Here is a 242,053-nt window from a genome sequence, read left to right on the forward strand (position 1 = left end):
TTTTGCTCTGATTGTAGAGAAATGCAAATGTAATTTATACTTTATACTTCTCTACTCTATATTCTTTTATAATCTACACTATGGGCCATAAAATATGATGTTTGTTACATGCATGTGTTTTAGTTAGAATACAACTTAATTTAAAAAAAAATTAAAATATGTAAAATTAAACATATCGAACAATAGCAGCAAATTTTAAGTTTTTGCAACTTGTGGGAGTGACTCACTACTCTACATTTTTTTAAAAAACAAGCAACAAGCCTGAATAGCCCACCCCCTGTTGAGGTGTTGTAGATTATCACTGACGGTTTTGAAAAACCAGCTATTTAACCAGTTACATTTTCAAGCTAGTTTGACAAAAAATATATTTTTATTATCAGAACTTAAAACAATAGTTGCTATGACTTATGACGATGCTATGAAGTCATGTAACTTAAAATGATGACTCGAATGAAAGCATTTCTGAGAGTTCGCTCAACTCATTAAGTTAAGATGATATAAAATAAAACTTGCATGTACACTGCCCAGCTTGCACTGTTTAACAGATAAAGCTTTTTAATATTGTTCTAATCTGTAGTTTAATAAACTTGCTAAATTATATTGGGGTTGCTAATTTCTACAAAAAGTAGAAGAAATAAACAGTATAAACCATGATGAAGACTGGTTTCTATTTCAGTCCTACACCCCCTTACACTTGTAATACCAAGCTGACACTAAGTGGCTCTAAGTTAAATGAATTTATTTAAGCATTTAGAGGTCAAGGTCAATCACATTCATTGTACTAGAATAAAACAGTTTAAAAGATATGTAGGATTATTGCCATGGTTGGAACTGTTGTGGGCTCTTTATGCTGGGTATTTAATATTACCCATAGTTATATAACATGAGAAAGAAATGTAGCTTCTGCATGTTATGTTAATTCCAATTAAACTGGTACTTTACAAACCAATAATTCCTCAAAACTCTGTTCTCTACCTCTCAAGTGGAAGCCCCTGGCTTTCAGTGTCTTTATTTGAATCCTAACATGCTCAGAATATATCTTCTGATCATGTTCTCTGGGTTTTACACATGCACAGACCCGTAATGAGGGGGTTTAAATACTGAAAGGAGGCAAAAACAAGTTTCACGTGTGTGTGGGCATCAAAAACAGAGTTGGATCGATGAAGGACAGCTATCATAAAGGAAAATAAAACAGAAAAACAAAAAAAATGGAGCAACTCTTGCAGTTGTTGCCTGGCATTAATACGGATGACTAAATAGCCTCTGTGAGAGCATCTATAGTTGAGGCATGACCTACCCTGCTGATAAGGCTGTGGTAGACTACACATTCCTGCAGGATGTGCTGATGCCACCATAATGTTTGTCCAAACTGAGGCTGGGTTGTGTGGCAACGGTCTCAGTGAGGACACATGGGCACAGATGTCCACAGTTCAATTCCCCTGGCGCCTGCAGGGTTAATTATGAGTGCTGATGCAAGGCGCTCCATCTGCATGCAACACTACCTCTCTGATCTTTGTGGAATTCAGTCCCAGGGCTTCTGTCAGGGATGGACCGGATTGGAAGGTGTTAACAAGTTCACAGCCGTTAAGGCGCACTCAAGAGGCAGTGTTAAAAGACACGACTCCGAGTGATGAGTCAGGTTACAACAGTTTGGGAAAGCTTTGTGCACTGCAGGGACAGTGTTGGTACATTAAGAAGTTGGTATCTGTTCCTCAAAATCGACTTTAGCCTCCAAGTCCATTCATCCTCCATGTCCTCTGACTGGAAACTTCTCTTACATTGACAAAAACATCATGTGATATCCCATGCAAAATCATGATCCTTTTCGATTCTTTTTTCTAATTATAACATGTAGATAACCTACTGTATCAACTATCTGAATTTAGTGCCTTTGTTTCTTATATTGAGCTGAGTAGAGAGATGGAGACACAACAGTTACATATCTGAGTCTTTTTAGGGGTTGTAGCATTACTCACAAGCTCTTTTTATTCCAGCTGCTAACCTTTTGCTTTCTCTTGTTCTTGCACCGTGCTGGGAGCAACATTACACAGACATATTTTTAGCAGGTTGGCTCAAAGAGAATCAGTGGTTCTACGTTGTTCCTTAACTAGCGGCGTATGTCACTGCTACCGCTGCACAACCGTAGGGGTCCTAAGTAAATCATAATACAAGCACAATGTACTTACAATGTATTTACATTATCATTCAGTGTTTTTTAGAGGTGTTATAATATTAACATCATATTATTTATGTAAACTGAGGCTGACTTTTATTATCCAAAATTAATCTCACTGAATGTTAACATATTTATTTCCAAAAGACCCAGTGTGCTATTCATATAAATAACTTTCCTCAGACCTTGTAAACAAATTAGCTTTCAGATGATTTAACTTGTCATCTGATAAATTTTGGCCAATGCAAAATGCAGTTCTGACTCTTGGCCAGAAACACTAGAAGTCATTGACCACAAGGCCAGTGGCTGTACTCCAGGTTATGGTGCAAGATGCCATGACAGTCCTGCACTTTGAGTCTTCTCACACTGATATGCAGTTTATTTTTAGATATAGAAAACAATGGCATCAGTGTGTTTATTGTGATGCAAAACGTTTCCCAGTACAGCAGTTGGTTCTGACACAAAAAAGAAGCAATGCAGTGTTTTCGTTTTTTCTGTATCATTTGCAACATTTCTGAATATTTTCAAACTTAGTGAGAATTTTTGCAATTCTTAAAATGTAATGTCCTGGAGCATATGGTTGTGGAACATTTAAGTCACTTGCTGACCTCATCCGGTCTTATCTCAAGCAGAGCCTGTTTACTAACACAGCAAATCGCAATGGTAGTAACAAAACGTTAGGTACATTGCGCCTTGTTTCAAATTAATATAGTGTAACAAACTGACTGAAGGGAGAATTTATATAAAAGCAGCATAGATAAAATTATAATATCTTCCCTTGGCATAAGAGAACATAAGAGATTGCTAACTAGTAATCATCTTTTATCTGCCCCCTTCGAATCCTCCAAATGCTTAACATTGGTCGGATTTAGTTTTGAGTATTGCACAAATGCCCAGAAATTACCTCGGCTCAGCAAGTTTAAAGTCACCAGCTAATTTCAGCGGGTCGTACCTTATAGCCAGCAGCACCATTTTTGCATGATTTCTGATTCTCCATATTGATCTCCTCATGCTATAAAACTACAGTGCTTTTTGTCAGATTTTTGTAAAGGAGGTCCAGAAAGAAAGTAAAAAATCGATGTCTTTCTATAACTTTAATATTAAGATTATGGAATGTTTTTACATTGTTTTGATTTACAATTGAATGAGTCTAATTGATCTCCTGACAGCTACTACTATAACCTCTTTAATATTATATATACATGCTGTAAACACATTTAAAATTCGTTTACAACTCTACTGGCGGCATTTCTGGTGCCCCTTCCTAAGGCATGAATATGTGAACGAGAAAGACTTCCCAAATGCTCCTATATATAGCTCACAACTGTAGCAGGTTTTTGTGGGTGGGGGGGGGGGGCACTACAGGGAGGTCTGCTCTGGGTACACAAGGACAGGCTGCACAATGTGATTAGTCTGTGATAGGTGGGTAAATATAGAAGAGAATAGAGAGAGGATTGCACATCATTGTCTCATGTAAAGTGTATCTCTGTTGGGAGCACTGACTTCTCCTCCTGGCCCAATATAAAAGTGGGGAACTCCCTTTCTATATCTCACCTATTTGTTTGTAAAGCCCACAGTGATGCCAAACAAATGTCTTCGTGTGTTTATTTTCAGTGTTTGCCTTCTAAATTAAGATCTGATTGTACTAACGGCTGTGATATAGATAATCCAAAATGTTCAAAAGGGGTCATGACAGACTGATCAGTGGATATGTCCTCTTGATTTTTTCCCTCTGCTCTTCTCTCTGACACCCGCATATTGAAAATGGAGTCATCAAAATACAACATGCATGTACACTGTGAGATGCAAAAATGTAAGTGACTTGGAGATAAATAATCTTTCCCAATGTTGTCGTGTTCAAGCATGGAAATACTGATCTTTGTTAAGAGTGAAAGGGTTGCAACCACAAGGGGACACAAGCCAATGTCTTCTTTTGCCAGCCCCAATTCTGGAGGGTTGTGCAGAGGGTGGTGTCAGAAAGGCATCCGACATAAAACACATGACAAATTAAAGCTTAGGAGCAGGATTCAAGTTGTTTTACCATGGCTGGGACAGGAAGAGGAGTTTGTGAGGAATGTTCTAGAGGTGAGTCTGAAACTGGAAATTGAAGGTGTGATGTTCAGTGTTGTTAGTGGTTATGCCCCACAGGTAGAAGACAAGGAGAAATTCTGGAGTGAGTTAGATGAAGTGATGCAGAGCATCCCCAGAGGTGAGAGAGTGGTGATTGGTGAAGATTTTAATGGACATGTTGGTAAAGGGAGTAGAGGTGGTGAGAATGTGATGGACAGATTTGGTCTTCAGGACAGGAACACAGAAGGACAGATGGTGGCAGACTTTGCAAAGAGGATGGAAATGACTGTAGTGAACATTTTCTTCCACAAAAGGCAAGAACATAGGGTGACATATAAGTGCGGTGGTAGAAGCACTCAGGTGTACTACACCTTGTGTAGACGTAATCTGAAAGAGATCAGTGACTGCAAAGTATTGGTAAGGGAGAGTGTAGCCAGACAACACAGGATTTTGGTATTTAAAATGCCTCTGGTGGTAAGAAAGATGAAGAGGACGAAGGCAGAACAGAGGACGAAGTGGTGGAAGTAGAAAAAGGAAGAATGTTGTATAGCTTTTAGGGAGGAGCTGCTTAGGGAGGTGGGTCTGCATCAAGGATCAGCTATGAGCAACGGAGACTGTGAAATAGAGGTGAAGAGGCATGTGCAAGCAAGTTGGAACCGAGGAGAAAAGTGTGTGTGCTTTGAGAAAAGAATATCAGCCAGAATGAAAGGAAATTTGTTCAAGACGGTGGGGAGACCAGCAATGTTGTTCAGCTTCGAGACAGTGCCACTGATGAAAAGACGGATAGGATCAGGAATGAGTCCATCAGAGGGGCAGCTCATGTTAGACGACACATTGAGGAGATGTTGAATATATCAGTAGAAGGATGCTGAGGTTGGAGCTGCCAGGCAGGGGGTCTAAAGGAAGACCAAAGTGGAGATTTATGGATGTTAGTTGGTGTGAGAGAACAGGATGCAGAGGACAGGGTTAGAGAGAGGCATATGATTTGCTCTGCCGACCCCTGAAAGGGAACGGCCGAAAGTTGATAGTGAAATGGATAAGTGAACTGTATACGCGCATCTCCTCAGTGCTTGTCCTGTGTGAAAAGTATCAAACAACAGGAAATATTGATGTGCACTGTATTTGGTATTTATAGCATGTGACATGTGACAAACATTTTATAAATACTGTCATGTCTCTCATACAGGTTTGTATTTACAGATTTAACAGACAGGGACAGGGAGACAGAATGAAGTGAAGATTATAGAAAAGACTAACTACATTGGTGTTTGTGGTTCTGCATATGACTTTAAGGTTGCAAACAATTGTTCATAAGGGATCTCAAATAACTATATTTAAATTCCCTACAGAGGTGATACACATTTAAACCTTGGATGTATATATTGATGTACATTGAAATGAAATGTATATGAAATTAAATTGGTTTGTACACAGTCAGTTAAGAAAGAAAACAGTTAGGGCTTGTATAAAGTTACATTTTGTTCATGTTTTTACAGAAGAAGAAGAGTTCATCTCTGTCCTCAGAGATCGATCTCACATTGATGAGACGTTGCGACTTGCAACTGAGGAAAAAGCAGGCGATTATGCTGGTAAGGACAAAAACCTTAAAAGAAAGATCTTCCTTTGTAACATATGATATCTATAATCATTTCCTCTGTTTTTCATTATGCTCCAGGGGCACTACAGAGGTTACGGAAGATCTACCACTCGTCCATCAAGCCGATGGAGCAGGCCTACAAGTACAATGAGCTGAGACAGCACGAGATCTCAGGTATCACATAGACTCTGGTTGTGTCTGCACTTTGTTCTGTTGTGTGGGTTCTCTGTTTGGGTTGCTTTGGTGATTGATTTGTTGACTCGTTTGTACACACACCATCTCCACACCATCAACATATAATAGTGGCATCGCACTCTGACTTACCTTTTTTTTCTCTGGGCTTTTATTTAGACTCACTGTTCCCAGTGACTATTTGTAGTAAGGAGATAAAAAAAGAGTTTGTATACTATCAAGCGCAAAATCTAAAATATAAATTATGTCCACTTATGTTTAGGTTCAAGACCAGCTCACAATAAAAATAGTATTACTATCTTATTGCCTTATGGTGGTTAAGGCTCAGTTGGTGGAGTAGATAATCCACAAACTGTAGGGTGGTGGTTTGATTCCTGCCTCTTATGACCATATGTTAAAATGTCCTTACACAAGAGACTGAACTCCCAAGCAGCAGCGTCTCAAATGGCATGTTACTCTATTCGTTTCTTTTAAAATATTTCTTCCCCCTTGTGTTTAATTTTCAACCTCCTCTTTTGTAATATCTCTATTTAATTTTTGAATAATTCTTAACTGTGCAGTTTCTTCACACCAAACTGCCATAACGGATGGTCTCCCCACACGGAAACAAATATCGCCCTCTTGTGGCGTTACAGCCTCACCACGCATGCAAATTTTTAACGTACCTGTATATGAGCTTTTTTGCAAAAAGGTTTTAAAAAACGATATCAAGAAAAAGATTTACATTATTGCTTGATCACAAAAGTACACATCCACATCTAAACACACATGTTTGACACATCAGGTCAAATATGGGACTGGATTGTAGTGAGGACCTTTTCTGATCTTGCACAGTTACTCTTCCCGTCCCTTTTGCTCGTAGAAACCTCACACCCTCACTGAGCTCTCCTCATTCTCCTCCACCTCCTGTTCCTTTCACATCTATGAACTCCACTCTCTGCTGTTGTACCCCATCCCCTCCAATCCCCTCATCTAACAGCCTACCCTGGACGAACCCTGGGGGACTCAGCCACAGGTGGGTGTGGGTGGGGACGTACCTGTGCATGGCACTGCCTGAAGTGCTCAGGCCTATTCCTCCTCCCCCTCTTCATTTGTTCTCATACATTTGTTAGTCCCTGAAATCAGTATAAATATTGCACTGGTCTCTGTGGTTTATCAATTGATTTATTGAGTCAAATTTGTTACAATTCCAAATTTTAGAATTAGAAGAAAAGGAATGAAAATACATAATATATGTTCGCTGTGTTACAAACAGACTTTATGCTTATTAGCATTTAAGCAGTACATTGTGTACAGTATTTCAAGAGAAATTAGGCATGAAGTTGTTAGAGCGTAAAATGTTAAATATGAAGGGGGTTGCATGTGCAGTTATGGCTTTAGCAAAGGGGGCATTGGTGGGAGAGGTGGTCGATAAAATCACTGACTTTCTATCACACTTTATCTTTTAAATTTTTCCATTTGAAAAGACATTACTATTAGAAAGAATTGGCCACTCTTTTTATCAGGAGTTTTTTCTTTTTAAGGGTTTTCTTCTTCTCTTTCTTTATCTTTTATCATTTCCTCCCCATTTTTTGTTACACTTGTTACAGGTTTGGTCCATTAGGCTATCTCAGATTACCCACACCCCACCACCCCGACACCATGTTCACTCACAACATACCTGGTAGCTTGCTGAGCTACACAATTTGCTCTGAAAGCTTTGGCCTGATGAGACTTATGTCAGAGTAATTTTTTAATGCTTTGCTGTATGTTACAGGGACATGGCTGCAGCACTTCACTGAATTTTTAATATTTCCCAATGCTACTAAACAAACTTAACAGTCTGCCATGTTTGTACCTACTTATCTTGAAGTATAGTTCATCCCAAAAACAGCTTCAGAGTATATTTTAGGTGGATCAATATGTTGATTAAAGTGTACATTCACGTGGCACAAGCGACAGGTAAACAGAATTTAAAGTTCTTGCACCTTTTCTTCTTGGCAACAAAATCAAATTTCAGACTAATTTTAATTATTTTCCAGAAATAATTTGGGATGAACTTGTGTGGTTCTCATTGTTATTTAGCCAGCCTACTGAAATGTTAATTACTTGTGTCTCTCCTTTGCTAACAGATGGAGAGATTACCTCCAAGCCCATGGTGCTTTTCCTGGGACCCTGGAGTGTAGGAAAGTCCTCAATGATCAATTACCTCTTGGGCTTGAACGACAGCCCTTATCAGCTCTACACAGGTATGTTACACACATTTTCTTTTTAAATTAGCAATAAGTCATATTAAATGTTGTAATCCCATTTGCGATAAAATCCAATAAGGCTAAATTAACCATAAAAGGCTATCATAAATCCACAGAGAGAGGCAGCTACCCTATCAGGTTTGAGGCATAGGTGCAAGGTCTATGTAATTTTCGGGTGGGCAGATACCATTGTAGGGGTGGTGTTAGATCCACGACATCTTACGGAGGCTAAACAGTGATTTCTGGCCCGTGCTGAATTCATCATCCATTCACACTTTCTTTCTTCATAATGTTTCTTAGTGACTTTCTGGGCCTTTTCTTGCTAATTCCTCACCCTGTTTCTCCCCTCGTTAATTTTTAGGAGCTGAGCCCACTACCTCTGAATTTACGGTTATTATGCACGGGGAGAAGATCCGCTCTGTTGAGGGTATCGTGATGGCAGCAGACAGCTCTCGCTCCTTCTCTCCCCTCGAGAAGTTTGGCCAAAACTTCCTGGAAAAGCTAATTGGTATTGAGATGCCCCACAAGCTGCTCGAACGTGTGACATTTGTGGACACACCTGGAATCATTGAGAACCGCAAGCAACAGGAGAGAGGTGGAGCAGAAATGTTTTTTCTTTAGTTTTCACAGACTACCATTAAAAAACAAAGTGAGTTTAGTGGTAATATTAGCTTGCTTCTCTTCTTTGGTCTAGGCTATCCTTTCAATGATGTTTGCCAGTGGTTCATTGACCGTGCTGACCTGATCTTCGTGGTATTTGACCCCACCAAGCTGGACGTTGGCCTGGAGCTGGAGATGCTCTTCCGACAGTTGAAGGGTCGTGAGTCCCAGATCCGCATCATCCTAAACAAAGCTGACAGCCTGGCTACTCAGGACTTAATGAGAGTCTATGGAGCCCTCTTTTGGAGCTTGGCTCCTCTCATCAATGTGACTGAACCCCCTCGCGTCTACGTCAGCTCCTTCTGGCCATATGAGTATGCACCTGACACCAGCCGTGAGCTCTTCAAGCGAGAGGAGATCTCCCTCCTGGAAGATCTGAACCAGGTGATTGAAAACCGCATGGAGAACAAGATCGCCTTCATTCGACAGCATGGCATCCGTGTACGCATCCACAGCCTGCTGGTGGACCGCTACGTCCAGACATTTAAAGAGAAGATGAGCTTCTTCAGTGACCCTGAACTAGTCTTTAAGGAGATTGTGGATGACCCCGACAAGTTCTACATTTTCAAATCCATCCTAGCCAAAACCAATGTCAGCAAGTTTGACCTGCCCAATCGTGATGCTTACCGTGACTTCTTTGGCATCAACCCAATCACCAACTTCAAGCCCCTGTCTGCTCAGTGCTCCTACATGGGAGGTTGTCTGCTGGAAAAGATTGAGAGGGCAATCACCAATGAGCTGCCAGCCCTTCTGAGCAGCATTAACTCTGGCAAGCAGCCGGGCCTGTCCTCCTGTGAGGCTACCGGCTGTGGGGAGAAGCCAAAGAATCGCTACCGGAAGAACTGAGGAACACAAAATAACTTGAGTGAGGGGAAAGAGGAGGTGAAGAGGAAAGGTCTGGTGGAAGCCAACCCTACTTCTATCAGATTGTCTGTATTGTTGAGGAGACAGAGGAGATTTGTGTTTGTTTTTTTTCCTCAGGAGATTATGGAGAGATGCATTTAGAGACTGTTGAAATGAGGAATGAGGTAGAACATGGGAGGGAAGGGCCATTGTTTGATAAGGCAGCTTAAGGACACAAGTGCTGAGGAAATGAGAACATGCCACTGGTGACTGAGTTTGGTTAAAATACTCTTCTCTCCCTTGCACAATCACAATGGAGTGTCTGAGATTTGGGGGTTGGATAATTAATTATGTTTAGAAAAAAACAAATGGAAACCAAATAAGATAAAAATAAATTCAACAATGCTGAGACTGAAAACAGTCCAATACCAGCTCATTTGTATGTGAATAAAACTTGAACAAAAGCAGGAGTTGCAAATTTGTGGAGTAAAACCTTGACATCTGCATTGCAGCAGATCAATTCCATATTCTTCTTCAGATGTTTTAAAAGTAGCTGTATTGTGGGTGCTGTAAAAGCCATTGTGTTTCAGTAGTCACTCAACCCTTTGCCCCAGATTAACATTAACATTGCATGCTACTGACGACGTCACACCTAATTTGACAGATGCATGTACTGTATTTTCCTTCTAACAAACACAAGTAAACTTGTTAGTTGTTACCCATGTACTGACATCTGAAACAGTTCTGCCTTACAACAAATATGGCCTTTATTCACAAGTTTTATTTATCAGTCTTTGTTGATGACAACCCATTAAATAGAGTACTGCAATGGAAGCAGAGGTCAGGGTTCAAGCATCAGAGTCTTCAGAGTGGGGTGGGTGTGTTCATTCTGCTTCACTTCGTATATTCTCTTACTGTTTCTGTTTGCTTCTATAAATTTGCCAGTCCTTGACATAAATGCAATACTGTTTGGAATTATTTTTCCTTCATCAATAAGCTTCCCAGCTTTTTTAGCTGAATGACCATTAAAAATAACACATGTGGACTGTGTTTGATATATAGCTTTCTTTATCAAGTTGTTCTGCCATTTCTTGTGCAGGTTAGACAGATATTTATTGATTATTTTCTATGTAAGTGTTATAAATGGGCATTGAAGTAGTTTGTGTTTGTGTACTGAACAATCCAGCTTATTTTTACAGACTTTAACTGCAAGAAAAATGATAGTGGTTCTTTTCTAGAGTGAGATTTGTAGCTTGAAAAAGTGAGCTGGAAGTTATGGAGAGAAAAGGGCTTAGTGAAGGACTTGTGAGTTGACCCCTGACCTCTGTATGAAAATACTGACCCCTACATTCAGATTGGTTTAGATGTTTTGTTAAGCTTCATGTTATCATGTAAGCCTACCTCGGCAAACTCCCCAGAAATGTGGCATGGCAAAATTGCTATAAAAATTCTGACATTCTCTATCAGGTGCAGCAACTTTCTTGAGTCTTGTCATTATCATTATCCAGAAAGTTACTACATATGCCCAAGAATGAGCCTGACACATAAGCCTTCCTGAAACTGCAACTTGTTGCTTTAACACTGCAGTTTTTGTATAGATTAAGTGAACTAGATATGATGTGCTAACATGGTGATCTAGAGGAACAGTGGGCTTTTGAACTGCTTTCCCCATTTTTACCTTTCATGCAATGTGAAGCTACAAGTACCCGCTGGCTCCTGCTATACAATTACAGTAATGTGCAGACATTACAGTAATATTGCATAAATACAAAACCTTACAAACCAAAGAACAGGTATGTAGCAATGCACCAATGTAACTCATGGACAAATGAACTTCCCACTCTCTGGCTGTCCACCCTTACTAACCCCATTGTGAGACCTAAAATCTAAAGTTAAATGGAAATTAAAATAAAACTAACCAACCAATGAATCTTATGTTTCCTTACTTTTCTCTGTTTCTCTGAGTGTGAGTGTGCTCCCCAGGATATTTAGTAGGTTTACACTGCAGGTCTAAAATATGCCCAGTAGATCGCAGTGTATAAAACAATTATACACACATCACTCACTAACGCTCGTCATGTGGGGGTGATGGTTTTGGGCTAATGATTCTATGATTGTGCTTTTGTTTCAATTCAATTCAATTATCTTAATTTTTCTGTGGATTAGATCTGGAATGGATGTGTGTCTCATTAAAGTAGTTCTTGGTTCACTTTTCTTTTCTTGTTTTGGTATAAAATTTAAATTAATCCTGCCCGAGTTTTTGGAAGCTTGATCTTCAAGAATAAAGATACCTGCTGGGTAGTGATACCTTGTGGTTATTCTGATGAAATGATCAAATTCTTTTCTTACAACACAAACAAGATTGCAAGAATAAATCTTGTTCCAGGTTTTGTACCAGTTTTTTTTTTTTTTTTTCATATCCTCTTTCTCTGTTCTAGTCCCTCTACAGCTCTTCTCCCTGGCCATAAGACTCCTAAAGTCCACTCTCTCAATTCTGGATTAGAAATGATGATGATTTTATCCTGAAACTGCACTGCACCAACAGTCTGTCATGACTGAGGATGGATAAAGTGTATGACTGTGTATGTGTCGGAGGTAGTTTTAGTAAATGTACACTCTCTTACAGAAATAGACACAATATGTTTGGATTCTTCTCCAAACATTATTGTATAAAGATTATAAGTTGAGACTAAATTGCAATAAAAAATAGGGCTTAAAGTGCATAAGTACACAACAGTAAAGCAGTACACAGATGAAATAAAGTTTAACAAAAAGCATCTCAAAACAAATTCACACACTGTGGCTTTATGTAAATTAAATGGTTAACATACTTATTAGATATCCTTTTAAATACAAAAACATTTGCTTTGAAAACACGGAGGTTTTAGGCACCCAAAACAAACAAAGGCATTTGCATCAACACAGCTTAGAATAAAATTAGAATGTGTACATGTACATTGTACTGCCAAAGTGTTGACACTGCAGTTGCAAAAGCACAATTGTATTATGTTTTGGCAGCTGAATGAGTTTTTTGTGTGTGAACAACCCCAAAAAAGTTCCACAAAAGTTGGGAAGATGTGGTAATGGAAAGGGAAACAGAATCTAATGATTTGCAAATCTCATCAACACATATTTTATTCACAATAGAAAATAAAAAATGTAACAGATGTTGAAAATGTGAAATTTTACAATTTCATGGACAATATTAGCTTATTTAGGGGCAACAAACAGCTGGAAAAGCAATTGCCACAAATGAAAAACAAATGGAGGAGCATTTGACAACTAATTAGTTTACTGGCAACAGGTCAGTAACATGACTGGGTATAAAAGGAGCATTTAAGAGAGGCAGAGCCTCGAATGTAAAGAAGTGCAGAGGTTCTCCAATCTGAGACAAACTGCGTCTAAAAATTGTGGAAACATTTTAGTGAAATTGGGATAACTTTCAAGATTCCAACATCTACAGTATATAATATCATCAAAAGGGAGGAAGCACTGTGCACAAGGGACAAAGCTGAAAATTGAATGTGTGCTATCTTCACGGCCTCAGGCGGCACTGCGATAAAATCAGGCATAATTCTCTACTGGACATCACTGCATGGGCTCAGGAACACTTCCAGAAATCACTGTCTGTGAAAAGAGTTTACTGTGCAATCCACAAATGTATACAAATTAAAGCTGTATTATGCAAAGAAGAAGCCATATGTTAACAGGATCCAGAAACTGAGTCATGTCCTCTGGGAAAAAGGGTAATTTAAAATGGTCTGAGGCAAAATGGAAAACTGTTCTGTGGTATAATGAATCAAAATTTTAAATTCTTTAGGGGAAACTATGGACACTGTGTCCTAGGATCTAAAGAGGAGAGGAACCATCCAGTTGGCTATCAGCAGACAGTTTAAAAGCCTGCATCTCTGATGGTATATAGGTGCATTAGTGGCTATGGCACCAGCAGCAAATCTGGAAAGGCACCATCAATGCAGAAAAGTACACAGAGGTTTTAGAGCAACATATGTTCCCATCCAGACAACGTCTCTTTCAGGGAAGGCCTTGCAGATTTCAGCAAGACAATCCTAAACCACATACTGTATCCATCACAACAGCATGGCTTCGGAGAAGAAGAACCCAGGTGCTGAACTGGCCTATCTGCAGTCTAGACCTTTAGCCAATAGAAAACATTTGGGGCATCATAAAATGAAAAACCTGGCAACAAAGGCCTAGGATTGCTGAGCAGCTAGAATCCTGCATCAGACAAGAATGGGACTATATTCCTCTCCTAAAACTCCAGCAACTGGTCGCCTCAATTTCCAGATGTTTACAGAAAGTTGCTAAAAGAAGAGGGGATGCTAGACAATGGTAAACATCCCCCACTTCCAAATGTTTTGAGATATGTTGCTGCCATCAAATTCTAATTTAGCTAATATTTACCATGAAATGTTAAAATTTCAGTTTCATCTGATATGTTGTTTATGCTCTACTTTAAATAAAATATGGTTTTATGCGATTTGCAAATCATTATATTCTTTTTTGTTTAGGTTTTATACATCTTCCCAACTTTTTTGGAATTGGGGTCGTATAAAAAAACACTATATAAACTCATCCAAATGTCGAGAAAATCTTTGTATTTTTTTCTAATCGAACATACTTTTATTGTCCAACAGCATGCAGATGTATTGAAACAAGAATGAGGGGGTGCATCGGTTCTAAAAACGTGCTCGCTACCTTTCAGGCTTTTTTCCTCCTAAGTGCGTGCACGTACCTCCACAGTTCCCGTCTCCTCCCACCAATATGCCTTTTTTTCTCCTTTGTCTACCGCCGAACACCGAAAGCAGCGTTAAGTTAACAGTAAGTACAATACGGAAGCACAGCCATGTCTTTTCAAAATAAATGTTATTATTATTATTATTATTATTATTATTATTATTATTATTATTATTATTATTATTATTATTATTATTATTATTATTATTATTATTATTATTATTATTAATTAAAGTGTAGATAGTTGACAAAACAAAGAAAGTCAATTCCTTTCAGGAATCTGACATGAATGTATTGAGTTTTGCAATTAATTTAGCTCTGGTGTTGGAGGTTTATCATGCAATTTTCAGAATCAGACACGCCTAAATAATTTGACCATGTAATTATCACAGGTTTTCTGGATATGTAGGGTTTGGATTGTTGACGAGCTAAACTGAAAAGAAATAATTGTGTTGCTATTTTGTCTAAAGGAGTTTTCTTTTGAAACAAATGGGAGGAAATCATTATAATATTGCGTACTTTACACTCGCATGCGCACATACACAAGCACATAGACATAGACACACACGCGCGCGCACACATTTCGCGGCTGGACGGCTGTCAGCGCACAGAAGATGGTGGCGGCCGCTGGGACGGCTTTGTCCACTGCACCTGGATAGTGCACCCAGCGTTTCGTGCAGGTGCAAACGCTACCGAGGTGCGCATCTGATCTGACAGCGAGGAAAAACTAATCTCACTGTGGACGGTGGGGGGAATAGGAATACTGGATGCCGCAGCCGTAACCCATCACATTTGCCCTGGATTACAGGGAAAATATTTGAGGACATGTTTAGATTGTGAATATATATTTTCTACATCTCACACAAATTAATTAAAGTGGCTGGACCCGGGCAACAGTCTCCGTTGACCCGTGGGACTGTGGCGTGAGGGTCGTCAGGCAGAGGTGGAGACCTGTTAATTAGCTCGACTCTCTGTGGGATTTCGTCGCCTGCCGTTTGGAGGGGACAGGGCTGCCGTGGGCAAACTTTACTTCTGAGGAAAGGAAGGACCGGACCATACTTCATATAGTCTGTTATTTCACAGCTGTCCGGTGGAGAGTGAACATTCCGCCAGAAACCTGTACGGTTGGGATGTCTGGACAATCTTGGGGCTCACTGTGACGATGAATTGGCGACATTTATGTCCGTGGAAACCAAAGCTATACCGACGCAACATTGAACCAAAACTGATTGGCGCTTAGGCTTGGAGGTGCGGGGGAGCGGGTCATTACCAGAAAGGCTCTTGCAATTAAAAACTGTTGATCGGGTGTGTTCTGCGCACCGCGTCTCCTGCATTTGTCTCACGCAGACGTCCACGCGCAAGATTCTCACTGCGTTTGGAGACACGGCGGCGGTGGAGACTCCGGAGAGGAAAGTCAGGAAAGCACGGGGCTGCGTGCACAGGAACACCTCTTTTAGGCCACGCAGCAGAAAGCATGTGGGTAAAAATAAAAGCTTAGGCAGCAGTTTTTGCGTTAATGTGATGTTTCGAGTTGACCTTTAAAGTTGTAACGGACCTATATCATCCGCAAAGCAAACGCTTATTTCCAGAGACCAGAAAACAAGGATTTGTTTTGAGAAAACAACAACAATAACAAAGTTTAGCTCGGTTCAGTAAGCAAAATGTGGTTTAGTTCAGAAGTAATTGGTGTATTCCCTGTGGAACTGAGTCGCTGAAAACTGAATCAAAAAGCAGGAGTGGCGAGATGTACATCAGTAATGTTTTTACTAGCACAGTTTTACTGTATTTTTCTTATTCATTCATTTGAAGATCACCCATTTAAAAACCACCAATTTAGTTTTTTGGTTTTTTGTGATTTCAACCTTTCCCTTTACGCACACAATTTTGTAATTCTGTAATCATTACCAAATATTTTTCCGATGAGTAAGGCAGCGTGCAGGCGGTTGAATGGACTTGGACTGGAACCGAGCAGGCAGCGAGAGAACCTTACAGTCTCAAGTGCGTCAAAACAGATGGGAATGTAGAGGAATGTGGGGACTGACGTCAAGTGGGTGAATAATGAAGTACTCAAAATCTTTGGAAGGATTGCTAGTGTTTCTACAGCCACTGCACTTCAAGCTGAGTGAAACATTGTCTGAAATTGTTTATTGTTTGTGTTCTTTTTCAGATTGAGCTATCATTTCCATACTCTGCCCACACTTCATCGTACATCTTTATCTACTTTGCCTTTGAAGTAACTGTGCCTACAGCATTGATCAAAAAGCAACATGGCATCCCCCCAACACCAACAACTCCTGCCTCACAACACAGAAGTGAGCTGTGACTCAACTGGAGATGGAGGTGTCTCAGTGAGGATTGGCACCAGTGTCAAGCACAAGCATGGAGGCGGGCCACTGGGTTCAATTGGGGGAGGCTTTATCGGTGGATCCAAGCACTGCAAGTACAGCATCTCGTCCAGCTGCAGTTCCGGGGAATCTGGAGTCAGAAGGCCGGTAGTCAAGAGCTTTCGCACGCAGAAGAAGATGCCTCGGCTTTTTGAGAGATCCGCAGATCATTTCTGGGACCCAAAGTTTGACTCCCCCATCCTGGAGGAGGCCTGTAGAGAACGGTGTTTCCCTCAGACCCAGCGGCGCTTTCGATATGTTCTCTCTTATCTGGTTGCTGCTGGCCTCCTCTGGGGATGTTACTTTGCTGCCAACCCTTCTCGCTGTGATAGGACTGCTTTTCTCATTCCCACTGCTTCCTTCCTCCTTTTCTGCATCCTCCTCTTTCTCTTAACCTTTACTAAGCTCTACTCCTGTTGCTACAACCAGGCATCTCTGCTGCTTATTGTTGTAACTTTCATCCTCACCCTGGCCCCTCAGATACAAACCTTAGGTTTTAGGGACCCAGAGGCCCCGACACCTGCACCTGATGTGGAAGAGTTCAGTGGCATGGGGCCTACTTACAACATGTCCTATGATAAGCTTGTGGGAGGTAGAACCTGGACCCCTTGTCTTTCTCCTGTTGGGACCTTCTCACTCTGTATTGAGGTTCTTCTGTTACTGTACAGTGTTCTCCATGTTCGCCTTTATGCTTCTGTCCTGCTTGGCCTTCTCTACTCTATCTTTTTTGAGTGCTTGGGCTGGCTGCACCTAATCAGGGCAGGAGAGAGCTGGAGCATAGCTTCTCAATCAGATAGGGATATGTTAAATTGGCTGGGCCCTGGCAAAGCATTGTTACACCTCTGCGCTCACGCCATTGGCATCCACCTGTTCATCATGTCAGAGGTGCGATCACGTAGTACCTTCCTCAAGGTGGGACAAGCTATCATGCATGGCAAAGATCTGGAGGTAGAGAAAGCCTTGAAAGAGCGAATGATCCACTCTGTCATGCCCAGAGTTGTGGCTGATGAACTGATGAAGCAGGGTGATGAGGAAATGGGTGATAATTCTGTTAAAAGATACTCCACCAGTGGTGCGGCAGCTGCAATCTCCAGCCCGAAAAACAATAAACGTAAGAAAACTTCCATTCCTCGAGGCCAGATCATCTTCAGACCCTTCAACATGAAGCGGATGGAACCTGTGAGCATTCTCTTTGCAGATATTGTGGGCTTCACAAAAATGTCTGCAAACAAATCTGCTCATGCCCTTGTCGGGCTTCTGAATGATTTGTTTGGACGTTTTGATAGACTTTGTGAGCTCACAGGCTGCGAAAAGATCAGCACTCTAGGAGACTGTTACTACTGTGTGGCTGGTTGTCCTGAACCCAGATCAGACCATGCCTATTGTTGTGTGGAGATGGGTCTGGGTATGATTCAAGCTATTGAACAGTTCTGCCAGGAGAAGAGGGAGATGGTAAACATGAGGGTGGGTGTGCACACTGGCACTGTGCTTTGTGGTATCCTGGGAATGAAACGCTTCAAGTTTGACGTTTGGTCAAATGATGTCAACCTGGCCAACCTCATGGAACAACTGGGAGTGGCGGGGAAGGTCCACCTATCACAGGCGACTGCCAACTTCCTAGATGAACGATACCAGCATGAAGATGGACAGGTCAATGAGAGAATAGGACCGAGTGTAGTGGCTGACCAGCTCAAAGGTAGGTGATCATAGCTTTTTCCCAGTGTCATTTCATGTCTCAAGCTCTTCTTTAGTGTTAGCTTGCAGTATGAAAGGGATAGACTTACTTGGTTTAGTTCCTACGAAGAATAATATAATGCCAAGGTCAGTAGCAGCTGAGACTGATTGCTACAATTATGCTCCCATAATGCCACAAAATTTATCATTTTCATGTAATTAAGTTATGTCCTACAATGCTTCCCTGCTGTCCCTAGAGGAACTGTTTACTTCACATTAGATGGTTTTGTCCTAGGTTGATCAAAAGCCAAGGTTGACAAATCATGACTGCACCCCACACAGATGCTAAAGCAAAGGTTTGAGTCTGTTATTAGAGTCCTCTGTGTTATTGTCTATTATGGGACTGTATCACAGACAGTCGCCATCTTTACTGTCCTCCCCTCCACCCTCTCTCTGCCCACTTTTTGTTCTCTTGCAAAATTGCATTGCCTTCGAGGTGTCCTCAATATGTCCTGTTCTCTTAACCTTGCTCTGAACCGCAGAGATTGCTTTACAACTTAATGCAACTGTCACCTTTTCTTTTCCTTTCTATCCCATCCTCTCTTTTCCTTGCCACTAAACTGCTTGACTGCAGCTTTTATTTAAGGTGTTTATGCAAATCACCTGAGTGTAACTAAATGTTGGCGTAATGGTTCTTTTCATCATGGGAGATTCGCTGATCTATTATCACCCAGCGTAAAGAGAGCTACAGAGTCTGACTAAGGTATTGCAAATGGTGTTCATCTGTGCTTTGGAATTAGCTTTTCAGGTCTATTCTTGTTTCATTAGATGCTGAATGTATCTTCTTGGGAGCTGCACATCTGATTTTGTACAGTGCGTTATAGGCATGGATTAGAATTAACTCAACTTGCTCAAATTAGCAACACAAGCTTGTGTATTAATAATGTGTGTGCACAAGCTATTAGAAATTGTACCTACAGGAATCTGCACAGGTTAATTTTTACCTGCAAATTAGTGTTTACAAGGAAAAAGATCTTTGGAAATGCCTTTTGTTTACCAGTCAACAGGAGTGATTTATGGACCTGCATTTTCCCTTCATCTTAGATTAATGAGTGACTACCACTCCTGCTCCTCCTCCTCTTTTTTATTGTAAGGATAGATGTTTTACCCATTGTGTTATCGCCCCTCCTTTTTCTTCTCCTGTTTCTCAACTCCTTTTTTGGCCCTGTGATTCATCTATTCGATTCCCATCCTAAGATTTATCCTCTCTGTAGATTTTTTTGCCAGTGAGAGAGCTGGCTGTCAGGAGAGAGTTGTTCGCTAGTGCTATAAAAATTCCCTGTACTGTCTAGCTCAGTCTGTGTAAATCACTTGGGTAACACTGCAGCCAGACATGGATGCTGGCTTGGGCCTGTCCCTGTTGCCTGACTCAGAAGTAAATTGCTCTGGCCTAGACACTGATGCACTGTGCAGCCACCTTCTATGTGTTTTTGATGTCCTCTTTAAGTTAATGCGATGTTTCACTTTCTCACAAATTTACAGTTCTACCATAAATTTAGATGGCTATAAAGTCGAGTTTTTTTTCATGTGTTGTTGGTGCACATGTCTGTCTATCTATCTTATATATCTCACTGTAATTATAAAATATTTTTACTTTATCATAGTGGGGTTACAAGGGGTGCAACTATGTTTGTTTTAGCAAGACATGTAGATGTTGTACGATACATTTCTGTGCATTATAGCTGGCTTTTGAGACAGTCTTCAAAATGTATAAGCCCTAACCCTAACCCCCCTCAAATCAATCATTGATCAAAACCTCAGGACGAGCAAGAGAGGAGGGATACCTCTTCCAGGATAGACAGACATGCAATAGATTTCATGTGGGCAGAAAAGAGCATTATAGTAGATTTACAGTATAGACAACCAGGATGACAATGTTATAGATCTAAAAGATGTTTTTCCAACATACAGTCCAGAACCCAAATGTATTCACTTTACAAAAATACAGAACAGAGGGGAAACAAATTTTATGAATTAAGCTTTAATTTAAGAGAACACTTTAAATTAGAAAATGAATTATTTATTAAAAAAATAACTAACTAAAAAAATTTTTTCAGAGCAGTACACATACATTATATGGCTCTTTGGTTGTGTTTGGCTCTGTAAGGGGTGAACATGAGGGCAGACCTCGTCATTTTGTGCTTTTTCCTTACAGGAAGTGAAAGCTAAATTTGGCTCCGTTTCCCTGGAAAGTACCTGTTTAAATCTTTCCTTTGTGCCTAATGCAGAAAATGATCCCTTTGGAGGAGACTGTCAGTGTGGCCCTGTTATCTTACTGCTTATGACAGAATCCCCACAGCGTGTGACACAGCTTGTGGTTCTTTAAAGCAGCCATTGTTTCCAGGGAAAGTTTTTTTTTTTTTTTTTTTTTTTTTTTTCTGGCCGATGTTGATGCCTGAGATGCATCACAATAAAATGCAAAAATGTAGTATTAGTTTTGTTGCTTTAACCAGTAATGCTACAAAAATCATATTGAATTATTAGCAGATGCTCCAAGTAGCTTTGAGTACTATGTCGAGACTGCTTTAGTAACTAAGCACAGACAGATATATTTTCACGATAATAATATACTAACAACACTAGGACATTGTGACAAAGTGGTCATTCGTAGTAATTAATAAGAAGAGAATTATCCCTAAATCTGTGGTACATTCGAAAGTTGTAGCTTATTGTTCAGCATTTTTGATTCAACTTTACTATTTCAGATCACTTTTATCACCCTCATTATTTTATCACCCTCACTATCTAATTGTTGGTCTCTCTCTCTCTCTCACTCTCTCTCGCTCACACACACACACACACACACACACACACACACACACATAACTAGCGACTAGCTGGGGAACAGTTGGTGAATAATTTAGCAGCTAAAGAGCCTGATATTTCTCTTAATATCTGGCAGAGAGCAAACACTGAGCTAGAAGAGGGTGGACCTTGGACTTAGCCAGGGGACTAGAACCATGACTTTAAATTAATGTTGATGTTGCTGCTCAATGGCTCAATTTCTTTGCTCAGGCCTGCAGTTATAATGTCTTCTAGCTCCTCTTTCCTGCTGTGAATCTTACTGTTGCGGTTACTCAAGTTGAATGAATTAAAAAATAATATGTACCTCTACTTTGATGATCCAAAGAATACCTTCGGTAATATGAGCTTTTGACAGTTTTTTTTTATATAATTGCACATTCTCTTTCTAATATTACTTATTGTGTGCAAGGCTCCCAGTAACAGCTGCCCTAAGATAAAGCATGTTCTTCTGGGATTCAGTTTGAATTTGTGAGCTTGACCTTTTCTGACAAACCTGCTGAGTGAAGCTGTGCTGGGCAGCTGTGTACAGTACATCTCTTCTCACCCTGCTCTGTCTCTTCTCTTTCCTCTCCAGGGGGTTTCCAATTAAGAAAGACTGGTTAATCATCTTGGCTAAAGTGATTTAATGTTAATATACTTCCATCATCATATCTTCCTGGCATGCTGTTCTGACTCCAGAACATATCTGTTGCCTCTCAGCTGGCCGTTTTAATCACAGCAAATGATATTGATTGCGGATCAATGTCTTGGCTGTGTTTATTTATGATGAGGCTACAAGAGAGCTTTTTATGTCATATGGATATCAAAGAGAATCAGCCAAATCCATTGGTTGAAAACAATCAGCATACAGGACCCTGATAATAACTTGTATACATTTAAACCTTTAGAACAATCATTTATGTGTCAGCTGTATAGGTAGATGCACATGGACATTCACGTGCATGAAATCCTGTGCTAGAGAGGTGCACGCCCTTCCGCTAAGTGTACAGTATTTGCCTAGGGCTCATTGGAGAATTACTTAAAATGGCTGCTATTTGTGACCTTGAATACAGAAAGTGAGGCTGGTTTTGATGTTACACCTAAAGAAGAAGGCATAAAGACATTAAGTTGAGTAAGACCTATAGAAGAAAAGCGGACGAAGTGCATTCAGTTACGTTCCATTCAACAGTGGTATCATTGCATTAAGCTATCATGTAACTGGACCTCAGCATTGAGAGCGAGAGTGTACACAATTAAGCCCCTGGATTTCACACCTAGATGGTTTTGTGTGTGTGTCTCTGTGTGTGTGTGTGTGTATGTGTGTGTATGTGTGCGCCCTACGTTCACACTGCTGCACTTGACAAAAAGTTAAAAGGTTCGTCTTTTCTATCCTAATATACACACACCTGCCTTTCCCCTCAGCAGTCAAATACCTGGCACGATTTTCGTCTAGACTCCTGAATCAAAATCAGTATGCGCCCGCAGCTACTGTAGAAACATAGGGGTGGGGGGTTGACAGTGAAGTGGACTGCTCTGAGGGGAAAGGCTTACTGTGAGGAGGTAAGGAGGCACAGACAGAGCTACAATAGGTTAGAGTGTCGTTAGGCTGTGGTGGCAGCTGGTGGGATGGTTTATAAAACCAGGCATTACTATTACACAGCAAACTGCGTTGTGCTGCAGCCCTTTCATCTAAGTCAAAGAGGAGGACGTGACTCGTCAGAAACCGTCATCTAGGACTCTAAGCTGCTGTATTGTAATGCAGCGACCGAGGCTGCCTAGAACACCTTGGCTCTGCTTGGTAGATAACAGCTCTGCTGAGAGAGTAATGGCATAATACGTCCCATTGTATTGTACACTATGGCCTTACACTGTGAGTTATAGTTTAGCACAACCCATCATTGTACCCTGCAGCAATGAAATCTCACAGTTTACCATGCTTGGCTTTATCATACTGAGCAAGTCAGCAAGGCTTCGGAATCCCTTGTCAAGCTCTGCAAACATGCGGCCTTTGTGGCAAGGTTATAGAAAGTCTTTGTGGTTATAAGTTTGGTTTTATAGCTGCAGTCCTTTATTTGCTGCGTCACATTGTTACTCAGCACGATTGCACTACCTATACTTGTCCAGGAGGATTTTGTAGCAAGGGCATTGCTTGCTGTTTCAACCCACAAGTGATAAAAGATTTGTATGCAGAGTGTGTAATGAGTTTCTGGATGAAGAGCAGGAAGGCAGAGCAGCATATTTTTCCAAAGAGCTGCGAATAATCTTATCTGTATGGCCCAGTGAGCTTTCTATTGAACTCATACTTTTAGAGATTTTACTCAGAAAATCCATATATCCTGTTGTGCTCCAGTTAATCCTGACAAGTGTTGGTGGACCCTGCAGACCTCTCAATCCCCCTATAGGAGACAGCTGTGCTATTGGCTCACTGCTGAAGTGTCCTACCTCTATCTCTGACAGAGATGACCCAGGGCAAAGTGGATGAGAGAGCCTGATACCAGCATCGCCACTCCCTGTGTGATTAGGAGCCGCAAAAGTGAGTAGCTGAGACAGCTGAGATTGTAAACCAACACAGGAAATGTAGTGTCTGGGGTACAACATGCTACACAGTTTTAGGATGGAGGTATTATCTTTGCTATGTGATGCCGCTTACAGATAGTCTTTTACAGCACCACCAGCAGTGCTACATGCCACCACAACAGATAGTGTGGTTGTGATATTAAAGTAAATGTACTCTAGACCTTAATAGATTTTCTTTGATGTGATGAAGAAATACATTGCAATGAAGTGTAATCACGAAACAAAATGCAGTGAGTTAATACATATGATGTAAAAGCAGTTGTATTAAAACAATGCAGTCCCAATTTAGCAACAGACATTGTGACTTGTCAAAAAGCAGGAGAAGCACAGCTGTAAATAATAACATTAACTTTGTCGCAGTAAGCCAAGAAAGTATAAGACACCTAAAACTGGACTGACACTAGAAATGCTTGACATGACTCAGCAGACATCTGCTGCTCTTCCTATAATTTCGCCCATTATTTCTTCCCCTGAGAGTTCCTCTGGGTTTTAAGGACATAAGGAATCGTTATATTGATTGAAAAGCTCCTTGAAACTAATCTGTGATATATTATTTTGTGCTACATAAATAAAACTAGATTCGATAATGTAAGACATGTATATGTAAAAAAACAATTATGGTGAACTGCATTTGACCTTTTTTTTGCAAAGTGTCAGGAGAATCTTTAATAGCATGGACAGGTTGGTGATCATGTGACTGGTGACTGAGCAGGATGTGAAACGTAATATGATGTTCACTCAAATGTCTGTTTATATAAAAGTTGTGATAAATCAAGACAATTTTGTGTGACCTAGAAATCCTTTCATTTCACAGTTTTATAAATTTGTGGATTATTTGATTGACATCCTATGAGTGATAGCTAATTATTAATCCTTTATAATCAAGAGAAACTCTGCATTTATACTCTGGGTCATCTGGTGTTGGGAGACAGGAGAGTAATGTGCTGTCATTTCAGTTTCAGCTGCTCCCTTAGCTACCATTAACTAGCAGAGATTTTAAGTAGGAGCAGGTGTTAATCTGTAGGAGGGTTGATATGTCTCTGTTATGATTGCTGTGTTATTTCATATTTCATAATTGTTAGTGGCTTATACAGTTTGCATTTGTTCAGGTTTCTGAATATAAAAGACATAAAAACGTGATTACCAGTAGAATCTGGCTTTTTTCAAGACAACACACAGTACAGTAGATACAGTTCGTCTACACACTTCATCACAGCGAGAGCTTTTAAAGGAATCTACTTGTTTCTTCCTCCTTGATTGCATGCAGTAGGCCAATCAGTTATTAAACACAACAGGTGTTTTCACATACGCAAACGTGCTGAGATCTGCTTGTGTATCTTCCTGCAAACATGATTTCAGTTCATTTTTACTTACTTGCAGTTCTTCTTTGCAAATGCGGCTCTAAAGGATACCCACACACACACACACACACACACATTTCACAGTGGCAAACCATAGAAAAGTGGAAGAAATCTGAAAGCTTCTGTGTGTCCTTTTCCTGCTATCACTACCTTACTGTAAATGTGGTAGATCTCTGATTGTACGTGTACAGCGTGTGTTGAGCTGCAGATGAGGCTCCCCTTGCAGACATGAAGATGTGAAGATGTTTGGTTCATAAATAGTGATGAGTCCTTGTAGCTTATCTCCTTTTGTGATCAAGAGTACAGAAAATGCCAGCACTTCTCCTAACACATACACACTAGTATTCACTGACATTGACAAATAGAGCTTGCTCTTAAGGTGACACTTATAGCAACCCTAAACAGACACACACACACACGACACATACACACACACACAAACATTTCCTTTGTGCAATTTATGGTCAAGTACACACACATGGGCATGCTTGTGGGCTGTAGTCAGTCGTTAGTGTGCACAGCGGGAGTGAGTGTGTGTGATAAATGGCTATGTGAATAATGAATGAAGGCAGCTAGTCCACCCAGAAGCCTCCTGCTACACTCAGCCTGCATGAATTTACTGTGCATGTTTGCATTTTGTGTCTCTCCCATGTGCAGTAACATTTACAGTTTTCCTCCATTAATACTAATTTGTTTATCAGTCAAATTAGCATACACATCTAATATCAGTTATAGCCGTTTCCTTTCTGGGGAATGGGGAAATATCTATGTTTAAATGTTTCTCCCATCCTTCCTGTGTTGCTCTGCTTGCCATAGAAAGAGAGACCTTTTTTTTTTTTTTTTTTTTTTTTTTACTTTTCCTTTGATCTGATCTTTGCTGTATCAGTTTTCTCATATATATATTGAAGGTTTTGTGTTTTTAATTTTTGTGTTTAACAGGAATTGAATTAATGTGGTGTTTCCCTTTGAAGGTTCATATTTCTGACAAAACTTGCAAATCACAGATGTTAGAAATCTGATTGACTTGTTTCCAAATAACTCCCAGATGACAAAGGAAGGCTGTGATGTGATGTGCCCACATTGACGGGTATAGGAACATGTAGTCATTGTCTTCCTTTAGGCATCACCACAGCGGTCATCCATTTCCATCTCACACGGTCCTCTGCATCTTCCTCTGTCACACCAAGTTCTTGCATGTCCTCTTTCATGTCATCTTTGGAGCTCCTCTTTGGCCTTTTTTCCCCAATATACCCTGCACCCTTCCACTGCATGTGCCAGAAACCTCTAAGTCTTGCTGTCCTACGTGTATTCTCCCTCTAATATACTCATTTCTAATCTTGTCCATCCTTGTCAATTGCAGCATCGTCAACTTAGCACCTCTAGCTCTGACTCTTGTCTGTATATGGCACTGTTATGATATTTGCAAAATACAATGAGGCACAGCCTTAACTTCATACAGAGTACTAAATAAAAAATAAATGAACAGGTGACAAATAACCTTTTTGAGAAACAAAACAATTTAAGTAATTTCCCAAATCGTACCCTAAGAGGAGTAAGGATGACTTTTCTTGGAGATTACTCTGAGCTTGGCTTCAATAATTCAGTTACAGTAGGAGTAACCCTTTAATGGAATAAGTTGACAATAATAAAATAAATCACTACCTGCTCTATCCTTTATTGATGTTTAATGTTTGCAGCCCTATTATCTAGCTGGTGTTCTTCTCTTGTGTGAACTGAGCTCCCTGCCTCAGGCTCAGCTTTCCTCCTTTGGCTTTAGTGTGGGACAGCCGTCGTCTAGCTGTCACCTGCTCCCCTAATGTTGTCACTTCTAAAGGTCATTTGACTTACTGCGTTTGTGTGTGTTTGGGCGTTGGCTTTGTATTCAATATATTCCCAACAGAGATTATTCCCCAGCCTTATAATCACTTTCATTCTGCCTCTTGGATGATCTCGTTTTAGCCTTCCTTTCTGTTTTTTTTTTTTGTCCTTTTAGTCTCCATCTCGGTTCGGTCTCATTTTATAAACGCTGTCTCTGCTGTTTTTTTAGTACACCATCAACATGTATTACAACAATGCTCAATTAACATGTTGCATAACATTTTCCAGCCCTTATTTCTGTTATAGCTCTTGAGATTTAATGTTAATTCTGCTTTTTGAGAAGATGCAGGTCAACAGCATATGCCTGTGTTTCAGGCAGTAATGAGCCTGTAGGTAGCATCCTCTTACACCTGCTGCATTATTGGCCGGTTTCAGATATAGAGTCCCTGGGGAGTGGTGCAGCGGATCTAACACTTAATCATCATCAGCCACCTAGTGAAGATGTCATTACTTAAAATGTTAACTAAGCAGAGTCTGTGGTATTGGAGCAGAAGACAATGAGAGGTGAACAGATTTGTGTCCATGTTGGCTGTTTACTTTGATCATCTACCAGAGCTACAAACTCAGTCAGTGATTAATCGATGGTGGAGTGCTGCTCATAGACGTGGCTCAATAGTTTCTCAGGTGCTGATAATTCAGCATGTGATAAGGTTCTCCTATTGCTCCACAACAGAACACCAGAAAATCCTTCTTGAGAAAACATCATGTTACCCGATAGAGGTAGAAGTATTTAAGGTAACCTAGGTTAGACACGCACGTGTAGGTGATTAAACAGATGAGGCTGCCGCAGGTGAGCCGGGCCAATGGCTCAGAATATGGCGAGTAATGTGGTTGAGCTGGACTTGCATGGACACTCACACTTAACTCTGCAGGGAGTTTAACAGAGATCTGCGAAATGTTGGGAGGACTCTTGACATGGCTGCACATCCTGAAGAGTATCTATAGCTGCCTCTGGCAAAGATGTGGGCCTGCGGTGGTTCCAGGGAAAGAGCCTACTGGTCAGACATTCTGACAATCATGGCAGGAGGGCATTTCTAGACAATCGACCGGAAAGGCCATGTTTGAAGTGTAGTCCTGTTCGTGAAGTTAAGTTATAAATCCTCAGTTAGATCAAGACTTTTTTATTTTTTATTTTTTTTTTTTTATTTTTTTTTGTCCGTCCTTTCGGCTTATCCCGTGAGTTCAGTGTCGCCACAGTGGATCATACTCCGCATGTTGATTTGGCTTCCTGACGCAACCCTCCCAAATTTCTACCAGGCTTGGACCAGCACTGCACAACTGGGGATGGGAATGCCCTGTTGGGGGTTCAGTGTCCTGCCCAGAGACACTGCACATTAGAAGTTTTTACTCTTCTAAACCTTTTAAGTACTGAAAGAAAGATGAGCATGCCAAAGTAAAGAATTAAAGTAAATGAAAGTAAGGAGATGAAACGAAATTTAAATTTAAAAAAACAAATATAATGGAACCAGGAAGTAAAGGGTGTTTAAGATAAACCATTTAAAAATTCATTTTATTCTCTGAAGAATAATAAATTTGTACTGTATATAGCTCATTAGTGCTGTTTTACCCCTTTTCTTAAATCATTTATTAAAACAAGTGAAGATTAAATGATGATAATTTAACATTTTTAAGCAAGAGAAAAGGTTGATCACCAATATAAACAAAACTTTACCTGTTTTAAGTTAATATTTGTACCTAGTTAAACTGTATGGGCAGCAAATTATATGACATAGGAAGACAGTGACATAGTTTAAAAGTGCAATGTGCTGATTGGCATAAGGAGCCATATGGTGACCACTAGGCAACAGATAAAAAGAGAGAGGGGCATTAATATTCAGAGGAGCATGGCTGAAGGAATTGTTTAACAGAGAAAAGAAAGGTGGTGTAGAAGGTGAGATGAAAAGTTAGTCTGAGATTTCAAGATAGTGTCAAGTGGTACAGTTCTTTCCAGACAAAAGCTTTTTAAGGTTATGTGGTGATTACATTATGACAAAAAACAAAAATGCAGGCCACCGAGCAAAGGGTTATTTTAAAGATTTTGAAGAGATGTCAAATGTATCTGTTGTTCTGCCAGCAGACCATGACAGGGCTGGGGCTGTGAAGGATGAAGGGATTGTAGGCACAGAATACAAAACATGCGCATAGCATATTAGGCACACGTGCACATACACAGCCAAGCGAGAGTTAAAGACTTGACGATATGTCAAGTGCTTCTATTGTTGCTTTGAGTGAGCCGCAGTGGGGACAGATCGATGCAAGGGGAAAAAAACAAACAAGCTGGCCAAATATGGAACTTTTGTTTTTATGCCATCCCTGTTTACAGCAGGCAATGATATTGACAGATTATGTGATTGCAATAGGAAAAGAGACTTCAGGTTTGCTGTGCCGTGTGTTTGTTTGTAAGCTGAGGCGTACATTGTCATATTTTACAATTTAGCAACATGTTTTCATCCAAACCTCCACAGCTAATGTGTTGAGAATGCCCCAGTGGTGTGCAAAGCTTGCTGTTTCTTTTTATGAAGTCAGCCTTTTATGTAATGTGTACCCACAGAGGTCACTGTGGGTTATCTGGGTGAAGAGAACTTTGTTGGTTTAGCTGTGCTTCAGCACATTTGCCCTGTTTATATCTGTAACACCTTGTTTCTCAAATGCCTACATTTTCCCACAGTCCCCATACAGACATTAAAACCAATGAGTTGCTTGTACTCACAATTAGTGTCTGTCAGTCTGTAACCTGGAATAGCTTGTTTGCCGGTGCTGTAGATCTAAGTTGCGAGGGTGTCATGCTCTGTTACAGTGGTTTTCCCAATTACTTTGGCTTGGGTGCCTTTCAAACAAATGAAATTTCAATATTATAATGTATAACCCCAGTACAACCAAGGTCTCTTACCCACTTTTAAATAGAAATGATGTCCCATAGAAAAGGTCCAGTGAATGAAATAAACGAATCTAAATATTGATGCTAATATTTTATATGGCAGATATTTCTATAAAGCACAAGACATTGCCGAAGACAGCTTAATGCGACCAGAGATATCTGAAGAGTAGCTGCTTTGGTAGACAAAGTATCTCCAAATCTCTTTACTGTGGCAGCTCTTGATGTTGTAATATGGTATCATGACCCACAGCCCTAATCTACTGTTAATCTACTGTACATATTAAATGTGCATGTATGCACATAAAGTCTATCACCAGGAGAATCTGTTTTCATTCTTGTTTTTGTCTGTAGTAAATGGAGCAAAGTGGGAAACATCCTGTCTATATAATATTTAATGCACAGTCTGTGAATTAGTAAAGTCAACATGTGCAACAGTGCTCAAGAACTCTTTGACACTGTAAATAATTCTCTTTCTTGCCCTCTAATGCTTTAGAAGTACCCTGGGCTCAGCTGATGTTTAGGAGAGTAATGCTATCTATCGCCCATTGTTCACAAACAAATGAACTGTTTCTCCTTTACTGTCAGAAATGAGACTGGGAATCCCAAAGCTTCCTTATGAAAAATGCATGCGTCTTTTGTTTTTTCTAACTGAATGGGTTCACTTGCACACAGCAATATATATACCTATTTCCACCACCTTTACAAACCAACTTACACACACACACCTTGTAGCTTCCACTTCTTTTTAGGTTGTGGATCCCTCTAAATGCACATAAAATCTCTGCAATCCCTGCCTCTCATCTTTGCCTTCTCTTCTCACTTTTACTGCACCTCATGCTGCAATAATGAAGTCTTTCTTAACAGCTTGTCAAACTGGACAGCTTTCCTCTTGCCCCCACCTGCCAGGGACAGGATGTACCATATATCCCATGACGGGGACCCAGTGGGGGCAGAAGGAGGCAAGGGCTGTGGTGTGAAGGTGCCAGTTGGCAAAGAGATCTGCCCAGCCCAGCAGTGCTTGTTTTTCTGTGCCACCTGCTCCACTGCCCTCCTGCTCCCATACCTGGCTCTGGAAGGCAAACTTGTCATTATGTGAAGATCAGCCACATGATCTGTGTGTGTGTGTGTGTGTGTGTGTGTGTGTGTGTGTGTGCTGATCCAAGCATATCTGCCAACCCTCTTTTGCTCTCATTTCCCTTTATGTTATGCTGCTTAAAGTCTATCTCCCTGGGACAGCAGCTCTGGATACTATTTCCCACTTGGGCTGCAAATAGAAGTAAAAAGGAAATGTGTTGCTTTGTGATAAACCTCCACAAAGTAAGGTTTTATGGCCACCATACCTGTTGCATTCATGTACCGTTTTCACGATTTCTTTACTTCCGTTGTGTATCCCAAAGGTTACATTAGATTTTTATTTATTACTTTTTTAAAATTTGGACTTGTGCTCTTTATTTCTTCTCTTTTGTGTCCAGCCAGGGTTTTTGTAGCTGGGTGTTGATAACATGTAGCGTGTCTGAAACGACCGTTGCAGCTACAGCATGTGTGTTGCCTCCACCTTTTTTATGTGCATTTTTGTTTAACATTCGGAGCACACACAACGTCTAAACTGAGTCTCTCTTCAGAGACAGAAAGAAGAAGTTCAGGGGTGTCCATTGTCCCAGAAGAGCTTGGACATGCTATCAAGAGGCGAGGGAAAGGGAGAAGAGGTGATGGTGTTATTTGTTTGCAAAGTGCTTTTCTCATTGTTGCTGTCCTCTGGCCTGAACAAAAAGGGCTCTGAGAGGGAGATAATGTGACTTGGCTGTCACAGGGAAAGGTTATCTACTGTTTCCTGTCAGCTTATAGCACAGGACAGAACACTTCAAAGTCCCGTAACTCTGAGAGGCTGCTACTTATTATGCTCTTCAATTTACCCAGGGTTATCAGAGATGGATAGAGACCGACGTACGCATGTACCTGTATTACAGATCATCAAACAAATGCACACAGATGGACAGTCACACAAACACACAAACATACAGTACACAGACACACTCAGTTGGAAAGAAACAAGAAACATCAATTGGAACACACAGCTTGAAATTTATGACCTTTTTCCCTGCTGCGAGACCTTTAGTGCACAGCTGTATACTGATGATGTTGCTGAAATAGACAGTGGAGCCAGCTGCTGGTCAGGCTGGTTTATCAAAGCCACAATTTGCAGCCTGACAGCATACCCATTTCCATTGACATGTGGTTGGCTAGTAAAGATCCTATAATGGCGAGATACAGGCACACAAACATACACATCTGCAGACACTTGAAGTCTTGTAACCCGTCAGACAAACACACATATAACTTACTGCAAACTTTTGCAAGGCCCCTCAGTGGATTTATTTTGTTCATCTCTGGCTGTCAGAACTCTGGTGTGTGAAGTGATTCTCTGACGCTTGCTGCCTGACCATGAGAGGTAACGCCTGCATTAACATATAAAAATAACACTCATGGATTCTCCTCTTTAAACATAATCCACGTTTCTCTTCTTTCATCTGAAATCAATACAGTAACGCAGTTGCTCTGACATTCTGTACGTAGGAAGTGATGAATAAGGCATCCTGTAGCTCATATCTTGTCACCTACCTGACTTGTCAGTTTGTTGCTGCCTTCTGTTTTGAGGGATTTATTTTTGAAATTTGACCTAATGTTATCCTTTTTCCACCCCTTATGCAGCTTTGTATTTACATATTGGTATTTCTAGCATATTGATTTTTGGTTTGTTTGTAAGTCTATATCATTCCTATATTAGTTATCAAATATTCTCTGCTCTCTTTGCTTTTTACCCTTTCTCTCCAGTAAGGCATTGCTTTGCGTATTATCTGGGTTTAAACACTTCATTATCTTTAATAAGCTGTTACAGTTTTGGTTGATAGAGGCTGAATGATTCAGTGATTTCTGTTAACATGGATTTGCCCTGATCCCTGTTGTCTATTATTACTCAGCAGTCTGCATTGCTGCAATAGCAGCTTTAAGATTTGCATTGATCGTGACTCTAAATATTAATAAATAATGCATTGTGACTCACAATTTTCTGTAGTTTTGTGAAATGGACATGACTGCTTCTCTGACTCAAATGTTTTCCAATCTGGCTTGTAGAAATCTCACTGGCCAAACAAGAAAAAAGTCAGACCTATGCAAATCTCTTCCCACATTCTTGGAAGAAAAAGGTACCATTTGACAACTTCTTTTGGAATCTTACATAAACTATTTACTTTTTATTTATTTTTTATTTTTTTGTAGCTGTGCAACTTTTGCAGTTTGAGGACTGAGGAACAGACAGAAGAAGTGAAGAGAAACAGGGAGGGAGGGGGGAAATGGACCCGCAGACCCATAAGCAAAAGCAGAAGTTGGTGTGTGTCATAGTGGAAAGCAGGCAGCGATTTGATTAGCAAACTAATAAAATCAGTCAACTCAGTGTGTATGTGTTTTGTGTTTTTGTGGGTCTGGATACGTTGTGGACACACAGTCCCTCTCACACAGTCCCTCTCACAAATTCTCATTCTCTGAGGCAATCAAAGCTCCTCTCAGTTTCCTGCTGCATCTTTTCGTCTGCTGTGCCATTCTGCATCACTGGTGCGGGGAATTAGGTCTTTGTTACTGTTTCGTACCGCTTTCATTTCCCATTCCTGAATCCTCTTTCACCTGGCTATTGACCCAGCTAGAGCAAAGCCGTCCATCTACACCTCCGCTTGCTGTGTGTGTATATGTGTTTGACTAGATGTGTAGGATGTTGAAGTGGGTGCATTTTTTAATTTTTTTGTTTATTTTTGGTCAGTGTCTCATAATTGCACTTTTTTTTACTTACCGCTGTCTCTTTACGTGCTTCTCTTTTTCTTATACCTTGTCTTCTTCAACTGCATATCTCAGTATTTGTCTTATTAATTAATCAATTAATTAATTAATTAATTATAATAAACTTTACTTACTAATATACTATGCTTTAATATAATTAAATTAATATACATTTTTGTATCATTGTACATAAGCTTATATACACTTTTGTGTGTTCGTGTGTCAGTGGATTGGCAGTGGTAGGCCTGTCTGAAGTACTTAGGGAAGACAATTCTCAGAGCCGGGGGCTTCAGCTTCAGTGACAGTTGAATTAGGTGACTAAGCACACGTTCACAAGCACTTTCCTGTGCTAGTGACAAACACAAACACACAAACAGATTCGTGTTACTGTGGTTAAGTCACGCACTCTTGGTCTCTATGATCACAATGAAAAGCACTGAATAGCCATATCCTATGCTGTCAAACAATAAAAGATTGTCTGCTCTGTGCCTATCTCTTTGTGTGTGTGTTTTTCAGAGCAACAGTGTTGTCAACAATGGCCAAAACAGGAAGTCAGCCATATGGTCATGATTAAAATTGCTCACTGGTAGCATCCTAGTGATCCCAGTGGTCTAAGAATGAAGAGTCCTGTGCACTTGAAGGCATCTTATTATCTTAGCTAAGCCAATATCATTTATATAATTATAAATAAATTATATTTTTCATATAATTTGTCTATTAAGAATAAACCCATTAATTTTATCATATGTATCTCCCCATTGCACTACCATGGACAAACCTGTCATTTCAGAAGGCTGAGTTTTGGGCTCAGGATTGCACAAACACACACACACACCTTGCTGGAATGATTGAAATGATAATGTGTTGATAGACCAGGGTGGTAGCAGGTGTTCAAATATTTGGCTCTAACCTGTTGGGTCTCAAAGCTGGAACTGTCTCATGGTTATTGAGTACATCTACATGATCCTCTCACAAAGCCAAGCATTTGCCTCTATTCATACTATATGTATAAAAAGTTATGTCTTTATGAAGCCCCCGTTTTCTTCCACTGACTTATTAACACAAATACCATCCAGCCTAAATGCACCACATATAACATTTGTGTATATGTATATAAAAATAAGAGTAACCTGTGTATGACCTTGGCTTTTCTAAGTGGGAGAAATTGATACTCAGTCCTTCTCTTGATTCTATTTTTATGCCAAGACCTGATTATGTAATTTCCCGAGCGAGTCAGGCGGCAGAGGCAGGGTAGAGCTGGCATTTGACCCGGCACATTTATTGGTTTATTGGTTATTTCTATATGTTTCTGTTTATTTATAAAGCTGATCCTAGCAGTGCAGTAGAGGCACCTCTACTGTATCCTAAAACAATTACATTTTAGATTAAATTTTCCAGTACCTTTATCCACACAGGTATGGACCCAATTTAGGCCATTTCCAGTTAAATTTCATTAATTTTCAACAAGTAAGAACTGATCTTCACTGAAATTTACACTGTTTTTCTCTGTATGTCTGTCTCCCTAGGCATGAAGACTTATCTGATCTCTCGTAGGAAGGTGGAACCGCACTCTCATTATAGCTGCAGTCAGTTGGGGTTGGCTGGACCAGAGCATGTGGACCACCGGTATCCCACACCTAGAGTGCACACACCTGATGAAGCCGCATCATCTTGCACAATGGCCCCTGACAGACCCAAGGTGAATGCAGACTATATTTGGGCAAAATAGATGAAAAACCAGTCCCATCCCATATTTATGTGATCATCTGTCTTTATTGCCTGAGGGATAACGGTGACCTGAACGTTGTTCATGTTTGGCTTTTGTACATGTGGGTGTAGCAGAAGGTTATTACCATGCTGAAAGTTTTCTTGTAATTGTCCTGCATGGTTAGAACATCTTCGTTGTTGCTCCTGTTCACTTTTGGTGCACCTGTTCTCATTTCCTCAGTCCTCCTTAAATCCTTACTTTTTTTTCCTTTGTCCTTTTGGTTTATCCCATGAGTTCAGGGTCGCCACAGTGAATCATTTGTCCGCATGTTGATTTGGCACAGTTTTTACGCCAGGTGCCTTACCTGACGTAACCCTCCCCAGTTTCTACCGGGCTTGGGACCAGCACTGCACAGCTGAGACTGTGGATGGGCTGTTGGGGGTTCAGTGCCTTGCCCAGGGACAAATTGACATGCGGTCGTGAAGGTTAGGGTGCAAACTTCCGATCCTATGGTCGGTAGGGTCGCTCTTGGGCATCTTCAAAAAAAAAACATAATGTCATTGATTGCTTGGAAGGACCTACAGTGTAGGTGTGGTAATAAATGTGGCATATAGGTACACAGTGTGTGCTATTTCTCTGTGTTTATTTTATATAGGTTGTGTTTGTGTGTCTTTATTTTTTGGATTCTCAGTACTTCACAGCACCTTGCGGATGTCATAGTCATAGCGCAGCATGACTACCACGCAGATCACTTTCTCATAAACTCACACTTTCAATTTTGTTTGAAGAGCATGAGTGGGATGAAAATAAAGGCCTTGAGTCTGTGCAGACCTTCTCTATGCCTCTTGTTTACTCTCTCTCAATTTCCCTTCTTCAGTAGCTACTGTTGCTTTTGTTGACTCTTTTCTTATTTTATTCAAGAATGTGAAGCTAGGTTTTTCTCTGCTCATATGTTGTCCTTTATCTGTATCTTTAAATTTTTAATTCACATTTTTCTTGCCCTCATGCTGCATCTCCCTTCCATAATCCCTCCTCCTTAAAACTCTACCCCTTTTCAGTCTCCCTGTCTGTCATGCAACATGGTCCTGATACCAGGGAAGGATCAAGGTCTGGAGGAAGGAGCGGTTCACCCTAGCTGCCATGACGACCACAAAAACAATGGCAACAAGGTAAACCCTTTGTGGTTACCTGAACCAAACCAGAGTTTAAAGTAACTATCTGTCTTACTTTTTAATTAGAAAAGGGTTGTTGTTAACAATGTGTCTGTCCAGTATTATTTTCCATAAAATTCTGGGGCAACTCTGGTTACATTTCCTCAGGCCCAAGAGCAAAACGAAGACTCAAAAATAGGTCGAAAAAATAAAACTCGATGAGCCCCAGTTAGATTGTGCCACAGACACATGCATTTAAATTGATGTAACTGTAGCATGATCTTGATACGTCATATTTAGACTACTCCATATATTTGCTGACCTGTTTGCAAAGCTAAGATCCATTATCATGCCTTCCCTTCTTTTTTTCTAAATTCTAGGACTCTTCAAATTTAAAGTCCTCCCCAGTGGTTTCTGCAGGCCGCAGCCCTAAGGCTCTGAATGGCCTGCTCAGTCCACGGCTGGAAGCCTTGAACAACAGTCAGACGTCTCTTTGTGAAATGCTGCAAGAGAAGGAGAAGAAGACGTGGAGTGGAGGAGTCATGGGCATTGATCACTCAGCGCTCATACCGTTGCGATCTAAGAACTTCCGGGAGAGAAGTGATGCACACTTTGTGGATGTTATCAAAGAGGACAGGTGAGAATAGCAAAGAAGACTTGCATTAAACAAATCCATTATATTTAATCCCTGTGTATATTTGATGAGTAGGTGATTTTGTTTTGAACTTTAAAATCCTGATTTTACCTAATTTTTGCTGACATCCCTCTATGTCTTTGACAGCCTTATGAAGGACTATTTCTACAAACCTCCCATAAACAAGCTGAGTCTCACCTTCCTGGAGATAAGCCTGGAGTCTGCTTACCGTATAAGCTACCAGGAGGAGGTGTGTGTGTGTTTGTGTGTGTTATGGTGCCCATATTCCTGATGGTGTAATGTACATACATACAGACTTGAGTGCCTTTTTGTTATTTTTTATTTTTTTTATTTTAGGTACTTGCACTGTGTTTTACACAAACTACTTGCCATTTGTGTGGCTATGATCTAAGTTGTTTAGAGTCGTACAAACCAGCGCCTTTTCAAATTCCAGTAATTCTGTCTCTGCTCTCTCCACATGTGATCATGTATATCCGTTAATATTTTTGTGTGTTTGTTTTTCTGCCAGTTTGTCTTTCTCTCTGTGTCTGGGAAGCCTGTTAGCACTGCATTATGACCAGAGTGTTCAAGACTGCGGCAAACAGAAATCACTGCAGGAAGTAGTTTTGTATTAGGCTGTGATGTCCTCTGCTGGTGTAACCTCAGAAGTGCATTTTCAATTATATGGCTGCAACTGTTGCTATGCTGGCTGAGATGCTGACATGGGACGTGAGATAGATTTCAGTTGAGACTCACTTAAGTAATTCAATTAGTGTTCATCATTTGATAATTATTTTCCAACTCATCCTGAATAGAGATACTTTTTCAACAGTCCACATTTAAACATAGTTCCAGATAAGTCCTAACTGTCATGTAGGGATCCCCCTTGAATCTGAAGTAAAACATATATATTCATTGATATTTTTTAATCTGTTATTTTCTTCTCATCTTTCTCACTTTGTCCCTCCCAGGTGAAGACCAAAGCAGCAGTCCAGACATTTGCCAGCCCAACATTCAGTTCTTTCCTGGACATGTTGCTGTGTTGTTCTGTGTTCTTGGCTCTTTCTCTGGCCTGTTTCCTTCGAACTCTTGTCACCCAGCAGAGTCTGTCCACACCAGCACTTATTCTGACAGCTGTAACTGCCCTGCTGGAGTTTCTGGCTCTGCTGGTTGCTATACGGTGAGATAAGGAATGTAGAGCAGTGATCCTAAACTACTGTAGAAGGCATTTGTGTTTTGGTTAGACACTATATGCCTAGAAACCATTAGCCAGGTGGCAGGTGTTGCAAGTTTAAGGAAGCAAATTTAAGGAAGCAATTTTTTTTTTGACATAATGCCGTATCGCATGTTAATTCCTAAAATACATTTTTCTTCTACCTCAACCTGAATGGTGTCACCCAAGCAATTTTAGCTTTAGACCCATCAGACTATAGAGTATGAGTATGACAGATTGAATGCAAGGTAAATGAATTATCTTTGCCAGATCAAAGCCATCAGACAGTTGAAAATGGCAAATAATTTTTATGTTTAAGGAAATTGTGTTAAGACTATTAGTTAACATGATAATCATATTGTTGATGGGCATGTGCTTTGTACTTTCAGCTGTTATTCTTATTATACTTTGTCTATTTCTATTATTGTAGTAGTTTCAGTAAAAGGCAGAAGGGGAGACCTAAAAAAGTTGGGAATAATTTGTTTGGCTGGCAAAGGAAACTCAAGATCAAAACGCCAGAAACCTAAATAACATAAGTATTTTGAATTATAAATATACATTAAAGCCATACACTGAGAGGTTTTGTGAATGCTAACTTTGAATCAGCCTAATTTTCAGGGTGAGATGACATTGGGATGAAATGGAAAACTCTGATAAATAATTTTGTTGGGAATATTTACTAAACAGCCACTTAGGTGCTGCTTTGGTGATAATTTGTCTCAGTGTGTGCTTGTTCAAAAATGAGTCCACCTTGTCTATTATTAAAAGTTAAAGTTTATTATACAATGAAATTCTGCTTACAATTCGCAGAACTTTATAACTGCTTATTACCAGGCAAAGGCTCCTTGAATACACTTCATAAATGCAGCAAAACACAAAAATGGCTCCTACATCTTAGTTTCTATAATCTCTAATACATTGTTATCTGTATCAACCCTGGCTTTCTGTTTTTCCTCTCCAGCATGGCTTTCTACCTGGACAGTGCATTGAATTGCACTCGGGTTTTGATGAGAGTAATCTCAGGCTGGATACCTCGTCACTTTATAGGAGCTGTCCTGGTGTCCCTGCCTGCTGTGGCCATCTTCTCCCATGTCACCTGTGACATGCATCTCTCTATCCAGGTGGACTGTCAGTTTTTGATTGTTGTTTGACTTTTTCTGAGTGGCACAGTTAGTATTCTGATTCTTTACGTTGGACATTAGTTTTGCTTTGGACTTATAAAGCACCTCACCTGTAGTACTACCATGCTAAGTTACCATACTAATAACTTAGTGATGATAGCCCTACCATCACAGTTAGTTATTACTAATTATATTCAACATATGCCTTGCGTTTGTACTGTATATTGAAATAGGTTGAAGTCATTAACATCTACTGCACCTCTTGTCTTCACCACTGTTGAGGTCACATTAAGTAAATATGTATCTTTTCCTTGTATTTTCCACAGTTCACCATGTTCATCTGCTGCGCCATCATCATAGCTATTATTCAATACTGTAACTTCTGCCAGCTCAGCTACTGGATGCGCTCAACTCTAGCGACATTGATGGGCCTGTCACTACTTGCCATGCTCTTTAGCTCCCCCTGCAAGTATGGCTTACGGATTTATTATATATAGTTTAATAATATAATTTTTGGTTCAAAAACGAATTTTAAAACTGTTTAACAATTAAATTGTGTTTTAAATAAGAGTGTACAAATGTTAAAAAAAGTGTATGTTTGGTTGTGTTAGTTGTCTACATTTACTTGATGCATTAATTGGCACTGTTGGTTTTTCATCATTTCCAGTGTTGCTAAGGGTCTGTTTTTCTGGTAAGTAGAAAATTATTGTTGATGTTCTTCATATCTGACTGAAGTTCAAAATTCTAATGAATAGCACTTTAAGCAACACCATGGGGAGATTTTTTAATGGCTTTTATAATATACTATGTCTTTATTAGACACTAATAGTTGGCAGATTATGGGGGGAAATGAGGGGAAGAAAGACCTGGACAAAGGAACAAAGGACCAGCATCCCAGCCACCAAGCTAGATATTTTCCTGCATGGTCCAAAAAAATGCCTTTGGCTCCCTCATGTTCATTAGATACTTGCTGCTATAAAAGCTACAGTTTATTTTTTGAAAACTAAAATATGTCATCTATCTAGTTTATCTTTGATTTGTCTATTTCCTTGCATTTATTCCTCTGATTCTCTATCGTTTCTCACTAGGTCTGATAGGCAAAATATCAGCAACAGTTCCATCTTTATGTCTGACAGCCCAGGAGACCCAGACCCACAGCCTCAACCACAAGACCTGCTGGGCACTGAAGTCTGTGTGGCCTTTTTCCTGCTCCTTCTCCTGGTGTGGTTTCTCAACCGTGAATTTGAAGTCAGTTACCGCCTGCATTATCACGGCAATGTGGAGGCTGATCAACATCGTATCAAAATCCAGAACATGAGAGACCAGGCTGACTGGCTGCTTCGAAATATCATCCCCATACATGTGGCTGAGCAGCTGAAGGTCACGCAGAGCTACTCCAAGAACCATGACAATGTGGGAGTAATTTTTGCCAGTATTGTAAACTTCAGTGAGTTTTATGAAGAAAGCTACGAGGGAGGCAAGGAGTGCTATCGTGTTCTCAATGAGTTAATTGGTGATTTTGATGAGCTGCTGCGGAAGCCCAGCTTCACAAACATTGAAAAGATTAAAACCATCGGTGCCACATATATGGCAGCAGCAGGTCTCAATGCACAACAGTGTGCTGATGCAGCACATCCTCATGCCCACCTCCGTGCTCTTTTTGAATTTTCCCTGGAAATGATGCATGTGGTGGATGACTTCAACAAGAACATGCTGGGCTTTGGTTTCAAGCTTCGCATTGGATTTAATCATGGGCCGCTAACAGCAGGGGTGATCGGCACCACTAAGCTTCTCTATGACATCTGGGGCGACACAGTCAACATTGCCAGTCGCATGGATACTACGGGTGTGGAGTGTCGTGTCCAGGTCAGCGAGGAGAGCTACTGTGTGCTCAGTAGCATGGATTATGAGTTTGATTATCGTGGCACAGTTAATGTCAAAGGCAAAGGTCAGATGAAGACCTTCCTTTACCCTAAGAGCAGTGACAGTGGCCCTGTGCCTCAGTACCAGCTCTCAGTTTCCCCAGAAATCCGGGCACAAGTAGATGGTAGCATTGGACGCTCTCCCACTGATGAAATTGCCAGCGTGATGCCCACAACCAATGTGACTGCAAGCACCACCAAGACTATGGTAGCCAGTGCCAGTGCTGGTTCTTCTACTACGACAGGGCTAAGTCATGAGAAGGAGGTGGGCTTTCATGAAAGATGTCCCACTAAAGAGACCTCTCATGCCAGACGATCTATCTCTCACAGTGGCCTGACATCTATACCTGTTACCAATCTAGAGGGACCTCCTCCTGCAAAAAACAAACCGCTCATTATCTCATCTTCAGTCCAGGGAAATACGCCCCAAAATTCCAACGTCAAAGAAGTTAAGAAGGACAGACTCAAGGATGATTACGGCTGTAATGTTGGAGAGTTAACAAGACTTTAAGAAGTTGCAAAAGTGGCACTTTTATCAGAAATTCTCTACCCTTTAAGCTTTTGTCCCAGCCAGTTGGAATTTGTACAATCACTATAGATTTGGTCTTACCAAAAGATCCACATGTCTTTTCTCTGCATCAGGCAGGTAGCCAGCTGTTTTTAGTGTATTTCTGTCAGGCTGATATTATCAGTGGAGGCCACTGTGTGAACTGAACACACAGTGAATGGTAAGATGTGATAGCTGACACTGAAGCTTCACTTGTCTGCTACAGATCCCATTGTCTCCCATTGACTTACTTGATTGACTTTACACCTTTAATCTTGATTGTTCCTTTCATATGTCTTTTAAGTGCCTTTAGAATAGAGTAATGTGTAGACTAAGCCTTTTTGAGTAAGCAAAGAATAAAAAATGTAAATTGACATCCTGTTTTGAAAAAAACGCTCAGCTTTTGTTACAAATTTACTTTGTAAATTATATTGCTATGATGTTTTGCCTTCTCATCAAGATGACCTTGCACGTGAAAAGTGCTACAATGTGATGAGCATCAATGTGATGAGCATCACATTATGCGTAAAGGGAAATAAGACGTGCACCAATACATGTATTACTAATATTTGCACTAGAATTGCTTCATCAAAACTACATGAAAGGCACACCAGAGACTAATGAATACAGGTTAATGGCAGAGGAACCTGAGCTGTATGCCACGTGTGTGTATTTGCATACATACCGTGTGTGTGTGAGTTTCTAAATGTGAGTGTATGTGTAGTGACATGATCATGCTGGGTTCAGTGAGGAGTTTGTAAAACCACAGGATCACCAACTCATCAGAACGGCAGTAAAAGTCTTTATGCTTTTTCTTGGGCCTCAGTTAAGATTTTTGTATTGCCTCAGTACTGAGGCATTGTGGTCTCAACTAAACTCAATCAACATGCTTGCAACAACAGCATTGTAGATGGGGCTAACTGCTACTAGTGTTTGTGCCCTCTCCTATCAACTAGGCTCTAGTAGGAACCCAACCTGTATTTAGTATTGATGGGTATTTCAAGGACTCTTGCAAGGCACTGCTGTATTTAAGAGTGTCTTTATTTGTGACTTTAGATCGATTAGAGCAAAATGCTGTGTATGTTTGCTTTGGATTACACTGTGTGTTAGGTGATAGGGCTTTGAAGACAGAGATAATCAAAGTTGAATTTCACAAATGACAATGTGGTTTTTTTTTTTTACTTATTGTTACATAAAACTAAAACTTGAACTGTCCATGTGAAGTTCCCCTCTTAATTTTCTATGATTTGAAGGACATTACTGGCTCCAAACAGCTGGTCGCATTAGCTGATTCATTCTTGCAAAGATATCACAATAGTGTAAAGCACTGTAAATGCAAAGCAGTGCACCAGATTTATTTCATGACTGTCGTTCTACAGTCTTATTTATGACCTCATTGAATTGATGCAATGTCAGAGAATTAAGGAACTAAAAGTTATTAAACTCCACATCCTGCTTTTTTAACACATCATCTCTCTATTACTGTTTTTTAACAAAAACAAAAAGGATTGTGTGCTCAGAGGCAAGGCAAAAAAAAAAACATAACCTTAAAACCCACTTCAGTGTCTTATTTTTGACATTATAAACCCCCGGCATATAACACCATCTAGACCTCATTTTAAAGATCATTTCATAATTGCTACTTTATAAAAAGTAATACCAAAACATTGCATCTGAAACAACAATGGCTTCTTTTATCATCCAATATGTTTTCTCGTGTAAGATTAAATTATTAGTTAAATTATTTGATTTTTATATGTGGAATTAAAGTAGCTTGTGCCTTTTACCTTAGAACTTGATTTCACTAATTTATTTTTACAGACAACTCTAAGTTGCTTCAGTTGCTAAAGACACTTAACACATGAGAATGTTTACTTTATTTTGATTGTCATAAAATTTGAGCAGTGCCTTTTCTTAAAATATACTGTTAAATGTAAATATACCAAACATACTCCACATTAATTGGCCTATCCTTTTTTTGGCCTTCCATTTTATACTTTATGTATTGCTCAGATGAAGTATGGGTAGTTATTTTAATTGCAATAACAAGAGTTAAAAGTGAAACTGGATGCCAACTTATTTTAGCTTATGAGCACACAACCCTGTACTAGCCCCAAATGCCTTTTATATTAATAAATGGATGCTTATAAGTTATTATTATCTAGGATTATGTGCTTAATAGCAGTCGTAATTCTACATAGTCAGTTAAGCATAAGCTGCATTTCCTTTTATTCTTTAGCTCAAATGAATGATGTGTGATTTAAAAAAAAAAAAGAAATTTAATCAGTTTGTCTGTATTAGCATTGCGCTTGCTACAGAAACCGTATGGGTGTCAACTCACAATTTAAAATGTTTTTTTTTCTCCACTGCACAAAAGAGCTGTTTTTTGGTTGTTTTTTTTTTTTATTTATTGAGATGGGACATTTTTTATACTAAGAGTTTGTTTACCCTCTCATCAATTGTGTTTGTATATTACGTATTATCACCTTAATTTGCAGGTTTTGTGGGAATTCAAGAAAGGTCACTGTTAAAACACATTTGCACAAGGCACTCAGTTTTTATGTACAGTATGCCTTTATATTGTATAATATCTAAGCATTTTCTATTATTTATATAAGTGCATGTACTCGAGTATTAAATAGTTTAAAGAACAGGGCAATTTTATCAATGTTGGAATAATGTGTGCTCTGCTTGTCTGCATGTATGTAACAAATGTATGAGTGTTTGTACAACTGTGTAGTTGTGCATGTTTTGGAAGGGATGCACTAATCTTAATAGGAATATGGACATTTACAATTTCAGCTTTATCTTCTCAAAACCTATGTCATGTTAGGACAACAAAGGTTCAATCTATATACATTTTCTTTTTTAAATCTTACTGGGCAAACAAATTTGGAAGACACTACTAGATAGATGCCTGCAGAAAGGGAATATTTCATGAACCTGCTACAGCCAAGTTTAATGACTTGCTTGAATTGTTTGGAAATGTTTTGTATATAGTACACTAATAGGTAATGCAAGTGAAGGTCAATATTGAATAAAGTCAGTTGCTGGGAAATGTTGTCTGGATGATTTTATATCAAGTATGTTATATGCAGTCCTGTATAATAATTCTAAGTGCATCTTCTCAAGTTCTGTTAAAGAGAAGTGTAGATGTTTTGTTATGTATGTATGGCATACTACATTGTCTTACAGTGTGGCTTTTGCAAATTAATATTTTACTTATAATGGAACATGTTATAAAATAAAAACCATTGCCCTAAACTATAAAATTTATAGATGAAACTCACCAACTTGATATAAAGTAGCTCCAGTGACAACGTACTGCTTACATGCTAATAAGTCATTAAAATCATCCAATAATAAATACAAAATAACAATAGTCAAACTGTATAATGAATACATAAACTTTTATTAGTTTAAGTACTCATACATTTTGCTTATATTACTTGTGTCCCTTCACTTAACAATTATTTTAACACTGATTGCCCCTTTTATTATGTTTTCTAGTAACAGTATAAAAATATTATATAAATATGAGGATCATGGTGTAAGATGCTGTCATTTGTAGTGTGTACATTTTTATAAGTAAGTATTATGATAAAAGAAATACTCCTATAAAACTAAAATTTCTAACAAAATTAACTAAAAAAAAATGATCTACATTTTCAGCTAATAACAGAATCTACATTCCATAGCCCATAAATTATAATTTTTATTATTACAAAGACAATATCGACTACTTTATATATTATAGTAACATAGCAATAAACCATGGTTTAATACAACATCTGAATGATTAAAAACAAAATATATTATTTATATGATGTTATAATTGTTCTATAAAGTTGCTCCAATGTCTTTCAAAACATAAAAAGCACGTAAAAGTAATATGCAAACTACAAAAACAATAAAAATATATATTTTCTGGTGATATTTTAGATAGAAGGCTTTGTGTTTGCATGTTAACCTCGAGAATGCGTTTTTTTTTTTTTTTTTTTTTTTTTTTTACGGAGTGACTGTTTTTTGTTTGCAGTAGAGACCAAAGGTTTGAAACGGGTAGAACAATATATTTCTATTTTTAATATATTTTCATTTTGTGATTCCACACCTAGAGGCAATTTTACGTACGTCCACATGACGAACGGTAGGACACAGGTCTACGTCAGGGCGTCGTAGCACGACACCTCCTCCTCCCCCCAGTCTAGCTGGGAAGAAAAAAAAACTTTTTTGTATCGGAGGAATCAACAGCCGCCATCTTGACGCGGCTCAGAATTGGGATTTCGGGGGGAGCATTAATTTAAAAAACCGATCGGAGCTAGTCAGACCAGGCTCAAACGGCTTTTTTCGCGTAGAAAATCGAAGTATTAGTTCTTCCGAAGAGAATTAATGCAAACATTTGAGGGTTACGTGGGTTTTTATCGTCTAGAGAGCCCACTGTATATTTGATTTCCCTTTTAGAGAGCGCCGCTTCTCGCCGTATCTCCGTCCCGAGACTCTGTATTTACCGGGAGACAGCGAAGAGAAAAATAATCCATCTCATAGAAAATATTTTTTGAATTTTGCTTTTTTTATTTAAGCCAAAATATATTTTAGTGTCCCTCGTTTCGACTGCGAAAAAAATGATTCTGTACAAACGTGAAACCGGCGATCTGTGGAGAAAGGGATTGACTTACGCTTTGTGTAATATTTTATGATTCATTTTTCTCGAATAGAAATAATTTTTGGACGTAATTATTGAGGTTAATTATGTGGGTGTTGGGTGTTGGATTATCATGGGGTGATCTTCGGCGGCGAAGCGTGGCGCTGTTGCCTTTCTTTTGAAGCTTTTTCTCCAGGCAGCATTTCGCCAGACTGCCAGTCAAGAAAAAAATTTGCTCTTTTACGCGCAACGCCAGAAAAAGTTAGCCGTTTCTACGAGCCAGACAAGTTGGACTGTCCCTGTTGTTATTTTCCTCCGTATTATTCATAATATTTGCCGATCAGGATGGCTGACAATCTCCTGGAAGTCGGACCCCCAGCTGCAAAGCGACCCAAGCTAAATTCACCTCTCTCAGGATCAGATGGCCCAGGTAAGTACAGCACACGGTTTTACAGATGTAACTTAAATGCCAACTTGCAATACCACTTAATTATTGCAACTAAACACTATATAGCCCTGTCTGCTTTATAGAGCCAAATGCATGCACGTAAAGGATCAGCGATACGGCGAATTAAACCGATTTAGGCTGTGCAAATATGGGGGAAAAATGCTCATTCAGTTCCTATGGGGTGGTTTGGTTGGATTTCAGAGGCGACTAAAAATATCATAAACTGCAAGTAGTGTAGAAATCGCAAACTCACTTCATCACAAAAGAATGGTAGTTGCTCAACAGGGAAAGTTTGCTCCCAACTTACGTGGTTAAAGGTTCAGTTCAAAATATAATTTTGCTTGATCATCATACTATACCTAAAATGCCTTTTTGGACCAACACTTTCCTCACTTATCTCCAGACACATAATAATAAAGAGTACTTTATAAAAAATATTGTGATCTGCTTAGAAAAACTCTTGTATCCTATATACCATCGTAGATGAACTTGGAGTTGGCTTGGATATGGTTGCTCTTACGTTTGACACTTGATAGCAGTGCAGATTCTTGACAGTACTTAAAAGTGTATTTTCTGATTGGAAAATAATTTCTCTCACCACTTGGTCAGCCTGCCATTAAAGGTGCAGTCCTTCTGTAATTAAGCACAGTTATTAAATGGTCTAGCTTAAAAGTATATTGCATATTACATTAGTCTGTACCAACATCTAACCTTTCTTCTGTCAAAGGATGTGTTTAATAAGTGCATAAAGTAGCAGCTGTTGAGACAAACACCTGCCATGATAGGACACAGTATTAGGGACCAACCCAAGGGTCTGTCTCTCTACCAGCCCAACCTGCAAAACAACTTTACTTGGAAGAGTTGGACTAATTTTCTTTATATGCATAGATATTTTATGCTTAACACATTGTGTTATTACACAAGGTTCTCATGCCAAGGTCTCGATATGTGAAAAAATACTGTATTTTTTTGGCGGACATTGGTTGCCCAGTACTGTTCAAGCTGATTTGTATAAGTTGTTAGTGGTTAAACATATAGTTCGGACCTTTTAGGTTTTGTTTAATGAATTTAGTATAATTTACAATATATATAGTTTTTCTATTGGCTAGAAATTTTAAGATCACAAACATAAGAATTCTTACTATTTTGTTATTGTATTTTTTAACTATTTATACTTACCCCAAAGGAAGCCGGTCTCCTGGGCATCTGATGGATTTGGAAAGTCTTAAGCTGTAAGAGGTGTCCAGGGACCACAAATGAAAAATACCCTTTTGGCTAACTTTGGCACATTTATTTAAAGCATTATACATTTATAATGTTCATTATGCGCACTCCCTTCCAGATAAACTTAAAATCGATTATAAGCCATTTTTTAAAAACCCTTTGCAATATAGGCTAATTGCAATGTTACATTATTGGAAATTGTATAATTTTAACTATAGAGGTGGTATTTCTAGGTTGTAGTGTATGTGTTGTTATGTATTAATAAAAACAAACATAGACTATGTGGAAAATATACCCCAAAGTTTAATTTGTAAAGTGAGTACAACTTTGACCACTGCAACAAAAGTCACTTTTTACCTTTGATTAACAAAAAGCAACAAGTGTTTTCACCTGCAATTTAGAATTATGAAAGCATTCTAACTCTGTTCTGGCTTGTTTCTAGGGCCGTATGGCTGCTGGAACAGCTAACAAACTAAATTGCTAGACTTCAGAAAGACTGTACAAGAGCATCAGCAGCCTGCTGAATATAAGTTTAAATGCACTTGCAAGAGAGGTGTCTTATAGGAAGGAGCTGTACTATCAATAACATTAGATGCAGGGGCCATCTAAAAAGTGGCCTTACTAAAAAGATGAGGTTTGCTGTCTACCTTATGTTGCATTTAAAAAAAGACAGGTTATTGATTTTAATTGACACATTTTCTGTGGAATTTCGTGTAAGAGACTAAAGAATATTGCATGACAACCCTCTGCTGCCAATTACCAAAAATTGGCATTGCCCTGGCCAGTAGTACCTCACTGACTACACAATGCTATCTGGGAAACATGGAGGTTTGTGTATGCTGACAGAGGGCTGCAACAGTGCAAAAGTGTAGAGATGACATTTAGCCAAACAGACTCCAAACTTTACTATGGGAAGTCATATAAACACATCAAAAGTCACTTGAAAAAGGATTGTTCCGTCCGACTTTTATTATTAGCCCGACAGAAATTGTCGGGACACAGTTGTGGACAATAATGTTATAATGTAATAATGTTATGGTATCAGGGCTCGTACAGCGTAGTCTGAACCCTGCATAAGATGATGATGTCACAGCTAGTTGACATCAAGTTGAACAGAAAATTAACCATCGTGTATTATATGGTGATCACCTCTAATTATGCGTGAAAGTGTCGTCACAAACAAGACTTTGAAACTCTTACTTTGAAAAGGGGTAGCTGCTCTCACACAATTTAAAACCTAAATATATTCTTTTAACAATCATATTTAACAGTTTAATGAGCCTTTGAAACACAACATCCTTCCAAATGGACTGCTAAACTTTCTTTTTCTTACTGTTATATGAAACAACACACCCCCAACAATCTCTGCCCCTTTGCCCCCATTCTCTGTGCTTTAATGCAAGGGCAGTCCGTGTGAACATATCTTAACTCGCATCTTCCAGAGATAGGGCTGCTTTTCTAAGAAACATCTGTCTCCTACTTACAAACAGCTGAGATGTGATGTTTCTTTGTGTGATCTGTCTTGTCTTCTGTGGGTGGCTGCTTTTTGCAACTGCTGACAGTCCTCAGTCTTCAGACATGGTAGCTCATCCTCTCAAGAGGGGTGACAGGAGCTTTTATTGGGGCGTGGGCACACTCGCACACAAACATGCATGCATTCAGTATAGCACTGCAAAGTGACTAATATTTTGGCCACCCTATTTAAAATGAATGAGGTGGCCAAATCATTAGAACCACCTCTCCTTATAATGCACTCCAGAACAACTCCAATACCCACTTTGAACTCAATGATAAACACATTGTAGAATTATAACCTTTCTAACAGTTCCAGTTCCAAAAACTAAAAAAAATATAACCTTGTAAAAGTAGAATTCATGGGGTAGCCACTGTATGTATTTCCTCTAAATTGTACAGGTGGTCATAGTGGTTATACCTGTCAGTGTATGTCAGTGCAATACATTCAGTGATATTTAAATTGCAACTTTAAAGGATAATGTTGGTCATTTAATATATTTTTCCTATTTTCAACTATGTGACTAAAATCAACTATGAATTGTCTGTACTCTTTAATGATTGTTAAGCTTAAACCAGATTTTGCTTATTTATCTATGTCTTAAACATCTTTTCAGGCTTTTCAGACAGATTTCAGACGTGTTTGGCACATCGGCTCTCTGCACACACAGTTGTCACTCAGTCACATCATTCAGTATTAGGCTTTTTTTTATTGTGGTTTCGTCTCGTGCCAGTATGTGTTTGTGCTTGTGGCCTGGGGCCAGTGTCAGGTGTGTTTTCATTGGTATGCTGAGTGGGCGTGTCAGTGCCAAAGGCTGGAAATGGGCCGCTACTCTCCTGGTAAGGCAGTTGAATCTCAGGCTCTACTGGATAATATCTTAGCTGAGGTTAAACTGATTCAGATGGTGACATGGGTGGGTGGCACGATACTGGTAATCAAGCCTAAGTAGTCCTTCCCTGCAGCTCTCTGAACATCCACCCTGTTTCTCTATATGCTTACAACCTTTGTACTCACACATGCATAAATGCTTATATGCTTTGGAATGAGACTTGGAATTATTTCATTCATTCACATCTCTGTAAGCAAAACAATACAAAAACACTTGGCTTCTGAGATTGTGCAGCATTTTTTATCATTTACTCTCTGAACAGCTGTGGTTTTTATAAACGCTGTGCTGAGATAACTGCAGGCTGAATTTTATAAGTGTAGTGTGCCACTAATTTTGTACATCTTGAAATCATCATGGTTCTGCTTATAAAGTACAATATTAACAGTTTTACGAGTATTCTGCCAATCAAATGTGTGGGAAAACAATATAGCACTATAATTTCTGATGATTTAAATGATAAGTTATGTCTTTTTTAATATTTTTTTAATCATATCAATCAAGTAGAAATGTAAAATAAAAGTATCGACCGTTTTTCTCACATTGCTAAAAAAACTTGAAGATTATGTTTGGACATAATTCTGAACAATGAACAAATAAACCTAAATTTGAAAGTATATTCAGTTTTCACCAGATTTTAAAACTTCATGATTCTGTATACAGAACAGAACCTTTAAGAAAACAGAATTTAGAATTCACCTTCTTAGCTTGAAAGCCACCAGCTTGTAAGAAGTGGCACTATTAATTGCTGCTTTGGCACCTTTTTCAGCCAGCTACATCTCTGCTCCTCTGACGTATTTTTGCTTTAGTATAGCTGAGTGTATAATGTAATTCACTCACTGACCTATGCTTCTGTTTGTAGATAACTGGTTACAAATATTATAACTAATGCAAACAGTGTTATAAATATAGCTGTACTGGAACATTAAGTAAATTTAATTATTTGTTGTTAATTTAGCAATATAAGCCATTAGAAAGTGGTGTCTTTAGAGATGAATGAACAAACTAATGTTTTTTGTTTTGTTTTTTTCGGGTCCAACAATACTAAATACTTGGCCAACAAAAACATTAAAAAGTCTTGCCCATTACTTTGCGAAGGCTCCAATTTATGTTACGTTCCCGAATGTAATTTTTGTCGGTTAGCTCTTATAGCTCTTCTGTTTTAATCAGACTATTTCTACAGGATTTAGTATAGACTTTGCTAGCAAGCTGTTTTGTAATACCATTGGCTGAAAGAGCCCTAACCTGGCTGCATGTGAGTTTGGTCTATTGAGGATTGGCAACACTGCTTTCACCATACAATATATTAAAGGCCTTTTTAGACATGTAGTTAGTTTCCTCTGTTTTTGGTCAGTTTTCGCCCTGGTTCAGTTTCCTATATCACATAGGATATTTCAGATGAACCAAAACACATCGCTGGAAGTCACGCAAGAATGGTCTTGTCCACTTATTGGTTAAACAAATCTGGAGCAGGAACAAGAAAGCAAACACAGGAAGTAGATCCTGTACTGGTCAATATTTGTACGAGTGAAAAATTGCTATGAAACATGGAACAAATGCACAATTGCCATTTGTTCATAACCATGGTAATGTTCTGGGCAATGTACCAAGCAAAAGTCAGCAACAGAATGCTGAACGCACTTAGTAAAAATGTTTTTAAAATACAGCACCACTTAACACTTTGAAAAAAAAAATACACATGCTATCAACTAGCCTTTCAGCTAAAACATGCTGTTTTGGGCCAGATTGAGGTCAGATCACAGTCTTGCCACAAACAAGCCTCATCCATTTAAGGGTATCTGTGCTGTTGTTTTGGTCCGCACCTTAGTGTGTTTGCTTTGTTCGGGCAGCCCAGTGAACTGTACCAAGGGGGAAAATGACTTAGTCTGATTCAGATGGACTAAACGTGGTAAGTTTAGAAACGCCTTAAGTCTGGTGTATTATTAATCTGATGTTTCTCTGTCACTGCTCTAATTGCCGAGCAACTTTGCGCCCCTTTTTTTTAAGAGAGAAGGTGCAGTTAGTCTTTCCTTCTCCATTCCAACCCTCTCTGAGTCTTGTAATGCAGCAATACCCTTCTGCCCAGTCTGTTATTATCTCCCAGACTGAAGAGTCTAATTGAAGATTTTCATGTGTCTGCTAAGAAGCGTTGGGTGAAATATGACCAGCAGCAGCAGTGTCCTCTTCAGGTGAGAATAGGGTGACTAAAGTATTGGGAGTCTCTGGTTGAGGCTTCAGTTGTCACTCCTTGGCAAATGATTGGTATACTTATATCCTTGTCATATAATGATTGAATTGAAATCATCCTCTCAGCCTCTCAGAAGTGAATCAGTATGCTGAAGGCACTTTTTCCTTCTTTAACTAGTTTTGAGGCTCCCCTGTATCCTCTCCCTTTTAAATTTGTATAGTCTCAATTTTGTTTCTGAATAGATCTCAGGCAAGGCACAGGTGCTTGCTCTCAGCTGTGCATCATACACATCTGTTGGTCTCCTCTGATACTTGTTGCTTTAACCTGAAGCACTAATAACTCAGGCCTCTCATTCAAAGCCTATGGGTCTAATATTTAATATAGTATTAATTGTGACCATATTTCATTGATAAACAGTTCTCTCAAAGCCCATTAATGGACTAGGCTCAGACATAAGGCTTGGCATGTGGTGGGGGTGTGGCCATTGTGATGGTAAAAATTATATTAGCTGACATGCCCAGGCATTCTCGCACTCTAATGTGAAAGATGTTGGCATAGAGACATGATTCGCTGTGACATTCACTAATTCCCTGCGTGTGTTGTGTATATTTTTGCTTTTCTGCATAGTTATATGCAAGTGTTATATGCAAGTGTGTGTTCTAATCACCAATGCTACTGTTGGGGTGCAGCAGCGATTATGCTGCTTTAGTGTATTTTTAGCACATGTTCTTTATATCTAAATGAACTAATTTTGTCCATTCAGTCTGTCCTTAGAATAAGATAAACAGATATGTTTATTCAAAAAGAAATGTGTGGTGCTTTTGCAATTTTGGCATTTGCAGTCATGTAGAAGGAAGTGGTGTTTTCTACATACTATAAAAAAATATGTCTTACTTATGCACAAATGCTACAAATATTTATGTTTTATGTAGTAATGTAGCATGCCATCTGTGTCTCAATGTGCACAGTTTGAACCGGAGACTAAAGTCATGTCAGTTGAGCTTTGATTTCACTAACGGAGAAGGTACACCTATAGCCAAGTCTTTTAAGTCTGTGGGGTGATGCTTGATAGGGCTGAACAATATAGGAAAACAACAGAACTATGATTATTTAAAAAAAAAAAAAAAAAAAAAAAGTTCAGCATTTTCCTTCTTATAATTCAATGCATACAAGCTCTGAATGATAATATCACCCGGACTAGCACAGAATGCCGTTGTCATAAACTACTCCTTAATGTTGTCCGTGCACATACACATGTGTGCACCCTCACATGCAGTAGAAAACATCACCTAGACAAACTTATTCATTCAAGCCATTCAGTACTTAACTCTCCTTTGATAGATTTTTTCCTACTAGCTCTTTAAGTTTTTGAAAATACAACCCAACTGCAAGAGGCAAACGGTTATCAAGATTCCAGTTGACTAGCCCCCCTCTCCTACAGTAATATTCTTCAGAATACAATGAACTTTGACAATTAACTACATTAAATTAACTCAGTGTTTTGGTCCAACTTCATATGCAGGGATTCTGTTAGATAATACAGCCACTGTTCTCTGTCAGGGAATTAGGGATGTTGCGAGAACCAATGTTTCAGTACCAAGTCTACACTAAAATTCTCAAAATGTGACAGTACCTGTCTTCTATGGCACTGATTGTACTGGAAGTACCATAATAGCTGTTGTAAGTGGTGGGAAAAGTGATTTTTCTGGCCTAACACTAGACCCAGAGAAGAAAACAGGTAATGCTGTAACAACATAGGAAAAGCTTGTGTGCCCACTGCAACTTGAGAAAGGGAAATAAAACCAAAAGTTGCGCATGGAGATATTTAAGGTTTAATTCAGAAGATCAGGGACAAAGATATACTCTATCAAAAACTGCTGCGCAAACAGAGTCACAGATAGGAAGGGGAACACTTCAAACAAAGCATCTCAGACAGACATCTGCGTCTGTACAAAGAATCCAAGTTGAGTGTTTCAGTTGTTGGTTATAGAAAATTAAGTAATTAAAATTAAATGTTAGCATTATTGTTTTTGAATTGTGACACCTGCAAACATTCACAGAGGCTAACATTAGTTTGTTAAGGATAACAAAGGGATAGATAATAATGTGAGCTGAGTGCTGCTCAGAACAATAGTTAGTTAGGTACCAACATTACTGTTCAGCCTGTCAACATGTACGCTATAGCTGTGCGTGTGTGACTGCATGTCTGATCACGCATGTGCATGTGCTCTGTGGTTTGCTTAAAGCCATAATGGACTGGTGGATTGGTGGTAGTGCATTGGGTTGTGATGTGGAAGTCTACGGGTTCAAATCCTACCCCACCAGGTGTGGCCCTAGCCGGCCTCCAAGAGGCTACCTTGTTGCCGGTCCCGAGCCCAGGTAAACTGGGAGGGTTGCGGTAGGAAGTGCATCTGGGGTTAAAAAAAAAAAAAAAAATTCATGGCAAATCAATGTGCAGAACACGTTCCTTTGTGGCGACCCACGAAGGGAGAAAATTTTACAAAAACTGTAGTACAAATACTATACCACAAAAAACTACAGACTACCATATTTTTGATATCACAATCAATCCAGCTGTACAGCTGATACCTGGCTCAGGCAAGCCACAGTGTTTGAAAATTGCATTGGCAGACCTGTTTTTAATCATTAACTCCTAAAACACAGCCTAGTGAGGCTTCTTAATTGTGGGTGCAAATTTGTGGTGTTACCTTGCATGTTTGCTACCTAAGCCAAACCAAAATATAAATTTAAGACAAAAAATATTATTTGAATGTTCACTGTGACTTCACTATTTTGCCTTGACCCTAGCTCGGTCTCTTGCGCATTGACTATAGGATTTACTTCTGCTCAGGCTGTTTTTACTTAAAACTTTCTTCAGCCACTCTCACTTCCTATGCAGGGAGGGGAGTGGCAGATCTCTACCTATAAAGCTTGTGCACTGCTTCTCTTATTATTTTAGTCTTAAAAGAGGTTCAATCAGAGCTTTTGCAATTTGAAATTAGTATTGTTTAAAAAAAATATTAATGATTCAGCCATAATACCTGATAACTCATATTATGATCGAATGCCATTAGGATTGTTATTTTCTTCAGTACCAATAAACTGTATTTTAAATACACATGTTAAATTACACCATTCAATGGATTGGTCGATAGTGAAAATATTAGAAAGTAACTTGTCTCTGATTCTGCAAAAGCCAAATTAAGATTTGACATCTGATAATGATATAATGGACATTACTTTCAGATTTTATTCACTGCCATTACAGTACAGCAGACAAATATGATTTAACAGTCGTTTTAAAAACTAAACTACAGCAAAATATTTCTACCTATCATCATAAAAAAAAGTTTATGATATATAGTTTTATAGGCACATCTAAGAAACTAGGGCTGCACCTATTGATGATCTTTCGGTTGATTTAATCTGTCAATTATATTTTTAAATAATCTCATCTATAGATTGTTTCCCATTGATCTCTTTTTTTTTTATTTATTGAATCATCTCCTCTTTAAACAAAACAAATATGACAAAGTATGCATTGCAGGGCATTATGCGAAATTTTGTCCACTTTAAGAGTAATGAAACTGTGTGTAACCTAAAATCTAACAGTACTTCAAAAGGTGCTTAAATACTGTTTAAGATACTCGCATATTTAGATAAGTGATAATGTTTTTTTTCGCGTGATCATCTGTGGCTCTCACTAGACACAGACATCTTACTTCCTACATTTGACTTATGTTACGTAAATTATCATATTTACGTAATCAGTTACATCAGTGCATTGCCCCTCCCCTAAAGGAAACCCTTCTTGATTCATCTAAGCCAGTTTTACATATTCACTCATGACAATGTCCGGAGTGGCCTTTCGTACACTTGTGAATGCAATTATACAAAGTTCTTTCACTCAATTACTGCAACAGTTGAGTGATGGGCTCATCAAGGAAAACTACTGCAGCAGTTGAGTGATAGAAAAGTCATAAACACGCCCACTCGCTTGCTTTTAATCCTCCAGACGATTCGGGATTGAGCAGCGTGTCACGCACATAATATGGACATTGCACTATGGGTCCCACTATGGGATATAGTCCTGATAATGCCGGCAGTGTTTCACAAAAGTCATGATAAAGTCAGAATTCCAGTGAATGTCTGAAAGGGGCTTATTAGTTGGCAAACTTGCCAAGGATGGGTTTTTCATTGATTTATTGCAAAAATTGGAAAAGTTAAAACTAATTTACACTGATTAGAATGCTGCTTGAGTATACACATACTCTTTGGTTAACAGCTTTCTCTTCTGCCTGTTGATAGAGTGGGTATGTAAGGTGTGAAGGCTAACTCTTGTTTCATTCGTTTTTCTTTTTTAGATCTGGTGTCTCTGTTTGACCTGGAAAATGACCTTCCAGATGAGCTCATTCCCAATGGAGATTTGGGAATGGGAATGTCCTCTAATGGTGGCCCAGGTGGAGGGGGTTCTGGTCTCAACTTGATTGTTCCTGATGCAGCTGCCAAACACAAACAGCTATCTGAGCTCCTGAGACCAGGAAGTTCCATCTTGGCAGGTGGTCTCAACTCTGCCAGCCCCCAGCAAGGGGGTGTGGTTGGTAGCCAGCTAGGGGCTGTGCTTGGTAAAAGTCCACTGGGGCAGGGCTCTCCCAGTCACCAGTCTCCTCAGACCCAGAAGGCTGTTGCTTCTGGTCAAGGCAATGGAAGTGCAAATATAGCCTTCACCCAGGCCATGTTGAACAGCGGGCAGGGTCATGGGGTCATGGGCCAGACAGGACAGGCGATGAATGGAGCTCTGGGACCAACAGGCCGTGGGCGACCTGGGCCTGGCATGCAGTACCAGGGCCAAGGCATGCAGGTTGCCCAAGTGGGTGGTGGACCGGGTGTTGGAGGCAGTGTGCTGGCAGAGACACTCACACAAGGAGGACAGTTGGTTGCACACACCACAATGAATGCTCAGCAAGCTGGAAGTCTAAAGGTGAGCACAAAATTCTACTTAATTAGTGATGAGTTTTGGATCAACAAAGTACAAGAATCCCATAGAGGATGATAAATTGTTGAGCATATAAAATTACTGTTGGTGTGAAATGTTTTTGAAAATTTCCAAGTAATAACTTGCATTTATAAGATATAGCTGACAAATTTCACATTTAAACAACCAAAATTGCCATTTTATGCTTTTTAATGCACAGCAGTTCCCTACTGTTAAAGTTGTTGACATGATGGCTTATTTGCAAATGCTTAAAGTTCTGTTTAATCTTTTTTTTACTGTCTTGCACTGAAACAAAGAGATGTGGTGTTTTTTGTTAGCTTAACTATTCCCATTGTGCATATTTTAGGAAGTAGGCAGTGCTTTACCAAAGGACTATCATATCAATTGTTCAAATAGCTGTAGTTCAATAGTTTAATGTAGGCTATTATCAAGCAGTATTTCTTATAGACAGTACTTTAGAGTTTCTCATTATTATCCTAGCTTTTCATTCAGATTTTATAAATCAATGACTTTCGGTTTGTCCCTTCAGGGGTCGTTACAGCGGAACATGTTCCACTCGTTTTATTGGGCATGTGTTCTGCATCCCGACCCAATGCTGTACCACTGATTCACAAGGTCCCCCTTTTCACTCAGATTATTATGTACATTATCAGTTCTAATTATCAGTTCTTTTCCTTTGCCAGGGATGTATCTGTTTGTTTTGGGTCTGTTAGAGGAATCAGACAATCTGCAGTGAGTTATACTATTTTTGTAGGTCTGTCTTGGCCCAAAATAGTTTCATAGAAGAAAAATGTGATTATTACAGTAATCCCACATCCCAGTATTCTGGGAATGATTACAAACTGTACTGATACAATACAAGCAAGAGATACATTTGTGTCATGGTACTGAACCTTGTATTTTGTCAGTGATTTAGAAATTTCTGTGACCTGCTTATGGTCGTTTTTCTATGTGAATATATTAACATATGCAGACATTGAAGTATTCAATGTGAGAAAATGTTACCAACCTCTCCCCCCCAGCCCACACACAGGTCTGGAAGTCTCTGGGTTTTGTGGTTTGACAGGAAACCCAAGGTTAAACCAGTGTGCAAGTTCTCTCTATGATTACTTCAACATTGCCACATAAAACAAGGCCCTCTTTTCTCATACATACACATACACCTTAGTGCTTGTCTACATTTGCTAATGTTGTGGTGCAAAACCTAATTTTATTATTTGTTTAAGGACTTGTTTCAAGTGTCATGTGCGAAAGATATTGGTTTTAGACCTAGTGGTAAGTAGTAGATTTATTTTAGCTTGTGTTTGAAGATAAACATTTAACATTTGACATTTAAATATAGGAGTGATATTGGCTTATTTTGTCGAGAATAGAAGAAATCAACTGTTTTATGATTGCTGTAATTATGTTATTAATAAAACCAAATATTATTTTAAGGCCCTTGGGAAAGTTTTCACTGAAATGCAAATTTTTGGATAATATATGTATCGTTGATTATAGAAGATGACTTCCATGTTTCATGTTTTGTTTCCACCTATATCACCAAGATAAGTAATAGGGAAGTAATGGTGCAAGTTTGTAATGCCTCAGCAAGAATCGTGGCTTCATGGTTAAGACCACTGTGAATGGGAGACGGGAAAATGGACATTTAAAAATGAAATGTTATTACTCATTAGATGTCACTGTTGCTAACCCTTTGAACTAGACATAGTACAGAAACCACTATGTGATGAGAAAACATTATCCAGCATGGGCGTCATTAATATTTTGGCATTTATGTTAGGATAACAATGGTAGAAAAATGCTGAATCCCCCCTTGTTTAAGCTGATAATGAAAAAATTGTCTTATTAATTGTCAGATGTTTTCATACATACATCTGTCCTCACGATGGGCTGTATTGTTGGGTGTGTGTTATAATCATTACTTTCCTTCCAACTGTTCCCTTTTTCTTCTCTCTTTCTGGCATATGCCATCTCTTTCTGGGCCTTTGGCCTTTGATAATGAGGCTGTAAATCACATTTAGAGTAGCCAGTTTGTGTGTTGTCATTGAAGTGGGGGAGGAAGAGAAGTAAAGAAAGCAAGCATACTAAGATCAGGGAAACACTTGAGCCTACCTGTGCCACACTGTTGTCATCTAGTCTGGTGACACTCCTCTGTAATAAGTGTAGATCATCAAGTGGGAAACCATGTGTGAGAAAAGGATGGCATCGTGTGAATGGAAGGGAGGCAGCAGGCAAGCTTCTGTGTGGCAGAGGGGGAGGGGCAGTCAGTGCTCTGCTCAGCTGTTGAGCAAGCTTGTCTTTCTCTCTGTGTGTCTCCTCCCGTATCTCTCCCTGCTAGGCTGGGCTTTCTCTGTCTGCCTGAGTACTGCTGGCAGTGGGGAACCTCCACAAAGCAAAGCAGGCCTCTGCTTTGGCCACTGTGGAGAAAGGCAGGCAAAGGCAGCAGACAGATGCATACTGGGGGCTGTCGCAGAGTTGGGAATAAATCACTTTTCTTTTTTACAGCACTCCCTGATTTTTTTTTTTGCTTATTCATGCACTTAGACCAATAGTTCAGCCTGAGAAGGATAAAATAGATGAACTCATTTAGGCAGTAAATCATTCTATGTGGGAATAGAGTTGTGCGGCATGTGTTTACTTTTTTTACCTTGCTGTGTGCGCATTTTCAAAGTTAGAAACTGTTCCATAACCTTCCACATCCAGACCTCACTCCAAGGGGAAAAGATTGATCTGCTGTGATGGTAGGCTGCATAATAGGTAAATCCTCATATAAACCTCTGACCTGTCTGCTCACTATAGATGGGGATCTCAGGCGCTCAATTTGGCCAGCAGTATGGTCAGGCTGGGGTGCAGCAGATGGGGGCAGCAGGGGTCAATGCCCAACAACTCCAAAACAAGACAGTCCTTTCAAACAACCTGCCCCAATTTACTGCTGAAATGAAGGCAGCTGGGAGTTTGCCCAACATGGTGAGTGTCATAAAAAAAAGTACAAATCTATTAGAACTTATAGCTCTCCTCATGCACTTTTTTAACAGAGTGTATGCTCATATGTCTTTAGGAAACATTTACATAGTGCCATAATAGACATTCCTTTTGAATATTGTTGTGTTGAAAATAAAGAAAACACAGTAAAACAGACATTACTGGATTAATACAATAATAATACTTGTGAAGTTTTGGTAAAACCTTTGTGTCACACTGAACACTGGAAAAACTGTGTTTAAAAGCTAATGAAGGTGGCTGAAGGGAATGTCCCAGGACAGAAATATTTGTTAGAAACAGCCTGCCTAAACGCACAATATTGGAGGAACAGCTAGGGCTGGGAGTTATGGCAAATGTATCAACTGATATGACTTTGTGATTTTAACCATTTTTATTTTAAGACAAATAATTATTTTAAAATTATTATTTTAAAAGGTTTGTTTAATAAAACTATAGGCCCTTTGTGCATTATCAAAAAAATAAAATTATTCTTTTTACATATTTTAAACATTGTAATGAAAATAGCTAGGAGCAGCTGTGACATGGTAACAAAAAAGTAACTGTGACGTGAAATATTGTTTTTGCATATAAAGCTCAGAATGCTTCCAAAACACAGGTGATTTACACTCTGTACTGTCTTTGAACAGCTCCAACACACAGCACTGTAGCAGATGACAGGCTGGTGTCGATATGTTACTTTGTTGATTGTTAGTGAGAGGAGGGCAAGTGAGAAGAGGTGAATGTCTTCCATTTCTATATCACTGAGGTAATGACTACCTTTACTAGGTATGATTCCAATGTCCTCACCTGCTGCAGCAGCAGTTTCTCAAACTTGTCTCCAAGAAAATGGCTTCAGCTTACATTGCTGTTCTGACTCCCGAGAACTGCTTTTGAGTGAGAACAAGAAGCACTACTCTCAATTTTGTGGTTAAGGCACTTTTTTAAAATTATTCAAATACAAAGAAACAAAACCAGTTTAATATATTGGCCAGCCTTAGGAGCCGCTTTATACTATCGTAGAGTAAAGCAACAACATTAATCCACCTGGTGGTCTTATTGTTATGATAGACAGGGGTTGAGATGGTAAAAATGTAAAGCTGGTCATGATTTGCAGGTAGATTTAATATTGGTGTTGATCAGTAATAATATTACACCCTGTTGGTTGCAGACTTGTCTAATTTCTTGGATTTCTTTGTTGGTTTTACTTAAACCCTAAAGTCTAAATTGAGGAACATCGGATATTCTCATCTTTGGCTAACATATATTGGCATCTTTTGCAGTCCCAGATGCAACAGCAGGTAGCGTCAGTGGGCATGGTCCCTGGAGCTGGTGGCGTCTCAGCAGGACCAACGGCTGACCCAGAGAAACGCAAACTCATTCAGCAGCAGCTGGTCCTGTTGCTCCACGCACATAAGTGCCAGCGGCGAGAGCAAGCCAACGGGGAGGTGAAGGCCTGCACTCTACCCCATTGTCGCACCATGAAGAACGTCCTCAACCACATGACCCACTGCCAGGCTGGCAAGTCCTGCCAGGGTGAGTGAATATTATGTGATCTCAGAGTAAATGCAGCTTGGATTTAAATTTTTTATTTTCTGGCTTCTGTTTGAGAGTGTGCACCTGTGGCAATAAGGTGTTAAAAATCGGTTAGTATAAGTGGTAGCATAATAACATTGCAATATTTTGAGCTATGGTGCAAAACACAAAATATAGTTCAATACTTCTAAGATCTCCTGTACAGCATTTCATAAATGCGCGATTTAATCCTTTAGTACATATAGTCACATCAGTATGACTATTCTAATGGTCCCTGCGACATATATCTGCATTAAAACATTCTTATTTATATTAATTTGTGGTTTCCAACAACTTTAAATTTAACAAAACAATATTTATTTAAGGCAGGTAATTATCAACAGCTTTTGAATGAAATAATAGCTTAGTTGTACATTCTGTAGTCTGGTGCATGGCTGATCAGAATGAAAACTATCTGACAATTGAGATATTACTGCTGCAGATTCCACTTTAACAGCATCTTTTTACGCCTTTATTACGTTACTTTCTCCATCAGTGCGTTTAAATGGACTGGAGAAACCAGGCTACAGTCAGCTTTCTTTGGAAAGCTGATTTCTTAACTGTCACGTAAACGGGAAAGCAAGTTTACCGAAGTAAAGGTAGGGGATTAGGGAAACCTGATTTTTCCCGGAGAGATTTTGGTTGGAGAATGCTGATTTCAATGTATACACGTAACCAGGTTTCTAATCCTCTTTCTCCAACTGCACATGTCCATAAACAAAGGTTGCAGACAGGAACATGCAGCTGTGTGAAAGGGTGAATAAAAGAAGAGCTCATTAATGGTGCAATGACTCCTCATTTTTTTAAAACCAAGTCTGTCTTAAGTCCGACAATAAATTTAACTAACTAATAAATTAGCCTTGTATAATTCGAAATAAGTCAATTTTGCCCCTGGATTTTTAAAATTCCGACAGTTCCCGCTTTGGATGAGTTGGATCACTTAAAATAACTCATCAAACAGAAGAACCTTTTCTGATAAAGCTTTGCTTTGAAGTTTTCTCCTTGACTTAAATCTTTGCTTGCCTTGTAAATCCACTTGTAAATCACACAAGCATTAAAATTACTAAATGTAAAAAAACTATAGACTCAGTTAAGGGCTTTCAATTAACTACTTAAATTGTTATACTATTTTTGAATAAGATGTCTTGCTCCATGACAGCAGTCCATTCAGCGGTTATAATTTGTTAGCATATCATTGTTTGGTTTGAATGACACGAGTGGCACAAGAAGTGATAGTCGCATCATGTTAAGAGGATGGGTAGAGAGAGAGAAATATAAATTAAAAGCGGCTCTTATGGTGGTGTTCTATTTAATTTTGCTACTTGTGCTGCATTTGCATGAGTTTGATTGAAAAGCAAGTTGCATGACTTTTGCACACCAACATATAATTCACAAAATAAAATTGTTTAGATGTTCACCCAGAACACAAGATTAGTAAGGATTATAAATCACTAATAAAATAACTATTGTCACTTTACGTTTTAAAATAGCAGTAAATTAGAAGTTATCACTAAGGTTGTATTGTTTTTAGCAATGTACAGTAGTACATTTTTTTTATACTTAGGCAGAACCATGGTCCATTTAACTTAAGTTGTTACATCCTAAATGCTCCAGTGACTAAGTAAAAATACATTTTTATAAATTTTTCAAATGATTGTCATAATGGGTAATTTCACTTTCCTTCATGTGCCCTGCTGGATGGCAGCTTCCTTCTGACTGATGTGGGTAGTATTGAGTACATCCAAGGTTTATGAACTTGGAAAACTGATATTTATACTGTTTGCATGCTTAGAGAGCAGGCTTTTGCTTATGGATTTACAACATGTAGATTAATTGCTTTTGCATTTCTGTTTGCATGTTGTACTAAAGCAGTTTAAGGGTTTTTTGACTGTTCTCTATTTTAATTTGACATGGTGCTGGGTTTTATCACTTTATCAGGACATCATATAGCCCAAATCTTTCTTCACTGATTCAATTCATGTAGTCCTTAAATGTGGCACACTGCTGAATTACTCGTCATGAAATTTAGTCCCTGTCTCCCTTACTATTCTACAGTGGCTCACTGTGCATCATCCAGACAGATCATTTCCCACTGGAAGAACTGTACACGGCATGACTGTCCAGTCTGCCTGCCTTTGAAGAATGCTAGCGACAAGAGGAACCAGCAGCGTGAGTAATTTCACCACCTCCCCTTCTCTCATTTTATCATAGATGCTAACACATTTGCTTCTGGTCATTGGTAACTTGCAAGGACGGCACAGAATATGTCTCAACAAAAGAAAGGTACCGACAATATGAAATGACAGCTACAGACTTTCGAAATGACATTCAACAAAAAAACATAAAACAAAATGCTAGTTGCATAGTGTTGCTAAGTTGCTGTGTTTGTGTATGTACATGCATTATAACTGCATGTTTAACACAGTACAGTATAAGTAGCAGCGATGTGGCAATTGTACAAGGTCAGTTGTTAATCTGATGACCTGTGAAAAGAAACTGCTCCTGTGTCTGACAGTTACGGCAGATACAAAGCTCTGTAGCACTTGCCAGTGGGGGAGAGGCCTGGTGTCCAGGTTGTGAGGGATCTGTGGTGATATTCCTTGTTTGTATCCTTACTCTTGAGGTGTACAAATTCTGGGAGAGTGGGCAAAAGTGCATGGATGAATTTGATTTATAAATTCTTATCCCATACTGTATTCATGTTTAATAAGTTTAAATTTTACAGGACCATTATACACAGTTCTTAATACTGTAGGTGTAGACTCTATTATAGACTGTTAGCAGTGTAGCTTTCATTCAGCACCTCGCTTGAAGTCGGTGTGTACTGTATGTAGTGGTGCCACCTGCAGGTTGTGTTTTCCTGCCACAACTCTGTGCCGGCTCACTGACTGTGAGAGCTTGAACAGCAAGAGAATTCCTCCAGAAAGGCTGGGCCTGTAATGTGACACCCAGGGGAGGGGCTCTATGCCTCCGCTATCAGCGGGGGCAGGGTTTAGGGACATTGTGATCTGTGATTGGTTAAAAGGCCCTATGACAGGTTTAAATCCCCCACAGAGGCAGCGTGCTCCCTGTCAAAAATCAACGCAGCAGGAAACAGTGGCAGGGAATTTATATCAATGTTTAGGAAAACGTTCTTTTACACCTATATATTTTCCCTTAGTGCACACAACATTTGAACATTTTTATTTATGTTGCTAGAAAAGAACTTTTTATTTAGATCCCGATTAGATATCAGTTCAATGTTAATTAAATCTTATTTATATAAATTATAAATTGTTACACCTTAAGCAGAAGTTACCACTATACTGTCACAGGGCTTTAATTAAATGCTTAATGTTAAATGCTTAATGTAATTTTGTTGAGCTACTTATTTATTTTCTCATCTTCTCCCTCTAGCCATGCTTAGTTCACCTGGGGCTGGCCTGCAAAACACCATTACTACTGTCGGACCTGGCCAGTCTGGTGCCACACCCATTAACAGTGCTGCCACACAGATTGACCCCAGCTCCATGCAAAGGGCCTATGCTGCACTCGGCCTGCCATATGGGAACCAGTCCCCTGCTCAGGTTCAGGGGCAGGGGCCAGCTCAGCCAAACCCCCAAGGCCCCCAGCACCAGCAGCTGCGAAATATGAATGCAATAGGTATAGGATTTTAAAGGATGATTACAATTTTAAAAATAGTACCCATTTGTCTACTAAACCTTTGTTACATTACTATGTGTGTTTATCAGGCACTAATCAGATGAGCCAGATGACAGGAGGCATGGGCGTCCCTACCGAACAGTCTGGAATGCACTCAGATTCTTCTCTACCCTCCACAACTAACAAGTGAGCATTCTTATCCTTAATAGACACATTTCTTACACAAAACAAATTATGTTTCTAGTGTGTTACCTAAGAAATCTTAAATGGAATTATCAATAGATATTATTTATAGAATTTTTGTCTTTTTGTCCTATAGTCAGCTGCTGCCTGATGGGTCAGTAGCAGCATGCATGAGCAACCTACCCACTGCAACCCCTCTCTCTGCTACGGGGGTAAGGAAGTCCTGGCATGAACATGTCACTCAGGACTTGCGCACCCACCTGGTGCACAAACTGTAAGTCCAAAAACACAACACAAGTACAGTGTGTTAAGAAGAGTGCTGCCAAACAGAAATAATTTAGTGAACCAAGTTGTTGTTGAGTTTTTCCTTGCTGTTTCTCTTTAGGGTACAAGCCATATTCCCCACCCCAGACCCTGCAGCACTGAAGGACCGGCGAATGGAGAACCTGGTGGCATATGCACGCAAGGTTGAGGGTGACATGTATGAGTCAGCTAACAGCAGGGTAACTAATGCAGTACACACTTCTATTAGTACTATCACATTATTACTTTGCATTTTTAGATCCTTGAGCCTTCTCTTGTCAATGCAGCAAATTTCCCTTTTGTCTTTGATTTCTTAAATGAATTTTCTTATATCCTCACTAGGATGAGTATTACCATTTTCTGGCTGAAAAAATCTACAAGATTCAAAAGGAACTGGAGGAGAAGAGGCGTTCACGGCTCCAGAAACAGCCTGGCATGGTGGGCACAGCTGGGCCTCCGCAGCCCATGGGTCAGCCCAATGCTATGGGCCCAGGACAGGCTGTTCGACCTCCCAGTTAGTAGCCTAGCTTCTTACAGTCTGGTTAACGGTTTACAGTTATTACACATACAGTAAATATATGTTAGGACTGCCAAGTTGTTGTCAGGAATATTACTATAAGTCAGAGCAATCTTTAAATTGGTGCTGCACAATTTTTTTCTAACAGATGGACCTGTGCCTATGCCCAACATGCCAAATCAGATGATGAACCGTATGCAGGTGCCCCAAGGTATGTATATTGCTTTAGCAATTGTCTACCAAGGAGCAGCTAAAGTCTAATTTTTAAGAAAACGAATGATTTGACTTTTTTACATGTTGTATTCTGTGCATACATACCTGTTTAGCCAATTATATAGTACATTTAGCAAAGCTCTGTTATTTAAGCAAGTTGGATTAGTTTTTCTGCCACCCCAGCAGGACATGGAATATTGAATTACATCAATTCCCAGGAAAAATAACTGGGTATATAAGTGTGTGCGTGTCTGTTCCCACAGGAATCAATCAGTTTAACCCAATGGCAATGCAGAATGCGCAGATGTCCCAGGCACCCGTGGGAGCACGTGCTCCCTCCCCCATGAACCACCCACAGCAGATGAACATGAGCGCTGTCCCAGCGGTATGATCTTTTCTATTTCCTTATTTGTAGTTTCTCTTAAAATAAAAAATCTTCTTCCTTTTCACATATTGGACAATTTTTACATGACAATTGATACTTATTGTTGTCATAATTTAGCTGTTTAATCTCTTCCATTTTCCAGATGGGTATGTCTCCATCAAGGGTGCCACAGGCTCAAGGAATGATGGGTGGTCATGCCAACAACATGGTAGCGCCCACAGGCAACCAGGGCCAGTTCTTACCACAGGGGCAGTTCCCTGCAACTGCAGGTGGAGCAATGAATGTAAATGTAGGCTTGGGCCAGCCCATAACACAAGCTGCTGCCACACAGGTGAGACAATCGCTAAAATGTTACATTCTGTAATACTAATATCATGTAAATCACATCATATAGTTGTAAAACACAAGTTAGTTGAAGCATGTTTATTTGTTCATTTCAATTGAAGTTGCAGTGAATCAAATTATTTCCTATATTTATTGCCTTCCTCTTTGTTCCAGCAGCCACAGAATTCTAACCTGCCTTTGAATGCATTGGGCTCCCTTGGCTCCCACCTGCAGTGTGGCCCTGTAGCCCAGCCCACTCCGGGTTCCACACCTCCACCCGGTGCTTCTGCAGCCCTGCAGCATCAACAGCAGCAGCAGCTACAGCACCATGCTCCCACACCGGCCCAGGTGCCACCTCAGCCCTCTACTCCTGCCTCCACAGGAGGGCCTGCTTCCACTCCAACCCACATAACCAGTAGTCTCCCTGGTCCTCCCTCAGCCACACCACCTGATCCTCAGCCACTCACACCCTCGCAGCCTCAACCTGAACCACCCAGCCAGGTGCAGCAGCCAGCCTCGGTACAGGCACAGCATCCCAGCACACCGGTGAGATATCTCTTACTGTAAAGCCCCTATTGCATCTGTGCTGCTTATACCTTTGTCATCTTCTGTTAAAGCCAACAGGTATTTATACCAAATAACTTATTTCTAACTTAATTCTAAAGAAAAATGGTGTCAGTTTTATTAACAGGATGACTAAACAGTTTATGCTCTATTAATAATCAGTGACCCCTACTGTTGAAGTCAGTACTACTCTATTTAGAAATGACAAGTGTTTTAAAAGAATGTCTCTATATCCTCTGTTAAAAGATGTCCCAGGCAGCAGCAAGTATAGATAACAGAGTGCCCACCCCAGGCTCTGTGGCTGAGCTAAGCTCCCAGCAGGCCCTGCCTGACATGAGCAACACTGAAGTCAAAACTGAAGTAAAAGATGAAGAGGATGACAGCAACTCTGGGAAGAAGCAGACTGATGTAAAAATTGAGGTATGGCCATTATTTTATAAAGCAATTTAGTAATCTGTAAGAAAGAAAGACAGGAATTATTGAATCAAGAAGCAAACTTAACATCTGCTGTAATTTAAATACTGGGTCTAATTTGTTTTCACTACAACAAAGATTTTTATGTCCAAAAAATCGAATTTAACTTGTGCGAAATTTTTCTTTCTCCTAAAATGAAATATTTTACTTTGACATAATTGTCATCTAATGCTTGATGGACTTCTGCTCCTGCACCATTGGATAACTGGTTAAACATTGTTGTGTTCAAACAACAGCAGGATAATGAAACCAAACCCCCACTAGTGAAGAAGGAGGAGTCAGATGTAGCAGAGCCAAAGCAGGAACCAATGGAAACTGAGGATAAAAAGCCAGAGATGAAGGCAGAACCCAAAGAAGCAGAGGAAAGTGGGGCCAACCACACATCAACCACCTCCACTACTCAGAACCGCAAAAAAAGTAAGACACCAGTCACCCTTCTTAAATGCTTATGTTAGCTATCTAGCAGTATATTTGGGCATTAAATGTGGTGCTTAAAAATATTGAAAATACACCATGGAGCTAAGGGATTGAAGATATTATTATGTAAATCATATCGGTTTGTTCTCAAAAACAAGTTAGTTGAAACAAGCTCGTGTTTTGTTCTCTTAAGTTCATGTTGTTTTGACATTTATTTAGTGAACGTAAAATATACAGTGTGATTAAAAGCTACAAAATAGGATGTGTACTGTATTGAATTTAAATTAGCAGAATTAGCAGAACTTTCTGTTTCTAATAACACTGTTTGTCCAGTTTTCAAACCAGAGGAGCTGAGACAGGCCCTGATGCCAACACTTGAAGCCCTCTACAGACAAGACCCAGAGTCACTGCCCTTTAGACAACCTGTAGACCCCATGTTACTGGGGATTCCTGTGAGTTAATTAACATGAATATTAAGTTTGCAACCAAACCCACATAAAACACTGTTGATTATTTTTTGTTCATTGCTGCTGGTGTCCCCTCTCCTGCTGCACAGGACTACTTTGACATAGTAAAGAATCCCATTGACTTATCCACCATTAAGCGCAAGCTGGACACTGGTCAGTACCAGGAGCCATGGCAGTACGTGGATGATGTGTGGCTTATGTTCAACAATGCTTGGTTGTACAACCGTAAAACATCCCGCGTCTACAAGTACTGCACCAAACTGGCGGAAGTGTTTGAGGCAGAAATTGATCCTGTTATGCAGGGCCTGGGCTACTGCTGCGGCAGGAAGGTGAGATGACACACGATGGGTTCACAGCACAGAAATGTTCTTGAAAAGAAGTACTGCCTCAGAGGACTGATTTTTTTTTTACTATCTTAATCTTACCATTATCAATCTTATCATCATAACATTTATATTCTACTTGAGTGGAGCCTGGTTGCCTCAATGGCAGATTTTGAATGTTTCTCTGGTGTTTCCACAGTTTGAGTTTTCACCTCAGACCCTGTGTTGTTATGGAAAACAGTTGTGCACCATCTCCAGAGATGGCACCTACTACAGCTACCAAAACAGGTAATTGTGCATGCAGGCTCTTCTAAGAGGTAGATACAGGTTAAACGAAGACAGCAAAAGCCTAAAATATAAAACAAAGTATTAATTCTTATAGGGATTTCACAGACACCAGTCAGAAACTTTATCGTGGACAAGAAGATTGTGCATGGTGTTGTCCTCACCTTTATTCTGGCCTAGAAACTGCATTAAAGCTCCCCCTATGGTGCAGAAATTGCAACTGCACTGCAATGTCATTCCAGTGCAATACCATGTATTGCAGATACTCTCTTCTAAATGTTGTAGGGTATGCCAACTTAGGATTCATGACTTCCATAAAAAGTCAGTGCTAACGAGAATTCTAGAGGTTTGTCATATTATCAAGTCTTTAATATGTTATCCACATCCTGAATAAAATACCTAAAATATTAGTAAAATAATACCTTTCCAAAAAATGCGTTTTTTTCTTAAAGGCCTGATCAATTGTATTTGTTACCACTCATCCTGTCTCTCCTGACATGATCATATCATTAATTCATCTGCTAATAATGCATGTTGCTTATCTTTTAAATGATTATAGTGAAACATTGGGGCATTCCAGCATGCAATTAGATAGTGGTGTTGTCATACATTCATTTGGTTCTGATATTCATTTATCATCATTAACATAGCATTTTAGCATGTTTCCTCATTTGTGTTCCAGTCTGAATGAGGGTGACTACATTTTGACCATTTCAGTTGTGACTAACATATACCTCTGCCTGTGTGTGTGTGTCCTTCCGTCTGTCCGCTCCATGCTCCGTCCTCGGTTGTTGCTGTGTGCTCCGTTCACTCTGCATTCTGCCACCTGTTCACCGGTTTGCCTGTGCTGCTACTATGTGTGCTGGCTGCAGTTCACCCAAATATGGCCTTATTGCCGACAGGTATCACTTTTGTGAGAAGTGCTTCAACGAGATCCAGGGCAACAGTGTGACCCTGGGGGATGACCCAGCACAGCCACAGACGTAAGTTTCCAGGCCTGGGTGGCTGAACAGTACCTGACGATAGTCATGAGAAAGATTACCAGGCTGTTTCCTCTTTGGACATTTACTGTAGAACAGAGTTTTAAATACAAGAGCCAACATGAATTTGGTTGTCTCCTTGTTTCTTTGTTTTTGTTTTATGCAGCATGATATCAAAAGATCAGTTTGAAAAGAAGAAAAATGACATGTTGGACCCAGAGCCGTGAGTATCTTCTAGATAGTACCTTAGTTTGACCCTTACTTCTATGGCAGCAGATATGCTCTTTCATTACTTTCTGTAAAGAAAGAAAAAGCAAATATTTCTCCCTGCAGGTTTGTTGAATGTAAAGACTGTGGGCGAAAGATGCATCAGATATGTGTGCTGCACTATGACGTGATTTGGCCATCAGGGTAAGTCTTGCCGAACAGTCCACATTTGACCTAGCTATAATTCTTATAGAACATAAATATGTATTTACTGGAGTTCTTGTATGAAGACACCAGAATTTAGTTTTATCTGTCTTCTTCTAGCTTTATCTGTGACAACTGTCTGAAGAAGTCTGGCAAAACAAGAAAGGAAAACAAGTTTTCTGCCAAACGTAGGTTAATAGAAAAAAAAAGTCATTTTATTTAATTTTGTTTTTGTCGTGTATAAGGCTCATTGATTAGAATTAGAATTATTTACATTTTTCTGTTTTTTAAAAGGGTTGCAGTCTACAAGGTTGGGGACCTACATTGAAGACAGAGTCAATAAGTACTTGAAAAGACAGAGCCACCCAGAGGCTGGTGAGGTGTTTGTGCGAGTCGTAGCCAGCTCAGACAAAACTGTGGAGGTAAAGCCTGGCATGAAGTCTAGGTAAGGTTCACAGCTGCTGATGAAGCGTGTTACTTATTTGCAAAAGAAAACATTTAAGTGTGGAATAACATGATGGTTTTCATTGTGGGGCTGCAAGCTTAGATGAAACCTCCACTGCTTGCCCAGCTTACTGTTTCATATTGGTATTACAATTAATTCCTTTCAGAGTAATATAAACATGCTTATCCTTACAAAGATGTTCCTATTAATGCAATTAATACATAAATGGAAATCAATTCTTTCCACAAATGCTTGGTTTGTAATTGTGCTTCTCTGTTTTCAAAGGTTTGTAGAGTCGGGCGAAATGGTTGAGAGCTTCCCTTACAGAACCAAAGCACTTTTTGCATTTGAAGAAATAGATGGTGTGGATGTTTGTTTCTTTGGCATGCATGTCCAGGAGTACGGCTCAGAGTGTCCTTTTCCAAATACAAGGTAAAACTACAGCAAAGAATAACATGGCAAATCTCTAATCTCAGTTTATAATAGTATTTTGTTAGGTTTTGTCTTTTACTAAAATCTTCATGTTTGCTTTACAGGCGGGTTTACATATCATACCTCGATAGTATTCACTTCTTCAGACCACGTCTTCTGAGGACTGCAGTGTACCATGAGATCCTAATAGGCTACCTGGAGTATGTGAAGAAACTTGGGTGAGTGTTTTTACACTGTGCGGTTTTTATAGTATTTTAATAGTAATGTGCATTGTTATTGCTATCGCTCATTACCTGATTACTTGTGTATCAGGTATGTGACGGGCCACATCTGGGCCTGCCCACCCAGTGAAGGGGATGACTACATTTTTCACTGCCACCCTCCTGACCAGAAGATTCCCAAACCCAAGAGACTCCAAGAGTGGTACAGAAAAATGCTGGACAAGGCTTTTGCTGAGAGGATCATACACGATTACAAGGTCAGACAATTATCACAAAATATGCTTTATGATCAGTGGCACCATCAATCTTGAAAATATTGCCAGTTATAATGACTTGTCTTGTCATTTTTAAATAGACAACAAATAAGTAAGTAACTTATTAAGTAACTTAAAAGTAAGCCATTTAAACTTTTACACTGATTATCACATCATTTTGGTATATGGTAAACTCTTGTCATTTTATTAAAGTCATACAGAATCTTTAAATCTGATTTTACTTTTTTTCTGGTTCTTCCGGTTACCTCGTCCCAAAGTATTTTTTTTAACTGGGCTTTTAGTTAAATGCTTCAAATAAGGTCTGTGGTTAATGCAAGATTTTATTCTATGGCCTGCGTGACTAGACAGACACTGTTGAAGAGTGGCAGCAGTTACTTTGAGGATGAGAACAGAGAATTAGAAGATTGTAGTTTTACATATAACTAGAGTATGGCATGACTGGTATACAACTAGCTAAGGCACAAATGGTCTATGAGAGATGTATTTGGGCACGAGGAGGAGGAGTTTTCTTTGATGAATTGAAAACTGGGAATTATCCCCAATGTCACAAAACAGAGGTATAGATTGACCTGCCTTAAGAAGCAACACCATTAATGGTATTTTTGAAATGATGAATGAAATGAAACTATTTAGAGTGTCTCATAGTCTCTCTTTCTCTCTCTCATATATATATATATATATATATATATATATATATATATATATATATATATATATATATATATATATATATATATATATATATATATATATATATATATATATACACACACACACACACACACACACACACACACACACACACACACACACACACATATATACACATATATATATATATATATATGAGAGAGAGATATAGCATTCAAAGCATTCAAAATCTAAATACAGGTTGGATGTTTAGTGGTTATGATGAAGTTTTGCAATTCTGGTGTAGCATTAAAACCTAAAAGTAGCCTTTTATTTCTATCAATTGTATTTAGGTTTCAAAAATTATAAATGTGGTGTTCTGTCAAAATGATCTAATTAGTTTAAAAGATGAATGAGTATCCTAGACTTGTTACCAAAGGTATACCCATACCTGTATTATGACAATGTGACAAACATTCACTGGCAACTTACTTACGCCTATACAATGTATTGCAGTCTTTTTTTTTTTGTGTCTTTTCGACTTATCTTGTGGGTTCAGGGTTGCCACAGCGGATCATTGTCCGCAAATTGATTTTGCACAGTTTTTACGCCGGATGCCCTTCCTGACGCACCCCTCCCCAATTTCTACCGGGCTTGGACGGGCACTGATCAGCTGGGGAGGGGAATGGGCTATTGGGGATTCAGTGTGTTGCCCAGGGTTGTTTTGACATATAGCCGGGACCAGGGATGGAACCACTGACCCTGTGGTCGGTGGATGACTGCCTACACTCCAGTACACTCTACTATCTCCTATGACCTCAATAATAATCACATAGTAGAATTTTCACCTTCGGACAATTAAAATCTAAAAACTGATAAATTCTAACAATGTAAAAGTAGAATTCTCATGGCAGAGCTGTTTTGCATTAGGTTGTACAGGTGTACCTAATAAAGTAGCCAGTGAGTGTATACATATTTTATTAGTTGGCTAGTGGATATTTTAAATCGAGCATTTTGTTAAACTGTAACAAAAAATTAAAGATTTATTTTTGAAACATGGAATTTTATATTAATAAAGAGGACAGAAATTGTCCATATAATAAAGTAATCTGTATCTCTGTATCACCTACCTACTGCTTTAAAAAAAACTTTAATACTTTTCAGCTCCTTTTTTCAAAATCATATTTTAATGTACCCAAACTGTCATCGTCTCTTTTCTCACAAGACAAATGCAGTTGCAGCATCTTGGGGTCGCCCCCTTGTGTTTACTACAGGTTATTGCAAATATTACAGTTACAAATCAACTATTCTGAACCATAATAGAAAACATATTGATAAATATTTCAGGCCTAAATTTAAAAAGTGGTTTCAATTTGTAATTTTGTTTTTTATTTCAATTATTTATAGCAAAACGATTTCAATATAAAAATTTTGTCGAGTCTTGACAAAACCTTGTTTTTTACTATATTGCCTGATGGAAGTGTGTCTGTGTTTAGGATATTTTTAAGCAAGCCACAGAAGATAGGTTGACGAGTGCCTATGAACTACCATACTTTGAGGGAGACTTCTGGCCTAATGTGCTGGAGGAGAGCATAAAGGAACTGGAGCAGGAGGAGGAAGAGCGAAAGAAGGAGGAGAGCACAGCCTCCTCTGAGATAACAGAGGTGAGTTAGATGGATAGGTGTTTGGACCATTCTAAAATATGTTTTATACATAGGAACACTTTTGGTAAACCCAATTAAACAACTTGGGGTTTAGGACTTACCTCATATATTATCGTTCTCAAGTTCTAATTGCATAAAGTTGCCTTGCCTGTTGTCCAATATCTGCTTCTCTAATTGTTCATGTCCATCTATTTTAAGGGAGCTCATGCTGACAGTAAGAATGCCAAAAAGAAGAATAACAAGAAAACCAACAAAAACAAGAGCAGTGTCAGTCGAGCCAATAAGAAAAAGCCCGGGATGCCGAATGTAGCCAATGATCTGTCCCAGAAACTCTACGCCACGATGGAAAAGCATAAGGAGGTGGGAAACCCTACCAAACCCTGCCAATGTTATACATTGTTTTGCAGGTCATTCTTCACGATTATGAATGGCATCACATGCAATGTTGTAGTAACTAGTTATATTTTTGTGTTCTAAAGCAAATCTGGTAGGTTGCTATGGGCACTAAAAGGTTTTAAAGTTTTTAACATTTCATCCTGCCACATACACTCTGTAGGCACTTAGCTATGAGAACATTAACATAAAAAAGGACTTGCCAACTTTAGGGAGTAATGCAGATACTTAATCCCCTGAAGAAATTGGCTCCTACACGAATATTTGGGGAACTTGTGATAGTATTTTTCTGTCTTTACAACTAACCAACCATTTCCCCTTCCTTTCTAATGACAGGTATTTTTTGTTATCCACCTCCATGCCGGACCAGTCATTAACACGCTGCCACCCATCATGGACCCAGACCCTCTGTTGACCTGTGATCTCATGGATGGCCGGGATGCATTTTTGACTTTGGCCAGGGACAAGCATTGGGAGTTCAGCTCTCTGAGAAGATGCAAATGGAGCACAATGTGCATGCTAGTAGAATTGCACAACCAGGGACAGGACCGCTTTGTATACACTTGCAATGAGTGCAAGCACCACGTTGAGACTCGCTGGCACTGCACTGTCTGTGAGGTAGGAAGTAGCCGCACTACACAGATGTGTGTGTTCTATATTTGTATCTCGTGACCTAACCTCATTATACTCTTTCTTACCTGTTCTCAGGACTATGACCTATGCATTAATTGCTACAACACTAAGGGCCACGAGCACCAAATGGTCAAATGGGGCTTGGGTCTTGACGACGATAGCAACAGCCAGAGTGGAGAGGCCTCCAAGAGCCCCCAGGAGAGCCGACGTCTCAGCATCCAACGCTGTATACAATCGCTGGTCCATGCCTGCCAGTGCCGCAATGCCAACTGCTCTCTGCCATCATGCCAGAAGATGAAGAGAGTGGTTCAACACACCAAGGGCTGCAAGCGAAAGACCAATGGTGGCTGCCCTGTGTGCAAACAGCTCATTGCTTTATGTTGTTATCATGCCAAGCACTGTCAAGAGAACAAGTGTCCTGTTCCCTTTTGTCTTAACATCAAGCACAAGCTCCGTCAGCAGCAGTTGCAACACAGGCTCCAGCAGGCTCAAATGATGCGTCGCAGAATGGCCACCATGGCTGGAAGGGGTATGCCCCTGCCTTCTCCACCTACCTCAGCAGCTCCCGACACCCCCAACTCTCTGCAGCAGCCTAATACCCCACAGACCCCCCAGCCAATGCCAACCCAGCCCCAACAACAGCAACCTCCAAACCCAGCCAGTATTGGCCAAGGCTTCACCAACAATGGCCGCAGCAGCCAGCCCCCAACACCAGTTCCACAAGGCAAACCAGGGCCTCAGTCCTCCCCTCAGCAGTCACCTCTGCCCAACATGCCACACCAACTGCAGTCTCAGCCACCACAGCAGCAACAGCAGCCACTGCTGGCAGCGCTTAAGGTGGCCAAACAGATTGAGATGGTAGCCAAGGCAAAGCATCAACAACAACAGCAGCAGCAGCAGCAGCAGCAGCAGCAGCAGCAGCAAAATTATGCCATGAATGGAATGCCCATGAACCACCCTCGAATGATTGGACCCATGCAGGGCCAGATGCAAATGATGCAGGGGCCACGGGGCCCCCAGGTGGTGCAGGCTATGCAGCCAGGCCAGTGGGGTCCAGGAATGCAGAATTCAATGCAGACTCCACAAGGTCATCAGCATCAAGTTCCTCCACAACAAGGTCCCATGGTTTCACAGCAGGCTCAGGGAACCACCATGCCCCAGCAGGGTCCACTAATTCAGAGGCCCATGATGCCCCAGCAGCCAGGTCTTCAATTGCCAGGGGTCATGGCACCTCAGGGGCCCTCACAGCTGGGTATGACATCACAGCAACAAAACATGGCCCGGGGGATACCTGGTAACATTCCTCCGAGTGCTCTGCAGGACTTACTGCGCACCCTCAAATCTCCCAGCTCTCCCCAGCAGCAGCAGCAGGTTCTCAATATACTTAAATCTAACCCTCAGCTCATGGCTGCCTTCATTAAACAGAGGACTGCAAAGTACCAGGCTAACCAGCCACAGCAGCAGCAGGCCCAGCAGCAGAACCCTCAGGCTATGCTGGGGCCACAGGCAGGAATGCAGGCAATGGCAGCCATGGCAAACCAGGTGCAGAGGCCAGGAATGATGCCTCAACAGCAGCCTCCTCAACAGGCAGGGCCACAGGGCATGGCACCAATGGGCCCACAAGGCCCAATGATGAATGCTTCTCAAAATGGCAACCCCCACATGTACCGCAGACAGCATCTGCTCAGGATGCAGCAGCAGCAAATGCAGCAGCACCAGATGCAGCAGCAGCAAATGCAGCAGCAGCAGCAGCAGCAGCAGCAGATGCAGCAGCAGCAGATACAGCAGCAACAGATGCAGCAGCAGATGCAGATGCAGCAGCAGCAGATGCAGCAGCAGCAACAACAGGCACAGCAGCAACAGGTGGGAATGCCCCAGGGCCACAGTCAGTTTCCCCAGCAGCTGCCAGGGCCAACAAGCTACTCCCAGCTTTGTATGCAGCAGCAGCATATGACTATGCAAGGAGGTGGGGGGACCATGGGCCAGCTTCCTCCCACATCCCAAATGAGCCAATCTAGCATGGGCATGGAGATGTCCCAAAACCTCCTCCAGCAGCGGTTGCTTCAGCAGCAACAACAGCAGCAGAAAATGTTAAAGCAGCAGATGGGCTCTCCAGCACAGGCTAACTCAATGAGTCCACAACCCCACATGCTCCAAGGGCAAGCACCAGGAGGAGGTCACTTACCTGGGCAGACAATGGCAAATGCTCTGGGGAACCAAGTACGCTCCCCAGCCCCAGTGCAATCGCCCCGTCCGCCTTCGCAGCAACCCCCTCATTCCAGTCCCTCCCCACGAATACAACCCCAGCCTTCACCCCAGCATGGTGCCCTCCACTCCAGCTCTCCACACCCAAGCCTTGGAGGGCCCATGGAGCAGGGACACTTAGGAACACCAGAACAGAGTGTCCTGCTGTCACAACACAATACACCAAACCGAGGGGCGTTAGGCAATGACACGAATAGGGTGGGTGACACGACTGGAGACATGCTAGCAAAGTATACTGATAGATCGTAGCATTTCATGACAGAAGAAAGGCCTTTTTCTGTTTTCAACTGAGAAATGTTTGTACTTGCTGTTGTAAAAAGCTAAAAGAAATAAATACAAACAAATGAGTCATGAGGCCTATGACTGTGAACTTTCCTTAAACCAAGGGACTGCTTTTTCTTCCAACTGAGAGTGATTTACTAATTGCTGTTGAAAAGAGGACAACAAAGACACAAAGAATATATTTTTGTTCAGACCAGCCATGCAAGAATTTGCTCTGGTCTTTGCGTTCAGTTTGTTTTTCATTTGTTATGCTCTGGTATTATTATTATTTTTTTTTTTTTAACAAAACGTCTCAAAACAAAAAATATTTCATTTAATTATTATTTTTTATTTGTATCTTTGCAAATTAATATTGTATTTGTGTTGAAAAGACTTTAAAATTATTTGACAATTTTTTGCCAGGTTTCTGTTTTTGCTCATGTTCTCTCTTCCTGGCTAATTTATTCTAATATGCCATTTTTCAAAAGGACTGCCTTTGGGAAAGCCTTAATTTCTTTCCTGTTTGCAGAGTCTATGGGAGATTAACATATTTGTATAGATTTAGGAACTATTGCACACATCCAAACACAACATTGCAGGCCTAAGATAAACCTGTATAGAAGCTTGTTCACAGGTGCCAGAATGTTCTTTTTGCTGGCATGGGTCCAGTATTTGTCTTGCAGATGTTTAAATTGCTTTGTCTGTCATTCAGTCTAAAGAAACTCTCATTAAGTCCTGAACCTCTTTTGCCTGTGGTGGGAAATTAACTTTGACTGCTGATTTGTGTTCGGAGAGAGTTTTGTGCATCATTTTCTCTCGCATTAAACTTGAATTGATTAACTGTTCTCTAATGTAAATCTAGCAGCTAGACAGTACTGTAAATATGCTGAAAATAATGAAATCACTGTAAAAACTGGTTCAAATGGCTCATTTCGTACTTATATACCATATTGTTAAATAAACCTGTGTGCCACAGACTCTGATTTGAAATTTGGTGTTTAGAAGATTACTAGTAATAGTAATCAGAGATCATATTTGTTTTCATTATCAAATAATCTGAATATTTATGTTTGCTGATTATCTCATTTAATTATGTAGTCTAGATTTTTTGAGTCTATACAGAGATTCACTTCACTATTAATACAGTCTTAACAAAACTGTCAATATTGTTTTTCTGTCAGTATTTTTCTCTGAAAATTCCTATACATTAAATCAAAATGGTTGTGGGTTATTCTAAAATTGGTTTTCAGTTGACAGAATAAACATGATAATCTCCCCCCCCCCCCCCCCTCTTTTTTTAAAAACATAATTTTAAGACTTTTACATTTTGGCATTATGTTTTGCCACAGTTTGACCTTGAAGGTCAAATTAAGAAATGAAATTACATTTAAATAATAAGGTTGATCGGCAAATAAACAATCTAATTACAGATTGACATTGGGAGATTGGAATAGAAGGACCAGTCCTGATTATAAAAAATATCTCGTACAAATAACTGTTTCACCGATGCATTGCAGTCCGCTATGCAGGCAGATGGTGGACATCTTCTTGACGTCATTAAAAAGCGTCAGGGCCCTAAACTTAATGCATTGCATTGCGTACAGCGTGTGTCCCCTTAGCCAGTTGACCTGTTGTTTTCTTGACTTATTCCCGTGTCTGTTAGTATGTTCAGGTGTTTGTCTCTGGCGCGGTTCGCTCTCGGTGCCCCTCACAGGGTCAACCTAATGCTCGGGTCATATGCACGAGGGCTGAGAAGTCGAGCTTTCTCTCGGCCCTTGAATGGAAGTAAGTTGTGCCTGTCAGCTAGCTGACTTAGCCTAGCCGGCTACTTGACAACCAGAGATTATAGTCATGCAAACATTTCATTTAACAAACTATCTCGTATTATGAGGTGTTTTGTTAATGCAGTAGATGACACCTGAATTAAGATGAGTTGCTAAACAGACTCAGTCTGGTGTGTGATTGTCAGTATCATGGGATTGTTTTCCCAAAATGATAGTTTTATCATATCACAGGGGTAATTGTAAGGTCGTTTTCTGCCGTGTAGTCATAGTAATGGCTTGAGAATCAGGGTATCTAAAGGTTTTTAAGTGTTTTAACAGGATTTCACTTTCCTCGTAAAACCAACGTAGATAATAATGTAAAGTGCTTTAGTACTTACCTATGACTAACGAATTTATGTAAAACTAGTGTTATATAACCAAATAAAAAAATTTTTTTTAGGTTAATCCATCCAACCACCAATTTCTTTACATTTATGCTAATTATTTAGGTCCAATTATTGGGAATCACTATTACTCACATTTGAAAGGCAGTAACAAATATTGCAACAGTGCATGTATATTCAGGTGTTTTGCAACTAATTCTAGGTCGGCTGATGTAACCATTATACTATTATATTCCATTTTATGTTTTGTTAAAATGTTACAGAAAGTGATACATTTAACTCAACACAACAGAAACCCTGCATCTTCATGTAGACTAGCATTTAGTTTAAGCAAATCAATTTCCAATTACATTGAACCTAATTACTTAAGTGTTGTGTGGATCTATTTTTAAGTTTGTAAAGACTTCTTAAGAACCTATGTATGTTCAGAGAATGAGTAAGCTACTATGTAAATAAGTATTTCTCTCAGGTTTTTAATATTGATCTTGACAAGGCATCCCAAAATGGAAACGATTAGGTGCCATAGTGTCCTTGTTATGTAGCCTGACCATTGTACTCCTCTCATCATCAGAGTTGCAGTTTGAACCGCAGCAGAGGTCGAGCAGCCGACCATGGATCTGGAGCTCTGAGCGGTCCTGCCTTGGTTTCAGTCAGCAGTCTTACTACAGCACCCAAGAGGCAGAGAAGGAGCCTGAGGAGGAGGCCCTGCACACCATTATCAGTGATACAGAGACTGTCCAAGGTGCTGGAGCAGTTTAAGATAGAATTTTCCCTATAGCTTTTGGATTTTTGAGATTTAAGATAATCTGAATATTTCTCTTCCACTTTTTTATCCAGGTAGCTTGTCCAAACATGAATTTCAAGCTGAGACAAAGAAGCTGCTGGACATTGTTGCCAGATCTTTGTACTCAGAGAAAGAGGTAAAGTTTGTATGAGAGGAGCAGAGGAATCTACAACTCACTACCTGTAACTGACCTCCTCTGACTCATTCTTGCTTCTTTCTCCCTCTAGGTTTTTATCAGGGAACTGATCTCCAATGGCAGTGATGCTCTGGAAAAACTGCGTCACAAAATGATCACAGCAGGAGGTGAAACAGCTCCCATGGAGATACACCTGCAGACAGATGCTACAAAGGGCACCTTTACCATCCAGGTACATCCGCATCTCTAAAACATGTAAAGCCTGCATGATTTTTGAATGGCTGGTATTGTAACTTTTAGTCTCTGTAGTTTTCTAGCTGCAATTTATTAAGGTCCACATATATTACTACTCCTTTCTATGTTAAGGTCTTAAAGAATTCACGTTCTAAAAACAATGCCAGATAGTTTCTAAACAAGGCTGCGTGGTGCCGGAGTGTATAGGGCTGCCACCTCACAGCCAAAGTGTCCCTGGTTTGACACAACCTGTCAGCTGCAGGCTTTCTATGGGGAGTTTGCATGCTCTCCCAAGGCTTGTGGGCTTTCTCCAGATACTCTGGCTTCCTAGCAAAGTCCAAAGACATCCATGTCAATTAGTGGCTCTAAAATTGGTGTGAATGGTTGTCTGTCTGTGTATGTCTCTCTATGTTGGCCTGTCCAGGGTATACCCAGTCTCTCACACAATCACAGCTGAGGCTGAGGCTTGTTGGCCTGATTGCCACCTGGTGGCATCTTTGTGAATGACGGTAATTGTTTGTTCTCTGTTCTCACAGGATACCGGAGTGGGGATGAGCCAGGAGGAGTTGGTGGCCAACCTGGGGACTATAGCCCGCTCTGGTTCTAAGGTGGCTGTCTTAAGCTATCATTTATTTGTCCTCTTTGTGCCATGTTTACACTTTACTGTCTTGCTTCATCATTTGTAACATGCCTGTTGTGCAAGTAGATTGGGCTTTTAAAATGAGCGACTTACTAAAACACGTTAGTGTTAAAATGTATAATAGATTATTCAATAAATCCATCAGTTTATATCTGTAATGGTTAAAATGCATTTGTAATCTATCCAGTTGACCATTCATCATGTTATAATAAAAATCTCTTGTATACACTGCAGGCATTTTTGGATGCTTTGCAGAATCCAGCAGAGGCCAGCAGCACCATCATCGGTCAGTTTGGAGTTGGTTTCTACTCTGCCTTTATGGTGGCCGATCACGTGGACGTCTTCTCCCGTTCTGCTGAGCCCGGTGCACCTGGATACAAGTGGTCCTCGGATGGGTGAGAGAGAGGGAGGGGACTAGTATGACAATGATGAGATTAAATATTTGAATGTCAACAAAATAGAAAACAGATCTATCTTTGGTACTTACATATGCCTTAATCTGTCAAAAGAATGCTAAAGACAGTCATTTTCTCTATCAGCTCTGGAGTTTTTGAGATTGCTGAAGCCAGTGGTGTTCAACAGGGAACAAAGATTGTGCTACATCTTAAAGATGAGTGCAAGCAGTTTTCCTCTGAGGACAGAGTTAAAGGTATGACTGGTGAAGCTGCTTTAGTTGGCTCAACGATAACTGTGTGAATAAACACATTATACGTCACTTCATGTTATAACAACCTGCTTCTGTTTTTTTCAGAGGTGGTAACAAAATATAGTAACTTTGTGAGCTTCCCCATCTTTCTGAATGGACGGAGGCTCAACACTCTGCAGGTGAGGTGCTCTGATTGATTCTGTTGTCTTGGTTGTAATCCAGACTGAATGCGTGCAAAAAACATTTTAAATACATTTGACATTTCAGTTTTCTTTCAATGCATTCAGTAAAATTTGAAAAAAGGTTCTAGTGGCCAAACGTGTCTCAGCATACTGGTGATCCAGATTAATGCACTGAATATAAATTGAAGCTAATTCTAAATGTTCCATTTATTCTTAGAAATTATTCTGTTATCTAGATTATTATAAAATGTAAAAAAAAAAAAATCTGGCTAAAATATTTCCAAATATTATCTGAATGATATTTCAAGTGTTCCGCTGTGGCCGCTATGATAATATTTCATCCCTATCGTAAAGGTTAGATATAAGTAATCAACTAATTATTCATACAGTTTTAGATTTATATTTGTGATTATTTTAAATGATTGTTGTCTGTCTCTGTCCAGGCCTTGTGGATGATGGACCCAAAGGAGATTAGCGACTGGCAACACGAGGAGTTCTACCGTTATGTCGCCCAAGCCTACGACAAGCCCCGCTACACTCTGCACTATCGAGCTGATGCCCCACTTAACATCCGGAGCATCTTCTATGTCCCTGATGCGGTAAGGAGCTTCAAGTTCCAAGTTTAAACTGAGCCTTTTGTGCCCAGCGGTGACCTCAAGGTCTAAATCAAGATGTGAATTTGGTTCATCTGTCCCTTAAATCAAGGACCAGGGTTCGGAACCACTGCCTTAAATAATACCAACCTGTATTAAAACATTCTTAATCATTTTAAACAATTCTCTTTAATCTTTTTATTCAGAAAATAGTTAGGTTTATTAAAATTGATCTGTGATGAAAAAATGTGTCAACAGAAGCCGAGCATGTTTGATGTGAGCAGAGAGATGGGCTCCAGCGTGGCCCTGTACAGCAGGAAGGTCCTGATTCAGACAAAGGCCACCGACATTCTACCCAAGTGGCTTCGCTTCCTCCGAGGTCTGGACCTTTCCAACTGCTCCTTGTGAATCTGATTGTTTTTACACTACTTGGTTTATACATGCATGATTTTAAGTAGGCAAACAAAACATCTTAAACCCGGTGTGTGTAGGTGTGGTGGACAGTGAAGACATCCCTCTGAATCTGAGCAGGGAACTGCTGCAGGAGAGCGCCCTCATCAGGTATAACTTCAGTGTCTTTTACCATGTGAGAATTCAGTATCTTTTTTTGTGAGAGTACTATGCATTAACGAAGAGATTCACAGTTCAGTTTTTGTCTTTTCAGAAAGCTTCGTGATGTTTTGCAGCAGAGGGTGATCCGCTTCCTGCTGGACCAGAGCAAGAAGGAGCCAGAGAAGTACAACAAGTTCTTTGAGGACTACAGCCTCTTCATGAGGGAGGGCATCGTTACCACCCAGGAACAAGATGTCAAGGTAACAATCATTGGAGGGAAAAAGTTATAAAGATGCACATTTTCATAAGGTCGCACAAGTTTGGTTTGCAGAGAGGACGAGCATTGAAGGCAGCAGAAATATGTTGTCTCTAAGTGTTAACTGCAGCAATCTCCCTCCATGCTGTCTCTGAATAGGAGGATATTGCAAAGCTGCTGCGGTTTGAGTCTTCTGCTCTGCCAGCCGGTCAGCAGACCAATCTGATAGAGTATGCCTCCCGCATGAAGGCTGGCACTCGCAACATCTACTACCTTTGTGCTCCTAACCGCCATCTTGCAGAGCACTCCCCCTACTACGAGGCTATGAAACAGAAAGACATGGAGGTGAGAATCTGACATGATTATTAGAAAGTAAGTTAAAGGCCAGAGTCCAAACTATCCTATGGTAACTAGTGGCTCCTGGGCTATGTACAATATTTCTAAAACGGTCTAAAGCTTACACGATGTCAGGACAGGTGAATATACCTAAATACCCCCACATAATTCAATTTTAAAATGTCTACATATCATAGGAAATGTTGTAGTAAACATTTTGTCTGCCCACTAAATGTGAGTGTAGCCCAAGCACAGATTTCTTTAGGATTAGTGGTCTTCAACCTTCTTTTTAAAGGTCTTTATTCATTAGAAAAATGAAAGAAAAACTGGATAACCCCCATTAAAAAAGTCCAGTTAAAATTTAATTTTCTCTGTGTGTGTGCAGGTGCTGTTTTGCTATGAGCAGTTTGACGAGCTGACCCTGCTCCACCTCAGAGAGTTTGACAAGAAGAAGCTGATCTCAGTGGAGACGGACATTGTGGTGGATCACTACAAGGAGGAGAAGTTCCAGGACTGCAAACCTGGTCCGCTTCAGTCTCATGTTTACAGTTCCAAATATAGCACGGCACCTTTGCTGTGACAGATGAAATCCTGACGGCTTTTTAAACATGATTCTTTCCTCCTCTGCAGCCTCTGAGCGTCTGACACAGGAGCAGGCTGATGACCTGATGGCCTGGATGAAGAATGTCCTGGGTCCCAGAGTCACTAACATAAAGGTACAATTGACAGGATGATTTCTGTTGAAATAATGTTCTCGGCTCAGGTGTGTACTTGGGCTTTGAAGCTGAAAACCTCGAATGCAGTCTTTCTGAATTTAAATAAAATCTGTCATAGGCTTAAAGTATTCTGCAAATTTTTATCATGTGCTTTTTAAAAACCATGAATGTAAATCGCTGCAGATACTATGCATAATGTTCATTTTCTCCTTTGGCTCCTAGCTGACTCCTCGCCTCGACACCCACCCAGCCATGATCACTGTGTTGGAAATGGGTGCTGCACGCCACTTTCTCCGCACCCAGCAGCTGGCCCGTACTGCAGAGGAGAGGGCTCAGATACTGCAGCCCACACTGGAGATCAATGCAGGGTAAGGGAGGGGTACAAGTTGGTAACATCTGGACATTCACAGCAGGCAATTACAAATTTTGTTCTTTAATTCTGTCTTGTACTGGTAGGCATGAACTGATCAAGAAGTTGCATGCACTGAAGGAGACAAACTCTGAACTGGCCGGACTGCTACTGGAGCAGGTAATGGGTAATAATCTGATATTTTAGTTAGAGGCCTCTTTGTTATGTGATGTCTGGATATTAACTGTATTGGGACGTAGAGAACAGTCTCTCCTTCATTCAGCCTTTTGCCTAAGTATGCGCAGCTGGTTGTGCGTGTACCTGAGAAAGATCAGCATTTTCCGAGAGAAACCTACCATGGGGTAATCAGGTTACTCTCATACCCATACCCCAATTTTTGAAACCAGCTTTGCCGAGAAAGCTGACTGTAATCTGGTTACTTAAGTGCATGTAAACGTACTGACTTCAAACATGATAAAATTAGTTGCAGGGCCCTGCTGTTGTTTAAACACAAATACAGTTTTTATTTACCAATTTCCAATTCCATTTGTGGGAGTGAAACCGAACTGTTTTTGCCCAGATGTTGAATATCAAAAGCCTTTCAGTCATGCTGGGCTTTTAGTTTAAAATGTGTGTTTTTGTTTTTTGGCAGTAACTTAACTTTAATGTGCCAGTGATTTAAGACCAACATATTTATTTTTATCAGTTATTAGTTTGAGAAGAAACCCTGCAGGAAAAATTACCAATAATTTTTCCTCTTAAAAGCATTAAATGTCCCTTGGATTACTTGTAGTGTCCCAATCCAGATCCAATATCGATTCGTTAGTATTAGCTATCGGCCAATACTAATGCGATACTCGCATCTACCTACATTCACTGTAGGTCAACTTCTTTAAATTTATATTTTCCAGATCTATGACAACGCCATGATTGCAGCAGGCCTGAATGACGATCCAAGACCCATGATCTCTCGGCTGAACGATCTGTTGACTAAAGCGTTGGAGAAACACTGAGAGCTACGTGCAGACATGAACAGTGCAGGCTTGGTTCTGTAGACTGGAGCATGTAGAGCTGAAGGGCCTACACACCAGCAGAACTACAGTTTCTAAAGAGAATCGCAGACCTTAGTTTGTTTAAAGCTACAAAATCATACTTTTGCCCCCTCTGGAGTGCTTCATTCCATTCTTCTTGTGAAGAGCACGAGAAGCTCAGCTGGAGAGACATGAACTGCTAACAGGCTATTCCATAAACACTTTGTTCTGTTCAGCACTATTAGCAGAAGCAGGTTGGTATTATTTGGCACATGATCCTAAACAGAAGGTTTTGATTAGACCCGTTGTTGCAGTGCAATGTTTGCGCTCCACTCATTCCTCGACTTGTAAAAGTGCAGCTTTACTGACATTGACATCTTGTTTTCACAACCAGTTACTAATTTAGAAACTGTCACACACTCTTCCAAAGTGAGTTTATGCCAACCAGCCACAAACAATGATAAAAAGAAGGTAAATGTTGGGCCAAATGTGTGGGCATTTCAAGTTCTGGTCCAAATGTTGAAACGCCCACATTACGACAACGCCACGATCCCAGCAGCTGTGTAATAACAAGGTAAACTGAATTTCATTAAGTTTCAGTATATGGTCTTTTTTTTTTTTTTAAGCCCTCTCAGATGTTTCATCTTTTCATGTTATTTATTTATAAGAAGCTGCATACCTGAAATGTGTCAATATTTCTTGTGAGTATTTGAACTTGGTCAAGTTAAACAGTTGTTTGTACACAGCAGAGCTGCAAATGTGACTTCTCAACTCTCAGTGGTGATGCATCGAACAGTTTTCACTGAAATTGAATCTAATGAAAATTAAATGCTGTATACACAGTAAATAGTGGACTTCTGTTTGCTTTAACATCAAGGTGACTAAATACAACAAAAAAAAAGGCCAAATCAAAGCATGAAAATACAATTTTAATGCATTTTAAGTAACAAAGCCCTATTTTGAGGGTATTAAGACAAGGAAAAACTTACATCTCCTAGTGTGCCATTGAGCAATTAGTGTTGGTTGGAAGTTTTAAGTGATTCTCTGTCCATTTTAACCACAGCACTCTGACCCATCACACCTACTACTGCCAGGTATTGTCCTCCTCTCTGACCGATCAAGAACTCCCAGAAGGTCAGGATAGCTGATCTATATTGGCCAGGAAGCGCTGGGCCCACCATTCATCCAGGTCGAGTGGCACAAAATCTGATGAAGGAAAGGAACTAAATGTATCTACATTTATGCCACACTGCATAGAGAGGGAGTATAAACACTGTAAAGCAACAGGGTTTCACAAACAGAAAATAAATAACTGAGAAAACAAATCTTTCATTGCACTATTTCAAAGTTTATCTTGTAGCTGCAACACTGCAAGCACGACAAGGACTGCTAAACATCCCTACAGGTCCTGTATGTTGTAACTTTGTACAAAACATACAGAAATATAAAATTAAATGTGCCTTTAAACCACGAGTTTTATTCTGACATTTGTGACCGGAAATAACTGTCCTCACACTAGCAGACCGACATGACGATGGCCTAAGTGTATTTAAAATAACGACCTTTCACTGTCCTCTAGCGGTCACACCGTGAAACTGCAGAACTGCGTTAAAGTTATGCTAAGAGAAGTCATAAATGTCCCGTTTAAATAGTTTAAAATATAAGGTAACCACACAGCAGTCAATTGTGTCAACAATTGTTTAACAACAGGTGTTTTCGTTTTCTAGTGTGAAAAGTATCAAAAGTTATATTCATAGCACTTTAAATATTTCTCGGTACATAAATATGAACTGAAGCTACTAGTTATTAGCTACTAAACTATGAAGAACTGATCAGTGGCCACAGTTACGTTACTCTGTAGAAAAGATAAGTTTTTATCAGACTTTTACCCGTTTTACTTTTAGAATCCAAATCGCTACTGCCCTGTACTGGTCGAAATCAGGAACGGTAACATTTAAATCTGTAAAACTAATGTCAATGGGGAATCTCCAATTATATTAACGCTTCCGGGGAATAATTTCAAAAATAAAACTAATTTTCAATGTAATCACCACTATTAAAATTTAAATTATCAACACTAAGTATGATCAGGTTTTTATATTAGGTTAGCAAATTATATTACAGTTTTACACTTTCAGCTTATGTTGTGAGTTCAGGGTCGCCACAGCGGATCATTACTGATTCGGCACAGTTTTTATGCCAGATGCCCTGACTGATGCAACCCTCCCCAATTTCTACCGGGCTTGGACCGGCACTGCACAGCTGGGGAGGGGAATGGGCTGTTAGGAGTTCAGTTTCTTGCGCAGAGACACTTCGACATATAGCCAGGGCTGGGGATAGAACCACTGACCCTGTTGTTCCGTGGACGACTGCCTTTACCAACTGAGCTACAGGCGCCCCAGCAAATGATATTACAGTTATTTGACAATATTTAAATAACTGTGGCGGCAGTGGCTCAGTTGCCCGCCCGTTCGCACCCTGCTCATCCTGAACCCCCAACAGCCCATCCTCATCCACCGCCGTGCAGCACTGGTCCCAAGCCAGTAGAAATTGGGGAGGGTAGTGTCAGGAAGGGCGCACACACTGGGCCAAATCAACATGTGGACAAAGGATCCGCTGAAATAATCCAAAACTACAAACATGGACATTTTCTACCTATTTTCCACTGTCGCTATCACCTTGGTTGAATTTGTATTTTCTAAACTTATAAACAGCGTTGACGCCTCTCACTTGGACGAAGAATAGAGACAACCTCTGCTATGGGTCTTCAGCTAGAAGGATCAGAAGAAGCTCCACTAACCCTTGGTGTGGCAGGTGTCACTTAGAGATTCGCTTTTCATTTTGTAATCACCTCGTGAGTTCATTGTGTCTAAAATGGCATATTCTACATGAAAATCCTGCCTAATCGAATGTTTAAGAAAATGCAGACTGAAAACATGAGCAGCTTGGAGAGGAGTGTAATGAGAGCTGTGAGCAGAAGCTGTACTTACTGTCCGTGTGTGAGCTTGGAATGGTTTCTTTGTAGTGGACTGCTCGTTGGCTCCTCTCTGACCCCTTGCTTGGCCCCTGCTCCTGCTGCACCACCTCCTGCCAAGCTGAAAACACAACACCACCATTAAAACTTACACAATATTGCAAGTCCCAAATTTCTTTTATTAGTTCTTTGATCAACTATCAAAGCCTGAATGGGTGCAAGGAATGAACACAGTTATGTGACCTCGCAGGATCTACCTCAAATATGACAACCTGAAAGCAGCAGTGTGCACAGTAAGCAACAGTAAATGGGCTTGTTTGACCAATTAAGAGAAAAAAAGTCAAACAAGTTATATCTACAGCTCCTGGCAGACATCTGCATTTAAAGTAATGCAGCTTGAAAATATGTAGAAGGAAGAGAGAGAGAAAACAAACCCTGAACAGCATTCTGAAAAAGGAGGCTGGGCCTACTTTGTGTCCTTGTCCTCTCACTGACAAGGTCACTTTAGTTGTTTATGAGCTTTGAAGCCAGTGGCTCCCAGCACACAGAGAGCACAGGCTGAGGCCAAATGAAGCCCCCTGGAGACTGAACGAGCCTGTGAATGTTAAAAAGACCCACACACCTCAAAACTGGGTCACTGTGTAGAGTTTCACCCAGAACCCCACAAAACCCTTCCTCCTGTCAGGAGCTTTTGTTGCCTTTTCCTGAAAAGTGGCTGCCGCTGGGTTCAAGTCTGAGCTTAATATGCTGTTTTTGTTCAGTACGTGCACCGGCTCGAGCCAGAGCAGCTGCGTGGGTGATAAATATAAAATATATATGTTCAAAAAGCAGCCGGAGAGACTTTGCATCTGCATACAGTGAACCAATTAAAAAAACCCTCCTGTTTAGTGTCATCTTCTCATATTTCCACTCATAACATTCCTTCACTTTCTCACCCTCATAGACAAACTTGACATTCTCCTCGTGTGCAGCAGTGAAACTCTCCTCCTCCTGGTTATCTGCTGGGAGAGCCAGAGCAGGCTGATGATACTTTTTACCATTCGGTCGGTTGAACACAATTTTGGGTGCAGGAAGGCTGATGGGTATTGGGGTGGGGGAGAAATGACAAGAAAAGTGTGAATTGAAATCTCTTGTTTTGTCAGCTTTCAGAATAAAGTGTCATAAAAGTGTCAGTCTGAAGTTAAGTTCAAATGAGTGGGACTCCAGAGACTGCAACAGCTGAATGAAGAACCATGTGCTACCTCGCCCTTCCACAAGGTCACACACACACACACACACACCTTCAAAGGCATGAAACCAGCCCAGTACACAGACTGAGCGTGGGGACAAACCACAAATCATTCACGTATCATTTGATAAGAGGAGAGACTCGAGGGACCGCTACGACATGCAAGGGGTTGATCACATGATCGCGGACGGTGCTTGACCGCCCGTCCGTGCAGTTATTGAACTACGAAGCTGCAGTAAAACGGCTAAGATCAAACATTTTATTGATACTTCAATCCACGTTTCGTCCCGTCACGTGACCCAACCCCCTCGCACGTTGTGGTGGTCCTCTGAGTTTCCTACGCTGTCCGTCTCAGGCTGATGACGTCCACAGCTCTCGGGACTGTCATTTATTAGCAAACTCAATGAACATACTCTAACCAGCACCGACCATCTGACGCTTTTAGTCTGATTTGTACAAATACCTGACCAAACGTTTAAGACGCGCGTAAACACACACACAAAAACAATTTCAGTTGCAGGACAGGGACGTTTTTCATTCCACGTGTCTCTCCAGAGTTTGGATACTTACTCAGGAATACCCCAGGACGTTTGTTTGTGCTTAAAGTCGTTTATTTTGTTCTCCAGCAGCTGTGTAGGACCTAGAAAATAAGAGAAAGTCAATATTATTTTCCAAGAAGACAGATCTATAAAAGTGTGAGTGACATGTTTCCAAGTTTCATGATTAAAGTCCAGAGTCTCACCTGTGCGTCGCTGAGTGACCAGTTTGCTGGGACCTCTTGTAATTGTGTACATCGTGCAGAGGAAAAGGCACTTTAGAATAAATAGAGTTCAAATAAAGCATAAGGCGCAGTGAAAAGGGGCTTTAAGCTAAACACATTCCTGCAGCATCTGTCGGTGTAGATTAACTGTCCCAGTATGAGAAACGTCTGTTCTCTCCTCAGCTGACGAGGTTAAATTTCACTCTTATGCTCACAGATTGGAGCCACGGCAGATCTGCAGAGTTGACATGAGCTTGTTGAGGCTTTTTGGCACCGTAACCCGTCATGTAACTGAACCTGTGCGCTGCGCTCCTCTGTGCGTAAAACCGTCAGCCAGGGCGCATCTCAAACACTGAGCCTGGTGCGTTAAATCTGCCGCCTCCTTCGATGTGCGCGGACAAATAATGGGAGCCACTTTAGTCCCGAAGGGTCCTTTAGCGCCACACTGCCACACAACTTTAAACGGCGGCTGTCACTCGCAAGAAAAGGAGACACACGCCGTCAAGGCTGACAACTACTCGTTCATACACGCCTCTCTGCGCGCTTTAAAGAGACAGTGTAGACAATCTGTGACACAGTGGGACTCCAGGAGCCACTAACGAGACATCCCGATAACGTGAAACACTTATGTTACCTAATCTCCAAATATGTACGTAAATTATTGTGATTTAATTGTGATCTGCTTGACCTTTGGCACGACCTCCTCTTCCACAATGGGTCTGGTGTTTGGTGTAGCGTAAATTAAATAAAATAAAATACAATTTAAAAAAAACTCTCAGATTACTTAAATTTGTTAAATAGTTTATTTAGCGGGAGTCGTTTGTCTGCTTCTCAGTTTAACCTCTATGTTTACCCAACGCTCCTGTGTTGACAGCACACACACAGGTGGTCAGGTGTAGAACAGAACCACATACACACACAGGCACAGCTCGGCTGCAACCATGCTTTACTCTATAGCAAATAGTGAAGTTTGGTTGTCTAACAACTAGCCAACAGACACCGAGTACTGGCTGTTAACAGAATTTCTACAAAGTAAACCCCCATATATAATAATACCTTTTCAAAATGTGTTAACATAAATATTGTGGGCTTAAGGCTGATATTTGTTACAGTCATCTTTAAATGATGGTGACTGTGTTCAAGGCAAGCTAAACAATTATGTTAAATATAAATTACACTATTACTCTAAAATACTGATAATTCTTAACACTTGTAAAATGATTGAAAGAGCCATTTGGATTATTAACACAATTTACATGAAACATAACTGTTACTGTATTTCTAAGTGTCTGATGTGGAACTTATTGACTAATTGGCAAATTTATGAGCAATTTAAACAATCAAGCAGCATGTTAAGTTGTGGAATATTTAAAAGAGACCTCCCAGAGTCCACTATTGAGTTAGACACTATATCTAATAGTTTCTTTAAAAAGGTGCAAAAAGCATCTGAAAGATCGGAACAGAAGGTAGAGACGATTTTATACCTCATCCAGATGACTTGGTGGTATTTCTGCTGGCTTTTAAGAACAAGGTAGTTGAACCTTCATGGTTAAATGTGACTGGAGATTAATTGAACATCACCTGCATGCCAGCTACAGATAAAGTATTCTTACATCCATAGTAATACTTACAGTATATGTATTTCTATGCACCTTGAGTCGTTCATTTGCTTCTACAAAGCAAGTTAGCACCACATCCTCTACTTCCTTCTGCCTTAAATATAAGGTAAAGCAACAATATGCAATATATGCTAAAAGTAGCATGAAACTCACAATTAAGCCACCCTGTCCTTCCTCTTCCTGCTCTAAAACAGCTCTGACTCGACCCACCACCCTCTGTAGAGGCCCTCAGGTAGTCATTCATATGAAATTGAAATAAATAAGAATGTTGCGAAATTTACTAACTCAAGCAGAACCTCATTTACATGTTCTGATCAGTGAGAAGGTTTTAGGAGCAAATATTCCTGCACTGGATGTAATAAAACAGGTAAAAGAGATCAGGAGAACTTGTGCTTTGTTTATCAGGAAGCTGTGAAATATTTTAAGTTTTTAATCTCCTCCATGTTTCTTGTAGTAGTGTGCGTGTGTGTGTGTGTGTGTGTGTGTGTGTGTGTGTGTGTGTGTGTGTGTGTGTGAGTCAGAGAGAGAGATCACTCAGTAATGAGGATCACAGTCTTCTAGCAGACTGTCAGTGATGTAGCCGATCTTCAGCAGGTTTTGGTAGTAGTCCTTCTCCACTGCGGTGTTAACAGTCCAGCCCACAACCTCCACACCTCGCTCTGCCCAGTACTGAACATAGTCTCTGAGTGAAAGGAATGGGAACAAGGGAAATTATAAAATACATGTCAGAATAAAGCTCAGAAGCAGAAAGTGTTTCTGTTGCAGACAAAGTATGACCGAACAGGAGTTCTCGAATATATATGTGTATATGAATATGTGTATATGAATATATAATATGTGTATATGAATATGTATATATATAATAATATATACAGTATGTGGAGTTCTCGAACTGCACAAAAGCAACTTTGTAATGTGGTGGTTCCAAAGATAAAGAACACATTACTGCTTATTAACCAGTTGTGTATTTTAAATTTTATCATGACTAATTTCTGCAATAAATACAGCTACTGTACATGAGACAGAATATTTGCTGGAGCGCCACTTAAGGTGGACGAATAACAATATGGATCCTGGAATCTTGTGGCCCTTTGAATGTAAAACCTTGCGCCTTTTTGGTGAAACACCATGAACTCAGTGAATTACACACATCTTTCTGGAGCTGCATTGCAATGATGAACGTGTTAAATTTCACTTACAGTGAGATGAAGTCTTTCTGCACCATGATGGCAGACACCCCACAGAGCTTCCACAGTATGTGGTGGTGGGCCCAGTCCAACAGGAAGTCCAGAACACCAGTCCACAGCTGACCCCATGTTGACAAGGTGCGAGGAGTCCCATCGCTAAAACGGCTCAATCTCCAGGGCTGATGGGTGAGAGCTGTGAGCACACTGGGATCCGTCTGACGCATCTGTGAAATGTGAGGTCAGTGGTCTGTTTTAATCATGACAATAACAAAAATTGCATTAACAAACATGAGTGTCTGGAGTCAAGTTAAAGAAAACCAAATTCCATGCTGAAACAGATTCCATGCTGATACAATTGGCAAAAATCAACAACCAAAAAAAAAAAACCAAAAAAACAGTAGGGCTTTAACACTGCAGGTGTTAATTCTTCATTAGTATTTTATTGATATTTTTGTTACCTTGTAGATGACTTTGGGTTCAAAAGAGGAAACAATGCTGGAATTGTAAAGGGCAGGAAACTTGTTATACATCGCATGAAGCACTGCTGCAGCCTGAAAAAGAGCAAAATGTTTCATAATTCAAGAAAAGCGGGAGAAGCGATTGTGATTTGTGATTTTTTTTTTATGGTGTCCTTAAGTAAATGCAAACTTGTGGTACTATTTCAGATATGTATACATCTATATGCCTGATAGGTGAGATAAATATGTTCAGCACCTTATCACCTGGATCTTTAACATTGAAAAAGATGGTTAGCTGGTGTCTGATGCACTCCTCCACTGCCTCCTGCAGAGTTGGGACCCTCTCCCCGACAAACTTGACCCTGGAGGCAAACAATGTCTTAGAGGTAAACCTGAGACAACGTTTACTGGGTAGACACTCCTACCTCGCTAAAGTGACGCTTTAAAGAACAAAAATTTTATAATTTGCGTTCCCCCCTTGAATATTGAAACTACTACACTTAGCTACACACAAAATCAAATTTTTTGAACAAAATGCCACAAGAGAAGAGGAGGCTGAGTGCCAGAATTTTGAAATAGTCATGTATTTATAAGGGGGAATGGATGTGTCATGGGAAAACAACATGTTTACAGATCACACATTTCCAGTCATCCTGTTTCGTAGAGATGCAATAAGCAAGTTGAAATGAGTAGGAAGCGTACTTCAGCCTGTGTCGAGCAGCAGCATCAAGTCTTCTTAGCTGGACAAACTGCAGTTTGCTAATGGGTCCAGAGCCGTTGGTGGTGCGGTCCACAGTCTCATCATGCATCAGTACCGGCACTCCATCAGCTGTGAAACTTAGGTCCAGCTCCACACCAGTGGCTCCGTTCCTACTGGCCTAGAACAGGAGACCACATGGATTATTGTGTGTTTTAGACTGATTCTTTAGGGGTTTCTTAGCTTAATATCAAGGACAGAGTATAACCATTATACAAAAGCGACACCTAGAGGAGGAGTCTGCGGTGAACACTAATGAACCAAAAAAGAAAAACAAAAAAAAACAAAAACCTGCCACAATGTTGAGACAGTTGCTGTTCTCACCTAGAGACTGAGCAGACATACAGTGAAGAAAATGAGCGCAGTCTAGTGCTACACATTTGAACAAGCGCACTGCTGTCACAGTAATATTAGAAAACAAAATATATCTCAGAATTACTACACAACGTAAGCCTACAATGGACAAGCAGGAACCGATAGCACAGTTGCCAGTTAGGGCCCACTGGATTGGACTTGTAAATATGGATGTCGGGCAAATGATATGAGGAAAAAGGTTCACACAGCCACGCTGAAAGGAACAGGTCGGTTCTCCATCGCCAAGAATTCTTGGGGATAAAAAAAAAAAAAAAAAAAAAAAAATCTAAACTCCATTGAACGTTATCCTGTTTTTAAAATTTCTTCATTACCCAAGTAAACAGTAGGCAGCTGTTTACACATCCAGTAATTCATAGCAAAAAGAAACCGTTAATAATTAATTCGGCGTACACCTGATTTTCATAAATGTATACTAATATCATCTAACAAAACCTGGGCGCAATATATATCCAACTGGAGCTCTCTGAATCCATGGTTTCTACATGGAGATGCATATTGTTAGACATTTCGTAAAATAAAATAACACGCACATATATAACGGGGAGATATCTGCACATTTCTACACATGCCATGCACACCACCAGAGATGACTGATGCCTGCACGTCAGCCTGACCTCTCTGATCGCTGCCAAGGTGTTCTCCGGGGCGTCATGACACGCTCCGCGATGCGCCACCACCGGGACGCCGCCTGAAGGACCCCGGGGCCGCAATACGCGGCTGGCCTGGTCTGGTGGCACCGGTGGGAACCGAAACAAGCCCATGAAGACGTAGAGGAATGCGGTGAGTATGGAGGCCAACGTAGCACTCCTCGTCCCAAACATCATCAGCAGAAAAAACGCCGAGAAATACATAACTTCTTCCCCCATCTGCAGCATGGTGACAGGAGGAGCGGGTAGACCAGCTATGTCACGACCGGAGCAGTGGATGAAAGAGTCTGTTCAGACAGATGACATGGAGGATGGATCTGTCATCACTAAGGTAACTACATGTTGGTGGTTCGGAGAGCAGATCACACACTGATGACCAACAGCCAGCAGTTACACTCCGGGATAACGCAGATAGACGGGAGGAAGGAGGAGGAGAGGGAGCGCAAGTGCTACCGTCATTCACAAGTTAGAAAGCTGATACAAAATGTTTGGAAACATCCGGTCAGCACATTCAAAGTAAAAATGACATTTCACCAACCCATTGTCATGTCCTGTATGTGTGTGGCAATTGTACTCAAATGTAGTTTTTTTTTAATATCAAATTTATTTTAATTCAATTTGTATTTACACACGTCACTAGACTTAAATAAAAAAAAAAAAACCCAACAACACAAAAAACAAATTACACTTGGTTTGAGGATCAAATCACACAACCAGCTCATCCCAGACTCAGAACTACATAGAAGCTGGGGAAGGAATGCGTAAAACATCCAAGATTTCCCTAAATATGTAAAACACAATAACAGCTCTTTTTTCTATATTAAAACTAAACATTGGAACTAAATGCATAGATTGCAAGTGATGCATACTTAAAAATCCGATAAATATTCTACATTAAAAGACACACCTTATCTGAATGGGACAAAACTCAGCTGAATTTAAGGCCAACACCTGGAGAGTTTCATTTTCAGATGAACACTAAAAATATTGGGCCATTTAAGTGTAAAAAAACACACAAAAACCCTACTATTTCCGTTAAGGCACAAACTTCAGTCTCTGTTTGTTTGGTACATTTTTCATGTCACTCAGGACGGTCTGCTGTATTTTCCATTGGCAGTGAGCTGATGTGCTGCAGTAACTGGTCACAGTGAACAGGACTCCGCTGTTGGTCTCTCACTGCCTCCACCTCACTCCTCAGAAGTGATGGGTGGACAGAGCTGGCTTTCTTCAGGATCTCTGGACACACACACACACAAAAAATTAGAAATATTGTTTTCCTGATGCTCTATTTTAATATGTTGACTCAACTGTAAAATCTACAGTAAAAATATTTAAAGCTTTTTCTGAAGATCAAAAATGCTGAAATACAGCTATAGAGTACAATCACATTGCTTAGGTTTAATATTCCAGTAAATGTACTTACAGCATATTTTGTACGGTTTCACTTTTTTCAATTTTGTTATGTTAAAGCCTTATGCTGCAATCAAAAAAAAAATTTCCCCCCTCATTAATCTACAGTCAGTACCTCAGAATAACAACGTAAAAAACAGAATTTTAGAAATGCCTGCAAGTCTATTAAACATATAAAAACTGAAACATCACTTGAACATCAGTATTCAGACCCTTTGCTCAGTACTTTGTTGAAGCACCTTTAATAGCAACTAGAAAAGGCAATTTCCAAGGAAATTACGTGGGAGAGCTGTTAAGTCGCCCGGTAGAGGCCGACCGCTCAGAAGTGGCTGAGAGCAGAGGCGTTTGTACGTTCAAAGCCGCAAACGCTGAAGAGAGATAAATACAAACAAAAAGAGAAAGAAGAAGATGACAAGAAAAGGAAAAAATCCAAAATCCCAGGAAAAGTTGAATTAAGAAAAGAAAAAAGTAGAAAGTAACAATGGAGGAAGTAAATAAGTAAAAAGTTGATATTTAAAGTGTAAAGAAGCAGAAAAAGAAGCAAAGTAAAAAGTTGCTATTGAAAGTGTAAAGAAAAAAGTAAGAAGTGAAAAAGCAACAACTTGATTAACAAAAGTGGAAAGAAGTAGTAAGAAACAAAGGAAAAGGTAAATATTCCCAAAGTTAAAAGAAACAAAGAAAGAAGCAAAGTAAAAAAGTTGCTATTAAAAGTGTAAAGGAAGAAGTGAAAAAGCAACAACTTGATTAACAAAAGTGGAAAGAAGTAGTAAGAAACAAAGGAAAAGGTAAATATTCCCAAAGTTAAAAGAAACAAAAAAAAGAAGCAAAGTAAAAAAGTTGCTATTAAAGTGTAAAGAAAAAAGCTAGAAGTAACTAATTAGAAATGAAGGAACCATTTTAATGCTGAAAAACTGTTGAAAAAAAAAAAAAGTTGAAAAGAGCTTTTAATTTGAAAGTGTGTTTCCTGTCTGTGTCTGCGTGGTAGTTTGTGTGTCCACTGTAGGGAGACTTCAAAACAAACTCATTTTAGCATTTAAATGCTAAATAATTAAAATAAGAATGATAAAAGGCTTTTATTTTGAAAGTGTGTTTCCTGTCTGTGGGTGTGTGTGTAGGGAAACTTCACCACAAAGTCATTTTAGCATTTAAATGCTAAAAAGTGGATAAAATATTATGAAAGGCTTTTATTTTGAAAGTGTTTCCTGTCTGTGAGGGTGTGTGTGTGTGTCTGTCTCCACTGTGTATGTTGAGGGCGAAAAACTCAGGTAAAGTGTGTGGACACAGCTCTGAGGCTGATTACATGATCTCATGCAGCTGTGTCCGTTACCATGACAATGACTGCTGCCCGCCTGCTGAGTCATGTGAGCCAAATGCAAAGGCAGGCTGGAAAAGTGCTGAGACTATGCCTCGCAAAATGCTCAAAATATGAAAAGGTATTAGTCCTATCGAAACAATCCAAAAACTGTGAGTGACAAAAGGCTTCAATGAACACACTGATGTACTTTATTTGAAGATACTCCATAAAATGAAGGCGTGGTGGCGATTTTAAAACAGCCCCCCGTTTGTGATTTGATTAGAATTTAAGAACCTCTGTTATAATGGGCTCCAATGGGAGTTTTGACGGCACTCTCTCTGCTTCTGGACACTTGGAGAAAGAACCGTCAGTCCTGTCACTATGAGAGTTACATTTACTGAAAGAAGACAAAAATACCTACATTCTGATGTATAGTTTGTTTATGTAAGATTAAAGTTGACTGAAGGAAAGAAGGAAAAATGTTGCTAAAAGTGGAAGCTGAAAAGTTAGAGTGCGTGTGATGTCACCCACTCTAGCTGCTCCAACATTCCGCAATACACACTAATGGAAAAGTTGAAAAAGCTCCAAAAGTTGCCTAAAACTAAAACTGCGATTATTCAAAAAGTATAAAAGATACAAAGAAGCTGATCAACACAGAAAAAGTTGAAAGGGACTAGACCCGTATAAACTTTAAATGAAGTTTCTACTCCAAAGTATGACGACACAAGAGGCAGATGAAAAGTGGCAAGTTGAAGGGAAATTTTAAGTGGCTTCCATTCATTTTCAATGGGAAGAAAAGTTGATAAAAAGTGAAATATAATAAAAAGTATAAAAGTTATTAATGAGAAAAGTAATAGCCCACATGTCCTAAAAGAGACCTACGATTAGGAAGTGGAACGGAGTTTCTACGACAAACCGTCTAGGAGGAGATAGTGACCGAAAAACGGCGAAATAAAAATAATAATAATAATAATAATAATAACTAGAAAAGGCAATTTCCAAGGAAATTACGTGGGAGAGCTGTTAAGTCGCCCGGTAGAGGCCGACCGCTCAGAAGCTGCTGAGAGCAGAGGCGTTTGCACGTTCAAAGCCGCAAACGCTGAAGAGAGATAAATACGAACAAAAAGAGAAAGAAAGAAGATGACAATAAAAGAAAAAATCCAAAATCCCAAGAAAAGTTGAATTCAGAAAAGAAAAAAAGTAGAAAGTAACAATGGAGGAAGTAAATAGCTAAAAAGGTGATATTTAAAGTGTAAAGAAACAGAAAAAGAAGCAAAGTAAAAAGTTGCTATTGAAAGTGTAAAGAAAAAAGTAAGAAGTGAAAAAGCAACAACTTGATTAACAAAAGTTGAAAGAAGTAGTAAGAAACAAAGGAAAAGGTAAATAATCCCAAAGTTAAAAGAAACAAAGAAAGAAGCAAAGTAAAAAAGTTGCTATTAAAAGTGTAAAGGAAGAAGTGAAAAAGCAACAACTTGATTAACAAAAGTGGAAAGAAGTAGTAAGAAACAAAGGAAAAGGTAAATATTCCCAAAGTTAAAAGAAACAAAAAAAGAAGCAAAGTAAAAAAGTTGCTATTAAAGTGTAAAGAAAAAAGCTAGAAGTAACTACTTAGAAATGAAGGAACCATTTTAATGCTGAAAAACTGTTGAGAAAAAAAAGTTGAAAAGAGCTTTTAATTTGAAAGTGTGTTTCCTGTCTGTGTCTGTGTGGTAGTTTGTGTGTCCACTGTAGGGAGACTTCAAAACAAACTCATTTTAGCATTTAAATGCTAAATAATTAAAATAAGAATGATAAAAGGCTTTTATTTTGAAAGTGTGTTTCCTGTCTGTGAGGGTGTGTGTGTAGGGAAACTTCACCACAAAGTCATTTTAGCATTTAAATGCTAAAAAGTGGATAAAATATTATGAAAGGCTTTTATTTTGAAAGTGTTTTTCCTATCTGTGAGGGTGTGTGTGTAGGGAAACTTCACCACAAAGTCATTTTAGCATTTAAATGCTAAAAAGTGGATAAAGTATTATGAAAGGCTTTTATTTTGAAAGGGTATTTCCTGTCTGTGAGGGTGTGTGTCTGTGTGTGTCTCCACTGTGTCTGTTGAGGGAGAAAAACTCAGGTAAAGTGTGTGGACACAGCTCTGAGGCTGATTACATGACGTCATGCAGCTGTGTCCGTTACCATGACAATGACTGCTGCCCGCTGCCCGCCTGCTGAGTCATGTGAGCCAAATGCAAAGGCAGGCTGGAAAAGTGCTGAGACTATGCCTCGCAAAATGCTCAAAATATGAAAAAGTATTAGTCCTATCGAAACAATTCAAAAACTGTGAGTGACAAAAGGCTTCAATGAACACACTGATGTACTTTATTTGAAGATACTCCATAAAATGAAGGCGTGGTGGCGATTTTAAAACAGCCCCCCGTTTGTGATTTGATTAGAATTTAAGAACCTCTGTTATAATGGGCTCCAATGGGAGTTTTGACGGCACTCTCTCTGCTTCTGGACACTTGGAGAAAGAACCGTCAGTCCTGTCACTATGAGAGTTACATTTACTGAAAGAAGACAAAAATACCTACATTCTGATGTATAGTTTGTTTATGTAAGATTAAAGTTGACTGAAGGAAAGAAGGAAAAGAAGGAAAAAAGTTGCTAAAAGTGGAAGCTGAAAAGTTAGAGTGCGTGTGATGTCACCCACTCTAGCTGCTCCAACATTCCGCAATACACACTAATGGAAAAGTTGAAAAAGCTCCAAAAGTTGCCTAAAACTAAAACTGCGATTATTCAAAAAGTATAAAAGATAGAAAGAAGCTGATCCACCCAGAAAAAGTTGAAAGGGACTAGACCCGTATAAAGTTTAAATGAAGTTTCTACTCCAAAGTATGACGACACAAGAGGCAGATGAAAAGTGGCAAGTTGAAGGGAAATTTTAAGTGCCTTCCATTCATTTTCTATGGGAAAAAAAGTTCATAAAAAGTGAAATATAATAAAAAGTATAAAAGTTATTAATGAGAAAAGTAATAGCATAGATCTCCTAAAAGAGACCTACGTTTAGGAAGTGGAACGAAGTTTCTACGACAAACCGTCTAGGAGGAGATAGTGACCGAAAAACGGCGAAATAATAATAATAATAAAGAAAAGGATCTCATAAGTGTGAGAGCTGTGCTTACAGCTCTCCCACTAATGAGAGCTGTGCTTACAGCTCTCCCACTAATAATAAAGAGAAAGGATCTCAATAGTGTGAGAGCTGTGCTTACAGCTCTCCCACTAATAATAATAATAATAATAATAATAATAATAATAAAGAAAAGGATCTCAATAGTGTGAGAGCTGTGCTTACAGCTCTCCCACTAATTACAGCCTCAGGTCTGGTGGATTTTCTGTTCAAGTCAGGGCTCTGGATGAGCCAGTCTAGAATATGTATACAGTTGTCCCTGAACCACTCCTGCGTTGTCTTGGCTGTGTGATTAGAATTGTTGTCATGTTGAAAGGCATGCCATCCTGAGCACTGTGGAACAGCTTTTCATTGAGGATACCCCCCTACTTTACTCCATTCTGCTTTTCCTCAACCCCGACCAATCTCCAGGTCCCTGCTGTTGAAACCATCCACCATGCTTCACTGTTGGGATGTTATTGGGAAGGTGATGAGTGGTGCCTGGTTTGCTCCAGACATAACATTTAGAATTAAGGTTCAAGCTTGGTTTCATCAGACCAGATAATCTTGTTCCTCACAGTGTAAGAGTCCTTCGGGGGCTTTTTTTGCAAACTTCAAACAGGCTTTCTTGTGCTTGCACTGGGGAGAGGCTTCTGTTCAGCCACTTTGCCATACAGCCCAGATTAATGAAAGGCTGCAGTGATGGTTGTCCTCCTGGAACTTTGTCCCATCTCCATATAGGATCTATATGGATCCAGTGTTTTAGAAGCTCTCGGTTCCCTGCAATAATGCTGTCTCTGAGCTCTGCAGGCAGCTCCTTTGACCTCATCACTTTTGCTCTGATACAGGATGCAGGTGTGTTCCTTTCCAAATAATGTCCATTCAAGCATCTCAGCAAAAATGAAGGGAAATAGGATGCATCTGAGTTAAATTTCAAGTATTGTTGCTAAGGGTTTGATAAAATTGTAGCGAGTTTCTACCTATTGGCACTCAAAGTGCTTTACACTGCTTCTCAATTCCCAAGCTCTCTCTCTCTCTCACCTCCCCCCCGATGGGGTGTCCAGTCGCCCCAATAATTATGTGCATGTGAAATGTACAGACATTTCTAAAATTCTGTTCTAATTCTGTCATTATGGGGTACTGTGTGTAGATTAATTAGAAAAATTAAACAACTGTTGAATAAGACTGCAACACAAAAAAAGTGAATGGGGTCTGAATATACAGTGCATTCTTATGTCCGTATTTACTTATGTCTACCGTGGTTGTGTCCTCATTTACTGCCCATTTTGCTTTCAACAGTAATAAAATTCTTTGAATACAGTGCAACAGAGACATCACAATCTTCAGGTAATACATATTTAGATTTGAATTCAGAACACCAGCAGGTGGCAATGACTGACTGCATTGCATCTACTTTGCTAATAAAATGTAAAAGTGCCCATTCCATCCACTGGGAGGCAATAATTCTCTATCCAGATCCTTTCCTTCCATCGTTCTCACACATTCTGCAGATATTCAAAGGTATATAGAATTACTCAAATTTTCTTCAGTAGATAAATGCTTTGGAAACCACAAAGAAAAAGAGTGCTGTTCCAGGGGTGACATGCTGTCACTCTGGATGAGTTAGCTCATGTAAACTCATCATTTGATACCAGCCTTTGTTCAGGGGGATTTTTAACTTTTATGTATGCTGCGCTCAGTTGTGATGGAGGAAGGGGAGGTGAAAGTGGGATTGTGAATTAAAGGAGAACAATGATGACTTGTGAGAAGTGAGTTATGCCCGTGCCAACATTCTGTGTGATTGAGCAGGTAGTAGCCCTGCTGCCAGGATGGTGGGATTATCAGGGTGGAGCACCAAAGGAGTTATAGAAGGAAGGAAGAGAGGGTGTGGAGGGGAAGTGCTGTCTGTCATGCTTTCAGGACATGCTGCAGACATCAAGTCCACTTCACAGATATGCTTTTGAAATCCAAGAAGCATAAGAATGGGATCAACTATTAAAAGAACAAAGAGAAAGAGATGGAGAGGGAAGACAGAGAGCAGAGAGGAAAAAAGAAAGCTTCAAACAGTGCCATGCATGAGAGTGAAGAATGCTTGCACATTTACAATGCTGGCGATTATGGGTGCTGTCAGATACAGGCAATCACTCAGCAAGATATGAGGTCATCTAGTTTCACAAAGAGACTCCGAGCTGTCTACGAATCTATTCTATTTCATGGGGATTACAATTTTAAGAACTGTGCTACGAAAATTTATTTGTAGCGTGACATTGTACGGGGCCAGATTAAAGCAGCCAATATTTACTAAAACAGTCAGGCACTGTAGTTTTTAGCACTGACTGTAGTGCTGGTGATCATTATAATGAATAAACATTTCCCGCAGCGCACCACTCTGACTCACTGATATGTGTTTTTTTTGTGCATTTTTGTCCAAAAATGAAGATAGAGAGGAGTAAGCTATATCCAGATACACAAAAAATCATTGTCAGTGGGATCCATGGTTTCGATCTTTTCCATGTATTTGTGGAAAGTAAAAATATAAAATATCACCAAACACACCCATTAATTAAGGACAAGGCTGGCCTGTGGCTAATTGTTAGAGCCAAAAAAAGCCTATTTAACAACAGTTGAAAACTAAGAAAACCTGAAAATTGGTTCTTCACAAGATTTATACTTGTACATACTGTACAGTATCCAATGGCAACATTAAAACTACTTCAAAAACTCATACAAAAATAATTCAAATGTCAAAACAAAAAAATAAATCCTGACATACAGTATGTGGACAGAGGACAGTTCAAAAAGTTGATTTACATAAGCTATTCTGCCTTCTCCAGTCAAGGATACAGATACTTGATAACCTGTGGCAACAACCAAAAAAAGCTATAAAGCTATGAATGCTTTCTCTTAGTTCTAAGATTAGATATGCAAAAGGCCTCTCATCTCTGGCTAAGTCATCAACGCTCACCTGTGTCCTGTCAGAAGTAATGACAGCCAACATCCATGAGAGAGTGGGAGAGAGTGAAAGACCAGAAGAGCTAAGCCTTGGGTAGACACTTCAGGAAAAGCCACTAAGACTTTCCACTGATACATCAATAAATCCCAGCTGTGAAGTCACAGAGAACACCGGCTATGAGAAAAAGGAAGAGAGACTGACAGATAAAAGGCGGCGGGATAAAGCAAAATGGGTGCAGGACAGATGTGGAAAGGTGGTGAGTGGAAGCGGTGGTACCCATGTGGTAATCATCAAGCGGGAACAATGTAGAGGGAGATTCTTGGTGGAGAGAACAACCTAGTCTAACTTCAGGTTTACTGGTGGGACAATTATTCAGACAATAGGGCAAATATAGTAACCTGTGAAGTGTCTCTCAGGTGGGTGCTTTCCCATATCTGGAACTTGTATTTTACAAGAGGACCACCTGTGACCGAGCCCATAACACAGAAGAGATCTCTAGCAGGGGGAATTGCTTGAGCTGTTCCTGATGATGAATTGAGTGGAAAACATGGATAATGGAGAGCTTTTGAAATACAGCATAGGGGGAATCTGCTGGCAGTGTGCCAGTACAATCATATAGTGTTTCTGAGTGGAGAGTTGGGGGTCTCAGACTCAGCAAGCTGGAGTTGCAGATCACCACATCTAAATTCGGGTTCATCCTTTAAATCATTAGCAGCCAACAACTTTGTTTACCAGATAATTATGGTAACAACGCCAACATGCCATCACCATCTCAGGACAGAGTATATGTCACGAAGATGTTTCATATTATGCTTCCTAATGTTCTATTCAAAGTTTTTGCTTATTTTTGACTGTCAACAATGCATTAAAAAGTTTTTGTTATCTTCATTTTGTCAAAAGTTGTGGTTAGGATTAAAAGTGAGGGCTCTGACAGAGTTGAGTAAAATAATATTTGTGTCCCGATTTTTTTTCTTTTTACAAACATTTTCTTTCAACAAACATTCTACTTTCAATGATGCATTATGAGGGCATATGGATACACTCCTGTTAGTCCAACACCCTATTGCATAAACACTATCCTCCTATCGGAGGTTGTTGATACACATACACCCCACCCAGTCTCACCAAGAACTTGGTCCTGCACCAAGTTATCAGGGTCATCCAGGTGCAGGAGGAGCTGCTGGAAGAGAAGCTGCAGATGAGGCGCGCAAAGCTCAGGGCTGTAGTCTTTGGTCAGGCTGGACAGCCACAGCCCCAGGGCCTGTAGAGCCACAGAGCGCACCTCCTCACTGCTGTCATCCAGACGTTTCAACAACTCTATGGGGGAACACACATAAAGAAAGATTCATGTTTTGCAGATGTTTTAACTCAAATAACTCACAGCAATTTCACCTGTTGAGTGGGTTAGCTGCTGTTTATTTCTATCCTCCTTGTTTTTATCCTCCTTTCTATCATGCTTTGGTTTGAGTACATTTATCAGTGTAGTACAAGGTTTCACATATGTTAATGAAAACTTAAACCATGATATGTGATTAGACAAAATAAAATGCAAATTACACATGTAATTTCAGTGTTCACTGTGATAGAATGTAGAGCGTGTGTGTTGCCTTTTACCGGGATAAATCTTGTTTAGGGCCTCAGGGTGCAGACTAGTTCCTATGAGCCTGAGAATTGTTGACAGAGAGCGACAAGCGAAAAGTCTGCCCATCTGAGATTCCTCTTCCAGGGCCGACAAAACCTGGGGTCTCAGCTTCTCCTCCAGACACAGAAGCTGCACACAGCAAAGAAAAAAGTATAATTATTAGTACTAATAATTATTAATTATTAGAATTAATATTAGGCAACACAAGCCCACTAGAAGAGATTTGATTCTGCAAGTCGGCAAAAAAAGAATCTAGAATTGTTTTAGATTTCTTGTGAATGCATTTTTCCACAATGGCAGAAAATGTACAAATGTCATGGAAGGACTGTTTCAAAGGCTGCATTACCAGGACCACTTACTTTACTTCTCAAAGTTGTGTGTTTTCAATTTATTTTCACACTCTTTTTGTGAGCACGTAATGCTAGGGAAGCAAATGCTGATTAGTGTTCCAGACAACACATCCGAAGGTAAGATTTGTTTTAGACTTTTATTCAGTTATTTGAATAAAGTGGCATATCACCTGAAGTGTAACACATTCAGATTAGGTCTAGGACAGTTTGTACAGACACATGGGCATGGAGCCCACTTTCAGAAGTCTAGTGAAGACTGATGTTTTCATCACACCAACAGATGAAAAACAGAGGAAATGGACAAACAAGGTGAGGCTGAGCAGTGTAAGCAACAGGCCAAGAGGTGATGGCTAAACCCTCTGTCACCCCATCTGTTTGCCATTAAAACTGTGCCGGCGAAACAGTAAAAAGACGAGTGTGGGGAGAGGGAGAGAAGGACAAAGAAAGAGGAGGAAAATTTGGCAGAGAAGTGATCCGGCATTACATCAGTGACAATCTGAGGCTACTAAGTTTAACTGGAGCAGCTAATTGTTTACACAGGGAGTGGTGAGAGGAAACAATCTCTAAATTAAACATTATTCGATTTGCCCGTGCAAATACACACAATACTCTGTTGTCTTTTGTCCTTGTAAAGATGTTGGACTGACACCGGAAAGTAAAAGTCTGATCACACACACAGTCTACAAGCTGTTTGCTTTGCGTTATAGTTAAAGACCTGAAAAGTTGTGTGCGCCAGTTTCAACTGGTCACTGCAAATGCAAGGTAAACACAGCCAGATGTGTGCGTGCATGTGTGTGTTTGTTTGCACATACTGTAACTGGGCACATGCTAGGACAGGCAGGTGCAAGGGCATGTCCGGTGATAGTTCCTACATTTAACAGGAGCTCAGAACAGTGACAGTATTGTTCCTCAGGGACAAAGGTATGTGAACTTACTTGCCCCATGTACACCTGTTACTTGCTGTGGCCAACTCTTTTAGCCAAAGAGAGAAAGATGGCGAATGATACATTTTCCTTAATGGCCAAGAGGGACCATCTATTTTGATGTGAAATGAAGAAAACAGAGAATTTGAAATGTGAACTCCTAATGGATTAGAAGAATGCACTACCACATCTTTTCCTTTACAACGGAGTCAATAAAAAGTTTTTTGCAGCTTGGAGATTAGAAATATGTACTACTAGAAGAGGTTCGCATTCGCTTTGTTTCCAATGCTTATGGGTCTCTTCGCACAGGTGAAAACCGATGTAGGCAATCCATCTTGTACTTTTTTACAAATCAGATGTATATGTAGACACGGGGTGGTATTTGTCAAAGTGTTTACCTGTCCAGGTGTGATTGCGCCTCCATGTAAGAAAGCCAGTAGACAGCTGAGGGCTGATGTGCGGACAGCAGCAGCTGTGCGACCTGCGTGCCACACCAGGTTAGGAAGCACAATGTCGCACAGGAACTTCTCTGACTCATCACGGAAATGTCTGGAAGAAGACGGCAAGTAAAATTATGGAGACAGGACCAGAGAAAGACATCTACTGCATCATGTTTTCTGAAATTTAACTAACCAGCAACAGTGCCTACTTTGAGAACAAATGGTGCTGAATTTATAAGCAGATGCAAGACAATGACTATACTGCAGTCATTTACTCACATTCATTAACTTAGGGGCCTGGTGGAGGAAAAGCAGGAGGAACATCTCTGTGTCCTCAACATCTGCCTCTCTATGCCATGGTGGCTAAGGCCCCCAGGCATCTCCTCACACTCTAAAAGGAGTCACCACAATTTGCTCCAAACCAATTGAACAAGCTGTGGTAGCTGTGTCTTACCTCAGGCTGTTCCTATGGTGTCACAACATGCTATGTATTTGCAAGCGTGTACTGCAAAATTTTAGGGCCAGCAGGGGGAGACTGTGTGCCACTAAGCCAAGCCTTTGTTTCTTGCATTAGCTCAGTTTCTTCATCTTGATGGATACTGAAAGCTCATCATGAATGATCCCAGAAGGTGGAAAGTCATATTCCCACATGACTGGGATGACATCCAAAGCAGAAAAAGACTATGATTTTACTTTTCCATTTGAATGAATGTCTTTGCACACAAAGTGTCAAAGGTAACTTTGACTGTACATGGCATGGGTTTTTACACAGTAGAGCGTTCTGTGTATCTGTATTGCTCACAAAGCAGCTACATAGCCAATACCTCTCTCACAGCACAACATCCACATCCCAACAAGTAACATAATTTTGATTGATTTAGAAGGCAGCATTTAGAAAGCTGAAATTGAGTCTAAAATAGGTGCCTTTTATATCACACACACATGCATCAAAGCATACTCACATCTCCTGTACAAGTAGTACATGATTTGGCAACATAAAAAAAAAAGAACTTTCTTCTCTTTCACATCACCTACTGAGCTTTCTTAGTCAGCTTTTTAGCCCACAACTCCACATGAAACAAACATTATGTGGGTCTAGATAAAAGGCACTTAGATGCACACAAACTTACTTTCCCTTGCACTACTTATTCTATAGTGAAGCTGTCATTAAGTAATTTTGGTTGTAGAACAAAGAGAAGAGGTTTTCTCTATAACTATCATTCTCTTCTGGATGACATATCATGCATGTGTGGGCTACACCGCTGAGTGAAGATCAGACCATATATCATAAATGGAGGGAAGAGATGAGTGAATGGATATGGCACACCACACAGCCCTGCACAGTGTAAGCTAAGCAGTTTGAAATCTTTTGAAGGTGTAACATGATTTCTGTCTCCTGATGGTTCTGCGATTACCATAGATATAGCTAAGGAATGAGGGAAGCAGTTAGCAGCCCAGGTGGCCACACTGTTAGTGGGGATGAGACAGAGGTTTCTTGTGTCTCATATCCACAAATATGGATAAAATGATCTGATTAAATTTGATTTTGACTTTATTCAGTATACTGTTGCCAGGTTCAGGCCAAAGTTTTCACCACGCAAGGATTAGCACTGTTTGCATCACTATTATCAAATGGAAACACCCACAAGCCCTCGACTGAAGGGATTGTGAAACATGGCACAGATGTCTCTATGGCAATCCCATGAAGAAGGTTTGTCTTCTTGATCAACAGGAGCAGCTGATGTGATCACTGGAACCCAGGATTGGCCTGCAGCTTAATGCATTCCCTCAGATTACAGCTCTGAACACAGGCTAAAGATTGCACAGCTGAGGACTGAGAGGACACTGGAGTGTCGGGGACAGAGAGGAAGTCCCTACAGATATACCTTCTGTCCTACCTTTGTCACAAAACTGATGAGAGATTCAAAAAGCCTGTGCCGTTGTCTTCTTCAGGCATGTTGAGGAGTGATTGGATTAGTCCTACACCTATAGAGATTTTAAAGGCAATGGTACACACCGTAACTGGTGAGCTATGACTCCTGAATACAACCCTATCATTAAGCAGATGACCCTACCTGCATAAAGCACCAGTACATAGGAACCGAAGAAGATATGTCATTTCAATATCGTCTGTCCAATTATGACCTCATGGGTGCAATGCTAATTTGCAGTTGAATGTAAAGCAAAGTTTAAAAATACAAGCTGTTCTAATAATGATGACTTAGAAAATCCATACTAGAGAAACCCAACACTAACCCAACACTAACATTGAGCATACAGTGATTAAAGGCTGGAAAAGCAACGTGCAATTTAGCATGTTGTGTACGTCTTCGCTGAACTCAAAACATAAAAGAACTGTCAGATTAATATACTGAGGACCCATTTCCTCCCTAAAGTTGCTTAATACAGTAAGTTTCCTTGTTCTGTGTGTGTATTTCTGCGCCAATCTGTTCATGTGTCTCTCACCCATTGGAATCTAGTGTTTTGTCTGCATCTATTAGCAACTTCGCCATCATTGTAAAGATGCTCATCCTCATTTCTGGGTCTTTGTCTGGTTGGAGGCAGCTCCGCAGCAGAGGCATTAGCTGGCTTATAAACTCCCCTATCACTGGACCTGTAACACAAACACAGACATATTTGTATCAATACTGTTTGTGATCATTTATTAAGCCTGAAGAGTTCTCAGCTCCACACAAGAGGTTAGGCTCTTTAGTGTCACTTTGCAAGAGCCTTGAACCTAGACTTAGTTTAAAGTTGTAACAATGCTCTTCTTGCTGTTTCTCAAGAGACAATTTGTATCATAAAATATTAAACTTTAAGGCAATAAACATTTTTCTTTTCCTTAATTTCCTTTGTCAGAAAAAAGATCAAATTATGAAAAAAAAAAGCTCACGAGGCACTTTCATAGCAGAAGAACATAGTTCCTATAACTAAGCTCCCCATTTTTTAGTAGGTCCAGGCCGCAGGAACTACAAACCATAATGGTTCTTACAACACTGTTTTGAGGAACCTTTTAGATCCTATCAGAACGAGTACGTTTTGTTAAATAGCAACGATGTTTATATGTTTAAGTTGATTGGCTGAACAATACGGTGTGGAGAGGGTGAAAGCTGTATTTTCCATCCTGAAACTGGTGTTTTGAGTTTTTGATTTGTTTTCATATAGAAAAGTACCCATTTAGATTAAGATGTGGTCAGTTTATCCCAAATGTATCTGCTTATAAATTTGACCTGAAATTTTCCACACTGCAACACAGTGGTGATCTCAGCAGCCTGTAGCCTGTTTAATCAAATTTATAAATTTCATTTAAATCTCATTATGTAGTTTTCAGCAGTGTAAGAACTCTGCCAGTTGAGACTGCTGTAATCTCAGCAGTCTACAGCCCAGCTCCTAATAGCGAATGACCGGTGTCTGCGTTCATTCCTGAGGAGGCAAACACCCTTCTTTCAGTGTGTGTCATTTTACTGCTGGCTCATGTTCATAGCGTTTTCAAATGTTCTAATTTATTTCGATGATAGAAGCTGGTTTCAGAAATAAAATATGACGTGTTAATGCTATTTGCCTGAGAGGAAAGTTGACACTTTATTAAATATTACAAAAGTCTACAGACCGACCACAAATCAATACAGGAATAGAAAAAAAAAAAAGTATACAGAGCGTTGACCAGGCTGTGTCAATTTAGAGTTCTTATTGGTGGTGTGATTGCAAACATAAAAAAAGGCCCTGAAGAGGACTGGTTCTAGTGAAGTCTCCCCAGGGAGAACATTTCTTTCTTTAGTAGTGACCAGAGGACTTGTATTGTAGAGACCTCAATGTACTAGCGAGACAGTGACTCAGAGGAAATGAGCCAGAAAAAGGTCTTTGTGGGAGAAAGTGTGTCTATTATGGGCAAATAAGATATTCACAGAGCAAGTGTTCCAACACACCCATTAACAGTCTGACTGCATGTTTACAGAGCTATATATAGTAACGTGTATGTAATGACTGATAAGTGTCTGTGCCCTGTTTGGACTCAATTGTACAGACATGAGGAGACAGAGGAAATCATGCAATTGCCTGAGGGTGGTGGCCAAAGCTATAAAGACATATGGGAATGGGAACAGAGCAAGAGAGCAAAAGAGCGAGAGAGTGAGAGAGCGCGAGAAAGAGACAGAGACAGCAAGAAAGAGCGAGAGACAGAGAGATTTATCCAGTGCAAATGTGAAGGCTGTGTTCTTTAATCAGAGATATTAAAAGAGCTTTCTGCAGGTTATCTGAGTGAGGATGAATATGACATGACAGTGACAGCACATTTATAAAGTTTGAGAGTGCCACATGTACAATGCACGTCCTTGAGCAAGGCACAGAGAAAGACATGAAGGATCAGACATTTTTACACAGACTGAACAGCAAAAGACTGCGAGCAGGATATGACAAGACAATAATTATTCCTGTCTCCAACAAACACAGATGGAGCGTGCGGGGAGCTGATGAGCAAGCAAAAGTCTCAGTTGTTATATTTACTACCGACAATTGTTCAGCAGAGGGTCAATTTCCCTAAAGCATGTGCACATCAAACACAGAGGACACACGCTGTCAGTATTGTCACCAATAGTATTGTCCTTAATACATCACATCTGCAAGAATAAAATCTGCTCTAGAGACACACACAACACACACACACACACACACACACACACACACACACACACACACACACACACACACACACACACACACACACACAGCTTCAAAGTGGCCTTGATCCAGTGGAAGGTCAAGAGCAGGCAGCTATGGTGCCGTTTGAAGTAGTGACCTGCATGGGGATCACAGAGTGGACTTTGAATGGACTGGTCAGTTAGCTGTGTGTGTGTGTGTGGATTAGAAGAGTACCCAGCTGCCCAGACATTTAGAAAAAGAGTAGGGAGGGAGAAAGAAGTGGAGATGAAAGTGTGCCATGGAGAGGTGCTGATGATGGAGGATTATATGGTATAAAGGGATGCAAACATAAGTCTTGGCACCAAAGACAGGGTCACAGCTTTTTAACCCAAACACACATACCTACACAAGCATGGGCTAACACCTTTAGACAAGTGTGCCACAAACAGAGAGACAGGCATTTTCAAAGATCAGCGAGCCAGGCGCAGCTAATGAAAGGCCTGCTTTTTTCTGTGTGGGTGTGACTGACATGATCCTATCTGCTGGGTAAAAGAAAAACAAAGAAAAGTGTCTCTCCACCATGTTTGGATATCTGAGAGTGACAGTTATTGATGGGTATCAGTCTTGAACAATAACTTGATACACACTCTATTGGGGTGTCTAGAATTAATATTATTTTTACTTTAAATGTTTGGTTACTGCCCTCAAATGTATGAAACCCATAAAAAGGTGCTAAAAGTTTTTCTGACACACATCCAAATACAAGAAAATTATACTTCTACACCCAATTCAAACTATTTTATTAAACTAGTCGGAGCTTTTCTGCAGGATGGAGTCCAAGGTTGTTTTGCTGACAGATGCTGAATTTGAAGAGCTGCCTCAAATGATGGAGCATGTGTGAACCGGACAAAGAGCTTAACGCTTAAAACATGATGTAATGTGCTGTGTCCGAACACGTTCGAGAAAGTACGACTTCACCAGTCACACCACGAAGCAACGAACAAAAACATCAAGAAGATTTTAGGCTTAACAATATGCTGGATTGAAAAAAAAGAAGACTGTTCTGGTCAGTAACTGATGAAGTGCTTCATCAGTAACAGGTGATTTGACAAACCAATCTCTAAAACCCTTACTGTACATATAAAGTTAAGCACCTGCAGTATAATTTAGAAATGTTTTGTGCACATACAGGCTTCACTTCTCACCTGATTGCATGACAATAATATGCAGTTGGAGTCTCTGTGGGGAGTAACTGGACCAGGTGTTGACAGAGGCAGACAGCCAGTACAGCAGCTGGGCCATATGTTGTCTATAAAGCTCTATCACTGAGTCCAGTCCCTGCACCTTACACAAGCACTGTACACCGGCTATGGCCTGCAGAAGAAGGGGATAGTGGAACAAAATGATATCAACATATTTTTATTGAAATTATCAAAAAGTTTTGTCAAGGAGAGACAAAGAGAGAGAAAGAAAGACCATCAGGTGGGTGAAAGGCTTAAAGAGAATGAGTGATGAGTGATAAAGCAGTATTTTGCTTAAGATAAACAATTACAGCAGGTTTCTTTCTAATTTGGGAATTGTTCAGGTCATGCTCGCAGGAACAACACAAAATTACTTAAAACCACAGGAAAAACAATGCTGCAGACATGACAAGGTCTCATACTTAGAAAGTACAACCCCAACAGATACACAGGATGTAACCAAGCCACAGGAACAGGCAGAAACACACATTTACATGTATGTAAACATGTACACAGACAGGCACCAATAAATCTGAGCTGAGAGGAAAGGGAAGGAAGGATAGGGGAGTAAATAATTAGCTGACTCTTAGGGGAGGGAAACTGACCTTCAAGGCACTTCATAGTTCCCTTCATAGTCCCTCAGGGATGGACAGGGACAGAGACAATGTCTGAGTCACAGATTTAACCCTTCAGAACAGAGCAAGACAACCCTGAGCTGTCCAGTGATGGGAAAGACGTGCCCCTTATCTGGGAAAACAAGTTTGCAAGTTTTTCTCTAGGTCCGGGAAAGCCCAAGGCCATTCTCACCCTCCCTCTCTTTCCTAATCCATTCCTTCCCATCTCTTCTCTAACACACCAATGCAGACAGACATAAACACAGACACACTGGTGGCCCATGTGGTGTCTGGTATGCATCAGTGCCAATTTCCTCTCACTTCACTCTCTGTCATTAGCCTCCTACAGTGACGAGAATTTAGGTGACACCCTGGTCTCAGATAGCATTGGCTTCACTTGTCACTATTCCAATTTGTTCCTTTGCATTTTGAGAATGACCACAGCATGAAAACATGTTAGTTCCACATCAGTTTGCTTTTGTGACCTGCATTGGCAACCTGGAACCATAAATTGAACTTGGCTGATAGCACAGACCTGCCAAGAAATAAAAGTATTCTCCCCAAATCTTTTCTCCATTTCTGTCTCTATTTCTCCACCTTTTAGCTGGCTCCTTTTACCCGGGACAGGATTTAAAGTTCCACTCCAAAGGTGCAATTTCAGCTCTCCTAGCTAAGTGGGTAATTACACTGTTGGCTGTGCCCACTTTGAACCTGTACAAATGCTTACATTCCACAAATAGTTCCCTCGCTTCATAAAAGCCGCTTACCTTTCTAACAACACATGATGGAAAAAAGAAGATTGAAGGGGGAAAGGGGTTAAGGTTATAGCAAGTAGTAAAATGATGTATCTGTGATTGTATATGTATATTGCCAAGTTTCTTTTTCTCACCTTTTCACTGAGATCTGGTTCAGTGGAGAGGCTCTGGACAGTGACTAGCACCTGCAGCAGCTGCAGGCTGACTGAGCCACAGTCTGACTCACACTGACGCAGCAGCACATCAACACAGGCCAACAACTGCTCCAAATACATAACCTGGGAAAACGGGAGAGAGGAAAGAATGATAAAATTGTCTTGTCTGGTTTATAGCAGATGTGAGTCCTGTAGGAAATTTTCAGCCTATATGTCCACCCTGTGGATGAACTCCACTGTAATTCAGCTCTCACAATATCCGGTTTCTGCCCTGCTCTCAGTCCCTTTCAATTTTCCTCCTCCAAAGTACACAAACTTCTTAGTCTGAACCTAAATCATAGTGGCACGTTTTTCACTTTTTAATACAACAAATAACAGTAATCAACAAACGGCAATAACTTAAGAGTGTAAATGTTCTTTCCATCTCCAAGCATTAGCCTGCATGAAACTGCTGTCACTTGTCAGCCAGTGTTGTGGTGAGCTCATGTTTAGACAAAGACCTGCAGTTTGGCCTAATTTCCATGCCATCACTGGGATCACGGCCTTTTTTTCCTGTTTTCTCGCAGCCTGTCATTAGGGCTAGATGTCACAGAGGGAGGAGGAGACTGAGGGAAAGATGGGGAATGTAAGGTGTAAGTGTTTTTTTTTTTTTTTAAGTGGAGGGTTGAGTGGCAAAGCAACCTGGTTTTACTTTAGTCTGGTCATAAGGGAGATATTGGTTTAATTCAACATTCTCACACGGCTTGTTAGCCATTTACAAGTGCTGTCAGTAGGGGGTGCACAATCATTTTTCCAAAATTTAAGTAGCTATTGTACAGCACAGCTTGGCATTAGTCTGGAAGAAAAACCAAGTGTTAAGCCAAGTAAAGATACTCAGAGCATTAAGGCAGAGAATGAGAAGAAGCAGAGCTCAGGGATTTCCAATCTGTTTTACAATAGTTTTGAGCACACTCTGTAAAAAAAAAAAAAAAAAAAAAAAAAAAAAAGGGTAAATGTATCTTGAGTCCAGAGTATTAGTTAAACATTTTCTTGAGACAGTTTAAGGCTAAACTAAGCTCCCATGCAGCCCTGAACAACCACATGCCTTTCTTTCTTTATCTTACAAGACTCAAAATACTTATATAGGCTTACCCACTAAAATGTATTCAAATAATTATTGATAGAGGAAATCCCTGCTTGTGATCAAGATACTCACTTACAAATAAACACAGCAGAACCTTCAAGGAGCAGTTGCGGAAAAAACATGACCAAACAGTGGCAGGCACACACATTAGAGTGCAGACATGTACTTTCACATGCACAGAAAACAACTATTAGGGCAGGCCAAGAGAGAAAGAGGAAGAGGAAAAAGTGGTGCGATGTAATGATCGGGGGACACCTGGAGCCAGGCAAGATACACCTGGTTTTATTGGCCTGGGCATGCTCTAGGAGCCTTGTTACATAGTGTGTGTGCACATCTGTCCACCAGTGGATCCATCAATTACACTATCCACACTCACACCTCCTCCTTATGGAGCCACACAAGGCAATGAAAACCTATCCAGCTAGGAGCACACACACCCCCAGAGAAAGTGAGGTTTCTATGGAAACGGGAAACAAACACAGGCACTTGATGTGATGCCGACCCCTTCCAGTCAGGTAAGGTTTGCTTTCCTGCCTCTTCTCTCCTCTATTCATTCATTCATTCATTCAGTGGCACTGAGCAGTTTGCAGCTGTCACTCATGACATACAGCAGACGTGCAGGAGACACGTTCATGTATGGAAGTATGTTTGCATATTCAGCTGAATACCTGTTGTCGTGGCATTGTGAAGTTTCTTTATGGACATCATGAAACAAGACCTTTTTTGCTTTGCTGCTCTTCTGCTTATTCATTCATCTGGGCTACTGTAGGCCAGAGATTATTGTTTCTCAAAGACATGTTTACCGTTAACGAGCCTGATGAACTAATTGACTGTGTAATCCTTCCATTCTAAATCTTGCTTCTTTGCTCTTACTGCAATCTTCATCAATTTACTGCAGCCCTGAAGAGTAATGCCTGTCACCATGGCAACCCACAATAAAGTAATACTCAGCTATGTAAGGTGTGTGTATGTGTGATTGCGGGTTCTATTCATCCTCAGAGGAACATCCCCACTCACACAGTCATGTGTGACTCATAAGCAAAACCCCCATATAAACTACAAAGGGTATCTCAGAACAGTGGCTTTTTTAAACACTGGCTTCCCTTTTATTTTCCCCTAAGCCCTTGATATTATCTTCAATTAATTACCAATATTTTTTATTTATTAAAGGAAAGAAGGATTTAGAAGTCCAAAGGGTTATCCATGGGTACAATATAAGATATTCCAAATCTTTCAAAATCACAGCCACTGTTCACTTTTAATATTGCTTATATAAGTCGAACTTTTATTTTTTTCTTCATCAATGATTAAAGTGGCACATACTGGAAGTTAGAGGAAAGTTGTAAGTCAGAGGCAAGTATGCACATTAAAAAGCCATTTTTAAAATATGTCAGATATTTAAAAATAAAAGGGAAACAATAAGTACAGAGTTGTTTTTTTTCTTTGTCTTCAATGTTAGGTCTTCAGGTAATTAAACCGATAACAAATAGAAGTTAATCTGACCCAAATTAAAATTCTCAGAACCAACCAACACTTTAGATAGAGCAACTGTGCAGTTAGAGTGCGCTCAATGTGCTGGGTCATCATTTTAGCACAGAGGGAAAGGGGGTTCACTGGATGCAGCTGCTCCTGGTTCCAGTTTTGTTATTTATAGCTAAACTGAGATGTGGCCCTGCTCCCTGCTATGTTGCAGGTGCTCTGTCTGGCTGAGGGCTGTACGTAACACTCTCTGCTCTATTCTCAGAAATAGAGACGAAGATTGACAATGGGAGATAGATGGAGAAATAGGCCGAGAGGAAACAGAGGTCTTCCTCCATCTGTGAGACAATGTGTGACTGTCCTGTCCTGTCAGTTCTCTCTCTAATTGACGTTAGCATATAACGATGAGGGAGGACAAGAGGGGTCAGTTTCCCTCCCCATTTATTACAGGCAGGCTTTAAAACTTTTAAAGATCATTTTAATGGTGTGCCTGTACCAGTGATGTTGACATCCTACACATACTATAAAGAAAACAAAAACTATGCACTGCCTTGGCTGCTTGGGGGGGGGGTTAAAGGAGCCATGCAGGGGTCACAAGAAATTAGTGGACTTTTGTTATCTTTATCCCTGTGAGGAAATTCTTGAAGGCCTCTCTGGGAAGGAGGGTGGGGTCAGGGCTATAGGTGAGTCAGTTCTTCAGCAGATCAGAAAATAGCACTCTGCCAGATAACTTTTTTTTTGAAAAGGAAACATATGTGCTGCAAAAGGAAAGGAAGTGGGGAAGAGTCTGCTCCGGAATCCGGGATATTTTTCCACTGGCAGTCTGTTACTTGCAGGAAACTACAGAGGTATTTTTAATAATTTCTTCTGCTATGTAAAAAACATAAAAACAAAGAGACATTCAACACTGTGGGAGTGCATTTCACAGTTGCGTGTGAGCAGAGAAATTTTGATCATAGACTTGAAATGTTAGATTTTAAAAACACCATGTGGCCAGACTGTCACTTTAGCAGCATCAGTATTTTGGAGATCTGCTCAACAGCGAACCCACTGAACTCACTGTATACAGTAGCACTATTGAAAACTTTTGAAGACTCTTCAACTAAAGCCCATTCAAGAGATGTGGCATCTTATCATGAAGGCTATTTCCACGAGGGACAGATTAGGCAAGAAATATACAGTATGACTGCATTGTCAGAGCCAAAAATAAGAGCACTAAGGTACACAGAGAGAGTAAAATGACCTTCTATGACACTGCCAAGATCACCTAACAAGGCTGAAGAGAAACAGCTGGTACAAGACATGGCAAGCTTTTGAGTGTGGAAAATACCTGGCAAATCTGTCATTAAAACAAGTCTGACTTAAGGTTTTTCATATTTAAACAGCAAGTATTTCCCCTATCACTGTAAACTACAGGTGTGCTGCTACTTGTTAAAACATTAGGATGCGGTTGAACTGGGTGTGGACAAAAAATAAGGAATATGCTGGCAAAGAACATTCATTCTCATGTAAACAAGTTATAAACAGGTCAACCATAACCAAACCTAACATTTCCTCTGCTGACCTGTTGATATTCCTGGCAGACATCGGGCTGGGCCAGTGAGTTGGCGATCTGTTCAAGATGTGGTTTAAGGAGAGGTTTGGAGCAGCCTCCCAGCACTGCAGCCAGGACCATTAGGGGGGCCCAGGGGTGGGAAGGAGAGTATGGGCTTGTCACATGGTCCAGCACTAGCTTGAGAAAGGCAGGAGGTGGGACAAAAGTCCCTAGCAGTTTAGCGGCTGCCAGGCACTACATGTGGGCACAGTGAGAGAGAGAGCGAAAGAGACAGATATTAGGGAGTGTGAAGAGGGAAGAGAACAACAGGAAGTCCTTTTTTTCCAATATACTGCACATCAAAGGTCTACAGATTCCCTCCATATAAACAGGTGCATCCCATGTCCTTGAGCTGTTTTTATACTAGTCTAAATTGAGGACAGTAGATAAGCTCAAATATTTCTAGAAATGCTGAGTCAAAGCACAACACATGTCCTGAAATCTTGTCATAATTGAAATATCACAAAATAACGATCGTTAAAAGGCTGAAAATCACAATAGCATGTTGTTTTAAAACTGCAAGTTACATTCTGTCCCCACCCTCTTTTGAAACCTACATTGATGATGACGCCTTTCTCTGTGTCAGTGCAGGCCCGGTAGAGGGTGGCGAGGAGAGGCTGCAGATGCTGGGTGCTGTGGTCCTCAGCGTGGAGGAGCAGCACAGAGAGCAACTGAGAGGTCCTGATCCGTGTCGAAACCAGCCAGTCTGTTATATCATGGGTAATGGCCGGCACAAGCCTGCCGAGGTTCCTCACCACCAACTCTCTGCAGCCCAGCCCTGGGCGCTCCACTGGCAAAATGAAAGAACTATTTACAATGGGCAATCATGTTAAATATATTTACTGGATGCATCGCAACATCTAGTATTGTATCTTTATGACATCTTGTGGAATTTACTGACAATATTATCTGAACACTACTAAACAGTATCAAAAGTAATGATTCATTTTTCAGATGTATGCTGGCTTGAATTAACTGTGTGGCATTTTGTATAACTTTTAATAAATACGATTTCTCCTCAAGGAACTTGTCAGACCAAGAGAAACACATTCCTTAATACCCATCTATATTTAAAAATCCTGCTTCCATCTTCTCCCTCTTCCCTCTCTTTTGAAACCTTTTCCTTATCCTTCTCATAAAAGCACACTAGCAGGAAGGGAAGAGAGGACAAAAGGAAGATAAATCAAGGAAACACACTAGGCAAAGAAAAAACAAGCCCCTTTGTGACTATCTTTTAATGTCCGACACGGACCTCTTCACATTTGGTGGTCTGGATTTACAATGGCATAAAAAAGACAAAGAGGGAAAGAAAGCCTCCTCCTTTCCACTTCTGTCCCCTGGCACAGCCCCTATACATCTGTACTGTCACATGTTAAGCTGAGGATAACCTAAAGTATAGGAGTGTCTACCAAAATGTAGAATGTGGAAACTGCAGCCTACAAGCTTAGTCTGACCATATAAGCAATAATTCCAAGCTTTAAGGCAGACATTTTCCATTCCAAATCAGTGCCTGTCCTAAAATCTACACTTTGGATTATTTTAGCTAATAATATCAGGAAGCTGTAAAACAGGGGGATGATTTAAAGCAGCAAGGTTCACTGACTACATATAGTAAATTTACATTTTATTTTCACTGGTGTGTCACATACTTTATAATATATGGGAAGAGACCAGTAAATGTAATGCAGAAAGACACACGTAACACTGGAATTTACACACCACTCCAACTTTCCATTCCAAAATTAATCTTTCTAGTCAAACAGCCAAATAACAGTTCAGACCAGTGTCATTAATTAGCATGTTAAATCAGAAACATTCCCACAACTGTAATTAATTTAGTTGCAACATATTTTAAATCCCATTGAGACTTTAAAGGTGCATGATCCCCTGGACTTCTTACATGACGGCAGCACACGTAATATGTACACGTATTTCTGTTTGCAATCGACACACTTTACAGATCAAATGACTGCACATGAGAAAGTGAAAGGAAGACCAAATAAAGTGTATCTTTTTACCTGCAGATTGTAAAAATGTAAAGTAACTGGGCAAATTGCCCTATTGAATGTCAGAATTTATTGTATCTTATCTAATGTTAAGTTTGAATAAAGTCTCTTTCTATCCATCATTTCCCAATATCAACAAAAAATGCCAAACAGCAGGGAAAAGGCTGAGTGCCTGACCTCCTGGAGGGTAGAAAGGAGGAGGAGAAAGGAGGAAGTCCATCTTGTCCTTGATATCGTCCTCATTTTCTTTCTCCCATTGTGCGCCTACCTGCCTCCACAAATCAGCTGCTAGAAGCCTGTAGGAGAGTGTTGAAAATAAGATCATCTTACCAATCATAAACATCCTCAGCATTGTCAATACTGTGCATTGTTGTAGATATCTGAAGGTTTCTGTATAATATAACTCCCCCAAACCAGAATAATATTATATAACTTATAAATGTGTTATTATACATTAAGAAATGAACAGAAAACTGTTGCAGGATCCACTTTTACCTTATTTCTTGGATCTCATCATCAATGCTGCTCAGCAGGAGTGGGATCAATTTGTGGAAATAAGAATATCTGTCTCTCATGTGAAGTAGCCAGTTGCCAACAACTGCAGTTACAGCTTTTCTCACCTGAATTAAAGGAGTGAAGGACAGAGAGATTGCATCAGTTTACCAAACGCATGTATAACTATGGAAGTGATGTATCGGTTAAATGGAAAACTTTTTCATCTTTTCCTTTCGGCCGTTCCCCTCAGGGGTCGCCACAGCGAATCACCTGCCTCCACCTAACCCTATTCTCTGCATCCTCTTCTATGACGTTAACTACCTTCATGTCCTCTCCTCTGAACATGTCCAAACCACCTCAATCTGGCCTCTCTGAATTTATCTCCAAAACATCTAACATGAGCTGTCCCTCTGACGTACTCATTCCTGACACTATCCATCCTCGTCACTCCCAAAGAGAACATCAACATCTTAAGCTCTGCTACCTTCAGCTCTGCCTCCTGTCTTTTCTTCAGTGCCACTGTCTCCAAGCCGTACAAAAATCACTGGTCTCGACACAATCTTTAACATATTTCCTTTAATTTTTGCTGGCACTCTTATCACACAACACACCTGGCACTTTTCTCCATTCAACCTGCCTGCACACACCTCTTCACCTCTTTTCCAAACGCTCCGTTGCTCTGAACCGCTGACCCTAAGTACTTAAAGTCCTGCACCTTCTTCACCTCTGCTCCCTGTAACCTCACCATTCCAATAGGGTCCCTCTCATTCACACATGTATGCTGCCTTATATTTGCTGTGGCTAACCTTCATTCCTCTGCTTTCCAGAGCAGACCTCCACCCCTTTAGATTTTCTCCCACCTGCTCCCTGCTCTCACTACAGATCACAATATCACCTGCATCATAGTCCATGGAGATTCCTGTCCAACCTCATCTGTCAGCTTGCCCATCACGGGGGGGCTACGATCGGATCCTGCATGCGACCCCACAGTCTTACAGCTCTCATACATGTCCTGCACCACTATAACATACTTCTCTGCCACTCCAGACTTCCTCATACAACAGCTCCTCTCTCTTCACCCTGTCATACGCTTTCTCTAAATCTACGAAGACACAATGCAACTCCCTATGACCTTCTTTGTACTTCTCCATCAGCATCCTCAAAGCAAATACTGCATCTGTTGTACTCTTTCTAGGCATGAAACCATATTACTGCTCACAAATGCTCACCTCTGCCGTTAGACTAGCTTCCACTACTCTTTACCACAACTTCATTGTATGGCTCATAAGCTTTATTCTGTAGTTGCCACAGCACTGCAGATCTCCCTTGTTTTTTTTTAAAATAGGCACCAGTACACTTCTCCTCCATTCTTGGGGCATCCTCACACTCCAAAAAATCTTGTTAAACAAACTAGTCAGAAACTTTGCCACCTCTCTTAGACACTTCCATACCTCCACAGGTATGTCATCAGGACCAACTGCCTTTCCACTCTTCATCCTCTTCAACATTCTCCTCACTTCACACTTACTAATCTTTGCTACTTCCTGCTCCACAGCCGTCACCTGTTCTACTCTTCATTCCCTTTCATTTTCCTCATTCGTCAACTCTTTAAAGTACTCCTTCCATCTTCCCATCACCCTCCTGGCACCTGTCAATACAGTTCCATCTTTATTTTTTAATCACACTAACCTGCTGCACATCCTTCCCATTTCTATCTCTCTGCCTTGCCAACCTGTACAAATCCACCTCTCCCACTTTTTCCCACTTTACTGTCCAATCTTGCATACAACTCCTCATATGTTCTTTTTTTTGCACCTTGAAGCTGCATGTCCCTTCACACCTGTCTACTCTCTTCATTCCTCTCACTGCCCCACTTCTCCTTGGATAACCTCTTACCCTGTATACAATCCTGAAATTCCTCGTTCCACCACCAAGTCCCCATGTCCATTTTCCTCTTTCCTCCCTCCTACCTGTCTGCCCGATTACATTAGCTGTAGTGGTCCAGTCATCTGGAAGGACCTCCTGAACACCAAGAGTCTGTCTCATCTCCTCCCTGAAAACTACACAACATTCTTCTTTTTTCAACTTCCACTACTGCCTTAGTCCTCTTCAACTTCCTTACCACCAGAGTCATTTTACACACCACCATCGTGTGTGTCTGGCTACACTCTTCCCTACCAATACTCTGCAGTCACTGATCTCATGAATAACAACTTAGAAATCAAGATCTAGTCCACCCAAGTGCTTCTCCCTAGCCTTTTATATATCTTATATGCAACCACAAAGGGGCAAAAGCCAGTGTCTTCTTTTCCCAGTCCCAAGTCTGGATAAATGCAGAGGGTTGTGTCAGGCAGGGCATCCGACTGTAAAACACATGCCAAATTAAACATGCAAGTCAACCCTAACACAACATGCATTATAATCTGACAAGACAAATGTGAGCCCTAGAAAATAATAATTCATGTGGAATTTCTAACAGTGGATTATTTGAATAAACTGAACCTGTGGTGAATCATCAAAGAGTCTCTGAGCCAGGTGAGAGAGCACATCATCCACATTTTTCCCAGTGCCATGCTGAATGACCGCTCCAGTGGCTTCGATGACAGACACTCGTACTCTTGAGTGCTGGTGAACAATCGTCTGCATGAGAGGCTTGATAAGACTTTCCGCTTGCATGTGAAATTTCTCTGAGTAGAAAGAAGTGAAATACATTTCAGTCCATTCGATTCTATGATTGTAGAGCTGGGTGAAATAGTAAAATGAAACCAAATACATCATCTGATTTTACAAAGTAGTTACCACAATATCAATATAAAGTTGAGTGAAAAGTTTGCATTCCCTTATAATAAAATGCCAAAAAAGTAAAATACATACTACTGCCATGTAAAAATCCAAAACAAACAGTAGGGGACATGAAAAAAATCCAGAGAGGCAACTGGGAAAAAAAGGACCCATTTCCACAGTCATGTGTACTTTGACCAAGTCTGAATTGGAGTATGCTAAAGAGCATGTGAACCAACTGTATCAGTTTATGTGGTCTGATGAGACCAAAGTTGAATTATTTGATCATAATTTGCATGGGTATGTGTGGTGAGAAAAAAACTCCAACACCATTCCCACAGTCAAACACAGAAAACAAATCTTTGTCTAAAAAGTGATGACTTGATGTTACTACTGTGAAATTAGACCATTTTGCTATTTAGCTAGTTTAGTCCTTTAATGTAAATTTACTAGGTCAGGCAGCTGCGCAGTAGGGAAAATAGGTTTTTTGCCGCAGACATGTCTGTCTGCCTGCCTGCCTGGATACCATAGCAACAAACTTTATCGACAACAAAAACTTTCACCAACCTGGCACACACTCCGCAAATTTTATTGTGCATTTGCAGCTCTCTCTTTTGACATCTGGAAAGGGGTCCACGATGGTCCTCTGCAGTATAATGATCATTTCGTTCAGATAGGGCGCTAAATTCTTCCCGCACACCTCTACTATCAGTGTCAACGTCTCAACAGTAAGTAGCCGAAGCTCCTCTGCCGGTTCCAAAATCTCTTTCTCCCCGAGCCTTTGAGCCAGGCAAGGCATAATATACGGCAGATAGTCCTCGGGTTTGGGAACACAACGAATAAACTCTGTTATCACCACTATCGCTGTTTCTCTGCATCTTTCCATCGGATCTGACAAACATTTGAGAATAGGCTTGAGGAGTGCAGAGAAAACATCCTGTAAAACGCTACTGGGAAGTCCTTTATCCACAGTCTCCCTCTTGATTTGGTCCAGAGCTCTCTTTCTTGTCGACTTGTTGTCTTCGTTTAGACAGTTTAAATGTCGAGCAAGTCCTCTCAAAATTTCCGAGGCTGCATGCTCATCTCTAGCCACCATTGTCGCCATCTTGACTGTCACTACGGTAACTGCACGACAAACAAACGCCTGCTTTACGATAGCTGATTCAAAATCCTAAACTTTATTTGTCATAATTTACGTAGACATTCTTCTCAAATGGAGTTATCTTCTTTCTTGACCTCAATTGATCTATTCGTGTATTTTAATGACAATAAACTTTTTAAACTGAAAATTTGATAAAGTCGACTAAAATGGTAGTCTAAAAGTTCTGATTCACTGTTGACATAGGTTAATAGTGCTATAAAATTCATTACAAAAATTGAGAAAGAAACTAAATTAATAAGTTGAATAACAGATAATATGGTTCATACAGCCCAGCATGTACTGCGTCTGACGATTCTTGTAAGAAAATAATTTAAAAATGACTAAGAGATGCAAAACCAATTACACAGAAACATGCCCCAAATGAGATGCAAAAGGATCACAAAGGCAAACAAAATGCAAAATGTTTCTTAATACGTTACACTTAAATACTCGTTCCCGTGGGTATATACGGGACACGCTGATGATAGTACTATGCATAGACCAAAGTTGGATTTCAGTGTTTACATTTTTCATATAATGGGGTGATTATTGTTAAGGGGTTAATCAGTTGCACTGAATAAACGATATAACTATTGATGCAGTCATGGTTCTGTTCAGTTGTTGTTAGAGTGGAACCTCCCGTTTCACTATAACGTCTGCAGGTGCAGACGGGCTGGCTCGTGCTAGTTGCTGCTGCCTCGAGAGCGCCGCGGCGGTCGAGATGATGAGAGATTGACGTCATCGGGACTGACGCAGAGCGAGCCGAGGTTAAAGCAGAGAGGCAGAGGAGCAGCAGCAGCAGCAACAGCATCTCAGCTAACAAACGATACCTCACCAAATTCCCATCACCAGCGAGGTGTTTTCCCACTGAGCATCCTCCAGAAATAACGGTAGGGACACCAGCGAAAGCACCGATTAGACCGTGTTGTTGTGAACACTGATGGCCTTGCCCACTGTCCCGTTAACGTCGTGGTAGTCGTATTAATTTCCCTTCGTTGCGATTTGGTTTTCATTGTAAGCTTAGCGTTAGCAAAGCTAACTGGGTTAGCCCTCTAATGGATGCAATTGAACAGGTGCTCTGTTTCATTAGCAGCTCCAAAGTATACATGACTAAATTGTTTAGCCCAGCATTTGCTGGGAAGAAAATACACTCAGTAGAAGGTCCTAAAGTCCATAACAGTTCTGATTGTGATTTATTATCAACCATATCGTAGACGTGCTTTGTCTTTAAGGAAGTGATACAGGACAGTTGACGGTTAGCTACACCTGCTTAGCTTCCTGGCTTGTTATGAGACAGAGTCTATGTCATTTGACATGACTAGTCTGACCTCATCAACGCTGTTTTCAGTTGTCTTACACTGTTACATAATTTGCTTTGCCTCGACCTGATGAATTGCTGAGGTCTACTAAACATTGTCTGTATTTAAGAACCAGTCTACAACATGTTTATGTTCAGTCATTTTTCCAGAAAAACACATACAATAGCATAAGCTGTTATTGGTAATTATTTAGCTTGTACAATGCACTGTATTAAATTTAAATGTAGGCCATTTTAGTTTACCTTAATCTTGTTTTGTGGGCTGGTTGCCTGCCACCATTTAAAGACATGCACATTTGTACTGCTGTCACCATAAGAGTGGTTTTTACAAACAAAAATGCCAGGGCAATTTTTATTGTGATATGTTGTTGCAGTTTTAGGGATGTTACTTGAGAAGAAGTAAATAAATCAGATAGAAGTGTCTCCATTAGGCTAAGATTGCTAATTACCTAACCAAATGAAGTTGCTTCATTGCAATCATTGAAAAATCACAAAAATATAACATAGCTATAATACAGTACAGCTTACTGAATTGTAGCATGACCCACAAAGGTGTAATGCCAACTGACAGCAGTTATGTCATGAGGTTCATAGAGAAAATGGACAGGGTGTGAAAAGTTTAGTCATCCCCTTCTCACAATCCACGGGTCCTCCATTCTCCATGCTTGTTGCACTGTGTTTGCTCCCCATTTTTCCTCTTTTTTTTTTCTTTTTTTTTTGTTTTTAATCATCTTCTTCCCTGCTACTCTATTCTGTTTTCCCTCCCCTCCTCTCATGAGCCACCCTGTTTTCTCCCACTGCCACAGAGATAAAAGATAAGATGGCCACCTCCTCCACCACTCTGGAAGAAGACGAGAGTTTGAAGGGCTGTGAAATTTTTGTGCAGAAGCACAACATCCAGCAGATCCTCAAAGAGTGCATTGTGAACCTCTGCATCGCTAAACCTGAGCGTCCTATGAAGTTCCTGCGGGAGCATTTTGAAAAGCTGGAGAAGGTTGGTGATAATTCCGTGTTTGTATGAATTAGGTTTGTCAGATTTCGTCTCATTATTTGTAACGTGGAGCTCTGTGTTGCCTGAAACCTTGGTCAGGTTGAAGTTCTTATTTTAATATGCTTTTAACCTAAGTACGATATGTGACATAAATGTTCTTTGCAGTGTGTGCAAGTTACTAAATAGTGATGTTTCAAATTTGAATTTCATATTTCTCTGATATTTATATTTTTGCATTATATATCATATTAAAATACTACCTACAGTCTCGTTATTACAAACCCATTGGTGGATTGATGAAATTAGTTTAGGATAGTTGTGTGAGGGTAAAAAAATATTTGTTACATTTTATCTGCTCAACTAATTTTAATAAAAAAAGTCCAATTAGGCAGGCAAAGAACATCCCAGACTACTATGTTGAAAAAACAAAAAACAGACTATACTCACACTTATTTATTTATTTATTTATTGTCCTTTCGGCTTATCGGTCGGCTTAAGTTCAGGGTTGCCATAGAGGATCATTAGTCTGTGATCCTGACTCGACCCTCCCCAGTTTCTATCGGGCTTGGGACAGGGACTGCGCAGCTGGGGATGTTATAATAAAGCTTTTATTTTCTTCGTATAATATGAAAATCCATTAGGGAATGTGAGAGGAGTTCAAATAAAAGGCCAGTGTCCTGTTTGTAGGCTCAGGGAACAGACTGTACCTGTCTTTTTTTTTTTTTTGTCCTTTCGGCTTATCCCGTGAGTTTAGGGTCGCCACAGTGGATCATTATCTGCATGTTGATTTGGCACTACCGGGCTTGGACCGGCACTGCACACCTGGGGAGGGGAATGGGCTGTTAGGGCTTCAGTGTCGACATATAGCCGGGATCGGGGGTCAAACCACTGACCGTGTGGTTCGTGGACGACTGCCTTTACCAACTGAGCTACAGCCGTCCCCAACAGACTGTACCTGTCTGTCGGTCTTGATTTTTCTTTCTGTTTTTAAGCAGAGACAACCAGAGTAACACATTCAATAAAAGGTATCTGCTATAGAGAGTAAAGTAGGTTTTATGAATTAAGGCAAAAGAAACATTATAACTAGATAGCAGATTAAAATTGGGGGAGCCTCTGAAGCCCCATGGCCCATGAACAATATAACTGCTCATTTAAGTAATGTGTCATACTGTATTTACTGTATAATATACTTTTTTGAGTTGAACAACTAATACTAGGCAGTGCACTGTACTGTAGATTCAAAGACATAATGCTTTTGAGTCTTTTAAGAAGTACTTTTTGTTATTGTTATGTTGGGTACACGTTATTATTCCCAGTGTGCCTTTTTGGCTGTGACCAAGCAGACAGTTTGCTTATGAGTGGATCACAGGATTTGTTTATGTGAACAATGGACTCTACTCTTACAGAAATAGATGTTTGATGTGAAGCTGTAGGCTGTTGATGTTGACCTGAGAAGAGTTCAGGCCTTGGAAGCAGTCTCCAACAAGAGAAGTGATTGTTGCAGGTCTCAGATATAGAAGCTCAGAAAGTCACCATCATGATGCCTGGAGGATGATTTCCATTATTGCTGCAGTGGTGTGCTTGTATGTGTGATAGCTTGTGAAAGTCATCTGATTTGATCTGTTTTTAAAAGGACACATTATATTTTACACAATTTTTGTTTTTCTACATTACTGCAAGAGTACAAGTAAATTGTTCCTGTATTTTCAAGTAAATAATCTATTATTTCCTTTTTTATCTATCCTGTCAAACCAATCCAACTTGTAGTTACAAAAGTTTGCGGCCTTACTGTAGGGCTAGGTTTTAGGAGAGAATGCAATAAAAGAATTAAGATCAATGTCAGGCTGCTTTCTTTGTCATGTGTTCCTTCTCTTGTTTATCTGTTTTCATTAGTCTACTATCAGAAACTGGAGCAGTGGTCTTTAAAGCAGACATAGCATTGAACATTGATAGTGGAGCTACTGCTGCTTGGTGTGGATAAGGCTGCAGAGTCAGAGAGGCAGCATGAATGCTTATAGATGTGACACAGGTCAAATGAAGCACAGAGTAGCGATTTCAGTTGATTCATGTTGTAAAATCTCATCCACTGCACACCCTAATTGTATCTCATCTCAATGGCAAAGGAGCCTAACAGATTCTTTGTTTTGATGTTGTAATGTGCTTAATGAGAAACTGTTCTGGCACATTAATGTGCTGACCTCCTTTAAAAAGAAAACGAAAGGATACAATTATACTGGATGATTATCTAAATAGCTAACACAGATAATCAGCTATTTTATGTGGGCCTGTATTTTCTTGACATCGTCTGTACTGTCTGGAGGTAACAATAGTAGCCTGCTACTGTATTGCAGTATAACTGCTGAAGTAGTAGCTTTCAATCACTGCTGCTGCTTACATATAGAATTTAATCAGACCTATCTTCACCCCTGCATCAGCTTATAGGCTGTGATTATAGTGTCCACTGAGGAGGTTGGAAATGTGTGACTGTCATTCCTCAATCTCCTCCTGCAGCAAACCTACAACACTGCTATAAAAATAATAACTGCTTACATGATTGGAAAAGTAACAGCTCCACATTTGTGGTTACATGACAGGAAATATTGTTTTGAGAAAATATGCTATTTGAAATTCAATAAAAAGTGCCTCAATATCAAGATGACACATTTTTAGGACATCTCCTAAGCAGTAATGTTTTCACTATATAATATAGTACATCAGTGTATGTTTGTTCAAAAATCAAAATAACATCAGCTTGGCTGGAGCTGGCCTTGAATAGTTATGGTTTGCACAATGATCAGTGAATTCATGGTGTAAACAAGAGCTTGGATTTAATAGCACCAGGCCTTCACTGCTCTAAGGCACAGGGTTGCCTAACAGTCTTCCAGGCAAGCCGTTCAAATCTGTTCTTGTGTTGACAGGTCAGTCATTGGTGGAGTTCATGTCTTTTAGAATGTGGATTTTTTAAATTTTCTATTGTAATTCTTAGGCAGTGTTATAATGCACAAAATCTGAATGGTCTTAATGAGCTAATATATCTTGTTTCACAGTGCAAAGAAATACCCAACAGAATGGGAAAACTGTGTAAACATGCTAACATATAGAGAATTCAGAATGAAGGTTTTCAGGTCTCTGGTTGTTCAGATGAGGTACCTCATTGAAAACAGAAAACAGACAATAACATATTTGTCATCACATTTTCTCCTGTACTTCACCCTCCATGTTTGCCTGTGTTCTTCCTCCTCTCTGAGCCATGTTCATCAACACTTGTCGTCCACTAGAGGTAGTAACCTAGGCAACATAGGGATTGTTAGGCAGTAGTCTAACCTGTTCATGGAGCTCTTTTATTCACAAACGTTTCACAAAGTATACTACTAAGATCTCCCCTAATTTATTATTTGCATAGTGTCTTTTTCATAAAGTATTAACAGTCCTATCTGAAAAATCTTTTTGTGTCTGTTTTTTTGTCTCTGTCTCGCTAACGTTTCCCATTGGTCTTGGTTTTTGATGTTATGTTTTTTGTTTTTATGTTATGTTATGTTTCTTTCTCTATTTGTTGTCCCACTACTACTACACACACACACACATATACACAAACACACACACACACTGACACACACAATCGAGCATACAAAATCCTCAATATCACTAGTTTGCTTTTTACTTTTGTTCAATAAAATAACATAAGCCTTGGCCACAGGGTGAGGTTGTGAATAGGAAACTACCAAGAGTCTTGCAACTATTCATCCTGCCTGTTTATGTATGATGATAATGGCTTTAAACTGTTCCAACAGTACCTCTCTATCAGCCCAGCCCACAGTGTAATTGCTGAACCCCAATTTTTAGCACAATTGATGGGACATCTATGCTTATTAGTATTTAAAGAATCTAGACTGTATAATCTTTTAAAATAATTTTCTCTTTTTTAATATCATTGTTATTTATTGTAAGATTTATGCAGAAGTCTCTTTTTGATGGCCAAATTAATACTGCAATCACAGATTTATAGACAGGGATAGCTGAAAGTGACAGGACTGAATGTGTGAGTGTGGATATGTCACTCAGTATATCAAGTGTGAAGCTTCCACCACAGATGTTTTATTGAGTCAGGCACATTGCATTATATTCACAAGGCTCAGGTGTTACTTGGCAAAGCCATTTGTTGCTAACATTGTTTTTGCCACATTTGTGAAAATTTGTAAAGACTTAATTTCTTGTTAATCCTTGTTCATATTGGTGAGTTTCCACCACAGGAACTTAACTGAACCATAAAGCAGAGCTTTCTGGAGCCTCCAAAAACCTGAAATTGCAGATAAAGCTGGTCCAATGTGGTTTGCTTTTCCACTAAGCTTTTCTCTTCTGTTGTATTTAGTTGCTGTTTACACCTTTAAATTTCCTAAATATTTGCATTAATACAAGTGTATAAACTGTTTTTGTGTCTTCTGTGTATGTGTATACAGTATCAGTATGATTGTGCATTTGATCCATTTTGGTTAGGATTAAAAGAATGCTGCCTGTGTGTTTTTAGGCTCACAGGGATTTCATAGGTTTGCCTTACTCCTGGCTTTTTGCAATTTCTCCCTTTTTGTCCCTTGTTCTTGTTTGATCAGCAGTTATAAGCATGCAGATTTTGTCTTCACCACCTGAGCTTCCTTTCATGTCTTTCTTACTAGTATCATGGGCATTTTTTATCGGTCAATGAAAAGCCAGAAAATAGTAAAAATAAATCCAACATTTATTGGAAACCCACTATGACACCTTTTTAGCGTTTTTCTGGCCAAAACATGTTTTTGTCTTAAATTGTCATTTAAGACAAAAAGAAGCAGAAAATTACTTAAATCATGATTAAATGTAACTGTCCTCTTGGTTTTTTTTTGCAATCTAGAATAACAGAATCAGGAGAAATTGACCCCTAATGAACAGTAGCAAAATTAAGAAACACAAGTTGGATGTTTGTATCTTTTTGTGGTTTTCTATCTTTCTGTTGTATGATAGTTTTACAATGATTATATATTGGCATCTAGCTTCTCTCAGCATCACAAAGCTTGTCAAGTAAAACAAATGTAAACTCTATTACATCAGCTCTGATTGTGAATTATCCTGTCATTTACATTATAGGAGCGTTACTCACTGTTTGTCTGTCAGTATATCAGTCAATCGGCCACTGTCTCTCTGTCCCATGTAAGATGAGAAGTCTTTCCATGTTGCAAACTATTCAGCTGTCACCAGGAGCTGTCATAACAAATCCAACAATCTCCTCATAGGCTTTTGATTGACAATTTGTCAGAAAGGTTTGGTTCTTGTCCTAAGAGCATTTGGAGGAAGATTAGATCTGCCTTTGGAATGACTTTCTTACCCTCTACTTTCACTTTTGTTCTTTTTACTTATGTTACTCAGGTTCTGTAAGCCTATTTAGACCAGGCAACATATGCATGTGTGCGCCAGTGTCACCTCAGTTTTGCATCTCCAACTTTATGTCAGTTGCAGCTACTGTGTGTACTTTCCTTAACACCATGCTAGGAGCAAGGTATTCTGTCATATCTGCCTGGGGAGCACACAAAGACCCAGGCCTACACCTCCTCCTCTGTGACCCACCCTGGGGCCCCTACAGGTAAGACGAACCCACACATCCCCTGTTTTCCGGTGGATTGTCTTTGTCTTCAATCATCTGCCCATTGCTACCCATCACAACTGATTTGTGATTGGTGTGCTTTATGCCTAAAAACGTGTTAGGTATTTAGCACTATCATGCATGAATTTTGGCCTGAGATGTAAACCAGTGCTATATCTAAGCAGCATTGGTTAAGCAATCACATTGTTTGTAGTTTGAGTAGTTTTAATAAAAGCTGCAACTTGCAGCTAATGTTTTTTACTGGCAGTTTTTTCTCCATAAATGAATTCATATGTAAGGTTCATAAAATATTAGAAAATTCTGCAACCCCACATTAGGTTTAATATGTTACATAGTCAAATATACTCTCTACAGGAAAATGCAATAGACAAACTAAAAGTGGGGATTTTTTGTGAAAACGATTATTTTTAAAAATCTATATTTATCTTTTGAATTATTCTCATTGCTTAATTTGACACCCCAACAGAGTTTCAGTTTAGATTGCATGGTACAGAAAGTAAAATAACTCCCACTAAAAACCTGTGAGCATGAGAAAAGTGTACTTGCAATGCATTACAATGCATATGTAACTGGATAAAACTACTTTGTTCCAACAAATCATCTAAAAATTATTGTAAGGGGGTATGATTTATTTTATATTTATTAACTTTTTAAACTTTTAAAACATAGGCAGGTTAACATTATGCCATTTATATTGCTAATAGACAATAGGATAGGATAAGGATAACTAGACAAATGTATATATATGTTGCAGTCTCAAAGAGAATGAACATAATTTTACTGCCAGGTCAAAGCCAGTCCACATTTATTTGTAATACTGAAGCTTTCTGCCTATTGTGGTGCTGTAATGGTTTGGAACAGAGTGATGAGTAGATTGTTAGACTGGTGGTGGATCAGTTCTCCAAGCGTGTGTGTGTGTGTGTGTGTGTGTGTGTGTGTGTGTGTGTGTGTGTGTGTGTGTGTGTGTGTGTGTGTGTGTGTGTGTGTGTGTGTGTGTGTGTGTGTGTGTGTGTGTGTGTGTGTGTGTGTGTGTGTGTGTGTGTGTGTGTGTGTGTGTGTGTGTGTGTGTGACCTTGCTGTTTTGGTTCACTCACAGTTTCAGCTCCGGCAGTGGAGTGAAATTGTCTATGTAACTGGACAAGGACCTAAGATAACTGCTGATGGATGTTTCATTTTCTAACTGATGTCAGACAATACCTTTATGGAAGAATTAATACTTTGATGTATTTGCAGTGTGAGCCCTTTGATCCTCTCTGATAGGTTGAATGCTTTTGTGCTGAGCATGATGGGTGGTTTGACTGATTAATTTTGTTTAGTCACAGATGAAATTAGTCAGGACCTTTGTTTGTAACTGCCTACTGCAAATTGGTTCAGGGAATTAACAAGGGAGGGCCATTTTAATATGACTCATTTATAAAAGAGCTGAAATTGGAGTTCATAATGGTTTAATAACAGTGACTGTACATAGAGCGAGTTGAATGAGATTGGATGTGTGTCATCTTTTGTCTGTGTCTTCATTCTTTGGGTTAATCTCCAACCCATAGCCACTCTGTCTCTAATGGACAGCCAAATTTTAACAGAGCTTCTGTGTCCTGCTTATGCCTGTGTTCTCTGTCTCCTCCCCTATTTCTCCTCTCCTGTCCTCAATGTCTGGCACCCAGCCTCCAGTGATGATGCAGGAAGAGCAGAGGAGAGAAGGACAGAGATAGGACAGAGATGGGACATGTTTTTTCAATTACAAATTGCACTACCTTAGATTAAGAAGGGGATGGCAAAAAAAGCTGCAAGTGAACTGCAGATATATTGCTCATAGATACCATGCCTTAAACTGCCTTAAACTGCCTACCCTGTATTTGTCTATACATGTTGAACCCAGGCACAAAGTCCTGACTTGACGACTGACCCTCTGAAAACGTGGGTGGGACTGGAGATTTGTAACTGTTGGGAAGGACACTGCATGGTACAGAGTGGCATCTGGCACTTGCAGTGAATGTATGGGTGATGATGCAGCTCTATCGGAGCTGCTCACAGGCATGCCATCTGTTTAGAACAGAAGTCCATATTAAAGGCATTGACGTTTTCCATTCTGTGAACTGTATGACTACATGATGTGTTAGTGAGAGAGAGGGAGAGAGGATCTGTCAACACGCATCAAAGCTGGTGTGTGTGTGAATGTATATGTGTGAGCCAATGTTTCTTCCTGCTCAGACTCACCACTAACTATTCAGGATGCTCACAGTACCCAGTTGTCATAGTGACAGGGGAGAAGCAAGTGGAGCCTGCTCATTGCGCCACCTGAATGTGAGAGTGTGTATGCAAGAGAGGGAGGTGGAGAGGGAGAGGGAAGCTGGGAAACAGAGACAGATAGTTGCGCAGGGGCGAAGGAGAGACAGGGTTTTTGCTGTGATCAGTGTTTTCATCAGTCGTCTTATTCTGTAGCTGCTGTTGTCGTGAGGATTTCAGACATTTTGATCTCTCTCGCTCTCTCTCTCTCACTCGCGTGCGCACGCACACACACACACACACACACACACACACACACAAACTTGGATTCTTTGCCTACTGCCATACACACACTCAGATCTGAGTGTGCATACAGCATATACACAGAGCAGCTGCTGTCCTGGTGTGGAAAGATGATGCTGCAGTATGGCATGTGTGGCAAGTTTATATGAGATTAGCATGTATGCGTGTTGATTCTGATGCACACTGTGCACACACATTTTGACCTGATGTCTGGTGCCTCTAAAAGGCTGAGGGACACACAACAGGCCTGACCAGGGGCCCTCCATGCCATGGTAAATACTCCTCCAACCAGCCCTTCCTGTAGTTAACTCCTAGAACTGATCTGTGTAATTTCATAGATACAGAGATGTGCAATGTAAAGCTGCTTGATACTAGTTTGAATGATCATTAGTGACTGTCCTATATGACAACACTGTTTCCTGGTTATTTTGTTGTGCATTTGACTTTTACATTGCCTGAAGTAAAGAGAGAAATATGGACCTACTTTAAGCACTTCTTTATTCTTTATTTTAAGTTTGCCTTTGCTGTATTCATAGGATGTAGTACCTGATTGCAGACTTGGCCACCTTGATTAAGCTGGAGTGTGTGAGCTCTTCTTTTTCCCCTGCAGTCTGCCTGTGCACATGTTTGATTTTGTGTGTGTGTTGCTGTTCTCTGGCTGTGCCTCCCCTTTTTTCCTCCTGCTGGCTGTGTTCCCTCAGCCAGTGACTCATTATAAGCATAAATAATGCCTATGCATGCCTTAGAATTTATTTGCTCACTTCTTTAATTGGTGAGTATGTGTGTGAACATGGTTTTTCACAGACTGTAACCAAAGCATCAGTGTAACCTTAGGAGTGAAATCAAGAGAGACTGTGACAAAAACATCAGTAAATAAGAGGATAATAATTCAAAAGTGTAGACTGAGGAACGCTTCCTAGAATGAAACTGACTGATGGCTTGTCTTTATTTTAGCATTATTGTATTAGCAATTTGCTGAATTTGCTGATTCAAATAGATAGTTGAGACAGCAAAGCAAAAAAGTGCTTATCTTACTCATTTGTGAGGTCTGGATTTGACTGTTCTGTTTGTCTCAGTTGTTTGGTAACGTGACAATCTCCTCAACATCACCTACATTCCCATCTCTGTCTGGTGCACTGTCTATTTGAAGTCTGTTTCTACTTCTTTTCTATTTCTATCCCTCTCTGTCAGTTTATGAGAAGAGTGAAGTGGCAGCAGTTTTTACTCATAGCTCAAGGTTTAATGTAACTCTTCCCCAGCTCCCAGCTCCTCCAGGTCTGTTTTTTCCCTTTCCTTCCTCAAGTTTTGCAGGGAGAAAATTTGCCTTAGTATATTTTAATATAAAATGATGGTACCTGTATTAGATAAGGTGCAATGGTGATATAAAGCCAGTAACATGTGGCTCCTTTGCATCTTTACTTGGATTTCCTATTCACAGCCAGGATGTGTATCACTGCAAGCTACTATTATATTGTTGTTGTCCTTTTGAATGATCAATAATAAAGCAACTGTTAAAAGCTCTCAGTTGAATTTAAAGGCTTTAAACTATGAAGGCTACATTTTATTATTCTCTTTGCACAATCAGAATAATTAAGCATGACTAGGCCCCCAATATCGACTAAGTAATTTTATTACAGCATATCTTGATGAACATCAATTTCAATACAGATGCTGAACTAGGCCTTTGTCATTGATAATTTTCCATTATTTACTATTCCACTGAATGTTTACTCAAATAATTATTTGTTCTATATAATAATAGAAAATACCTCAGTTTCCGAAATCCCAAGTTAATGGTTGTTTGTTCCACCAACAGTCTTAAAAGTTATTTACTTTAGTGTCATAGATGACAAACAAAAGCAAATCATAAAAATAATGATCTATGTTCATGTCCATTGTCATTTTGCTTGACGTTGTCAAATGATCAACTAGTAGTTTCACTTCTAGCTGAATGAAAAAATAGGCCTTTCTTGGGGGCATGGAGAAGGCTCTATGTTCTTTTACAGTTTTTTTCTGTCTCTGTGGTGTTTTTGTAATGCAGTCTGAATTACACTTATTGCCACATTTGCCATCTGAGTCTTACTGTTGCCTGGAGCCTCAACTCTCTAGGACAAGTTTGTTTATTTCTAACTGCACAGTAGAAATGAAATGCAGTGAGCCAATGAATCAGCAATCACTGTTTCACTTTAAAAAAGTATAATATTGTGAAAATGTGCTTCAGATGTCGTTGGTGGACAAAATTATGAGGTGATGAATAATCATGCTGTCAACGTACCTCCTCCCACTGTGCTATCAAGCAGCAGAAAAAAAGGAATGACCACATAGTGCCAGCAGGTGAACACAGAAGAACAGCAGCCATTGTTAGTCCATCTACACAGAAAGTGTGTAGAAAAACACTGCAATAGAGGCTGGCTACATTTGCACAAATTGTTTCTTTCTCTTGTCTGAGCTCTGTCACATATTAAAAAGCATTTAGTGGTTTTATGGTGTACTCGTGCTAATGTGTTAACTTAGTTTGCAATCAATAGTTCATCACCTGTCAAGTCTTTAGCCGTTAAAACAACAGCCAGTCACAGCCATGTCTTTATTCATTGTTCTTTTCCTGAAAGGAGGAAAATATCTAGTTGAGCCCTTTTCCCTCTCTTCTTTTTTTCTAATATTTGATTTCACTTCATTGCATGCTGGCCTAACAGTGAAGAATAGGACATCTCCTGTATTGTCAATGAGGGTATTCTATGAGCTGGTTAAGAATCCACATGACACTTGATGCTCTAAGAAAATCTTGTTTGTAGTTGCATTAGTTTTCCTACACATAAATCCTTTTTCTATACCTTAAATGAAATTTTGAAGGGTACTGTCTCTCTCTTTCTGTATCCTTCGATGCTTGATCAGTCTAAACTCCTCTCTCGTTTTTTACAGGAAGAATGCAAGCAAATCATGGCACGTCAGAAATCTAACAGCCAGTCGGACTCACATGATGATGAGGTATCTCCCCCACCACCGAATCCAGTTGTCAAGGCCCGGCGCCGCAGGGGAGGGGTCAGTGCTGAGGTTTACACTGAAGAGGATGCTGTCAGCTACGTGCGCAAGGTCGGTCTTGGTCATTGAATGCATAAACCAACATCTACTACATATCAATAGTTTTGCTTTTCTAAGTGTTGGGCACACATGTGAAATACCAGTGTAATTTCATTGATTTTCTCTCATTTTAAATTTTAAAAAGTTTAAATTCATGCAGCTTACACAGTTGGTTTTAAAAACCTTAAATAAAAAACAGCTGAATTTTTGTGTTTTACGGTTTGGCTACAGAAGAACATATTTACATTTCCATGGCAAGTTAGAAATTACAGACTGATTCATAATTTTAAGCGAATCAAAGGTAGTGACAAGCCCCCCCAGCGGGTGACAGTCCTGGAACTAGATTTTGTCAAGAATGATTAGAAGACTGACCTAAAATGTGAATTCCTCCACCTCACTCTTTAGGCCAGACCAGACTCTGTCCACTGAGTATCCAGGTCCAAATAGAGCAAAGAGATAAATATTTGATACTTTTTTATTTTATGTGATGTGGTTGTGTGTGTATTTTTGTTCATTTTGTGCACAGTGCAGTATGGTCGGATTCATGTGGAAACATCTGTTAGTATAACTTAATTATAGCTTAGCCCCTCCTCTCTCTGACCACCAGAGACAAAACATGTGCACATATACTGTACATGCACACACACACATACACATGATCCCTCTCCCAGACATTCTGCTCAAGGGTTTAGGTTAATCATATTTTTCTTATTTTCAGTTTTTCTGTTTTTACCTTCTTCAGTTAAAAGAGTCTTAAGGTTTTTACCAGGATGCCTGTCATAAATACAAATTTTTACACCTTTTTCTTGTAGCTTCAGACTTTGCTGTTCTTTTTTCATGAACTTACAAACACACACTCATACCACATAGTCTGGGACATGAAAATGCTTGTTTTATAAATGAGTTCAGGCATCTTGAGTTTTTAAGGGCTATGTGACATTTTGACTGTAATCCCTGAACAGATGGCCTTTCCCAAAAATACACAGACACATGTGTGGGATATTTCTTTCATAGTTTGCCAATATACTGCTCTTTAATTACTCATTTTGGTCTGTTTTTGAAGTTTGGGCTATTATGTGTTTGTACTGGTTTGTTTCATGCACCCACCTGCATTATGTTGTTGTTGTAGTCCAGTTTATTGTAATAGATAATATTTCTTTTTCTACACAGGTGATCCCTAAGGACTACAAGACCATGACTGCCTTGGCCAAGGCCATCTCAAAGAATGTGCTATTTGCTCACCTGGACGACAATGAGAGAAGGTAAAAACTCGTGTGACCCTAGTTCATACCTTTAAACAAGAACCACTGTGATGCCAGCAAGCCAAATGTGTGTGTGGACTATGAGTCTATGTTTGTTAGCTGATAAAATCATGAATGGGCCATTGTTCTAGTTGGGTGTATAGCCCTTGTGGCCACTGTGTGCCAGTGTTTCCTTCTTTAGGAGCATCTCAAGTCTATTGAGACACCAACAGAGAGAGAAAAATGGGTGAACGCAAACACTCGTTTTGTGTATTTAGATATGGGTCATGGTGCACAAATACATTGCTCAGATCAACAATTCTTGCCAATGACTCCCTCTTCCTCCTTACCATCTGCTTCTATTCATTTTTTCTTAGCTTTCTCTCCATCCTTCCTTCTGTCCCAGAGCTCCACTGTTGGCTGGATCTGGCTCTGAGAGGGGAGGGTGTGTTGTGGGAAAGTCTCTCAGGTGGCTAGCTGTGCCGCCTGCCAGCCGGGATAATGTTTCATTGGCGGGGAGAATCCATTATGCCCCTTGGAGAGGAAAACACCGGAGCTTTCCTGTTGGCTAAAGCATCCACTGTCCAAACCCAAAACGCACATTTTCCAGGCTTTCGTCAGCTGACAATTTACTGTACTCCTTTGGACAAGCACGAAGGACACTGATTGCATGTCTATGCTTCTGAAGCAGCCCTGAGCGGAGTGTTACATTTGATAGACCCAGACAGTCTGAAAAACCATGTACTTGGGTGGCAGATTAAAGTTACACTGCAAAAATAGGAGGCAGTAGACCATAAACCATCAGGTTTTAATGTAATTAAAGGCTCTTGGCAGGCTAAGCTATGTAATGGTGGCGTCATCATCCCATGAAACCATGCATGATGAAGAATTTATTCGACTACCTGTCATGTTTGCTGTCTCGCTACACACAGCTCGCATTAACCACTAATGCTGTACAGAAAACCATTGTTGTGGGATTTGTGGTTGAAAATGCAGCTAGCAGTACTGAAAACTCTTAGCTTGTGAAATCCCTCTGATTTGCAAAAGATTGCACAGGGACATGGCAGTTAGTTGGCTTAACCTCATTCTCCCAGGTCTTTATTCCATTCTCTGTCACTCACTTAGTCGCCCTCTCTTACTTCTGTTTTTCCTCACTCTTGACTTTCAGCTGATGATGCTGGACAGCTGGCTGGTCGCTTGGTCACAATGTGGTTGTTGAGCCTGAATCCCCTACAGGCAGTATTTTGAGGTTTGGCAAATGTAGTCCTCCTCCCGCTTTCCTGTAGTCCTCCTCCAGCTTTTCTGCACAGGGCTACCAGATGTCCTTTGCCTATAACATACTCACTGTGGAGCTCAAAACATGCTCTTCATGGGAATGTTCAGCACAAAACCTTGCCTAAGAAGGTGCATGTGGGATTTCTGCTCAACCTCATATGTTGTATCATACTGATAATTTACAGTAATTACCATTATCCATATTATGGTGGAAAACAAAAGCAAACTTAGTTTTAGAGAAATCATTTTTGGCTTGTTGATGTCTTCTGTTGTTGCCATCAATGAAGTCACCGTCACTAAAGCATTGGCTTCTATAGATTTGACAGAACTGCTCTGACGCACATTAGCAGATGGACTCTGACTACGGGGCCCTCTGTGTCTGCCTCTCACGCCTTCCCTCTTTTTCGCTGTTCCATTGTTCTGCAAACAGCTGGTAATTTGGACTATCAGATGTTCTTGCACATGTGGTCTCATGGCTGAGAAGGTAGTGACAGTTGATCATTGCTCCTGGTATGGACCTTAGATATCAGGTGGAGGATTAATGCAGGCATCACTGGAGTTGGCAGAAGCTTGCATCCAAAACTGCTTTTGTTTTTCTTGACTGATAATTGGCATAGTTGGATAGATTTAAAAAATGGCTTTTTGTTTGTTTCAGAGCAGTGTGTGAGGATGAAACAGAAATACTAGAGGGCTAATAGCTCTGTGTGTGTGTGTGTGTGTGTGTGTGTGTGTGTGTGAGTGAGTGAGTGATTAGTCACTCAGTGGTTATGTAAACTGAATACCATGCGATTTGTTCCCCCATTAGCACTATATTATGCTATCATCCCCTGCAGTAATGGGCATGAAAACAATTGAAAACAATGAAATCCTCTTTGCTTCTTTCTCTCTCCTCTCTTCCTTCCTCTCATCACTTATTTTTGTTGCTCTCCTTTTTTTCTCTGTTGTCTCATCCTCTAGCACCTTTTCTGTTTATAATCTATCTCATCTTCTTAAGTCACCTATCTGCATTTCTAGGAATCCAAGGAGACCATACTGCCTCTGTAAGCAGTATGATTTTATTGAGCTTAATAACACACTTGTTGACCAAATTACTTTTCACTTACTCTTTTCTAGTTATCTTGTGTCCATCTTAAAAGGATTGTGTTTCGACAGCAGTCATCTATCATGCTGTGTTTTTGTAGGTGTGTGTAGGCATTTCTGTGTGTGTGTGTTTGTGTAGTTTAATTTTATTGAACAAATTCAATACTTTTAACTGACAAAATATCGAAATCTCTACAGTGAAAAAAATCCAGTGTTTATAACTTGGGTGTTAATATCCTTATAAGATACCAACTTGCTCAAAGAGGATATAAACAGTAAATAGATTGAAAATGTACTTGTGTTTATTTTCTTACGTGGTGTCCAGCCACAAATAATTAATGTTTCAGCATTGTAGCAGGATTAAATTAATTTCTTGGTTAGTTAATTTCATATTAGCTTTAGAATCAGCTGAATCTCTTAACTTTCTCATATGTGGTTAAATGATAAAATAAATTATACAATTTTTGAAAAGTATAAAGTAGTATAAATCCTTTCTATAAACAATGTAAGTGCTAGCCCAAGTTGAGATAGAAAGAGCAAAATTATGAAGAGGTACAGGAACGACATGCCTACTAGTGCTGCTCTGGTACAAAGGTGAAGCAAACACGTGCATAACCTGCGCACTTATACTGCCATTGCTTCAACTGATGAAGGTGATTACATTATCATGAGAAACATACACAAACCACACACACCAAAAGATACTTTCTCATAAATGCATGTCAGACTGTGTTCCCAGTGCATCTGTTACAGCTGGGAGTGTGGAGTCTTTGATTAACACACCATTCCATATGTCAAACTTTACGGCCTAAAAGTTTCTGAGCCCCACCAGCCATATGAGTTTGTGTTTGTGTGTGCCTGTGTGCGTATCTAGTCTATCTTTTCTCAGCTGCCTCGAAGTGGAACCTTAAAATGTTTTTACTTTCAGATTTTAACAAAAGAAAGTTTATATTAATAAAGGGCAAAAAAACTTGCCACACTAAAGAGGTTGTAGAACTATTGGAACATAGGAGGTCAACTGTGCTTTTTTTTTACAGTACAGTGTACCAGTGCGAATGTACAGTAGCGGAAGCAAATGTATTTTCAGAATATTTTGTTTTGGTGAACAAAAAGGGAGTAAACACATTCAGTACCATTGTTCAGCTCTTTGACCTTGACTGGCTGACGTCTGAACCTCTGCCATGCTGTGGCTCCCAGTGGACCATAGGGTCGACTCCCTATTTGCCTCCCATTAGCTGCTGCAATGACCTCATTATGATATGCTCACACAAACAGACACACAGGCACACAAGATAAGCTAAGAACAGGTGTTTGATTTCACGTTGTGCTGAGCCTGCTTTGCTAACACCCAAATCAGCCTGCAACCACCTGTCCCAATAGTAGAATCATACACTAGTTGTTACCATATTGACTGAAACTATTATCTGATCTTGCCATCTGGATGCCTGATTATTTTATTTTGGTTTCTGCTAACGTACACCACGTGGATGATAGTTTGCAGGTTAATTGTTTTGATAAGAAAATATCAGGTCACCAATTTCAATATCTGGCCACAGCCACATTGTCAAGTATACAGATTTGTGTGTGTATGTGATTGTGCACATATACTCTGTTTGTGCAGGTGTGCATTCAGATGAAGTTTGCCAGCCTATCTTTCCATCACTTCCTACTGTTAAATACTACTCCACACAGAACCAGTCTTTTAATGTGGTACATAAAAGCGCTTTCACCTAATCACTTGTTCTTTTAGTTTCTAGTGTAATAGTGTTTATCTAACTTCCTACTGAACTGATATGAAATAAAACTTCAGATAGCATTAGAGTGTATTTTGTTATTGTATATTATATTAATGGGTTTGTCAGATTTTAGGATTAATGACCTTGGTGATAACCCACTTCCTTATGTCTGAGTTCAACAGTGGAGAGAAGGCATGAGCAATTCTTTAAGGTCACATTCAGAAAAAGATTGATTACACAAGAAGAGGCCTCTGGGAAATCTGTTAGAGGTGCATTTATTTTTCCCTTGACACAAACAAAAGACACACACGCACAACATAAATAACACATATATTTGCTCGTCGGCTTGTCTTCTCTTTTTTGACTTTAATGGACTCATACAACAAAACACTCTCCTGGGGACAGTACTGACACGAGAATGCCTGTTCTGTGTATAACCACATAAATAGTCCAGCAGGCTTGGGGAACCCCTGCTTATCCCATTCCTGAGCTGTCTTGGCAGAGTTTGTAATATTCAAAAATAACATTGCCATCTGGTTACAGGAGTTGTTAAATCTTCCCAGGTCATGACCTACTTGTAAATGAAGCAATACAGTACTTAATCTTTGAAATGTAAGAGCTAGAACCTTAAAAAAGCAGAACATAATATAAAATATTAAAAGTAGACCATATGTAAAAAGCACAGTGAATGTGACAAAAAATGTTGAAAAAGATTGAGTGGGGGAAAGATTTTATAGATACATAATGGTTACCTCATCCTGGCTGTTTTAATCCTCTAATTAACAAGCAGAGTAATGAGTTGATGAAGTGACCGATTAGTTAACCTCTGACCTCTGAACTCTGACCTCTACACCTTCCTGAGTAGCCCCTGCTGATGGACAGGGAACATCTTTAGTATACTGGCAATCATTATCTGTGTGTGTGTGTGTGTGTGTGTGTGTGTGTGTGTGTGTGTGTGTGTGTGTGTGTGTGTATGTGTGCCCCCTTGAAGAGGTGCAAAAACAACAATAAATAAATCATTGAGGACCAGAAAATTTAAATAAACAAACTGCAGCAAAGGGAAAGAAAATAAAATTGCCCAAGAGAGATCTGGGTTATCTTGTGTTTCAGCGGAAGTTTATTTAGACTGTGTAAAGGGAAAACACAACAGAGAGGATGTGAGATACAATACAGTGGTGTATAGTCATATCAGATGAAAACAACTCTCATCAGCATATCTGATAACTTGTTCATTTGAAGCAGACTTTATAATAATAGCTGTGAGGCTCAAGTTATGTCTTGTTGTGAATCGGTTCAGTGTAGCAGGAAGGCTAGAGGTCGTTTTTGGTAAAATGTACATACAGAATGGAGACAGTGACCCTCAATGTGTATTGCTACCATATAGCAGCCCCTAGGGGGTGTTTTTGCCCTACACAGACAATACAGATTTTAGGTATCACAAAATTCATTGCTTCTTCTGTCTAGACACTTGACCTTGCGTTGGAAACAGGCAAACATGCACTCCCACAGACACATGCACACAAAAGTGCACAAAACAATACATGTTATGTTTAATGGTATTCGTGGTTGTGGGTATACATGCATGCACACTAGTTGACCACCTGCAGATGCTCCTTTCTGGCAGAATATTGAGCAGGGGAAACAGGATGTAGTGTACTAAATAGCAGGATGAATGGCTGTCTCGTACCCAAATCTCTTCTTCTCTTGACTTCATATTGACTATTGAGGTGTAGTGTCTACAGTAAATGTGTTGGCTTTGTGGTTATTTGCCTGCCTTTTCATGTCATTGTGCCTCTCTGTGTGTGTTCAGGTGGAAGAGAAGTGCAATGCAATAACCACAGTCTGTAGTATTAACAAATTAACAGGTTTCTGTTGTGTGGCATTTAGGGTATTTGTTTGTGTGTGTGTTCGAATTTCCTGTCTTACTCATTCACTCATTGACTCTCTGTGTGTTCTCATCCCTGTTCTTCCTGCACAGCCTGGTGGTCCTCTTTTCCCCAGTTTTAGAATTCATTACTCTTCACTTTATTTCTCTTCCTGTCTTTATCCCTCTTTCAGTCATGCAGGCTCATTCACATCTACATCCACACTTACATCCACTCCCTCCCCCACATTCATGTGTAGTCTCCTCTCTCTGTCTCCTGGATGGCTTTGTACTGCTGCCACAATACCAGGGGCCAAGCAATGAGGTCACTCTCCACAGGAGAGCTACAGGCCTGACTGAACCTCGACCATCCCCATCACCATCTCCTGTTGGTAACAATCTCACCTCCCCCAGCACATCACCTCTTTGCCTCATCTTAGACAACTTTACATTTACATCCAAAGAATATACAGGGCAAGCACGTATAACATTTGTACAACAGGAAGTTCAAATCAGACAGGCGGCTTGCAAGTCAGCACAGATGAACACTCTTGCACGTCAACAAGAGCACACATTTCAAACACACATTTAAACACACACAACTGCACAAATAGATGGAAACTTTTGTCCTCTCTCATACCCTCTGCTGTGTTTCAACCTGTCCCCTGCTGCCTTTACGCCCCCTGTCATCTTTCTCCATCCTTCATTTTGTCTTAGACTATATGTAATTCATCAGAAAGTAGTGAGTCATAAAGTAGTGTTAATATCTGGAGTCCTCTTGGAACTCTGTATTCCCTCCAAAATGAACCCCAGGGTGTGCACAAGACAGTTTTCCAGCTTTCTATGATTCCTCCCTGCCTTTTTAGCTGCTTATACTGTGTGTGTGTGTGTGTGTGTGTGTGTGTGTGTGTGTGTGTGTGTGTGTGTGTGTGTGTGTGTGTGTGTGTGTGTGTGTGTGTGTGTGTGTGTGTGTGTGTGTGTGTGTGTGTGTGTGTGTGTGTGTGTGTGTGTGTGTGTGTGTGTGTGTGTGTGTGTGTGTGTGTGTGTGTGTGTGTGTGCGTGAATGTTTTTTCATACTCATGTTTGTCTTGCACTAAACAGAGAAAGAGAGACTCTGCTTTGGATGTGAACAGCAGCTGGATAATGGGAATCTCTTAAATATCTCCTCCGTTTTTTTCCAAAACAGTGTAAAGCATATTAAAGTTTACGCTTTTCAACGGAGACACCTGTGTACAGTATGCGATTATGTTTGTAGAGAGGGATGCCTTATGTGATTTAAATATAATGGGCAAATATGGCAATGTTCATGACAGTAACATCCTAACCAGCAATTGCCCTTGCTCTGAGGACATGATGTTCCTTTATAGCCTAGCCAAACCCACAGTAAAACCCACACACTGGCCACCACACATTAGCTAAGGGCAGAGCATCCCCATGGACTACAGAATAGCCTAGGTTAGCCCATGGCCCCCTTTTGTATACATCCCGTCTGCTTTGTCTATGCTACTTTGATAGGTTCCAGTGCACAGGCACAGACAACAGTCTTGTTATAGTTTAATTCTTCTATGACCTCCTCATTGGTTTATTGGTGCCATTCTGGTTGAATTTCGTTTAGATTAGAGGCACTCATTTGCATGCTTGATAAGCATCATTAGGGGACAATACATGAAGTTTGCATTGTTAGAGTTTAGCCATCATAGATTGGTTCAGCTCTTTAGTAATAATTTTGTTTAAAACTTGCTAGACTAATGACTCATAATTTATAGTGTAGTACAGAGATTAAATTCTGTTAAAACTGCTAAGCAATAATGCAATACCAGCCACTTTATTTGCATTAATGATGAAATATGTTGAACCTCACGAAGCACTCCTAATTTACTCCATGCAAAACTCACAAGACTCAAGACTTACCCCACATTATTAATGGTGTAAAGGTAAAAACAAAGACAAATCAAATGTGTATGAGAGTGAGATAAAGCTGCAATAACCTTGAAAAAACCTTTAGAGAAACAACATAAGCCATACATTTATCCATAAAAGGAGTTTTTTTTTTACCTAAAACCATTTAGCAAATATGGCAGCATTCCAATGACAACAAAAGTTCATGACATTTCATTAAAGTTTTTAGTCGTTTTATTTCCAAGTGATAGGCTGTATATATTCTAGTTAACATCTTTCTCTCTGTCTTCATTTGGTTTACTTAGTAACAGCAATCTCCAAGTTTAAGTGTTTTGACATGCTGCTTCTTTTGAAGGAGCTTTTTTTGATCATAGGACCACGTGCAGTTCTGTTTTGTCCATTGCATTCCGATAGTATAATGGATTCCTACATGAAGATAATAAAAGTAATAAAATCTCTTGTTGACCCTTGTAAGATAAACGCCAGACCAGATTATTTATAATTGTTAAAAATATTTATTTAAGAAGAAACTGCCAGTTCTGAATAAGATTTATGAACTAAGTATAAGAATCATGATCCTAATTGTAAACAGAATCATGCAGCCCATGCAACTTATGTTGTATGAGGTTTCCCGTTAACAAGTTGCTAACTTTAGAAAATTCCACAGTGTTGGCACATTATACAAAAGGTCCTAGATGGTTGCTCAACACTGTCCAGGACTGCAGGCTGTGTGTCAAATGAAGCTGTCTGTTTACAGCCGGGAAGCCTTACATCAGTCAGAAGTCAGCTATTGAATGTCTAACTGTTTCTCTTCCCTACATGCACTCGGTGCACCTATTACCTCAATGCCAAGAGTGCTGGTTGACAAGACACACACACACACACACACACACACACACACACACACACACACACACACACACACACACACACACACACACACAGTGAATAGTTTTAGCTTATAGCACTCTCTATCTTCTATTCTTCATATTGTCATTAAGTCATCCTTCCCTCCCTCGTCCACAGTGCTTTAGGCTTTTTATAGTTTTCTCTGTCTCAGTTTCAGTGTATATGTGTTTGTGTTTGAGTGTGCACAATAATATGCTCTGTTGTGTAAACACCTCTCAAGTTTAAACCTCAACAAAGAAAAATGTGTTTCCCAGTCTGCTTCTCAAATGCCTATCTTGTTCTAGTGCTCATCTTCTGTTAGGTGGAAATGAGGGATTGAGTAAAAGAGAGGTGAGAGGAGAGGAAAAGACATGCCCCCGGGACAGCGGCGTAGTTTGTGATGTTTAACAACATGTAAGGAAAGGTGTGTCTGTGTATGTGAGAGAGCGTGAAAAAGAGGAAAAGGACAGAGAGGCAAAAGATATGCAAGGTTATTTGATAATGTACTGTCTAAAGTTTGTAAACCCTGTAGGAGTTTACCTGCTTCTACATAAACAAGTCCCCAAACAACGTGCAATTGTTTTGCAAGCCTTACAACTAATTACATGAAATATAAATTAGACAAAAATGATTCAAATGTATTTTATTGTGAAAAACTTTTCCATGCTAAATATTTGTGTGTGGCAAAATTTAGGTCTATACATATGGATGGTAAGATGCTGTATGTAGGATTGTCAGTTCATTTGAATGGGAAGTCAGAGTCAGGTGTTTATTCAAGTGTGAGTGTGAGTGCAGGGCTGCCTCATAGACAGTGTCTTCACTATCAAGCTGATCTTGACGACACAGATTTGTGAAAGTGTGTTGTAACTTGAACAAAGGAGATTTCTGAATGAATGCTCACCGGATTGAAAAGGGTTATAAGAGTTTGGACTCAAGCGGTCGACTGCCAAACAGATTGCATACAAATTAAGAACATTCAACCCCATTGTTACTTTCCTGAGGATTGGCCAACCAACAAAGATATGACCAACAACAGACTGATACTCTAAGAGGCCACAAGGAACCCCAGCAAAATTTCTAAAAACTAAAACTCATATCTGCAGATGGTTATATTATTGTTCTTCAGTCCTCCATCTAGAGAAGATTGAACAACTGTGTAAATGGCAGAGTTGCAATTAGGAAACCATTACTCTCAAAAAACAGAGACTAGGGCATGTTTGTGAAGGTTCTCAGTCATGCAGGTTTGGTTATCCTGAGGTTGAGTCATGTCAACTGGATCATGATTAGATAATAAAGTGTAAAAATAAATAAAATATCATAAATATTATAATAAAAAGGTATAAAAATGTGATAATATTTTAGGTCATATTAATAGAGATAATAAGGTGGAAAATTTTAAAGGCTTGACAAACCTACAACCACCTCTGTAGTTGAGTATTAGGTGTCCTATCTGCATGCTGGTCGAGGTAATGATGCCTATGTTGGCCTCTTATTCTGTTTGTCTGTCTCTTCCTTTCATTACAGTGACATGTCCCCTGTAGACACATCAGAGAGGTTGAGGCTTAGTCCTGTCAGCACCTGATTCAGCCTTTACTTTTTTCCCTCTAAGTGGAGGAAGCGCTCGCTTTTTCCTGCCCGGGGGCAACAAACAATGAAAGAAGGGGCTTTAGGAATGTGTGAAAATGCATGATTGTTGAAAATGTGAACCAGATGGACAGTATAAGGAAAAATGGGTTAATGAACAAAGAGGAAAACAAAAGTTTTAGTAACGTTAAATGAGAGCACAGCAGAAAAAAGAAAGACAGGGAGAGGCAGCAGGGTTGGACATGTTTGTAATAGTTTTACGCTGACATCATGGCTGCATCGGCTGGTGGTGTGTTGGATAATCAGGTAGGCCTGTAAAACAGCCTTGTCACACCTAATACACACAGCAGTCAGAAAATGGAGGAGCAAGGACCCTCACAAAAAACTCTAACAGTAAGGTCTGAGATTTAGCTGCATGTGAATTAGACCTTATCTTTATGACTTTTCCCAATCCTCCTCAGATCTGTACAAGTATTTATAAGTGTAACACAGAAAAAAGGAGACAATGCATTTCTTAGGGATATACAATTTTGCAACCCGAGCCAACTGTAATGTGTTATTGTGCCTGGAACATAATTCAGCTATGGATGATTACGAACATCAAAAGACTGTAATGTGGAATATACAATATTTACAATTAAGATACTGTCAAAGTTTGATGTTGGTTGTCCACCCTGTAACACATGCTCATTTCTTCTCACATCCTCCTATCAACCCCTCCCTCTTTCTCTATTTTCCTCCTCAGGCTGTTTCTTTCTTCCACTGGCAAGTCTACCTGTCAACTTCCTAATGCCAACCTGAATATGTGACTCCCTTTGTCTTTATATTGCCCTGTCTCTCTCTCCGTCCCCACCCTCCTATTACCATGCCAGTGGCACAACAGTGTGAGTAAAGCAATGTTGCTACTGTGGATACTGGGCATCGTAAGGAGGTGATAGGACCAGATTGTCCTCTCATGAAGTTGGCATTGGCAGACTAGCAGGGTCCAAGGTGCCAGTGCAGGTTCAGTGGCAGTTCAGCATGATATTTTATCTGAGGAATGCTGCTTAAATTAGGCTCAAAGGTTTCAGCAAACCCACTGGGTCAGTCCGTCAGATTGTCTGCCCCTCCCTGCTAGGTGTTGTTTGCCTAAATCATCTGCTGGGCTTTGTTTTTGGTCCAAGCACAGCTGTAGAATATCATTCACCCTTATACAGCGTTACAGTTATACAGTAGCTACGGTTTATAATGGATTCACAAAAGTAACAGCAGGCTTAATTTAGACAGCTCACATATTTGATACTGTTTGGATGAAACAAAACATTGGGGCAATGTGTAGTTTATAGCAAATTAGGCCTGTGGTTTGAAAGCTTTCTTCTCTGCTTCATTCTGCTACAATAAGCTAACTACCATTGGACTCAAAATCAGTCCACTTTGCTCTGCTGTGCTCTGGCATGCTTTAAAATGCTCTACCTATTGTTTCACTTACTCTTAGATATGAAACTAACATTAATTGCAATACTTCAAATACTTACTAATCAAATAGAAAAACATGAATTTCAAGGACTGGTTAGAAAGAAAATGCCTCTGCTTAAAATACCTCTGCACTGCTGTCCGGTCGTTCAATGGGTCAGAAGCCTCTGACAGCATTATGTTTGACATGCGAGATATCCAATTATAAATAAATGTACTGTTTTTGAACAATGCCTAAATCAAGATTTTTGATATTCTGCTGCCACTCAACGGTAGCACCAGATGTTCTCTCAAGCTAAAACCGTAATGTTTCACTGTTGTTTTTTTAGAGATATGCATCAATGTTAGCATGGCCAGTCAACAAGGCAGAGTAGTGTAGGTGGGTGCAGTAGGTAGAGACAATGAAATTAAAACAAAGCTAGTCAGTTTCCTTTGGCTTATGATAGTGATGTACAGGTCACATAGATCAACAGGATGCATCCTGGTTTACACCTTCCATAAACCCAGCATGGCCTACTGTGCAGGTTTAAGACCGTGTGCTCTCTGCCCTCTGTTGGGTTTCAATACAACTTCTGACTGATGCAAGGTTCTGAAGGTTGGCATAAGGTGCCATGCACGCTTCTGGGTTTTCTCTTGGAGTTTGCAAGCACATATAAAAAAAATGAGGAGCAGCTAGCATGACATGGCCCGGTCCCTCCATTTTTTTGGAAAGGGCCTCCAGTGAGAGTCAGGCTGCATGCGAAAAGCTTTTATGTCATAAATATTATCCCTGAACACTTCAGTGGTTTATAGTTGCCTCTCCTTTATCTTCTCCATTTTTCTCTATTATGCACTCTCTTATCCAACTGTCATTGGTGGGTATATCTTTATGTTAGATTATGCACTTTTATGAACATGGTCGTGTATGTAATTGGTTTGTTAGTGTGTAAATGGTTTTAAGAAACATGTCTTTGTGCCTGCTCTAAGTGAGCTCAGTGGGGTGACTTGGTTGTTCCATGTGAGTAACGTTGGCACATTGTGCCACATTGTGTGTTAAAGTTATAAAACGTTTTTCCATCTTGCTGTGATATAACTGTAATGGGTCACACAACAGGCTAGTAAACAATTCTGCTAAAAATAGTCATCTGTGAAAATCTTTATGTTCGCATGCTCATTTATGTAAGCTTGCTTGTGCTTTACACATTATGCTGACTAATCACAATCCTTAACTTGGCAGTGAAGCAAAAAACAGCGCTGGAGTTCATAGCAACCTGCCACTTTAGTTAAAGATGTTGAGAATGTGCACAATGCATTTCTGCAGTCAATAGGGGATACTTCTGAGTAGACTCCAGTAAGCATGCAACACAAATTCTTTGTAACATTCTCTAGTCACTCAAGTGTTTAGCCCCAAACTAAAACTATAATATCTGCCAAGTTTTATTAGACAGGTGGCTTGAGTTGTTTAAAAAATATCATATATTTGTTACTTTTGATAGCTGTATATTTGTATATGGTTCCCAGTTTGTTTCCTCTGCTGTTTAAGAGATTGTTGTAACATCTTATAAGGTTATGTAACTTGTAAAGATTTAAGTGTCTTAGTGTAATATTTTGTTGACGATTTGACCAGTTTAGCAAATAAACTATACATTTGCTTTCGTCGGGCCTTTACTTATCTAATGCAATTGTGTCAACTTGCTAAACAAAGACTATTGTTCTGATTTGCAACAATCAGCAATCAGAATTACTATCAACTGTGGTAGTGGAAATTAATCCTTCAGGCACTTGCAGCATGAATACTGTGCCAGCCAAACCAGTGGCACATCCTTGCCAAGCCAAGTAACAACTTGGCTTTGAGGGCTGGGAAGTTCCCATATGTGGTGCAGTTGTTGATTATTTTGGTTATTGCAAAAGCTGTTTCACCCAGACACAGTGAGCATTCTGGATGGGTTCCCCATGGAGGGCTTGTGTAACTCAACATTCTGCGGCCCATTAAGAAACACAAAGACATGGTGTCACGCCGCACTGTTAAAGAGCCCTTTGGTGTTAATGGAATAATGGCAGTGCTGAACAAATAAACAGCCTATTGTAGGAAAGATTAAGAAGAAGGAGGGAAGAGAAAAGAGAGAACCACCATTGATGCCAACACAGAGGAACAGACCTGATTTAATTTTATTAATGATAAAAATCCCCCAAGATAACCACATTTAATGAGTGTTTGAGAACAATAATGGGCTGTTGCTGTGTTGCAGGTTTTGTGTGCCCAAAATAGTAAAATGGTGTACTAAAAAACTTTTCCTGTCATTCACAAGAAAACACACATTCTTGCATGTACACACAGTCACTGCTTTTTAAAACTGGCAACTAAAGTGGTAAGATAAATTTTTGTGTGGCCTAGTTTATCAGATGTCAGAAACAGTGTAATGATAAGAAAAGCAATGTGGTGCATTTTAACAGAAAGTTGTGTCTTCCTTGTAATTGTATCCATTCTGAAGTTAGTACAATTCTGACTATGATTTTGACATAATTTGAACTTAAAAAACACTGCTTTACCTCCATGATTGTTTGGTCAGATTATTGCATAATTTTCATTATCTCACAGGAGTCTGCATGGACTCCTGTGCTACAAACAAACACACACATTGGGTTTGTTCTGTCTATGTGATGTCATCTGGGCAGGAATTGTGTGTGCAGCAGGAGATCAGTAGGATGCCAGCCAGAATATCATGAAAGCAATCGACAACTGGTTATATTTACAGAAGTATTTCTTTATTTCTGCATTCTTTCATGCATTCATAACAGTGAGTGCATATGTCTATGGGTGTATGTGTGAAGACAGGGACACAGGCTAGAGGGAAGTATCTGAACATATCTCAGCCATGACAGAAGCTTTGTCTGTCTCTCCAGGGTGGAGGTGAACTTCCTAGTATCCTCTGAGTTTGCAGGGTCTCCCTGTCTTACTGCCTGTCTTATTTAGAACAGCACATCTATTGTTAGAGGGAGGGGGAACCTCCTTTTCTTAAGGTTAGAGAGATTACAGATAGCAGAAAGGATGAGATTAATCACTTCATCTGAGACAGGCAGGGAGGGGGCGACAGACCAAGAGATGGGCCAAATAGGTGGGGCAGGGAGAGAATTAGAGGGACGAAAGGGCTAATTGAAAGAGAAAAAGTGATTGAGAACAGACAGGGAGGAAGTTGGGGGAGGAAGAAAGGGAAAGAGAGACAGGTAGAGACGAGGGGAAGTAATTACCTGCAAGTGGCTTTGTTGCGCTCACTGATGCATTCAGTGAGAGCAAGGCATGGAAAGAGAGAGATGGTCAAGGCTAATTACCTAAACACAGGTTTACTTGCCTTTGATCCTCTTGCTATGACTAGCTCAATCTTGAGAATCCTACTTAGCTGCTTGATGCATTATCATCCTTAACGCCACACCACCACTGCCATAGGGCACATACTGAAGCACACCCTATTCTGAGTTAGCTGGCACCAAGATATATTTTTCCCAAAGAAAATATAGTTAATTTATAATTAATTCATGTTGTTGAATTGGTCTCCTCTGTTGAACTTCTTGTTTTGCTGAGGTAATTATTTTCAAAAACCACGCATTATTAATTATTCGTGACTGCTCCAAAGCTCCCTCAATAAACAAACTCCTGCCAAGTGCAGGTGGTCAGAGATGTTAACAGAGTTGAGGGCACTGCTGCAGATGTTGCCCTGACTAATCACCATCAAAGACTTTTAGTTTGTGTCTCATGTGAGAGTGCCAGTATGACTGTTTTCATTATGGATCCCAGTGATTAAATATGTTTTAGTTCATCCAACTGCAAATGTGAGTGTGTTGACGCCTGAGTGTATCACCTGCATGCAAGCATAAGGTTCTGTTGTATAAGAGAGTGCCTGAGTGTATCTCTACATCTTTTAGCTTATGTGTGTACACTTCAAAGAGCCAGTGGTGGGTTTTCTTGTAGTTGTGTGTCCTTGAGTAAATGTGAGTCAGTGGCCAGCTGCATTGCACAGGGCCTACCTGTGGTTGAAGTTGACTCATGTTAAACTTTTTATTCAGTGTCACAAAAACAAAAAAAAAACAGCAGCCTCTCAATAACATTCTTAGATCTCTCCTGAAAAGCAACTGACCTGCAGTTTTTTTTTTTTTTAACTGAGGAGGTTCATGTAAAACAACATTTTTATGCCTGTAATAACAAGGTGTGTCAAAGCATTTTGTATTACATGGCTTATTTCCAAATGCTGTCTCACCTAGTCTACTTTTACAAAGATAAAATTATTCAATACCCACACATTATTTTGCATGTCTTTTCATATACAGTATATAGCCAGACAGACATAGACTGACATTATGTGACACACACTCACACACAAATAAAGAATGGGCTCTTACTTGCTCCACAATCATTCTGCAGGTCCTATGTTTCTTTGATATGCCTGACCCTCTTTTATTGTTTTTTCTGTATTTCTCTATAAGACGGTTGGTATGCAGCTGATTAGATAGATAAATATCCCCTCAAGGAGTAAGATGGGCAGAGAGGAGTAGAGGACGGATACTAACTTTTCTCTTGTCCAAACACATCCCAGCAGTGGAACTTTAATCCACTGAGGATTCGTGGTTTTAAACAGCCTGATTAGGGACAGTCTTACAGACGCTTTCCCTGCTTGGCTGAAACAGAAATTAAGTGCTTATGCACAGCCGTCATTTTGTTTGTTTTCTCTGTGCATGTTTTAGAACATACACTCAGCAAGAAAGACTTTCATTATGTGGTGTAGCAACACAGTCATGCTTAAGCCTATGCACCATGATGTAAAGATGCAGAGAATGTAGCTGTAGCTTTTTGATTTCTATGATGAGATTCTCACACAATGAATATAAATTTATATTTTTAAGCCCCATGATGAAGTGTATTGGATTTTCCGTTGTAGTAATCAGTTGTGTGCACATTCAGGTGGGTATGTTTTGTGCAAATTGTTGTGGGTGTGTATGTTGGGTTCATTCAGAGTTCCCAGGCTCATCTCTTTATCTGTTAGAGTGGACACAGTGATGACAGCTGATCTTTCTTCTCCATCATGTTCCTTTTCCTGTTCTTGTGTGTGTGTGTGTGTGTGTGTGTGTGTGTGTGTGTGTGTGTGTGTACTGTAATATGGTGTGTGTGTGTGTGTGTGTGTGTGTGTGTGTGTGTGTGTGTGTGTGTGTCTGAGAGAGAGAGGGAGCGACATAAATAAATGATTCATAAAAATGGGCTAATGCAGGTATGTTGGTAATAGCTATGTACTTTCTTACCTGTTTTTCCTCTTCCCCTTTTTGTCTTTCTTCCAGTGATATATTTGATGCCATGTTCCCAGTCACTCACATTGCAGGGGAAACAGTCATCCAACAAGGTATGTTTTTTAATGTTTTATTCAGATGAATATATGTAAATGATTATATGTAAATTCAAATCTGTCGCGACCAAGCAATAACTTCTGATATTTAATAATAATAATAGATAAAAAAGAAGGTGTGAGGTCACTATTATTTTTAGAGCACTATGCTTGTAAGTAGATGAGATGTTGTAACATCTAATAAATTAATTTTACTTAGAAAATTAAGGCCTAAAACCATGGAACAGGAAACATACAATATAAAAATCAAAAGTAAATGTTTTGATAACTATGGTTTTGAGAGTTACATTGTGGCACATATTTAATTTATTCAGCCACTTAAGTGGCAAACAAAAGAAAATAAGGAAACAAAATTAAGAAAACCAACAGCTACAGGAAAGCTTTATTAATTTTCATCTCTCTGTTGAAGAGTACATGTATGTAACTGGTATTGAAATTCCCTCTGGCTTCCCTGTATCTCTTCACTTCTAAGTAATAAACGTAATAAGATTAGTTGATGTGTTTTTTTATTTTTTATTTTAAAGGATGTCATCTGGAGAAGTTCTGAAGTAACCCTCTGTAGTATTAGCAACCACTAGCGACTACACAACTATATCACATAATTCGGTGGAGTGTAATAGAAGATGCAGAAGGATTTTTTTACTACATAAAACACAGTGGAAAGTTTAACACCATTCACATGCACTCTACTAACTAATGCCATCAGACGCAATTTGAAAATGTGTGATGTTCCTCATTAAGATTTTGTTCTCACCTTTTAATGGCTTTATTTCATAGACTACATTTTTGCACTGTCACCAGAACATTTACATTAAGGTATTTCATTCTGGTTGTTCTCCATATCTTCTTCCATACATGTACATTGTGCAAGTCTGCACTAGATTTTAGGTCCCACTGTTCTGCTTGACTATTTTGTCAAAGTCAGTCTGTATTTTTCTAGTACTCCCCCACTCAGGCTCCTATCATACACAGATATGGAAATGTTTAACCACATATTTAAAAACACATTCTCACAGATCAGTGTCCACTTTCAGATAACACTGCAGTCACACCTGCACAAAATCATACAAGTTAAACTTGTGGTATATACCTTACAAACACACACTCACATAAACACGAAATGAATTCATGCTGCTTTTTGACATAGACTCGATGACACACTCATTCAGTCACTCCCTCCTGCTCAGTCAGCATCAAGGAGTATATCAGTCCTAATTTGGTGATAATCAGTCTAGCTAACTTTGCAGGGCCCACAGTCCCAGACAGCCTATGACTGTGGTATACAGTATATACAGTGCTGATGTCATTTCTAATGTCATCTATACTGTTCAACTTTAAGAAAACATCCCTACTACTCACCCATCACACACTATTTAAACACAGCTGGGAGTTATCGATCTTAGCTGAGACCATATTTAAACAAATCCTGTCCAAACCTTATGTCAGATCATCAATGAAATATAGAAAATACAAAATGAAAACATTTTAACTGTGCAATGGCTGTCATCTAATAGCAAGAAGGTTCTTGGTTCAGATCTCTTATCTAGTGGGATCCTTTATTTGTACAGGTTGCAAGCTTTTTTATGTACTTTGTACATCTTTTCCCAGTTACTTTGGTTTCTTCCCACAGTCCAAAAACACACATTAGGTTAATAGTTGAAACTATTGAAAATTGTCTGTAGTTGTGAAAGTGCATGTGAATGGTTGTGTATCTCTGTATCTAAGCCAACCTTTCTCTCTATCAGCTTGATCTGGCTAAAGTCTGCTTGTGACCCTCAAGGATATCTCAAATTTTGTAGTCCTAAGCATAATTTTATGAATTCTTCCTAATAACCCTTTGTTTAAACAAGGTCACAGCGAGTATGCCAGTTTTCATGTCTATGTGCTTGTGCATGCTGTGGTCAAATATTTGCCTGCACTTTCAGGCACAGGGGGATTGGAAATGTGCAAAACAAAGGGTTGGGAACCAAAGTGATAAAAGACAGGAAGAGTAAAAGAAAAGAGAGGGAATTGAAAGAGAGATAGATGACATGAAAGAGAGAGAAGCAGAGACAGAGGGAGGGAGATAGCAAGGGCCAGGTTGCAACAGGTTGGGTGTGTGTGTGTGTGTGTATTTTGGGTATCCACTGGGACACACCATCAGACAGACGAGGAGCGTTTTGTGTGACAGATAGAGCTATATGATTAAGAGCACTCTACACTCAGTATTAATTAGCGTGTGAACTCCTGTGAACTTTACACACATGGTTCTCTCAGCCATAAAACCCCTTCAGTAACATGCACCCAAGAACATGCACACATTCACAGTCATACAAATACACACTACGTATGATGTGCACACATGCATACCTATGTCCCATGCTACCTCATGCATCATTACCCACTTGTATCTCTGAATGGAATTGCATTTAAATCGAATTGTCAAAGGATGCTCGGAGAGCCTCACAGGAAGTGTATGTGGCTGTGTCGCTCCTTTTTAATATCCACCCCTAAGCCCGATGTAACAGATAGCATAATTAAAGGAACCCTTAGCCATTTTTCAGCTTTATCTCCAGACTAAATGCTCTTAGCAGACATCAATCTACCAGATCCTATTGGCTCACTTCTGGGTTAGGGTTTTCTTTGAACGTACAGCATGCTACTGCCAGTGACACAACGGGGATCCAGTCAGCAAACCAGGTCATTTTAAGTTACAAACATTGCACATATTGTAGGTCAACAATTAGTTGTAGCCCATACAGACTGGGAGACATGGTGGAAGAACTTCAAGAACTTAAGCAGGAAAAGCAGGAAAAGAGGGTAGTTATTTCTTTTCCTTCTCACACTCTTATTTCTACTTATCTCTCCTCTCTAGGTGATGAAGGTGACAACTTCTACGTGATTGACCAAGGTGAAGTGGACGTAAGTGGCCAACATGGAGAGCAAGGACACACACTAATACACTCATCTGTTCTTTTTCTCTTTCGAACTGTTTCTCTGATTATTGGTGAAATGTGTTAAAGCAGAACTCAAATAAATAAGGGTATTAGCATTTATTCACCTGTTTCAGGAGTAGGGTGTAAGACGAATTGTGCCTAAAAGGGTAAACCCAGCCTGCTCCACTCAAGTTGAGACAATGTTTCCTTCTAACAATGGAGAGGTTGTATTGGTTTGCCCCCATTTTCTTTGTTCCGTTCAAAGCTTGGTTCCACTCTGATGGCAATCTGAACATGGCGCTGTAGAAGTCAGTTCTCTGTGAAGGCAGCAAAACTGAGAACCTCTTTTGTCTTAGCAAGCCTGACACAGTGTGGTAGACTTAAGTGTAGAGATAAAACAGCACCTGACGGAAAGTTAAACAGGAAGTGACCTTATCAGCTTACGACAGTGAGCACAGACATTATAGGGAAGAGGAGTGAAGCAGGTTGGCAAGTTATGCTAAGCAAGTGTATAGTCGGCACACCTGAAACACGGAGGAAAGGAAGTGTATAAGTGGTGCCTTGATAGACGAAACCAGCTCTTACCAAATGCTCCTGCATGTTTGGTCAAAAATGGTTAGATCTGTTGTGATTCCTGTTCCTATATTGTAGTGAGACAGCTGTGGGCAGTTGTTGTTGTTTTTGATCGAAAGGTAGCTGTACCCTCTTAATCTTATAAGACAGGTACAAGATAAGAAATTCAAATAAAGTGAATATATGCAAAGTTGTAATTTTGATGAATTATCACTCTCACAACAACACTGCCTAGACCACATAAGGACTGATGAAAAACTGGTAAGGTCAACAGGTTCATTGGCTTTGATTAAACCTTTCCTGTTCGGTGTAATAAAGTCTGGGTACTATCATGCAGTCTGCAGATATTCTCTGCCTTTTCCATCTGTGACTCACTGTCTTTACTGTAAGATAGTCTTGTGTACTATCTGATACTCACAATAGAGTCAGTTTAGTGAGAAAGTTTGTTTTTGTTTTTGTCTCTAACCTTAACAGTCTCTGTCTGTGTCAGTTTGTCTCTTTTCAATCTGTCAATCTGCCCCCAAACTTGTTGAAGTCCCCTACCCATACCTTGTGCTAAACTGTGTCTCCTTCATCTTACTCCACAAACCATCCTTTTGACTCCACAGACAGCCGCTGCCTCCCATCCACAGCTCAGGCACTCAACTACTTCTAGTTTAGTGCAGAGGGTATTAAAGTGTGGAGATCTCTCTCATTAGACAAGTATAAATCCACCGGCATGCCATAAACTGACTAAAATCTGACAACTGCCACTGATGTAAACATCCCTCCATGTCTGCACTCAAATGTATTCACTTACAGACACTGGCCTGTATTTACAGTATATGGGTCTACCACAAAGGAAATTATAGCTTTCATTACAAAATTTGAGATGATCTTATTATAATAAAATGCTTGTAATTAAGAAATAAGAATATTTCAATCACATCTGATAATATCTGGTCATAAGATAATTCATGTTTACTTAAATCAAAGCACTTATTTTGTGAGTTCATGTTTACTTTGTTATTTTATTTGAAGGTGGACTTGGCTTCCAAAAAGTCAGAGACAACCTCTTAACTAACTGGGGTACTTGGAGAAATCTCAGATTTCTCTTCTTTCAGAAATCTCAGATTTTTCCTCCCCATCTAATTATTTTGGAAACCTGGTGCACACATTTTAAATGTAAAGTGAGACAAAATTATGCTTTCTGACTTATTTTGTATGCTTCTTTGTGTAGCAGCAAATTGACAGGGGGGTGAGAAAGAGAGAGGAAAAAAGGGGGGGGGCAGAAACATGCAGCTTATCTGCAATGGCAACAGTTGGAGTTCAAAACATCTATGAAGAGAAATTACATATTTAGAATTTGTCTCAAAAATGGGGTGGCATCACCACGTTAATTATCACTACTTTTTTTCATCCTTTCACTAAGCTGCTTGTTCCTGTCTGTAGTCTTTTGTTAGGCACATGTGCACCTAGATGAAGCTGGTTAGAACTCTTATATGGGATATACACTGCATAGAAATTGGCTTTCTCTGACAAATTTACCAGGTTTTCCTAGTCCTCTACCCTCATATCAGAAAACGCCTTTCCCATTTACATGACAATTAAGGAATCAGCTTTCTTAAAAAAGCAGACTGTGACCTGGTTACTTGAGTCTATGTAAACGCACTGAAACTCTTTCTCCCTCAAACTTACAGCCCATGAAGAAAAAAAAACTCCAGTACTGCAAAAAAACTACAGCAAAAAGGAATGCACACTGAGTTGCCTGCTCACACACCTTCCAGTACTTATTTGTCACTTCTTAATTACCACTAGAGACACACAGTTTACTGTATGTATTTGCATTTTATAACCTCAGTGACAGATGTCTTTTCTATTGTGAACTCCATTTTACCTTCTCTACACTGCTGACTCAACATGCTACAAGGGTTTCCAATTTCAGACCCTATGTACCATCTTTTGTGGAAAGTTTTACTGCAGTTGCAAACCTGATTCAGCTAAAACCTCATGCTGATCGCTTAAACATCTCTACCTGACCAGGAACAGCATGAAAGTGTGTGAGACCGCTTTCTGGCAATTCACAGCAGTCACTAGAGGGCTAAACCATCCCTCCTTCTTTCTGTCTGGCTTATAAAGTCAACAAGATTGTGGATAGTGTGTCGACAGGTGAAACCGTAACGGCCCAGGAGACAGTCTGAATGACTGTCTCAATGACAATGTATTGTCTGTGAAGTAATATTGGCTGGCCTAAATAAAATCTCTGTGTGTGTGTGTGTGTGTGTGTGTGTGTGTGTGTGTGTGTGTGTGTGTGTGTGTGTGTGTGTGTGTGTGTGTGTGTGTGTGTGTGTGTGTGTGTGTGTGTGTGTGTGTGTGTGTGTGTGGTCCTTCAAAGTCTACCACAGCTCTCTGTGCTCCATCACTCCCAAATCAAAGGAAAGACAGGACAGAGGAAATAAAAGGAATGGATGGAGAGATAGGAGGTTTAGTGAGCCTTTTAAAGTGTCTCATCTGAGAGCTTAGTAGGGATCAAATGCTTAGAGACAACACTAGTGAGCATATCAAACAGCCCGGAAGGTGAAAGGAATGGTTAGGGAAGGTGTCTTAAGATGAGTGGAGAGGTTAAAGTAAAAAAAGACACATTTTTCATGGTCCACCCAGCAATTATTGACATTCTTCAGGAGCATTTAAGCCCTTATCTATTATTTATTATTTAATGTTTTTGCTTTGTCTGCAGGTGTATGTGAATGGGGAGTGGGTGACCAGCATTGGAGAAGGAGGTAGTTTTGGGGAGCTGGCCCTGATTTATGGGACTCCCAGAGCTGCCACCGTCAAAGCCAAGACCGATCTTAAACTGTGGGGCATCGACAGAGACAGCTATCGCCGCATCCTGATGGTATGAAGTTCAACACAGTGGATGATACTACTACAGAAAAAAATCAGTTAAGACTGAAGTCTTAGCATAGAGCCAGGAGAGCACATGATGACACTTCCAAGCATTTTAACCCTATAGTGTTTTCTTCGTATTTTGAAGAAACTATGTTCCAGTTAATAAAAATCTTTAATTGTGGGGATTAAGATGTAAAGCCAAGAAATTTAACACACACACTAACAGGAGCCAAACTTTGACACACACAAAAAAATGTACAATCAAAAAGTGCTGTAGTAAACGCTCTTTACTCTTTTCATTCATGATCTTTCACTCACAATATTCTCCCACTCAACCACTTAAGACTCCTTAAACACTTTATAACAGTATACTTCTCCTCCCTATTTTCTATCCTCCCATTTTCTCACTGGATCTGTTTCTAGATAAAGAAATGTAAAAAAAAAAGTGCAAGGAGTTGAGTGAGGGCTGGAGAGAGCTGTAGAGGAGAGAAGGGGTCAACTATAATGTGTCTAAACATACTTCCTGCTCCAGCAGCTTCAGGAGCTTATCTTGCAGGAATGTCTAAATGTTTAAACTGGAAACACAAGGTGCTCTGCCATAGCTGTCAATACAGGCTCACACACATTTTGGGAGCTATAGAATGACTAATTACTGTATGTGTTTCTGCCCAGGTAAATACTTTATCAAATGTTTCCGACACTGCATTTGATATAAATCTGATTTTTATTTGTCCTTTCGGCTTATCCTGTGAGTTCAGGGTCGCCACAGTGGATCATTTGTTCGCATGTTGATTTGGCACAGTTTTATACCAGATGCCCTTCCTGACGCAACCCTCCCCAATTTCTACCAGGCTTGGGACCGGCACTGCACGGCTAGGGATGGGGATGGGCTGTGAGACACTTCTACATGTGGTTAGGAAGAGCGGGGCGCAAGCGTCCGACCCTACTGTCGGCCACTCTACCAACTGAGACACTGTCGCCCCCTTTCATATAAATATAGCAAATAACCTTCCTCACACTCACGTGTATCAGAGCCTTCACCGGCAGTGAAATCTCTTAACTTGAACTTATTTCAAACAGTTTGAACCCACAGAGGTTTGTGTTTAAACCTTCCAGCTTAGTGTAAAGTTGGCACCACTATGCCAAGCACTCATGTCACCTCTTAAGCACATAGTTTGCCCGAGGCACAGTATGCCCTGGTAACCTTTCTTTGAGAGGATTCTCTCTCTTTCTCTCCAGCACTTATTCCTTCATTCCTTCCAGCAGCAGCATGAGGTGGGGTGGGGGGGTAAAGCAGAATTCAATTATGTGAACCTGCAGTTAATTATTGATGTCAGTGATTTGTAAAGCTGTTTTTATAAAGTGTGGTATTCTGGCAGCATCTCACGCCAACACAATAAGCATTCTCTATGTGTCGGAGTTTGTGTGTGTGTTCCCCAGTAAAATCATGCTGACTGCCTGCGTCTGCAGCTTGTTAGTTAGGAGCTCAAGAAGGTGTGCTGTCGCTACCATCAGCTTCTTTGTTTGCACATCTGCTTCTCTCCTGTCCTGCTTTTCTGTACAGTCTCCAAGTCATAAAGACTAAATATGACTTGTTTAAATAGCAAGCAAATAAGTTAACATATTCTAAATGTGTTTCAAGAAACATAATCTATGAAGTGAAGTTTGATGCACAAACTGTTATGCCAGTTTATCTTAAGTTCATTGTGATATAAAGTTGCAACCTTTGTTCCAGTTTAATTTCCAACTCTAGTTCTAACTACTGTTCTGAGTTGTAGCACAGAGCTGAATCAACTTGCAGATTAATGCATTAGTTTAATTAGAGACACAGATTTTCTATTATTATTTAGTTAATCAAGAATAAGTGGCTAATATTCTCTGGTTCCATCTTCTTAGAGGTTTCATATCATGGGTTATAAAAAGTTTGTTCGAAGATAACTAAATATGCCACCTCTCAAACCTTCTCAGTGGCACACAGAACTACTCCATAAGTTTAAGAATAAAATTTTTATTATTTAATTGATGGACAAATTGAATATGAGGAGGCCGTTTGTAGAGCACCTATTGTACATGTTTGAATGTGCCATTGAACACATACTGTAACTGTAGGTGATTTTCCCTGCTGCCTTCTTACCATTAGTACAACCAACTTGTGTATTTGGCATTGTCAAAACTGGTTTGAACAATCTTCATAGTGAGCATGTTCATGACATAGTTTATGTAACGCAATAAAGATTGTTATGATCTTGACATGTAAAATTAGAGGTAATGCAGCCCTTCAAAACTGCCTTCTTCTTATCCCGGAGAGCATTTAGTAAACAATGTAATATCATTCCCTGTGATGAATACACTCTTTCCATTGTGTTGCTGCCAGTCATACAATACCCATCTTGTTGTGTCATGTTGGTATTTAAACATACACAGTTACAGACAAAGCCATTAACAAACTAACAGACCACTGTCAACAAACAGAACACAAGACGAAAGGAGATATCAAAAAACGAATATGTGAGGGAGTGTGTGTGTTTTTCATTGGACAGAGATGAAGGTGATGGAGATGAGGCGTGAGGTGCGGTCCATATAAATTGGCTTTGTTCCACACTTCAACCCTTTGATGATTCCACCTCAAAGACAGCAAACAGACACAGAGATGGGTTCATCTTTAACCACGGGAGGAGCAAACATATTATGTTCAACAGAAGTAGGAGAGCTTTGTGCGTAAAACATGTGCTCAGGCCCTCCCAAGTAGACGGAAAGGACATTGACAAATGCTGAAAGACAGAATGCAAATGCAAATAAGGAATTTTAGAATGAGGGATGTCAGAAAGTATAATTTTCATTCCTCCCACCCCATTACACTCCTACGTTGCTGACATCACTCTGGCCCACCCTCCTTACTCCAGTCACATAAATCACCTGCTGTGTAATGTAATGTTACAGTATGTATGCTCAGTAAGCCGTTAAGCCCAGCAAGCCTATCTGAGGAGCTCCATTGGGCTTTGTAAAATCAGAAGACCAACCCTACATCTCTGTGGAAGATGGAGTGCATGCATGTGTGTGTGTGTGTGTGTGTGTGTGTGTGTGTGTGTGTGTGTGTGTGTGTGTGTGTAGCTGCGTGTGTAATTGTGTTAGAGGTAAAGTGTACATTTGCAGGGGCTTGTATTTGGTTTCTTGGTGAGCATGAAGTTTTGTCTGTGCAGAGACGGCAGCAAAACATAAGTAGCAGAACTAAAAACAGACTGCATAACACACACACACACACACACACACACACACACACACACAATGCCTGCATACACATGCTCATAGATATACACACACTAATCGTTTATGCAGGCTAGAATTCCTTTAATCAAGTTGTTTATGATTTTGAGCTTGACATCGGCTCACTTGGGAACATTTTCTCCCCTTTTAAGACAAAATGTGAAATTATATGAAATTAGAGGCAGCAGCAGGACTCAGGCACTTATGCACTAAAGACACCCCAAGCCTCAGTTTATCATTTCCATATGTAAAGGCAGACACATGGCAGACAAAACCATATCTCCGCACTTTCCCTTTTTTCACTTTATGCCCCTGTTCTTTCTCAGTGATTCTGTGCAAGGAAGGTGAAGAAAAAGGAGAAATGCAGTCAGGGAAGGGGTCCTCTGGGTTTAGACTTGTCAGGAAGCACCTGATGTTCATGGCAGAGGCAGTGAGGGGAAAGTCCCCTGCCTGGTGGGTGGGGTGGGCCACACACACAGACACACACGTGCAATAAACATGGCAACACGGTCCATACATACTTCCATAAGTGCAACCCCATGAACTACTAATTTATTAATCGTAGACTGTTGTTAATTCATAGTTTTTCCATATTATAGAATCCTGTAGTTTGGCAGTTGTGATTTTCGTCACGGTCTTAGAGACCACTTGTGGTATATGATATGCTTTTATCACATGTGAGTGAATGAGAAACACCCATGTGAGCAATTAAAAAGTTACACTTAGATGAAAAGCTGTGGGCATAAGCCAAAAAGTGAGAAGACATTTTACAGATACCCTATAAAACTTAATTATGAGAAAAACGTAATGAATGGGTAAAGCATCCTCAGATAAGAAAATCTTTTGAATATACAGCAGGTGTGAAAAAACAGATCACTCTGTCATTTAGAAAATTTAAACCCAATCACAACAAACAAGTGCAGATTTGTGCAAGACCTCTGTACCAGCTGCAAATTAGTAATTATTTAAATTTTTTCAGATAAGAACCTCCTTATGAGAAACCATGAAATAATCTAAAGAAAGAGTTTTAATTGCTGCAGCTGTGTAAAATACTTCCTTTTAGAAGTAAACGAAAATTATATATTATGGTACCAAATTGCAATAAATTATTTTTGCTTTGTAAAACCAAGGCATTTTGATCCCACTATTCTGCAGATTTATCACAGTAATAATTTTATCATAATGTAGCTGTGCAGGGTTAACATGCAATTTCAAAGATATTCATTCACATGGTAAATGGGTCTTCCTCATTTGTTTTACAGGGCAGCACACTGAGGAAGAGGAAGATGTATGAAGAGTTCCTTAGCAAGGTCTCCATCCTTGGTAAGTCTTGGTAAATCCCTGGTTGTTTTTACATTTGTGAATATACTGAAGCATGAGTGTTTAAACTTAAACAACAGGTCAGAGAGTCCAGAGTGCAGGCAGTTAAATCTGCCTAGTGCAACATATACTGTAGATTATCCCCCATAAACACAGGCACACGTTGTCACACAAGGGCCGTAGCTGTGTAAGGGTCTGTGTGTACAATCCTAATCTTCTCGCACCGTTCATGCTAAAGCCAGTCACACTCTGCAATGTCGTTGTGTGGACAATTAAAGAATAGGGAGTTAAGCTAAGCCTCTCTTTCCCACTGGAATTTGGATAACACCAGCCTGCACAGGCCATTGAGTTTGGAGGAATGGCGAATGAGATTCATTCAGAGTTCCAAAACGAGTTGCAATTGGAACTGACATCTCATCTCTTTCCACTTGATCGTGTGTGTGTGGTGTATAGAGTAAGGCCGTGCCCTCTGTACAGAGTTATTAGCTGGCTGAGTAAACACATACACTCAATTCACTCAGTTCTTAGGAGAAGGTCTGTGCAAGGTCCGCTCTCTTTTCATTCACCTCCTTTCTTCTGTGCCTCCCTTTTTGACAGCCTTGTCGAGGCCTGTATTCAAACGCTCCCTCTTCGAAGTGCTTTTCCTCTCTTCATTCTTCTTTCTGTTGCTCTGCCTCTCTGCTCTGGCTCTTTGAATTGGAGGAGGGGTAGGAGGCGGGAGTGTTTTTGTTTGTCTTTGATTTTTAAGATAGCCACGAAATTGGGTACAAGCCCTTGATGTTGTAAAGTGGGGGGGGGGGGAAACATGTTCTTTGTAACACACACACACACACACACACACACACACACACACACACACACACACACACACACACACACAGCAGCACCCCAAGGTCCTTTCCCTGTAGATGTATGCAGCAAGGTGATCCAAGTAGATGCAGGCTTTGTGGACCATGAAATGTAGGTTCTTTAGTCAGCACGTTTGTGTATCATGTTACTTGCCGAGCTGTTAAGGATCAGCTCTATAGGTCCTGCTGCCTTTACTTTGCAGCCAGACAGAGGACATCCATCTGCGGATGGCAGACACCACGGCCCCACCAGAAGGGACATTGGACACCTCCAAACCACCAGACTTCACCTTAGTTAATCCTAAGTACATACACATCTTTACACACACTCACACACACACACTCAAACAGAAACACTGGGATCAATTACTAAACACATCAGGAGACAATAGTCTCAGACGCCTCTAACTCATGTCTTAGACAAATTAAAACACAGAATCATCCTTTCATCTAGACAAAGCTAAAGCTGAGGACTGTTTTCACTGCAGGTAAGATACATTCTAAAAACAGATGTTAAGGTTAGGCAACAGAAGTCCACTACAAGAATGAAGGACATGCACATTTGATCAATCCTTTACTTATCAGTGGGTCTTCTTTCTAAATATATATGAATCCAAGTTCCTCCAAACTCCCAATGAAGATGTGTGACACTCTGTGTTTTTGGTTTCTGAGGGAATACCAACAGCTTCTAGAAATATCCCTGGCTCACCACGTCACCATACATGTGGTTGGACAGTCGGAAAGACAGCTGTCGCCACTGGTTCTCAAGATCAACAAAAACTGAAAGAGACAGACCAAATCATGGGTCTTGGCAGGACTCATTAACAAATCACTAATTTTCTGCAAGCTTGGAAAGAAAATTTTAAAATGTACCAGAGCATTAGAAACAAATATCTGTCCAAAGGTTTTCCATATAATTGATGTTTGAAAGTTAAGCAAATTTACACATGTTCTGTCTTTAGCGTGTAACTGAATCACATTTTTCTATCCCTTGGAATTTATCTCAGCCGCTGATCAAATTTTATGCTACCCTTTAGATTTTTTTCTGCCAATTTATTTTGTAAGTGTTAATTTTATGAACTTTAAGCAGATGTTGTACAGCAGTTTACCCTGAGTGAGTGTCCCTGTCAACATGTCTGTCTTTGGCAAGTCTTGACCTTTCTATTAAGGTATGATAAGCCTCAAATTAACCCTAAAGATGACAGCACCCTGTCACCACACCCAAGATTTAATATAACAGAGATTTAGGGGTTAGTTTCGAGGTGTCTTAGCGCCACGAGGCCTCATAATGAGAGGGAGGGGAGACGGGGATCTGAGATGTACAGTAATGGTCCCTTATGAATGACTGGATTATTCTGAAGCTGGAGTTATCATTCCACCATCTTACAAAATGTTAACAGGAGGCATCCTCTCAGTCCATGTTTAATTTTGAATAATTGTGTAATATAATGTATGAGATGATCAAATAATGTATTGAAAATAATATATATTTGTCATGTGATTTGCAGTTGGCTAAATTCTTGTGACTGATACGGAGCTTTGCTCGCAGACTTGTTCATGTACTATTATGAATAAATTAAAGATCTAAAAATTTGTTGAGTGCAATGGAATTTTTGCTATAAACCCACATTTATATTTCTGTTCTGAATTGACAGAGTCCTTGGATAAGTGGGAACGTCTGACTGTAGCTGATGCTTTGGAGCCCGTTCAGTTTGAGGATGGAGAAAAGATAGTGGTGCAAGGAGAACCTGGTGATGATTTCTTCATTATCACAGAGGTAAGTCGTGTGTGTGAGTACGTGTGTGGGTGCGTGTGTGTTTTGAATGAGACAGAAACTTTCTGAGAATATTTGTGCTTTATAACAGTAAAGCCCAAAGTCTAGTAGAAAAAGTAGTAAAACGCACAAGTAAAGCATTGTGTGTGTCAATTGTCCCATTTCTTTTACAGTCTATGAGTTGACATAGGGGCCAACAGACCAAATATGGTATGATGACGTGTACATTTACCCTGTCATCATCCAGAGTCACTGGGTGGACTGTTTGCTGAGATATGAACTCATCCTAGTTAATTGCAATCAGTACACAATATAGAAATAATATGCAAAGAATAGACCCCCTCCCTCTACAAGCTTTGTGGAGCTGGAGCCCCTAGCAGAGTTTCACAGAACCCTCCCTCTTTGTCATCCTACCATGCTACCATACCATTTGATTCACTCCATACTTAAACAGGTTTTGCCAGGGTCAAGCCAAGAGGGGGTGGGTTGCAATCTGCTGTTCCCTCGCTCCTTCTCTTCTTGCTCTAAGAATTGTACTGAATAAACGTTTGTCTTTCTCACATTATCACTTTCTGTCCGTTACTATGTCCCACTCATCTTTATTCATCAAAAGTCATTGCAGCAGTGCAGCGGTGCACTGGTTATAATGTATGGGAGTGTTAAGGTGTGGCTAAGCCAGAGGAATTTTGAAAGGTGCTGAGTGATGCATTAGTCCCGATCCCTTTTTTGCTCTGCCTCACTCTGTCCATCTGCTTTCTACCAGCACAGCCCTCCTTTTCCCCTCTCTGTCCCTCTCTCCGTCCTCTCTGCCCCTCTCACATGCTTTTACTCTCCTAGGTGTGCCTCTCTTCAAATATACAGTATACACTACAGCCTGTAATTATTTGGAAGTTGTTTTGGGTCAGAAGCAGCAAAACAAAACAAACAAAGTGCAAAATCATTAGAAATGTGTTCATTATAAATCATAAACAGGCACTAATTGTACTCAACAATTCAAATTTGCATATGCCGCACCTGTTGAAAACCAGGCTAAAGGCAAAAGCCCCCAAAACAAGCAAGAACTGAAGTCTGATGCAGGATTTTGAGTCCAAAAATTACAATAGATAGAAATGTGTATAAAAATACCTCTCTACATGATTCCTCTGATTTGAGGGCTATTTAGACTCCCTCAAATAAAAGTCAAAGACAATATAACCGTTGCTTATCAGCATCCATTGTAACAAGTAACAATTAAGTGTAAATGGTATAAGTTAAAACATAGTATCACACTAGCACAAGTCAACAAGAGAGGTAAATTCAGCGAACTCACTCAGTATCATAAGTTACACAGAAACATCTTCTACATACTGATGAAATTAATAAATATAAGCTTCTGGTCATACCAGTCCAAGTACGGCCATAACAACAAAAGCACCAAAAGACAGTCAGAAAAAAGAATATTTAACATCTTCTTTTCAAAAGTTACAAAGTTTCCCTTCAGAGCTGAATGTAATCACTTTATTGGTCACACAGCATTGTTTCATTTTAAATCCAAAGTAACGTGAAGCCAAACAACAAAACTTGCCCCTCTGCAAGTATTTCTAGACTCCACCATATATATCCCACATATACCTCACATTATCTGACCAGTGTTGGTCAAGTTTGAAGCCTCCAATTTGAGCCTTCTGAAGCTGCAGCAATCCCATAAAAGCAGTTTGACTATGTAAAAAAAATTTACCCAAGTGGGATTTAGGACACAAATATAGCCTGTAGCAATGCATGACTCATCAATCTGAGACTTTGCACATCCCAGGGAGGCGAAAGGCAAAATATGCAGAGGAATCTGGGGAATTATAGGATGGAGAGACGGAGGAGGCAGATGGGAAGGAAGGCAGACAGCAAGGCAGTCATCGTAGGAAGCCAGCAAATTCCATTTTGTCATCTAGGTCTATGGGAGCATATCACAGCAGACACATATTGAGTCATTTTTTGAAAATGGGCAGGGTTCACTTACACTCATCACTAAGGAATAGGGGCAACATTACGAGTCTCTTCCACCTTTTTCAGGAAAAGCCTGAAGTGTTTAATCTCTTTCGTTAACCCTTTATTTGTTTCTCTTGTCAGTATTCTATTTCCCTCTGAGCTCCTTATGTCACTCCATCCCTTACTCTCTCGCTCACTATATGTCATGCAGCAGGGCCTAACTTTCCCAGAGCAGGGTGGACTGTTGGTGGAATGTGTGTTGCTGACTTTCACACGGGGTCAGGAGACACAGCCTCCCGGGAGGGAGATGAGAGAGAGAGGGAGCAAGAGAGAAAAAGATGAGTGAAAGAGGGCAGGGAGGGACATAAGGGCAGAGAGGAGGTTCAATCGAGAAGTGCAGTGGGTGGGAAGGATCTTTAGTGATTTGGTTGCAAGATCAGACTCACCACTCTATGGACTCACCATTTTCCTCCTGTGAGTCTTTATCTTTGGGTACTCATGCATTATTTTGATCAATCTGTCAGTGCTTCAGTCAAAAGCAACCCCTTTCCATCTTACTGTATCTGCCTCTTCTCATTCTTTTGTTTTCGTGGCTTTTGAGCATCAGCCAAAGACACAGCCCACAATCACTAATTACAGGCTGCTGATGGGGCGGATTTACAAAAGGGAGGTATAGAGACATCACTTTCGTTGCCTGCTGAGAGGAATGGGGCACTAATGAAAAGTGACATGTTTACATTTTTTTGTCCGCACACTGTACAAACAAACCTTTACAGAACTCCAGGGCCGTGAAAACTCTGCTTTACCCATCATTGCATTATCTGTTGCTCTCTTCCCACTCTTCTTCAGGGCTTAAGTCCCTGCTCACCTAACAAACAGTCTTTCTTTCTTATACACCCTTTACTCACTCAAAGGTTTAAAAGGAGGGATTAAGTACTATGTTGAATGTTAGAGAGGTACTCTTAAAACTCCTGTTTCAAGTGATAGTGATGGATTTACTGTACGTATACATCTGAATGTCTGAATAATTATATGGGTCACTTTTATGTAAACGCTATAACAATTACCTCAATTCATGAGATACAAATAACTTATTTATTATTATAATATCTTTTACTGGGTTGGCACGGTAACATTTTCATAATACGTTTGGCTTATTTAGTTCACTAATAATAGTCAGTTGTTTTTATTGTTTCAACTTGTGGATTATTAATAGATGAATATCCAACAAAGCTCCTTACAAACAGCATGTGAGCAAAAATTACGAACTTAAAATGCTTTCACTTTTGCGCTATTTAACATAATAAAGTATGCAGCAGATTTTGTTGTAGTGGTATTAACTGTGAGAAGTTCCGTTTGTCCTTTGTGTTAACAATTTGAATCAATTTGAATTTAATTGTTTTTATTAAAAGCTACATCCAAATGAAATTATATATTTTTTTCATTCTATATTTTAATTTTTAAAGCTATAAATATAGCTAACATAGATAAAATGCAACTCAAGCCAGTGGTAGCATGAGACTTTACACTGCTGGGCCCTTCCTTTCCATGCTCTGCTACGCTTAGTGCATTAGGGAGACATTGTTATGGCATTTATAAGTGTAAGACTCACTCGTATTTCTTAAAAATATATAATATATGTATTTTTAAAAAGTTACAAACCATTCAAATCATTTGAAGTTATAGTTATTAGTGTTAAAATGAAATAAGATGTGAAAGTCTCTTTTCGTTTTGTCAGTCCATATCAGATTAATGATATTTATTGTCTTGAGTCTCTGTCAAGTACCATGAGTCCACTTGAAACATCTCTCCATTAGATTCTGGATAAAACTTCACTAAAATCAGATCTGGGTTATTTTGTTTTTTGCTAATGCATTCACTCTTTTGTCTTCTAGTCTACACAACAACTTAAGGAGTTATTTTATATTTGTCCTTTAACCCCACTGTAAAGTAATCACACTGAGGAGATCTAACAGGTTTCAGTGGGTCACACAGGAAGGGAATTTGTCTGTGTGTGATTGACAATCACCTGCTACTCAAACTTACAATACAATGAAATTCAGTTCTGCTAATGGAGCATAACCCTGATTTTATCAACAGAAGCTCAAAGCAGTGGATGGTCCAAGTCATTTTTGTCAGAGTGCAACCATATAATTGCAACCATATAACTTAACTTCTTCAGTGTACACAAGATCATGTACATCTCTTTGAGAAAAACATCCTCGGGTTGTCATATACATGCCAGAGAGAAGTAAGTTATCTGTGTTTTTGCAATTTAGTGAAAAGGTGCAGACACTGCTGATGCTGACTGGCCTTGTTAACAGGCTACTCAGGATATCCTCTTTCTTCCATCTCCACTTGTGCCAATCTGACTTGCTCTCTTGTTGCTTGTTGTTGATCCGACCGTTGTTACTTCCTCATGTCAACATGCAAAATTTTGACATGTCAGCACAAGTCAAGACTCTACGCTCTGCATGTGGCACTAGTGATACAATACCTGCTAGTAGTTGGATGATTTGTTCTTACTTACTCTGCTACTTTCTTTACACAATTGTTCCTTCATTCAAATGTTTTGTTTGTTTTACTCTCGCACTCGGCCTGTCCCCTTCTATAATCTTTTTTTGACTTTTGCACCCTGTGTCTGGTAGCGTGGTGAAGAGATTCTCAGATGTTTATAAAAGCAATGTCTGTGGAGCAGAGCGCTGCCCCTTAGGTGGTATATTGTGAGATAGTTATCTGGACCACACTGGATGAAGCCTGTTCACGAATGAACTATTGTACTTAATGGTGCTGCACTTTTTCACTTTCTTTGTTTAGACATGCATGAAAACGAGAGGAATCAACTGGTTGTAAACACAGGAGGCACAATGCCCCATCTCCTTAGTTCTCTCTCCATTCATCTGTTTTATGCTTTACTTTTTTACTAAAGCCTTGTTTTCCGTTAAAAGTCATTTCCACTTTGTTTATACTTGTGATTACAGGTGCAAGGTAATGTGCAAAAATGGTATTATAATCATAACAATAATGGTATAATTTTATAGGATCCTTTTTTTGGTCTTTAAAAACTAACCTTTGCACAATAATCATAGTTACTGTTTGTCTGTTCTAATGCATCTTCAATTTGACAATAAATTTTCAAGAAATGCTCTAAAGGGAAAAATATGGTGTAAATATCACACATACATCTGCTATAATTAGCTAATCTAGAGCCATGCAAACTTTCATGCTCACATGTAATGGATATATACATGTACATACAATTATACATACAAGTTTGTTCCAGTGAATTTTGGGTGAGAGATAGAGAGCATTGTTCATTTACTCTGTGACTTTGAGTCCATTTGAGGAGGTGGAAGTGTGTTCCTCTGAGTGATGCAGACTGTATTTTGCTGTAGTAACCCTCTCCTTTTTCATGCTGTGTTCAGATTGTGGCTTAGATGCCATAGAGTATGCCATGACAAACCAAACTGGTCAGCATAGCAGCATTTTAGTCAACCGCAGAAGTACTGTGGAACAACTGTGGAACACCCATCTCTTCTCTGCTGCTGCTGGTGCATGCTCACTGGAAGTGTATGCAAAAACAGTAGCCGCTGCCGCTGCTGCCGCTGCTGCCGCTGCTGCCGCTGCTGCCGCTGCTGCCGCTGCTGCATGCTCAATGGAAGTGTATGCAACAGCACTAGGACCCAGAGAAGCAGGTAGATTATTGCCCTGGGTGATCAGTTCAGCTACTGGGACTGCCTAATCTTTAATCGCTAGGCCTAATCAGGCAAATTTCATGCAGTAGCATGAAATGATTATGTTTTTGGCCACCATCCTCATTATTTTGAGCTTGTCAAATCATGCTAAAGCCCACACAGTTACTCACAATATTACTCAGTACATCTAATACTATGTAAATATTACAAGTTCATTTGTAAGTTAAATAGTACATTAAAAAACAATTTCATTACTGTGTATACTTTATCTTTCAGCTAGAAATATATTAGGCTGTAATTTGGCACAAAGCATTAAACATAATGAAAGACAATTCTCACATTTAAGATGAGAAACCTAGTATATTTTGTCTGGCTGTTACAGGACAACGTTGGTGTTGAATAATCTTGCATAGTAAGATGGTAGCTAATTAATATGTGCTAAATTTCAAACTGACCTCCACTGGAAGAGCCCTGAGGCCATCGCTGACATAAACTTACTGAATACCTGGTTGCCAGATAGTTGTTGGAAGAGATACTCAGACAGTATTCTTCTCTTACTCGAACATTATTTCCCACTTCTCCACAGTTCATTTCAAACAAAAACTCACTCACACACATTCCTTTCACTGGAATACAGCCTCACTTTTGTTTGCCTGCAGTTAGTTGTTGGCAGTTTTGGGGTTCTCATTAAGGCTCATTATATTCATATTTAGCATTATTAGCTTGGTCAGCACAAGGACATGAGAGAGCAGAGAAGGATTAGAGACAGTGAGAGAGGACTGAAACGGTCAAGTCTGTTTTACAACTCAGACAAAGACAAGCTGGGAAATTTCCTAAACGAATTTTGGACTTGATTCATATTAACTTGAGTGCATATAAATGTCGAGACGTTGATACTGAAAACACACGTTCTGCTACTGCCTAAATATGCATACCAAATGTGCATATGCTCCATCACACACAAACAGTCATTATTTGAGATATGTGTGTCAAATGTTTTGTTGTGACATGTTATTGTGGGCAAATAGCAAATCGGGTTGAACTCCAAATGCTTGTTGGTAGTGCATATAAGTTCATTCACACACAATAAGTTTATTACCAGCTGCAAGATACAACAAAACAAACTGTCGGGCTCATGTGAACGGAAATCAAATTTCCTCCCTTATACTTTTTAGATGAGTCACACGCACACAGCGACCAGCGGGTGATGGTAATATGCGTAGCATGGTTGGTCACAGAGTCCACTCCGTCTGTCCAGCAGATATCAGCTGTTGGACTCTGCTGAGTTTCTCAGTGTATGTGTGTATGTGCATTTGAGTGTTTGCGTGTGTATGTATCCGGGAGTTTGCATTTCACTCCATGTGGGTTTTATGTTCTTTCGTATGTTTCTGTATAGTATATGATTGCAGAAACTATGCCATCAGAAATGTGTGGGTCTATATATGATTGTATGCTTGTGTTTTCAGGTCAGTTAGGGACACTTCATTGGATCTCCCTTAGTTCTGGACACTAATGTTTTCATTTATTTTGTGGATGACTGCTGATAACAGGGATTATGTGATGGAGACATTGAGGAATAATTTTGGCCTCTAACAGGCTTAGATGTTTGTATTTATTGCACTCTGGAGGAAACAAAGCAGAACCAATCACATTTAGCCTCAATTACCCCATTGGAATATGTGAGTGTTTTGTGTTTCTGTTCGTACACGTCCCACAGAACAGGTGTCGGTCCCAGAGAGAAGTGGACTAAATCCTGTGCACCTGCGTTCTTATGAAGCAAAGGAATTTCTCCTTGGCTTAATCCTCCTGATGATTTCAGCTTGCTAAATAACTCTGCCTTTTCTCTTCCCTCCCCCTCTTTTACTCCATCTTTCCCACCAACACCCCTCCTCCTCTTATGTCTCTCTACATCTTTCTCTTGTCTCTGTTTCTCTTTTCTTTTTGTCAACTCTCCTTTTCTTTGCTATCTCCAGGGAATAGCCTCTGTTCTGCAGCGCAGGTCTGACAATGAGGAGTATGTGGAGGTGGGACGCCTTGGACCCTCTGACTACTTTGGTGGGTAGCTTTGGCCTGATGAGGCTTTTAGTTAGAACTCAAGTTATCACATGAAACAAAAGGCTTATAGTCAAAACAGTATATATTGCCTTTCATTTTAGCATTAAAATACTGTTTGTGCCAGAGGAAAAAATAGCAACTTTGGCTTGTTGCTCAAGATATTGATTAAATTGCACTAATATACAGAATTTATATGTTTCCATCTGTTGAAGTTTAAGTAGTTGTTTTAAGTGTTCAGGTTCAGTTTATGGTGATGTCATCAGTTGTATTGTTATATCTTACTTTAAAAATCTAAGACAAGTCATCACATTTAACGAGCTTGAACTACAGATTTTTTTAGCATTATGCTTCTGCTTGGAAAGAAAAAATATATTTTAAAAAGAACTGTGTTCCATGGTCTTAATAATGTCATGGAGGACAACGGTCAGCATGGCCACTCTTACCAGTCTATGGCTTCACAGCCCCATACACAGTAAAATGTGACACACTGTGTGTAGAGGTGATAGAAGTACACAAACTCAATACTAAAGTTAAAGTGGCCTAAGAAATTTTCACCACTACAAGCACCACTTCAAATATCCACAATGAAAACATTGTATTTTAAACAATTGTGATTATGGTAATATAGACAGTAATTCATAAAAACTAAAGGGGGGATCACAGTTGGTAAAAGTGCAACTGATTTTACCCACTTTATGTGCTGTCAGGTGGTTCACCATAATAATACATCAGCATCTAGTAGTTCATCCATCCGTCCATCCATCCGTCCATTCACCGCTTATCCTATTTGGGTCACAGGGGGTTGGGCCTACCCCAACTGTTATTGGGCGAGAGACTGGGTATATCCTGGATAGGTCGCCAGTCTACAGCGAGACATACACAGACAGATAACCATTCGTACTCACATTCACACCTATAGGCAGTTTTAGATTCACTAATTCACATTCAACCAATTGGTTGATATTTATCATTTAACACTTAAATTTGATTGAAAGTCAAATCACAAAAACATACAACATTTGAAGCAAACTTTTGATTATTTATTGAAAATGGCTTCTTCTTCTCCAGGTGAAATCGCCCTGCTGTTGAACCGTCCCAGGGCAGCCACTGTCATCGCTCGTGGTCCACTCAAGTGTGTGAAGCTGGACAGGCCTCGCTTTGAGCGTGTACTGGGGCCGTGCTCCGAGATCCTCAAGAGGAACATTCAGAGATACAACAGCTTCATTTCTCTCACGGTGTGACAGGCCGGCCCGTCTGGGCACCACCAGCAGGGGTGGGCGACATCAGCATCAGAGATTTGGTCAGTGGGTGGGAAAGGAGGATGCGGGTTAGAGGGTTTTACATTCACAATGACAGGGTGCTCTTTTCCTGCCTTTTTTCCATTTTGTTTCTTTCTTTTAATCTTGTGCACTTTGGCTCGACCTGTGCTGTCACATAGCTTTATGTCAAATACAACATGCGGGAGTATGAAAACCAGTGAGGACAGAGATCTTTTAACTTATTACAAACATACAGTGTGTGAACTGTAAATGACGCATGCTTCTTAACTGACAGAGAATGGCGACTGCACTTTTATGATTTTATAAAGTGTACAGATTAATTGAGGAAATAAGAATTAGCGGGAGGAAGTGAGTACAAATTTCATTGCTCACTGACAGTGGGTTGGCTTTTTTCCACTTCTGGATGTGTGTGGTGCTTTTTTCTTTCTTGGTCAAATCCGACAGGCACTACAGCAACCTTTGTTCCTTAAAACATACGTGTAAGAAGTACAGTAATAAGAAAAATACATTCTTCGCTGTTTAATTCGTTTTTTGTGCTTTTTAAGTGTGCATTTGCTGCTGTTAGGACAGTGATATGTTGAGTTAAGATTTTATTATGTGGCATGTGTCAGCCAAATTATCTGACAAGTCGCATTTTCTTAAAAAATACGCTTTTTTCCAATATTACCTGAAGATGTGTATTCGGATCCGTGAGCTGTGGTTTTCCAAAGGTACGGTGATGTTATCAGTCTAGTCCACAAACACAAAAACAGAGTCTGAAACACACTGACATGAAACACACTTATTCTGTATGCCTACATTGTCTCAGGACTAAATAAATCTTTAACACACAGGTCTTACCTGATGCTTTTTTTAAAGCTGATTTCATTCTGTTATATTGCTAGATATAAGCTTTTGCACCATTTTAGAGTTTGTAATGTTGGGTCAACACAACCATGTGAGAATTTTTAAGACATGACATCTGTTATAAATATATTGAAGAAATAAAAAAGAAACTATACTTGTATTGCTTTCCTTTGATCGGAATATTGCACAACAGACCCAGCGACCGCCATTGTATAAAATGGACCTCAAGAAAAGAATCTTTCTGTATTCTCTCACTCTGTATCTCTTTCTTTCACTTATCAAAACACCTTAAGCAAATAAAGATAAGCTTCTGAAATCTGTTTAATTTGACTTGTTATATTCTCTTGATCATTCCTCTCTTTGTACCACTGTGAATGTGACTGATTTTCACATTCTTTGCCAAACATCTGGCATCCTCTCTGCATCTCCTAGAACTTAGTTACCTTTTACCCTTTATCTCACAAGTCATGGCCTTTTAGCCTGCACTTTGCCTCCCCTAGAAGTTATGTCTCCATTAATCTCCATTTTCTTTTTCTAAAGTGTAAACTCTCCTCTTTAGTCACACGTTTTACATTTTTCCCTACTTCCTCTTCATCTCAACCTCCCCAAGTCTACTGTGTGAAGCAGAGCAAGGTCTCTCTGGCTCCTTCCACTCTTCTCTGCTTTCCATCCTTCTCACATTAAGCGAAGTGTCAGTCATCCGTCAGTCTGAGCTGTCCGAAAGCCTCAGAGTTCCTCCCAGCCAGTTTACCACTATAGACTAAAGCCTTTACAGCTTTGACACATTCCTCCTCAACTTAATGCCCACTAAATCAACTAAGGAATGTGCCCCCAACTCGCTGACATTGAGTTTAGTATGCTTCTCCTCACACATACACACTCACACATACCCTTCATCATTTTGACAGCATACACTAACACATGCTAAACTCATAAACACACGTTTGCCATTTGAAGCTCAGTAAAACAAGTATTTCTTTTGACTAAGCTTCACAGTTTTGTCCACTCGTGACACTTAATTATTAATAACGAACTTTAATTTTAAACTATTTTAACAGTGCAGCTGCTTGCATGTAGCACTTTGTAAATATACTCTAATTTGATTTCAGACCACACTGATGGATCTGGACCTGGCGGCATGATTACTAATCAGCTGAGCTTAAAAACAATTCTGACTTTCCTAGGGCACATTTTTTCTCACATTTCTTTGGCAACTTTGGTGAGGATGCAGTTAATGTGTCATCTTTCTCATCAACAAAAATTATAATTCTAGGTAATTTTAGATACTCTAGAAAAGGAGCATTGATACAAAATCATACAAGATTTTATGTAGTTTAAGCTTTTGAAAAGAATAACTGGACCTTGAGCTGTTAAATCAAACCATGTGCTAGAAGTTCTGTAGATGCAAATATAATAGGTGTCAGTAGATCCATCTCTGTGATAACTAAGTGTTAGCATTGTAGAATTACTCCACTGACATGAGATTGAGTTGGAATTGTTTTGTCAAACAGCCACATTGTTCATCTATTCCAAAGAAAGCTTCTTTGACAACGTGGGTTACGCCTGAATAAAAACACAACCTGAGCTGGCCTGAATGTTTTTGTCTATGTGTGTATCCTTAGTACCTGATTAGGCAGGGATGTAGCTGGGCCATCCTGGGTGGGCCAGATGAGGGAAAAACTTGGCAATGTGGCATTAGCATTAAGATGAAGCCCTGACACTGTGGCACTGTGCCAGTGTGAGAAACGAGCATAACCAAACACACCCAATTTCACACAGTCCTTAAATGACTTTTCATTTAAGTCCCTTGATTCTGCATTGGGTCCATTGTAGTCCAGTAATCCATCATAAATCTGTGGTCCCACTGTGCCTGTAATGCCAAGACCAAAAATATTTCACCACCTAAGCTGACATCAGTTCAGATAACTGCACTTTTGTCAGGTAAAGAAAGACACAGTCAACAGCAGCCAATTAAAAAGGACTTTTAATGCAATAATTATACCTGACAAAAAGGCTGAAAAGTTGATTACAGCTATTTGAATCTTCTCAGTTTTACTCACCTTTACACAAAGCATCCAGTGTTGAGGTTGATGGTCAAAAGTGAATAATTGTCCATGGAACATACATTTTTTTTATTATTATTATTATTTTTTTTTTGTTCAGGTACTTTGTCACTGCAAATAATTCATTAAATTCAGCAAAAGAACAAAAGAAAAATCAAAGCGGCAATGAAAAAATACAGTTTACATTCACAGGATGTTCACTACCTGTTTGTAAATCATTAAACGATCTCACACTTTACATTTGCTGCATCACTCTGTCCACTTGTAGTAAGTTTAAGCTCACTTTGTGGAACTCTTACCCCTCACTTAACTGCAAAATAGAAGCGGTCCGTGAGAGGAACAAAGAATCACCGACTGAGAAGGATGCATCACCTCAACTGCTCATCTATCCCTACCATTCCCTGCATCCAGCTTCTCTGCTGCAACCTGGCTCTGCTACAATTCTTCACCCACAGTTGACTACTGGATGTTCAGCACAAAACCCCTCTGCATTTTGGTCTCCAAACAAACAAGAGACACTAACACTGGCAGTGTCTCTTGGAGGAGAAGGCAAAAAGGACGAAAGGTTGAAGGAGTTGATGATGAAGAAGCAGCAGGAGGAATTTAAAAAATTGCTGTAGTAGCTTCACTGATAGGACCTCTATGCTCAAATTTAGTTTGTAACTGCTTGCAAGGTGTGTGAGGTCCAATGAGAAAATTTCTAAAGAATTCACCCCAGCATGGGAATGCTTTGCCTCCACATTGACACGATGGTTTCCTAAGTGCATCCTTCTAAATTCCAGGTTTTATATAAGGATTGCCAAACATTTACAAGATAAGCCAGCTGGGAGTGATTTTGTGTGTGTGTGTGTGTGTGTGGGTGTGTGTGCTCATGCTTGCATGTATATTTGTTGTATCCCATAACCAGACACATCCACCCATGGTCTCCTGAGAGGATGTTTTATTTGGTGCTGCATATTTAGATCTGGCACAGTCAGTGTGTGCAGTGAGAAAAAGCACATCTTTTCCTCACTTTCTCACTGATTCTCTCTCTTTTGTTTCCTGTCTGCTACTCCCGCTCTCTTTGTTCCCATGGCTGCAATCTCTGCTCCTTTATATGCCCTTGTCTGGGGAGATCCAGCCTAATTACATCGCCTGCCAATATTAGGCCTCCATTGATTCTCCCTGCCTTCTCTCTCCTTCATGATCCCCACACCCTGGTAAAAAAAAATCAGGCCTTTGATTTGCAGCTCTTTATATCCCGATATACCGGGTGGGATGACTTCCAGAGCAGACTTCACCCCGTCTGGGACAAAACCTGGTCCAGGATCTCATCTCGGCCTGGTCCTGACTTCTTGTGCTCTGATTCTTAACTCTAATTGTAAGTTTGTGGGGTCATAGGTCAGCGCCCAGGCCCCAGTCACAGGTGAAGCTGATGGGATTGAAAGGTTATGGATGGGAGGGGGTGTCGAGATGAGGTCAGGGGGAGAAAGAGTCAGAAATTGGGTCAGGAGATCATCACAAGGTCCAGCTCAGTTAAACAGCAGCCCCTCTATGTAGTGATGACTAAATAGCTTGGTGGTCAGTAACTGTGTTAACAAAATGTCACTTGGTAATTTACCAAGTTTGCATTTAAATTATTTGACCATTATTGTCAGATATACTTTGAATAGTTTTTATAAGGTATCAGAGTTGTTGCAGCACAACCAGAATCAAATCCTAAATAACCTAAAATTCTGCCATTTTATGCTCCTAACAGCTAACGTGGCCTTAATGAGCTGGAAACAGAGGTCTGGTAAGCTTTTGTTTTCTCAAAGATATTAGTTTTTAATTTTCAGTCGTCACACCCATCTGACACTGACTCTAATATCATATCAACCATCTCCCTACAGTTATGAGCCAAGTTAAAGTCACTGAAAGGATTCACTATGAAACAGAAATGTCCCCAAATAGAAACAGTTGACTGCATCAGAGAAAAGAAAGGAAAAGGACAGAAAGCAAGAAATTAAGAAGGGAGTGAGATACCACCCGTTTGTTTTTCTGCTTTTCTTTCCCAAGCTTGTTATCATTGCTCATTTCCTGCTGGACAACAAGTAAATAATTCGTATGTATATGTGTACCAACACAGGCCTTGCTTCGATTTTGGCCTAATGTTTTAGTTGAGTTGTTCCCAGCCAATGCAACCTCGATGATTCTTGTTCAAATGGCTTGTAGAAAAAACAAACAAGGGCTGAAATGTTTTGCTGACATTCTGCATGCTTAAGGAAAAAATGGGTCAGCAGCATTTTTCTGAGTGAGATATTCCATCATGCACATGACTCTGCAATCTTGGGCCTACGTTGATCCCGACCCAACACAATCCATCTCTTCACTTTGACTCTGACTTCATTCCCTGGGGAGGCAGCTCAGCAAGTGCTTCGATTGTTCCATTTTTTCAGTTCCTCCTACTCTCTGAGGAGTCAGATAATGATAATAAAAGTGGCTGAAATGTTTGAATCACATTAAGAAGACGAAGGAATGCAAGAAGCAAAAAGTCTCTGTTGGACTGTTTAGAAAATTTGTGTCAAATGCCCTCTCTAATAATGTCAATAAATCTTTGGCTTTGAGACGTTTTGGATAGGTGGTTGCTTCAGGCTCTAACTGCACTTCATCCCCTCTTGTTTCTTAAATAGTTATCAGCTTTTGAGATATTATGCACCAAATTGGACTGGGTGTATTGACACCCTTAGTATCTGGTTAAGATCTGGCATTTTCCCCAGGAATGAATGCATGTTGGACTCTATTATGTGAGCGCTTCTCTAAGTCCATCCTGACATCCCAGCAGATCCACCTCAACCCCCACAACACAACCTCTCACCGCAGGTGTGCAAAGTCGAAGAGAAAAAGGCTGACAAGTGTCTCCTCATTGTCAGTCCATTAGATATCCACAACCCTCCAGCTTGTCCTCAAGAACCCCTGAATCCCCTCAATGCCCCAGTTGTACCCTGAGCAATGCCCTGGGGTGGAGGCCGTGCCTATGGAGCAGGGTCCATAGGAGTGACCTGGCTCTCCTTAAACCCTGCAGGAATGTGTGGATTTGAGTGAGTGCTGTAACCAGAGAGCACTCTCTCCTATCTTTAAGCCCATAATGGAGCCACTTCCTGTTGATAATCAGTTTGTTGTGATCTTTCTCTGCTTCAGGATTTTGACACTCCATCTTGAGTCTTGAGTCCCAGTAGAGAAGGAGGAGAAGGAGGGGTGTTATTATGGTTCTCATCTGTATACCATAATGATAGTATGGGCTGGAAACGAAGGCTTGGAAACTGAAAAAACTTATTTTTCTAATTTGAGTCCTAGATCCCACAATAAACCTATCACACACATGTGCATGCATGCAAACATCACCAACTGTGTCAGTCTTTGTACAGTGCATTGATTGTTTTACACTAACGCTTCAGGGCTTCCATGCAGACTATAGGATGTGTGCCATGTAGGGATGACATTTCCAGGTCAGTTCTGACAGGCATGTTTCCCTGTTTTGTTACTTTCAACTGCTGACTTTTGAGAAAGAGGAAGAAAGAAAGAAGAAAACAGGATCGAGGGTCCCACTAACTCCATGACACAGACTCACAGAGATATGGTATCTCTTCTAAGGCCTTCAAAAAAATAACACCAACAATAAAATCTGCTAAACTGTTATTTTTAAAAACATCCAGTCGCTGTTGGAAGCATTTTGGGCAGGAGGCTCACATTTAACCACTGTTAATCATTACCACAGTGCATGCAAAACGGGATACAGCATGTACACCGGGTAGGGCTTCTCTTCTGGATGTAAAGGGCTTTCGTGGATCAGTTAGGTGTGGTTGCTATAGGAATGGTGCTGTGTTGAGGAAAATCTTAAACCCAATGTAGACCCTGGTCCATACTATATGCTGTAGTGTACCCTGGGGCTCATGGCAATCATGAAGCTTTCATATAGGTTCAAACCTCTCACCTGTTTTCCTCCTCCCTCCAAATTGTCTTCTTTCCTCTTCACCTTTGTCACAGATAGCTAATGTTGCTCAAGTCAAGCAGCGAAATCTCTCCTTAATCCCCCGTGACACAGAACCCTGCCCCCTCCCACATTATAACTGCCATCATCACTACCACCAAGTCCCTGCATATCATGATCCCTTCACCATCACTGGGGCAGCCCATGGCGAGTGAAAGACAAGGGGAGAAGGAAGGGTGAATAACAAAGTGGAAGCCCCATCTGACATGCCAATTGGAGTAATTATGAGCTTATAGGCTCCTAACACAACTTTGTGTGTTCCCTGAGAACTGAGCTTGTCTATCATGTAGCAGTGAAAATGTGACTTGTTAGTGTGGTATCCATTTTGCTTAATATAGTTTTTTTTATTAGATTCTTCCCATGAGTTTCACATCCAAACAATCTCTGGTTACTTATTGGGATTATTTTCTCTGCATGTCAAAGTCATTTGTTCCTGCTTGCCATGAATGTATAATCCTATAACTCCCATGTTTATTATGAGTACTTCTCTGTATATGTTTCATTCTATATTGTAGGGCCACATTCATGTAAAGCTAATAAGTCATTTTTTCAGTGGCACCAACAGGAAGCTTACATTTGTGCCACTGTAATGTCTGGGCTCTACATATAAACCTTGATTTTTCCTCCATTCCCTTGAGACCCCAGCTAGACAGGGCAGCTCTGTCTCTCCTTGCCATTCTCACATCTCCCTGTCTTTGATATCCCAATCCCAAGAGCTTGATTTGTGGGTTAACCATGTCCTCTCCTCCAAACCTCCGGACCCACATAACATGGGCACACAGTGGGAGTCCCCAGAGCTTTGGGGGGAGTTGCAGTAAGGAAAGGAGGGGTGAGTTGGGTCAGACCACCGCAGAGCCAGGGAGACCCCTGTCTTCCTCCTTGCCGGTTCCCACCGCTCCCAACACTGCACACACATGTTGTAAAGGTCAGGTCTTGATAGACAACAGAGCACCGGCAATTACGCTGCTATTTCTCAGTGGCTGGAAGTCCCCTGTTTTCTGTGTGAGTATGTGTGCAGAAAGAGAGAGTGTTTTTTTTTTTCGTTCATCGAGAATAAAGAGGCAGTGTTTTAAGGGGAAAAGGAGGTGGGGACAGAGGGAATGGGAAGCTGCATGTAAGAACTTGTTACTGGATTGCTTCATGTCTGTCTTTCTGTCCATTGGTAGAAATTGAAAAATGTGCAACAGAGATTGCAGGTGTGTACTCTAAGTCTAACTATTGGAGTTCCCACATATACAATTCATATGTGAACGTATGAGACAATGCATGTATGGGTTCATACCTGAGGCAGGAAACTGATTTGGTTTCTAAATGGGATTTCCTTTGCTCACATCTGGAGCTGAGGCTTGCTTTCCGTTTCTTCTTACATACTGTTGTGGTTGAAGGCTGTGGTCAGGAGTCCATCCCTGATGTAAACCATGAGGTCAAAGCCTGAAACCTGCAGGAGTTGGATGCGGAGGCTGCAAAGAATGTGGAAAATACACACAACAAGCACACACAACACACTAGGAGTCCTTCCAGCTTGTTCCTAGTATTTTCTCCCTTATGTGTCATTTCTTCTTCACACTGAACACCTATTTCTAGCTCTCTAAAGATGGCTTTCATAGATGAGTACAGAATGAGAAAGTCAAGGTAAAGTTATGACAAGAGCAGACCACAGTTTGACAGATGTGGAGATCACACAGAGAGGATTCCGCGGTCCCTTAACAACTGGAGTGTGCTGCTGTAATGTATAATGTGTTGCAGCTGGAAGATTGCCTTGCATACCTTGTACCAACAGCTTTGTGCATTTATGTGACTTGACTACACAATTGTGACTCGTGAAAGAGCTGTTGGGCATTGTGCCCCCTGAATGCCTGAACACCTATAGTGCCTTAAAGGAAATAGGCCCAGAGGGGTGCTGGGAGGCCCACAGTGGACTTCATTCAGGTCGCTTTGCATGTTAGAGAGATGAAGGACTGTAAATGTCTGCCAGTAATCATCCCTATAAAAGAGCAGCTGCGTATAGGACCAGTTGGAAGTATGGTTGCCGTACTTGGCCTCCCTCTACTGCTTAATATGCAGTGAACAAGCAGTTCGCTGAGCATGTGTTTGACACTTTCTATGTGTGAATGTGTGTGTCTGTACTCTGCGGCTGCTTGTTTATGTGTGTAGAGGTTGGCCTGGATATGCACTCTGCTCTGTATAATTTCCAAGTCCAATCTATATCGCTACCCACCTCTGGAATGTACCTTTGCTCCTGGGAAATTTCACCTGAATTACTTACGCGTCTATGTGTGTGCACATGAGTAACCCTACCATAAATGTTACCGCTGTTTAAAATGGGCCTATTACAAGACGTGTGCCTGTGTCAAATAACACACAGCTTCACACTAAAAACATCAAGACACAATCTGTACTCTACAAAGGACCTGCTCTTTGTGGCCGTGAGTCATGCATAGTATGGCTGGTTGGTACTGGGGGAAACACCATGTTTAGATCTGTGTTTGTTTCTCTGTTGCAAGGCAATCCACTCTGTAATCCACTTGGCCTTTGACATCATGAGGTGTCATCAAATGAGGATGTCCAGTGGAAAATATGTAATAAATTTCTTTGGAAATGAAATATAACCGTTTCAGGTATCGTAACCGCCATGAACACGAGGCTATCAGTATATTGAGTTTCTATTGTCGGCTGTTCTATCTTTTTATGGTTCCCCTGCACACTGAAATCTGAGATTCTTTTCATTCGATGTAGAGTCACAGTTCAACTGCACTGGGATGAATTTGAGATTGGGTTATAGATAATAACGTGTGTCATAAAACTGGCTGTTCTGACATAGTTCAATCACTTGGAGAAATTGCATTAGGTGTCAGGACTGTATCATACTATGGATAACAAGCAAGGCAAATTAGCTTTATTTATATGGCACATTTTAAACAAAGAAACAACTTAAAGTGTTTTACATAGGCACAGAAATGAGAAAAGAACCATAGGTAATAAAAACAAGCAACAAAATTAAGAGAAAAATAAACATATAAGTGCAGCAGAAAAAAACAACAAATCAAAAGCACAGAAAAACAGAGAAAAGAAAACTCGAAATTAGCTGAAATAATAAAATGCTGATTTTGTTGAGGTCTTGATGTGCCAATGAGTCTCAGACCTGAGCCAATGAAAACACCAGAACATCTACCCTTTGTCTAAATAATTCTGGAATCAAGCTGGGCAATAACTTTCACACTTTCATTTTTTTTTATTACCCGAATGCGATCATTTTTGTCTTATTTTTATTTAGCTGATGGAAATTTAATTGCATCCAGTCATTTTATTTAGTCTAATCAATGACAGAGTGCGCCTAAGGTACCATAGTCATTTGATTAAAATAAAGGGGAGTATCATCGGCATTGCTGTAATAAGCAAAGTTATTTTGACGTACAATCTGACCTAGGGGACCCAGTTTGTAGGTTTGTGAAAAAAATGAATTTGAAATAAATAATACAAAGAGCTAGAACCACAAGCAAGTGCAGTTGCCACAGAACAGCAACTTTGGGCCAACATGACCTGGATGACTGAATGTTGACAGATGTTTAAAAACAAACAATACTATGCCCACATTCTGGCACAGTGTAAAGAACTGTATATTAAAGATCTGTAATTTACTTGATTCTTAAAAGCAAGTAATGGATCTGATCTCAAAGGGTCTTCAGTAGGTCAGGGTTGATACTTAAATCTCTGCATCTACCTTGTTACAGCTTGGTGGAGTGTAAAAGACAGATACAATGATAGAAATAAGTCTGGCCTTATGTTGTGTTTTATAAAAACATCAGGATTGATTTCATCCCTTCTTTCTTTAAGTCATTTTGATGGATATTCAACATCAGAATTCTCTTCTAAACTATGCTTAAATGCAGTTTACCTTCTTTTCCCTGCTCAAAAAATATTTTGGCTCAATAATCCTTATCATGTATTTCCTACTGTGGAAAAAAACGATAAGAACTGACAGCCTTTATCCAGACGATGAAGTATGCTCTAATCCCCAATGGCCATGCAACTTATATCCACCACATTCTCAAAAAATACTTTTTTTCGGCACTTCTCTCACTGGGAACTATGTGTGGCCCCAGGGGAAACGGGAGTCATCAGCTAACTTAGAGAACGTCCTCTCTTTATGACTACATTTACTGTGCACCAGCATCTATAAAACCATTTAATGGGGATAATGTTGTTAGGTACACAGACCTCAGTTGCCAGTAAACATGTTGCTTAATAGTTTCTGCAGAGAGAACGAGGGAGAAAGAATGACTTCTGGTCTTGTTTTAATTTTTTCCCTTCTCCCTCTAAATAGAAGTTCAAGGATTCTCCATTCCCTCTTCTGTTCAGTTCATTTTTGTTTTTACTCCTTCATTTAAATATTTATCGTTTTATTTTCCAACGGTTCCTCTCCGTTTAACTTATATCTGCATCTCTCCTGTGTTTCAAGTTCAAGGTTAGTATTTTTTTTCTGAATTTTAATCTTGCTTAAAGCACTTTTTATAAGCACAATGGCACAAACACAAAACAAGCCTTGAAATGAACAGCAGAGAACGACTACATTGCATCAACCTCACCTACATGTGTTTCTTTTGCTAGCTATACCTGACAGGCATAACCATTATCACTCTCTCCTACTGCGTGGTTTGCTCTCACCTCTTCCTCCGAGTCCCCGTTCCCACTACGATGTGAAGCGTACACCTACAAGAAATATGATTCATGCATTTTCAGTAAGAGTGTACATCCATGCAGGGAGGCTGACCTGTGTTGTAACCATGACGACACTGACTGTCAGGCGATGATGCTCGTTTCACCATAACATCACACAACTTTAAAGGACACATTTACTCATGATTGTTAAACTGGTGAATTACATTTTAAAAAAACAGCACACAGTGGGAGCAACGTGTCACTTAAATCGTTTTTGCAGAAGGAAATTTTAATATAAAATAGTTGTGTTCATTTTACAGCGCTGGTACCATCCTAAAACGAACTTCATTGCCCCATTAAAATAGCTACGTTAATTACTCCACCAGCTGCTTCAGCGCTTTCTCTATGCAGTGTTTCCAGCCACAAAGCCCTAAGGCTGGCCTATGTGATCCGGCTGAATGGACAAGGTGGAGGGCAGCCCACCTGGATGGCAGACGTGGCTTCATGCTGACACCTCTGGCTGATAAGAGTGTGCGCGCACGCTGACTCTCTCTCTCTCTGTCTCTCCTGCAGGTATGTCTCGTTTATCAGGCCCTCGGGCTCTTCTCCCAGACCTCCCAGCACAGCACAGCAGCGCCGCACAGCCTCGAGTTTCCTCACAACACGTTAGGACCAGTCTGTTTTAACATGCAGTTAACTTGTTGCAGTGACCCCCACACACACACGAAATTTTTGAGAAAGGTATCATCCTGATAACGATACCTCTAACTGTTATAATATACATTTTAACACATTCTTAAGTCAAACAATTCCTCAAATGGGAATGAGAGCCACATTTCATCCTCACCATTATCATCATCTTCTTCATCATAATCATCATCTTCACATTTAGAAGCATCCTCGTCTCTTTTGTTTCCAAAGTCTTGAGTCATTTTCGCATCTTTTCCAATCAGTGATGTAATGAATATCGATTACATCCTGGATCTCTGAATGGGCTCTCTGTTGAAGGGCACACACACACACACACACACACGCTGATGGGGGATGGTGACATACTCTGGAATCTTAAGTCATCCAACCAGCCAACCAGCTCCCCTCAAATGAATAGACGCACCATCACCAAAACGCGAGGGGAGGCGCAACGGGCACGGAGCTGCTGGCTCTATATTCAGCGGCTCAGAGGCGCTCTCACTCCATTCACTTCAGAGTCCCACACAGTCAAGGAGCTCTGCAGACTGCTGCAAGACGGACTCTGGATAGCACAACACGGAAAACGTTCTCCATTGTGATTTTCTGAGAAGATTTGTTCGTTTGGATTATATTCTTCTAGGTTTATTAAATACTGTTATAGAAAAGTAGTCGTGCGTAATTTTGTCTAATAGTACCATTCACCAGAAGTGTTTTATATTTCAGTATCCTGGGCTAAAGTTTGAGGCCTATTTGTTAGAGGGTGAAGGACAAGTGCAATGCGTGTCAGAATTGTCTCTTGGGATTGTCCTACTTGCGCCTGGGGAGCTATGTCGAGCTGCCGCTCAGAGCTCGCTGAACAGGAGGCAGTCCAGCGTGATTAAGAAGAGTCAACTTTCAGTCTTTTGCTCCTCTGAGTTAAAACCAAGTGTAACACGGAGTCTGGCTGAGCAGCTCTGACACCCCCGGTTTTTCTCCGCGAGGGGATGGTTGTGGATCCTCTGGGGCCAGGAGCAACTCTGCGGCTCCTAGAGAACAGCACCTTTTTCCTATTCGGGGTTCATTCTAAAGGGAGATGAGAGCCGCACTTCGTTACATCCTGCTGTGGACGACGTACCTGGTGGTGGTCACCGCTGAGGTAAAGTTACCAGGACTCCGCACAGCCAGAGAGACACAGGGACGGACAGCTTGTGTCCCTCTGGTCCCGACTCTTTCACCGTGGTGCGAGTGTTACGGAGCGCGCATTTCTCCAGCACCTTCACAATTCACCACAACTTCTGCCCATAGAAAGCAAACGTTTTACCTACACTCTGTAATTAGGTTAGAAGATAAGACCATGATCACTACACCTACTTAATTTTTTTCTTTCATTTCAGTAAATCTGCATTCAGTCCAGTACGGTTTATTAGAAAATAGTGTCCTGAAAGGTGCTTTGGACTAATAGCTATTTTAAGAACAGTGTGAATGCAAGAATTCATTCTTCGACAATGAACAAACAGCTCACTCCAATTACCGCGTCGAGCTGTGACTGCGAGCTTTTTGAGAACCAAACTCGCGTCGGCACTTGGACGCATATTGCAGTTATTTTTGGCTTTTGTGCCAAATGTGTTTGTAGCCTGAGCCAAGTGGGCAAACGTATTGGTTGGGCTAAGCGCTTTCATGGGAACCGCTCTGGGTGATATAAATAGCCACTGTTCCTGTAAGGCTGCACGGTTTGGTCAACTTGAGGCGTTGCAGGACCGCAACAAGTGCAAAGTGTGGCGAGGTTCTGTTCACACACTTTTTTTTTTTTTTTACTAGAGATCACATGGTTTTATGCTGCTTCACATGTGAACAAGATTATCAACACTCCAAATGATTCTTTGATATATTGTTTCATCGCTATCTAAATGTAACAGTGGTTATGTGACACAATTTTATTTTCTGCGCCAGGCTTCCCACAATTAATGGAAGTAACAGACAACCTCTTATTATTCTAGGTCTGGGCGCCAAGCTAACCAAAAATATCCAAATCATAATTGTTATTATCCTGTGTCAAGCATGCAACTACTTCTTTACTTCTAAAATCGCCTAAGGGGCTTCAGCACCAGCGTTTCTCCATGTACGAGGAGAATGTTTGGCAGTGGGACAGACGTGCTTGATAGTTGGCACATAGTTTTAAAATTGTTCTAACGCTGATCTTCCTGGTGGTTGTTTCAACTCAGCAAGTTTATCCATACAGACAATTACACAAGCGTTTTGCCACTGACTGGACAAATCACTAACTTTCCTCTCTTGTTTGATTTCTGTGCCCTCCGCCCCCCAGAAGGAAGCGGAGTTTCCCCAGGAGCTGATAGACAGACTGTCCCACAGTGAAATCCACAGCATCAGCGACCTCCAGCGGCTACTGGAGATTGATTCAATAGGTAAATTCTGCCTCTTGATACTTAATATTTTTAATCCAATGACCTTTTTGTTGACACTTGGGCTGCTGTTGGTGATGTAACTGCGCGTATAGGGTGCAGCTGCACTTTGGCTCATGAATTGAAGCTCACAAGACATGCCAGGGACCATAGAGCTGTGCAGGAAATTGCTGAGGAATCTGTGCACTGAAGGGGAGCTGCCAAGTGCAGCCATGGCCTGATCAAGTAGTAACTGCGAGAGGTGCCTTTACTGTGACAAAGATGGACTTTCATTGGCAGGTTACTATTTATTTATGCATTTTTTCTCAGCTGTTGCAGCTACCACATTTGTTGGCCTGTAAACAGAGACATTGACTCGCTGGTCAGGAAGATTTTTTCTGCTTCAGGTTCTCTGAGGTGTAATGCCTTCTGAGAGTGTGTGGGTGTGTGTGGAGGGGGTTTCTGTATCAGACTGCCCTAGATTAAGTTACAGGGGTGCACTGGAAGAAGGTGTTTGCCTTCACATGAGCCTTTATTTACACAGGCTGTTGCCATATATCAAATTCACGACTCTCCTCTAAACATTTGTTGATGGAAATAAGTAATTACAAAATTTGCTTTAACAGTCCTATGATGTACAGAATCTTGGTGGTCATAGCTCGTTGGTAATCTCCAAACTTATACTCAGCAAAGGAACATTGGGACTCATCTTTCACTCAGGTATTCTGCTGTATAACCACACAATTGCTTTTCTGATGGACATATCAATTAGGACTAATAGCCCCACATCATCAGTGTGTTTCATTTATTAATTCACAATCAAGCCAACCTTTACTGCACAACAGCAGTCACCCCACTTTGTGCTGAGCCCAAATTGGATCCCTGAACTGCCTCAAGCATGAGAAGAGGTGTTTATAATTGAATTAACATGTCTTTCTTCAAACAGAGGAATGTTTTGCAGGGTAACATTAGTAGGCTGATTATTATTACGAGGACATAAATCTGTCTGACGGCAAGCTTGGAGGCCCCGTCCAGCCCATTAAAAGACCTTTGACGCCAGCCAGAGGGATATTTTCAGAGCTTTTGTTGCGGCTGGCCAGGACAGTAAAGCTACCAGTATAGGTTGAACTGTACATGGTGTAACATGTCAACCAGGGAAGGAGAAAAGAGTGCCTAAGGTGTGTTTGTTGATGTCTTTAAAGTCATGCAAGGACATTGGCACCAACAAGTTAATAAGGAATGATGTTGTCAGTTGTTTTGCTGTGGCACTCTATTTGTCTATACAGAGATTATTTTTATATTGGTTCCCCTTTTAGCCCTTGGCAATATCTCAGATCTCTGGAAGGCTGACTTTTTAATTCAGCTGTTAAGGACATATGCATCAGTACAATGGGAGAACCTGTAGAGGTTATCTAATGTGTGTGTGTGGGTGTGTGTGATTTAGTGCTGCTTGGCTCTGTGCAGTAATTTGTATTGAGGGTAGCTTCTTCGTTCCTGATTGATCAATGATATGACCTCACCGCAGTCTGCCGTTTGGCCCCTGAGGTGCTCCCGTACTTTTTCTTTCTCCTCTCTAGCCCTGTCTCCCTCCTCAGGTGGCCCCCTGGTCTGCCTGCTCTTATCTCTCTCAGTGAAGGACTTTGATAGACAAGAGAACCTGACTCTTGGCATGGGGCAAAGGTGGAGGAGGGAGCAGGAAAATTGGAGGTTGTGTTCTTGCTACTCTTCTCTCAGAAAGGCTGAAAACTGTTGTGCAATGTATTTGTTTCTGAAAATTTGGCTGGCTGTTTTCCTCCTTATACACTTGGCAAAAACCAAATGTTACAATTTCTTGACCTTGCCCAAGTCCCCATATGATCTAAAATAATTCTGTCAATCCAGGCACTAAACTGTTGACCAAAAAAAACAAAGAAGAGAAAAAAGAAACAAGAGAGAGTAATAGATTTAATTGAAATGAAATTATTCAAGCACTTACAATTCACTTTTGGCTGTTTGTAGAGAGAGAAAGAAGAAGGCAGGAAGAGTAAAAGTAAATGGTCTACACTTATATTGCCCTTTCCTTACTTACTGGTATGCAAACACTTAACAGTTGCTTCTCATTCACGCATTCACACACCAGTGGTGGCAGCTGCCATGCAAGGTGCTGGCTGGACTCACTGGAAGCAACTTGAAGTCCAGTGTCTTGCCCAAGGCCACTTTTACAAAGGAGGAGGCGGGGATTGAACTGCCAACCCCGGGGTTGGTGGGAGGCCTCTCAGCCTCCTGATCCACAGCCGCCCCAAGGGAAGGAGTCAGGGCTCTCAGCTAATAGAGGGAGTAATTTGCGAGTCATGAAAGCCTGATTCATGATGAGAGACTGTCTCCTGTCTTTTTTCTTGTCTCAGTTCGACGACACGCTTCGGGGGTGTTATTACTTCTTATTCACCTGGAACCAATAGAGGAGTAAACCCAGTAAATCCCTTACTTAAGCGACCATTCTCACTTTGCTTTTCTTTATATTTCATTTCTATTCATTTTTCAACCCCTCATTTATTTTTATTTTTCTACGTTTTAATGTAAAGAGTAAAAAAAAAAAAAACACTGATAGAAATGTTCTTTTATTATTCTAAAAGAAGAACTGCAGCCTTTTCTTCTGTGACACAAACTGTCCAGATAGCTACAGGTGTGACCCCCCCCCCCACTCCCATCCTCTTCTGACATGGATAATGAGCAAAGGGAAACTGTGGAGTGAGAGAGAGCACAGTGGGAGTTCAGTCAGTGACTTACTGTGTTAAATGGTTGTTAGGTAGGAAAATCCGCCCTGTGCTGTACACAGTGTGTGTGTATACATCATGCAGCTGAGAATGTATGTGACACAGGTATAAGTCCTTTGCTTAAAGCCAAGGCTCAGCTGGAGTCCACACTTCCTTTCTGTGGACCTTTGGCTCTGGGTCAGTGACTGTCGGACGGACTACATGGCAGGCTCATAGGAAATTCCCTTAACTCTCACTGAAGGGATTTATTGGGGTTGGAACCAAACAGTACTAGAAAGAGAAGGCACCCAAAAGCAAATAAACATCAAATCCCATGGTATGGACAATGTAAAGGTAGAGGAAATCCCTTCAGATGATTCTGGTCAGTGCACAAAGGAACTGGATCAGTGGAATGTGTTTGCCTGTGGCTAATCTTTGTGGTGCGGGTGTACATTGGTTTTAAAATATTATAGAGGATAATAAGAGGAGTTTGCACAGTCTTGAATGTATGTTTATGTTAAGTTTACAGGTGTAGGATTGTGTTAGCCAGGTGGGTGGGTATGCTGTACCTACAGACATGTGGACCCACCCACTTAGCAAACACTATCAGGCTCTGCTCTCTGGGAAAACAAGCTTTATCGTTTTATAGCTGCTCTGGCACTCTTCTGTTGTCCACATCATATTCTGGGTGGGGACCAAAACAAGCAAGCTTTATCAGATGACCATGGCTATGAATAAGCTGAGCAGGCTATAATAGACTGGAGGTTTAAGGAGCTAACATTGCAGCATAACAGAACATGTACTTTTCCAAGCCGCTGACTGATTAAAAAAGCAAACATTTTCAGGTAAATGAGAGACATGAAACCACTAATTAGGCGCAGGGATAATGGCAACTGAGTACCACCTGTCAAATGACCACTTTACTCCCCTGTGTGTCTGTGAAAGCTGGTTGTTTTTGAATGATCTTGCTGACTCGCCTGCATCTAGACTCCTCATTCCTGCTGGGAAAATTCAGCCTAACGAATGAGCGAGGCTGATGTACAAGGCTGGCAATTGCATGATGCTGCCTCCGGCCTGTCCCCTAAACACTCTTTGACTGTTTACCTTAATTTGGGAAATCATCAGCAGTCACCCTGCATGCCTGCCCACCCGCCCGCCTGCTTGAAGGGACCCAAGGTTTTAGGGAAGCATGTGTTACATAGAGCACAATAAGCCAGTAGGAAGTTACCATCTCATTATGGTTGTGTGACTAACCGACACACTGTTTGTTGTGGCAAGGGTACATAAAAGATCAATGGCGGATCACATACAGCCTCTTGGTGAGTTCTAAGCAAGTCACCCACCACAGTCACTCAAGGCTGGTAAAGCTGCAGCGTTGGCTGCAGACTCACAGATGGTTGTTGGTTGAATAAGCGTCTTGTGTTTGTGTTTGCCTCCTCTTTGTGTGACATCATTATAACAGTTGCCTTATGTTTTCACGAGGTACGGGAAACGATGTTATTGAGGAGCCCAAGCGCCGCTACCACCAAAGCCATCATAAGAACTACTCCCACCATCACGGCTACTACAATGACCTGAAGAGCTCACAGCTCCACAGTCGACGCAAGAGGAGCATCGGTAAGACTGAATATCGAGCATTGTATGCTCCACTGTGCAGCTCGGAGGTTGCATCATGATTACATTTGGCACTGTATTGTATCACAAGTTGCGGTGTCATAAGGCTCTAAAAATAATATCTATCATAAATACCGCCCCTATCATACAGTACGAGATCTTCCCAGGAGATGAAGCCGATCACTTTACACTAATTTCGAACAAAGCTAATAGTTAGTGGCTTTCATACTGCTTGTTTGCGGATAAATGCAGCCTTAATGAAGACATCTACCCAGTATTTATGGCAATCAAGCAATTGCGAGAAAGCAGTCTGGTGTGTGAGCTTGAAAAGGACGTCTGACATGAAGCCTTTTAATTGGCCAGATGCTTGCAGATCTAAGACACACGCGTCAGGGGGAGAACTATATCCTTGAGCATGGAAATTCCAGGCATTCAGGGTTCAAGTTGCAGCTCGCCTGGACTCTCAGTCAAATTTCTTCATAAAACGCCATGCGGTACGATATCTGATCGAGCTGTGGAGAAAACCCATGTAGTGTGCGATGTGTGTGTGTGTTAAGACGGGCTGCGCGTCATTTACGTGTCTCCCAGCAACGCTGCATTTAAAGCAACACGCGATTTAGTGGTCGTGTTTCATGCAAGTGCTGCATATCGTGTGACATAGTATACCATTCTGGCAGCTGTCGACAAAAGCAGTCATGTTCTGCACAGGATGCACATATCATCTTTACGACATAATGATATCTTACTGTACACATCTTCAGGTGGAGCGCTTGTCAGTGCATTAAACCTGAAATGAATGCCTTCCTCTTTTCACTACAGACAACAGGTTCAAAGGCCATTATTAGACTTCCCACCGGAGGACATAGAGGTTTTCTGGCCTCGTCATGCTACATTAACCCCAGTAAACGCTCTCTTTCTGTCTCACCATCACGAATCCCAGAGCTCCTCAGCTGATATGAGATCAGCTTTTTTTTTCTTTTTTTTTGGGATAGCTTGTCTTCTTAACAGCCTTAAATAATTTGGGTGTGATCTGAGGCAAAAGACGAACAGCTCCCACATAAAGTGAGTCATCGAGTGATGAGCAGTGAAGGAATGCATGAAGCAGCTGGGAGCGAGAAGGACGGATTAAAAACAAATACATTAGCACGCGCCTGCATTCGAAAAATGTGTCACTGAACACTCACGCGGACCAAACACATTAACCCGACTCCTGCTTCTTCCCTCTCTCGCTTCCAGTGGAGGAGGCGGTCCCAGCGGTGTGTAAGACGCGGACGGTGATCTACGAGATCCCCAGGAGCCAGGTGGATCCCACATCTGCCAACTTCCTGATATGGCCGCCCTGTGTGGAGGTGAAGCGCTGCACGGGCTGCTGCAACACCAGCAACATGCGCTGTCACCCTTCCCGCAAGCACCACCGCACCGTTAAGGTAGGCTCACTTTGTTACTGCAACACACACTACAATCATACTTACTCCAGTCAATCCACACACACTATGTAAGTAAATCACATGAGAAGCAAGGTGCTTAAACATGCTTTCCTTCAAGCCTCTTTCCCACACAACCTCCTCTTCATTTCACTCTCCCCTCTGACTCTTACCAAACCCCGCTCCCATTCCATCCGATCGCTACCCTCTCTCCTCATCACTCTATCCCATGTATGGCGAGAGGCCAAGGTGGCTGTGCCAGGACAATGGGAGGGAGTAGGGGAAGGAGGGAAATAAGTTGGGAAGGGGCGGGTTGTTGGCACCTTCAGCCAGGACATCTGTTGAAGAGAGGGATGCTGCTGCCAAGACAGAGCTATAGAGTGACAGAAAGAGTCTCCCGTATCTTGAGAATGTCTGAGTGTCAACGGCCACTGCACAGTGATTCCTCCGCTCTATGTTTGTTTGTGCTTTCTGGAAGTGAGGAGCCTGGAGGAAAAGAGGCGACAAAGAGAAAAGAGAGAAGGATTGGAGGGGATCGCACTGTTTGGCATTAGTAGCTTGAAAACATGTCCTTCTGGTCAGCATCAGAGAAGACACCGTAGCTGGAGCTCAGCTGTATTTCTGTCATATTTACAGTACATCCTGTTAGCTAGTGCATAGCTCTGTTTAGAGGTATGGGAGTTATGTGCTCTGTTCTGTATGGGTAAGAGACAACTGGGGGATAAACAGGATAGCCTGGAACCCTGTGTTTGTGTTTCTCTGTGAGACCATCTCTGCAGTCGTTTGTAACTTCTCTTTAATCAAGGGCACTGGGACATTGCTTTACCCCTTGCCTCTCACACAGGACTTTTAAAGATGCCGCTTTGATAGACAAGAAGCTCCTGCCCCTGCCCCCCACCGACTCCTGCCTCTTTCCTCTTGGCACACTGGCACAGGTCAGAGAGATTTCAGTATAACATAGAAGGGCATCTTTGACCTCCTCTGTTAGTCGTAGAGATGGTAAGACTGTACTGACAGGACGACTGTTGTAGAGCATGGGGCACTGCATCCAGGGCACAGGGTTTATGGGCAGAAACGCTGACTCATAGCAAGAGTCAACTCTGATATACAGCACACCCTGTGTGTCTGTCTGTCTGCACGCAAGCTTGTCTGTCTCTCTGTCTGCCAGACAGTCGGTGTCTGTCATCCTCAATAGGAGCTCTGTCCATGATCACAGTGACCGGTATGGATGGAGAAACACTGACGTCGGTGGACATGACATTCTAAGGCTCGATTCAGCTATTCCTGGAATGCCGTGATCCATGCGACGTATGGCCGTGTCCCCTTCATGACACTGAGGACAAAATGGGCACATAGACTGGAGAGGGAACCTTCAGGCGTGGTGGGCAGGGTTCCACCGGGGTCGTTTTTGCATGTGGTTCTAGCCGCAGGCAGGGGTGTGGGGTGCCGACGGGCGGTGTATCACTGGAAAGGTCATCTGTCAGGGCTTGCTACGGTCAGGAGACATTCACCACATTGTGTGTGAGAAACAATGTCTCATGCCAAGTTTTTTTTTCTTTCTGTCAGTCCTCTCAGCACTTGGTCTGAACAGGGGTTCAGTTTGTGCTTCTCCCTCCGTTTATAAAAAAGTTAAAAATGTTGCACGGGTCTGACTTGTTTTCCTTCTGCTGGCCAAGGATGGGAAAAGAACACAGTCACTGTGTTTCTTTCCATCTCATGCCACTATGCATTTGTCCAGATTGCACCTTTTTATTGATTTATTCCACCTCTTCTCTTTCTCTCCCTTTTTCCTTTTTCATGCTATGGACCAAAAAAGGAGAACGGGTCTATGCAGGCCCTGTACTGTACAAGTCTGTCCTGTTCAGTACTAGGGTGATTAAAAAAAAAAAAAAAAGCAAAATTCAAATAGGACATGACTGAGGGAGGAGAAGGGGCAGATTTTAAAAGAACACTCTTTCTGTTTTTTGGTTTCCCTTTCCCTTCCTCTTATTCTTTTTCGAATGTCCTTTGCCCTTTAGTCTAGCTCTGTAAAATGTTCTGGCTGTTTTTGTGTTGTCTGCATGCCTTGGCACATAGAGGACACTGTAAAAGAGAGAGGTGTAAAGATAGGCATCATGCCAGCTGTTCAGCGATGGTAGAGCACTCAAAAGTCTTTAAAAGAGAATAAGTGAGAGTGGCAGAAACGAGAAGAGGAACCGAAGCAGAAAGGCTGGGGAGACATGCAAAGTAGAGATGCAAACAGAATTCTTAATGAGCACATGTTTTTATGTATTCAGACTCTATCATCTCCACATTCCTGTAACTTCTCCTTCACCACCACCTTCTGTTGCACTTTGAGTGACACCATATTCACTCCCTCTCCAAATTTGAGCATCTTGGCCCTCCACTTTCTTTTTCATAGAGGCGATTCCTACACATTTCATCTTCTGATTGCTTTTATGCCTTGTGTGTTTTATCACAAAGGTTGGCAGAATATTGCAGCCATCATATCAAGTGTTGTGTTTTTTTGAGATAAAGTAGAAAAGCAGGAAATTGCAGTTTTAAAATGTAACAGTTTTTATCTTTGGTATATTCATGGCATCAGGAAAATTCTCTTAATGTCCTTCAGACTCCTCTCCATTAGTGTCTTTTGCCTTTTTCTTTCATATTTTATGTTTTCCTCATATTTCATATTATCTCTTGGAGATCAACTGCTCTTCTTTTTCATAGTTATTATCTGTCTGCTAACAACTGCAGCTGTGTGCAGGCCAGCGATTACATTTATGTAAAATCAAAGGTTTTTTTGTGCTTAGTGCTGCAAGAATACACAGTTGAGAGTCTCCTTATTGTGTCAAGACAATTCAGAGTGCTACAGATAATAGAGAAAAGTGAAATATGGAGAAAGCATAAATGAGCTGCTAATTATAGCCTTGAGTCCCACAAAGTAAATTTAAAAAATGCAAAATTACAGTGTTTTCTGCTGCAAATGGTATTTTTGTAATCTTTTATTTAGGAGGTTGCCACATCTGTAAATATAGAAGCAAAACATGAGAACTAAGCCTTTTTCATTCACCAGGTGCCACTGTCTAATCAGCATGGCACAATTTGTGCCAACAATGAAGTCTCTCTCATTTGGTTTGGTATGGTAGTTGGAATTTTTGCATTTTGAGGAGGGGTCAGACAGGGTCATCAGCACACATCTGTGTAAACCCAAGGAGGACACTGTGTGTGTGTGCGCACGCTTGTGCATGTAAGAGACTAACACGCTCCATGCTACTCTACATAAACTCCCCCACCACAGAGCAGGGACGACAACGTTTGTGTGAAGCGGCAGCAAGAGGAAGGCGGGCCGCAGAGTAATGAAGTGTTGATGGGTGCTGGATCAAAGCTGAGGCTGACAGAGGCCAGACGGATGCAGCCACAGTGCTGAGTGTGGGGGTCCACACATCTCCCTGCGCTGGCCCGGGCCCCGATCCTTACTCACAGAAATGTGCACGCGCACACACACACACACACACACCTTTTTATGATTACCTGAGCCACAGTGAGTCAGAATTTTGTGTTGGGAGTAGCAGTAGGAATAATTGTGTGGGATGCTAATTTACAAGGTGTTTCATAAATAAGACAATATGATGGTGATACAGTGAACATGATTTATGTTCATCTGAAGTGTCCTGTGGATTACATGAGGAGGGGGGCGGATGGGAATGAGGGCCTCCCTGTTTGAAGTCCCTTTGCAGCTGTGAATTATTTTCCCTTTGATTCACTCAGCTCTTTTACAAAATGAAGACGGGTGTGTGTGTGTGTGTGTGTGTGTGTGTGTGTGTATACATTTATGTGTGGTGTGCACAACGGGGGTTGTGGGGCAGGTCAGAGACCATGGGAGCTTCCCAACCAAGCCAGAAGCCAGAAAGTTTGGCTACCGCTGCACCGGCTGGAATGCATCAGATCGAGCAGGAAAAGTGGCAGTCTTATTTTAATCATATTTTACTTCATTTCTGTATTTTCCTTCACTCCTCCTTTCCTGTCCTCCCTTTCACTCTTCTCTTCTGACTTCATCCTCCCCCTCCAGCTCTCTTCTCTGCTCAGCAGTCCCCCTTAGTCTTGGAGTCTGATTGTCTGTTATGAGAAATAGTTGTTCACTCCCTCACTCTTTCAGTCTCTGTCCTGCAAACAAAGAAAATCTCCCACTCTCTAATTTTATCCCTCGGTCAGACTTTATTTATCTGTGGATACTTTGATATCTGATACCGCATGATGGCTTTTCTGTCTAGGAGAGCAAAGGAAGCACAGCACACAGCTTGATAGCAGCGCAATCCTGTGTGCGACATGATAAATACTGCCCCTTGTTTCCTCTTTTCTAGCCACACTTACTGTGATAACCCTTTCCACCCGTCACCCCTGAGTGTGTGTTGTGCGTGATTAAAGCAGTGAGCAGCAGGTTGTCTAGCCTGTCTTTGTCTGACGTTTTGTCTGCAGAAACACAAGTTTCCTTTCTTCAATTTTAGAGAACAGCCAAATCTTTTTTTACTTCACATTCCAACTCCCTGTATCACATCATTAGAGTTGTAGAAGCTCTTTTTTTGTCTAATTTCCCTCCTGACAGATGAATTGGCACCCCGCCCTTCCACCCCTCCATGATCCAAACACACACATAGATTTTTATTTATTTTTCCCTGATTCTGTCTCTGTTCCAGATTGTGATCCCCTGTGGTGCACATCTACATCCCTTTTGTGTTTTCTTTGGAAGGCTGGAGTAAAACTTTCCTCTCCATCATACTCTCATCAGTGTTTCATGCTCAGGGAATTCCCAATTAACCAAAATGGGACAGTCGGCTTTACGCTGAGGACAAACCGATGGGGTGCACTTCCCAGAGCCCCGTGGCTCACCCCAACCCTGTCGGATATCATTCCACAGCCACTCAGGGGATTCTTTCTCAGGGCCCCGGCTTTCTGTGAAGTCTAAAGCGGTTTGATTTATACAAATAGTGTGTGGGGCCCCTCGTCATAGCATGGGGGTCTCTTTCTGATGTATGTTTTATGTGAGAAGTCATGGACTCTGGATAGGAAGCTGCTGTTCTTTGTTCAGGAGTGGCTAAAAACAGAGGAGGGGAAAATTAAATATGCACATAAAGTGGAAAAATTGTAGGAGTGTGTAGGTACAATATATTCTCATAACACAAGAAACAGGATACAAGGTGGTAGGATCAAGAGAGAGAGTGTTGACAAAGTGGGCAGAGCAAAGCCACAGTAATACCTATACACTCTGTGTGTGTGTATGTGTGTGTGCGTGTTTGCATACTTCTGTGCATATAACTCCTGCACAGAATGTTTTTAACCCTGCTGTGACAGGGACAAGGAGACAAGCCTATACTGCTGGGCCTCTCATTAAGAGGACTATCGCCTTATGGCTCTGTCAATAGCTGTTTGTTTGATCAAAAGAGCTTGTGTGTGAGTGTGTGTGTGTGTGTTAGTCATTAGGCTCATCCTCAATATCATGTTTCGGTTTCCTGTTGGTTACACTGGAATCCTCCTCATTGAAAGAATTCCCACATCCAACTGCAGAGACAGCTCCGTCTCTCATCTCTCTTCCTTATCCAGTTTTTTAGATAGACTTTTGCTTAATACATTAATACACCTTTAGAACGATTCTCTATACTTTAAGCGTAATATTTTTCCACAGTGGGTAACCCAGAAACTAAATGTAACACAAGACACACAAGGTAACACAAGAATGCCATCTAACACTAGTCGTGATTATCAGTCCCTCCTTCCCATTCTTTAACACCCCCCCCCCCCCCCCCCCCCACCCCCCACCCCCTTTGCACACACACATCCTCCTCTTCCGTAGTGAGAGTAATGGTCAACCTTCAGTGCTGTCAATTCTCCTCTCTGGCCCTTTCAACCACTCTCTCGAGCTGTCAAGGCCCGGAAACTGCAAATACACCATCGCTACCCCAGACGCCATTGTCTTCTGTTTGCTCACTGCATACCTCCTGTGCTTGCTTACCCTCTAACTCCCTGTTTCTCTTTCTTGTTCTTGTCTCTCTGTGGAAAGAAACTGTAGCATGGGAGCAGCTGGTAAACCTGCCTGCCCTTGACATGTTTCTGCCTCAGTTTTAGCCTCACCAGATGACCCTACAGCTATTGTTGCTGCATTGACATGAGGCAGTTCTCACTGTGTGAATGTCAACATTGTACTTTGTTTTATCAGACAGGGATTTGTATGTTCATTTGTTTGCATGTCTAATTCATCACGAGAGCCAGTCCTGCCATCATAGGATAGAAAAAGAAACTCTCTTCACTCTGGCTCTTTTTGTGTATGCAAGCCTCATGTTGAGTACAAAATTGCATTGTTCACAACACCAGAGAATTCTGGCAGATTATAGGTTAATATTCCCTCTCATGCTGTGACCAGGAAGAACCTACCTCATCAGAACCTACATACCACCTTCTCTACATACAACATAGGCCTTTCCTAAGCCTTGGAGGTCTGGTCCTTTTTTATTATGAGCTGTTGGGTGGGAAGTGAGGGTCATCCCTGTTGTGTTAAACAGACTTAAGGATAGGAATTCCTGAGTTGCTTTGGTCTTTCTTAGATTGTTAGGGCTGTGGTTCTACTGCTTAGATTAGACAAAATAAACTGTATTTCATGCATGCACACGTTAAGCAACACTTTCCCTAACTCTTGCAGAAATATAAATGTGGTTTAAAACTATCCTACATGTCAGGACAATGTGCTGACATTTAGGTGTGTGACTGTCTGGATGTGGATGCTCCAGGCCTGGAGCAAGGGGGGATCTCCCAGCCTCTCTTCTCCTGCCAGGGTAAACCTTCCTTGGGCCCTTAGGGTGTACACCACACCCCCAACTCTTCATCTCTCTTCCCCCGTTGTTTGAGCTTGCTTAAACAGGGTCATACACTCAATTCAGTATTTACACACCTGATCAACAGCCCATAGAGCACACAGCATCATGCATCAACCTCTGAGGAATGCTGCCGTCACACTCTAAACCCAACAAGGCAAAGCAACCGCTGGCATTTTTTATGAATCGGTTTATGAAAGAGTCATCAGTCACAGCGCTACGCCTCTTGATTCTAGTGGATGAGCAAAGAGCGTGTGCAGTCATTGACGACACTTGCACGGCGAAGAGTAATGGAGCTGGCTCCGTACCTAATCTCTTCTTTCTTTTCTCGTCAGGTAGCCAAGGTGGAGTACGTGAGGAGGAGACCCAAGCTGAAAGAGGTCTTTGTGCGGTTAGAAGACCACCTGGAGTGTGTGTGTACATCACAGCACCATGTGGTGGAGTACTCAGATGCAGAAACAGGTAAATGTGACCCTAACATTTTGTACATTATCACATGTTCCTGCATTGCCCATTTGCACACCAATAACTCTGGGGCTGAGTTTGATGACTCTTGCTCTGATCCTGGTTTCTCTTCATGTGAAATCTCACTTTCCTGTCTTCCTCATGTCTGTCTGATGGGGTCTGTCTCTCTCTGTCTGTCTGTCTCTCTGAAAGGCTCTTCGGCTTTGCACTGGATGACCTTTTTTTCCATATTTGCTCCAAAACAGGCGCACACACCTGTGAGGTCAATTGCTATTGCAAAACTATAAAGCTTTTGTGTTTGTGCCTTGTTGGATGGTGTGTGTGTGTGTGTGTGTGTGTTTGCGTGTGAGAAAGTATTTTCAAGCCTTTTTGCTAAGAAAGGGTGTCCAAAGGCTGTTTGACATGGCAGCAGGTAAATCCACCGGTGCCTTGATCTGAAGCCTTCCTCTCTCTCTGGAGGCAGATAAGCGCAGTGAAGTGTGCTGATAAGTCATCTAAAGTATTTATAATGTGTCATATCTTTGCACTCTCTGCTTCTGTCCCAGGGCTGTTGTGCCTCATTCTGTATCGTAAACTCTGCTTATTGCTGTTAACCCTCCTTCCTATGCACCCTCCCTGACTTTGTGTTTTCAGGCCATCATAGGGCTACAGCTAAAAAAAGGAAACCTAAAAAGCTAAGGCCCAGCAAGGATTTATTGGCGACATAATAAAGTTGCTCTCATTACCCAAAGTCCACTGGAGAGCTGTGAAGGGAACAGGTAGGACTTTAGCACCGCAGTGTCCTTTCACCTTTTGACACTGCACTGGCCCAGTTAGGGTTCAAAGATGGCCTGCCAATCACCGTCACCAATCACATCACAGCCAATCAGATTGAGAAAAGGGAGGGCTAAGGAAAAATGTGCTTAGTTCCCCAATGCTGCATGTTGATTTTGTTGCCTGCTGAGCATGAACACCGCATACATCTGTTTTGTGTCATCGTGGAGGGATTGCGTGAGCTTGTGCACTGTTTCTGTCATATTATACAGTAAAGACACCACCCTCTGGATGTAGTGCTTCACTTGTTAGAAGACACCCTTCTTGCTGTAGTTCACATTATCGTGTGAGTGCATATCTTAAAATCGTGTAATGCACAGGTTTTTTTTTGGGTCCAGTTGCCTTTTACTATGGACACATGTATAATAATTCATGCTTTTGACTTCATCTGGTCTGATCACACGTTTTGTAATCTGGAGAAACACGACTGAGAACTTTGTGGGTGTGTTGTAAAATGCATGAACTAATTGATGCAGTTGGGCAATTATATATTTGTTCTTTATGGTAAAACATATCGATTGTTTGTAAAACAATGTTACTAATCCCACATTTTTGTCTTTTTACTACAGTGGACATGAGGTGAGACCAATTAGAACAAGGAACTTCAGCGTGGGAGGGACCCAAATAGAGGATGCCACCAACAGGAGACCTGCTTTGTCCTCTTCCTCGCAGATGTGCAACCTTCATTTGAAAAAAAAAAAACTTTTCTGTAAAGAATGAGAAGTAAACAACGGACGAAAATAAATAAGATGCCAAAGGTGCTTTTTAGAGTAAACAATAACCAGTGATGATGACTTTCTCTGTGGTACGCCAATTACCCAGACAACTGAACCCTGGCGCTGAGAAAGATGCTGCAGAGCTAGGGCAGGCCAGAAAGAGGCCAAAGGGAGAGATGATGAAAGGGATTTGTGTTGAACTTTTTTGACAGACTTTGTTTGAATAAGACACACAACCAAAATGGCTATGAAATGGTTGGGTCAAGCCTTCGTGGGAATCGCATGCTCAGACTCCAAAACAGCGGTGGATGACCTCCAGCTGGGCAACATGAAAGTGCCCTTCCCTGTTTAAATGACCCACGCATACACAGGAAGAAAGAATGTCAGATGTAGGAAAACAATGGAAAGTGATGGAGTTATGTAGGTGTTCCTTTTTTTTTTTAAGACTCAGAGCATCAGACATTTTTTAGATGTTTTCTCTGAGTACAGAGGAAATCTTCCCTGAAACCCCTGGTGGTCTGTGACTTTGCCCACCCACTATGTACAGTTGAATCTGAAATGGAAGATACGCCGCTCCTTACAAACTATTTATATTTGTGGACGTTTACTTTTTGTGACTTCCAGTGCGAAAGAAAGAACTTACAGGCTGTTTGTATGATTTCGGATACATGCAAGAGCTCTGTGGGCTCTGGTTCTATGTAACCATCAGTATCACAGTCATTTTTTAGTTGTTGTTTTTATTCTTGTCTTCCATGTTTCTTATTATATTACAGTATATCTGAATGATGTCAAGTCTTGTATATGGTTTGGATGTATGTGCAAGGAGGAGGTGTGAGAGTCCCTACAGGAAGATGCTTTATTTTTGTTATGAAATATATTATGCTTACTTATATCCATGCAGAAATTACGTTTAATTCTTTCACTCTAGTTCAATGTCTGTATGTAATCCTTTTGGAAAAGGCGCAAACATGCAGGCAGGGGGTGAAATAGATTGGTATTGGGCCAATGATGCTTGTAATAAGATGTGTGTCAGAGATGTGAAAAGTGTGAGCGTTTTAAACATGGCAGTCATAATGAGTGACCATCTTTATGTAACGACACACAAGCATGCACATAGTACGTTAGAGTGTGTGCACACAAAAATGATAAAGAAACTCTAGAGTGGATGCATGTAGGAGAAGGGATAGACAGGGTGTGTGCAACCTTACACTCGCTTTTCTGCTACAAGGCTGTTTTTCCAGCCATATCACTCGAAGGTTGATAAGGAAGATGCCCGCCCGGTCTGCTTCACAAGCACACATGTTGTGCCTGCAAAGGACAAAGTCCACTCTAAAGAGTGAATGAGTGAGCAAAGCAAATGGACAAGTGTATGAATGGACCTCTTGTTTAGCTAGACTTTACTCCTCTGTTGACAGCAGAACAAATCTCTGATTGCTCCACCCTTTGAAGTGTGTTGCACCTTTTACAGACACATACCTTCAGGACAGATCATGTGTAGTGCTCTGAGGTGGCCTGAGAACATTACAGTACTAGTCTGAAACTGTGCCCAGATGTAACGTATGGTTACCAGCTCCTTTAACAGTGATGAGAGTGTAACCAGGCCAACGTGTCGCAAAAACAATGTTCGTCTTCCTCCCTGTCCAAAAGAGGAAGTTTTGACTGCGATTATTTTAACTGTCGAAGGCAAAAGAGTGAGTCACTATGCATTGTGAAGTGAGTCAAGTGAAAGTCAAATGAAAGACGTTTTACTGAAACATGGCTGTATCAGCTACTGTTAAGTTGTAAACATCAGCTCTTAGACACACAGCACACCTGTGCATTACCTTTTCATCATCTGGACGGTGCTATATTTAAAAGGCCAATGGTTCATCACTGTTCACATTCACATTTACATCAATGATATATAGTGTTCTCAGTAAACCAGGGACCACACTTAGAGCTATTTGATTACAGAAAATGCATTTATGCTATCAGCAAGCCTTTAATTACTTTTCTTTTGGGCTTCCATTGGATAAAGACAGCAATAACCATAATTTATATTTATATTTATGTTTTCAACAATAAATATATTTCTGCGTATGAAATTCTGTACTGGATGTTGACTCCCTTAATTTGTTTGCAGCGTTTCTTTAGGGTGGTAACAATATGTCGCGCAGCACTAGAGACTGAAACAGTTTAGAATAAAAGACCTATAGGTAAGAGTTCAGAAGAGTGGAGTCTGCATGTGTTGTGCTTCCGCTTAAGGCAGGACAGAAGCTGGTGATGTATAAAGGAAATGTGAGCTTTTCCAGGCTTTCAGGCCGAGCAGGAGCTGGGATTTATTCCAGGATCCAACGGCAGCAGACGGTAGGTGCTGGGGGCTTTATTACTTTTCCCTGAGGAGCTAACCCTAATCCTAGGGCTGAGGGACATGAAAGCCCCTCTCCTCTGCACTTCCCACCCGTGCACCCTATTTATTACCTCAGGAGGGAGCCAGATGAAGAAAGGTAAAACATTAAAGAGAAAAAGGATTAAGGCAGAGGATAAAGCTAAGATAAAAGGAAGGGCAGGGGCTTGATTGATTTTATTGATTTTAATCGGAGATGTCCAGCCACACTCATACAGAGGTTGGACTGAAGTAAGGAATGACAATGTGGTAATGGTAAAGGACGAAGAAGGGTGGCAATATCCAGAGGAGTGAGAGTGCAATGGGATGGAGACAGAGGAGAAAAAATGAAGAGAAAGAGGGAGTGAAGTGGCCTCAGGATGTGGGTAATCGGCACCACAGCAAGAAAGGGCAGACAAGGGCAGCACTAAGTGGACATGCTTTCATAAACATTGCCAGAGGGGGATGAAGAGGCAGACAAGGTGTGAAGAGGGCTGCTGCATGGGCTGTGTGTGTGTGTGTGTGAGAGAGAGAGAGAGAAAGAGTACGTGTGGAGTTGAACAACACAAAGAAGGTTTCCCAGTGTGAAACATGAATGACTGAAATTTCAAGCTTTCAAGCACTACCCACACTGCACATGATCAGAGTTATGGGGGATGTGGGTGGTGAAAGATACATGGTAAAGCTTTGATAACCTCTTCCCATTTTTGTGTTTACTGTAAATAATTTCTTCTTTTCACATATGTACTTCACATATGTTTCTCCAGGGCCTGATAGGCCTGAGTGTTGGCACATGTCCCTGGACTGAGACAGCTGAACAAGGTAAAGATGTGGGGTAGTTATGATATGATGTAAGCATTCAAACCTAAACAATATAACAAGCAAGCAAAGAAGCAAACAAACCAACTAACATACAAATAAATACACTTATTACTGCCTGTACAACATCTAAAATTTAGAAAGGACATTACAATATGTTCTGTTGAAGCTGCTGTGCAAGCAACAGTGATTCAGCAGTGGTGCTTTCCATTTAGCTTCGGTCCAATAATCTTCTGCATTTTATTTAAATCTTTTATCCAGAATAACGCTAATATAATTTTGTAATTTAATCGATTAGGAATAACCTTAATATGGTCATGCTGTTTAATATCTTACAAAATCCTTGAGAGGGTGAAATCTATGACATACAGATGTGCTTACCATTTACCATTTACTATGTGCTGACAGTTGCTATCCTGGTGACTGGTTAACAGCAAGTGAAACGCCTACTTAGCTGAAGGTCAGGTGGATGACTTTACTGCTTAATTACAGTTGCTGGGTCATAACATTGCCTTGCTTAGTTTAAAATCCTGCCCATGTAGGATTTTAAACATATCTAATTATTTAACCTATTGAGCAACTGCTTTTAACAAAACAGGGACTTCCAAATATACCTGGACTGAACTGCATAGCTACACATACCAAGACCGTTCACCTGTCTACTGCCAAGCTTTAAAGTTGGAGTCACTTAGATGTCTAAATTATTAATGATAATCATCAGAGTTGAATGAAGTTGAACACATAGATGCCACATTGCTTGTGCGATGAGTCTCTGCCACAACCAAATAGCAGTGGGGTTGTGGTCAGTTTAAGTTTTGTGATGCTTTTTGTGGTTTTATTGTAAGTAATGCATTTAAAAAGAAACTAATGACATCATGTAACCATATTTTGTTTCACTATATTAACTTATTTTGTTTGAAAATCATGTACATCCTCGTGTTAAGGGTATGCAGGCATCTTTGACAAAGCATCAGTGTATGATGAACTGGGAATGAGATTAAGCTGGTTTCTTCTGTCTGCCCCAACCTGTGGCCTCTGGGTTTTGAGGAAAGGCAGAGGTGCCCTTTGAAGATGGCAACAGCCAAGTTTGTCCGGGGCCACAGCCATGAATGCACGTCTTTGTCTGCCTCTCTCTTACGTCCTCATGTCCTGCCCCCACTATACTCCTCATACTCCCTCTGCCCCCCACAAACACACACAGACATGCTCATGGCCTTACTGGAGCCCCCATTGCACAAATGACCCCGCTAATTATGTATTTAAGGTATTTGGCTCCTGTGAAAACAGCTTTGGGTTAGCGGTGGAAAGGGGTGGGTGCAGTTAGGAAGAGGAGTGTTGGGACATGGGGTGGTCTATGGTCTCATGGCTATCATTACTGCCCAGTGTTTTATGTAAACACTGGATTAGGGCAGCGAAGGCTGATTGGGGGGGTGGGGGTTGCGGTAGGTTTGGCATAGGGATAGGAAAGCAGGTCGCTTGTGTTTTTTGGTCTCTGGTTTCACCCTTGGGTGGCAGTCCCTCAGAAGCTCATGTGCACACACATCTCATCTCACACAGGTAGGGGTTTATAAGTGCTATAGGAGAAATGATATAGCACCTAAATACTCAGCTTCCTTCTGATATTCCTGTCTCGCAAGTGTGAAGGCTTGTTTTCTAATCTTCCTTGGGCCAGTTTAAGCCCTTTAACTGCTTAGTGGCAACAAATATCCCTACTGTCACAATTAATGTTAAAGGCTGAGTGAAACAGATATGATGCTGGGAAAATTTGCCAACCTCTGTTGACTGTTTGTAGAGCAGATTACTTTGCAAGATATTACAGGATTCTATGTAGCACTGGCCAATGACACAAAAGACACAAGGAAAAATGAGGGAAAATTAAATGAAATTGAGACACAAAAACTGATATTCAGGTAGGATCAGGTAGATTAGTTTAGTTAAATTTTGTGAAAAAATAAATGTCTGTGGAACAGAAAGATCTTTGTTATTTCTAAGATCCGTTGCCCTTTATTGTTATGTTTCAAACAAAGGGAATTGTTGGAAATTGTTGGAATTGTACTCAAATGCTAGTGACACAGCACAATGACAAGTGAGAAGTGATTGAGGTGCTGTCTCGCAATTTCTTCTAGTGCTGGTCCAAAATCAATAAATCAGAATTAACTTCCACTATTTTGCAAGTTTGATTAACTGAGTTTACACAGGTACACATTGCCTCCAGGAAATAGCTGCATGCCCTCAAAGTGAAGTCTGACACTGTCAAAAGCTTTCAACCTCTATTGCCACCTGCATGTTTCCTGCTGCCTATGGATCTTTAAGGAGCAGCGAGTGTTAATAAATGTTTTTAACTTTATAAACACACACAAAGCGTCAAGATAACTGTTTACAGTTACAGTGTATAACGCTGCATATTTTTTAGAAATATTATCCAACACATATCTTAATTTGGGAAAGTGCAGTGGAAGCCTCCAGTGTCACAGACTTTTTAAACAACACTTGCTGAAGTGCAGAGATATTTCATTCTAAAAGTGGTTTGAGCAAGTCTCACACATCTTAACAAATAATAGAAGAGAAACAATTTTTGCTTGATTAATTTCCTTCTTTTTTTTTAGCATTTTTATTTATTGTCATTTTAAAACAATGACTACCAGAAGTGCTGAGTGTGGTGGAAAAAATGGGGCAAAGACAAGTTGTTTCAGGGCAGGGACAGCTGGGCAGAGGAGATTCTCCGGTCACACATCAACTTTAAGATAGTTAAATAAAACCTGTGCTTCTTTTATACATTATCAGCTTTTCATTGCGGGCATTCAACACTTAAGGAGGATAACAATGCATATTTTTTATTTTCTACTCAAAACAGGCACATCGTGTTAGTGTGTCTGCATTGTTGGGGCATGAAAAGCAAAAAAAAAAAACAGTATTACAAAAAAACCCAAAACACTACCTTTCAAAGGTCCAAGGTGAAAAGATCTGACTTCCAGGTCTACCTTGTTCACTTGCAGTGGGTCTTATAAACCTCTATAAACCCAAACTGTCGTCTTTCTCTACCCATTTTCTTGTGTTTCTCCTCTCTCCTTGTTTAAATGCTTTGTCATGTGTCTGGACCACAGCGAATGATGGGGGCCTCCTGTTGTGAGTGACCGCAGCTCTGAAACCAGATCACAGTCCTCTGGATCCCCTGAGGGACTGGGATGACTGATGCTACTGATAAAACTGAGATGGACAGCAGCCTTTTCGGCCCTTCAATGGAAACCTGCTGACACAGGACCCCTATTACCAGGGCACTTCAAAACCAGGACTCCGTTTCTCATTTCTTTGCATGCAACCTGCATCATATACAGTATATATACTGGTTCTCTCACTTTCTCCCATTAAGGATATTCACATGCATTTTGAGTAGAATTCTGCAAAAGACTACAATGCCCTGTTGACTGGGCTCCCAGCATGCACAAAACCTATGTCTCATTTCTGCTCAGCCAAAAAAGACACACATTGCACCACTCTTCAGGTCTCTGCACAGGCTTCCTGGTGGTCCCATCACCACACAAAAATGTTTTTGTTTTTTTTTACAATTAATAATCACAAGCTAGGTCTAAAGTTACCAAAAGCCTCCTGGGAATTTTTTCAAGCAAGGTTCTGAGTATAAAAAGGGCACATCAAATCTATTAATACTTTAGATTTTTTTAGTTTACAAATACACCCTTTAGAATGACAACCAAGAAATTACATTATCAAGGCAGTCATATATCGTTTAACAAAATGCATTAATTATTATATTACACTAAAACATTTTATGAATTTGCCCAGTTTTGTGACAAAGTTGCTCATTTTTGAAACAAAACTGAGGCCCCCTGTGCATATACATATATCTTGTGTGCTCTCTCTTTAAAGCCGAGGCCTGATTAAATGACCATTGTTTATCTACATGAACTTCTCTTAAATTTGATAAATTAATCAGACGGTCTGGCTCTTCCACCTGCTTCCTCGACTCTATCCCAAAGTGCCTGTTATTCCATGTCTTGCACACACCTTACTAAATATTGTTAATTCCTTGTAGCTTAGTGGAGTTTTTCATACCTCCCTCAAGTGTGCTGTTATTATATCACTTAAAAATAATTGGGATTAGTGTGTGAATAACAACTATAGACCAGTCTCTACCCTTTTATTCATCAAACCTTGGAATCAGTACTGACAAAATGACAACACATCCGTTGAAATTGAAATCTCTCTTGCTATGAGAGTTGTCTACAGTGCTTCCAGGGGACACTAAAAAGTGATGGACATTTAGATTTGTAAATGCATTTTTAGTTGCTCCCGGAGACATTTCCATTGTGTTGTGGCTTTTTGCAGTACATTTCTCAATTTGGTTGTGCTGTGGCTTTTGCAGCAAGTTTTTCATTTAGTTGCGTAGTAATTTAGTTGCGTCAGCACTGATGAGGCACCAGCACTAAGTGCATAAGCAACTCCACTTGGACATGTATTCAGAGTGCACATGAGAGAAAATTATACACCATGTCTGAAAAGTGACTTGATTTGGCTTCACTTTGATTTGATTTGATAAAACTCATTCAAGATTAGCCAAAAACACATAGCAAACATGCAGTAGCAATGATCTTTTTCTCTGAGTACTATCTGACTCAAGTGAACCTGGCAGGGACTCTGTCAGTAAATAGAGGGGAGGAAAGAAGCAAGAGCAGTAGCGAGTGAAGGAGGGTGTGGCAGAGGAACTACTGAGAGTGTGGAGGTCTCTGGAGGGAGATAAGTCTGCTTTTAATGGAAGCTGAAGTTTGTATATGTTGTAATTACAAAGGGAGATGCATGGAGTCATTGCCTCTGTTGCATGTGTGTGTGTGAGAGGTCGAGTTTGTGAGCATGCATGTTTTCCGATGGGAGCGCAGCTAGGGAAGCCAGTTTCCCTTTACACATCAAATAAATCAAACGTCTACAATTAGAAAGAAGGAGTGAGCAGTGTTTGGTTTGTGGGAAGAGAGGAAGAAAGCAGCTTGGAATGTGTCACTGCTATTGAGGAATGAGCAGTCTGTGCGTGTATTTGTGTGCGTGTGTTCGTGCATGTTTGTGTGTGTCCAATTATACGTGTGAGGTCGGGAGTAGCCGGCCCAGCCAACATTCTTGGGCAGCAGTATTATTAACTGTGGTTAAACCATTATCAGTGTTTACTTTGATCCAACCACCATCAGAAGAGTAATGGACTCAGCTGAACTCTGCTTCTTACTCTTTTCCCCCTTTGTTATCCTTGTCTGTATTGAGCTGGTGATGTTCAGGACATTTCTTACCTCATTATTATCATCAAAATAGGACTGGTGAGTTACAAAGAGGCTCCATTAAAATGCTGACTAAGTGATGTGCACGCTTGTGTATGTGTGTGACTGACTCTGTATGAAAGCTGTTTGAGAACTATCTCTGAAATGAGCCAAACACAGAGGTCATTCCGCTCTACTACATCCCATAATTTAACAGAACGATAAGACCACCAAGTTTTACAACCTGACTACACTTGTGAAGAAGTGCACACACAGACACGCACAAACACAGTCTTATCTTTACAGCAACACTAATGTCAATAGACATACAAGCAGACACACACACACACACACACACACACACACACACACACACACACACACACACAAAAAGCCTTTGTTGTGATGACAGAAAAACAAAATGGCATGAACTACATTAATGTAGGGCTTTGGACTTTGGTGTGTGTGTTTGTGCACTTTACATTTAAAGTGTGGGAAAAACTGAAGAAGCACCCACACACCTACCTGTCTGATGAGGGTATGATGAGAGCATCACAGAACAGACCTCACACTGTTCACGCCAGCTGGCAGGTGGCAGATGCACCTGGTACTGAGGGGTAGTTGAGAACACACCGAAAAGAAGAAAGAAAGTACACAGCATTACTGGTTATTTGTCTGCAATCGGCATAGATCCCCAGTCTAAAACTTACCTGAAACGTCTTGTATGTAAAGTTGTTTATCACACTGAGAAATAGCAGACCTGTTGTTATTAGTTACACCTGTGCCTGATAGCTGTCAAAATCAACATTACAAGAAACAATTTGATTTTGTTTAATGCGTATTAATAAAGACTGTTACTGTAGCATTACATGTCTTGCAGACTCACTTCCTTTTTAAAAAATAGATTATATTTGTATTACTTTCTATTTAGACAGTCTGGTCAGATAAACTGTTGAATATTACTTGGAGGTAGTTACTAATTCCACAAACGTCTGCTGCAATCATTTGAAAATGAAAGCCATATGAATAGGAGTGTGATGTGTGTGTGGATGAGCAGTGTCCATGAACAACACAAGAGCATGACAAGAGCTACTGTTTCAGCGACATACTGTAACCCCTTTCCTAAAACGTCCGACTGAATAAGGGTGTGTGTTTCTGAGGAGGTATTTTCTGACAAATCCCCCACACAACTGTCTTCAATGCGAGATGAGGCTGAGAGGCCGAAGTCTGAGTGGAAGCAAGTTTGACGGAGTGGCTTCTGAGGGGAGGTCACGACAGTGGGGGAGGAAGGAGTGAGAGATGGAGGGATGGTGGGGGGAGAGGAAAGACTGTGGAGGGATCTCTGACAGCCTGCTAACATTGCCAGCTCTCACACTTCACAGCACCCCGTTTGTTCTCTTTGTCATGTCTCGTAAAAGTGGATCTTTTTTTGTTCTTCTAAGCTCTTCTACTTGTAACTCTCTTGAGGGTTGTTTTCTGTGTCTTCCCAAGTTGCACTTTTGTCACCTTGTTCTCTGTTAGAAATTCTGCTCTTTTTTGCCCCTCCTGAGTACAACACAAAAGCCATAGCCAAATCTGCTTCTATATTGTAGTATTTTTTTCACTGGATACTGTTTTTCATCTTTGACTAGCTCGGTAAGATGATGTCATTGCAGCATGTGCAGAAACAGAAGCAGAGACACACACACACACACACACACACACACACACACACACACACACACACACACACATCCATGCATGGTTACCCACTAACCCAAGTGCTTTAAATTCAGTGGTTTTCAGTCTGACCTGAATATCTCTGACATGACTTTTTACCAAAGCTAATAACAGCAACAGGATAACTGCAACCAGTGCTGCTGGAAGTTGCCTGGCAAAGTTATTGTCACAGGATAAAAAACAGGCCCAGCAGTGGTTGGGAAACTCAGTGACCTGCATGCCAGTATGACTGCACCATTTATAAGTTTAATTTAGGTTCAATCTACCCCTTCTCCTTCCTCTCACACACCCATCTGTCTTTTTGTTTAAATCTCCCCTTTACTCGCTTTCCATGAGCTAAGAAGCATGTGAACACCTGCTCTTTTAAATCACATGCTCAGTGTCGTGCAGAGCTAGCGATGCACTGTAAATTACCGTGGGCCACTGCATGAGGCAGCCACACATTTACAATCAGATATAAATGACACCCTTGACCTGCTAACAGAGAAAAGGGGACAGACAGAACCTGTAATCAGCAGCAAGGAATTCTTCTTGCTTCCCTAAAGGCTCAACTCCACAGCACACACATGCAGTTTACATATGTAAATGGTAGAATGCGCAGTAGAGTTAGCTGGGTTTATTTTGGTGCTGCAGTGTGTGTAAAGTCTAATCTAATGTCTCTTTAATAATCATTTAGTCAAAATGTATCTTTCTTATGAGGATATGTTGACTTATCTATTGTGGGCACATAAACTAGGTAACCATTGTCATTGCATGCTGTAGAGTTGATGACAAACAATGGGAAGTAGATTTCCAAGTCCTTTTTGGAAGGTATGTATGAGCATGTGACTTTGTGTATTCACAGAGCCTCTACATGGTGCAATGCTGTGAACACGTGCTGAACAGTTGGGGGTCTGCAAGGCAATGGAGAGAAGCATCCCTATAAAGAGCTCGGTAATCCCCAGCTGTGCAGCAGGGGGCCGAAGCGTTAGTCTAGGATGAGCCCTGTGACTTGAGCTTCCTTTTCTTTGCCATTCTCTCATTGTTGCTTCGGACATTGACACACAAGGGGGCCACAGTGAAACAGACATAGCACCTTTATCATTTTCTATTGTTACTCTGCTAATCACGTCTCTACTTTTTTCTCAACTCACACTCGCCTCTATGGGCTGCAACACACTTGCTGAATGCATTGTTGTTTGGTGGAACTTCATTAAGTTAACTCATTAAAGTGTAATCTGCGAGTAACTCACAACAAAGACTTGTCTGTCATTTCTTCTTCTTCATTCTTGAGTTGAGTCTGTATAGATTAGGCCCAACTTTTAGCCTCAATTCAGTCTCCTTTTATTAATATGCAAAATCCCCTGAACAGTCAAAAATCTGGGCATTAAATCATTCAGTCATTCAACGTAAGGATTCAGATAATGCTGTGTGCAGTCATTAACTAACTGTTATTGGTAAAAAATACTTAAACATGGGCCTGCTGCTTGTTATTTAAAATGTTGTGTTTTCCATTCTAAAGGACTTTTACACTGTGCATCAACAGCTCCACTGGGAGTCAAGAGGGCCAAGTGTGAGACATACATATTCTGGAAGACCTCACCGACTCAGCAGCCTCCATGCTCTGATTCAGGCTACAAATCGATACATTGAGATGTACAGTATGTGTATACTCTCTTGCACCATTTTTTTTAAGACAGAATCAGAGCGCAAGTGAAAGTTTATCGTGTAATAGCACAATAAAATGGACTACATGTCAATGTGGATAAAGAACTGCCTTGCAGTGTGTTCTGAGTAGTATGAAACTATTGTCATTCTGTTTTTGTTTTGTTTTTTCAATTTTTCCTCCTGGTCTCGTCACTCAATTTCTCTTTTATTTTAAAGTCTCTAATGAAATCACTTTACAACACAAGCAAAAGCACTGGCTTTGTCTCTGTACGTAGCAGTGTTGCCTCTAACTGCTCCAAGTCCCATTAAAAACAGATTGTGGTGTTGCTCAGCCTCACTCCTGAATCTCATTAAAAATACCCCACAAAAGTGAAACAGTCATTAGCGAGGTGAATCAGCTTTAGTAATTAACTCTCTCTCCCGCTGACAGCCATTGTGTTTATCGTTCTCCCCAAAAAGCCCTTAAGGGCCCAAAGTGGCAAGACGCGAGTTCCACACTGACGTAATATTTTGGTTTACCTGCAGTCCTGTGGGCAGGAAGTGAGCATTTAGATGATGTGTGATAGGAAAACAGGAAGTTGGAGTAAAATAAACAGAATTTGGGTTAGATGGCTCAACTCCCTCAGGCCCAAACAAGTCCAACAAGGGACGTCATTATAGCTGAGGCCTTTTGATTAAACAAAGAATAACACCACAAGTTCCCCATTTAGGATTAGTTTAGTGATTGCTGTGCTTGTGTGGTATACAGTAATTGTGCTTATTTAAAACTTTTAACCTACATGAGCTCAGAATATAAGAATAATAATATTGTGTCTGCTTACTAACCTTATACTATGAGTATAAATACTAGTCATCTTCCCTCCTTCAAGTGAAGCTCCAAAAGACATCTTTCCAATGTGAGTAAAAATATTTCTGTCCAATTGACTAACCCTAACATGTTTTTATTCCTCCTTTCGTTCTCGAAGGTAAAGATTTTAAACGGAGCTCTTACTACATAATGCTCCCTTTTAATGCTGAAGTTTTCCTTTCCCCGTGACTTGTATCAAAGACCTGGCCTGATTCTGTCGGCGCTGTCAGTGCTTCAAAGACTGGGCTTCAGAGTGCGGCTCTATGACGTCCTGTGGCAGTGTTTCAAATCACCTCTGGTGCAGTAGATATAAAGATAGCATTCATCTATTGACTGCTTTTTGTTTCCCACTGTGGCACAGATAACTACCTTACTGTCCCAGGACAACAGGGCCTGTGTGGACCTTTGTTGCTCTTATGCCAGTGGCGCAAGTGTGCATTTCAGCTCTAAGTTCATCTGAGACATTGAATGCTGAAGGGCTCGTGTGTATATGAGAGTAAGGGAATGACAATGATAGTATGTTTGCACTGGCGAAAACCAATACTGCAACAGGAAAATGTTAATGTGTTTGATAATTTGATGATATTACAGGCTTGAGACATTTATCTTAGAGCAAATTAGGACAATGGCTCTTTTTTTCTGACAAAGCTTGGCACTGAGCCTCCTATGTAAATATGTAATGATAGGTAAGAGTAGAGGAGAGCAGGATGCGATAGAGGTTGTGTAAGAAAGCGTGAGACCAAGAGGAGATGAGGCAAGCAACAAGATGAATAAGAAGATTCAGTGCAGAGATGAAGGGAACTGGCATGCACTGTATTTCAGCTATGCCATTTAATAAGACTGCCTGAGATAATCAGTCAGATCAGTCAGGAATCCAGCAGTTTGTAGAGGAAAGGAAGGATGCTTGTGCAGGATATTAGTTTGAATTTATAGTACACATCAGGCGAGTTTAGGAAAGCAGCTGGAAGGAAATTGATCCTTCTCCATCCGTGTGGTGTGGGAGGTTTATGTCTGTGATGTGTTTGAAGATTTTGACGTTGCCTTGGTTCAGTGGAAAGCTGCCCTCCTGTTTTTGGCTGAGTTGCTGCAGAGTTGATGGAGAAGAGATATAGACAAGTAAACAACAGACATGCCCACACTGCTCTCTCTCTCTTTCTCTCTCTCTCTCTTCTCCTCTTTTGTCATCTTCTCTGCATGTCGATCGCTGCTCTATGATAACACAAAAAGATGTGAAATCAAATCCCTGAATTACTGGCAACAGTGGCAACATTTTATTTTTTTCTCTTCCCGTCTTCTGTCTCTTTTCATCTCCTGTTCCCAGACGGAGAAAAATGGTCTCATCATGCTCTGTTGAGGCACAAGTGCCTGGCTGTGGGTGCCGGGTTTAAGTATGGGTGGCATCTTCTTTCTAAACAGCTGTGTTACATTGCGGTTGGTACTACTAGGTGGCATTGCGTGGTCTAATGTGTAATGTAGTCACGTAAGTCTTGTGGTTAACCTCAGACCTTCTGCACAATGGGGTTGCTGCAGTGACTGCTTCATGCTGGTTTATGAGGATTTGTGTGTCTCTACAGATTCAGCCAATATAAAAAGAGCCACTTCAAAGTATACTCTTTTACAAATCTAGTGTTAATTTACATTTGTGATGCCTAAAACTACATTTGATCATCATTTTTGGAACCTCTTTGAAAGCTATTTAAGCTTAATGAACATGTTCTGTTTAATTATTTTAATTTTTATAGACATTGTTAAACATCTAATAAGGGATATTCTCGGTGTTGAAAAGAGGATTGGAGTATTTACGAAGGTGCCAGATAGGGGAGCGAAGAGGAGAACGTCAACAATTTTGGGTGCAGAGACACACAGAGCCTCCTGTATTGCAGATCACATGAATGAATTGAATGAATGAATGTTGTGAAATAGTTCTTCTTTGACCTGTTACGGTTAGCATGGTAGAGCTTTCTCTCATACTCATTCCTATTCTTACAACAGTATTCCTCTTTTATTAATTTCTTTAAAATGATGAGATGGAGTGTAGTCCCTGACAATGAGAAAAAAAACAGACCAGATGAAACAGATCCCAAACAGTCTGTGGAAGATGTAAGGAGTGTGATTTGTTTGTGATGAGAGATCAAAAGCAAACTTTTGCAGACTCACTGGACTCACAACGGTGAGTATGAAAGTAAGAAGTGGTGTTTGGTGCAGGGGATCCACATGCAGCCAGCAGTGCCTTCGTGTTACCAAATGCAGCACCAGCACACCCACTCCTTCTGCTGCCACTCAGACAGTGACCTTCCTGGCCACTTTCATAATCGAAAAATGTTAAATTTCCAGTATTGCGGGGTGTAAGTTCCATATTGTTCTGTACCACTGCCTGAAGTTACAGGGTGTCTCCACAGTGTCAGCATAGTGATTCATATCCCGTCAAACTGGAATGCACGATGACTCTGCTTTGTGGTCATTTTTCATTCTGCTTTTCACCGAGGTGGCAAATGACCGTGCTGTCATGTCAGCACCCCAGGAGTTTTTAAGGAGTTATAGCTGAAGTGTTTCTCACTATTGATTTAGAATCCAAATCAGCAACTTTAACTGCACTTAAAAGTGTCTCAGGAGACGAGGTCGCAGCCTTTTATTTCCGTGTCAGGGCTGTGATAGGGCTGGGGCAGTTCACGCCATATCTCCCAACATCTAGTTTGACCTCACTGGCCTTTCACCCCTGACCCCTCCAGAGTCAGTGTGCAAATGACAGCAGCTCCTGTTGCTACAAACAAGGCGACAAAGCAACGGTGGCTGCATAGAGTCCACTAACATCCATATACTGTAGAATGTTAGACATGCAGGGCCTCCACAAAATCGCTCTGGCCTACCTGACACACCTGCTTCATCACTTTAGGCTGCGCTGTGGCATTGCAGAGTTTCTCTTTGAGAAGTGAGAAGGAGCTGTTAAAAGCTTGTGTGGTGTGTCTTTTTATAAGGTCCTTTGCTCAAATTCCATTTCTAAGCCATTCAGCTACCAGTTGCCACAGTTTTTCAGGATGTACACAAAAAAAAACAGTCTAAAACAGTCTAAAAGACAAGTGAGCTGTCAAAACAGAGAAAGAGGGACATTCAGAATGAAGTAATGAAGGAGAAATGGGAAGTCAGCAGTAGTTTGCAACATATTGTCATTGTCATGCACTGTAACTCACAGAAGACTTAAATGGGTCACAGCGAGGGAAGGGTGTCGTGCTAACGAGAAGCGTGAAATAACTTCTCCGTCTCCTGTTTCTTTCACCTCTTCTGCCTCTTTGCCTCCAGCCAATCAGATATTCTCACTGCTTGCTTCCTTCCTCCTCACACTCTTTTCCTTCTTTGAAATGTTCTTGTTGTGCTTGAACATATCCTACATCCCCCCGTTTGCATTCAAATTATTTGTGGATCAACCTGTTGCCTCATCTCATAGATCTTTTATTCCCTTCTTTGTCTTTTTCTTTAACTTTTTCTCAAATGGGAGATGAACTGAATTAGACAGAGCTCTTCTTGAAACTATTTCATTCTGTTTTCTCTCATCCAGTTCCCCCTTTTCCCCTTCCTGATATTGGCTCCCCTCCAGCAGATTTTAACACTCATCATGGCATTCTGGGCATCGTCCAACGGATGCCCTTGAGGAGGACATTCCTGTCTGGCACAAAGCATACTTCTGTATGAAAAGAAAAGAAACACACTCTCGAAACATTGTAACATTAGAGAAACTAGGTAAATAATAAAAACAGAATCACTGCACACATTTGACAAGGCCACAGTGCAGTTGTGGAACAATGCTATTTTTGTTGTTCTGTGTTATTCATAAACCTTTTTGTGAACTTACCATTATATCACTATTGCTCACAACTTAATTTTTTTAGTGGGATCAGAAAAAAGAGGAGGACTAAGCCCTTCTTGGTAAAACGGACAGAATGTACCATTAGAGAAGGAAGTCAAAGGAGGGTATTCTGAGAAGTGGTCACTGAAAAAAAAAAAAAAACATTAAGGGAACACTGGAGCTATTTCTTTCATATAAGCAGCCCCATCCGATTTCCACTTTTGAAATCCGCTCAGCGTGCAGCTCCCCTGTTAAGTGGAGCTCCTGTGAAAAGATCAGAGGGGGGAGAAAGAGGGGGGCAGAGAAGACAGTGTTGAAACTGAAATACAGTTTGCCTGTGTCATATATGCTAATTCTGTCACATCTAATATAAAGTGTGCACTTTATGCTCATCAAAAACTACAGTGTTCACTGTCAACTATAGAAGGGCATAAAGATGATTTTTCTCCTTAACCTAAAAGTAGCCCACTCATATCCACAAACTGTATATTAATTCATCAGCTGGCTCTTGCAAAAACATAGACTCAGCGCACTTGTATATTTGTCTTTGGTTTGTGTGTGCTTACATTTCAATCCACACAACATGGCCACGCTCAGATTTAAAGCAACTACTTCACATGTATAAAATTAACACCTGTAGGTGTGCAGAACACCGCCACTATTGCTGAATATCAACAGGATCAGGGCAAATACAGAGCTACACTTATGAGAGCCATACTTACAAACACTTAATACTGTCATCAAAGCTGGTTCTGGTGTTGGATGGTTTCAATGTGATGCTGTGCAAATGGGATGATAGGTGGTAATGGACAGATGGAGTGGTGTGGAGAGGTTGGTTGAGGCTTGTGTATGGACTGGAAAGAGATGTTGGGAAAGAGTACCCTTAAAAAGCTCCTGTACACAAATTTCTATGGTCAGCCTTCTCCACGTGTGTTTACACATTTACGCAATAAAAAATTGCTACCAACAGTCCTATCTTACATAGATGGCCGGTTTTATTTATATATTACAACACAGCGATCCTAAAGGCACCGCATGAAAGTGGTGTTTTTGCTTTTTTCAGTTGACATACCCGGTGGTTGCAAATATACAGTACGGAAAGACAAACAGAGACGCAACACTGCTATTCATCTGAAATTGAACCAGGGATTTTGCAGTCACATGCCCAAAAAAGAAAATTGTAATCAGAGACTCTTACAGATTTGACCGTTTGTAGGAAACGGCTACACATGGAAAGATTTGGCACCTGAAAATCTGTGAGCTGCTAAGAGAACTAATCCCCCAACAAACATTAAATATTTAACTTGTAACTAACATACCAATACAAATACAAAAAGGAGCTTTGGAGGCTACTGGTGGCACCACTGGCATAAGCAGAGTAATAACAAGATGGATAAATGGACAAGCCCTTTGTTATCATTAGAGTCCTGCTAATTCTGTTTATTCTGTTTTGTCTAGTTATCTTTGGTAGCATTTAGCCATGCGATTATTTTGGTTATATTTTAAGTTTTTAGATAACTGTGGATTCATCATTTGGCCACCATGGTTGGGCCTATCTGCACAAATTGTCATAAATCAACAGTGACTCCCTCTCAGTGAATGGTGCCCTGTTGCTCAGAACATACTCAGGGTTTTCATTAGCCTTATTATTGTTAGAGAGTGGTTCTTTGCACACCAGTATCACAAAATCAAAGCAAATAAACCTAAAACTACCTGCGTGGCTTAATACCATCGGGGGAAAGAGACAAATTATGTTTCTTTGTAATTTGGGGGGACTGACCCTTTAACCTTATAAACAGCCAGAGACATTTTCCTGTGAACGTCAAACCAACAGTGTTTCCTCTTCTGTGATTAAGACCTGAGAGGTGCACTGAGGAAAGACAAGCTGTGTGCTTTTTAACAGGGGTGAGGAAGGAGGGTTAGAGGTCAACAAACTCACCCAGTGTGACCATCTGAAGTCTGCTCTCTGAGGTTGTTCTTTGGATTTTAGACAGAGCATCTGTTGGAGGTGAAGACATGCATTGACAAAATTCCAACAAGTGTTTTATATCCTATCACGCTGGATGTACACTATTCATATGTCTACTAAGGTGTTCATAACTGATCTTTCAGCTGCAGTCCAGGCCAGATTTTCTCTCAGTTTATGCAGCGAGCGGTGAGAGTCGATGGCTTTTGGGTTTATCCAAGGCAGCAGTTAAAGTACAGGGCCACAGGCGTAAAGCTGTCAACATGTGGACACGGTCATGGAACACAGCCTTGCCTGTCCCCACAGCAACTTTATAGGAATGTTTAACGCCCCCCACCACCTAAACATTTCTGTGCTCTGTAGCGTATTTTCCGATTGCCAGGCTGCTTAATATGCAGGTTGTGATCTCCCCGCTCATGCCACCAAATACATCTCGTCTCAGGATCTCTCATCCACAAGGGCGTTAAGACTTGTTGGGAAATCTTTTACTTTAATCTAGACACTTGCTGACCTATGTGTGCTGCTTTGAGTTGATCTTTCTGATATCAGCTTACTCACCGAATGATATTTTGTCTTTTAATATGAACCACCTAAATTGCCTGTGTGTGTTGTATTAGGTGTAGAAACAAAGCAAGAAGTCCTTGTGTGACAGTGGGTCTGTGTTTGAGATTTTTCCATCTCTTTGAAGTTTACAAGATGGTATGAGCCAGCCTGATGCCATGACAGTGATGAGTCTTTGATGTGTGATTAAAGGAGTGATGTGCACCTTTTTGTAATCACTCCAACATTTGACAGCCTGTATCCTACAATGCAGTGCTTGTGAGAGAAGGTCGTAGTTTTAAAACACTATTATTATCCCGCCTTGGCATTTTGTTCATCCACTGGAGCCCTCAATGTTGGCTGGCAATGAAGATACACAGTTGTTATTCTTAGTGGAAATGGGTTTCTGTCAGACAAATTATTTTGACAGCTTTGCAGGATTAGGAAGGTGAGAGATCAGCCACCGGCATACACGTCTGGGTTTATTGGAGGCAAATTAAAGAGCATGGAAAATGGACAAGAGCAAGACAGCAGTCCAATACAATTGTCACTTTGGTGTGCACAAGTTAATGTTTTCGGCCTTCCTAAACCATTACTCAATGAGGGATAGGAAATACAAGAGGGCTGCCTTACACCCTGGGCAACAAAATCAAAGCAACAATCATAACCCTGGCAGTCTAATAACACAGTGATGGCAGGTGATAACATCAGGGGCTGCTTTTTTGAAATGCTAGCGTCCTTCCAGCCTATGCCTAAGCCACTCAATCAACATGGACATCAGCCAGACACCAGCTATGCAGCCATGCCAATTTTGTTTTACTTTGTTCTGCTGCTACATTCTCTATCCCGTATTTATTTTCTTGCTTGATACTTTCTCTTTAAAGTGACGTGACACAAAAGCTGGGGCTTCCAGCACAGGTTTCCTGTGTTTGGAAGACAGGGGGGGATGGTGTTAGGATATAAAAACAGAGAAAGGGGTGAGAAGGTCACATAAATTGGAAAGAGGGAAAAGAAGGTTGGAAAATGTTCAGGTTAAGTGAGAACTACATCTGAGGATAGAGATTTGTACTTGGGATTCTAGAGTTCTGTGCAGGATCAAACAGGAGCTACAATGAGATATTGGGACTTAAATAAAATAAACAAACTGTAAAATGAAATTTTATGAAGCTAGTCCATTGTTGACATTATCCATATATATCTAAGCGACTGAGCTCAGAAACTAGCAATGTAATGGTTGAGTGAGCTGTAACGTGACCCCAAAATAACAAAACAACTCAACCATGAGCTCACATGCTATCACCTATTCCAGAGACTATACAAACAAGATACTACCTGGTTTATCAGCCCAACATGACCACAACAGAGACGTCGTCAGGCAACGACCACAGCAATTATATCTGAGAGTAATCATATCTCAGAGATGGCAGTGGACTCCAAGACATTATCAGCTCTAGATGATTGATATCACACTTGATGGCACGATTGTAGCCACCTGGCTTGTAGAAAGTGTGAGGGTTGCAGCTCTTAAGGACAAGCATGGCATTTTTTGTCTGCTAGAAGAGTGGAAAAGATTGAAATATTACAAAGAATTCCACAAACGAAATAGTAAATGATGTAAATTCTGAGGACAGCTGCATAATGATAAAAGTTTCAAAGCAGGCTCTGTCATTTTTACAAACAGCAATGCAACTTATTTCCATTTCTGACCTGAGAAAGAGCTGCAGTCCCTGTAAATTCTAAGTATTTCCTACCAAGCACATTGATGAAAATACCCTGATGTCATGACGCAGAAAAAACTTGAAGAGGTAAGAGTAAACAAAGCTTGAAATAAAGAGTCTTCTTCCACTGCATTTCATTTCTATGAACCATTAACATTTGGTTTTTATAAACAGGAATAAGATATTTCTGCAATCCTAATGAAGTAGTAGTTCCAAATTGTTCTCTGAAGGCAATGAAGACATATATTGCGATATAGATATAAGTTAGGATGTTGTTTCTGTCCATACTGTTTTGTGTGTTGGGTAAATTATGTACTAAACATAAATATTTTCAAAGTTTGGAACTGAGAAAAAGAAGAAACTGAAGAAAAAGAGCGGTTGTGTGCCTTTCTTATTCTTTTAAAAACTTCCTTTCCAGACCACCAGGCAGTCACCATAACTTGGCTTCCCCTTTAATACTTATACAGTGATCCAGTCAATCTAGTGTCCAGTGCTATAATTAAATTATCATTTCTCTGGAGCTTCAAAACCCAGAATCATTTCCTGGTTAGAATGCCCAGCTATGGTTAACAGGTGACCTTATAAATACTGTTATGCAAAAACAACAGAGACTAATCTGCGACAAAAGCCAAATATAGGTGGGATCAGACATCAGTTGAACATTCACTCACTAATTCACAGTATATTAGAGGTATCACCTGATACATCTCAGGGTCACTTAAGATCACACTTGATGCAGGAGGCATTAGTGTTGATGATGTGGACAGCTGAATGTGTTTTTCTCATTACTACCCCATAAACTTCCAGCCCTCTCTCGCTCCATCCGCTCAGATTTTACTCATCCAAATTATGCAGACAGCGTATCCTCTGAGGAACCACTTTATGTGTGTGCGTCTGTCTCATACTTGGACCAAACATTCGAAATATATCCATTTCATGCTGTACCATGATGCTAGCTTTTTAAATTTATGCTACAGAAGGTGACATATATGCTTATTGTCAAATTAATAGTATGTCCGTGGTAATATAACAGAATAGATTTCAGGTACAACGGCTCAATCCTGTCAGCATGGGAAAGTAATGCCTCTGTGCCCTTTATTTACGTCTAGAAAAGAGGCCTAATAATCGTCTGGCTTTTTTGTTGGTATGAAACTCTTCCATTAGTCTTCAAATGTCAAAACACAGAGTAGGTATAACATTACCCTCTACAACATCCACAAGCAGAACAACCATACACACACCCTCCCCTCCACCCCTCTCATCTGTTCTCATGCCCCTGCTCCCTCCCACACTGCCTCCTTTTATCACTTTAACAGTCACATTACATGATATTCTCTTCCTCCCTCACTTGTTCTTTGTTGCTTGACCTTATGCTGCTTTTAAACAACTCCATTCATTTCCATGTGCTGCGATTATTGAAAATGGTCCCAGTCAGGAACTACAATTCAGTAACAGAAAACCAAATCTGGTTCAACTTGCACACTCATAAATACATCCACCACACTGCAGCCATTGTTTTTCAGTTGTGCAAATAAGCCCATTTGCTGAATGACAAATGCACAACATATTCTCTTTCTGTTTCAAGTCTATCTTCGTTTTTGTAGCTCATCGCTCAAATTTAAAATAAAAGCATGTGGAAAAAGCTGAGGCCTAATAGTGAAGCAACCTGCTGACCTGCTCTGCACAAAGCTATAAGACACAGGAGGAAAACAGACACACTGAGGAATGTCATTAGTGTGCAGAAACATATCCTAATCCCCTCCAAGATATTAGTCAACAGCTTTCAATTGCAAGAACACAGATACTGTACAGATGGGCCTGCACACAGGGTTGAAGAGGACACTTGGATAAATTTCTCATTAGAAATGTCTAGGGAGGAAACATTAATTGTGTCTGAATCACTTATTGAAATCAGATGGTAGACCTGTGCAGGCATTTTGTTAGTTAAGCATTTGTTAATAGACATAAATATTGTGAAGCGCATGCCAGAGGCTTAGCTAATAGAAGAAATGTGTTGCCCCTTATGTTTGGAAGATTATCCAGAAACTAACAGTGATTACAGTCAACACATCTTGAGTAGAGGAGTGAGTTTTGCAACTGTCAAGACTCATTTTAAATACACGACTTTTGAAAACAGTGCACCAACAAGCTCAAGGCTCACATGAGCAAAGTTTGGGTTCTGGTTAGATGGGTAGGTTTGGCAGAGATCTTTAATATATTCTGGTTCTTGTTGCAGCAGCCAGTCGTGACTGCTGTGCATGCACTAGACCTTGACAAGGCTTTGGCTGTGTCCACTCCACTGACTGCCCATGGAATCCAAATAAATTAAAAAACAAGCACAGCTTAAACAGGAAAACGGGACTGCAGAATTATAGGAGTGCATTCAAAACTGGAAATTTATAGTGCATTATTGATGGTGTATAATAAGAAATCAATCCCAGTGTTTTCCACTAACATTTGGAAATAGATGAGATGAGGCAAAGGAGTTGGCAGGTACAGAGGTATGATGGGAGTGCGTGTGATGGAGTGGCAGCGAGCTGTGACGAACACAGAAAGACAAGCTGAAAAGGGGAGAAAGACAGAGAACAAGTGGGAATGTGATAGCTGCGATAACATCCACGGCGGGGAAAAGAGCCATGAGTTTGTAACTAATTGAGAGAAATGGACCAGAGTGAAAAAAGAAAGTGAGGACAAAGTGAGAAACAGTAAGAAATTTAAAATAATAAAATGTCACAATGAGTATTTGAAGTAGACAAAGCTTGTGTGTGTGTGCATTTTGTCAGGGTTGCAGTATGTTTGAGTTTTAGTGTTCAGCTTGTCCCTGTGCCTCGGCCAGTCTGTTCTGAGGAAGAATTGTTTACAGCTGTCCAGATAACATCAGCAAAACACATCTCTGGACTCACGCTACAGGCTTGAGCCACCTCACTACTTATGGTTACTGTGTGTCTCCCTCCCTCCCTCTGTCTTTTTCATCACACAGCATAGAAGTGCGGCTGTAGACATTACACACGCCTGTTGTAGATGACTACAGGTAATGTATCATAGTGCAAAAATGAGATCAGCACAGGGGAGGCTAAAAGGTGTCTTTGTTCTTTTGATTATGAACTGAACCCAGTGGTGGAATGTAGATTTCTACATCATGCTACTTTCTACAGCATTTCTGCAATTCACATTGCACTTTTAACAACTTACTAAACACATAACAAGATTGTGTGGGACTTTGACTTTGATAATGCATTATGATAAATGTTATATGTTTATGATAGAGCTGAAGAGTGTTCAGGGAGGAGTTGTTTTTATTAGATGGGAGCATTTTTAAGGTATCATATCATTTTTTTTTCTGCTTCAAATTCTAGCCACTGTCCTTCTACTTCATGAGAGATTGATGTGCTTATTAATCTTAAATAAAACTTTCCTAATCCAACATGTTTTGCTGCCATAGGTCCTTTGCTTCACTTTTTAAAAATCCTGTCTCCACTTGCATTCCATTCACGTATGACATCTTTGCTCTCCACGGGCAGACTCTATATCTGTCTGCACGCTGTCTGGGGGCTGAGGATGATGGGGAACTACCCCTCTACACTTTTATTACCTGAATAATTTTCACGTGTGTAGGCTGTTGCTTCAGAGCTGCAGATGAAAGAGACCTAGAGAGATACACTAGGTGTGTGGGATCAACATGCAGCTTAAGTGTGTGTTTTTTATTTGACTTGGATATAATCCAAGCCTGTCTTCTGTCATCATTTTTTTCTTTGTCTGTGTTTGATATGTTTAGTCAGCCTGTATTTCTATTCCATATCTCCACTGCTGTCTCTTACATCTTACTTTTATGGATTACTCTTTTTCTCCTCGCTTTGAAAGACTTTCCACCCTTCTTCTTCTCTTCTCTATTTGTATCTTGATCCTTAAATTTCTCCTGAATTCCAGACTTGTACATTTGTCAATTTATTTTCTGTCTACCATACCTTGTTGCTCCTCTGCTTTGATGTCAGTGCAGTATCACTTCTCCCTCTTCTTTCTTTCTTCATCTTCTTCCCTCAGCATTTTCTCTGTGTATTTATAAGAAGTAATGATAATCTGTTGGTGCAACTAAGCCATGGTCTGAGCCAGTCAAGGGGGAAAGACAGGCTAGAGGCACTAAAGCTTGTTATTCTTTCCTCCCCTCTGTCTGGCATGTGTGGAGAATGGAGGAGATTTGCAGCCTGCACTGGTGCAATTTCAGCCCTTCTAACTGAGTCGAGTGGTGGGAGTGGGAAGGTGAGCGTGGTTCAGTGATAAGGGAAGGGATGGGGGTGAGAAGAAGAGCTCACTGGTCTTTGTTCTGATTTCAGCCTGACACCAGCAGAATGTGGTTAGCCTGTGGAATGGAGTGAAAAATGAAAGCACAGTCTTTTCTAGAAGGTGCATGTTGCCAAAATTAGACTACAAGAAAAAAAATGACATATTCACTGTCAGAAAGTGGCTCCTAAGATCCAAAAATAATCAGTGTAATCTACATGTAAATAGTGACAAAGTGTAAAGAAATGTGACAAATGATTGAAAAAACAATTCTCTGTCAGAACAATTGTCAGTGCAACAGATCATTATAGAAACAAAAAGAGGGTTATCTTACCAACCAGAAGAGATCATATATTATCAAGCGCTTTCACATAAAATTACCCATGAGCTCTTATTTTCCCCATGAGGCTAGAACATATGCTTATGTATTTAGGCAAACAAACAGACAACAAGTTAAGTACAACTCTTTGATAAAACCATCTTGTAATTTGATCTAAGTAGTGTCACATAATGTCACAGAATTGAACTGAATAGGAGTAGATCACTCGCTGGTCCTTTTGTCATTCCATTTATTCTTCCCTAGATGGGAGCAACATGACTGGTAGCATACCCACATAAAACCTAGTCCAGATCAGAGAGGAAACGGCAGTGTTTTCTTGATGTCCTTATTGAAGACCGAGCACTGTAGGTGGTTGGTGCACAAATGAATAACTTGTTGTACGACGTGTACTGTGTACTGTGCACTGGGGTGTGCCTGTGCCTGAGCCTGTGTTTCCCTCATCCAGCAGCACAGTTTGCATGTAAGGAGGGAATCTGTCTGCCAGCAGAAAAAGGATGCATATCACAGATTAACGTGAATTTACTGTAGAAATGGTTCACGTTGGAGGTCTAGAATGATTGAACCATTAAAGATAACTGCAAGAATTAGGGAACAAGAAGCATTTGTTCTCTTTAATATGTGCTTCATAGATCAGGAAAATGAGGAAACACCTAAAAGTACCATAGACATAAAACTAGCTTTGAATTTACATTTCCCAGGGTTGTGAAAAGACCCAATAGTAAAAGGGGGTCACTGCATTTGGAGGAGCTGGAATGTGTGTTTGGCCTGAATTCAGCACAACATCAAGCAGCTGCTTTAAGGTGATCAGCCTCTACATCTTCTCATCACAGTGGCTGAGCTGTTGAGGATCCTCATCAGTGCAAAATGAAACAAAGGACAAGAAACACCTAACGGCCATTTTAAGCCCTGCTTTGACAAGTATAAGTTTGCTCTGAACTGATCCCTCCTCCGTTTACTTTTCCAGTTCCAAAAAAAGTTGTACAAAGTTACAGTGCATATGCATACACCGAGGGGTATTGTAAGGCAATACCAAGCTGGGCTTTCCCCTTTTCACAAGTGCTGCTGTGGAACATTAAAAAAAACCCAGACAACACACCCATGGCAAAAAAGTTCACTTTAAAAAAGAGTGGCTGAAAGGTGCATTGTATGAGGTATTCTTCAGGGAGCTCAGTCTAATAATCATGGAGCAGGGCTGGTATATTTTCTACGTAAGACATCAAGGGGCTGTGTATTAATCACAACCCATCTGACCCAGTCTCACTTTCCCCAGTGGAAAAAAACCACTGTTGTCAGAAACAGTTTTTCTCCAGCATGTTGCGCTCTCATGTCTCACGACCCCCATTCCCTCTCTCTGATCTATACTGCATGTACCCATGTACAGTGCATATATATGCATGAACACATAAATATGTTGTCAGAGAGTGGCAGTCACACAGGTAACGCTGTTCTGACAGGGCTCCAGTGTTACCTAATTTCTGGATCTGCGATCTGTGAGAATCTTCTTAGTTTTCATAGTACTGTCGTACTTGCGTGTCGTCATGTCTTAGGGGGAATTTCAAAGTGTTACACCCAGTGTGAAGCTAGACTGCTTTTCTATTGGTGCACGGAACATAACTTCAACAAATGAATGAAGCAATAACTAATTATCTTTTGTGCGGTTCCACTCCGCTGGCACCAAAGCATGAGGCTGTATCATGCTGCACTTAGGCCTCTTGACTTTGTTTATTGTTAAGCCATGACGTTTCCTCAGCGCTGCAGCCAGACATCTCAGCTTGGCCAGGACCCGGCTTGCCACAGGCTCCACTGCTGGACAAGAGGCCTTCAATTATAGCTCACTTCAAAGATGCCAGTCAGTCAAAGATGGCATTCATGCATTTAGTTTGGCAAACCCCGGTCCACTCCCCCTTTTTTTGCCTCCTCACCTTTCCACCCCCTGCACCCTTGCCCTTCTTCCTCCTTTCCCACCAATCCTTGAGCTTGTTTAGATGAGCGATAAAGGAGAGAAACAAGTGCAAATGGAGCCTGGTTTGGCACAGATCACTATTCACACACAGTTTACTGAAATATCTCTCTGCGTAATTTTCTCCTCACCTAAATTTGGCTGTGGTGGATGTTAGCAAAGGTGAGGGGAGGAGTACACCTCATGTGCTCAAACAGGAAGGCTTTAGCTGTCGGCACAGAGACTGTCCTCTGCCCCCTTCTCACCCCATCTCCTTTAGCTGATCCAGAAATAAAACCCAAAGAGAGGGGGCAGGAGTACATGTTTCACCTCAGACCATCTGCTCTACACAAGCTATTAGATGTTCAATTAACATGGTAAATGGATAGTCTGCCGTGTCAACAGACCATTGTATCACTAAGCATCAAGTTTTCCTCCTATATCTGAACCCATCATTAAACCACAAGTAGGGCGACTTTAACTGTCAATGACATATTTAGAGACGTGTTTATTCACTGGTCATTTCATTTTCTGCCAAGGTTTACTTGAGCATTAGAATGCTGTGTATATAGGAGACTAATAATACTGCTTGTTATTGCATGGGACCTTTAAAGTTGCCTGCTCCGAAATTTGATGGAGCGGAGCAGCTGGCTTATTTTCACAATATATTTTATATTTTATATTTTACTTTATTGGAATGGCATCATCCACCATGTAAGCGATCGTATTTCAGAAAATTCCACTTGTCTGCCATCTGTCAGGTGAGACTAGTCTTGTAAACTGTGATCCAGGTCCAGTTTGAGACCATGCTTGGCCACGGTTGTCCCTGTAACTTCATCACAGTTGAAGTTACAAGACACCAGAGGCTTGAGTTTGAGGTGCATGTGTTAAGAGGATGTTTGCATGTTAAAAAGCTTGTGTTTCCCTTCCTCAACTGTCTATTTTTGGGCTTGTGTACAAGTATTGTGGGGTACCAAGTGGTATGTGCAAGAGCATCTGTAAATGTTTGTTGTTAAAGCAAGCCAGACACCTCAGCCCCACTGGGCCAGAGTTCCACCATCCCACTCCATGGAATCTGAAACCTGATGCTGGAAGTTGGGCAGTCAGAGTGATTAGGGGGACCCACCATGCTGCCGGTGTTACAGTTTAGCTCAGGTGTCCCATTCGCCACACCAGCCGGATTGACACGCCAGTCACAGCTCTGTCTTGGGGGCAGAGTCAGATGGCCCGAGGACCATGAGCCTGTATGGCTCCCATGGGTCGACCTTATCCATTTGTCTGCACAGGTTCCTCTAACTCGTTAAAATGCACAGACCTGCAGTGCTAAATCATTAGGCTGTCACACACGTCATACACACCTGGTAAGACTTGTATCCCTGCAGAACAATAACTGTCACATTTTGGATATTGTGTGGACACTGAGAAGTGGAGTGAACATTTTTGAGCTGGGGAACAGAAAGAGATACAATCACATATACCCCATTAAATGCCAAACACACACACACACATACACACACACACAAACACACACACACACAGTCTATCTTGGTCTGACAGCAGAGGTAACCACAGTGAGTGAGTCCACATAAAGGCAGCTTTGTTAAGACACACTATTCTCCAAATACCATTCAGCATGGTTTAAAAAAACGTACAGGAGTTTGAGGACATGGTGAGGAGGGAGAGGACTGAGTGTGATTGCAGCTGTTAACTGCCTTGAAACAGGTATAGCATACAGTATAATCATTCAAAAAAATCTGCACCTTCATTTACAAATCCTGTCCCTCTGGGTTTTGGCAAGTCCCCTTTATTCTCAGTGTGATCCTGAACTTTTCTTTCATGTCTGTCTCTCAGCCAATGCTGACAACTTGCAGAAAGGTGCAGCTCATAATTCACAGACACAAATAATACCACTCACAGTCTTATCATTGTGTTCTCCCTATATTTTGGTTGACAGCCATGTAGGGTTCAGTATCACAAAGCTCTAATTTACAGTTTGCTGTCCTTGAGTCTTTCTATTGTTTATAGAAAGGATTATCATGTGTGGTCACACCAGGACTGTTTTTTCACTCCTGCGCCCAGGTCCTCGATAATATTGAACTGTACTTAATTACAGTTACGCTATATGTATGATACAGAAATACAAAGATCACATAACGACCTTTGTCTATGGGTTGCAGCCACGGACTGGTTTTGAGAGAACTGGCTCTGTTAAATCGGTCTAACATATCTTTGTGGTCATTTTGTGTCTCTTGGTGGTTTTATGATTGATGTTGCAACAGAAAAAGGTGAGAGGTTCCCTACTGGAAATGAGAAATGTTACTGAAAGGAGATATATTAATAATAATAGTTTCCTAACTTCTACACTAAACCCTTCTGGGTCAAGAAGTAAACAAATTACCTTTCCTCTACAGCAGGTGACCTTTAAATCCCTCACACCCTCCCATCATGTTTGTGCCTTTAGGCGCCATTGTTGATGGCTCTCTGTGTGCATGCAGAGAGCGTGAGCAGAACAGAGAAGATGCTGCCAACATGGAATGAAAAAAACAGCTCCCTGTGTGCATTAGTCCTTGCAAAACCTAGGTGGTCCTCTAAAAAGATGGGAAAACAGGGAGAGAGACACAGGAGTACATGGGAGGACAGGAGTTATGTGGGAGGGAGACTGTCAGGTTGTCTGTGTCAACAGTACAGAAAAAATTGGCCTCTGTAACCTGTGGGCCTCACTGTGGCAGCCCAGGGGGTTGGGTGGAGCATGGCCCTGGCATTACACACTATTAGGCCAACAAGGGGGTCAAATGGGGGGGTAGGGGAGGTCCCAGCCCTGTAATTCACGAGAGGG

The 242,053-nt window shown here is 40.5% G+C and overlaps 9 protein-coding genes across 22 annotated transcripts in view; 6 read left to right on the top strand and 3 right to left on the bottom strand.

Annotated features, from left to right (window-relative positions):
• srl (sarcalumenin) overlaps positions 1-11,548 on the top strand; it is a 14,947-nt gene extending 3,399 nt beyond the window's left edge. The window contains exons 2-7 of one of the 2 annotated variants that reach the window (XM_067475955.1): positions 5,740-5,832; positions 5,919-6,014; positions 7,012-7,047; positions 8,144-8,260; positions 8,625-8,858; positions 8,958-11,548. In XM_067475955.1, coding sequence (XP_067332056.1) covers positions 5,740-5,832; positions 5,919-6,014; positions 7,012-7,047; positions 8,144-8,260; positions 8,625-8,858; positions 8,958-9,769 — 1,388 coding nt within the window. In that variant the 3' untranslated portion in view covers positions 9,770-11,548. The remainder of the gene's footprint in view (positions 1-5,739; positions 5,833-5,918; positions 6,015-7,011; positions 7,048-8,143; positions 8,261-8,624; positions 8,859-8,957) is intronic. The other variant, XM_067475956.1, reaches the window with a different exon arrangement.
• Positions 11,549-15,077: 3,529 nt separating this feature from the next.
• Positions 15,078-43,767, top strand: LOC137099302 (adenylate cyclase type 9-like). Of its 4 annotated transcripts, none has more exons than XM_067475951.1 (11): positions 15,078-15,997; positions 16,689-18,601; positions 35,472-35,644; positions 36,712-36,822; positions 37,185-37,441; positions 37,586-37,688; positions 38,410-38,618; positions 39,613-39,772; positions 40,099-40,241; positions 40,440-40,463; positions 40,861-43,767. In XM_067475951.1, the coding sequence occupies exons 2-11, from the start codon at positions 16,789-16,791 to the stop codon at positions 42,203-42,205; spliced, it is 4,338 nt and encodes a 1,445-aa protein (XP_067332052.1). In that variant the 5' UTR covers positions 15,078-15,997; positions 16,689-16,788; the 3' UTR covers positions 42,206-43,767. The 4 variants fall into 4 exon arrangements, with proteins under 4 accessions (XP_067332052.1, XP_067332054.1, XP_067332055.1 ...); XM_067475952.1 differs by lacking the exon at positions 15,078-15,997 and adding an exon at positions 16,023-16,568; XM_067475953.1 differs by lacking the exon at positions 40,440-40,463.
• A 2,706-nt stretch (positions 43,768-46,473) lies between these two features.
• crebbpb (CREB binding protein b) lies at positions 46,474-79,703 on the top strand. 5 transcript variants are annotated; one of them, XM_067477347.1, is made up of 31 exons: positions 46,474-47,313; positions 57,507-58,123; positions 60,941-61,108; positions 62,404-62,656; positions 64,751-64,864; positions 66,092-66,337; positions 66,427-66,523; positions 66,657-66,794; positions 66,906-67,023; positions 67,166-67,337; positions 67,489-67,551; positions 67,817-67,938; positions 68,081-68,269; positions 68,437-68,808; positions 69,073-69,246; positions 69,537-69,717; positions 70,051-70,169; positions 70,274-70,513; positions 70,707-70,795; positions 71,665-71,775; positions 71,939-71,995; positions 72,106-72,183; positions 72,304-72,371; positions 72,478-72,628; positions 72,914-73,060; positions 73,165-73,278; positions 73,373-73,538; positions 75,683-75,850; positions 76,049-76,210; positions 76,580-76,861; positions 76,952-79,703. In XM_067477347.1, exons 1-31 carry the CDS (start codon positions 47,229-47,231, stop codon positions 79,388-79,390), a joined length of 7,500 nt encoding a protein of 2,499 aa, XP_067333448.1. In that variant the 5' UTR covers positions 46,474-47,228; the 3' UTR covers positions 79,391-79,703. The 5 variants fall into 5 exon arrangements, with proteins under 5 accessions (XP_067333448.1, XP_067333450.1, XP_067333449.1 ...); XM_067477349.1 differs by having other exon boundaries at positions 71,695-71,775; XM_067477348.1 differs by having other exon boundaries at positions 68,440-68,808.
• Positions 79,704-80,974: 1,271 nt separating this feature from the next.
• trap1 (TNF receptor-associated protein 1) lies at positions 80,975-88,871 on the top strand. The gene is made up of 18 exons (XM_067477354.1): positions 80,975-81,187; positions 82,141-82,311; positions 82,407-82,489; positions 82,581-82,721; positions 83,260-83,331; positions 83,598-83,758; positions 83,903-84,012; positions 84,115-84,188; positions 84,635-84,790; positions 85,043-85,163; positions 85,276-85,345; positions 85,449-85,596; positions 85,752-85,937; positions 86,314-86,452; positions 86,559-86,644; positions 86,867-87,012; positions 87,101-87,173; positions 87,905-88,871. Exons 1-18 carry the CDS (start codon positions 81,067-81,069, stop codon positions 88,004-88,006), a joined length of 2,160 nt encoding a protein of 719 aa, XP_067333455.1. The 5' UTR covers positions 80,975-81,066; the 3' UTR covers positions 88,007-88,871.
• Positions 88,872-88,932: 61 nt separating this feature from the next.
• Positions 88,933-94,916, bottom strand: LOC137099923 (MAPK regulated corepressor interacting protein 2-like). The gene is made up of 5 exons (XM_067477358.1): positions 92,969-94,916; positions 92,797-92,866; positions 91,934-92,073; positions 91,015-91,119; positions 88,933-89,230 (listed from the first exon to the last, which is right to left on the bottom strand). Exons 1-5 carry the CDS (start codon positions 93,018-93,020, stop codon positions 89,160-89,162), a joined length of 438 nt encoding a protein of 145 aa, XP_067333459.1. The 5' UTR covers positions 93,021-94,916; the 3' UTR covers positions 88,933-89,159.
• A 145-nt stretch (positions 94,917-95,061) lies between these two features.
• LOC137099922 (glycerophosphodiester phosphodiesterase 1-like) lies at positions 95,062-98,509 on the bottom strand. The gene is made up of 6 exons (XM_067477357.1): positions 97,997-98,509; positions 96,953-97,128; positions 96,507-96,612; positions 96,251-96,343; positions 95,805-96,016; positions 95,062-95,287 (listed from the first exon to the last, which is right to left on the bottom strand). Exons 1-6 carry the CDS (start codon positions 98,255-98,257, stop codon positions 95,140-95,142), a joined length of 996 nt encoding a protein of 331 aa, XP_067333458.1. The 5' UTR covers positions 98,258-98,509; the 3' UTR covers positions 95,062-95,139.
• A 136-nt stretch (positions 98,510-98,645) lies between these two features.
• On the bottom strand, positions 98,646-128,197 carry LOC137099919 (dynein axonemal assembly factor 5-like). Its single transcript, XM_067477353.1, has 13 exons — positions 127,632-128,197; positions 126,786-126,970; positions 124,284-124,408; positions 123,966-124,084; positions 122,340-122,572; positions 121,753-121,977; positions 117,566-117,709; positions 116,027-116,195; positions 112,650-112,797; positions 110,142-110,292; positions 108,443-108,599; positions 107,954-108,145; positions 98,646-99,265 (listed from the first exon to the last, which is right to left on the bottom strand). Exons 1-13 carry the CDS (start codon positions 128,167-128,169, stop codon positions 99,111-99,113), a joined length of 2,541 nt encoding a protein of 846 aa, XP_067333454.1. The 5' UTR covers positions 128,170-128,197; the 3' UTR covers positions 98,646-99,110.
• A 730-nt stretch (positions 128,198-128,927) lies between these two features.
• prkar1b (protein kinase, cAMP-dependent, regulatory, type I, beta) lies at positions 128,928-183,855 on the top strand. 2 transcript variants are annotated; one of them, XM_067477355.1, is made up of 11 exons: positions 128,928-129,095; positions 130,330-130,517; positions 141,589-141,759; positions 142,918-143,009; positions 160,071-160,132; positions 162,990-163,036; positions 166,340-166,498; positions 171,018-171,078; positions 173,579-173,700; positions 181,328-181,409; positions 182,478-183,855. In XM_067477355.1, the coding sequence occupies exons 2-11, from the start codon at positions 130,344-130,346 to the stop codon at positions 182,648-182,650; spliced, it is 1,143 nt and encodes a 380-aa protein (XP_067333456.1). In that variant the 5' UTR covers positions 128,928-129,095; positions 130,330-130,343; the 3' UTR covers positions 182,651-183,855. The 2 variants fall into 2 exon arrangements, with proteins under 2 accessions (XP_067333456.1, XP_067333457.1); XM_067477356.1 differs by lacking the exons at positions 128,928-129,095; positions 130,330-130,517 and adding an exon at positions 138,516-138,941.
• Positions 183,856-195,405: 11,550 nt separating this feature from the next.
• On the top strand, positions 195,406-213,548 carry pdgfab (platelet-derived growth factor alpha polypeptide b). Of its 5 annotated transcripts, none has more exons than XR_010910846.1 (7): positions 195,438-196,091; positions 197,262-197,358; positions 201,549-201,683; positions 202,917-203,107; positions 210,285-210,411; positions 211,048-211,172; positions 211,797-213,548. XR_010910846.1 is itself a non-coding variant. In XM_067477745.1 (6 exons), the coding sequence occupies exons 1-6, from the start codon at positions 196,029-196,031 to the stop codon at positions 211,808-211,810; spliced, it is 630 nt and encodes a 209-aa protein (XP_067333846.1). In that variant the 5' UTR covers positions 195,444-196,028; the 3' UTR covers positions 211,811-213,548. The 5 variants fall into 5 exon arrangements, 1 of the variants encoding a protein (XP_067333846.1); XR_010910845.1 differs by having other exon boundaries at positions 195,443-196,091; positions 197,259-197,358; XR_010910848.1 differs by lacking the exon at positions 201,549-201,683 and having other exon boundaries at positions 195,406-196,091.
• Positions 213,549-242,053: the final 28,505 nt, after the last annotated feature.

This window comes from Channa argus, chromosome 15 (assembly GCF_033026475.1).
Source record: "Channa argus isolate prfri chromosome 15, Channa argus male v1.0, whole genome shotgun sequence".
NCBI lineage: Eukaryota > Metazoa > Chordata > Actinopteri > Anabantiformes > Channidae > Channa > Channa argus.

What these genes read in the sequence shown, in the direction of transcription:
- LOC137099302 (XM_067475951.1), top strand. Translation starts at nt 16,789, where the DNA reads ATGGCATCCCCCCAACACCAACAACTCCTGCCTCACAACACAGAAGTG. An exon ending in TGGCCCCTGACAGACCCAAG is followed by an intron (nt 35,645 to 36,711) that starts GTGAATGCAGAC and finishes ACCCCTTTTCAG; the next exon opens with TCTCCCTGTCTGTCATGCAA. An exon ending in CTCTTTAGCTCCCCCTGCAA is followed by an intron (nt 40,242 to 40,439) that starts GTATGGCTTACG and finishes CATCATTTCCAG; the next exon opens with TGTTGCTAAGGGTCTGTTTT.
- crebbpb (XM_067477347.1), top strand. Translation starts at nt 47,229, where the DNA reads ATGGCTGACAATCTCCTGGAAGTCGGACCCCCAGCTGCAAAGCGACCC. An exon ending in TACTCAGAACCGCAAAAAAA is followed by an intron (nt 69,718 to 70,050) that starts GTAAGACACCAG and finishes CTGTTTGTCCAG; the next exon opens with TTTTCAAACCAGAGGAGCTG. An exon ending in GGATCATACACGATTACAAG is followed by an intron (nt 73,539 to 75,682) that starts GTCAGACAATTA and finishes GTCTGTGTTTAG; the next exon opens with GATATTTTTAAGCAAGCCAC.
- trap1 (XM_067477354.1), top strand. Translation starts at nt 81,067, where the DNA reads ATGTTCAGGTGTTTGTCTCTGGCGCGGTTCGCTCTCGGTGCCCCTCAC. An exon ending in CAGGAGAGCGCCCTCATCAG is followed by an intron (nt 85,346 to 85,448) that starts GTATAACTTCAG and finishes TTGTCTTTTCAG; the next exon opens with AAAGCTTCGTGATGTTTTGC. An exon ending in CCGGACTGCTACTGGAGCAG is followed by an intron (nt 87,174 to 87,904) that starts GTAATGGGTAAT and finishes TATATTTTCCAG; the next exon opens with ATCTATGACAACGCCATGAT.
- LOC137099923 (XM_067477358.1), bottom strand. Translation starts at nt 93,020, where the DNA reads ATGTACACAATTACAAGAGGTCCCAGCAAACTGGTCACTCAGCGACGC. An exon ending in ACGTCCTGGGGTATTCCTGA is followed by an intron (nt 92,074 to 92,796) that starts GTAAGTATCCAA and finishes AATACCCATCAG; the next exon opens with CCTTCCTGCACCCAAAATTG. An exon ending in TGTCAAGTTTGTCTATGAGG is followed by an intron (nt 91,120 to 91,933) that starts GTGAGAAAGTGA and finishes TTGTGTTTTCAG; the next exon opens with CTTGGCAGGAGGTGGTGCAG.
- LOC137099922 (XM_067477357.1), bottom strand. Translation starts at nt 98,257, where the DNA reads ATGCTGCAGATGGGGGAAGAAGTTATGTATTTCTCGGCGTTTTTTCTG. An exon ending in CCTTGGCAGCGATCAGAGAG is followed by an intron (nt 97,129 to 97,996) that starts GTCAGGCTGACG and finishes CTCCTGTTCTAG; the next exon opens with GCCAGTAGGAACGGAGCCAC. An exon ending in TTAAAGATCCAGGTGATAAG is followed by an intron (nt 96,344 to 96,506) that starts GTGCTGAACATA and finishes GCTCTTTTTCAG; the next exon opens with GCTGCAGCAGTGCTTCATGC.
- LOC137099919 (XM_067477353.1), bottom strand. Translation starts at nt 128,169, where the DNA reads ATGGCGACAATGGTGGCTAGAGATGAGCATGCAGCCTCGGAAATTTTG. An exon ending in AGAAAGGCGTCATCATCAAT is followed by an intron (nt 121,978 to 122,339) that starts GTAGGTTTCAAA and finishes GCCCACATGTAG; the next exon opens with TGCCTGGCAGCCGCTAAACT. An exon ending in CCTAAACAAGATTTATCCCG is followed by an intron (nt 108,146 to 108,442) that starts GTAAAAGGCAAC and finishes GTTCCCCCATAG; the next exon opens with AGTTGTTGAAACGTCTGGAT.
- prkar1b (XM_067477355.1), top strand. Translation starts at nt 130,344, where the DNA reads ATGGCCACCTCCTCCACCACTCTGGAAGAAGACGAGAGTTTGAAGGGC. An exon ending in GGAAACAGTCATCCAACAAG is followed by an intron (nt 160,133 to 162,989) that starts GTATGTTTTTTA and finishes TCTCCTCTCTAG; the next exon opens with GTGATGAAGGTGACAACTTC. An exon ending in TGGACCCTCTGACTACTTTG is followed by an intron (nt 181,410 to 182,477) that starts GTGGGTAGCTTT and finishes CTTCTTCTCCAG; the next exon opens with GTGAAATCGCCCTGCTGTTG.
- pdgfab (XM_067477745.1), top strand. Translation starts at nt 196,029, where the DNA reads ATGAGAGCCGCACTTCGTTACATCCTGCTGTGGACGACGTACCTGGTG. An exon ending in TCGACGCAAGAGGAGCATCG is followed by an intron (nt 201,684 to 202,916) that starts GTAAGACTGAAT and finishes TCTCGCTTCCAG; the next exon opens with TGGAGGAGGCGGTCCCAGCG. An exon ending in AGCACCACCGCACCGTTAAG is followed by an intron (nt 203,108 to 210,284) that starts GTAGGCTCACTT and finishes TTTTCTCGTCAG; the next exon opens with GTAGCCAAGGTGGAGTACGT.